Source organism: Heliconius melpomene, chromosome 19 (assembly GCF_056956725.1).
Source record: "Heliconius melpomene rosina isolate 202511_hmr_F chromosome 19, ASM5695672v1, whole genome shotgun sequence".
Lineage (NCBI taxonomy): Eukaryota > Metazoa > Arthropoda > Insecta > Lepidoptera > Nymphalidae > Heliconius > Heliconius melpomene.
In genome coordinates, this window is record NC_140407.1 from 16,445,097 (window position 1) to 16,697,925 (window position 252,829).

Sequence of the window (252,829 nt, forward strand, 5' to 3'; positions counted from 1 at the left end):
TAAGATTATATTATGTTTCAAATTTCCTAGTATAAACTATGAAGATATCGATGATGGCGCGAGTTCGACCAAATGGAGAGAAATGAATTTAGTATGCTTCACTGAAGGACCACACCGAGCGTGAGATAACTTGCTGAAAACTAACTTGGGCATAACCGTGTTTACAATTGCAGCTTCAAACCTGGGTATTGACGTTATTTTCTTAAGCAAAGTTCCCTATACTAACGTCTATATACTATCAACTAGCTCTCATCTTCTAGAATTCTAGATTGTGTATGATATATGACATATCTGAGTGCCCGAGGTAACGGTGACCGCATATAGCCTTCCTCGGTACAGGAACTATCCAGTTTCCTCGATACAGGAACAGTCCAGTCCTAGTTCCTAAGATGAGCGCGTTCACAAAATTGTACAAATACAGACTTAGTATTATGGATGAAATTATGTACAAATATCACTTAGGCTCTTGGATAAAATTCAAACTCTGTAACAAGTGAGTACATATCTTTGTCGGTCGTTTGTTAATTTCAGGATAGGAGAACAAATTCAGGCGGAGAGTGGAGAATGGAGCGCCTTAACGCTAGCTAGGTTCTTACCACCTAAACAAATAAAAATAATATATATTAGATTAGACACTCTTTCTGAACTTACCTACTAAATATGGAAGAAACATATATAAAAATGACGTTACATATAGTCGAAAGGAAACAGCATAAAATACTTTTTTTAAATAGTACATTTAAGTTTTTTCAGTATCGTATTATAGAGGTGTAGAAGCGTTGTAACGAGTAACGTCTACAGGTACCTACCTACCTACTGTTCAAATATAATTGCTTTGGGGGTCACCCCCTCAATACGGTATCAGTAGCTACCAACTTTTTTAGTAATTCCCAAAAACAATACTTTGCAAGATATTCCCCACCCAAGGGAATTACGTTCTGTGAATACACGTTATTATCAACACAATAAAAATTACACTTATAAATGTTACAATTAAATAAAAAAAACCAGAATGAAAACGATTAATAGTAATTTTTACCAACAATGACAAAATAATTTATATTTAAATTATTAAAATAATGGTAAAATAAGAAATAAATAATTATGTTAATATATTAAAATATGTACCATGTATTTTTTTAAAGTAAATTACGAGTATTTTCAATACCAGTCGTGGTGCACAAGCTTGTAACTGTAAGCGCGACAGTTCACTCACGAACTCCACTCGAATACCACTCGAGGAAATGAAATATTTCATATTTTCATTTCTTCGCTCTGGTGTCGATGTGAAGCGTGGTGTTGAGTTTCGCCTCTCAACACGCAATGTGCCACAAATTGCCATGTTTCGAAATTTTTGTGATAAGTGGGGGACGGAGTGTTTTAACACTAGGTTCCTGCCTACTGTGCATCGGCATCTGCGGGATACATAGAGTATCAAAAGATAATAATACTAAACATTTTCCCAACTACTACTACTCTCATTTTAAAAAATGTTTCAAGTTCTACATAACATAAGCTACAGTATCCCGCAGCTGGCCGCCGCACGCCGCACCCCGCGCCGCGCCGCTGCCGGTGACACGCCGAGACCAACGCTAAATACGACTAGCTTTATATTTTCTTATTTTATAAGTAAATATTTTTCTCCAGTGTAATTGCTGTAATACAATTTTTCATTAGTTATTTTGAAATGTTGATAATAACGGTAAAAAACACTTTAAAATATGTTTAAAATGTGTATCAGTGGGTTTTCAGTGATGTCCGAGAAAAACGAACTTTCGAAATAAAAGAGAAATATTTTTTATCATTTATTTTGCTTCCTAAATGTCAAATTACACTTTAAAATACTGAAATTTTGTATGAAAATTGATTCGATCACGTGAGATTTGGAATTCAAATTCAAATGGGATGTAGGGGCTCAAAATTTGTATGACAGCAAATTTGATGCGACTTACTTGATATTTAGAATTTGGTATTATTCACTGACGGCAATGACACATATCAATAGACCAGGGTCATATCTAATCATCACAGAGTCTCCGGGTCAACCATATACATACGAGTATGTACCATTATGTACACTTTTTACTAGGAATATAATTTATCATTTTTAGGAACAACTTATCTAAAAACATAAAATCCAACAGCATAAAATCAATATAGAGGAAAAAACAACCCCAATAGTTATTATTTCCTTGAAGGCAGTAGGCTATCTGCTGCTGTTCCCGCGTAATACTGTTACTGTTACTATGAAAACACATACAAATCAAAATGATCCAGTATAAGGAGATAAAGTAGTCTAAAACAAACATTTATTTAGTAGTATTTTTTTAATTATTTCCTAGCGTTGTTCCTTTCTCGTTCTCATTGTTCTGGCATGTTCATATGACGCAGCGGTGTAACCCTGCTAGATGCGGGATACAACGTGAACTACAAAATAACCATATAACTTGCAATGACTTCAAGCTTTTCAATCTGAGTCATTAAACGACGTTCAATGAACGAGATGAATCTACTGCGCGTCCAGCATCCCTGTAATCGGCACATTTAATTATTCATTTATCTTCTTCGAATTGCCATTTATCGAAACAAATAGTGCGTCATTACGACGTAGTGAGCGTAGTTTTGTAAAGTAATGCGTATTAATTAAGTGACAAGACTGTTATCATAACAAGTAGGTAATAAATAAACGCACGTAACGTAGTCGCGAGTAGCGTCAGTCACCTATGAAAAGCCTTTTCTCCACTTTCTGCCTGAATAAACTTATGAACTCAAAACCGTCGCGTTTTCAGTCAGAAATCCTCCAAATTATAATATGGCAGGAAAAACTAAGATAGTGTTGTTAGAACTTACGTTATGTACGGTTTTGACTTTTATTATTATTGACGTTGACATTTATATGTATGTTACGAAAGAGAACAGTTTTATAATAAGCGTGTTGTAAAATAAGGGGCGCCCCGATTTGAAATATAGTAATTTATTAAAAACAATAAACCATTTATGACACTCATGTAAATGGTAAAAATAATAATAGAGAAAAGTCACTTAATAAATAAAGAAATGGAAATATAAATTTAAATAAATATTTCATCTCCTCGATTGGTGATTGAACCCAAAAGCAGTCGGTTTTACAGTCACACTTAGTGGCACGGCGCCACGACTGGCCTCTTATCTACTGGACTGGTTAGGACTGGCAGGCAAATAATTAATAAAAATAGAAACATTAAACAATCAAATTGTATAAAATATTACTTTATACAATTTGATTTACTTTTTAAAGTTTGTTATTTTTCAAGCCGTTGCCAACTAAAAGTAACGTTATTTACAAATAAAATAATTTATAGTAATAAGAACTGACTTCAAACAAACACAAAAACAAAGTAACCCTTTTTGGAATAATTTAGATGTAAAGATTTTATAATATTGAAGTCAGTGTCCAGCTAATGCTGCAACAACCTTACCACGATATCTAATTTGATATTATAAGAATAATTTATAAAATATGTTTTATAATTCAAGAAGTGGAAACGTGTTTTAGAGACCAACCTAAAAGATTTATTTATTTTTATTTCCGCGCTCTAACAAGACAAAGCGTGGCGTTGTGTTTCGCGACTCAATACATATTGAAAATGATTACATGAGGTACGGAGTGCCTTAACACTAGGTTTCCTCCGCCTAACCTGCTAGGTTTATATAGCCAATGCTAGCTGCTAGAGAGAACACTGCAACAGTGGGGAATACCTATTCGAATTTGATAGATTGTGAAAGGGAGTGGCTCACACACACACTCCACTACGTCACTGTCGCGGGCGGCTTTCAAACTGTTACCCATAAATATATTTGATAGTATTTTTCAGTTTTACGCCGATATGGGGCGTTATTTATCGCGCACGGCTGTATCTCATAGTTTACAATGTCACAAGCTTAACTATCTATCACATGAGTACTGTATATGGTATATGGGATATGGGATATGGTATTTGGTGGTTGAGATTCCTGATTCTATGAACAAATACTTACGACATAATGTAGCAAGATAAAAACACAATAATACTCCTTATCATATAAACAAGACTCTCATATCTGACTTTACGGAGCTCTTATTTGCAACATTATCAAAGTAAGTCAACATCGTGATACAAATGTAACAATATTTATATTTGCCTTATTTATCTTCATTTTGGTTTGACGCCGGTCCTCTGGGAGAGGAGGCGGGCCTTGTAGTCGCTGGTTACGTTACCATACTTCCTGCTGTATATTAGGGGAACGGTTAATTTTTATCTTTGTTATGTTAGAGAAAGCCGGCCTGAGGCAGTCTGAGTGTAAACGCGATGGTCGTGGGTTCGATCTCCGCCCAGAAAAATTAATATATTTAATTTAGTTTACTTTTCGTTTTTATTTAGTAGACCGAGCGTGGCATTGATTCCGCCAATCATAGTGCATAATTTCCACAATTTAGTAAAAAGTGAGTACAATAAATATGTTGGCACTGGATTCCCACTGGCTGGCGGGATACAGCGTAGAGTACAACATATTTGTTTCGCTTCAACATTTTCGACTGGCTGTCCTGACAGGCAATGAGCCTACTGAGACACGTTGTTCAGATGGCAGGATTCTACCCCTTGTTCTGCCTTTCTTACTACAACCAAATAATGATTTAAATATTGTTTCATGGCATGTTATATTCTCGTAAGTACTAAGTGAACTTAATATATCAATTATGACATACTACTGCTAGGACGGCCGAGTGTCTTATATGTCAAGAATATGTACCTGTGATGTGTGTGTATGGTTCAGTATTTGCTTTTTCTAATACTTTTCAGCATTACTAAGTTAAGTATATACACAAAATACATAATGAAAATAATAGTATAAATATTCCATAAGTGATTTTTCAAACTATCTAAATCTATTTTGTAAAACTGGCTCACCTTCCAAGCTGCTGACAGCTTTGTATCACTTGACAATATAAAATAAATACTTTCAAGAATCCATTAAAAAAAACATATTTTAAAACTGTGAAGAACATTAAAGTTAGCCCGTCTTTACCTACAAAGAACAACAAGCAAAGATAAAGAAAAGCCTAACTTTTATCTACTAAAAAAAAGCAATTGTCCTAGATTACATTACGAATAGAAGGATTATGTTATATGTTATCTTGATAATTACACGTGCATTGACGTCAGGACAGGAGCGGGAAACCCGCAGATAGCGGCGTCTGGTAAAACCGACGAAAGCAAATAATTGTGGCACCGCCTAATATACGACAGGACTATTTTTAATACATGCGTATATTATTTGAATTACTGAGTAGGTATATGACAACCGCAAACGACGTTGTTAAATAATAGTAAATAATTATTACACACCGTTACATGCTATTTTGTTGTCAAATTTATTAATTAACAACAAGTTTTCAAGGGCTGCCGACAAAAGCGGAAAATAGTAACATTACTATTTATAATATGAAATTGCTTATCACATAATACACAAAGATCGATGGTCGAGGGTACAAAATATAAATGTAAATTTCTTTAATTATTTTTTTAAATAATACTACTACGGAAGCATCTCAATGGTGGCCACTTAGGAACGGACATGTCCAAAGATTTGGAGGACAACAGAATATTAGTTTAAAAGTTCGTTTGACTTATCCATTTATATACAGGGACCAGCCTGTCCCATCTGTGCAATGTTATTTTATACTATATTTTTTCACTACTCCACACAACCTACTAAAGGTTAATAGATGTAAACTGCTTTTTTTATATGTTTTTAGCTTCACACTGTATGTTGAGTATGCTGTGTGGGGACTGTGGGGTGTCATCAGTTAGTCTCTCGAAGTGGCGGTAGTGGTGGTTTCTGGGAAAGCTTTTTGATTATGCCATTACTTTGCGAAATATCCGCTTCTTAAATGGTAAAGAGTACATTTCAGAGGGAACCCAGTGTTTAAACTGAAGACACTCAGTTTTCCAAAAAATCTTTCTGTGCAAAGTAGACCACATCCTTTATTAATCTACATAATTATACGTGTGATATGAAATATAATAAAATAATTGTCGTTCAATAAAAACAAATAAGGTTTTTGTTATATTTTTAAAAATTAATAAAATAAAGCTTACAGATTATACATATCAACGAATAGCAAAGTAAATTCGTAAATAATACAGTTAAGTAAAGCTTAAAACCTGAAGTTTCAACAAAGTTCGCGTTGTGGTAACTGGTAGAGGTAGACCCGCCTCTACAACACGAGCAAAACAATTTTTCCTGGTCTTTATACTTATTTCTAAAGCAATGTGAAAGAAAATATAAGTTGAGGCTCTCCTGGCGCAGTGGCGCAGAGTATGACTGTACACGTGACGGTTGTAAGGTTGATTTTCACTCAATTTTAGAGACATTGCGTAAATATATAAATATACCTACATTTAAATTTGATAGACACGTGACAGAACTCCACGCCTTGTTACCAGAGCGAGGCAATAAAAATAATTTATACCCCCAATATTGAATCGAACCTGTAACCACCGCGTTTAGATTCAGACGCTGTGCCACAACGACCTGTATACAAAATTACAGTACACAATCAAGAACCAATTAAGCAACTATCATTGGTACAAGTTCGAAGTGGAAAAGTTTTCAAATAACGCGTAGCAGATAGTTCCACTTTTGGAAGCTTTTTACTGCGCCTTAAATCGTTGGCTGGGACTGGGAGTTCAGCCTCCCAGTTCATCTGGATGCTATAAAGTGATGAGTAAGGTAACCTTGTGTGCGGGACTAAAAACGGGATCGACTGACTTTTGTAAGCAAGGATAAAAATAAGTGCGACACAAATACTCAATTCAGTATAAAAAAATAATTTAACGCAGCTCGCTTTAAAGTACATGCGTTCAAAAACCTATAATCAAATGCAACGTGCTAATTTAGATGAGTCTATGTAATAAATAAATCTACGCACGCGCAACGATGTGTGTACAGTATTCATTGATTACTTGTTATTTGCTTAAATTCTAGTTAATTCATTTCTCATCGTCATTTGTCATACAAAGTATCTTCTTATCTTATTTGCATAATATAAACGGGAAATCTAGAAAACAAGGAAAAGATCAGGGAAAATATTTGGAATTTCTTCAATGAGATATGGAAAAGGTTATTACTAAGGTCTAATGTTTTCTTAAAATCTGACGACTGAACGACGACTGACGAAACTATAATACAAATAAATTATAAAAAATTATGCCGTAGTAAAACTAACATAGTAAAACTTAAACAAATGATTTTGAAACTTTTGTCTGTCTAGAGTAGAGTACCAATCACTTACATAGATATGGCATAACGAAACTTTTTAAATATATAGTTAGGTTAGTTATAATTAAATAACAAGCCAGAAGTTTATATTATAATTTATTTAGTATGTACCTAACAGTTTTTCCTATTTAGGAAAGTATGTTTACACTTAGTAATAACTAAGTAAACGTAAATTTCTTTTTAGGGAAAACTTTGTATATTCTTATATAAATATCCTTAAAGATAGATAGATTAAAGATAGATAGATAGATAGATTCAATACTCCCGGCGTGCAAGAGGAGCAGAGCGGGGCCCACATGGTGGTCCTACCGATGGGTTAAGGAAGGCCTTTATATCCCTCGTAAATCGCTTTACTATGGTTAATACGCCGCTTTATGTGTGGCTTTGCGACTCAGCGATGCTTACAACACAATTTATCGCACGTTCCGATATATATCTTTGAATTAGTTCATTAACTTTATTTATTTAACATTCCCTTTTCACGATTTGGATTATTCCTCACGTAGGATATCGAAATGGTAAGAAATAATTGAACAGTATATAGTATTAAGGATATAAGAAAAGAAGGATAACGTGCTCTGGTGATGCATAGAGAAGATGATTGATATATGATGCAAGAGTTAATAAGAAACGTGATGCAATCAAAAATGCAATGTCAATCATGCTGGACAGCCTCAGACCAATCCTTCAAGTCTGGATACACGCTGTGACTCAATCTATATATATAAAAGGACTTGTCCTCACTGACTGAGGCAAGACGCACGCACAGCCGTAACCGCTGTGCGTAGAAACGTGAAATTTGGACAGATGTTTACTTTCGTAATCTGGACATCCACTAAGAAGGTATTTTGAAAAATTTTAACCCTAAAGGGGTTATAATTTTTCAAAAAGGTAAGGTATGGAAAAAACAAGAAATCGGCACCGATTTTTATAAAATTTGAAATTTCGATTTTTAAAAGTATTTAATTGAATACAAGTTTCATGGTTTTCTAGAATTCTCCCGCTAAGGGTGCAAATAAGGGGTTGAAAGTTTATATAGATTTTTTTAAATCGGCACCAATTTTTATAAAATTTGAAATTCCGACTCTTAAAAGTATTTAATTGAACAAATGTTTCATGGTTTTCTAGAATTCTTCCCTTAAGAGTGCAAATAAGGGGTTGAAAGTTTCTATGTAAAAATCTTTAAATCGCCACCGAATTTTATAAAAATTGAAATTTGGACTCTTAAAAATATTTAATTGAACATATGTTTCATGGTTTTCTAGAATTCACCCCTAAGGGTGCAAATAAAGATTTGAAAGTTTGTATGGAAAAATCTTTACAACGCCACTGATTTTTATAAAATTTGAAATTAAATTGAATTACATTTTAAAATATTTAATTGAATTACACTTTAAAATATTTCATTGAACACGTGTTTTATGGTTTATTATAATTCACCTCTAAGGATACAAATAAGCAGGCGAAGCTGCGCGCATCCGCTAGTGTCATATAAGACCTTTTTGCAAAATATAAAGTAAGTCTATAAGTGCGTTCATTAAAGAATTGAAAACAATGAAATTAACATCAAAAAGGTCAAATAAAACAACTGCTGCTTTAAAGAACATTTATTTTCTTTAAAATTAATATAAAATCAACAAAAATGTACAAATTGCAATTATCAAATATTGACTACGACACGACAGTGTGATAACCTTAAGCGATAATTACAAATGCAAACAATACATTTCTTCAAGCGACATTCAGTGTGACGACACTCCGCCCTAAGTATACTTCGTTAACTGCTGGCGGAACTGCTCGCCGCCACCGCTACTGGTCTACTACGCGACGTCACACAGCCATCAACAGCTAAGTTGGGAGCGACCAGGACGAGTACCTACATACATACATATCAGTCAGTGAACTTTGAAGTCAGTCAACAATAAAGTTAAATTATTATTGATCATAATTTTTAACCGACTTCTGTAAGAAAAGGAGGTTATCAATTCGACTGTATTTCTTTTTTACGTAATAATGTGTCGAATACGACAAGCAAAGAAAATACTGGCTCGTACATGTGTGTGGCTTCTTTTGCGTGGTTAAATGAAAATAAATAAGAATTGTGACATTATAATAATTGTGCCACGAGTACACTGGATATCCTTTCTTTTTTTTTTTTTTTTTTTTTTTTTTTTCCTATCCTATGCAAAGAAGTTTATCAATTTGAACTATTAGATTATCGTGTTCAACCAAACATTTTTTTCATTTTAATAATATTTGTACAAAGATATATAAAAAAACACAATCTATTATCGTGAAAACAATCAGGCCATATGGCATTTATTAACAAAATGATCACAATAAATTGGTAAAACCCGCCGCAAACAATGCGCTGCCGTGCGTCAGTTATTGTACTGATTTATTACCTATTTTGTCAATAGAATATCGTTATAAGTATTTAATGAAACGCATGACAGTGAGTTAGTCTGTGAGCGCGGTGGAGGCGGAGGAGGCGGTCGTACCCAATAGCTTAGTGTTTTATAATCGCTTCTAAGAGACGCTTCTCCTTGCCTCTCCTACTACTCACTCTCGCTTGCTTCACACCGTGTGCCACGCACAGCGGGGTGGGGATGGGCAGAGGGAACCATAAATATTGTTCTTATTGCAAAATATAATGTACTATTGTGTGACCAATTAAAAATAACTTTTGGGAAATACATATTTTTTAATGACGCGGCCAAATTATCGTCAAAAATATGCGCCGTAAAATTTTGAAAACATGAATCACTAACAAAGCGTACATACATGAATCTTATGTAATGTAACTTTCAAAGTAATAAATTGACTCATTAGTATCGTATAATAAGTAGAATATAGGAAACCATATTATAATTTAATTATAGCTAACGCTTTAACTCTGGTTTTACAACTGCACACTGTACCCTGCTCATAGCAGAGTAGACCGAAGGAGCCCAGGAACCTAGAGTTAGTACATCCGATCGCCTCCTCTCTATATTGGCTCTAGTTATTCCATATTTTTTTTAACAGGATACTTTTTATATTATTTATTTTGTATGATCCGATGAAAACTAACTGCAGGGAAAATACATAATTTTTGAATGAGGTTGGGGAACTATTTGAATTTACTCAAATTATCCTCAAAATTATAATAACGCATAATTTAAAAAGGATAAAAAGATTTAATTTAAGGAAACAGTACTAATATTTGCGCAGTGTCCAGTGCCTTACTTGTGGAAAATACATACTTAGGTGAATCTACTAAATGGGGTTAAGTAATTATGAAGAATTCATTCAAATTATCCTCAAAAATACATAACATTGAACGATGAATCAAAAGCAACGTAAAACACACGGCCGCGCCGCGACGGTGCTTCGTAGGAACACATTAGTCACTGGTGTTTATTATGATAGGGCAGGCAGAAGGAACGTAGTATTAAGACGCTGTTTTCCGAACTCATATATTGGGATTGAAATTGTTCGAGATGTTGCCGTGCTCTGCATATCTCAACAGCGTAATGATAATTAATTTCAAAATAATCATTCTCCGAAGTAGTAGCCGGTCGTCGAACCCGCAACGCCTGTCGCTTATATAAGTAAAATGAACATTATATACATAAAAGATATTTTAACACTTTTTGTATAACAAGACAAGAAACATGTTATTTTTAACATTTTTAAAGTGTATTCCACACTTATTTAGAAAACGCGCCTCTTGGAAACCGACCAGGCGCTCTGACCATTAATGGTCTATAAAATAATAATATTAAATCAATAGTAATGTAGATTTAATTTGAACCATTTGACTATTATAGTAGACATCTGCAATAGTTGACAACTGGCCGGGACTGATGGACAGCACGGACGTACCTACTGTACGACAAGTCGGATAACGTTATTCAGGGTTGTCGATTATTTATTTATTGTAAATAAAACTTATCCTTTTTAGCTTAAATAATTGTCACTTATATAGCAAGGGAGCCTAGAGAGCCCAGAGATAGCGTAGTATCAAAAATTCTGTTCTATTCTGCTTGTTTAGTGTGCTCGACAAGTTTGGAACTTAACGCCGAGGAAATCAAAACCCACAGACGTCGTGTTTTAAATCAGGCGATGACCGCCTGCGCCACGATAGCTGACTTTAAAAAAAAAAGAAATTTCTAAAAATTTATAACAATAAATTCGAATGAAATTTAACATTCATGGAATCAAATCATCTATAAATTAAAATAAAAAAGGAAGTCCCGGTCTGGGGAAAATACTGTTATTTTCCAAGTAATACACAATAACTGCTTCTTATGGGAAAAGCTCTGCTGCTATGGAAACCAAAAGCCGAACAAATAAAATATATAGTAAAACTGAAATTATATCTCTACACAATTTTTTTTTGAAAGAATTGTTTTATTAAATGACTATGTTCTATAGTAGTTTTGATATAATAATATGCAATCAAATATACCGGTGATTAATGTTTCTACCTAATAAGATAAGATTTGTTTAGCCACATGCTGTATGCCGCATGTAGCAGGAACGTGGAGAGAACCTAACGTCTAAATACTCCTTTTTACGTTTTTAGCTCAGTTTTCGAGACATCAAGACATCTGAGCACCAGGCGAGATGCTGCTACATCATGACAGACTGAACAATCGAGGAAATTAAATATTTAAATTTTCATTTGTTCGCTCTGATGTCGAGACAGAGACCCACCTACCAAACAATATAACAATATAGCTTCCATAATCGGAACACAACACGCCACACGCCACACGCCACATTTAATTTCAGCTATCCTTGTGTTTGTCTGTAATCAAATTTTGCAAGTTAATATTGACTAAGTTAAATTTGGCGTACGTGTGTAAATTAGAAGACAGTGCAAAACTTTTAAGACATGGAACTGGTCTGATGATAGAACCGGAACCTCGCCATAGGAACTCGGTAATAAAACCACACATCCCCATCGAGTGTGGATTCAAACGAGTCAAATGATCCGTCTTTTCTGCTAGATAGTCCAGGGTCTCGTGCTACAAGATGTTACAAGCTTTTATTTAACTTGCTCAATGTATGTAGAATCTTGCATTTGAATTTTGAATAATATCTTCACATGATAATTAAGCTGAAATTTTGTATACGCATTTACTTTATTTTTTAGTAGATATATTTAAGCAAAACTTTTAAATTTTTTATTTGTTTCTATGACATTCGTACTCGCATTTAAGAAATAGTCACCTTTCGGCAACTTTGTTTGCTTTAATTTTACGTATAGCGGAATATTCCATTTCTATAGAAATTTCGACAAAGCTTCGAAACTACGTAAGTTTCGTCTTCGTCAGTGATGTTGTTGCCGCGTGACTCAGGAACCGAGTTTTGAATCATGATGTAGGTTAAACGTTTGGTTAGAAACTATTTTCTAATCACTTTACACTCTAACTTTTGGACAACCATTATGCTATTGCACTTTAGTAGTAGGTACAACACATACTGGGTTTTTCTCTGGTCGGAAAAACCTCTCATTAACATTATTTATGGGTGGTACTCTCCGGCCGCGCCGCCACAAACAAATAATGTTGCGTAGTTTTCACATTTTTTTAATTATTACGAGTATATATACAGTGGTTTAAGAATATTCAAGACATACACCTAAATGTTTAGAAAATAGATTCCCTCTTGCATACGGGACTTCTTTCGGACAACGATAACTATTTATAAAAATGTATTTATCATTTCATATATTGATCATTCTTTAGCTGATATTGCGTTCTTTTTGTCTGCGTGGATGCACAATCACTTTTGAATCACTTTATTGGTATAGTTTGGTTAGCCAGGACAATTGATATTATTACAATATACAACAATTAATACATTTAATTTAGCTTCACGCTGCAAATGATTCAGAGAATGAGAATAGAACTCAACTCAACTTAAAAAGATATTTATAATAAACAATATTGTTGTTGTGGTTACGACACAATCCTTAAAGATGAACCTGTGCGGATACGGATAGTATATATTTATGAGATATCCATATTATCTATAGGGTAACTTACGAATTATTGCATTACAATAATCTATACTAATATAATAAAGCGGAAGAGTTTGTTTGTTTGTTTGTTTGTTTGTTTGTTTGAACGCTAAGATCTCTGGATCTACTGGTCCGATTTTCATTGTTTTTGTTTTGTATGAAAGCTGCATTCTTCAGAAGTGCTATAGGCTATATAACATTACATTACACATATAAACTAATATATTTTAAAGTACATTCTAATTTGACATGCAATTTATTCTGCCATGTTAATAACAACCGTCACGTCGCTACGCAACCGTTACCGCGACATTTTGACATTCATCCTCATGAAAATAAATATAATAGTCACTCTTAACATTTTATCTAGATTGAAATTATAGTTTACTGTATAACATTCTAATAAATAATTAAGGAGATGTCACTGATTCGAAATGACCTAACCTACGGGCGGCATAGTATGAGTATGACCGACGTGAACCGGCAGATGACTTTGACGGTTTTATAAATTTTCATACATTTTCGAACTATTGTAAATGTTTATGTAATTATTTGCTGTTTATAATTAATTTAAGCTACACTTTGGTTCTCTTCTTATTTTATTTGATATTGCCCGCTAAAATTATCCTATTTAATATAGAAAAATGTTTAGTTATTTCATAGAGTCGATATCTACGAGTATGTACGCGCGCACGGAAAACTTTTGGTACTTTTTCTAATATTAAGAATACTTATCCTTTAGTTACTTTTAATCCTTTTGTTGGTTCATTTCAATAACTCAGATATTTTTTTCTAATAATGTGTATCTACTTATTATTCTTTTTGATTATTTAAGCTTATATTTTCTTACTAATTCTATTGAAAATTGAAAATAATTTCATGAATATATTAATTAAATATTCTTATAGTTGAAGCAGGCGTAGCCGCGTCCGGGTCCACTAGTCTATATATATAAAAATAGATGTTCCCAGTGACTGAGGTAAGAAGCGCACGCAGCCGTAACCGCTGTGCGTAAAAACGTGAAATTTGGACAGATGTTTATTTTCATAACGTGGACACCCACTAAGGAATTTTGAAAAATTTTAACCTTGAAGTGGTGAAATAGGGGCTGAAAGTTCATAAAATTTTAAATTTAGATTCATAAAAATATTTAATTGAACACGTGCTTCACTGTTTTCTAAAATTCACTGCCAAAATTATTTTTATAAATATATTTAATAAGCTATGACTATACAAACATTTAAAAGAGGCTGAAAGATTATTATTTAACGCTGTAAGTACCTAGGTTTCGATTGTATTTTCTGTATTTATTTCATATTCTTGTTTCTGTGTTCTAAAAAAAAAATATTTTATAAGCAAACTATTATGTATTTATTTATATATTTATGTATGTGTGTATGTATATATGTGTGTATGTATGTATATATGTATGTATGTATATGTAGAACTAGATATCAGCTCTGTACACCCCTTCCCTTTTTCAGACACTGTTTTCTCTCCTCTACCCAAAGGTTGCCTGGAAGAGATCGCTCTCTTAGCGATAATTGTACTGTTCTATCTATACTATAATATAATAAAGCGGAAGAGTTTGTTTGTTTGTTTGTTTGTTTGAACGCTAAGATCTCTTAATCTACTGGTCCGATTTACTATGTTTTTGTTTTGTATGGAAGCTGCATTCTTAAGAAGTGCTATAGGCTATATAATATTACATTACACATATGTACCAATAAATTAAAATACTTTCTAATTTGACATGCAATTTATTCTGCCATGTTAATAACAACCGTCGTTGCTAAGCACCGGTTTTACAAAGTCTCTTTGTTGTTTTAAGAAAATGTCACCTAAAATGAACTTATATTATGATATTCATCCTTATATAAATAAATATATTATATAATATTTAATAAATATTCTTAAAGTTCAAGCAGGCGTAGCCGCGTCCGGGTCCACTAGTAATTAAATAAAAATATAAAATTAACTTCAACCTTGGGGTTCTCACTTTTTTTATTTATTAAATATAAATAATTTCTTTCTAATTTATTTAACGGTCCAAATATTTGTATATACGGCTGTAACGTAAAAATATTTTTTTACAACTAAAAAACTAACTATAGTATCTATCTATACTAATATAATAAAGCGGAAGAGTTTGTTTGTTTGTTTGTTTGTTTGTTTGTTTGAACGCTAAGATCTCTGGATCTACTGGTCCGATTTTCATTGTTTTTGTTTTGTATGAAAGCTGCATTCTTCAGAAGTGCTATAGGCTATATAACATTACATTACACATATATACTAATATATTTTAAAGTACTTTCTAATTTGACATGCAATTTATTCTGCCATGTTAATAACAACCGTCGCGTCGCTACGCAACCGTTACCGCGACATTTTGATATTCATCCTTATGAAAATAAATATTATAGTCACTTTTAGCATTTTATCTAGATTGAAGTTATAGTTTACTGTATGTAAGAGTTTGTTTGTTTGTTTGTTTGTTTGAACGCTAAGATCTCTGGATCTACTGGTTCGATTTACTATGTTTTTGTTTTGTATGAAAGCTGCATTCTTCAGAAGTGCTATAGGGTATATAATATTACATTACACATATATACTAATAAATTAAAATACTTTCTAATTTGACATGCAATTTATTCTGCCATGTTAATAACAACCGTCGCGTCGCTACGCAACCGTTACCGCGACATTTTGATATTCATCCTTATGAAAATAAATATTATAGTCACTTTTAGCATTTTATCTAGATTGAAGTTATAGTTTACTGTATGTAAGAGTTTGTTTGTTTGTTTGTTTGTTTGAACGCTAAGATCTCTGGATCTACTGGTTCGATTTACTATGTTTTTGTTTTGTATGAAAGCTGCATTCTTCAGAAGTGCTATAGGGTATATAATATTACATTACACATATATACTAATAAATTAAAATACTTTCTAATTTGACATGCAATTTATTCTGCCATGTTAACAACAACCGTCGTCGCTACGCGACCGCGTTCGTTACCAAGTCATTTTGATATTCATCCTTATGAAAATAAATATAATAGTCACTTTTAGCATTTCATCTAGATTGAAATTATATTTCTATAGAAATTATATTCTTATATTTCAAGCAGGCGTAGCCGCGTCCGGGTCCGCTAGTGTATTAATACATGTATATGTGTATTTTCTATTGTACAATAAAGAGTATTTTATTTTATTTAATTCATTCATAGAGTTCAAGCGGGCGAAGCCGCCCAGGATCATAATTTACAACCACGGTAGTAATAATATTAAAGATACACTAATTTCATTTGTATATATAATGTTTAAAAAGTTTAATTCCGTTACATCATTTGTGGCGCTATATATACATGTCTGACCGCATTAGCGGAAACATCAAATTCATTAGTGCTTTAGCCGCTTTAGCCGGCTCTCCAAGATGCAATGTCATGAAATGTCAATGGACATTGGAAAAAAAGAAGAACTTAGGGCTCGACTGCATCTAACGCATAAAGCACTTCTGTGTCTCTGTTCGCTTTTCACGCAAATATTACTGAAGTCAATTTAAAAGATTTTTTGTTATATAGCCATCAATCCCCGATAACAAGTAGCTTATAATTTATTTTGAAGTATAAATTAAACTAATGTGAAAACCCAGAAGGCCCTCTAATCTATGATAAACACTACATTTTAGGAAAGTTGGTCAACATATATTTTCAACTGGTAATAAACAATTTAATACGTCTTCATACGTTAAATTAGGTTTTATGAATGGTTTTTACAATTTATAATATTTGTTAGCAGTGTTTTCCCAAATTCCATCGTTGGTACAGAGTGCAGGCCCGCTCCCCGCAATGCTCTCTGAGCGCTGCTACGCCCCGCTTACTCATATGGGAAATACGTTATCGGGTTACTTCGAAGCTCGAACTGTTACAGTAAATTAATCTGTAAATTCCCAAAACCACAAATTATAAAAACCACACAAATTTTTTTTTTACGGAACCCTAAAATTTATGTTTATTGCCTACTTTCTAAGTGCCTAATTTATATATATATATATATACTTATAAAAGTTAAATAAAGTTTTTGAGCAGAATGAGCACCTATATTTATACACTAACTCTCTACTAACATAGTTAATGTCCTAGATACGTAGATTATATTATAAAAAAAGAACTAGTCAAGCGCGAGTCTGATTCAGCCACCTAGGGGCCTTAGGGCTCTGTACTGTAGGGAGTGTCCTCTAGGTTCTGACAGACGGTCAATAGAGAGATGACTGTCATAAAAGGAAGAACGTAAATATATAAATATTTTTAATATTCTTTGTAGTTGAGCTCGAACAGACAGTTATCGCACTAACAGTAAGTAGCATCTCTTCTGAAGCAGAAGGGGGGCGGGGGGTGGTGGTGTTGGGGCAGGACGGGCTTAGTGAGATCCAATATCTACACTTTATTGTTATCTCCGAAGGTACAAGCTGATATTCTTGGCGCAGGTGTTCTTGTTAGTGCACATTTTATAAAAACCATTGGAGCTGCTACTGCAATACAGACCTGTAAAATGCGAACGAATAAGCTGTAATTTATTAGGTTTAAGGGATTCCTCTGTTACAATTAGTACAAGTTCAGTTTAATGAAAGGTGGATAGATGCGGGATACAGCGTGAAGCTGATTTATTTTCATTCATTTCAGTATCACATTTAAGTATTCCTAAAATTATTGAGTAAGAAGTAAGAAAGGATGAGAGCAAAACCACACATTATCTCAACTTCGATTGTAGGTAATCAAAATTTTCATGTGTTCTAAGAAAACATTTTAACAGCACCAATTGTTTAAAAATACATTTTTACCATACAGTTTGTAATAGAAAGTAACTTTTCAATAAAAATGTGTTTAAGCATAAGTCAGAATTTTCCAGACTGTACCAAAATGACCACACAGCCAAAATAATTTTAAGTCCAGGCCGGTCCTGGCGCAGAGGTACAAGCGTGCGACTGTTCGATTCCTCGCTCTGGTAACGACGCAAAACCACGGCATTAAGTTCGGCGTAAAGTGAGGAACGGAAGCGTCTTAATGGGAACGTAGTGTGTTAGCACTGGCTTCCGAGGTTACCCTACGTCTGCAGCGTCTACGTGCCCTGCTACGTGCGTAATATGGGATACAGTGTAAAGCTACTAAAAATATGTGGAATAATTTAAAACATAAACACATCTCGATTGAATTTATTTCTATCGCTTTCAGGTCTCGTAAATCGTTTTAAATAATAAATAAGTGGGTTGGTTCCCGGCGGCTACGCGGTGACTACGGGGTGACTACGGGGTACGCGCTGGTATCTCCGATCGCCCTGACGATTTATTACACTATGTTTCGTCATATAAAGTTAAATTACGGCCAAACTTCGAAGTGAACTTAAACAGACAAGTTTCGGCTTTGTGCTCGTAGCGCCGAGGCCGCGCCGGCTTTTAAAGCGCCTTGAGTTACTTATGTTATGTTTTGCGTTTGTATTTAGTATGCCTTATATGTTATATCTATACTAAGTAATTACAATAATATAATAATATATTATTAAGCTGAAGAGTTTCTAGAGGCCGTCGTGGAGCGGCGGCACAGTAGGACTGTAAGCGCGACGCTCGTGGGTTCTCCACGGTAGCACCAGTTAGAAAAATAATTATTTTTATTTTCTCTTATAACAATAGGCGTGGCTCCGAGTTCAACCACACAACATTCAATATCTCGAAAATAACGGAGAACTAAGTGTCCATATCCTTAACACTCACTTCGCTCTGCCGCTGCCCACTATATATTTATGGGATAGGGACAGCGCGAAGCTAAATAAATATTTGTTGGAGTAGGATATTCCAATACTTTACCTATTTCCATTTAGAGACGCGATGATTATGTTTCATTTCATGACTTGTCTCAGCGTAAGTCTAGGTAGGTACTTATGTTTAACATAATTATTTTGGGCCGTTTGTAGCGCAGGGGCTCTCACACAGAATTCTGGACTGACTGAGCAGAATTCAACGTCGCCCAAATATCAGTATTTCCCTAGTGGAGATCGAAGCTACAGCCGTCGCGCATCTATTCAACCCCAAGTACACAAGGACCCCAAGTACATTGTGTTTGTGTGTAATACATATGTAACGTAAATATTTCTAAGTGTTTACCAGCAAGGCTGCAAGGGCATCGGGTCCACGCGCACTAGGCTACTACAAACGGTGACCGTCGCGCATCGCTCTGGGTTTTTTGTTCGATACAAATTATATTTTTAAATAAATTTTCCTTAAAAAATGCCTATTTAGGTAAATATTATTAATTATGTGTTTTATTCGAATTTCCCAGGAACTTTACCTAAATTGTTTAAGGAAACTGTTAATGTTTAATAGTGTTTTAAATATAGTGTTTTTAATATATAAACAAAAGGCCCTCGGCAATCGGCCCGTATTTATGAGCCGCCCTCAAGTTTGAGATCGATCTTGAGATGCCTTTTTTATTCATAAATTATGTATCTATGAATGATACCGGTATCACAACACATCACACAAGCAATCTCTGGATGGTAGTGTCGTACGCTTGGTTACCTCTGCCTATTATGATAAATGCTGATAATATACATATATTCTGTAAAGGAAATGATAGGATGTAGTCAGAATACTTGTTGAACCACCTTATCGCCACGCTGCGTGTGGAGTGGCGGTATTGCGTTGTCTTCACAGGTCAGAGATCAAATCCACAACCATTGTGTTATCAGTTGAATAATGTCTTATTGCACTACAATGACTCTGATTATATTAAGTATATTATGCTATATTTATGCTTATAATCATTTTTGCAATCATAAAATAACCTGAATTTGAATTTGGATTTATTGACATTGCCCTAAGTGAAAATTGAAACCACTACGAAAGAGTTTATAGTCTAACATTGACCAACTGCAATGTGGCATTTCTGCTGATAAAATTGTAAATAAAAAGTAAATTATATATAATTGTAAACCCAAGTGAAAGTTAACTTAGAACCATTGCAATTACAGTCAAACCTGAGACATTTTAAAAATTATTGTGTAAAACATTTTTATCACTTTTATGACCAAAATAAAGTCATAAAAACAATACAGTAAGAGCACTTACTGTCTCAATACAATTAATTATATATATGGTAAATTTTTTTGTATTAAATTATTATCAACTAAAACTATTATTAAAATAAAAACATTATCCTTTTGTAAATAAACAGTTCTTAAAATAAAATTAAATCTACAATACCTTAAAAATATTAATTTATTTAACTGTCTTAACTTTAAGTTTAACTGGTTTTAATTTTACTTTTGCTTAAAAGAAGTATTTGATGACAACCACATTTTATACATTGTTACTGTTAGATTACAAATTTAGTTTAAAATCAGCCTTTAAAGGTTATTCTTAAATCTTCTTACATATTACAGTACAATAAAATCTATAAATTAAGAAATTTGTTTCAAAACACCCTGTCTTATAAGTGTCTGACATTCAGAAGTAGGCAAAAAATGTCTGCTGTTCCTTTTCAAGGTGATCACATCACCATCTTCCAATTCTAATTTTCCGTAATCACTTAAACATATGACTTCTATGTACAAACTTTTAGGTGGACGTAAATTTTCTGTAAGATCTATTCCGTTATAGCCTATATCTTCACCTAGGGATCTCATATATGTGGCGAGGTTTGTTGAATATTTAGAAAACCATTGATATTCATTGTCTGATAGTAAATCTCTTACATCTGGTGGTAGAACTGACCCAAATTCCCAGCGTAACACTTTTATTTTGGTCATTCTATTGTATAAATATGCAAGAAGACATCTTTTATTCCTTTCTAATGCAGAATGCCGAACTTGAACTGTGGTCCACAGTGATTTATTATCAGTGGTTGCATTTCTGTAATATTATATGCAAATGTTTATTTTAAAATATCAATTTATATTCAAATTATACTCTTTTCAGTTACTCACGCGTCTGTCATGTTCATTTTAAATAATGCGTGCATTTCTTGGATGATCTGACGTACTTTTTCATCCTGAAATCAATTGACATAAAGAATTATTTTATTTCATTCTATTTTTTGTAGTATCGAAGCACCAAATTTTGGTTAAATCCTTACATTATATTGATCAATAGTTTCACGATTTCTCTCAGCTTCTTTTAATAATTCTATAACCTTTTCACCAAACATTATTTTCTACTTAAGGATAACTGCCTACTAGGTTTTATGTATTAAAACCTGAGAAATCTTTGAAATTAATTTAGTGTAATTAATGATTAACAACCATTTACAAAAATACTACTTCATTCTTTTGTTTTTGAAATTGTAAACTAAACTTTTAAAGTGACAATTAACATTTAACAATATTGAATATTGCTTGTTGTTGACAAAAGAACGTTTAAACATTGATGTACAATAATATTAAAATAAGTTACTTGTAGTTAAAGAAAATAATACTGAACACATTTCAATTAAATTAATATAAACATATATTCAATATTTTTTTTACTTATTGGTTCATTACACGTGACAAAATAGAAAAAAAACTATTTTATAGAAGAATCATTTTAAGCTTTGATAAGTAACAAATATATTTTAGTGTGACAATCCGAATCAAACATTTTCGTATGTCGCAGTTCGTGTTCATGTCCACTGACGTCACTTATGTCTTATATTGTCTATAGTTCTATATCCATCTTGCTCGTTGAATTTTTAATCATTGCGCACGCGTTCTTGCAGCGACACGGTTGTTTTCGCAAATGAAAGACAATACTTAATAAACCATGTTTATGTGCTGTTTTAGAGTTTAATCTTATATAGCTCCTTTTGATTTTATGTTTTAATTGTTATATATACAAGTGTGTTTACAAAAATGAGTGCCAAAAAGGGGTTTGAAACAAAAGTTTTCGATGACCAGGAGAGCGACGTTGGTTTTGAGTCCGGACCTGTGAGTGAACAGCTGTTGTCTTCCGAGGAAGTAGATATAGCGGAAGAGAGCCCAGTGGAAAGTTATGAACAAGAACAAGTGAACAGTGACACGGGGTTAGATAGTGGTTTGTGCTTGACAGAGCCTCTGTCTAATATTAACCTTAATGAATCTACGCCTGTCGAACAACAAGAGCCATTCATTAAATTTAATATTGAAGTTGAAAGACCACAGGATATCCCACCGATTTCTATACTGTTCCAGCAAGATGACGATGGTGATACGTAAGTGCTTTGCTTATACAAACTTGTTTTTTTTGATGGGATGCATATATGAATCGAATATAATGATGAAATACCTTTACATACATAAATATCAAACATCTTTTTTAGAAAGAAAAGTCATTGGATGCAGAATTTAAAATAAAAATTGTACATTAACTGACATTTTAAAATATTAATACAGCATAATGAAATTGTATAACATGCTGTATAAGTGATGCTAAAGTACAAACTTTACTTTTATAATGTTTTTATTGTTGCTGTGTTATTGTTTATGCCTTTCTTACTTTGCCATTTTTAATAATGATAAGAATAGGAGAGTAATAAATTTACTTGCATTTCTATAGATACACATATACCAAAACATACATACATATTTACCAAAATTTATCATATTTTTCCTGTTATGTATAGTAATTTCATGTAATATTTCACATTAATCATATAAATTTTAACAAATAATTCAATTTATGCTCAACTCCATATATCTCTTATCAGTATATATTATTATTTTTATCTATACAGAGTTCATTTAGATGACCATCATGGTAATAACATTTCATTATGAGTTTTATTTTGTAATTCATAAGGTCTACTTTTAAATATACAATATTTCCCAGTTAATTATCTCTTAAGAGACCAAACCCCTATTTATTATTTTGCTGGAACAAATTGAAGTGTTTTATTTATGTTTTATGACAATTGTTTACCATGAATACTTTTTTAAACAACATTAAATAAATGTAAAATAGAATGTAGTGGGATTTATAAGTGCATCTTGAAGCTTGAAGTAAAAAAAAATATATTTTTAATAAAATTAAAAAAAATATTTCCAAAAAAGGATTTTTTTTCTATTCCTCTGTTAAAAATATTTGGTTAACTTTTCTGTAAATTTTTACACAAAAATGTTTCGGTAATAAAATATTCCTTTATCTATATATATAAAAGGACTTGTCCTCACTGACTGAGGTAAGACGCACGCACAGCTGTAACCGCTGTACGTAGAAACGTGAAATTTGGACAGATGTTTACTTTCGTAATCTGGACATCCACTAAGAAGGATTTTGAAAAATTTTAACCCTAAAGGGGTGAAATAGGGCTTCAAAGTTTGTATGGAAAAAAATTTAAATCAGCACCGATTTTTATAAAATTTGAAATTTAGATTTTTAAAAGTATTTAATTGAACACATGTTTCATCGTTTTCTAGAATTCTCTCCCTAAGGGTGCAAATAAGGGGTTGAAAGTTTGTATAGGTTTTTTTTTAAATCGTTACCAGTTTTTATAAAATTTGAAATTCAGACTCTTAAACGTATATAATGAAACACATGTTTCATGGTTTTCTAGAATTCACCCCCTAAGGGTGCAAATAAGGGGTTGAAAGTTTGTATGGGAAATTTCTTAAATCGCCACCGATTTTTATAAAATTTGAAATTTAGACTCTTAAAAATATTTCATTGAACACATGTTTCATGGGTTATTAGACCCTATTATTATATTCATCCCTAATTACGCAAGCGAAGCTGCGCGCATCCGCTAGTCCTTTAATAATAATACATAGGGTTTGAGTGGAGATTGAGTCCAAAACCACCACTTAAAGTCCTCTTTTTGTTAAAAGAAATGATCAAACATTTACTATTTTACTTTTTTATTGTACTTATAAGACTGACTATATAGACATAAATTGGCAAAAAATATATATATATTTACGATTTAATGATACAGAAGATGATTTTTTGTTTTATTTTAAATGTATCCAAATATTAACATTTACATTTATCCAATTTGGTTTGTATTTGCATATTACAGTGTACCAGAAGTCTGTGTATTAACATAAGTATAACTTTCCAGGCAGCTACACATTGCAGCTGTGCACGGATGCCAGAAATCAGTCGGTATCTTAATAAGAGTGTGTCCAGACAAAGCATGGCTAGATATACCAAATGACTATGGTCATACACCGTTACACCTGGCCGCTATGAGTGGTAATGCGGTTGTTGCCAGAATGTTAGTCAGAGCAGGAGCCACCTTAGATGTGAGGGATTCCACAGGAGAAAATCCTCTACATAAAGCAGTTAGTGTAAGAAGTTTGGAGTGCATACAAGCACTGCTCAGGCCTATATCGGATGCTTCGTCCCCAAACTTTTCAACAATTGTCAATCAGAGAAATTATAAAGGTAAAATTTGGTTTTCGTTATAAATGCTTTTTTATATTTTTTATTGGAAGTCTTCCAGTAGTTCCAGTTGCACAATATAATAATATTGTATCCAAATTTGTTTGGGTCTTATCACAGAAGCAATTGTAGATGGTGTTATAATTATAGCACCGTTTACGATAAAATATTTCTGAAGTATATTTTATGATTTACATGGACCATGACTCTGCCAATAAACACAAATAATTACATATTATTAAGTAATTTGAACCATAGAGACCTCTCCATTCTAGTATAACCTGTCGAGGTGTTACTCAAGTAAACAAGAATAAAGTGCTATGTGTAGAAGTAATGTTTACGGAAATTAAAAAGTTAATCGTCTTGAAGTGATGCGATGTGACGTCACCATCGATCCATTAGAACAGCTCGAGGTCACAGATGATAGCGCTACGCATTCATGGACTATTTTCACATCAACAATTAGTGTGAAACTTAGATTTGATGTACTTATCGTTGATTAATATATTTGGATTAGTTTACTGTTATAGGGATCAGTGTGCCGCTGTTACGTTATATAATTACAAAAAAATAATACAAGTCTTCAATCTCGCCATTGAGCTAAGTCAGTTACGGAAATCCCAGCGACTGCAACGCTATTAATTATTTTCTATGTACTATATGATTCAAGAAGTAAATACCCAATTATAGGTTTTCCCTATCATTGGTTTGAGTTCCAAATTTCTTAGAAATAGATGTGGGATATTGTCTTTCCCTATAGGACGGATTCTACTTACAGGATTACTAATTTTCCTTTTAGCTGTGTCTTCAGTATCACATTTTAGATAAATAGCACGCTCTGCTCTCTCACGCAGAAACTGTTCATAAAATTTAAAATACATATTAATCAGTGTGATTCTCTTATCGGGTCAAACAAAGTACCTATAGGCATATTATGATAAGTCCTGCTCTCCATGACCTCAAATTCAGATATGAAACAAAAAAAGATGAATGATGTATGCAACTTAACGCCTCAAATACATTTTATCAATTTATCATTATAATTTTTATTGCAATTATCTTCAAATTTAAAGCTTATGCCAATATGAGTCCTTTACGCTCATTTTTCCTGTTTATCATTTGTTCCATCCGACGGTTGTCCAAAAATGTCAAATGTTGGGTGCTTAGAGAACGAATGCAAGGCGGATATCTAGTTCTGGTTTACGTTTACCGGATGCCATTGTCCTCTCAGGAATTGACCATCAGGACGTGTCTAACACGCGATTGTACGTCATTCAATAAAAAAAAAAGGTTTCACTAGGATCTTGAATTGTTATAGAAACCTGTTTGTGCAGACATTGTTTACGCGTTCGGTCTCCGGCCGCGAGACTCAAGGCCTCGATCGCGCTCTGTGCCATCGAATTCCCACATCAGGGAAAATTATATAGTTATGAAAAGTCCTCCCTGATGGTCACGATATACTCGCCCTTGCAATTACAGTCTACATATATCCCCAAAACGGATATTATTTATGGAAAAATATTACAAGTCAGTCTATAGATGGTTAGTTCTTACAACATTGGATAGGAAAAAATATATAAAGTAACAAATATTTTGGACGTAAACGTAAAACCAGTAAAACCTGCTTTAAATAAGACATAGTGTGATGTTTTAAAGTAAATTTGGTTTTCCCTGACTTTGAGAATTTCATTAATAACGTATTAGCGTCGGTCGAAATAATAAACTGCACGGTCGGGTTTTCCGAAGTTATACAATGTCTTTCAGTGTTCTTTGATGCTTATTTGCATGGGTAAAACCATCCATCGTCGCAACCTCGCCGTCGCAACCCTATACCGCGGTGCATGCGAGACCTTCTTTACTTGATTTTGTGTTTATATAATGAAAGGAAACGACCGAGTATCTCGGAAATACACGTTTCTTAACTAAAATAACAAGTAAAGAAACTTGGAAATACCCAGCTGTTAAAAATGGCACCAAAAATGTAAAAGCGGTCAGCGGTCGGCAGTGCCCGCACTTCACATTCGCTCAGGTCGGTGGGTATTCCCGACGTCGGTGAAAGCACCACACCGCACGACCGCGCGGCACGCCGGCCCGTGCTCGGCGCAGGCGCAGAGACCGCGTTAATTGAAGCGCTGTTACGTGAATGTTAAGAGATCGTGGATTTTCCTACCATTATATATAAAGTCAACGGGCGATGTAATGGTTGCCATACTTGAGGTGACATTTGTGTAAATGTTAGCGACGTAACCATGAGTTGAGGCCTTGGAGAAGCTGTTATGTAGTATATAGTTCTACATAAAATCGTGCCATTTATGATGTAATATATTGGTCAGTTAAAATCTTTTTCACATTTACAAGGAATTAAGTTTTTAGAATTTTTTTATTTATTATTCAAAGCAGTTGAGTTTACCTCGAGTTCAATGATTTACCTTATAATGCGAACTGGTAAAAAGAATGACCTATAGGTAAACATAAGACACCTGAGACACTAAGGAAAACCACAAGCCATCCATGCGACGCACCCCAGCTGCAGACAATGCCAGCTGGCATCATTATTCTCCGTGGGGATACCCACGAGAAAGTTTTCTTACAAAGCCTCGGAAATTCCGGTCTGTCGTCATTACGTGAACACAATCGTTACTTGTACCGTTTGTGATTACATCACGCTTATAGTTCCTCCTGCAACTTTGATGAAAGGTTGATACAACCACCTAAGACACCTAAGATTACATGGCATAATTAAATTTTACAGCTTTATGAATATTTAATGATGTATTACAATCCTAAGACATATTTAGACATTGAAATGAAAAGTGAGAGGCTAACTTAGATAGTTCACACTTTTAGTCAAATGGTCAACGACACAGGCGATGATCAAATGTGAAAACCCCACCGAGTGTCCGGTTTTTTTTATCATTTCCGAATAATACTACTCCTTGCATCACAACTTCAATAAAAACCTATAAAATATGAGCTTATATAATTTCCCCAAGGATTATTTTAATTGTTTCGTCGTCGTCTCTAGTAGAATCTTCGCCGAGTCTCAGTCTCAGTCACGCCCTTGCCCAATTAGCATTCAAATCATGAGAGAATACAAAACATTGTTTATCACCTACAGTAGTTTATCTGGCGGTAATCGTTATCAGTCGTTATCAGTCGCTATTGTTTTATTGAACTTGGACTTTTTCATAACATGTCCTTTAATGTCCTGATTAAATTATTTATAATAACTTTAATTTCAGGTTATTTCTTGTTTGGTTGTTTCCCAACCAAAGACATTATAAAAAATATATTTTTATTGAATCACATTTAAACTTTTAGAAGATTGGTTAATTACGGAAACGTTGAAAAATATCGTCAGCCATATATAGAGGGCAATACGTTGGCACGCCGGCGTCACATTGTTGGGAAAACCCCAGGCACCACTCCCCCCGCCCCGCCCCGCCGCCGCTCGCCTCGCCCGCCTCGCCTGCGCGCGCGCACGTCGTGCCGTCATTTAAATACCGCTGCATATTATTATTATATTGATCTCGTAACTGGCTTCTACTATACTACAAATAATACTTACTTACAAAAGCTACAAATAAATTTGATTCATTGTACTAGTATTTTAAATAAGCAGGTCGAGTGGTGTAGGTGGTATGAGCGTGTCTCATTAGACGTTTCTAGGCTCCACGTGTAGATCTGTTTATGTTGACGTACGGCGCGGTCGATGGCTATTTTGCAATGGAATACGCACATTCGCGTCTATAACAAGATGGTGGATTGATGTGAAGTCGTGGGAAGGGGCCCTTATACATAGGTGTTTCATTTATCAAAGTAAACACATATCAAATAGTTTTCGAAAAGCATGGCGTGCAAATATATTGATGTTGTACAGAATATCTAAACATATGTACGTAGTGTACGTACTATAATAGTGTTCAAAAGGCGGGGAGCGCGATCTATTCTGATGTGGCTATAAATAGCGTTGGAGCACTTCCAATGTAGACGTTACTTGTAGAGGTAGCTGTGACCGCAGCCGCAGGAACCAGTAGTTCAACAACCAAACGAACTCGTCAGCTTTATGATTTTATACAGATAATATAAACTTATGAAAAAATTACGTACTAATTTACAGGTTTTTAAAAGTGTACGTTTTAAAAATTTTGCATAGGTCGGTAGTATTTGCAATTCATAAGTTGCTATAATTATAATTTCTAACATTTTTACTTCATTACGATGCGATGATCTTTTTTTGGAAAGAATTTTCTTACAATTACACTTTTATCCATATAGGTTTATATTTATAAACTACGATATACGTTACTGAATTCTATTCTTGAAAATAATGTAAATCACTTCTTAAAGAACCAATTTTGCTTTCATCTAACTGGAACAAGAAATTTTAACTAATATTATAACCCCTGTGCAATTGAATATCAATGAACTAACCATATTACTAAACATTAATGTACTACTAAACATATGCGTATAAATTTTATAACGATGAGTGCGTGAGTCAAGAGGCCAGAGGCACGTCAAAGTCAACGCTTCCAATGTTTGAGGAAAAAATGATGATTTTACTTTGAAAGTCTTATTCCGATAGACAAATGTTCTCATTAATATGTGATGGTCCTGATAGATGCAATCCCAGGATCCCCCCAACATAATGTATTATGTTGTGTGCCGGCACCTAACGCTGACGTCTATTTGTTTGTTACAGGGCAGTGCTGTGTGCACCTGGCGGCGCGAGCGGGTCACGCAGATGTGTTGCAAATGCTCGTGTACTTCGGCGCGGATGTTAACGCCAGGGTAAATATCTACTTTACTTGTACCATAGTGCCTAGATATTAAAGTAATGTAAAATAGCGCTCGCGGCCTTTCTCTCTGAACGGGGGCGACGCGAAGTAGTCACAATGATGGGAAACCCGCTCTAATCTACTGATAACGATAACGTCGGGGTTTTTTTGCCTCGCAGCTGTAAAACTTTGCAATCTAACATAGTAATGTGTACCGGGGTCTCCTCGAGGTTGTAAAAAACCCCCATTTTCCTATGGAATCGGTCAAAGTACAAAAACGTGCCTAATACACGTTTTGGTTTTGGTTTATTTTTTTTTGAAGGGTATCGTGATGGTTGTGAGCTCGATCCTCATCTAAACCGTTGTTACAAAACGGAGCGCGGCGTTGAGTTCCATCACTTACCACGCGGTATATTTTATCCGGGCATGGAGTGTCTTAATTTTTGGATCTCGTTGCCTAGTCTAGAAATAATCCTTCCTTAGCAGTCGGGAAAAAACTTGCTTCTATTTACTACTACTACTACTACTATATAGCTACTTTTTTATCCTTTGTATGAGAAAATCTGGTCTACAATACTTTCTTTAATGAACGTTATTTATATAATCTTTGACTCACAAAAATAGTACACAAAGGTTAGATATAAATAATTGTCAAAAATAATAATATTTTTTATCTCTTTTAATTTGGGTTATTCCGTTTAGTATCGCGCTATTACTGCAATATTAAGTTAACAACAATTAAAGTGCCTACACATCGTTATCATTTTGGTTGTGAAATATAATTGTATATAATATTATGGAATACAACTGTCTTGTCGGTTCGCTTGGGTATTATTGTACATACACTAAAAGCTACTATTACTACATATAGTCGTAGTCATTAATCAACCATTTTGTTTCTAGGAGGCTCTCGCAGGGTGGACCCCTCTGCATATAGCAGCGCGACAAGGAGACGCCACTCTCATACATAGCCTGCAGCGTTCCGGCGCGGTTCTGTTACGCGACTACGCGGGACGCACCGCGCGTTCTCTTGTCACCACGAGAGATGCTAAAGTGTTGGCGATGCTGCCGAAAGACGACGATGATAGTGATGATGAGGTTAGTGTCTTTAGTGCCTGGCTCACGTGGGCTACATGTTAGAGGGAAGTGTTAAAGATATAAGGAAATTATTCATGTATTTTTAATTGCTGTTGTTGAATTTTAATTACATTATGTAAGTTGTTTGTTTACTACTTTTAGATTAATACAAGGAGCTGTAAAAACATAAGAAATAATGTCAAGTATTAGATTTCATATTAATTTCTGTAATTCATTGAAAATTTAAATTACAAAATAGTTCTAAGTGGTTTGTAAATACACCCAACCTACAGTGTGTTGACACTAGATTATCTGTATCTGCCATCTTATATACTGAATGTGTTGAAAAAAAAATACTTTTTTTATAAACAAATATCATAAGTAAAGTTATTTTTTGTCTTCCACAGCCATGTCCCTGCTCCTACGATAGTGACAGCGAGACTTTGTTCGACAAAATACGACAAAGTGTGAACCCCATCAATGTCGCTTGAAACCGACGAAATATCACCACCACTGAACCATAGGGGAAATACATAATACTTCAGTATTATGAAGAGATAAATGCCTATTTGTTAGGTAGGTAAGCTTTAATGTACCGAATGAAAATTGCTGAACAGATTTTGATGATGATTCCCCTAGTTTTTAAATTCTTGGATTCTTTAGTCCGCGCATAACATATTTATAATAATTATTCTGATACTTATATATTGTAATAATGTTATTATATTGTTTGTAATTGACAGCGGGGTAAAATGTTACTTATATATTATTTTTAAAAAAGGCCTTTTTTATTTCTTGTTTTCTCGTTTTCATCGTTATTGAAACATATTAAAGTAAAACTGATTATTGTTTGGCTCATTTTAGCTTATAATTCTTGAATAATATTTTTTTACACTTATATCCTTTTACTAAAGGCGCAACTTTATTGTATAAAAATTATCGTTTTCCTCATACGCTTTGTAAAATGGGAAAGCCTATTTTTATTGATGCGGTTTTAACAAGAACATGATGTTGCTTCACTATGCCTTATATAATTAAGGAGCGACCTGCCCGCGACTTCGCCCGCTTGAACTTATTGTTAATTTATAATCAAATTAAATAAATTTTTTGCATAAATCGTTATAGAAGTGTTCTTTTCTCTCGAAAAAATGTTTAAATTTCATAGGATGAAGAATGAAGAGTGAGTCACTAAGTTCCAAATTATGAAAAGTATAGTGATTTATGGCTTATTAATTAGTATTTTATCGCGCTGTCAATTTTTTTATTATAATTTAAATTATATGGGAAACATTTCTTTGTTTCTAATAATTTGTTTATTTTTGTCACTTTTCATAAAAAACAACACATACAATATAATCGATCAAAAGGAAGTTTGTAAAACTATTCTTTTTAAATAAAAATATAAATACCTATATATTTTTATAATAAAAGTATATAATTTCTTATGTGCAAAAAATGATATATTAACTGTGGCGTTAAACATATGACGTCTGTATAGTCATTGGGAATCGAACCCAGGACTTAAAATAACTGAGCCAAGGTCGTAAAAGAGATTAGGCCATATGCTGACAAAAACATTTGTCAATTACACGTGAATATTTCTGTATGTCACTTTATTTTCGAATAATTTCATTTGTTTTAAATGTACTATATTTCCGTAAAAATATTTCCGTGTAATATATATGTGTAAAATTTATGTTATTACATTTTTATGATAAAAGTGGCATAACTCAAAATTTCGGATTTAATATAAAAATTTGAATTATAATTCATATAGATGCAAATAAAGCAATGTACATTCAGTTCGATATGTGATAGAGTAAATAAAACATATTTTCATAATAGTTCCTGCCACTTTAGAACTCCTGTAAATCTTCAGTTACTTCAGTTAGTCCTCTTTTCCCATGATGTCATGTGTTAGCATATCAAAGAACCACTTAATTTCAATAACTTAGAAATTCCTGTTTACTTTGAAAAAAATATATATTGCTATATTTACTTTTATATGAGTATTTTGTTATTCCATGGTGTTTTCCCATATATTGCAAATTTTTGAGTTGGGTCATTTTTATTTTAAAATGCAATAATATATTTTATATAGGGATATAGTCTTCCTATACATATTGTTTATCTTTAGGTTTAAACTATATTATGTAATATTTAATTTTTCCTTTTTCTGTTATCTCATCTTTTTTATTCTATTTTTTTTATTAATAATACTCTCTTTCATCAAAACGTTCTTGTCGGTCTAGTTGTCATTCATTTTTTCAAAATAAAAGAAAAGATATGTTTATACCTAATTTCTGTAATGTGCAATATATAATATAGCTTTTAAAGGCTAATATTGTAGGTTTTATTTTTTGAAAAATTAAGCTGATAGTTTTTATGTAGTTTCAAATATATATATTAAGGGACGTATGTATATTAACGTGTATTATTGATTGTTTATTGTATATTTCATTATTATTTTAAATTTGTATGTGAGAATCTATTGTATGTAAGGAAATTTGTCGATAATCGTCTTGCTCTTACTTTTGATGAAAGTGAAAGTTAAGACGACTTTAACAGAGTGGACTGCCTACAGTCCGCGTCCACCGTCTACTGTCACTGTCCTCGTAGTGACTTAACTCTTCGCCGAGTGAGGTCGGCGTACACCGCAGTTGTGCACTGTGTAGTGTTCAAACTAATGTAAGATAACTTGTTCTGCTAGTCTTTATTGTTTATTAAATTATAATTGATTCAGTTATGCAGATATTTTATTTCTCGACTTACATTTTTTAACACCGTATGGCATTTTGATCTTTTTTATTTATAGGTGATTTTTTTTTACCCCACATATGCCGCCTATAAATTTAAATATTTTATAATTACAATGTGTACGCCTACCTTAACTAGCATTTTGTCCTATTGTAAGTTAGTTTGTACTGGATTCCTAGTAAATTTTGTATAATATATATTATGGTTTCAGTTAATATATAGAATATTATATTGGAGGTTCTTTGATTTTCCTCGTTTGAAATGACTAATTGATTCATGTTATCTGCCAATGGGATATCTTTTAAATTTTATCTAAATAATGAATAATAATTAATTAATACCCTTTTAAAATATAGTTTTTTTATTTATAATATTATAAAAAAGTAAATTAGATAAGTACATAATAATTTTACAAATACTTTATATGATCTTTTGTCAAGGGCATCCATTAGACAGCTTAGTCAGCTGACGGCACTGCTGACCATCCTGTTTAGACGTGATGTAATATTATCCGTAATTACTGACTTCTCGTTATTTATAATATACATAAATAACTATATTAAACACTCAGATGCGATGCGATTTCTGTTCTCATTTTAAATTCAGATTACGTTAAAAAAATAAACTATTATTCTATTATACAGGTGAAAGAGGCAGCGCTCCTTTTACTGACACTGCATATAGGGTAAAATATTTCAAACCCAGAACTAAAGAAATTATTCAATACCTCAACAGTTTGGACGCAGGATTTTTTTTCATTTCATGATTTTTATCCATACCTGTACTGCTGAGTTTGCTTTACCAAATGTAAAAAAACATAATTTTAATCTAATAATTAAAGAAGAACCTCTTAATGTGTCGGAATCAGCTATTTTCTTAGGTGTTACTATAGATTCCAAACTCCAGTGGAACGCTCATCTGGAAGCACTTGCAGATAAACTCAGCTCTGCCGCGTTCGCAATTAAAAAAGTAAGACAAATGACGGATGTTGACACCGCCCGACTAGTCTACCATAGCTATTTCCATAGTATTTTATCTTATGGAATGCTGCTATGGGGCAGTGCTTCAGATATAAATTCAATATTTATCCTCCAAAAAAGAGCCGTAAGATATATTTATAAACTAAGAGCGCGAGATTCTCTGCGAAATGTTTTCAAAGATGCAGGTATTCTTACAGTTGCTTCCCAATTTTTATACTATAATATTCTCTTTGTCCGACAAAATATACATTGCCATAGTAAACATGGTGACAGAATCGAGAAACGATAGAAACGAGAAATAAAGATAAGCTTGTTACACCAAGTTTTCGCCTCCAAAAAGTTAATAAATCCTTTATGGGTCTGAGTATACGTGTATATAATAAAATTCCGCAGTGTATTCTTAATTTGCCACTTCCAAAATTTAAAATACATTATTGAATGTAATGCAGGATGGCTGCCAGCTAATGTAATAGTTTGTACCATTGATTTTGAAAAGAGCAACTGTTGAGTTTCTTGCCGGCTCTTCTCAGCAGAACTGCCTTCCGAACCGGTGGTAGCTTTTTGTTCATATGTTCATTCGACGATTCAAAAGTGCTTATAATAATTGCCTATTTGAATAAAGAAAATTTTGAATTTGTATTTCGTGAGACGCACACATACGTGTGCGACATTGCGCCTGCCTGTCAAAGCGGACAGGTAAGGTAAGTGACGGTAACTTCGTGATAGTACGTGGTTTCGTGAGTTTTGCTTCTGGCAAAAATAATAAGCAATTTAAGTATTATTTACGGAAACTATATATTGGTATATAATCTTTATACTTTCAACTGTCTAAAAACTAAGTAACAATATTTTAATGATAAAATTGAGCGTATAGCGACATTTTAAACGCAGAGTTGGCTACAAACTGCATTGTAACGTGTCTGCGATGCTTGCGACCGTAAGACTAGGGTAAGAATTTCTTAAGGTTGTAGAAAGACAAAAGTAAGTTATTCGAATAAAACATTGAATATATGCTTTTTTGTATTCTATAATTAAACATTTTATTGAAAAAAAAAATAGATGGAAGCATAAAATTCTTTTAAAATTGCAATAAATCGATTCACGAAATAGCAGACATTTTATTTATCAAGTGTCCGCTATTTCGTGTTACTACCGAATTAGGGAAATCTTAAATACTTTTTAATAAATTTATATTTATGTTATAACTAAGATAATTTAAATTTAAAGCTTAAAATCAGTTACTGTATTTATTAAAGTTTCTCGTGATCGAAATTCGGTATATGTTTTGTCCACTTAAATTTCTATATTACTATTTTAAAGGTAACCTGAATTGGTAATTTTAAGCTAAATTCGTATAGGTACTGCCAATGTAATTTTATTTTTTAATCAACCTTTATAATTTATTGTTGTGTATTTTATCGAATATACGTGGTTGTTAATGATTACTTTACATAATGTAAAAAATACTGAATAAACAGAACTGCGGAAGTTACTAAAATCAGTAACACGAAATAAGATCCCCTACATTTCATTATTTTCTCTAACTTCGTGACAAATAAATCTACGTAAAATCAGCACATTGACTTCTTTGTCTTTGTTAATAGTGTTTATCTTAGTCTTGTTATAAGTCTAAATAAAGATCTTTTTATTTTTTCAAGAATTTTTCAGGAATATAATATATACCTACTAAACACAAAACGCCGTACAAACTGGTTGCGAAAATATATAGTTCTATAAACTGGCATACCTAGCTTCAAAAATTTAACTTGAATTTTGAGTTTTTTTATATATTTTTTATAAAAAAATATATAAACGTTCAAAAATGTAGTTTTTTTAAAACTGAGCTTATATAATTTGTAAATTATAAAAGTTGGGGCTACTCGTGGCGCAGAAGTACAAAGTGTGACTGTAAAACCGACTGGTTGTGGGTTCGATCCCCACTCCAGGAGATGAAAATAGGAATAGTATAGAAAATAGAAAATATTTATTTAAATTTATATTTCAGGCAAAGCACGGCGTTGAGTTGTGCCACTTAACATGCTGTGACTCCGGAATTCCGCAGAAAGTGGGGAACGGAGTGTTTTAAAAACACTAGGTTCCTACCTATCTACCTACCTACCTATCTACCTACCTACCTATCTACCTACCTACCTATCTACCTACCTACCTACCTAGGCCTATCCTGCTGTGTGCGGGATACAGCGTGAAGATGATTTAATTTGATTTGATTTTTTTTATGAAAGTTTTAATGTCGTTAAGCTGATCTACCTATTTTTTTTTATTTACAAATTCTTTACAATCCAAACCAATAAAGGTGTTAATTTTTTTTATTATAAAACCTCACTCGCGAGGTAAAAACTTGTGACCCGAAATAGGGGACACAAACTCACGAAGTTAGAAACAGAGCTAAATTTTATCACGAAGTAGGGTTCAAATTAGAGGTCCACAAATAAATTAATATAAAAATTAAGGTTAAGTTAAACCGCATAATTCACACATTAAATTACTGCCAAAAGACCCACTTTGATCACACTAAAATTTGCAAATTCATATAACCTTTAATAATGTATTTACAATAGTTTAAAGTTATGAGAGCCTTAAACTGCCGAACTCCCGTACATTTACCTTAACTGTGTGCGTGTTTATGTAATCTTTACAAGTGGCGTTTTATTTTAAAACGACAATTTTATTATTAATTTTTTTTTTGGAAAAAGTAACATTTTCATTTTTGGGAAATGATTTTTTTTTTATATTATATTAGGCTTTTATAGAGTAGTTAAAACTGTGGTTTCGTTTAAAGTGGTGCTGACACTTCCACCTGTATATTACAAATACTACTTTGAGCAACAAGTTTTTTGAAACAAACACACATCACACAAATTGGGCAAAAATTTGCAGTAGCGCAGGCACTGTTACTACATCGGCTGTGGGTTCGAATCCCAATCGAAGAAATAAAATAATTTCTTGACTCTGGTAGAAAAACAAAGCACATTGTGCACACATTCCAACTGCTGTGCCACCACCCAATATCTCGGGAATTCAGCGCTACGTAGGCTTCAGTGCGCTTAACACTAGCCTACCCTGCTCAGCGCAGCATTTAGGGTGACATAAAAAGAAAACCAACATGATAATTCAACAACAAACATTATGCAAATAAGTAGGGAGGAAAATATGTGAAAGGAGTATTGTATAATTCGTATCACAATTAAATAGAAAATTTTATAATAATAACCTTTTTTTAAATTAACTTTCCTGACCTAATCTGCATTTAAAAACAATAAAACCTGTATTACCTGTATATTTTGCATGATTATTGATATTGCCTCGTTTGCTGCGTTTCATAGCATTATGTCTTACGGCCTATTACTTTGGGGTAGTGCCGCTGACATAGATACCATTTTTGTGCTCCAAAAACGGGCTGTCCGAGCAGTCTATAAAATGGGTCCACGGGAGTCACTAAGGAATAAATTTAAAGACTTTAACATCCTCACACTACACTCCCAATATATTTACGACAACTTAGTATATGTGCATAAGAATATTAATAAATTTAATAAAAACAGTGACCTCCATCAATATAATTTAAGAAATAAAAATAAGCTTGCTGTGCCCTTCTCTAGGCTCCATAAAGTGTCTCACTCATTCGTAGGTCAAAGTATACACTTTTATAACAAACTTCCAAACGACATGGTTAATTTATCACTGAACAAATTTAAAAAAGTGGTAAAGCACAGGCTCTGCCAAAAAGCTTATTACTCTGTTAAAGATTATGTTCGCGATAAAGATGTTTGGAAATGAGTTGCTCTATTTCTAAGTTAAAATTGTTAATTGTGATTTATAACAAATGTTGGCATTTAAAAAGAGTGGCCATGAGTTTCTTTGCCTGTATCTTCTCATGAGCTCAACCATTTGAACGGGCTTTTTTCAAGTCAAAATTGCACATTTTTTTTGGTTATTTTGTTTTCCATTTTTTTTTATCTTTTATGACATGTCCAAGTGAATGTTAAGCATTTTTATGGAATAAAGATATTTTGACTTTGACTTTGACTTTGACTTTGACTTTGACTTTGCTGATTGTTGACACTATTTTTCGTGCTACGAAATAGAGCAAAAATAGAAGTGCAAACATCTAATTTAAAATTACGAAATTATGATTTATTAAGTTACGAATTTAAATTTACGAAAATGCGAAGGCATACGAATACGACTATTTTTATTTTTGTATTAGGGGAATTGTGCTCAAGATGGCATACTATGATAAGATGACACACTACCAATATTGATGAAACTATTAGCGCTAAGTGCGATCTTGTGACGTTTTAGAGTGTCTGTAGATGCAGCTAGTGCTTAAATTCAGTATGGGTGCAAATGAATGCAGATGGGCAAGTAATTTATGTTTTAATTTCAATTGCAACAAATTTTTCTTTCGCTTTTACTTGATGGTGAAAAGACATGTAAGATAAAGATTTTCTATTTGAACTAATTATAAATGTAAAATAGGAATATTATATGACACAACTTACGCTAAAAGCGCATCCTAACCTATAAACTTTTGACACAACGGTTAAAATTAAATTCATATATCTATTGGGTAAGATGACATACATAACGTGAGTATAAGATGGCATACTATCTTACCCTTATAAATAGAATCGATATATTTTTTTGCTTTACCTACAAAATGCCTGGCAATTACAAACGAATATATATTGGTCACAAGAAGACAGTCAGAAGTTTTTATGCCACATACTAAGTAGGGGAGAGCGGGGCCAAAAGTCCCGATTTTTTTTAACCTGTAATATTGCTACGAATACTTGATTTTAGTATTTATACAATATAATCAAATTCAACTTACATATCTAGACTTGCAATTAAAACAGTAATTTGGGGTATTCTTTGTAAGACTTTTTTATTATGATTTTTTTTATGACTGAAGTCGGAAAGTAACAACTTACCCCGACTTGGGGCAAGTTGTTAACAGACCGGGGTAAATTGTTACCATATTTTTAAAGCTATTATTTGCAAAATAAAAAACAATAAATAATCGAACAAAGCCTGTTTATTTAAGGAATAATCAACAGTATCATTAATAATCACCAGGTGCAAAATCAAATTTTTTTTAACCGACTTCTGTAAGAAAAGGAGATTATCAATTCGACTGTTTCTTTTTTTATGTATGTTACTTCATAACTTTTGAGTAGGTGAACCGATTTTGATGATTTTTTTTTTATTTGAAAGGTAGTGCTTCCCATGTGGGAACCAATTTTTTTGGTCTATTTTTGACAATGGTATCTATGAGAAAATCACATAAGTATTAAATTTGTATTGGTATGTGTGCGACAAAATGACGAACTCAATGTCACGCCAACCGATTCTAATGATTCTTTTCTTATTTGAAAGGATACACTTCAAGGATAGTTTGATGAAAGTTTGGTTAGGTTCTGATTATAAAATCTGGTCAAAATTGAGAAAATTTGTTTTTATTTTAGTAAATATTAATTATACTGGAATAGTTACAAGGGAAAACTTTGTTAAAATTATTGTCAGAAGTAAGATTCCCCATCGTTGCATTTCTTTTCAACCACCCTCAAAAAAGAAGTTTTCATTTTCAACCGACTTCAAAAAAGGGAGAGGTTCCCAATTAGCCCGAATATTTTTTATGTATTTTCTTGTTAATATACCAAAATGTTAGTTTCCACAAAAATAATACCTAATTGAGTCAAGTTTTACATATCACAACAGATACCACTCGTTAACAACCACTACCATCACAACCAACACTCTTAATAAGTAAGATACTTAAGAAGTATCCTTTTAAGGTTACTTACACTTAAAATCGTAAAAAGAATTAATTTTGAACAAAAAAATAACCGAACCGAAACACAACGGAACTAAAAAGTAAAAGATAATCTTACATAAAATAAAACTTATTTTGATTTTGTTAAATCAAAATAATAAACAAAAATTTTATACCTGTAGGTTTTCGCACTTAATATGTATATGTAATTCTTTGGTAACAGTCTTTCTACATCCGCTGCTTTTTGCATCAACTCATATGACACATAACCTGGAGTTGATTTCCGAGCATAAGTTCGCATGTTACTAAATTACAATATTTTTTAGTATAAAAAATTACAATATTTACATCCCATTATTGGTACAAATGAATCGGCAAAAGTTTTTCGTCACAATATGCCCCAAAAAAAGGGAACATCTAGCCCCAAAAACACGTGTTAAAAAAAAATTAAATATAATGAAGATATAGAAAACATAAATAATTTACAAATAGTGTTCCGAAATAGTAGGTAATATAATGTAAAAAAAACACTAACATACTCGAGGCTAATCGTTAAAATTTGTGAGACAGACCAAAAATTTGAAATGCAAAAATATTTACAATCGTGCACTAACGACACCCGTGTGCTATTCCATTGGTTTCGGGTGCAAATGGATTGTTAAATATGCTGGCCATGGGTGCGCTATCACATTGCATTTCACTATATGTTTACTAAATATTCCTATCACTTTTCTCCGCGAAATTATTTCCATCGGAACAACTTACCTCGGTAACTTTTAGCCCCGCTCTCCCCTATGTCATTTACCCTGTAGATATATGGTACTGGTCGACCTAAGTGCGATTTTTGTTTGTTTTTATGATGTTTGAAAGATGATTGTTCTGAAACTAAAATAATTTCGTTGATTATGAAATATATAATAGTATACGCAATATGCTGTTCTCAGATGACTTTATTTATTTGAAATATTTGTCTTGAAACAAAAAGTATGTCATCTTAAGCACAATTCCCCTATATGTTGTATGCCGCATTTAATTATGTAACATGAAGCATACATAGGTTAGGCAGAGGGAACCTGAAAACCCAGTGATAAAGGAGTGTCTTTAACAGCATTCCCCATTTTCCGCAGAATTCTGGAGCCATCGTGTGTTGAGTGGCCAAATCAACGCCTTGCTTTGCCTCTGTACCAGAGCGAGGAAATCAAAATATTAATATTTCATTTCCTCGAGTGGGAATCGAAACCACAACCTCTTGCGTTGCTTTACAATCGCAGGCTTGTACCCCGCGCCACAAATGACACGCCTCATTCATAGAAATTGTTGTCGGCAAATCTATAGATTTCGTTATAAATTTCGATTTGCTTATTTAGTTTTCTTACTTTGCATAGTCCACTTTCGCTTCACAAAATTTGGAAACATTGTAAGTTGAGTCGTAAAACCATAATACAATCAATGACAATTTATGTGCAAGATACGTGTTTTAGCTTCACGCTGTATCCCGCATCGACCCGTTCCCCACGCACCGCTTAATTTTCAATCAAGACATCGCATGATTGTGACTGATGAGCTCAACGACGATAAAAAGTTATTATACCTATTACAAAAAATAATTATAAAAAATATAATTAAACTGAACACAGGTACGAGTCGATATGTAATCATCTGTATAACTAAAGGCCTCGAGAACTTTTCATTTTGCTTATATTTAGCAGTCTGTTTCGTAACTTGAAGAAAAAAATATGGTATAGGTATATGGTATACATATACTATAAATTTGCTATACTTTTATTTATTTAATACTATAAATTTACAAACAAAAAAGTAGTTAAAAATGTGTTTATAATTTTAAAAGAAAATAAGAAGTAATTGAATCTGTTTCTTGATTTTTATTAATTATCTAAATAATTAAATAAAATAAATCAAATCAGCTTCACATTGTATCCCGCACTCAGCAGGGTAAGCAGAGAGAACCTAATGTTAAGACACTCCGTTCCCTACTTTCTGCCGAATTCTGAAGGCATTGCGTGTTGAGGGGCAGAAATCCATACCGCGCTTTGAGGACAGAAACATAAAAAAATACAGTATTATAATTGATAAAGTCCTTTTTTTTCAGAAGTCGGTTAAAAAAGTTGTCTATGACATGTACGTACATAACACACTATATTAAAAAGGCACTTATTTTTAAAACAACTAACAACAATATACATATAGATAACAAAATTTGTGCAATTTTTAGACGCCTCACCGTACACGCTCAGTATATTGTATATTAAATCGTAATTTATATTTATAAATCAGCACAATAATATAGAGCGTGTGGAGGTTGCTATACAAAATGTCATATTATTAAATTAATATAAAGTTTTTTCATGACCAACTAATTATATTGTGTAATACTCTTTAAGCGTATTTAACTTCTGGAATGTTCATACTCGCAAGTATCTATAACCAAAGTAACTATATCAAATTTCAGTATAATACGTGGGCCTATTAATCTGAAGCAAATCAAACACATTCGGGAACACGTACGTCGTATTAAACCCAATAAGACCATACGTGAAATACTTATAACTACACTCGACAATTATTTTATTATAATTATCCAAACTATCTCGTGAATTCCTTAGTTCGTTCTTATCTTTGCCGAGTAGAGCACAAATGAGGCCATATGAAAACGATTTAGCTAATGCTCTAGTAGCCATAACACCACAGAACCCTAATATCGTCCTTAACAACGTGCATCCAAGCATCTCCACGGAGGGCCAGATGACTTTGTACGGCGGGCCTTGGTCGCTGGCCGCCATGTTGCCGAGCTGGTAGTTGGTCCACGCGCCGGTCAGTATCCCCGCGCACACGCTCACTATCATCGTGGTGTCGCCTCTGGAATGTTTAAATTATGTTTAAATTTATAATTTAAATTATCAACCCTCGCTTAGTCAACAATACCCTGCCATATTAGACACAACTACATATTAGAAACAGCTTGTAAAATACTCAAAAGTCAAAAGGGGCGCAAGGGTGCAACTGTAACGCGACGGTTGCGGGTTCTATCATCAATGAACATAGTATAGGCAAGTCGAGCGTGAGGAGACCTAGTTTCAAGACACTGCGTCCTATGCTGTTCGCCCGAAATAAAGACATTGCACTTTATCTTACAGAGGATGAAAATAAAAATAATTCATCACACTGAGTGGGGATCGAATCAGACGCTGCCCCGCTTTTATTGAAGGCAATATTAAAGTTTGTATGTACCAAAGTGTACGGCGTTGTATACACTACACTGTTCAGGAGAATGCTATTATTTAAATTCTCTTTGTTTTAACCTGGTGGTGATTTACTAAAGGGAGCGCTATAGATAAACAGTTTCGGAGAGTGAAAATCACAGAGTTCAAATATTTGGGAAAATATGATAAATCGAAACTAATCGTTTATATTAACAAAGACATTGTTAAAAACTTCATAAATATTAATTAAAAATAACATTTTTCTTGTAAAACTTTAAACTTTTTTTATTACATATAAAACATGATTGTTTTGAATTAAGTTCCGCAGCATTTAATTTTAATATTCTTTTTTTTTAGCTTTACGCAGTATCCCGCACATGCTAGAGTAGGCAGTAGTCCGTTCCCATTAAAGCACTTCCGTTTTCCATTTTCCGCCTAATTCTCAAGGCATTGAGTATTGAGTGGCGGATCTGAACGCCGACGCTGAGTTCCGCAGAGGTAAACTTCGTTTCAAGAGAGAGGAAATGACAATATTAAAGACTTCATTTGCCCGAATATATTCCTATGAATTGTAAGAAACCTAGAATTCAGCCATTTAATACATAAAAAAGGCACTCAATATAAGTTACGTAACGTAACGTAAAAAAAAACCCCAACTTCAAACAAAACTGCAGCTAATATGTTAGTGATGTATGAATATATTTTTTAATTAATCAAAGAATCAACAAGATTCTTTGATTAATTATCATATGTACATAAAACTCCTCCGTTATTGAGTGATTGATAGGCAACGCACTGCCGGAACTACGCGGCGTAGAACACTGAAATTTGTCATGTAGAGAGGGTCGTTGGGGTATGTAGAGGATTCTATTTTGTCCAAATGTTTCACAATATCATTATCATAATTGTTAATTTATGTTATTAATTTTCAAGGTAAATATTTTAATACTCCTAATATTATACTTAATAAATGTTTCCTTTTTGCATAAATCTTACAACATATAATTAATGTAAATATACTCAAAAAATACATAAATTAATATTTAAGTAATTTGTATGTGAAATATTGCATTGCATGACGTGCTTTTTGAACGTAGACATTACTTACGTAATTACGCATCAATAATACCATGTATAAAAAAATAATTTGCATTAAAGACTCTTTGAAGGTCTAAAAGTACCTATCTAATAAAAATATTTTTGAGTAATAAACTATATATAAGTATAGATATAAATACGCATAAGTATTTTTATTCTTTGGATTCACGCTATATCCCGCACTGAGCCCGTCCGGTCCCGCACCTAGTATTAAGAGACTTTGTTCCCATTAGGACATCTGTTTCGTTAAATTAAATTAAATTAAAATAAATGTTGATAAGTAATTCTTTAATTTTTTTATTTTTATACATGAACCAGTATTAAATATATTTTATATTATTGAAATTGGAACAGAGTTCACAAGTATAGTGGGTACAGTCAAATATTTAATCATTAGCTATTAAATAATTCTTTGCCACAATAATAACAGTACTAAAGAAAAAAAACTCTTGGTAACTAGTAAAATAAGTTGTAAAAATTATATAAAAATTTTAAAAGGAATCCTGCTACATTCTGATGGTTATATAAATATTATTATTCCTAATAGTGTAAAGTTTAACTCTTTGACTACAATTTAGTGGAGATCAATTTGTGACTCAATGTCTCACTGTTTATGAAAATCATAAATTCCCCTGAATTACAACCCACAACTAGCATTATAGCATTTACAGTCGGACACTATCTCACTGCATCATAGGAGCCTCTATATATTTTTATTTCACTGTACCTGGGAACCTAGTGTCATGACACTCCATTTCCCATTAAGACACTTCCACCCTCTACTTTATTCCAAATTCTTGAGACACTGCATATTAAGTGGCGGAAATCATTGAAGACGAGAAAATGAAAATATGAAATATTTCATTCACTCTCTACATAAAAGGTTTCTTAGAAATACAATCTCACCTGGTTGGTGTCCACTTATCAGACTGCGGATGATAAACTATTACAAGTATTGACACCGCAATAACAAATAATGGTGACCATTGCCATGTTATTAAAATACCATCAAGTTGATCCACAAATGGTATTAGTATTAAAAGTAATGCTGAAGACAAAAGGAGGCCTGCTGCTATGTCCTGGAAATATGAAATACACTTGATAGAATAATATATATTATATTAGTAACCCTTAACACCCTCATCACATCTGCTAAAAGTACTGAACGTAACTGATTGCAGATAAAACTGAAAGAAAAAAAATAAAAATTAGTAACCCACGGCTTCGCCGAATATTCTGCAAGTACTAGAGATGTGTTTTTAAACAAAAAAAATAATTCTTTAATTCTGTTATATTTCTTATAAAAGTTCTGTTATAAATTATTTTTATACTGGAAATTCTTACCAAAACGCTATGCATGCCAAGGTAAACCCTGCTAACACAGATCAATGTACACCATGCAAATGATATCAACACACCCCAGTGAATGGGATATTGATATCTATCCATTGTATAGAAGAGGACCGAGAACGGAATGGAAACACCCACCATGGCATGGGTGGATGGCATTCCATATTCTATAGCCCATTTCTCTTGGAGTTTTTTGACAGGGTAGCCCGGTCTCGGCCAACGTATTATGTCTTTAAAACCTTGACCTGTAACATAAAAATGACTTTGAATTAAAGGTCTTATCATTATTATATTTTTAGAATATTAATCATTTATGTATGACATGAGGCTGTATTAGTGCAGAGGAATAGTATCTGACAGTAAATATAACAGTTGTGGATTCAATGTTGTTCACAGAACAAGTTATTATCATTTCTTCCCTCTAAGTTCAGTCTTTTTTTGAGGATAAAGACAAGGCAAAAGAGTGCACAGATCACCTGATCGTAAGTGATCACCGCCACTCACAACCCTGTGTAACGCCAGAGGAGCTACAGATGCGTTGCCAGCTTTTAAGGAGGAGATAGACGCGCTTTTTAAAGGTACTCAGATTGTAACCTGACCTGGAAACACTGCCTCAGGTCATTCCACAGTTGCATGACATTGCTACTAAGCCATTCAGAAGTGGACTGCAGAGTGCTACATATACAGATGGTGTGGACGGAATTTGCCACACAACATGTGTTGTCAAAAAAAAGAGAGGAAAGTGGGGAACAGTGTGTTAATATACAGGATGGAAGCGTCAGCGCTCCTTTTACGGGAACAGCATATAGGGTAAAATATTTTAAATCCATACATGAAGAAATTAATCAAGATACCTCAACAGTTTAGACATAGGATTTTTGTTGGTGGATGTTTATCCATACCTATACTTCAAAGTATACACACACTCCTACAAAAATACTACTAAAGGTAACACAACTTTGAACTTTGCCGCCAATACCTAAGACTCGATTTCGGAATGAGATGTGTGCGGTGGAGTCCCTTTGATAGGTTTATGTCTTGTCTATTCTTGACAAATGGCATTTTATTTTACAATGATAATTTTGCTATTTATTTTGTTTCATAAAATCACTTTTTCATTTTGGGGAATAATTTATTTTTCATTGTATTAGGCTTTTATAGAGTAGTTAAAATTGTGGTTCCATTTAAAATGGTGCTGACAAAAACACTGTATAATATAAGAGAATTGTAATAAAAATTAATATTGAATTAATCTTAATATCTTTAAACTCTTCTCAGCAGAAGGGCCTTCCAAACCAGTGGTAGCTTTTTGTTTATATGTTCATTTGACAATTCAAAAGTAATGTAAAGTATGTAGTAATAGTCTATTTGAATGAAGAATATTTTGAATTTCAATTGAATAATGTAGTAAGTAGAATATTTATTATTCACATACCTATGTACATTACAATAGTCCAAACTAGAACCACTCGTCTGCCAACTGCCCCATCAATATTCCAAAACCAAAAGGGTATAAATGTAGCATAAAATATTTCATCACCAAGCTCAGTACCCAGTACAAATAGATAATACCAGAATTTATTATTAATCAAACAAACTACTTCATCTTGGTTTTCTCCTGAAGTATCTGTTTCACAGGAAGACTGCGATGTCCCAGAAGTATCACTGGGTATTCTTTTATGATATTTTATATTGTCTACATTTTCACCATCGTGCCTATCGGAATATAAAATAGTTTCTTCGTTTGATTCCACATTGTTCTTTTTGTAAATAACCCCAAAGAAATTTTGCACTTTGACAACTAGAAGGGGGTCTTTTAAATATTCGATTATGTTATCCCACATTTTTGATTCTATATAATTCACATTTAGTGGGTTAAATTAATCGTACCATAGCCTGAAATAAAATTATTTTATTTAAAAAAATCCGTTCCACTGCTTTATTATATAAAGTGTAATAAATTTAATTGCTAAAATGACTATATAATTTTCACATCGTGGGATATGAGATAACGTTTCAGTTATTTAATTTTCTCTAAGCACCAACTACGAATAATAAAATTAAAGATAATATTAAGAATTATATTTGATAATCACGGAGGGTTCATATGACAATGCATTTAGATTTCAAGAAAACTCCGTGCAAACGTCTGTACTATTCTTATTCAAAATATTATTTAGTTAACTTACTGCTTAGAGTTTTATCTCATCTATTAGCAACATAGTGTAAGATTAAATTATGCAAATAATTTTATAACATTAGAAATGATAGTACATTTGACATTAAAATTGACATGACTTTAAAATGTCATGTGTTATCAACTTATTAGTTTAAAAATGATAATAAATATTTACTAAAAATTAAACAATAAATATATATATATATATATATTTAAAATTGTGAAAGTAGAATAATATACCAAAGTGAGAACATTGTTAATTTATTGTTATAATTTCTTCTGCTGGCAGTTCTCCGAAACCCGCAACAGCCTCCCTGGAACTGTCATAGCAGCCTTTCGAATCTCTCCTTCATTCGTTTTGTTAATATTTTAGTAGGTATAAATTTTACTACGCAAGTTCTTAAAATAGATAGCCCTCTATCTTGCAATGTGTCTGTGAACCTTTGCCTTTATAAAAGGCAAGATGCCCGTACCTTGATTGGGACTAATAATTGTCCGGGACCTCCCCTGTTTTTCAGCGTAAATTGCACAAAAATCAGAACAACTCCAATTTGTTCGTTGTAGTAGTTCATTAATAATATTGAAAGATTAAGCTCAATTTTTTTCTCATTCATTCAGCCGATCAATTTTTATTATTGCCTTTTTTTTGTAAGTAAGGTATATATAATTAAAGTAACGGCATTTTTCTTTCTATCCTTTTTTGACTTAATAAGTACTTATGCATACAAATAAAGCTACTGAGCGACTGCGTCAGATTTTATTTTATTTATTTTTTATTGACAATAATATTGTGTTTCTGTGGCTAGCCTAATATTTTTGACATATTATGATTTAATTCAGAACTAGTTTAATTTTTAGGCAATTGTACAAGAAAATATTCCTTTATATTTTATGTTTCGGAATGTTATTTTGCTAAAACTATCTCGATTTAGGTGTACATATCTCGATAATAACTATCTCGATTCTGCGTTTGGACCGGGAAAATTATTTTTTATTGATAATATAATAGACATGAATTTGAGGGAAAATTGATGTGAAAGTTTTACAAAGATAAAGTATATTAATATATACCATATATCAACTATCTATCAACCGTGCCGTACCGTAATAAAAAAAACATATTTCGTCAAGATATTTTTCCTGTTCTGTAGTGCTGTGGCAGTGGCTGTCAGTTCAGTATGAGTTTGACAATCAACACATGAACACAGTTCAAACTTCAAAACTACTGCTACAAACAAACTACAAAGGTGTTTCGCCGCAAAAGTTAATCAAGTTAGGTGTTGTTTAATTTAAACGTTAATCTACTTATTAATTATATTATTTATTCACAAGAACACTATTTTTTTATGAATTTCATTTCAAAAACGAACTACTTTTAAATTCAAGCGGAAAAGGAAGCAAAATATTTATTAATTGTTGATGTAAGTTTACGTTTATAAATTATTTCTGTTAATAGATTCAAATTATATAATTTAGTTATTGTTTAACTACATACTATTTGCTCAACTCTTATTGATTGCAGTGATACAAATTAAAAATATATAATGTTCCTATAGTTTTATTTACTTGGTGTAAATTTGTAACATTCTATTATTTTTTATTTTAGTTTTATATTTTATAAGGTTTTTATTTGTAACATTTTAAGTATTTATATTAACCTATTTAATGAAACATAAATTTTAACTAATCTGTGAAAACAATGCGTTGTTTTTTGCACCAACATTGTTACTTTGTCAATATGTTGTCTTTATTCTTGGGATGGATTATGTTTGGATTTAAGCTAAGTATTTAAAAATCTTTCTTAAACTTATGATACAATTTGTAAACTAATTTAGATATAATAACAAAACAAGAATAGCAAAATTTACTATTTTTACTTTCACACAAAAACTTAATTGATTTAGATGAGACTTTATAATATTATCGCTTTTACATCAGAATAACACAAAGGCTACAATTTATGTAGAAATTATGTGTAACTTTGCTATAATATAACATTAATTTAAAGCAGGCAAAGTGCAATTGGCTTGCGAGTAACTACAAGTGCAAATCAATGTTATAAGCAATTTTTATGCATAAAAATTGTTACTGATTTTTAATGGTATAATAAAATTTATTTGTGGAATTGAATTTTGAAATATTTTTTTTGTGCATTTTATGAAGTAACCTGAGAGGATCTAGTGATAAAGATTTTTTTGTTAAGACTCTTATGACTAATGACAGTCAAAATAAAAAATATATAACAGAGTAGGCAGAGGAAGGTATGGTTATGATGCCTAATTTGCACCAATTTTTCAAGGAATTGTTTTTGAATGGTGAAACTCAAAGCCACGCTTTTGCCTTGATACCAGAATGAGAATATAAATAAATATTAATTCAATCTCCCGCGTGGAGATTGAACCCACAAACGCTATGTTACAATCACACACTTATGCCCCTGCTCTATAACAGAATCAAAAGTCGAGATGATATCTTAAAACTGTCACTGATCAGTGTCTGTATGTGGAAAATTAATCATAAAAACTGTAACTGGGGCCATTTATGAACGTGATTGACACCAAAATAATATTTTTTAAAATTTTTGTCTGATTGTCTATTTGTCTCTACATTTGTTCACTCTAATTTCAGAAACTTCACAATTAGATTCTGGCAAGCTTCTGTTAACATTTAGTGTTTATTTTATTACAAACGGTTCATGAATAAACAAAATTGATGTTCCACAAAATTCCCTTGACACCTTCTCAAGCAGCCATGTAGTGTTTGCAATTTCTCAATGGAGTGTTTGTGGAGCTGTTGTTATTTGTTAATAATCTATTTATTGCCTAGGAATATTTGTTGATTCGCTATTTATGCAGGAAAACTCAGTTCGCCGTGCGCGCGCATTAACGACAAATTGTGAAATAACTAAGCATTTCATATAGGTACATTAAATATAACCTACTGTTATGAAATTTGGCACGAATTAAGATCTTACAATAGAAATAAAGGAAAAAATCCGTAAAGTAAAATTTTATAGATATTTTATAAAAACAAAATCATCACAAACTTATACTTATTTGTAGTTAATTTCATATAAAACGAATACATACGCCCCTAAATTTCTGTCTGTTAACTTTATTCGCTGCATCATCAAAATCTCCTGAAAACCTACAATCTTGAAATTAGTACGGCACCGTAGGCCAATATACAATAACAACAAGACTACAATATAAGGAAAATATAATACGTGCAACTTCCGAGAACTAATAGTAATGAATGAAATAATGTTAAGAATTAATTAATAACTTGTAAACACCTGATTGAAGAGCAATATCATGATTTACTTATGTGTAAAACTACCTTCTTGTCGATTTCGTTTGATGCGCTTGAGTTCCGCTACTCAAAATGCAATATATTCAAATGTTAGGTATGTGGGGAACTAAATGTTACCATTAGGTAACTCTTTATGCGGTTATTTTTCATTTGGCTCAAAACGGGACGTTGTGTGGTGTTGTTTTTGAAAAATAGCATACTGCGATAATCGCGGAGCAACTAATTTCAATCGACCAGATTTACATGCCATTCCGAAAAAGCGAGACATTTGTATGTGGTGGCATGTTTTGAAACATCGGGACATAAGCGGGACGTTAAGTATGCGTAATGTGATCATTTTTCAAACGGTTATGGTGGCTTTCGTTTTTTTAGGCATAGTTGACACTTTTTATTAAATAATTTCATACATAGGTAATATTAATGTTTCTGTTTTGCATAAATTGAACAGAAATCTTTCGCATAAACTGATAAGTCCAATCCAATTATATGTTCATTCACAACAGCGATGAGTTCGGACGCGTCGATATCTCGCCTGCTCGTTGATAACACGCACACAGACCTACCAACTAACTTCAATATGTATGTAGATACACGTTATCAACATGCCATAATAAGCTCGTATTTAAATTGTTTTTCTGAAAAAAGGTCAAAGAAACCATTACTTTTTTTTCTACTCTCATGTCAAACGTATAGGTACTTACGCTCTTCAGTTTGAAGTTTGTTTGTGAAGGCCACTGATTATGATTACATGATAAACTTAATGATCTTAAACAAAACATCCAGTTACTTGTGTCTCGAATACTTTAAATGTCGTGTATAATTGACAGGTAGGTACCTAGTTCCGCAGTTGTACGTATGTACATATAATATGTCATAAATATACTATACAAAGGGCTTTAATTGTGTGCTGCCGCGCTAAACATATAGCAAATATTTTAACATTGATGATAACGTCTCTTAGAAGTCAGTGTCCACACGGCCGGTACCTACGTACCGATATAATGTTTTAGTGTTTATAAGTGGATTTCATTATTATATGAAATAATACGTGCATAATATGTGCGTCTTGCTCGGGAGCGCTATTTTGTTTATATGTATTACATATATTATTTACCCTTTAACACGTTTTTTTGTCTTTACGCTACGTACATAGTAAGGTGGGCAAGGGCAACATGGAAACCTTGTGTTAAGTTATATGTAAATAATATAGTAAATAATAATAACTATTATTATTGCAGATATATGTGCAAGTTAGAGACAACCAATGATGGCGACCGAAGAGGAGCCGGCCGCGTTGCAAATATACTGGGAACGGTTCTTCAAAGCGGAGACCGGGACTTATGAGGTACTGCCTACAGCTAACTTCATGACAGTAATTGCAGCGGGTGCGTCAAGCATACTCGTATAGGAGTAGCGATATCTGTAAAGCCATATCTTTGTAGTCTGCAATTGAAAACTAAAGATTCAGTCAATTCAATAAAACAGTTGTATAAAATACCTGTTACGGCACTTAGCAAATTTGTCGAACTAAATACTTTAAATTGACATAACTTTTTTATTTATGAAATAATTGTAATAAAATAAACCCTATATGTTTTCGGAAGCTTGCCAGAATCCAATAGTGGAAACTGCATCTAAATCGGTTAAGTCGATTCGAAGATTAGCGATAACAAACGCACAAACAAAAATTTTTAAAAATCATTGTTTTGGGTTCTTTAGGTTTATAAAGGTTAGGTTATATTAGGTTAATAAAGGTTCCCAATAACATTTTTTTGAAAATATCTTGATTTGATGGTGAAAATCTTAAGAGCGTATAGATTTATGGTAAAACAACTAAAATAAGGTAAAAACCTAGTGCTGTCATTCCGTTATTTACTTTCGGCCCATTTTGAGATTCCTATTACATTTTCTTCATATTTTGATGAGTGTCGAGGATAGAACCCACAACTACCGCAAATACAGCTCTTACCCATCTCACAAATATATGAAAGTATTCTGTGAAAAAATATTAAATGTATAATTTTTTATATCACTGTAATATAAACTTTTTATAGATAAGTGGATATAGTGTGAAAACATGATTGTTTTCAGAAGTCCACTTGGCTGGAACTGTTTTTAGCTGAGTTCATTATTCGTCTCAATGAAGGTCAAAATCCTAAAAACCTAATATATTTTTGGTAAGTATAACGATTGCAAATTATCGATACAATATCGTGATGATCGACGATAGAAAATATTCATTCTCCGAGTGGGATTCGAATCCAGAACAGTGATGCGCCTAATTTCAAAATACTTACTGCTAATAAAATAATATACCGACATCTAAATATATAATGTCTTACAGCCCAGTGAGCGGCGTAGTGTCCCTAGTGGGATGTGAACTACTCTGCGGAATACATAGAGTGACGTCTTCAATCAACACGCACTACTCATTGTCGAGCATAGAACCCGTTACTGTTCATAGTGACGTCACCGACCATACTGGTACAAATATATTATGTTAAATATGTCAAAATCATATAATTACATATCTAAGACAATAATAAGCTTATTTAAATTGTTATATATTAAACTTGTATAATTTTAAAATAAAAATTGGTGAATATTTAAATGTGCCGATTATTATCATTATGTGATGAAACAGTAAAGGTTTATACCAAAAGGGACAGGGCAGTAAAGTATAAAGTCGCTTTTTCATAAGAATTATAATTTTTAGTATAGATATAAGTTAAATGTTGATAAAATTAGCATAAATATAATAAATATATTATTATGACGACTTTATCAGGGAGAACTTGTACATATGAAGGCAAAGCGCGCCTACCTTGAGAACGTATGTTTATTTGTCACTAAAATAAAGTCGCTATTCGAGATACGCAATTCGGCCGACGAGTATTGGCCGCTCTGAAGTTAACTGTAGATGTGATATTAGGATTTTGCTTTCTTTTAATTATTTCAGAAAACCTAACTTCTGGGCGTTGATGGCTTGTCGGCTATACTACCTATATACCTACTATTTATAGATTTGGTCTATAATTTGAATATATTTTATATATATATTCTTGATTTATTAATTATTACTATTTTAGGTAATGAGGTCAAACCAACCTTTTTTTCGTGAGAAAATTTTATTTTTGATATAATATTAAGAATAGTATGTTATTTCATCATTAAGTAGCAAAGTAGCAAGGTTAAGGTTAAAATCATGGTCTCTACAATTTACTTCCTCAATTGTTACAAATTGTTTACATATCGAATAATAAAAAAATTCTGCGTTTCTCATATTCTAGTGCGTGTGGCATTTTTAAAGACATGGCGTATTCGGTGCTGGGTGGCGGAATACTACGCCGCTATTGCAATACAGTGGCGAGGTTAAATTTAACAAATCACACAATTTTTTTATTTTTTTTTTCTATTTAATTTTTTCCATCTTCACGCACAGCAAGGTGTACAGGACAGAGGACGTGCCTTAATGCTAATAAAATTATTCTGATATCGAGGCAAAAGTGGAGAACGGAGTGTCTCAACACTATGTTCCCTCTGCTTATCCTGATGATGATGTCAGCGTGAAGCTGACATTTCATGTTAATTGGCGAAATTCACTGCCGCGTTTCGTCTACCAGAGATTTTTCTGAGTTTACAGTCAGACTTCGTCACGACGGGCACTTCTTATTAAAAACATGGCCGCCCTGAAGTTTGCATTTCTGAATTTTTGCGCATTGTGCACTCATGAAGATAGTACAAATAGTAAAAAATAAAAAAAATCCCTAAAATCAAATCTGTAAAGCCATCTACAGATAAATATAAGGACGGCCAGATTATCAATAATTTGTTCCGTATCTCTCAGAGGTCCCTCTTGCAGAGGCGCGCGGTCCCCTGAGCGCGTTCTCGCGCATGCAGGCGCAGCCTGCGAGCGCGGTGCTGCGTGCTCACCTGCTGGCGGGGATCGCGTGGCGGTGCCTGCTGCTGCTGCGGGCGCTTGGCGTTGAGGTCAGGACCTTATCCACCTATATCTCGCATATCATTATTTTACAACCCTGTATAAACTAATTGACTTTGCGTAGAAAATTAGCTGTGCTGAGTCGTTGTTGCCATCCCGGAACATATAAATATGATAAAATCTATTAAATATATACTCGTGTAATTATATTATAGTATTTTACGATCCAAGACATTCTTATCAACACGCTAGCACCAAGGTACAGTAGGTAAAAAAAGTATTTGCACACCCTAATTTTTTGATGTTACATCTACAAAAAAACAGAATGCTTTTAGTTAATTATTGTATTTAATAGCTTAATCTATATATATTTCGAATTGGTTAATAAAATTTCTCAGAAAATAGAAATTAGAGAATGAGACGGTATGAACACATATTTTAAAGTCAAATAAGTATTTGCACACCAACCGGCTTGTACGTATTTTGTAAAAAAAATCAATAATAAATGAAAGAAAAGACACTTAATATTTTGTGTGCATTCCATTTGCATCAATGATGGCTTGCAATCTCCCTGGCATCGATTCCAATAATTTGGACGTTGTTTAAATCGAGATTTGAGCCCATTTCTTTACCAAAGCACCCTTCAAATCATTTTTATTTAAAAATTTCATTTTCCTCAAATTTTAATCCAGCAGATGCCATGAATTTTCAATTGGGTGGATGTCTGGCGTTTATGGCGGAGTTTTCAGCATTCTATGGACATTGTACATCACCCATTCCTTAGGTTTTCATAGCTGTATGCTTAGGATCATTGTCCTACTGAAAGTAGTGTGTCTCACTTACGCCTAATTTCGATGCGCTGCAAGACAAAATATCGCGGAACACTTTACCGTAATCTACTGCTTTCATTATTCCTTCGATAAAAGCCAAGTTTCCCACACCATTTGCTGTCATGCAGCCTCAAACCATCACAAGACCACCGCCGTGTTGACTGTACTATGCACATGTTTCGCCTGCAGTTCAGTATTTGGCTTGCGCCACACAAATGTTTGTCTGTCCGTTCCAAAAAGATAAAATTTGCTTTCGTCAGAAAAAAATAAAATTGTACCAAAATTCTAAAGGGGTATTTAAGTATTCTTTCGCGAAAGTTAGTCTTTTTGCTATATTGGCCTCACTTATGAAAGAATTTTTCCTCGCTGTTCTGCTACGAAGACCACCATTACCCAGTACGTTTCTTACAGTTAGGGCACAGACAACCTTACCTGAACTTGACGCGATATCATTTGCTAAGCTTTGAGCGCTTGTAAATGGTTTATTTTGTACCGATTTTAAAATTTGTCGCCTTTCTCTCGTACAGAGCTTCTTCGGAAGAACGGACCTTTCCTTATTTTCAACACTACCCATTTCTTCTCGGTTTTTTATAATTTACTACACAGTCGAGTAATTTAACTTTAAATTTGACCCGATTTGGCGATAACTTCAACCTTCATTACGGAGTAAAATAATTTCTTCACGCGTCGATAACGACAGTTCAAATTCTTTCGGCATGTTGGCTTCAAGATTATTTCTGAACACTAAACAAATGTCTCGTTATTAGAATACGTTTCCCGATGTTCACATGTATACATACAATATTCACATTTTACCTAAAGTGACAAAATGTCGCGGGAATAACATTGTATCTAGGGAATGGTTGGTGTGCAAATACTTATTTGACTTTAAAAAAGGTGTTTTTACCATCTAATTTTTTTATTTCTGTTTTCTAAGAATTTTTAATAATCAATTCTAAATATATATAGATTAAGCTATTAAATACAATAATTAACTGAAATCATTCTGTGTTTTTCTAGGTGTAACTTCAAAAAAATTAGGTGTGCAAATACTTTTTTTACCCACTGTAGTTATTCCGTACCTTATTCCAGCAGAGTAAAGTTTAAAATTGGATAATTTTACTGTCCCGTATCTGTATTACTTCGAGTATATAGACATATTGTACAGGATAGTTTAAAAGCGAGCGGTTTCGCGACCCCGTGGACCGTTTTATATCGCCTATGATGCGAATAAATAATTTGCATTTTGACCCCTTGTGGACTTATAATTTTGTGGCGATAATGAGCATAGAGCTTATATTGGCTGTATGTTTTAATTACTAAAAATTTAGTTTGGTTATATATATTTACTTTGATTTTTAATTAAAAAAACAACATTTAATAAATGAATAGATTAATACTTCAATTCCAGTACAACTTGAATTGAGTTGAGGGCGCCACAGTGCCAGTGGTAACATCAGTTCCGCAATTTTTTATGTTTTTAATTGCAAAAAGTATAAAAAAAGTGCTAAATCTCATGTAAAACGTGAAAAAGTGCTACAAATTACCAGGACAATATATAGTGTTTTCTTAAAAAGAGTGTGAGACTTGTAGAAACCGTTTTATCCGTGTGTACTTATAATGGTCAAAAATCCGTTGACGGTTTTCTAGTGTTTGTGATTAAGCGTTGAAAAGAACATTTGTGGACAATTTATTAAGCTACGCTATAAAGAAAACGAGCAAATAAGTGTCACAAATATTTTTCCATGTTCATTTTTGAATAAATTGCATTTCGTGACAAAAGTGTTAAAAGTAACTACTTCTAGCGACATCTATTGAGGAGTAGCAATAATTATATCCGAGTCACAACACATAATATTGATCATACGTAGTACTACAACTAGTGGACACAAGAGGGCGTTAATATATTAAAATTAATCTTCTAAAATCAAAGTTCATATCGTACATAACCGAGCGAAATGGAAGAAATAAAAAATATGTTAAAAGAAATGCAAAAGGAAATAAGGCAGCAAAAAGCCGACATGCACAACATGCAGGAAAATATAAAAGAAGCAATTAACAAAAACATTGACGATAAATTTGCGAACTTAGAATCAAAAAATGTGCTTTTGGAACAAAAAATAGAAGTTCAGACTAAAAAAAATAATTATTTGGAGAGAAAATTGACCCAGAGGGATCTTCTTATATTCGGAGTCGATGAGAGTGAAAAGTACTATTGGCAACTAGAGGAAAAAGTTCTCAACATAATAAATAAACAACTTAACATCAAATGTGACAGCAACAACATCGAAAGCACAAGGAGACTGGGCAAAAAGGGCGAGAAAATAAGACCGATAGTCGTAACGTTGGCCACCATGGCGCTAAAAATAAAAATTCTAAAAAATAAGAAAAAACTAGAAACAACACCATATTACATAAAAGAATATTTTCCCCCTGATATTTTAAACAAGCGAAAGGAACTCCAAATAGAAGTAGAGAAGGAAAGAGAGCAAGGCAGGTTGGCGATTATCAAGTATGATAAAAAAGTTATACTAAAGGACCGAAATCAACAAACTGGGAAGCAAAATTATGAAAAAAAGAAAAGAGCTCTGTCAGTGTCACCTGAAACAGCCAAATCTGACGCGGAAAAAGGAAAAGGAAATCCCACAATGATTAATAAAACAAAATGCATGGATAAATACATCCTAAGACAACCTACGCTGCAATTGGCTCCCGAAAAGACAACCACACCAACTCAAGACTCAAGAGCTACAAAAACTCTTAGATAGCAACTAGCATCGGCCCCTCTTCCTCTCCCAAAACGGCCAGTCACCGCGGGAGAGAATGACTACAACCCTCCAATAAATCAAAATCTTTACATCTGTACTTTTAACGTTAAATCACTATTATCACAGCAGAGAATGATACTATTAAAATATTCATTACAAAATACTAAAAACGACATATTAGGATTATCAGAAATTAGACGAAAAGGTAACGAAATCATCGAGGACGAAGATCACATTTTCTGTTACACAGGTATGATACAAGGGCAGCATGGAGAGGGTTTTTTAATTAAAAAGAAATATAAAAACAACATAATAAGCTACATAGGTATATCTGGTAGAGTTTGCATTCTGATAATGAAATTTGACACAGCATCGATTTCATTAATCCAAGTTTACGCCCCCACCTCCGATGCGCCAGATGAAGAATTAGACATTTTTTATAATCAAATAGAAGAGGCCCTAAAAATGGCAAGAGGTATCATTATTTTAATAGGAGACTTCAATGCAAAAATAGGCCAGAAAAACTATCAGAACATTCCAATTCAATTAAGGGAGCATACTGCTATGGCGAAAGAAACGAAAGGGGAGAAAAATTACTACAATTTGCATTTACTAACAAATTTACAATTATAAATACTATATTTAAGAAAAACATAAAAAATCTTTGGACTTGGACTTCACCCGATCATCAGTATAGGAACCAAATTGATTATATAATGAGTAGCAACTCAAAACTGGTGTCTAATATGGAAATTTTAAATAATAATACATTCCCAAGTGACCATAGACTACTGAGAGCTACAATACATCTGCGAAAGCAAAAGAAATGCAGAGCAGCTTTTAGAGGAATGCAAACTGATCTATCAAGCGACGTAAATCAACAAGTATACCTCGAGAACTTGCTAGAGAAAACAAAACAAATACAATCGGAAAGTACAGAGAATGTAGAATCATTCTATATAAAGATAGAGCAGGCTATTAAAGAAAGCCTAGCGTATTCAAGCTCAATTAAGGTACGTAAAAACATAATATCCGAAGAAACTAAACAACAATTAAAAAAACGCATAGCACTCCAATTAAAACCATCAAAAAATAAAGAAGAAAAAAAGGAACTCTCAAATTTATATAAGGATACAAGCAAAATGTTGAAAAAAGACTATGAAAACTATAGAATGGACATCATTAAAAAACACTTAGTTACCTCCGGAAGTCAAAAAAAGGCCTACAAACAATTAAATTCAGAAAAGAAGTGGATTACTGCATTAAATGCGCAAAGTACAGCAGTGAAAACACAAAACAGAGAAAGCCTAATAAACATTGCCTCTAATTTTTATCAAAACCTTTACCAAAGAGAAAGTAGCGACGAAAAAGTGTATAAAAAATATGAACTTCAACTAAACACTCCCATTGAACCATTTGACAATAGTGAAATATTGAAAAGAATTGAAAAACTAAAGAACGAAAAAAGCCCAGGTCCGGATAACATCCCTAACGAGGCTATCAAAGTTGGAAAAAAGATATTAATAAATTTTATCACAACGCTTTTTAATAAGATACTAGACACACAAGAAATACCAAAAATCTGGGGTGAATCTCGTATAATTCTTTTATACAAAAAAGGAAATCCCTCAGATATTAATAACTATAGACCTATTAACCTATTGCCATGTATTTACAAGCTATTCGCCATGTGCATAGAAAAACGAATAGAGCGAAATATAGAGTTAAACCAACCAGTTGAACAAGCCGGCTTTCGTCCTGGGTTTTCGACAATCGACCATATCCACACGCTCGACCAAATAGTGGAAAAATATCAGGAATTTAACCAACCACTTTACCTTGGATATATAGATTATGCAAAAGCCTTCGATTCAATTTCTCATGAAAGTATTTGGCAAGCTCTGGTACATCAAGGCGTCCCAACCGTATATATAAATATTATAAAAGACATTTACCAGAAAAGTGTAAGTAGAGTAAAATTAGACAGACTTGGACCAAAAATATATATACAAAAAGGAGTAAAGCAAGGTGACCCAATGTCACCTAAAATATTTATAGCCGTGCTCCAAAACGTCATGAAGGGCTTAGATTGGAGTAAGAAAGGAATACTAGTTGGCAGAGAGTACCTAAGCAATCTCCGCTTTGCGGATGACATTGTACTCTTCGCAAGTACATCCAAACAACTAGAATCGATGCTAATAGAAATAAACAGAGCAAGCCAAGCCATAGGTCTACAACTGAACACTTTAAAAACAAAAGTTACTACAAATAGTTACCAAAATCCTATAACGGTGGACGGGGCAAATATTGAATACGTAAGTGAATATGTTTACCTTGGCAAACAAATCTCTTTCAAGAAAACAAGGCACGACGACGAATTAGAGCGTCGAATAAATGTCACATGGAATAAGTATTGGAGTTTAAAAGAGATATTAAAAGCAAAATTTCCACTAAAGCTGAAGAAAAAAGTCATTGACTCGAGTTTGCTACCATGTCTATCCTATGGTGCACAAACATGGACCTACACGCATAAAATAAAAAAGAAAATACGTTCCTTTCAGCGTGTCGTGGAACGAAGCATCCTAGGAATCAAACTCAGGGATAAACAAAAAAGCGAGAACATAAGGAGAAAAACTAAAATTATAGACGCAGTACAATATATGCAAAGCTTAAAATGGAAATGGGCAGGTCATGTTGCTCGGACAACAGATAATAGATGGACAAAGCGAGTCACCAAATGGAAGGGCCCAAGTGGTAAAAGAAGATCAGGAAAACCTAAAGACCGATGGGTAGACGACATTCAGAAAATTGCTGGAAAGGAATGGGTACAGACGGCACAAGACAGAAAAGTATGGAAAAATTTGGAGGAGGCCTATACCCGAAAAGGGGCTATGTCTTGAACATATATTTGTTATAGTTTTAATTTTGTATTTTTTGTATTATCAAGTCATAGAAATAAAGGCTTATTATTATTATTATTATTATTACAACTTGAATATCTTATGAACTATAACATCATATGTAAAACAACGAACTATAGTTATTTGTCGTCTACTAAGATATTTTGAAAAATATTGCTTATTTTTAGGAATCTAAATTTCAAATTTTATACGAATCGGTGGTGATTTAAAGATTTTTCCATACAAACTTTCAATCGATTATTTACACCCTTAGGGGAAAAGTCTAAAAATCCACGAAACATGTTCTTTTATATATATAGATTACTGAGCTGAAAAAAAATTAATCTTTACATATAATAAAATTGTAACTGATCACTCTCTGTACATGAAGTTATACAAGGAAATGTATTAAGCTTTTAACAATATAAAATTTTATTGAATTGAATTGAATTCTTGATGTATGGCGTGCCAGTTGAGCACAATTCATTTCGCCAATGTCACGTTGTATGGAAAACACACGAAGGAAATTGACCGGTAATAAAAAAGATAAATATACACAATTATAGAATACATGTACCTACTAAAATTTTATATTATTGTCTGTTTATTTTGTTGTCTGTGCGTTTGAGTCAATTTTTATTATTGTACTTTGGCAAACTTCCATTAACCTTTTTTGTTTGTATTATTTCAATCTGTTTATAAATAAAAAATAGATATCAATTTAAAATATTTTTCAACTAAATTACTGTGAAACAATTCTTCCATGTACAGACAATTTTAATAAATTATTAGAATTAGAATTTATAATACTCTTTTATTTATATTTGCAATTTTATTATAAGTATAGATAGAGATGTTTTTATCATTCGCTCTTTCATTATTGATTTTAACAAATAACAATTAACAATGTCGATAGTGAATCGACAATAGATAGTCTATTGATAAGAATTGTTAACCTATAATAATTATTCCCAGGGGCTATCATGCTGTCGCCAACTAAGTTCAGTACTAATATGGGTGTATGGCGAGACCTGTACCGGCATTGCGTCTCCCTCCCCCACCCCCGGAGTTAAAACCTGCGTGCCCCCCACCCTGCGCCCTGGCCAGGGACCACCTATACATCAGTTGTTTTCTAACAGGTATTTACTCGTATATCTAATTTGGCGATTATGCCACGCTATTTCCAGTGCTCTACATCACGTAGGACAATTATGGAAGTGTAATTGTATGTAGGTAGTAAAAAATATGATCAACGTTTGCATTAATCAGATAAAACAATAGAGTGTTAAGTATAAGACATGTAGCTCGTCTCGGCGTCCGGCGTAGTGGGCGCAGCCACTGTTTTATTATAAACATAACCTCAATAAACAGGATAGAGCAAGTATCTAAAATGCCTTAAAAATGTTTTACAATATTTTCGAGTTAATGATTTGGTTAAAAATGATAAGGTTTTGTCTTACAGAATATGGTCGAAACAGAAATCAAGTAACGTTACAGGATCGAATCATTCTGCGGCTTCATCAGAGAAAAGCTATATCTCGTTGAGGTAACACGTTTATAAATATATTATAAACTATACGATTATTTATTTCATTTTTATGTATAGTTAGAGAAAATTGGTTAACTATTTTAGTATTTTAGTATGGTTAGCTATACTATTACTTTTTTTTCAGCTTCGGTCTGTAGGATACGTATGTAGGATACATATGTTACATATGCAAGGTAGGCAGAGGGAGCCCATTGTTAAGACACTCCAGTCCCCACGTTCTGCTGAATTCTGCAAGCATTACGTGTTGCGGAACTCAACGCAGCGCTTTAAATCGACACCAGAACGAAAAAATTAAAATATATCAAATTTTTCTTTTCCTCAAGTGGAAATCTAACCTAGAACCTGTCGTGCTTGCAGTACAGTGAATAAATCGTAACTTAAATCTTTTGAGATTTTAATTGATTGAAGTTGTTTGTCTTAGTATCGTGCAAATATGAAATAACTGTGAGCACTGGAAAAACACGATTATCTGACCAGAACACAGACAGACACTTTTTTATTTATGTGTAAAGAAAATCTTTAATCAAAGTCGATGCTTACATTTATGAATATTTTTTCACATAGGTCACGAATGAATGGACGACCTCGATCCAATGGAAAGGAAATCAATGGAAGAAACAAGAATTCTATTAAAAATTCTGAACTGTCGTCTGATTCGGGGGATTCGAATGACGATCTGCAAATGTTCAACAGGTCCATGACCATCAAAGTGTGTGCGACCAATGATGACTTCGAATATTTCAACTCGCCACTTCGTTCATCCGATGATTATCTAAATCATTCGCTTTATTCTGATCCCTTTTATTCGCCTCGCAAAGCAAAACCCAAAGCTGATGACTATATGACGGATAAACATCGGGATATCATAAACTCAGAAATTAGTACCTTCGAGTTTACTCTTTTAATAACGGATTTGCTTCAAGAATTGTGTAAGGCGGAAAGCAGCCTGTCCGGCTCCGAGGGCTCGCAGATATCTATGCAGTGTATAAACTTTGCTCTCAAGAATTTGTGTTCGTTACAATTTGGGTCGGCGCCTAACGCCGCGACCAGCGACGCGCTGGAGACGTCCCGCGTTAAAGTCGCCCTAACCGAGCTGCTCATGGTGTCGCTGAACCAAGTGCTCATTCATGCCGATTTGTGTGCCAAATTAATAAACAACGGCATTCTGCCGATGCTCCTCCGTTTACTAGAGGACGTGGTCTGTAAGTCCAATGCCAAATATAATGCTAAAACTGAAAAGGGAATCAAGGAATGCGCCAATGAAGAAGAAACCGAAAATTTCCTCAAATTTGTTTTCGGAATAGCATACTCGATCACTGCTTTCTTTCACTGCCTCCTTATGCAGTGTCGGTCCCTCGAGAGGCTGCGTGAGTTCACCGAGCAGTTCGCGCTCTACGCCGAGTGCCACAAGGGCAGCCTGCTACGTCAGTGCGTCGAGCTCATGCTGGACGTCGCGCCCCCTGGTCCCGCCTCCGCACCCGCTCTCCCCCTCGTGCACGCGCTGGTAGACGCGGCCGCGCGTCTCGTGCGCGCCCTGCAGCGCGTGCGTGGCACCGTGCTACACGCTGCTGCTTGCCCGCGCACGCGCCACCGCGCATGCCGCGCGCGCGTTGCCGCCGGCCGCCGCCACCACCACGATGCGCTAGGCACGCGCGCCGCTTGCGCCGTGGCCGTGCTGTGCGCGGCGCTCGCGGCGCTGTTGGCGCGCGCGCCTGCCGGCGCCCGCGTTCTACGCGCACTCCTGCGTTGCGGTCTGTGCTGCTGCTTCCCACGCGCGCTGCTGGCACAAGCCGTGGTGCGTGCCGTGTTGTCGCGCGCGGTGCCGGCGGCGGCGGGCCTGCGCCTGTTGGAGCGCGCAGCGTACTGCGAGCCGCGTGCTGCCCGCCGCCTGCCGTGCGCCGTGTGCGAGGTGCGCACGGACCAGCGCCGCGGGCGATGCGCCTTCCTGGTGCACTACAACTCGCTGTTGCAACTGGACAACCCGAATAGCGTGCTGCAAGCAACGGTGGCGCACCTGCTCAAGGTGACGCCGCGCTGCAGCCCCGACATGAAGTACGAGCTACTCTTCAGCGTCATCTACCCCACGTTCATCGTCGCTAAACATCGGTACGCGATGCGGTCGGAGGAGTCCGCCCATTTTCTAACTGCATCTTGTCTAAATATTATCTCCAACTTGTTAAGCACCGTTTCCTTCGCTGAACAATTTATACAGAAAGGAGGCTTGAGTTACGTACTAGAAATGATTTCGATGCCGGACTTTTCGAATCAATGTTGTGCCATACTCGAAGTTGCTATAATTGTAGAAATATTGAAACTTATAAAAGAAAATGAAGAGTTTCCGTACTTTCGGGAAGTTGGTTCACTGACTTCCGTCCAAATATTATTCAAATCGCTATCCGACGCCACGGAAAAGTGTTTTGAAGTATACAAAACGAAGCTGTCGCCGCAGAAATATGAAGAACTGTGTAATATTGATAAAGAGAAACAAATGCTCGGCCTAGTAACAGAAGCGCCGTCGACAGGCCGCGTGGCCCCTGAGGCGGAGTTCGACTCGACGAACGAGCAAGAGGTGGTCCGCGACGCGAGCACGTTCTGGCAGTGCTGCGCGCGCCTTTTCCTGCACAGCCCGCTGCTGCGCGAGCACGCGGTGCGCCAGCACGTATTCCTGAGGGGATACGCCTTACTGCGTCTGCTACTACATTGCGCGTGCCAAGTCACGACTGTTCCCGCAGCGTCCAATACTGTGCCTGAAGTGTCTAATATGGTACCTGATATGTCTAATATGGTGTCTAAAATGTCCAATCCTGTGCCTCAAGTGTCTGATAAGGTGCCTGGAATGTCCAGTACTATGGCTGAAATATCCAATACCATGTCAAAAATATCAAACATTATGTCTAAAGTTTCCACTACTGTGCCTAAAGTGTCCAATATTACTACTAATAACTCTGCTGGACGAGCAGTGTCTACAGCTGGACCTGTAGTGTCTTCTGTAGGACCCGATGCGAAGATGGTGCTCAAGATTGTGGAGGCATTGCTGACTGTGCAGTTTGCGGTTTCAGGTTAGTTGTAATTGGTGTATATTATTATATGATTTTCCTTATATTTATTTATTTTTAAATATAAAATAAACATAAATACGTTTAGAAAAGTTGTAATTTCTTTTCTCTTTATCTTTGTAATCATGTGGAATTTCTATCTTCCGTCACCGCTATATTCACCGCGTCACTCGGACAATCAAAAATGTTATTTTTTACAAATTATATAGAAATAAGTAGCTGAATAGGTAACATATCATCGATATACTATTTTCAAACCAATAAACAAATTATGTTTAAGTGTTTTGGTATTCTAAAACTATCATTTAATTTCAGTTATATTTTTAATTAAGATTTGTTTCTTCATGACGTATTATGTAGTAGTTTACGCACCAAGTTAATTAGTACAAATTATAATCTAGTCTACTGTCCTTTGGTTATACAACGTGATATTGAAGAGGCTTTTGGAGAAGAAGAACGGTGTTCTATATGTAATAGTTGTAGATTTTTTTGTAATTTTAATAAGGCAAAGCGCGGCGTTAAGCTATGCCACCCAACAAGTACCATCTCAAGTATCATACTAATTTATCTCGCCTTATCTTACTATATTATGCGTAAGAAAACGTGGAACTAGTAGAGAGATTGCACAACGATAACAATATAAATTATTATGAGCTAAAAATTATAATTATGTTTATATTTTGCATATAATATAACACACATTACCAACAGGTAACTATACAAGTTGCGGTTAACTTAAATTCCACACAGAAGGTGTTTCGCAAATGACTCATCTAAGGATCATTGAATCATATCTAATAAGTAAAATATTCCGACGTTTCAAGGTAGAATTGCCTTAAATTGGTTGTTTTATGTTCTTTTTTTAATTATATTTTTTTAAGTATTAAAATTCATGGTAGAATATATTTTACAGTATATTTCTGTTAAGGCACACAAAGCTATGGTGTATAAGATGTTTGTCGTGTTTTTAACCGACTTCTGTAAGAAAAGGAGTTATTGTTTATGTTTGTTACCTCATAATTTTTGACTGGCTGAACAGATTTTGATGATTTTTTTTGTTTGAAAGGTACTGTGGTCCCATTTCTTTTTGGTCCATTTCTGACAATGGTATCTACGAGAAAATCACATAAGTCTTAAATTTGCATTAGGTAACCACTACCACCACCACCACTCATTTAAGAAGCATGCTTTTAAGGTTTACTTATCACTCAGGAAATAGGTATATATAAGAATAGGTATAAGTTTACTCAAGAAATAGTATTTCTATAATGAAACATCTAATACGCAGTTACAGCGGTTAATCATTTGTCCTCAGTAATGAAGTAACCGCGTAATGAGATATCCATGGAAGAGCTTAAGAGGCTTCCTCGACGCGGTATTACCACGGCATAGAGTGCACGGCTGCAGGACTGTCCGTGCAACGTGCCGCGTCACGTTTTACACACTCGATTGGGTTTCCGCAACCAACGTTTGGCCCTGGCTGCCCTGTCCATAATACTGTTCATTTCACCCGATTATTTGTATAGTAAATAGAAGATGCGTATATTACAAATATTAATTACCTAATTAATGTTTGTAATATATTCTGTTACACAATTAACGCTTATTTAGAGATATAAAATTTAAAGAGATAAGGAAATCAGAATTCGAAATGATGAAATCCGTAGACGAACGCAGGTTACTGACATAGCTCTCAAAATCTGCAAGCTAAAGTGGCAATGGGCAGGCCATATTGTCAGGAGGACCGACAACCGATGGGGAAGAAAGGTCCTCGAATGGCGACCACGCCTCGGCAAAAGGAGTACAGGCCGCCCTCCAACCAGGTGGACCGACGACCTTAAAAAGACAACGGGAACCCGCTGGATTCAACGGGCGCAGGACCGGACGGAGTGGCGAGCATTGGGGGAGGCCTATGTCCAGCAGTGGACCTTAAAAGGCTGATGGATGGATGGATGGAAGGAAATCAATCACTATTAATAAATTAAATTTTCCTCGGAGGAAAATTATTTATTTCTTTTTCTATTTTATGTCGAATCTCACATACCTATAGCGGAATTGGCAGAGAGAACAGAGTTCCAAATATTGTACTCTTCAATTCTCCTGCGTATGATCGGGTCATCGCGTTTACAGTCACAATGCCCATTTTTCTTTTCTATATTCAATATGCGTTTGCTTTGCCTTGTTTGCTTTGTCTGCTTTTCTATATTTAGTATTTTCTTAGAGAAGAATAAATATATAAATGTATTATATTCCTAAACTAATTACTACGAACTATTACCTTATACGTGCATCGTTCTTGACAAATAGCATTTTATTTTACGATAATTTTATTAATTATTTTGTTTGAAAAAAAAAACACTTTTTTGGAACACAAAATCTCTGTTATTTAAATTATATTAGGCTTTTATAGAGTTGTTAAAACTGTACTTTCATTTGAAATGGTGAGGATAAAAACACTCTGTATAAGTTTCTATTATTCACATTACAATACTGATATTGGTACAGAACCCTCGGTGGGCAATTCTGACTCGCACTTAACATGTCTAAACCTTAAAATATGCCAATACCAAGAAGTTTCATTAAATCGGTTCAGTAGTTTTCGAAATATACGTTTCTTCTACCACACATACATATCTATCGCTAGATAAATTTACATAATTATATACTCGTAGGTAAATTATCCTCTTCAGTAGATGTAAAACGCGTTATGATACAGACAATTTTGGCATGACATTAGGCACATGTATACATCCTATCCTATCCTATCCTATCCTATATCTTATAAAACAAAGTCGCTTTTCGTGTCTGTCTGAACTTTCTAACTCTTCTTCTTCTAAACCACCCAACGGATTTTGATGCGGTTTTCACCATTAGCTCGAGTATTTCTCAGAGAAGGTTTATATATAGTTTATTATTTGTACATTCTTATGTAAATTAACATAAATACGATAAATGTGTATAAAGTCCTACCCGTTGAGACACTTTCGCGCATGCGCTGCTCTAATGGTAAGTACTACGTGAAAATAATGTACTGGAGTATTGTTCCTCTTAAGATCTACAAAAAAGTCTGCGACGGCATATTCGTATCTTTTAAGAATAACGTGTAGTGATCATATTTCTGTCTAATAATCATATTTCTGTCTAATAATTTCAATATATTTTTTTTTGTGAGGGAAATTTTTCCATAATAGTATTAACCCTTATCCTTTAAAATACTTTATTAATTTTCTACGTGAAACGAGAAAAAATTTGCTGTTTACACTATTTCGAAATTGCGAATAGTTTTAGAGAAAAACGCATTTAATTGTTAACACATCCCGCCGTTGACACATCAGCTGTATGTTACTCAAGTTTCAGTTATCCCTTACTCTCAGCATATAAATAAGTATATTAGTAACGTTGGCCATTTAATGTAGATCAAAACTGTCTTTTACTGTTTTTCATCTTAATAAGTACTTTAGAAGTTGTTACAATATCAAAAAATACCGCGCCCCGCGCCGCCTGCCTTACACGCATCGGTGGTTCAGTAGTAGAATGCTCGCCTGCCACGCGGACGGCCCGGGTTCGAATCCTGGCCTATGCATTCCATTTAATTTTCCTCACAGGCAGCCACGTAGTGCTTGCTTTTCATCAGGGACAGAATACCCTCTTAAGCATTAACCACAAGCTCGAAAAAAAAAAACCCGCCTGCCATTATAGCAACGAAGATTTAGATGCGTTCGCACGCATTGGATAATTGGAGTTGAATGTATTTCAGCGCGATATATTTGGTTTCATATTTTTTGTAGTAGTTATTAGTAGGTAGGCTTTTGTTTATAATTTCTTCCGTTTAAAAATAGTCATTTAACTATCTAAAAATAGTCGTTTAAATATATTTGAATAAGTACTTGAAAAGATTATTAGCACAGATTTAAAATTACGGTACCTACTAAAAAATCCTTGCTGTGTAAAACAATTGGAAAATCCTTATTGAAACTAGGAAAATGCGGGTTGCATTAGGGTTTAATTAATTTTCACATTATCTTAAGTGCTTTGCAAACATACATTATATGAATAATCCAGTAGTAAAAGCGGGCGAAGCCGCAAGAGGGTCGCTAGTTTAAAATAATTTACAATCTCTTTAAACATTTTTTCCTAGACGAAACAAGGGGTCGTTCAAAAGACACGAGCTGTGCCATTGTGCGCACGGCGCTGAGCGCTCACGCCAGCGCGGGCCTGGGACTGCGCGCGCTGTGCGACACGCTCGTAGGCGTCGCGCTCGCCGCGCCCAGCGCCCGACAAGCCATGCCTACACTTGCCCCGTTGAATGTGAGGGTAAGTGGATATTTTCTTTGTCTGAAATATAAAGCGCGCAACAGCTATCCTGTAATTTAAAAATGTCATTATACTTGTAAGTAGTTTTCCTTTTTTTTAATAAAAGTAAGGGAACTTAGCCAATTTGTAGTGTCTAGAGACAAATATGTTAAGAAGTCATAGTGCACCGCGTCCTGAAGCAACGTAGTCATAAAATTATAGATTCACTGTATCTGTTTTTCCTTAACTTAAATAAAAACAATATACGGTATTATGTGACATTGAAGAATTTCGATTTAGTTTTCTCATAGACGCTATCTGGTTACATAACGTTCTAAGAGGACAAATATACCGGAAGGAATCGATCTAACATTATGAGCTAGGACCGGTCTGGCCTACAACCCGTTACCCATCCGCAGTTGCGCTCTCGGCCCCGACACGCGCGCGCGTACGTGTTGTATCTATTCGTAACACTTAGCGGCCATTAAGTGTTGTGAAATCCGAAATAGTTGGCTGATGGCATAGCATGAAACCAGTTTGGTTCTATTCGCCTGTAACGTAACATTAGCTTTATTGTAGTGTTGTTTGTGAAAGTGTACAAATGTCTAAAATTAAGGATTCGTCTGTGAATGGAGTTTCCATTGCTGTAAGTACGGTCTGACTGTAAATGGGTGTAGTGGGTTCAATTCTCATACTCTGACACTCAACACGCAATATCTCGAAAATTGGGTGGAAGGGTGGTTCCCTTTACTCATATTAGTATCAAATGATCAGTTGAAAAGGATAATTTAAGGCCGACGTCATACTTGTAAGAAAGCCGAGACACATGTTTTTTGTTGATATTTAACAATAAATTATTATATTTTATAAGTAGTGCAAGGTGACTTTGAAAACGCCAAAACAATTTTATTGAAGCAATTACATTAACAATAGATAATCTAAGCACGTGCTTTTTAATGAGTATTGTTAAAGATGAAGATGGATTTTTTAAAACTAACGCGTACAATGATAATGATACTTACAACATTATTGACACTTCGGTCAACTATCTAAAACATAACGTTAATTAAAGCAAACGTTGATATTGTAACTATTTACGTATGAATGAATGTATTTGGTCTATCTATAACTATCTATGAGGCCAGGCGTGGCGCAGGGGCACAGACTCTGATGTCGAGCCAAATCGCGGCGTTGAGTTCTGCCACTCAGCACGCAATGCCTCCAGAATTCGGCGGAAAGTGAGGACCTACCCTGCTGTGTGCGGGATATGCGGGATGTGCGGGTATGCACTTGATATTTCATATGTGTCGATCGTGTCCCGGTACAGGCTCTGTAAGCCGGTGCATGGGATTGTCGTAGATCCCACGTAGGTAGAAACATAATAATTAGCCATGACATAAAAGCATTTCACACAAAATGAAACCTATTTACAAATAATTGGATAAGTGGCGACTTGCTATTGGAAGCCACTTAAACGTACGAGTTAAGGTTGTCGAGTAAAGAGATTACAAACTTTATATGTTTCGACATTTTTCCATATTTAGAGTACGATAGAGCTATGTTCGTTTTTTATTGTTAATATTGATAATGTTCTGTTTTCGTTACTGTGTTTGAGCAGTCGCGACGGTCGTGGATTCGATCCCCATTCGGGGAAGTAAAATATTTATTTAAATATATATTTTCATTTCTCCGCTCTGGTGTTGAATTCTGATTTGGTTCAGGCCTCAAGTGACAAAAAATGTAAACGATATGACTTATCACTAGATTTACTTATAAGCAGTGGCGTAGCTAGGGCTAAATTAATTTATTTCAATTTTACATTTTCTTAAAAAGCTTGAAGTATTGCAATAAAATTTGACGCTATAAAAGCCTGAAAACACGCTAGGTACAAAGCAATTCGTATCTGGCGTCCCTTGTTATTATTATTACGTTATTTAAGGCTAATATTGTAATCGTTGTATAGCCTAAAGCACACTTGAAGAATGCAGCTTTCATACAAAACAAAAAAAGTAAATCGGACCAGTAGATCCAGAGATCTTAGCGTTTAAACAAGCAAACACTTCCGCTTTATTATGTTAGTATAGATTACAAAAACATCTGTTTTGTACATTTTATAGGTCCCACCACTATACTGTGGTTCAGAGAGCAGTTCTCCAGACTGCTCGTCCAGCGAGGACAGCGCGGCGCCCTACGCCAGCGAGCACAGCGACCCCCGCCCGGACGACGGTTACGAGGTAATGCTAATAATGTGTTTATATCTATATGCTTCCAACGTACTCGGATAGAGGTTGCAATAACAACATTACTCACGAGATACCTTCCAATCAGGGCTTCCGGCTACGAGCAACTGTTCCCGCTTGACACAATTCCACTGCTTTTAGTGTCTTTTTCACCTAAATCTACCTACTTTTTACACGAGTACGCTAACAATATTATATATGTTTAGGTGTCCTAGTGACGGTTTAGGCTTTGCAATTTATCGTTACGTGTTTATCACTCCTAAATGAAACATTTATTATGAGCAATAGATTACTCTCGCCTGTTTGTTGTCTGTCTCTAATCAAAGCTTGCAAGTTAAATTTCATCCACTTCCCGGTTTCCGATTGAAAATAAGGTGGCCTTAGGCACTAGTAACTACGTATTAAGACGACGCAGCCCCGTCGAGGTTGAGCTGGTTTGATTCGTCTTATAATTATGTCATTAGGAAGCGAAGATACAGCGTACAGGAATTAATAGTTATTAAATAAATACTTGTAGGTTCAATAAGTACTACCCGAGATGATGACTTTATTTCGTTTCTTCGCTTTGGTTAGACAAAGCGCCGCGTTGAGTTCCGCCATTTACTTAATACAAACATAAAGCATCTTACATTAGGTTCGCTCTGCCCCACCCTGCTTTGATATTTTGTCTAAAAGTAGAACGTGTATTTAAAAACGCTAATTGCATATATTTTTTACAGGCAGATATCGAGATCAGCAAACTGGATATAACCACTAGTGTAAAATCACAGAATTTGTCAGAATCACTATCCATACTAGATAATGTCACGTGTAAGTTTATTTTGTATTCGTCTATTGATACCTTTATGCCTTATAATGTTCTAAGTCAGTCGTTGTGTGCACAGACTGCCGAGCACGAGGCGCGCCGGGCGCGGGGCGCGAGCACGCGCAGGTGGCGCACCCCGAGCTGTGTGTCATTGTGGTGGACATATTGTCACAGCTTATTGATAAGTATGTCATATTTCCTATTTATTATTTTTTCTTGCCTTGACCACTCCGTTCCCCGTCGCGTTACAGGTGGATGTTGTCCTTAGGGGTCGCTAACCGGGATGCCGGGATAGAGGTACCGGGACATCATACCAAGTAAGGAGCCTTAAAAATACCTGTTTTAATTCATCCAGGAGTTTCAATATTTTCGGTTTTTACTAAGATAAAAGTAATTATATTTAAACATGCCTGCAATTTAATTCAAGCTTCTTTAAGATATAATAATATAATGGTTGTATAGCAACGATATTCCAAAAATTTTCGAAATTTTACATTGTTTATGTTTAAAAAAATAGAGAACATGGAACATGATACAGTTGCTTGTGACCCTAACAATACCTCTTTCAAATAAAAAGCTTGCTGGTTGACTCGGCTTTAAATTATTTACAATATTATAATTTAAAAAAAGATTCAGCAAATGAACAGTTTGATGTCTTTTTAAGGCCAGAATGCACAGAGATGGGAAAACAATGGCAATGTTGTGCGGATTGGATGGATTTGCTCCGATGAAGACAGAGTTAATGTTTTTTTTCAATTTCGAGAAATGGTTGAAGTGGTTGAAATCAAAGTAATTTATCTACATCAGTCCAGGGACTGCTGTTTACCATTATAATAAAAATAGAAAATGGCTCTATACGAAAATGGGTGGATCTAGCGGAAAATATCTTAGTATGGCCTAAAACAAATCAATAAATATGCCAGCAATTGTAGGATCAGGGAGAGCTTTCTTTTCTTGTGGTCATTGTTGTTACCACTTGCAATCAAAATTCAGAAACAAAAGTTAAGATACGTTATTTCTCCGCTATTATTATATTGCTCAATTAAAGATGAATTAAGGTTGTTAAAAGATGAGTAGCGATGCCCCGTATAAGAGGACGTTTCGCCGGATGTGTCGCCGACACAACGCCACTTAGCAGCGATGTGCGCAGACGATGATGGCCATCCAGGCGGTATCAGGTGAGATGGCGAGCAAGCTAGCAAGCTCTTACATAGGTAGGCAGAGGGAACCTGGGAAACTAGACACTTCTGTTTTCCTCTTACTCCCAAACTTTGGAGGTATTGCGTGTTCAGTAGTGAAACTTAACGCTTTAAGGGAAGCTTGTGAATAAGAAGACTATTCGAAACTCTAGTGGTATTGATTGTGACCAAAAGAAATTACTTTCCACTTTATTAAATCAGAATGAGTTTTGTCACCTTATTACGTAATGTGTTGAATTCATGTGTAGAGTGGAATGTTTTCATTTTAGATTCTTGCTGAGTAATAGGAGAAATTACTATGCGAAATTATTGGCATGTGTGTGTTCCTAACACAAAGTAACATTTTAGATTACGCGGGTTTTTGTAGATGCTTGCTTTACATTCCCAGAGTACTATCGCAAGAGGCGAGCGTGCAGCAGACGGCGGAGGTGGGGCGCGTGTGCGCGGGGCTGGCGCGCGAGTGGTCCTCTCGCGCGCGCCCTCCGCGTCTGCTTGCGCGCCTTCTCGCGCCCTCCGCTGCCCCCGCCGCGCGCCTGCTCGCCTCCGACGACATGCGCTACGCCGGTACTGTTCATATTGCGTCGTTGTACTTTTTGTTTATTTCATTTTTTGTTTCTCTTTCTCTTTGTTTCTTATATATTTGCGACAATTGTTTTGTCTTCCAAATTGAAAAACAAAATATAATTTATGTTTGAAAATATTTTTTGTTTATTTTAATTTAAGGACGTTACAAAAATTTTAACGTTTTTTTTTAATTTAAAATCAACTCTAAAATAATCATATTCATTTATATATTAAGAAGTTACAAGTTATTTTTTTTTCAAAGATATCGATCGATAGTCGATCGTTTATTCGTTTAATTCGTAAACTTAATTTGATAAATTTAAGAAAATCAGTACGCGAAACTTAGTAATAGCAAATTATTATTTGTCTATGTATGTTACCTAAGAATATTTTATTTTATTTTTTCCCTATACTCCGCAATATTTTGTGGCGATAATTGGTTGTCTTCTTATAAAAATGAGGAAACTCTGATTATAATTGAAACTAATAAAAAACAAATAACTAAAATATAGAATCGGCATGCTCCACAGAGCTGCAACGGCACGTGCTGGAGCTGGTGTCGGCGATGGGCGCGCGCGAGCTGACGGCTTGCGAGGCGCGCGCGCTGCTGCGCCTGCTGGCAGCGGAGCGGCCGCCTCTGGCGCTGTTGCTGCCCGTGCTAGCGCGCGTGCTGGCCCCACCTGCGCTTCCGCCCGCCCCCACGCCCGACTGCGTGCTGCTCTACCCCGTACGCGCCGAACCCGGTACGCCGCGACCGTCGCCCGCCGCGCTGACAGCCACACGCGCGCTTGTCGTATTAATGCTTCATTGTAAACGTTTCAGAGGACTTTATAACGGACGAGCCGACAGCCTCGTCGTTCGCGCAGCAGGCGGAGCAGGCGGCGCGGCGGCTGCGCTACGCACATACACGTGCCGGTCAGCTTAACACTTTATTTATCATAAATATATATATTTATTTTGATAGTAAACTTACATTCCTTTGACACATTTAGTTTGTGACCATAATGTTACAGAAATATCATCACCATGGTCTCGCGGTGCGGTGCGTGCGGCGTTGGGTTCCGCAGGATGGGCGCCGTGGTTACAAGGATTCGCTGTTGCCATGTGGCTGAAACGAGACCCACCGCAATGTGGAACGCAGCGTCTACATATGCATAGTGAGGACATTGGTAAAGTGCTCATTAAATAAATTACCTTGTATTTTAAAATAAATATAAATTGAATAATAATAATGTACGGTCCCTGTGAGTCTACTAGGATAGATAATAAATAAATAAAATTTAATAAATATTAGTAATGTTAAATACTGTAGAACCTTAAGAATCTGTCTAACTATAAGAAATATAAATAAAAGGAAAATTGAACCACATAACAAAAATGAAGGTCTGGGGTACCTGACATGGAACCCTAGCAGCCCATATAATCTCTAAGAGATATAAATACAGCGTCTTAGTAAAAGTTGATCAACATAACAAGCATTTTATGTCAACATAATACAAATGAAAATCTGGAGCAGCTGATATGGAACCCTAACAGCCCAGCTTAACCTTAAGAGATATGAATATAATGGCTTAGGAATAGTTGTCCTGCGTGGTCAGTGTTGCATGAAATGAGGTTTATAATTCTGACCTAATAATTTAAAATAACATAAGCTAGGAGTACCTCCACGCGGTGCAGGTGGTAACAGTAGAAGTCTACTTTACAGTGATAAGTACATTATTAAACACGTTGCCTCGCCCATGAAGAATAAGTACTAAGTAAGTGATAGACGCTCGTGCATCCCCCAATTAACGATTCTATTGCTTTTATGGTCTTTTTCACCTATATCTATTAGCGAACTCGTGTAAGAGTACCCTCTTTTATATAATTAATAATTGTTTTACGTATCAATGCTCAATGTATATTATTATGAATATCAAGTATCAACATTGGTCGTATTTTTTAATTTAAAACCATCATTTTTTTTTATTTACGATAATGTAGAAAAAATATATTAGAAGTCATTAAAGTTGTCAGTCAATTCTGCTTATTAAATGAATAATCATGTAGATCAAGCGGGCTAAGCCGCGGTCGGGCCGCTAGTATAACATAAGAGATACTTTTGTTTATTTTTTTTTTTAATTAAATAGCTAAAAATATTTGTGTCAATTTTCTAGGATTAAGCACATTAGTTTTTTACGAACTTGACTTCAAGCTACCATGCCGCAAAATGACTGTTCCAAATGTTATTTCTCTAACTTTTAGATAGAAATAGAAAATGCTTTGTCTCCTTGTCCTCTTTCATTCGATACAAAATAAGTGATATTTCAACTATTCCTTTTAATATATTACATAGTAAAATGGAATCAGCTTCACGCTGTATCCCGCACACAGCAGCAGAAGGTGTTAAGACACTCCGTTCCCCACTTTCCGCCGAATTCTGGAGACATTGCGTGTTGTGTGGCGGAACTCACCGCCGCACTTTGGCTCGATACCAGAGCGAAGAAATGAAAATATAAATTTTACTAAATATTTCATTCCCTCGAATGAATCGAACCCACAAACAGTCGATTTTACAGACCACACACCTTGTGCCACGACTGGCCTCAACATTACATAGTAAGCCTCATTTTAATAAAATTTTTGCCTGTTTCATCTATTTTTGAAATCGTATAATTAAAATTTAAATGTTTCAGGATTAGAAATCTTGATAAAAAAGTATGGCTTATTGGTGAAAGCGTATAGATGGTTTGCAATTGACGCGAATTCGAGTATAACTACGTTCAAATATTTACAATTTTTATACGTCTTGTAAAATATTTTCTAAAAAGTATTTTTGTCTCATACACTTTCACATCTATTACTAGGGATTTTTTATGTAAAAGATAATTATTAATTTTACAGATGAAACAGATGAATGGCACGACGATCCCCCAGACCCAGATGACAATATAAATAGAGAATCTACTAACAAAGAAGAAACGTCAAATCAAAGTGAATTTTTGCACGTGTTCTCTATAGGACACGAGTCTCTCATGTTTGAACTGTGGATGGACACCAGCAATGGTAACTCGTTTTTTATTTTTTACTCTCTAAAAACCATATTTTTGTGTGTTTTAACAACGATGAAACCAATAAATTTACATCATAAACATCGTTCAATAATATTATTTAAAAACTAGGGAGCTTATCGATCGATCGTTACCTATAAAATAACCTTTTATGATTTGTTTACCTTTTGTCTCATGCTTTCGTGAATAGGGTATAGTGTGTAATCGGTGCTTCATTCAACACAGGTGTGATATCAGCACGTCTCTCGCGGCCCGAGACGGGCCTCAACCGGGCCGTGGGTGGCGCGCGCGCGTGCACTCGTTGGCCGCGCGGCTGGGCGTGCCTCGCGCTCAACGTGGCCGAGCGCGTGCATAAGCGACGGATACATATTGAGGTTCATTGTGGTTCTCAACTTCACGTCATATGAAATAAAACGTTTATACAGATATGTTACTGTAAGATTGTAAAAAATGTGAGTTCATCAATTTTTTCGTGAAATTGTAAACTATCGAAAAATTATAAACTCTTTAAACGCTGGCCCTGATTGGATGCTTTAACAGCAACATCGACCAATATGCGTTGTGACCACAGATCTAAGAATCTAAAAAGATGTCAATAAAATAAAACTTTATTTATAATGTTATGTACAGTATGTTGTATTGAGAATATATTTTTTAATATATTCGAAAATTAAAAAATAAATAATTAGGAATTAAGATTATATACTGTGTCTTTGGTATTTATGTACTAACATTTCCGCAGGTATCCGGATATTTAAGTGCAGGTTTGGTTAAGTTAGTTATTTTTAAATAAAACTTAACCTAACCTGTACTTAAAAATCGCCTAATCTGTAGCTGCTGTGGCATAAATGATATTTTTTACTATTTACATATATTGTGCCTACTGTAGTAGTTTTTGAATTCTATGGTAAATTTTTGCGTTTGACAATGTCGGTTCATAATTTTTCGATAGTTTACAATTTTGCAAGTAAACTATGAACTAATGGTTTTTATAATCTTACCGTGACAGATACACACTACGTTCACACCTACTATGTTTGGTGTAAAGCGTGATGCTGATAATGCATTTTAAACAGTAGACTGAGTGAGGAATATATCTTTACTGTGAGCACAGACTACTGTAACGTCTTCAGAACTTAAGTTCCCTTACTTCCACATATTTAATATTCTATTTGACACTGACCTCACCTATAAAAGCAAAAGTTTAAAAAAAAACCTCAATTCTAGTCAAATGATTAATTTTGAAGTATATCTTAAATCTAAGAATAATTATAGAACCCATTGTGAAATCTTTATAAATAAAAAATTATTGCTGAGTAACCATTTCAACAAAATTTTATTTTCTAGGTTACTCTATATATAAATGGTCGAGAATGTGAAACATTATCACTACCGGTACAAGGTAAATATAAGATCTTAAATTATTTTCGTCATTATTAAAGTACTACTTAGAAAATATGATTACAGTGTTTGAAATTTGTAGGTTTAACTGCGAATACTAAAATCTGCTAAAATATAAAAACTTAATTAAACCAGAAAAAATTAAATATACCAGGTAAAACTTTCTTGTTAGGTATCCTAGTACGTAAAGCAACTCCCAGCACAGTACTGCTAGGACACGCTGGGGATACAAGCGACAATGGGGGTACAGGCAGCCTACAAATGGGTGCAGTACGCGTGTACCGTAGACCGGTGTTAAACGCCGCAGCCGCGTTACATGTGGCGGCACATGGACCTGATCAGCCATGTGAGGTATGGATAAGCAACACCCAGTATACACGTGATCTATATCTATCCCTTGCTAGTTCGCTGGAAATCTCATTGAAAACTTCTTACCAATATTGCTCCTTATCTTTTGGTACTTCAACTGCCTAATATTAAAGCTCTTTATCGATAGATATTAATTTAAACAAAATATGATTACTGTCCGATCGTTATTAACATATTAGCGTATTGTAGCCAGTAGCAAATAAATCACAGAGAGCACACGTTTGTTTTTACTATTCAACGTCCATACAATCAGAGTACTATTCAAATTGAACCTTAAGTCGATAAACAATTATATTATATTTTACCTGCACCTTCGCCTCCATGCTTAAATGAAAGTAATCAAAAGTTGTTTAAGGTAGATGATACATTTTCAGTACCCAACGTAACTCTGATTACAGGTGCAGTGGGTTACATAGAAACGATTGACATATTGTATTCTAGTCTATATCCTTCACCCAATCAGAAATTTTTTTTATTGGAATCATAAGTGATGAAATTATCAACCAAATGGTTTGTTTCAGATTCCCTGTGAAACAGCTAATTTTCCTTCTATCATAACACAGGAACTGCTTGAATTGGATATCGACTGGGATGCGGTAAGATTATTTTCTTGTATATATTTAACTTCTATTTTTCTTGATAACACGTGACCGTAATTCACTCTTTATTATTTTTCAAAGAAGTAAACGTAATAGATTGAGAATTCTATTAAATCCTATAATATTTCAGGTGTATGAGGTATCAAGTCAAACGTTAAGAGAGCTACATGAAAATATGTTGGTGTCGTTCTTCGCGCACGCACCCGACACAATGAACTTGTATCATCAAACGACTTCGGTGCCTACCGGTTTGTTGATTTACGTATTATTCTAATCTGATTGTAACGTAATATTTATATATATATATAAAAGGACTTGTCCCCACAGACTGAGGTAAGATGCATGCACAGCCGTAACCACTGTGCGTAGAAACGTGAAATTTGAACAGATGTTTGCTTTTGTCATCTGGAAATCCACTAAGAAGGGATTTTGAAAAAAAATATCCTAAAGGGGTGAAATAGGGGTTGAAAGTTTGTATGGATTTTTTAAAATCGCCACCGATTTTTATAAAATTTGAAATTCAGACTTTTAAATAAATTTCATTGAATACGTGTTTCGTGGTGTTTTATAATACACCTCCTAAGGGTGCAAATAAGGGATTGAAAGTTTGTGTGGAAAAAACATTAAATGGCCACCGATTTTTTTAAAACTTGAAAATTAGACTCTTAAAAAAATTTAATTGAACACATGTTTCATGGTTTTCTAGAATTCTCCCCCTAAGGATTCAAATAAGGGGTTGAAAGTTTATATGGAACATTTTTTAAATCGGCACCGATTTTTATAAAATTTGAAATTGAGACTCTTAAAAAAAAATATTATGAAACATGTGTTTCATGGTCTGTTAAAATTCACCCCTAAATAAGCAAGCGAAGCTGCGCGCGTTCGCTAGTCCATGTATTTATATAAAAGGACTTGTCCCCACTGACTGAGGTAATACTAGTACTAGTTTGCAAGTTACTGTATATTTTATTTTTATATGCTGTAAGAAAACAGAAGTTAATTTCCGCAGTGTTCGGCGCGCGGGTAGCGGGGGGCGCGGGCTCAGGCGGAGTGGACGCGCCGGCGGCCGTGCGCGCACAGTGGGCGGGCGCCCCGCGCGCGGTGCACAGCGGGGCCGCCGCGCCCGCGCTGCTGCTGCTGGGCGGCGCCGAGCTGCTCATTTACATGTTTGCTAGGGTGAGCACTTCAGTTACATGTTGAAATGCTGCTCGTACAGTACTTTTTTGTTTTGATTGTTCATAACTTCGTAGCGTAGTACTTTTTATTCGAGGCAAAGCGGCGTTGAGTTCCGCCACTTAACACGCAATGCCTCCAGAATTCGGCGGGAAGTGGGAAGAAGAATTGAGTGTCTTAATACTAGATTCTCTCTACCTATCCTGTTGTGTGTAGGATACCAAGGTACCAAGAAGTAATTAAAAAATGTAAAATTATATGTTACTGTTTGCGACCATAAATATAATTTTTCGTGTCATATACTATCTGTTTCTCCTCAGGTGGTAGAGATGGACGGCAGCGCGCGGCAGCAGGCGGCAGCACTAGCGACGGCGTTACGCGCATGCGGTGCGGAGGCGCGGCTGCGCGCGCAGCTGCTGGGCGGCGCGCTGCACTTGCTGCCGCCCCTCCTCGCCTCGCAAAAGTGCCAAGTGTCGCCCTATATGCTTAAAGTAAGTTCTTTTGTACTTCTAACTTTTTTTCGCTTCTGGCAACCCCGGTGCTAACAGCTGATTCCGACTGAGAATTTTAATTTAATATAATTTAATTCAATTTGAAGCCCATTTCCACAATAATTGCTAAATTTAATTAAGCAAATAGTGTTATTTACGTAATTATAATAGTCTTTATGTTTTAAATAGATTTTATTGTGAATTGTAAAGTGTTCTTTGTGTAAGTGACTGGTAGTGTGCCGGCATGATATTTAGGTATATTTTACTGTAAGTACGCGTATTTATCATTGTTTTTAATTATTAGGTGCTATAGAAACCATATTACGTTGATTTAATTGTGGTTTACTTGCGTAAATTAGTAGTTAAAGCTTAGTTTTCCGTCGTGCATAACACCCGTTATTTGCATATAATCCAAATCCTTAACGTTACTCAAAAAATCCTTTATTCAAAATGATGACTCGCAGAGCACTATCTCGTCAGGAGGAGTCCAAACTCCAACTGACTTTACAAGAATTAAAAAACACTAAGGATTTGTGTGCCCAATTACAGTGTGAAAGGCAAGACAATGAAATAGAACTTTTACAGTTATTAGATAATAACACTAGGCTTAAGAAAGAAATGACTGCTATACACATAGAATTAACAACAATTGTAGAGGAACGGGATACTCTCAAAAATTTAGTAGATAAGTTTGACCGGTGCAGCGATGAATATGAGCAGGCCCTTATTAGGATAGGAGGAGCAGGAGCTGCGAGAGGCTCACACACTCATCACTAAGCTCAGCAGGATGCTCAGAATGCTACCGTGTTACATAATATTAGCTTATATAATGAGTTTGTTGAGAGTGCCCCACAGTTGGTTTCTCCTGTGTTGGACAGACATAGTCACTCAATTATTGATCTCACCAAGAATGACACATCGTTATTCAATCTTAAAAAAGCATCAAGTCTGCCTCACTGCAGTAGAAACAAACTAAAAAAATACATAAAAATCAATAAGTTTATTGTCAAAACCAAAAAAATAATAAAACAGCATAGTTATATGTCCAAGTGTGCAAAATTAAGTAAGGAGAAATTGGAACTATATGATGATTTAGAAATGTGCACAATAAAACTAGATAAGTGTAGGTTAAAGTATGAAGCTGATACACAAGCACTACAAAGTGAAATTAATTATTTAAAAGACTCCCTTGATATACTTAATAAAAAGTATGTTAATTGATTGAACGAAATACAAGAGTATTCTAAGGCGATGGACAATCTTATTACACTGTCCACAAATAACACTGAACGTTTTGATTCTTTAATCAACAATCACTCTTGTGATTGTGCCTGTTCATCACAGCAATCGCCTGCAAGTACTCCGGTGTGTGCCCCCTTGACAGACCTCTTGTGTGACAGCCTTCATGATAATAGTAGTAGTAGGTTCAGGTCACAGCAGTCATTTGGTGCATCAATTCATGAACCTAGTTCATTAGTTAATGCACAGAACATAGTTTTATTTAGTGATGATATTGGAAGGAATATGGGTTCAATTTTGAATTCTTGTTTACTGGGACAGTCAGCTGTTAGTTTTTGTTATCCGTCAGCATCCTTTAAAGTTCTCATGCAAAGAAGTTTAAGTTATAAATTTAATAAGTGTGACAAACTTGTTATATTATCAAGTAATAGGGGAAATTTAAACAAACAACAGTTAAATTACTATTGTGAGTCATTATTAAACTTAGATATAAGTAAAATAATTTTGTTTACATTTCCTTATTGTAAAAATCAGCCAGAAGCGGAAAATAATTACAGATTTAAACTAAACTCTACCTTGCACACCATAAGCACATATAATGACAAATTACATTTAATTGACACTAACAAAATAGTTAGTAAAACTTTATTTTTGACTCAAAGTAAATATTATTTTAGTGATAGGTTTAAGAGACAGATAGCTTCTGTGCTATCCTATTATTTGGACTTATCAGCCAAGAAGCTTGCTTCTATTGAGCAGACTGACATTATACCTAATAATTTACACTCTGTTGACATTTCTCAACATTTAAATAAATTTCTCAGACAACAGAGGTAGCAACCTCTAGCTCTAATTTATTATCAAATATTCCATTGCTCCAGCTAGCTTTACAATTAAATAACAATAATAACACACACTGCACATCATCACAATATCCATGGAAAAATAATTATAAAAATGTTAAGTCTATTAGATTAGTTCACCAGAACATCCGTTGCTTGACGGGGGGCAAGCAGCTAGAGCTGGCTAGCTAGAGATTCATGAACTCGGAGGAAATTAGTATTATGTGTATTACTGAACATTGGTTAAAGGTGAACCAGCTCATGTTTAATTTCAGAAACCACCCGGTAGGAAGCTCATTCTGCAGACTCAACACAATACATAGGGGGTCGCTTGTTATATTAAACAAGAACCTTAAGTTCAAGGAACGGAAAGATATTGTGTCCCTTTCTGTAGAATGTTCTATCGAACTAGCGTGTGTTCAATTAGAGCAATTCATTGTTATATGTGTATACAGTCCTCCCTCCGCCAATTTAAAATTATTTTTAGAAGTAATGGATGAGGCCTTAAGCAAACTTACCAAGTCGGGTAAGCCTTTATTAGTGTGTGGGGACTTTAATGTTAATATTTTGGAAAGTTTAAGTCCCACCATTAATTTATTAAGTCTTTTTAAGTCACACAATTTACTTAATTTATTTATGGAGCCAACCAGAATAACTCCTACGACTAGTACTTGTTTAGATAACATATTTACTGACATTATTCCATACTACAAAAGCATTATTAATAAATTGGATTCTGACCACTCTGGTCAGCTAGTAGAATTCTATAGTAAGAAAAAACAGGAGGCTTAGAAAAAAAATGCTTTTGTACCTGTCACAGTTAGTCGTTTGGAATGTATGAGAGTTAGTTTAATAACTAATTTACTAGTTTTAGATAAAACTTTACTTCCCCATTCTTTGTACAATTCTTTTTTTTACTCTTTTATTAATAAATTTCATTCAATATTTACTCCCAAAGAGATTACAATAACTGATAGTCCTATCTTTGGTGACTGGGCCACAGCGCAGGTATTTATAAGAGTAGGGAGACGCTGTATATGTTATATTATGAAAAACAGTTTAATAGTGGTGAAGAGTTTAAAGAGTACTTAAAATCCTACTTAAAAATTTTCAAAAGAGTTTGCAAAATTGCAAAATTTTTATTTATTAAAACAAAAATCAGAAATAGTAGCGAAGAAATAGTAGTAAAATTGAAGCCACTTGGAAGGTTGTTAATGCCGAGACTGGGAGAACTAGGGTGAAAGATTCTAATTTTAAACTTAGTATTGACGGTCACATTGTTGATTCCGATTTGGAAGTGGCCATTGCATTTGAAAACTTTTTCTCTACTTTCCCAGTTAGTCTAACAAACGATTTAGGTTCTTCCACCACTATTGCAGAATCGTTAATTAAAGACAATGTTCCCGAATTTTATAATGGTTTCGTTTTCCGTCATGTAAATTATTCAGACATTAGTGTAGCTTTCAAATCAATTAGTATGAAAAAGTGGGGTCTTGTGGGGTGTCTCAGTTAATATCATAAATTCTTTAATTGATATTTTGATTCCTGATTTAGTTACAATTTTTAATAGATGTATTGATTGTAGAGTGTTTCCTGATTTGATGAAATATAGTAAAATAACTCCATTGTTTAAATTAGGTAGTACGCAAGACCCCACAAATTTCAGACCGATTTCAGTACTACCTACTTTTAGTAAAATTTTTGAAGAGCTGATACTCAGTCAGCTTCTTACTTATTTTAATAAAAATAAATTACTGCACAAGGTCAATTTGGTTTCACACGTGGAAGGTCAACATCTGATGCTGGGGTCAAATTATTAGAGAGTGTATTCGCGGCTTGGGAGGAGTCACGTGATGCCTTTGGGGTGTTTTGTGACTTATCCAAAGCATTTGATTGTGTGCCGCATAAAACTCTTATCAGGAAGCTACACCACTATGGTATAAGAGGCATTGCTTTGGATCTTCTCACTTCTTATTTAAGTGATAGGATTCAAAAGGTAAATGTCAACGGGAAACTATCACACGGGTCACCTGTAGCATTGGGGGTGCCACAAGGCTCTATTCTGGGTCCGTTTTTGTTCCCTTTGTACATTAATGACTTACCTCACCTTATGAGAGATATCTGTGAAATGGTGTTGTTTGCAGATGATACATCTTTAGTTTTTAAGGTTAATAGACGGCAATTGGAAATTGACGATGTAAACAATGCTCTTTCTAGTATATTACACTGGTTTAGTGCCGATAACTTGCTTTTAAATAGTAGTAAAACTAAATGTATCAGGTTTTTTACTAAGAATGTGCAACAAGTAGAAACCAGGGTTTTGATGAACAATGAGGAACTTAAAGTAGTTAATGAAACTGTTTTCTTAGGTATAACATTAGATGCTAAGTTATAATGGGGTCCGCATATATATAGAAACTTTATCTGGTAGACTTAGTTCTGCAGCGTATGCTGTCTGTAAGATTCGTCAACTGACCGATGTTGACACCGCGCGTTTAGTTACTTCAGCTATTTTCATAGCATTATGTCTTACGGCCTATTACTTTGGGGCAGTGCCGCTGACATAAATAAAATCTATAATAATAAAAGATTGCTCAAAAAACGGGCTGTCCGAGCAGTCTATAAAATGGGTCCACGCGAGTCACTAAGGAATAAATTCAAAGACGTTAACATCCTCACACTACACTCCCAATATATTTACGACAACTTAGTGCATAAAAATATTAATAAATTTAATAAAAACAGTGATTTTCATCAACGTAATTTATAAAATAAAAATAAGCTTGTTATGCCCTTCTCTAGGCTCCATAAAGTGTCTCACTCATTCGTAGGTCAAAGTATACACTTTTATAACAAACTTCCAAACGACTTGGTTAATTTATCACTGAACGCGATAAAGATGTTTGGAAATGAGTTGCTCTATTTGTAAGTTAATATTATTAATTGTAATTTGTAACTAATACTGGCAATTAAAAAGAGTGGCCATGAGTTGCTTTGCCTGGATCTTCTCATGAGCTCAACTATTTGAACGGGCTTTTTTCAAGTCAAAATTGCACATTTTTTTGGTTATTTTGTTTTTAATTTTTTTCCACTTTATGACATGTCCAAGTAAATTCCGCATACAGTAGCTAAGGCCGGCAACGCACCTGTAGCTCTTCTGGTGTTGCACGGAGTCATGGGCGACGGTAATCACTTACTACCAGGTGACGCGAACGCTCGTCTGTTTTGTCCTTTTCCATAAAAAAAGAAGTCGTCCTTACGTCTGGTATAAACCACAGTGTCCGATTGTAAAATTGCGTTTCCTAGCTGTGGTAAAAAGACAAAGTGCGGCATTTATAATATGAGTAGTAGAATCTGTAAGACACAGTGTGGAACTAAAATAATTTAATGTCAATAATGATTACAACAGGTAATACTAGACGCAGCGTTCAGCGCGCCGGTGCTACAGTGCAGCAGTACGGGCGTGCTGCTGAAGGCTCGCGCCGACGCCGTGCTGCGGGAGCCGCGGCTGCTTCTGCTGCTCTTGCAGGCGTGGCGCTGCTTCGATACTGACGAGGTACGTGCTTAGTTTTATTGATTTACTTTCGTGCGTTGACCTGCATATAGTGTATTTTTTGTCGTCCATGCCTTTTTCTGTTTCTTTTAGTTGTCTTATAGTCACTATACTTTGTATGAAAAAAAATCGAAAAATATACTGTTTAGATAACTTATAACAAAATTAAATCAAAATATATATATCATTTTAATATGAGAGATAACAGTTGCATGTTTACAAGATCGTATGACAGACATCATATTATTATGATTAATATGATGTCATACGGTCTTGCAAACAAAGTGTCACATAATTAATTTTACCTTTGTTCATTATTTATTATTATTTTTAATATATGAATACATTTTTTACAAAACCAACGTCATATCAAACCGATATAGCGTCTTGTGATTTAGTCAAAATTGCTCATAATTTAAAAATGGAAATGCAATATTTTAATGCATTTTTGACAATAATGACATGATTTTGATTTTGTTCTGATTGACTATTTTTTGTGTGTTTTGGTTAGAATTTAGGCTTGGGATACTTTTTGAAAATGGGTGTAATATCTCATTAAAATACTAATAAATAATAATATCCCACAGGAGATCTCATGGCAGGTATCCTATGGTACAGAGGAAAATGGCTTTGATTACAAAGACAAAGTTAGCTGTGGTCACGACTCAACGTGGGTGGTGGCGCTGGCGGCGTTACGTGTGGCGTTGGGCGGTGCTTACAGAACTTTCAACCAATATCAAGCTTGTCGTGTTGATTTGCTGCGACATTTGCTGTTAGCTTGCAAGGTAGATACTTATACCGACATGAAAATGTTAACCTTATTAAATTTGTTTAATATACTAATAAAAAAATGTTTCCACTTAAAGCAATTTTCAAATGTTTATTTATTTTTTTCTTTCTTCAAATTATTATTCTTGGCAATAATCTTGGAGAATGAGAATTTGTACATATCCGACCTAGACTAGGTTAATTTTTTTATATATTTGTTAATACTGTTCTACTCTAATTTTTGATTAACTCAATTACCAAGCACAATACAAAATATCAATTGATCATTTCCCAGGAGCGGTTCTTAACATCAGAACGTCCGGCGTTAAGCACCGCCGCCAGCAAAGAACTAGTAGGCCTGGTACGAGCACTACTCGGTGACCCCCCGTTGCTGGGTCACTTGGCCATGTTATGTGATTTCTTATTACTAATGCATCAAGCTAGTGATACATTTGTAACACATTCGAGAGCAAACTTCTATTTTCTATTAACAACGGAAACTCCGGAATCCAGTGAATTTAATTTTCTAGACTTTATCAGTAAGAGGAAAAAATCGTTAGCACCGGATAACCGAAGGTACTTCTTGTATATCTGTAGAATTAACTGGTAAATTTTATATTAATTTCATTAATTTGAGACCGTCGTGTCGCAGTAGGACAAAGACTGTCTGTTAACGCGACGAATATGAGTTCGATTCTTGTTCCGAAGAATGAACTATTGTCGTTGGCCCGCTCTGATCACAAGACAGATCCACCACTTAAAATGAATTGTCTTGTAAATATTAAGGTAATCCTTGTCTGTTCTATATGCGGGAATACAACGTGAAACTTTATAAAAAATAGACTCAAGAAAGAGGCTTTCTCATTTTAAATATTCACCAAATTAAGAAGATAACTTATCACAATAATTTATTCGTAATTTTAGTAGACTTAAAATATATTAGGCCCATAAATCAAACATAATATATAAATACTGTATCCGCTAACATATAACCTAATATAACAGATATTACCATGCCATGGAGAAATCCAGCTCCTCCAGCGTGTCGGAGGAGGCCGCCCCTGACAGCGACCGCGCTGACACCGATTGTGATAAACATATCAAGGCACTTATCAATATGCAGATTAAAGAAAATAGGTATATATCTTTTTGTTCATTATACATATATATCAGCTTTGATCGTTAATTTTATCAATATAATAATATTTCAAATCTTTTTCAGACAAAAATTGTCATCTACATCGGAGACATCAGATGCTGCCATTGGTAAGATGAAACTTTTTTAGTTTAATGTTTTATCTCATACATAGCAAGAAGAATCTAGTGTTAAAAGACTACGTACAGCATAGTCAACAAATCGTGGCCCCCTCAACTTACTTTTTTTGGACGGTTTTCTGGGCGTATTGTTCACTCAATAATCAAAAGTATTTTTTTTTAAATCACATCCATCAATAGCGTAGTCATGTACACTCAACTTCAGCGCGGCCACGACTTGTTGATCGTACTGTACTCTACTTTCTGCCACACTGCATGTTAAGTGTTGAAACTCAACGCCACTCTTTACCTTACTAGAGCGGGGAACTGAGAATAAACTTTCTTAAAATGTATTTTATTGAAGAAAACTTTATTTAATTGAAGAGAAGAGCGTAGAGGAGGCGAACGAGGGTGCGTACGAGGATGCGGACTACGTCTTAGTGGAGCCGCCTCCGTCGGCCAACGACGTGTACTCGGCCACTGCACACCAGGTAACCGCATACACACACACACACACACACACACACACACACACACACACACACACACACACACACACACACACGCACCGACATATTACAACTAAAATATGTATCATTAATTCATTACACTTATAAACTAGCACAATACACACACCTTTCACACTTTAACAAATGTCTATCCGTACACGTACACACGTGCGCACGTAACACAATATGCTTTGTGTCCCAGAGGCAGGTCCGCGCGGGCGCCGAGCCGGGCTGGCACGCGTGCGAGGGCCTGCTGCTGCTGCTGCGGGACGCTATCGTGGCACTGCCCGATGATACATTTGAACAGGTACTTTGTTTTGCTTGTCTTGTTATTTTTAACTATTTAACATTGTCATTTATTCGCACTCTGCTAGGAAACTGGACTTAGGTCTTGCTGTATATAAAATAAATATATATATTCTAATAAAATAGATGCTTATATATTTTTGTAAAAAATAACTTAGCTTCACGCTGCATTTCTAGCGGGGCAATCAAAGAGAACGGAGCGTCAAACGCTACGAACTCTACATACCTCTTTCGCCTCGTCCACTGTCATCAACCTCTTCATACATGCCCTCCGGGAGGTCCTCATGCTTTTTACATGACTTTCCTCTAGTATCTTTGATACTGTGTTTTCGAAGGTCAACCAAGGTTTCCCCCTACATCATACCACTCACTTTTCCATCATCATAAAAAATAAAACGTATTAATAAGGATTTTTTACCTTTTTTGATTCCCAAGTGATGTATGATACTTATGTGTCTGCAGGCGGTGGCGACGGCCATCCAGGCAGAGAGCCTGGTGGTGCTGGCCAACCACAGCGACGCGGGCGTGCGCGCAGCCCTCGTGCGCGCCGCCGCCGCGCTGCAGCGCCGCCGCGCCGCCGCGCTTTCGCCGCTCTGCTGCCTGCTGCTCGCCAACCAGGTACCACTGCACTGCACTGTACTCGTGTCTATGTAATAGTGTTGTGTTGTAATTGAAATACGGTATTCTATTTAGTGGAATAAATTATTATTTATTCATATTTCCATTTTCTCGCTCTGATAACAAGGCAAAGCGCAGCATTGAATTTGCCATTCGCAATGCCTCATCTAGCGGAAAGTGGGGAAATAAATGTCTTAACACTAAGTTCCTTGTGTCTGCCCTTCCTCTGTAAGCAGGATACAGCATGAAGCTAGAAAAAAAACAGTTACGTATGACGCATGAGGCAGAAACTGTTCCAGGTAGCTCTAATTGTAGTTACAGGTTAATGTGTGTACTTACAACCTGTCGTGATAAATTGACATAAAATATTTTTCAATACAAACCAGTAGTTCCTGAGATTAACGTTGATTACAAAACAAATTTCAGCTTCATAATATTAGGAAAAATATAAATGTCTTGTTAATTTATGTGTAGATCGCAATGTATCCCTGCTCGTGGGAACTAGCGTCTGCGTGTGCGGCTCTCCTCACAAAGTACGATGTGCCTTTAGAAGATCAACTTGATGTAAGTACATGTTTATATTATAAAAAGTTTATCATAATATGTAACAAAAGTTTAAAGGGTTCTTCCAGTCCCTCAAATTTTTCACAGTTGACATTTGATGACACAACAAATTACAGAACTAAAATTAAAAATCAGAACACGGCACGGACAAACTAAGTTTTGTAATGTGTGAAGATTAATATTCAAATATAATAATGTACAAAAACGGTATTTTATAAAATTGTCGCTTCTAAATCTTAAAGTGAAACAAAGATTTATTAGTATTTGGATAATAAATGTTTTTTTTTATTTTTCAATAAAGCTTTTAAAAGTTAGTATATTACTTAATCTATATCCGTATATCCATATCCATATACCTGTTTTAACTAGATCTATCCACACTTAAATAAACTTAAATTAAAAATTTAAATCTGATATTAGCCTATCTTTGGCAAGACAAAGTGCGACGTTGACTTTCTATCACTCACCATGCAATGTATACAATACGGGTGGGAAGAAGAGGGCGGAGAGTCTTGACACTATACTCTTTCTTCTTACCCTGCTTGTCTCAAAATATAACAGGCGCATAAAGTGTAGAGCAAAAAATATCAAGATCCTGTAGTAAAAAGCAATATAGTGTGAGGTGTACTGAAATTATATACTGTTTTAGGAAGAAATCTGGGTTCGGCTAGACGAAGACGCTACACAGCGCTGTGCGCCGCTACTAGCTCTGCTGCCGGGGTGCGCAAGAGCTTCCTCTGTACCGTTGGCGCACAACCTCGCAGCTTTACTGCGCCGCCTTTTGCATAAGGCACGAACCTTTCCAAAACTGAAACCAATGTACTCTTAAGGCTTTCTAAGACTAGATCTGCTTTCATGTAACGTTTTGAAATGGAATATCTCTCGATTTTTACTGCTTATTTGTATTGTGAAATATGTGCGAAGTGAGATCTTATGGACATTTGGTTATTAGTGGATTATTGCTAACTCTGTTATAATAGAAGATAAACAACTTTTTAATACGTCGCCTTATATACAGTACTTAAATCAATTTCATATGTGCAGGCATCTCTGAGAGCCCTCAACGAAGTCGCCTTCGTAGAAGTAATAATACGCGCAATACGTGCAATAGGAACGGAGAACACGGAGTTTGAAGGAAAAGATCTTTTATTAGAAGATTTGTACGATTTATTATGCAAAGTGGCGATTAAAGTGCTGTCCGGAAATCATAGTACACAAGTGAGATGTTTATTTTGTCTTGATATGTCTATTTACAAATAATATGACCTTAAATAATTTCCATAAATTATTTATCTTAATTCATCGATTAATTATTTTCATCTTCTTGCTCAGGTAATTAAAAATTGGGTAATGCATGGGAAATGGAGTATCTTAACACTTGGCCTACCTATATATAGGAGATATAGAAAGAAAGTAGAAAAAAAAACAATACAAAAAAGTTGTTTAAAATAGAACTATAAGTCTCTCTGGCTCTTCTCGATGTTCAAAAGTGCTTAATAAAATGAAACTTGATTTTGTACATTTTTTGAAATATTGCAGATGATAATAGACATGCACAATATGCTACGTTACATCGAGGGCGAGGGCGGCGAGGGCGTTGACCGCGCCCCCAGCGCCGTGGAGAGGGCAGCGCGCGACGCGCATGTGGCGCTGTACACTGCACAGATAGACTACTTGGAGGAGCGCTTGCGTACGCTGCATCAGAATACGCCGAAAACCTTTAATTACTTTAGTACCGGTAATATTTTCCCCATATATCGGTGATATGTTGCATTTATAAAATTTTGAAAATTGAACGCATTCGGGTATATTATAAATTATATTAATATTTTGTCCCTTTCTGTTGATAAAAAAAATATCGAAATTTTCTTTTAAAAAACAATTCATTAAATTTTGTTTCGTACTTTAAGTTGTTAGAATATAAAAATGCATAGTAATGTATATTTTATGTACAAATATAACGGTGCAGTGCTGCCGTCGGCGGAGCGCTCGGAGGCCAGTGAGGTGGCGGCGCGACTAGCGGGCGTGCAGGCGCGCGGCGTCGCCTTCCTGAGCTCGCGCCCGGCGCGCGCGCCGCTGCAGCCCGACGCCGACTTCTTTGACCGGCTGCTCGCCAGCCTGTTGGCCGGTGAGCTCCGTCTGTCTTAATATTGAAATTCAAATTCAAAATATTCTTTATTCAAATAGGCAATTATTATAAGCCTTTTTGAATCGTCGAATGAACATATGAACAAAAAGCTACCACCGGTTCGGAAGGCAGTTCTGCTGAGAAGAGCCGGCAAGAAACTCAACAGTTGCTCTTTTCAAAATCAATGGTACAATCTATTACATTAGCTGGTAGCTATCCTGCATTACATTCAATAGACATTAATTCCATACATGCTTATCCTCTAAATATTCTTGAACAGTGTAATACGCTTTACTTGTTAGAATTTTTTTTACAGATATTTTAAATTTTTGTAGTGGCAAACTACAAAAATTTTACACTGTGGAATTTTATTATATACACGTATACTCAGACCCATAAAGGATTTATTAACTTTTTGTAGGCGAAAACTTGGTGTAACAAGCTTATTTTTATTTCTCGTTTCTATCGTATGACTGTCACTATTTTTGATATGACAATGTATATTTTGTCGGACAAAGAGATATATAATATACAAATTGGGAAGCAACTGTAATAATACCTGCATCTTTGAAAACATCTCGCAGAGAATCTCGAGCTCTTAGATTATAAACATATCTCACGGCTCTTTTTTGGAGAATAAATATTGAATTGATATCTGCAGCACTGCCCCATAGCAGCATTCCATAAGATAAAATACTATGAAAATAGCTATAGTAGACTAGTCGGGCAGTTTCAACGTCCGTCATTTGTATTACTTTTTTAATTGCGAACGCGACAGAGCTGAGTTTATCCGCAAGTGCTTCCAGATGAGCATTCCACTGGAGTTTGGAATCTATAGTTACACCTAGGTAAATAGCTGATTCCGACAAATTAAGAGCTTCTCCTTTAATTAGTAGACTAAAATTATGTTTTTTAACATTTTGTAAAGCATTTAACATTAGATTATTAACATCAAACCAACGAAGAATATGCGATAATGCACTATTCCCTTCGTCATAGTTTATTTTATTTCGGTCAACCTTAAATATTAAAGAGGTGTCATCCGCGAAAAGTACAATATCACGTAAGTTTTTCACATAAAAAGGCAGATTGTTAATATAAATAACAAATAAAAGAGGACCGAGAATAGATCCTTGTGGAACGCCCATCTTTAGAGGAGATCCAGATGATTTTACATTATTTATTCTAACCTTCTGGATTCTTCGGTTTAGATATGAGGCAATAAGATCAAGGGCAGTACCCTGTATACCATAATTTTATAGTTTTAATAACAGAGTTCCATGGTCTACACAACGAAAGGCTTTGGATAAATCACAAAATACTCCAATAGCATTTTGTGACTTCTCCTATGCGTCATAAATGTGCTATAGGAGTGCAGCACCCGCATCCGTAGTGGACTTGCCTTTGGTGAAACCATATTGCTCACTATGGAAACAATTGTTAATATTTAAGAAAATTGTGAGCTGATTGAACATTATTTTTTCAAATATTTTACTTAAAAAAACAGAGATCGGTCTGTAATTTCCGGGCTCAGATCTATTTCCACTTTTGTAAAGCGGCACTATTTTGCTATATTTCAATAAATCAGGAAAAGTACCGGATTTTACACAATTGTTCAAAATGAAAGCAAGGTAAGGAGCAATATTAGGTATAATTGGTCTAATTGATAGTTGTTTACATTCTGCGACTGTTTTATCTATTACCGAAAACATTTGACCTTAATAGATTAGATTAGTAATAATTTGTTTTTCTACAGTCTCACAATGACAAAAAACATTATCTATACAAGTAGCGGACGTATTCGTTATACGAGTTGGTTCAGAGAAAATATTAAACAAATTAAAAGATTTAAATAACTTTTATTTTTTTAATTTAAATAATATACCTAATATTCGAGTCTATAATTCCTTTGGATTTAAGTGAACGTATCAAAAGATATTCATATATCAACCTATACTTCTTGTTCTCTCTACATCTATGAAATTTGCCGCTAAATGAAACCGTAAAGTACAAATAAAGAAAAAACTTTATAACTTTTGATGTCCACTTTTGTTTTCGGTTTTCTTTAGATGACTTCTAAAACAAACTTACAAACTTATGTTTATACTTTATTTCATACAACATACACAAACCACTCTGACGACTTTTATGTTTTTTTGTCGTTTATTTATAATAGTGGAATTATTATTACAAATTTTAAAAAATATGTTACACAGTCTGTTATAGAGAAATATAATAGATTATCTTACATCACCATAAGTACAGTGAGTTCAGTACAGACATTCTAAAATAAGCTGAGCCACAACTCTTAATTTCCATTTGGCTACACAAGAGAAGTGAAAAGAAAAACTTAGTTAAAAATATGTTAGGAAATTATACAAAATGTTTATAATTATAAATTGTAACTTGTGTTATTCTGATGTATAAGCCACTATTACTGTTGACACGCATTCAGTAGTTTGTGTGAAACTGGAACAAAGATCTATCCTATCTACATGCACAGGTGCTACCAACTCGGACAACAGCGCCAGTAGCTCGCGCCTATTCGGGGGCGGCGGGGGTGGCGGCTCGGGTGGGGGGGCGCTGTCGGCGCTGCTGTGGTGGGCGGCCAGCCCCGAGCCGGCAGCGCGCGCGCTGCAGCCGCGCCTGCTGCGCGCGCTGTACCGCGCGCCCGCGCATGTGCTGCGCGTGCTGGCGGGTGCGGGCGCGCGCGACCCCGACGCCTTGAGGAAGGTGAGTTACGGTGTCACCAAAGGAGCTTATTGTTCATCTTTTTCTATTCCACTAATTTTAAACATTTTTAATCCTTGATGATTATGCTAGACATCGTGTTTAAATATTTCAATAAAGAATAACTACGCTTATTTGTAATATATTCGTAAGTACATTACAAAATCTACCTACGTTGAATTTCGTAATATTTTTTAACAAATATGTTTAAGTAAAAAATATATAATTTCTTTAAAAAAAAGCTTTCATTACTGTTCGTTGTTTAAAAAATAGAAATAAATTTATGATAATAGATAAGTAATTTCATTTCCTTATTATTATATTATTAAAACATTTTTTTGGAAATTGCAATTTCCCGACACATCAACTCTTCAATAATATGTACACCCAGCTATCAGTGTACCTGCTGACGATGGTGCAGCACGTGCACCTAGAGGCGGAGGCGGGCGCGGGCGAGGCGGCGAGCGTGGAGCTGGCCATCACGGACTGGGCGCGTGCGTGGGCTGTGGCGGCGCAGGCGGAGCTGGCTGACAGCGTGCGCGGTGCCGCGGTTCCCGCCGCCGCCCAGCGCTGCCTGCGCGCCGACCGCCAGCGGCGCGCGCGACACGCAGCCGCGCCGCGCCACGCCGCCGCGCTGGCCCGCGCCGCTTTCGCACGCGAGGCCATGGCCCAGCGCACCACGGACGCCGCCATGATGATTACGCGCCGTGTCGTTGAAGCACAAAATGCAGAGCGCAAGGCCTTTTTAGAGCATTTGAGACGTGCGCACTCGTTACATACAGCTGCGCAATGGCAACCAGTCATTGATCGCCATACACATGAAAGAGGTACTTTTTATATATTCATTTATATACACATTTCTCCTTCTTTTTTCTTCATGACATTCACTATTTTATTTCATTTGTTTCATTTCAAAATATACGAATATACTTTTAGTATGTTTAAACCTACTTTTGTATATTATATCATATCATTTAAAAAATTAAGTAATATTACGAGTATTGCTTACGTTTTTAAAATCAATTTCTAAAACAAATATCACCAGTCCACATAATGTACCAATTAGGACTGAGAATAATCCAGTCCCTACTGTACTGACTGCACTAACAGTAACTATAAAGCCCCCCCACTGCTCAGGCATCTTCCACAACCCGCGCGGCTATCCGCCGGCGTGGGTGCTGGACAGCACGGAAGGGCCCGGCCGCGTGCGCGTAAGACTGCGTCGCGCACATTTGTGTGTGTCACCAAGGCATCTTCAGGGACCCTATAAATATAAAGCTGGTAAATCATTTCTAAATATCATCTTAACAAATTAATAAAAAAAATACTTTTATTAAAATTTAACTCTTTAAATTTGATTGTCAGTATTCCCAGTTGTTTCACCAGAAGGTTACCAGTCTGTACTTGCTTCGCTTTCCCCATTTCAGATACCTCCAGCTACCCGGCGCCGCTTGGCAGCGTGCTTGGCGCGGGGACGGCGGGCGCGGGGGCGGCGAGCGCGCAGCTTGCGCCGGGCGAGGCGGTGGCGTACATGGCACGCGTGACGCGCGTGGCCGTTGACCGCGAGGAGGGCGGCGAGCTGCTGCTCACCGACCGTCACTTGCACTTCGTGCCGGAGGAGGGCGCGGGGGCGGCGCGCTGGGCGCTGGGCGCAGTAGCGCGCGTGGCCACGCGGCGCTGGTGCCTGCAGGAACGTGCACTGGAGCTGTTCCTGTGCTGCGGACACGCCCTGCTGCTGGCCTTCGCCGACACTGACGAGAGGACCGACTTTCTTAATCATCTGTCTAGAGCTCATCTGCCCAATAGGTTATACTTCTGGCGATATATTTAGTTTATGATTTATATAAAAAATGTTAACGTAATGGAGGAGATTATAGATTTTATATACACATATACAAAATATATTAATTTTTATACAACATTTTATAATTAAATAAACGTCTTTTATATTTTGTTAGATTCATGATGTAGAACAAGCTTTGTGGGCAAAAAGAAGTTATTGTCAGAACACTCCGTTTCCCACTTATTGGCGATAAGGTTGGTCGGTTTAAGATATAGCGTATTGAATGGCAGAACTCTACGCCGCGCTTTGTCTGCCAGAGCATAATATTGATAATAATTTATATATATATATATATATATATATATATATATATATATATATATATATATATATATATATATATATTCCGAGTGATTACTTAACTCACTACTACAGGGCTCACATATGCAACTTAGAAATCATAACATTTATATTACTTTTATCAACAGAATGGAACCAGAAAATCTGACAGAAGCAATGAATCAATGGCGTAACGGAACAATTACTAACTGGGAGTATCTGATGATCCTTAACGACCTCGCCGGGCGCTCCTATAATGACCTCATGCAGTACCCGGTGTTCCCCTTTATCATTGCAGACTATACTTCCAAGATCCTGGACCTCACCGATCCAGCTTCTTTCAGGGACTTGAGTAAACCTATGGCCGTACAAAATAAAAATAGAGAGCAACATTATATTAATACCTATAATGTGCGTATGTTTCTTCTCTTTCAAACATCTATTGCATGATACCACGATTTAAAAGTAGTTCAATGGATTGTAACTTATATTAAAACTGTACTTTCGAAAAAATAAATAACCTCATTTTAATCTAGTCATATTCAAACCACGTCTGTAATGTCATGCATAAAATGTATTATATTACATTCAGGATTTGAAGGCAGCTCGTCGTGAAGGCTGCAGCCCGCTGTCCCGTCAGCCACACCACTACGCCTCACTGTACTCCAACTCGGGCGGCGTTTTGCACTACCTTGTTCGCCTTCCACCTTTCACTGAGCTGTTTCTCAACTATCAGGGTAACTATGATATTTCTTGTCTTACAAATACTTAATTTAAATGGCTGTAAATATTGATTTTATTTTAAAAAAAAACACTTAGTCAAACTTACATCTCTGCAAATTTCACCATTGGTGTAACATTTTATGTGGCTAAAACATAATTTTTACTACTTTTGAATTGTTTAACAAATTAAAGCAGATTTTTACATTATGAAGCTAATTAACTAATTAGACAGCTAAAAAAATATTAAGGTTAAACAGATTCATATGACTAAAATATTTCGCTGATTTATAATTTTAGTAATAATGTTTTTTTTTATTCTGGCAGACAATAATTTCGACATGCCAGACCGGACGTTCCACTCGTTAGCTACAACATGGCGCCTCATCACGAACGACTCGCCCACTGACGTCAAAGAGCTCATCCCGGAGTTATTTTATTTACCCGAGCTGTTTTATAATAACGAAGGTAACCTCCAAGTTGTTTTCATTTTAACTGTTTTTTTTGTAGTAGGGTAACAGAATCGAGTGCAAAGACACTCTGTTCCGCATTAGCATGTGCTTAAATGTCCGTTGTGACATCCACGCTAGTTCAACATGTGTATCTCGTTATTCAGAATCCCCTTCTGTTCTGGTACTTTACTATTTCCGCCGATCTCTTCCTTTATATTATATATTTGCCATACTTCGCCACCATACCCATTATTGTCGCGTCTTTTTTTAAAGTAGACAATACTTGCAATATGCACTTTGACATTGACGCTATCAGCACAACGATAGCCTTTCCGATCTTTCTTCCATTCTTCTCGTTAATATGGTTGTATAGATTTTATTACTTGTAAACTCTTGCCTTTATATCACACTGCACATTATAGCACAATGACTACCTCGTCAATCGTTTGGGCTCTTCCCTGGTTTCTACCTTAAGTTGCTTGAAAACCAGAACTTATTCAAGACGAGGCCACACGTCTTCGACAACTTCATCATTTTGGACAAACCATGTTTGCTTTGTGCAGGCCTAGAGTTGGGCGTGCGTCAGAGCGGCGCGCGCGTGGACGACGTGGAGCTACCGCGCTGGGCGCCCGATGCCCGCCTCTTTACGCTGCTGCATCGCCACGCTCTCGAGGCGCCGCACGTGGCCGAGCACCTGCCCGCCTGGATTGACCTTGTGTTCGGCTACAAGCAGACCGGCCAGCCCGCCGTCGACGCGCTCAACGTGTTCCCCGCCTGCGTGAGTACAGCGCCTCGCTTCCCCGCCCTCCCCCGCCTACTGCCTCTGACCCCCTCCCCTTCTGTGCGCAGACCTACTACGGCTTCGACCCTCAGCAGCTGGAGGACGAGCTGGACCGCACGGCGGCCGCGGCCATGGTGCGCACGTACGGCCAGGCGCCGCGCCAACTGCTACGCGCGCCGCACCCGCGGCGCGCCACTGAGCTGCAGCCGCGCCGCCATCAGCGCGCGCCGCCGCCCGTATGCGCCGCAGTGCGCGGCGCGCGCTGGGGCCGTTACGCCGGTTCGCCCGACTGTGCCGCGCCCGCGCCCGTGGCGCGCCGACGTGTGGCGGGCGCGACGCGCGTTCAAGCGCTGGCGCACCCGCGCGCCGCCGCCGCCTGCGTGCGCAACTCGCTGCTGCTCGCAGTGCGCGAGGCCGGTGATGATGGCGCGGGCGAGGCGCTGTGCGCCGTGTGGTGGGGGCAGGCGGATGGCGCGGTGCGCGCGGGCGCAGGTGGCGCGCTGCTGTGGGCGGCGGCGGGAGAGGGCGTGTCGGCGGCGGGGGCGTGGGCGAGCGCGGGCGGATGGGGCGCGACGGGTGCGCTGGGCTTCTCGTCGGGGCGGCTGGTGGCGCTGAGGGCGGGTGCGCGCGTGTCTTCGCACGCGCTTCACGCGCACGAGGCGCCTATCGTGGATGTGGTGCTGTGCCCGCCCGCCAGCCTGCTCGTGTCCGCTAGTATCGACGGCGTCATCGTGCTTTGGGATCTCAATGAGTTAGTATTGCGTTTCTATTTTAGTAATATAATTTACGTGATAATACTATTACAAGTAAATAAAAATAAACCAAACATAATTATTTCTCCTAATTTGGAATGAATCTACAATTATCGTATTTACAGTCACAGATTATTATTGTTTACCGTCCCAATATAACAAGATGGCCGCAATAGTTAGAATAACAAATAAAAGAATAATACAAATATATATTACAGCTTATCGTACATCAGAACGCTGCCAAATCGAGACATGTTACCGGTGCAGTGCGTGGCGATCAGCGAGACGCTCAGCGATGTCGCTTCAGTGCACGACCCCCTCGTCACACGTGACGGACGCTACGGTGACGTCACTCTCAATGCCGTCGCCGCTGACGTTGACGAGACCGAGGACGATGACGTGAAAGAGTATGAGCGCGACGCATACAATTGTAAGTCGCTGATCCGCGTACACACTGTCAACGGAAAATTTGTAGGTGAGTTGGGAATTTTATGTAAAGTAAAAGATGTTGCATATTGTATAGAAAAAAAGTAACTACTATGGATATGAGATTATAAGTGATAATGCGTGATCACATGTGTGGACGTGTACATGTATGGATGAGTGCTCATACGTCTGAATGTATAATCACATGCCCACCCCAGAAATGCTACTAACAAAAATTTCACGCTACAAAATAAAACCTACACACATATACATTTGTTGAAAGATAAATTTAAATATCTTTAGATATGCCCATGGAGATGTTTATGTGTTAATAATTAATGATTTAATTAATGCTCCAGTCTATTTCAAAGATACGTTGTGTGTGTGTGTGTGTGCAGCCAGCGTGCGCGTGGGAGACGCCGTGACGCGCGTGGCGTACTCGGCGGCGGCGGAGGGTGTGGCGGCCAACTGCGTGGCGGCGGCGCTGGCGAGCGGTGGCGTGCGCCTCTACGCCGCCTGGGACCTGCGTCCCGTGGCCGCCATCGCGCCGCCCGCGCCTCTCACGCCATCGGTGCCGCTCGTGGAGTGAGTGCCCAGCATCTTTTCTAGTTGCTTCTTTACTTTTTACTCTTTTTTATGTTCTGGCTTTTAATTATCAATTAGGATCCCGTATGAACTTGTAGATCGCACTGTAATTGAGTTGACTCTTCTCATCAGAATTGCATTCTGGTAGTTTTTACTTAACTAACTAAAAATATCTATTAACTTAATCAAATCAAATTCAAAAGTCCTTGTTGTGGCCTAATTGCATAAAATATATTTTGATTTTATTTAATCAAATAAAACTTCACTCAGTAATTATTATTATTTCGAGACTTATCTAATTACATACAAAATAACCATTTTCTTACAATAGTTGGCTTAAATCAATTTATATCGATTTTGTCATTAAAAACAAAAGATGACTCCTAAAATACAAACTAAAAAAAATATTTTTCAATTTCCTAAAATCCTAAAATACAAATTTAAAAAAATATTTTTCAATTTGGATTTTTTTCAAATTTCGAAAACGCTAATAGTAATGACTTGACGACATGTGGCGATCGTTCTCCACACGGTTTATTTTCTATATTATAACTTTTGTTTACTAATTCTAAATATGCGGGCTAAATCCAGGTGCGCGAGCCTAGCGTGCAATACATCCCATTTGACTGTACAAGCGACAACTGATCCTTTGTTCTCGCGGAGCCGGTCCTGTGTCTTCTCGCGACAATCGCACGCTTCATCTCGTTCCGCAACTATTCGTAATTACGTAAATCCTATCGCTAATTATCCTTTTATTCTTGAGTTTTTCCCTTTTAATTTCTATTGTAATCCTTCCATAATTTTACCTTCTTTCTTATTGTGTGCTTACTTTACTTCGTGTTCTTTCCTTTTCATAATATATTTTTCTTTGTAAAACTACACGTTTTATATTATTTATTTTCTTTGCCTTATCTTAGTGTAGCGTAGCTTTTCTTTATTCTACACGTTCCTCGTACATTCTGTAAATTTAAAACGTTACATGTATATCATTGGATTTAAGTAAATAAGACCTAAACCATAATTTCCCGTATTCCAGCATAGCCTACAGCTCGGACTCGCAACTCCTATTCGGGTGTTACGCGGACGGCACGCTCGTGGCGTGGGAGAGCCTCGAGCCGAGCACTCGTGCTGCACCCGTGCGATTAGTACCTGCTTTGTCATTACTTTAGATACGTGCTTTGTCATTACTTTAGATACGTGTAACACATCTAATAAGAGATGCACCGCGCCTCAGGCCGGTTGACCAAAAGCAATACTAACCGGCTTAAACCAACAACCAGGATGTCCTCGCTTCGAACGGGCGTCCCACCTACAGTATCTGTGTACACTCACACAAATGCAAAGTTTAGCTTAAATAAATATGTGATAAATATGGCTAAATTGCGTCGATCAGTCGATTACCCCAGATGAAGGATTACAGTCTAAAAAATGGCAAGAGAAAAACGAGCACGAAAAATTTTGTGTTCTTATTCGATTTTAGTATGGTCAAATCTCAGCCAACGTGCGTTAAACAATTAAATACAAATATTTCATCATCTGGTCAATATTTGCGACTACCATTATTGGTTAGTCTGGACTAAAACACGCTTGAAGTGGATGTAATAATTTTGATAATTGTTTTAATATTTTTTTTCTTATATTTGTCCTACAGACCTATTTTTCTATGCATAATAGATATCCATTCTCGCCCAAGAAATGACTATTTAGATTATTAAAACTTAATATATATTTATATGTAAATTAAATTCTAAAATAATGGGAAAAAAAGAGAAAATATAACCATTTTACTGAGATGGTAGTCCAGTATCTTAAAGTTAACGTGGCAGTCTCGTGGATACTTTCCTCCCTCTAAGCACCCGTGGGCTCGTTGCGACCACTATCCAACGCGTTAGCTCATTACGAAAAGGTACTGAAAGCCGAGGCTTAAATTTGATAATCAGTGGTAATAAGCCGAACTTTATATTTCGCGGTGTCTTTGAGAAAACCACGTCAATTGCAGAGGGTTAAAAACAGTTAAAAGAAAATTTTGATAGATAGATTAGGAATAAAATGTTTTATATCCATTACGCGCTATGCGAAACTAAGCCTTAAGGTGAAATTTTATTGAATAGCCGTATTTTTGTGCAATCCTTTATCTAGTGTATAATTGATCGAAGCTGAATTGTAAAAATTGTCTCATAAGATTAGTGCCAACTTTAACATTGTTAAGTTAGATTACAGATTGAAATATAATATTATGTAATAGTGATGTGTGGAAATTCAAGTTGAAAGTATATTTTATTAATAGTCTGTTAAAAGAAGCATTAAGTATGCACATCATTCGAGAGATGCAATAAATTTGTACTGTAAAATAAAAAAGACAATGGCTACTTAAATTCACTCTAACCTATAAATATTTTTATACACATTTATCGTTTTGTAACAATTATTTAAAATATTTTGATATACATATGTATTTATAGAATAAGGAAAATTAATATAATTCAATGCAATAAATTACATTGTTAAGACGATATGGCATCTTATAGGTAATATTGTATACTGCAGAAAAGCTTGAGTCAGTTTTAAGTGTTGCCAAAATATAATTACATGTAAGAGTTTTATTAAAATAAGATTTCTTTTTAAAAAGATTTAATTCAGTAGAGACCCGATTAACCGGCTTTTAAAATATGTAATATTTCAATAAAACATACGTAAACGTATTTATGATAAAATTATAATTCCACGATTTGAGCCCAGTTTTTCATACATCAGATTATCTGGAGGTTTCTCCCCTAGAATAAAATGCTCTAGATTACCTTATATAAACACGTGTGACCTGGTGCTGTGATATTACCTTCAATGTACATTAATTATAAAAAAGCAATAATATGCCAAAAGTTATGCATGGCTGCTATTATTATGTAATCAGTGTTTAAGACCAAATAATATTTGAAATGTAACTTGTAAGTTTAGTGGTGCCGAATGCTTGCCTTTATATTTATTATATTATTATTAGTATGCATAAAAGAATAGCTCATTCGTATCTAATAAGTTTTTAGATATCCGAATACTATTATTAATAAAAATATTTTTTTATAAAAGTATAGTATTTTGTCATTTTAATGTTTACATGTAGTCTTCCATTGTCGTAAGTGTTATTTTTGCTGTTATAATTTATATGTAAATGTTCAGTACCGCGATCACGATGCTATAGTGTTTAAATATTTATTGAGTTTTACTACAAATGCAATGGTGGTAGGTTCGATTCTTTTCATTTTCTCGTTCGGTACATAAAATGTCTCTACCTTAATTCACTCATGGTCTTAAAGAAAAAAATATTTAATCTAATTTTTGAGAGATTTGTGTGTGTTGTAAAATATATATGAAGGCGACCACGGTTATTATATTTTATTAGATTGTATTTAACTGACTATGAAAATATATTGTATAAATAAAATGTAAGTATTTTTTATGAATTTTACATGAGGCATTATGATAAGGAATAAAAATGTGTGTTATTAGGAAAAAAATATTTTTAATATTTCATTACCTGTATTTTGTTAAATTATTTATCAATGAAAAGTAAAAAATATATATAGAGAAAATAAAGAATGTTTTATAAAATACAATTGGAGATAATACATATCTGTTATTTTTATGGCTATGGACAATGATTGTCGATTGTTTATTGTTGATGATGAAATAAATATGCTTTACTTAAAACTTAGTTTTATTATAATATATATATATATATATATATATATATATATATATATATATATATATTATGGAAAAAGGACAAGGCAAACGAGCGTTCGGGTCACCTGATGATGATCACCGCCGCCCACGACCCCGTGCAGCACCAGAGGAGCTACAGGTGCGTTGCCGGCCTTTGAGGTGGAGATAGACGCGCTTTTTGAAGGTACCCATATCGTACCGACCTGGAAACACTGCCGCGGGTAGGCTATTCCACTGTTCGGTGGCACGTGGAAGGAAATTCCTACGAAACCGCACAGTAGTGGAGTGCCACGCATCCAGATGGTGTGTATGATATTTAAGTTTGTGACGTGCTGTGCGGTTAGAAAATTCGGCGGCAGGTAACAGGTCAAACAGTTCTTCAGAACACTCACCATGATAAATGCGATAGAGAACGCACAGCGAGGAGACGTCTCTACGCAGAGCCAAAGTGTCAAGCCTTTCAGATCTTACTGGGTCCTTAATGATTCGAACAGCTCTACGTTGTATGCGATCAAATGGGTCAAGCTGATACAGGTGTGCACCAGCCCAGAGATGAGAACAGTACAGGACAGCACGCAGCCTTGGGGAACGCCAGCGTTCACGGGCATATGTTTGGAGCAAAAACCGTCGACAGCGACCTTGATGCTGCGCCCAGTGAGAAAGCTGGCGATCCACCTGCATAAGTTCTCGGGAAGCCCATAGGATGGAAGTTTAGCAAGGAGCGTCCCATGCCACACTCGATCAAAGGCCTTCGCCATGTCCAAACTAACTGCCAGGCCCTCTCCCTTGCTTTCAATAACCGCAGCCCAACGGTGGGTAAGGTAAACCGGAAGGAAGATCACCGGTTGAGCGACCATGGCGGAAGCCATATTGACGGTCATTAATCAATCGGTGATCCTCTAGATAAACCAAGAGCTGGCTATTGATGATGCTCTCCATGACTTTTGAGAAAGGGAGGTGATGGCAATAGGCCTGTAGTTAGATGGATCGGAACCATCGCCCTTCTTCAGGATCTGGTGGATAAGAGCGCTCTTCCATGAATCTGGGACTACGCCGACTGAGTAAGAGTGCCGAAACAAACGCGTTAGCACCGGTGTCAGCTCAGGAGCACAAGAGCGAAGTACTAAGGGGGAGATGCCATCTGGCCCGCTCGATTTATGGATGTCCAAAGAGGACAGAGCTCGCCTTACAGCTTTTTGGCTAAACTTAAACTCAGGCATTGAGCTCTGGCACCTCGAGATGGTCGGTGGCGTTGATCCTTGGTCATCCAAAGTCGAGTTCGAGGCAAAGAGAGCGCCCAGGAAATCGGCTTTCTCTTTCGCCGTATGGACCAAGATGTCATTCTCCTTGCGCAAAGGTGAAAGCGAAGGCTGGCTGAAGTTGCCGAGTGCCGCCTTTGAGAGCGCCCAAAACTAGTGAGTTCCGGACGGGTAGCTCTCAAGCTTCTCGCCGTTTTTGGCGATATGCTCGGACCTTGCGTTGGCAATTTGCCGCTTAAAGGACCTAGAGGCCCGGTTATACTCTCTTTTTGAGGCTTTCACCTTCGGATCCTTAGTAACCAGTGCCTCGGCCCATCGATTTGATATGCCTCGCGTTTGCTAAGGGCAGCAAGTTTGCAAGACGTATCAAACCAAGGCTGTGACTTGCTACCGATGGGCACTACATTGCTAGGAATATAAAGTTCCATGCCCTGCAGAACCACGTCGGCAACAGCAGCGGAACAGGTACTAGGATCATCAGAAGAGAAGCAAACCGGCCCCCAGGGATAAGATGAGTAAAATGTACGCATCCCATCCCAATCTGCTGACTTGTAGTGCCAGACGCGACGAGTTGCGGGTGTTCTGGGACTGCCGCGCTTAATGGGCACGACACTCCGTACCAGGCAGTGGTCAGAAGACCCCAAAGGAGCATCGACGACAACCTGGTACTGTTCCGCGTGCGAAGTCAGCAGAAAGTCCAATAAGGCATTGTGGTTGTCCACGTCCGGGAGTCGCGTAGGCGACTCAACCAAATGGGACAATCCATTCGCCGTAGCCCTAGGTAGCCGTAGGTCAAAAACGGCCCTCCCAGCGTGGTCGGTGGTGCGTGATCCAAGCCAACTGGCATTGTGCGCGTTGAAATCGCCAAATATCACGACCTCAGCAGAGGGGATCTGTGAGAGCATATCGTCGATGGCCGATTGCATGTGTTCCATGAGCCGATCCGTTTCCGCATTGCCACTGTGGGACCTGTAAAGGCATGCGTAGACTCGGGTACGATCGTCCGAGTCAACACGGAGCCAGATAGTCGACAGGTCCCGACCTTCAAGATTAGCAAGACGACGGAAACTCAGGTACTCCCTTACGAACACAGCGACCCCGGCATGAGGCATAAAGTTGTGTTCTATTTTATAGCCGGGGTATCGGAGGTAGGCTGTGTCGCTCGGTCGGACAATTTGAGTCTGCGTCAGAAATAACAAGGCCGGCCGTGCCGTCTCAAGATGGTGGTAGACGGCATTCAGGTTGGAATGAAGACCCCTGATATTAGAAAAGTCCATGTTTAGTGTGGTAGGGGTTGCCGTGGGGCGTCCGTCTCGTTTGCCTTGTTTGAAATTTGGTCTTGTGCGCGGTACTGTGCCCTCCCCAGAATTCGGAGGGCAGCCTGAGCTTGAGGACTCAGGGAGGGATTCTCCAGCACCGGAGGTGCTGGTACCCTCCTGGGGTAGATTATCTTTATGTGCCGCTTTCATATTCCAGGGAGAGGTGGGGGTTGGGCTCCCGAGCCCGGCATTACCTAATGCGAAACGCAGTGGCATAAAGCCACTACTTAACGCCGGTTTTAAATGCCGGGGGTGGTAATGATCCGGTCGAGTCTGCCCATGCGTGTTGCCATTGCTGGCGACGTGACTCTACCACACGTACTTTAGTCGCCTCTTACGACACCATCAGTACCAGGGTGATCCTATTCTAGGCCGGGCTCACACGGCCGAAAATTATACGAATATTTGTGTAATTGAGGCCGTCGAGGCGCAGTGTCTGGCTTTTAACTGTAAATTGTGGTTGTGGGTTCTGTTTTCACTTCAAGAAATTATTATTATTAGTTCCTTCGCTCTAGGGTCGAAAAGTGCGGCATTAAGTCCCACTCAAAATGCAATGCTTCCAAAATTCGGCGAAAAAAGTGAACAGAGTGCCTTAACACTAGTTTCCCTCGGCTTACCCGATGCAAGATATAGTGTGAAGCTGCTTTAATTTTTTTTTGCAAATACAAGGAATAAAATAATCCCTCTGTATCCTCGCTGGGAATGTTTTTTACAAGTCTTGTAGTGATCGTCGCCATCGTGCCAAAGACTCCGTTGAGAAAGAATTCCGTCCTTGCACGGGGAAATTTTCTTATTTCACTGGCAAGACCAAAGATGACTTGGGCTTCAGAATATAATATAATGTCTCTAAAAGAGCGGAAAACGGAGAAGCTAAACCGGTCAAGTGCGAGTTATACTCGAATGACTGAACATGAGGTACTACGTCAATCTCTCTCGCCAGAAGATTCTAAGATTCTTGTTGACTATAAGAGTTAAATATATTAAGATTGCTGTAATTTTTGTGTTGCATATGCACGCTCTGCGATATATATGATTTTTATTTTATGTAAGGCTAGAAGACAGACTAGTAATTCACATTGATAGTTCTTGAAGGCAAAATAAATAATTTAAATAACTATTATAAGCCCGATTACTATCTGTATGTAGGCTTGCGCTGTCTGTAATGACATATTTATTATTGACAATTTTTTTGAAATAATGACATGTTCGATGAGTTTAGCATTTTTGCGAAATACATTACTTCCAAATAAATTTATTTTTGAATAGCTATTGTATATAATTTTTCTATGTTGACATCAATTATATGAAATATTATTTATAAATATAATTTTATACAAAATGGCTAAAAGCGATATGAAATCGATTATGTCGTTATCTTCAAGAACGGAAGGTAGTACTACTGTGCTCTCTCGTTTGCGCTCTCGAAATGCTCCTCTCCACGAGAGGTGTTCCATGAGTGAAATGGTAAAAATAAAAGAGGCTTTCCAAGCGGCCTACAGGAATAAGCTGCTGCCCACCGAGTTTAGGAACGTCTTGAGGACGCTGCTTAATGTAGAGTACGACGATGAAGAATTCAACATACTGTTTATGAAGGTACTGTTACATTAATGTGGGTAGTACTAGTATAGGTATAACAAGTATAACTATAGGTATATAGGTATTTGAATTGATCTGATAAAACAGAATAATATCCCTAAACAAGATATCTAACCTTCTCTAAATAAAAATTATGTGTAGAAAAATTATAAAAGTTATTTTTGCTAAATAAATTTATTTAAGTTACTTAAAAAAAATGCTATAATTCTTTCTATAGATAAACACATCTAGAACTGGTGAGATAGACTGGGATGAATTGGTGTCACATTTGATCCTGGGCTACTTCAGCAACGACCCTGACAACCAACGGGCCTCCCTACAGCTACCCATCATGGGCTTACCCACTGTGATGAGGTCCCAGCATCGCCATCCTATCTCCAGGATATGCTTTTGTCCAGATGTTGATAAGGCTTGTTAAATCTATACATTATAATTATATTATATTCCTGTTTTTTTTACTTTCCGGTTAAAGATATTTATTTTTCCATTAGAGACATAAGCCCCTTACATGGAAACATTGGTTAACAAAATAAATAGTTGTCTGTCGATCGTATACTCGTATAACTAATACTTTTTTTCTTATTCATTTGATCAACCATTTAAATTTTTTTTTTATTTTTTAAGGTGGATATTTTTAGTTATGTATTCGTATAGTTGTCTTATAAATGCAGTAAATGAGCTTACATTTTTTACATGGACGGTAAATTATTATAAAGTCGTGCCTTTTTTTCCAATCTGTGTCCTGGTTTTAGGTAAAATCAATAAACTCGTACGTCGCGACCGCAAGGTTTCGTGAGATTTTCCAAAGGCTAATTTAATATATAGTGAGTTTGTTAGAATTTTTTTAATAAGCCCGTGCTGTTTATAGATAGTTGTTTTAGGGTCATCAAATTGGTTTCTTTATATATAATTGAATTAGGAGTCAAAAAGTTGGCTAAAGTTGGCAAAAAGCTAGTTTAGTTTTAGCGTTTCCTCATATTTCTATTTAATAAAGTAGGTTAGACTTTACTTTAGTAGTTGTAATTCATAGTTTTATAAAACACTAGCGGCCCTCTCGCGGTTTCACCCGCGTGAACTATGTTATTATTAATTTCTGTCTCCATGACTACGTCCTAGTGACGTCTATGCAAAATTTGAGACACCTAGCATTTGTAGTAACGAAGTTTCATACAAACTTCCGACCCCAAAAACAACCCCTTAGAAGTCGAATATTGCAAATTCCCGTCTTAGCGAGCACCTACGTCCTATAAATAACTCCTATGCAAAATTTGAGATTCCTAGCACATGTAGTTTCTGAGATTTGGTGATGAGTGAGTGTTCCTAGAACTAATTTCAAACACTGCTGGTATTCATGCAGAATATTTTCTGAAAATTTCAAAAGGCTAGCTCAACGATAACACGTTAAAAAATGTATTTCAGTCAAGAGGCAGCGAAAATTTGTTATTCTTATTTTGAGGATTGCCTATTTTTAAAGAGCTTTATTCAGAATTAAATCAAATCAAAAAAAAATAGTAAATTATAATTGGCCTATATTCTAACAGTGATAATATGTTAGAGATATAAAATTTTATGGTTTTAAGAAAATAAAAAAGCGAAAAAAAGGAAGAAGAAAAAGAGTTAAGTGGAAAATAATCAAAATAGGTCTATAATAATAAACATACCTACATGCTTCCTAATGTCAACCGAGATCTTCTCGTACTATTCACTTTTCTCTTATAAATCTATTTTGCCTTTCTTTCATCACTCATTTGCTTGACGTGTCCAAACCACCTGAGCACGTCCTTCCTCATTCTCATTTTTCTCATTTCCTCTTTTCTTAGGTTCACGCTCTACCCCACACAGAGCAGGTTAGGCAGATGGTTGTTATTAAGATAATTCAATTTCCACTTGCCACTGAATTCTCGAGACATTGCGTGCTGCGTGGCCCAACTCAACGTTGCGCTTTACCGTACCTACCATTTGCAGTCGCACGCTTGTGCGTCTGTGGCATTTTATTTTATGAGACCTATTTCCTTCAATATATAAATGGGACTGTACTATAATATATATAAATACTTAACACCCTAGTCTTTGCCCTTTACACTCAACGTCTTATAGGCAAACATTCCTCTCGCATCACAAACGTATACAATAAGAATTTTTGATAAGAGGCCGAGGTTCGATCCCCACTCGAAGAAAGAAAAAATATTTATTTTAATTAGTAGTAAAGCGCGGCGTTAAGTTCCTCCACTCAATATGCAATGCCTCCAGAATTCAGCGGAAAGCGGGGAGCTACCCTGCTGTGTGCTGTTTTTTTTACAAAAGTTACGCTCTGTCTCATGTCACTTGATGCATTCTACCTCCGAGGTAATGGGGTTACTACTCAACATAAATTAAGTAAACTAATGAATTCCACATTAGAACCGGTGCACGGACCCCATGCAGGGCAACTACATAGCGGCGAGTCGCGACGGGATGATCAGCTGGTGGTCACTCAACATGACCATGTTGAGGAGTGCTTATTCTGTTAGCCGTTAGTTCCGTTGTTTTAATGTTAGGTAGATATTAGGCATATTAAGAAACTACCTATTTAAAAAGGGAACCTGGGAAACTAGTCTTAAAACATTTTGTTCTCCATTCAGAGTCATCCGTTCCTCTCTTTCTGGGGTTCCTCAAAATATTAAGGCATTGCATGTATCACGTGTATGTGTAACTAGCGGAACTCGCCGCCGCACTTTGCCTATTTATCAGAGGAAGTGTAGAAATATTTATTATTTCCATCCCTTGAGTGGTAATCGAACCAAAGGCCGTCACGGTTACAATCACACGAATATTTAAATTTTTACTTCGGAACGGGGCTATTATCAAAAAAGTGAAATGAAAGAATTATTTGTGTAAGCTCCGAAAAGGGTCGGTTTGTCTTTTCGTTCTCTATCATACACCCTTTTGAAGCACATTTTAATAGTTCTGATCTCCAGCCCACCTCAGAGTTCGAACCACGTGGGTGACGGACGCGGTGTGCTTGCCGGACGTTAACATCATCGTCACCAGTTCCACTGAACGAGACCTCCGCTTTTACGACAGCACTGCGAAGACGTTCACACTGAAGCTCATCATAACTAGCTGGGAATATATGGTAATTGGAGACCAGCACCAATAACTGATAGTGTTTATATTTATAAATTCGTTAGGGCTGGCGTCGCAGGACAGCGCCTGGCTGTAAATACTATTATAGTTTCGGGTTTAACTTCCATACGGAGGAATGAATTATCTTGTCGTGTTACGCTACTAAACATGCCTCGCCTGGATTTTTAGGTTGGAAAACGGTGGACTCTTCTCTCTTCTTCTTTATCACTAAACAAAATAATAGATATTTTTCTCAATTTTGATATTATTGGATAATTATTGTTTGTTAATAATTTTTGTCTCCTTGCCGAACAGATATGCACAATGTACTACCACTTCTCGAAGGACATAAACGAGAAGTGTATTCTAATATGCGGCGACGTCGGCGGCAACCTCCGCATATTGCTGTTCTCAGCGATCAAACGCGGACCCTTCCGCAACCAGCCCGGCTGCGCCTTGCAACAACTGCGCCATGTGGACTTGCAGAAACGAGTTAGCCTTTTTAATTTGAAGTTCAACCTTTATCTCTGGCCAAGGAGAGCAGACCAAAATTGTATTATTGGATTAAGGATTATTGTATGATTGACAGGAAAGCAGCTGGGTAAGTATTATCTAGTTTAGGGGGGCAGTTTTTTAGGGTGGTAAACTTACACCACATCACAACTATACTTGTGATGATGATGATGATGACATCATTTCTAATGTTTTGTCACTTTTTACATATTATCAGTTTTCATTCACAGCTCGAAACTTATAAAAAATTTTAAAAAAGCTTTTCATATAATAAGGGAATAAAGTAGAGTGGAACAGCGTTTAATGTGACGATTGTGGGTTCGATTGCGACTCAGGGAAAAAAAAATACATCTTTGTTCCGGCAAGATAAAGCACGTTTTTAAACAATGCCTTGAAACGTAGTGTCTCGACACTAGGTTATCGCAGCGTGTGATGATGTGCGTTTTGGGATACATATATTCGTCCACAGCCTGACTTGCTGCCTGAGATGGCGCTGGTGGAGCTGCGCGGCGTGCACGGGGACTGGGTCCGCCAGGTGGCGTATTACGCGTCGCTGCACTGCGTGGTCTCGTGCGCCACCTGCCCCGACGCGCTGCTCATGACGGACTTCACGGGCTCCAAGACGCACAATGTGTTTAGGGTGGATAAGGTTCGATTATCGTTTTACACGTTGCTTCACTTATAACTAAGTCTTGGGATAAATTTGTGAAGTAACTAATTAATCCAAAGACTTGCATATTGGTCATTTTTTTTAAATTTTGGGATTCAGATATTCAATGTACGTACAGCGTAAATAATTTCAAGTAGGTACATAAAAAATAAAGTTTAATATTTTTATTAAATATATAATTATAAAATCTTAATCTAAAAGGCTAAATTGCAGGCGGCACATTAGTTTCTTTAAATTGATTTTATTCTCATAAAATTGATTTAAAAAAAAGTCCCGCTGAGTTTCTTGCGCCGGCTCTCAGGTCTGAGTCATTAACTTTAGTGAACTGGTGGTAAATTATTTGACGTTCAAAAAATGAAGCATGTAACTTATTTCGAAAAAAAATATTTCAATTTGTAAATCTGATAGAATTCCTTTTGATTTATATATTTATGTATTGTATATCAAAATAAAATAACCTGACAGCCTTTCTCTTTCTTGTCTTCTTGCCCTCAACTCCAGGGTATCCAATGCTTCGCGTTCGACGAAGAAGCTCACGTCCTCGCGACGGGCGGTCCGGACTGCATCGTCCGTGTATGGAATCCTTTCGTCCCGAGCAAGGCGAGTGTAGTCCTCCCGGGACATCACGCCGGGGTGGTGAAGCTTGTGCTGCAGAACGGCGGACAGACCGTGTACTCGCTGTCCCGGGATAGAGTGGTCAAAGTGTGGGATGTACAGGGACAGACATGTGTTCAAGTTAGTTGCTTTTAGTTCCTTATTGTGAAGTAAGTATGTTTGAATATAATATGGTATAGCAGTAGCAAGATCTCTTCATGTATTAATAAATGTTAAATGTATTAAAAATCTTCTAGAATATTTCAAATACCAAATAGTAGGTACCCCTTAAATACTAATATAATACTAATTAACTAATAGAATTATTTAAATATCCTCAGTAGAGTGAGTTTGAATAGCATAGAAAAATGTAATAGCATAGCATAGCATAAAATAACTTACTTATTTAATTTTAACCAATTTCAGACATATATCGACATTCCCCCACAAATAGGAGAACGTACTCCAATATCAGCCGTCTACAACCCCGCTACGAGAGAACTCATCCTGGCCGCCATCAAAATCGCCATAATAGTGCTCGACGAGGAACTGAACCCGCAACACACGGATGGGTTTACGCACTCGCGAGCCGTGTCGAAGGTGCTTTACAATCCACTGTTTAAAGTGGTCATTACCTGTGGCATGGACAGCATTATTATTAATTGGGATCCGATTACAGGTAAATTGTAAAATTTGTATTATATAGATATATAAATGTTCGTTCTGCTCACATTTATATTCCACATATGTTTATTCTCTTATATCTGAAATAACAGTAAAAGTATCAAAAGCAGTAGCAGAAAACGTATAAATTCATATTGTCAAATATAATATTTTTTATGAATTATCAGGCAAGCGCAACGCCATGGTGCGCGACGCCCACACGCGGCTCCTCCACGGTGAACTGATTCCAGTAGAAATAACTGCAGCTTGCTTTGATCCTGGATATCAGCTGCTGCTTACGGGTGCTAGGAATGGTACATTAAAGGTTTGAACCTTAATTCCTAGATCTTCTTTTCTTCGTTTCGGAAAGACAAAACCTAGCGTAGAATTACTTAAGCCACTTAGCGCGCACTGTTCTGAATTCGGCTGCAAGAGAACAGAGTGTTGTGTGTGAGCACTCGCTGCCTAGTGCCTAGTGCCTAGTGCCTACTATTTAATTACACACCTAATAATAAGTATGTTGGTTTATTAAATATGGACAACATTATTTATTTTACTATGACAGGTTTGGAACTTCAACACGGGAGTTTGTTTGAGGAACATGGCGATAGAGCACATGTGCGAAGTCACTAATTGCTTCTGGGTTGAAGGAAGGTTTGTTAGAATCCATTTACTTAGAATCTGTTTATTAAGGACGTCGTGATACTGTGAGACAGGATTGTACAGGGGGGGGGGGGGAGATTATACAGTAGACGTAGAGCGTCGATCATCCAAACTAATTGGAGGATATCAGATATGGGTGTGGGATTTGTCGGGTAATAGAATACCTTATCATTGATTCACCTACCTATATATATTCTATCCACAAGGAATCGAAATCTACTACCAACACATTACATTTAACACAAATGTGAAATGTAGTGTTTTAAGAACATATACCTACGACATACAAATATCGATTGAAACTTTAAATAATTTTATTGTTACTATATTTAAATGTATTTTCATTTCTTTGTTCTGGTGGACGTGGTGTAGTTCCGCTCTAGACACTAGGATTCCTTCGCCAACTGCTGTGCGGCAAAAGAGATGAAGCTGCTCTTCATTCTGCAGATTAAATAGGCAAAATGAGATTGTTGCTAAATGTTCATACGTTTTGTACTCTCTTACATTACCCATGTTATTTACATAGACCATATATACCTAATATGAACTATAAATGACAATTCTAAGGATCCTAGCAGTGGGTTGGAACCGTCACGTAACAGAGTTCGAAGAAGAGGGTTCAGGTTCAAGTCCGGGTGAGGCAATGGGCGGCGGGGGGAAGAGCTGGGAGACTCGACATTCAGAAGACGTAATGGCGGCGGCCGCTCGAGTTCCTTTCACGTTGGCCACGGCTAGTTATAACTCGGAGCTTATATTTTGGAAGATGGAAACGGGGCAGCCGTACAGGTATTCATTATTTTTTATTTATTTTATATGGGCGTTTCGTTAGTTATGGCATATATTTTTTCAAATTGGTCATTCCGTGTAAATTTTTCAATCGTCGTGAATATCAAACTTAATATCAATATTGAGTACCAAAACTAACATTCTCTAAAAAAAATATTTTAAATTATTTTTCATTAAGTTTTTTTAACGGTTTTCGCTAAATCCTGTTATAGAATTCTTCATTTTTTTTAACGTTCTTTCAGGTAAATTTTTACCCTTATAACATAATATTAAAAATACATATGTACTAAAAAAAGTCTCAGGTAGATAACGTACATATCTCCGTAATTTCAGTAAATATGTATCCTGTAATCCTGTCGAACTGGAGGAGTTTTAAATCGGACAGTACTTTGGTTGGAAACATATGCCTACACCAAAGTACTAAAGCATACGAACTAAAACTTAGACAGCAGGGAAGGCAGAGGGAACCAGTGGCCGCTCTCAACGCCGCGCTTTGCCTCGACACCAGAGCGACCCATAACCTGTCGCGTTTGAAGTCACACTTTGCGCCCCAGCGCCACGTCTGGCCTCAATATATAATAAAAAACATAAACTACAAAATTATATTTAACAAATGCAATTACAAATAGGTAGGTGTTGCACCTCTTTTTCAAGCACTAGTCGATTCCACAAGAAACTTGTTCAATAAATATGATTTGGTGGACTTATAGGCGTTTCTCGTGCACGGAGCCCTGGCTGCGCATCAAGATGCAGTACAGCAAGCGCGCCGCGTCGCCGCAGTCGTCGCCGGCCGCCGCGCGCCGCAGTGCGTCCGCGGTGCCGAGGGCCAGGTTGTTCACTAATCATTAGTTTTCTTTGGTAGAGTAGGCAGAGGGGACTTAGTGTTACGACCGATTATAGAGCAATTGCGTATCGAGTGAAATGTTGTTGAAAGCTGTGCTGAAATGAAAATAATTAATTTCCCCAAGTGGTAATAGAAACCACTCCCATCACGTTTCTTCTCAACCATCATCCACACCATTCAGACATATCTTCAATGAACATTCCAGTGTAACAGGAGTACGCGAGGCCCCCATAGACTCGGCGTCAGCGATGCAGAAGGCGCGAGCGCGACGCGCGTCCTCGGTCGTGGTGGCGGAGGTCGCGGGATCCACGGAGAGGCCTCTGGCTGTTCACGCTATGATATTTCTTACTACCAGGCCTTGTCATATGCGTGTTGGTAGGTAGCTTTATATTTTTTAGTTTTCAGTGTAAGTATGCAATGTTAATAAAGTTTCTTATAAAATACCTTCCTACATCCAGAGGATGTCCTGACTGCTGAGCCGTATGAACGTGTTCACGGGGGTTTTGGGCACGGTCTTCGCAATGCTGAGGGAGAAAACATTCTGAGAACCTGTATTGCGTCTGATCTGGCCGTCGTGAATACGTTCTTCCAAAAGAATTCTCAGCACCTTATCACGTATAAGTGCGGGTCCCACTCAACTCAAATAGACTACTTATTGACCAGACGGTGTCATATGGGCAGGGTAACTAACTATAAGGTCATTCCAGGCGAAAGCCTAACGGCCCAACATCGTCTTCTTGTCATGGACTTTAACGTCACTCCGAAGAAGAAAGTAGCCGAGAAACGTAAGCCTCGGATCAAGTGGTGGTTGCTGAATGGACCGATGCAGACCGACTTCCTGGCAGAGGTGAAAAGTCATAATCTTTCGACTGACACCGAGACTGCTCAGGATGCTTGGGATCGGGCTCAGTCGGCAATCATTGCGGCAGGCAGGCGAGTTCTTGGCGTTTCTAGGGGAGGACGTGTCATCGACAAGGAGACATGGTGGTGGAATGACGAGGTCCAGGAGGTGACTCGTGAAAAGAAGGCTGCCTTTAAGAAGTGGCAGGAATCCAACTCTCCTGAAGACAGACTGGAGTACACAGTAGCTAAACGTGCCAGTAAAAGAGCTGTAGCCAGAGCCCGCAGTGAGAGTTTGTCACCATTGTATGATAAACTTGAAACTGTGGAGGGGCAGAAGCTCATTTACAAACTGGCACGTTCCCGGGATAAAGTGACGCAAGATATCGCAAAATGTCTTTGCGTCAGAGATTCCCAGGGCACGCTGCTCTGTAATCATGACTCTGTGAAGGAGAGGTGGAGAAGCTACTTCCAGGAGTTGCTGAATACTCAGCACCCATGCAGTCTTCATCACGACCCACCGCCTAACCTCGGACTTATTGCCCCAATAACCCTTGACGAAACACGTAATTGCCTTCGACGCATGAAGAAAAGCGGTGGGACCTGACGACATTCCGATCGAAGCGTGGAAATCGTTGGGCTCTCTTGGTGTGCTCATGCTTACTGACCTTTTTAACCATATCTTGAACACTGGTAAGATGCCGCATCAGTGGCGGCTTAGCTTTATTACCCCTATTTACAAGGGAAGGGCAAGATTGTGGTACTTATAGGGGCATTAAGCTTATGAGTCATACCATGAAGCTCTTCGAGCGCATGATCGACCTCAGGCTCCGCCGAGAGTGTACTGTCTCCGAGTCTCAATATGGATTTCAGCCAGGATCGGGCACCATGGACGCCATTTTCGCCCTCAGAACTTTGATGGAGGCATACAGGGAAAAAAGGAGAGCTCTGCACGTGGCCTTTTTAGATCTGCAGAAGGCCTTTGACTGTGTGCCTCGTCAGTGTATCTGGTGGGCATTGCGATCCAAAGGGATCCCTGAGGCCTATATTGAGATTATCAGAGGCATGTACCACGATTCCGCTTCTATGGTTAGGACTGCTGTTGGCGACACTAGACCCTTCCCGATTACAGTGGGGGTTCACCAGGGCTCGGCTCTTAGTCCGTTCTTGTTCAATGTAGTGCTCGATACTGTCTCGGCTCACATCCAGGACCAGCCTCCATGGCTGATGATGTATGCCGACGACATAGCACTCATTGCCGAGAACCGACTGACGCTGGAGCGTAAAGTGAACCTCTGGAAGGGTACGCTTGAGAACGGCGGTCTTAAACTAAATGTGTCGAAGACAGAGTACATGGCCTGCGGGAGCCGGGACTCGAGCACCATCCTTATAGGTCCTGAGCCAGCCGTTAAGTCGGAGAAGTTCAGGTACCTTGGATCCGTTATGCACGAGTCTGGAGGCATCGACCACGATGTCCATGGCCGGATAAGCGCTGCCTGGGCCAAATGGCGGGAGGTCACTGGTGTGGTCTGCGACCGCAGAATACCGCCCAAGCTCAAGGGGCTGATATACAAGAGCATCGTCCGACCGGTTCTTTTATACGGCAGCGAATGTTGGCCAGCACTATCTCGGCACACTCAGGAGCTTCACGTCACGGAAATGAAGATGCTGAGGTGGATGTGCGGCGTAACGCGGTCTGACCGCATACGCAACACATTCATTCGAGGTAGTCTTGGGGTCCGTGACGTAGCGGATAAGCTCCAAGAGCGTCGCTTGAGATGGTTTGGCCACGTTACGCGCCGGCCTAAGAACTATGTCGGACGCAAGTGCCTTGCTATACTAGTTCCTGGGGCGCGACCTCCCGGACGCCCAAGGAAGCGCTGGTTGGATGTCGTGATGCAGGACATGAGAGCCAATGGTCTAACCACCGAGGACGCAAAAGATCGTGCAAAGTGGAGTAGGTTAAGTAGGAAGGCAGACCCTGGTAATAGCCGGGATTAATGCCAGGAAGAAGGAAGGACCTTCCTTACTTATTTGATTGAAATTATGAAAAGCGACCTTCGAGACCACAACTTAATATAAACACTCACGACATACGTAAACGGGAACGGGAAGTGGACAACAGGGTATTTAAGATTAGGTTTACATTACCAGCTACAGTACGGTCCACGAGTTGTGACGTAAGTTTCTTTTCAAATTGTTCAAGGGAAATAATCAAAAGTAAGAAAAATCATAATATTAAATCTGCCCATCTGAGGGCAACTTCAGAGCCGCCACGACTCATGAACCGCACTGCACCTTGTCTTAAAAGCCAAAAACCAGCTAATATAAAATTCTCTTTAGTTTCTTTTAGTTTCGATTAATTTTCTTTTGTACATTTTAGCATCTCTAATGGTATCTCTCGAGGATGGACAGATCCAAGCGTGGTCGGAGCACCCGGCGGGGGGGCTGCAGGGCTCCTTCCGCGGCGTGCACTCCTCTGGAGACTATGTATCTGCCTTCGCTACCGATCAGGATAATGATTATTTGTTTACCGGGACTACGGTTGGGTATATTAAAGTGTGGTTAATGGCGAACTATTTGACTGATAAAGAGGTTTGTGGGTTAATTTGATTCTTGGTGCTAGTTAAAAAAATCTAATTAAATCAGCTTCACCCTGTATCCTGCTTACAGCAGGGAAGGCAGCCCCCTGCCTTATAATCTAGAGTTAAGACACTCCGCTTTGAGGCACGACTGGTCTCAAACAATATACCCTACAATATACCTACCGACTATTTAAAGGATTCATTATTTGAATGATCTTCCCAAACCAAAAGTCTTTTATCATTCAAAATCTTCACATATAAAGAGGGAGTAAAACTCCACCAGGTGCACTTAAACATGCCTTATCTCCGTACCACATTCCCCTTCCTTTGGCGTCAACGCATATCGGGGCGCGCTCTCCGCGCGGCGCTCCGTAACCCAGCCCCGCGGCCTCTGCTGCTGTCGAGCGCGCGCGCGCACATGCGCTGTGTTACCGCTCTCGCTTATGTCGATCGAATGGGGTTATTACTCAGGTACTATTCATATATATATTCTTTATCACTAGAAATAAAATAAGCAATATAAAGTTAATAGTAAAGTTAATAATAAAGTTATAGAATAATAAATAATAAAGTTATAGAAATGAGGTTAACAAAGGTGGACTTATATTCATAACAAGTCCTTTTATATATATATATATATATATAGATTAAAATAAAAAAATATTTATGTCTATTGACTGTTTTAGATATATATATATTTTAATATACCTACACACCTCAGCTAGAAAGTGAGTAGGTACAATTGAGGCCAGTTAGCGTCAAGACACTCGGTTTCCTCTTCTCAGTAAATTATGTTCAGGATAATTAGGGCAGCTTTTTAAAATGCTGACAACGATAGCGTAAATATAAAATATTATTAATATTAGTTTAGTTATAAAAAGCTGTTTTTCTTGTTTCAGTGGGTCGTCGGACTACAGCGTGCGCGCGTGGCGGCTGTCGGGCCAGTACGTCGGTACTTTAGGCAGCTTTTTGCCTTGGGACTTGGATGTGACACGATTTCCTGCTGATGTGAAGAAAGTAGCCAGTTCTACTACACTTAGAGTCAGCATTTTTTATTTTTTATTTATCACATTTTTAACTGATTTCATTGAGAAGGGTCTGATAGTAATTGTTACATTTTGTGTTAAGTATTTCGTATTTAATTTATTGTATAGTTTGTTTATAGAAATACTAGCGGCTACTAATATATATATATATTCATTTATATTATTGGGATATATATCCCGCCAACTGATTTCGTTATTTTATTTTGGTGGAAAGGATACACTTCAAGGATAGTTGGATGAAAGTTTGATTAAATTTCAAATCCCCTTAAATCAAACATGACGGATGATCAAGGTGTGGTCGGGCGGCGCGCTGCCGCGCGATTCCCGGCGCCGCTCGCACTCGGCGGAGGGAGCGCGCGGGGCGGCGCCGGAGCTGCCCGAGGCAGCGAGCGCCGCGCTGCCGCCGCCGCCGCGACGCCCCGAGCCACAAGCGCCGCCCGCGCTCGATGACTCCTTGCCTACTGTATGTATTTGTTGTTCTTTTGTTGTTGCTTTTGTTTGATTTCACGCTGTATTTAGGAAAATAAAGAAAATAATCATTCAAAATCATTCAATCATCAAAAAAAAAGAATCATTTTCCCGAATATGATTGAACCCCACAGGCGTTGCGTTTATAATCAGATGCTGTCCTACTTCACTTGGGCTCTTGAGTGTGACTACACTCATACACTGCAAATCAGACAAATTCGTTAATTAAATGGTCCGCGCGTTATACATATGGCGGAGTAGTGTCGCATCGCGCAATTAAGGGTGATAGCTATCTGCAGAAGCACGCAGAAGAAACTTGCATAATTTTCTCGCCCTATTCGGATCAAGAAAATATGAAAAATAATACCCTAATCTAACTTTGCTACTTAACCCTACTTCAATTGGATTTTTTTAGGTTAGATTACAGTTTTTCATTTAAGTTCTTTGAATCTTATTGATCAACACATGTTAGGCTCTTGTTTCTCTCCCCGCGCCTAGTCAAATGTAGCTTTATTATACAATCCCAATAGTGACTTAGCAATATTCATAATGTCCATACAGTGTAAAAATGATCAGCTGGTCCGCTATAGCCCGGTCATTATTGATACTTGGTTCATAACATATATACTATAACTATGGAATGCGCTGTAGACAACATTAGTGCGACAAGTCCACATTAATGTATACGATTTGTAACATAAGCCCCCAAGAACTTACTACCTATACGAGTACATATAACATACTCGTATACCTAATTCCACTCTCTAATTTCCGCAGATCCCACTCTACGCCCACCTCCGCCTATCAAACACTCAGCCAGTGCGTCGCGCGCGCACTCCGGACCTCGTGCGTGCGCTGCGCATGCGTCGCGAGTCGCCTCACGGGCAGAAACGACGCGGTCATAAAACACATTTTGAGGGGAGGAGGCAAGAACAACAAGACGAAAATTATTGATTAATATAGATAAAGAGAAATACTGAAGGACCTTCCTAGAAAATGTAAAGCCTATAGTACTATAATATTATACATATACAATATATTTTCACCTACTTATAATCACTGCTAGCCTGGCATGTAGTAGGAGACCCTCATTCATTAACAAGCAAGTGCGAACACTTCTGACCTCACGCACGCACTCGTAGCCTCATGAGCGCTACGGCCGTAGGACATGTTCGGGGGAGACAAGGCTGAAAGAACAACATGATAGTTATTAATTGTTGTACCTGTGTTACTACTAGGGCTTGAAATAACGTTAAAACTTTGGTATCGTTACGCCAGGTATCGTACATTACTTGATAAATAACGTTACCATATTTACCTTTATATAAGATAATTTTACCGTTAAACACAGGTAACGTTAAATATATGATATCGCTAGATACGTTAATTATCGTTATCGTTGAGCTACTTTCGATACCGTCGCTCTCGTCCAATCACAAAAATCTATATATATAAAAGGACTTGTCCTCACTGACTGAAGTAAGACGCACGCACAGCCGTAACCGCTGTGCGTAGAAACGTGAAATTTGGACAGATGTTTACTTTCGTAATCTGGACATCCACTAAGAAGGGATTTTGAAAAATTTTAACCCTAAAGGGGTAAAATAGGGGTTCAAAGTTTGTATGGAAAAAAAATTAAATCGGCACCGATTTTTATAAAATTTGAAATTTAGATTTTTAAAAGTATTTAATTGAACACGTGTTTCATCGTTTTCTAGAATTCTACGTCTAAGGGTGCAAATAAGGGGTTGAAAGTTTGTATGGAAAAAATCTTAAATCGCTACCGATTTTTATAAAATTTTATAGTTAGACTCTTAAAAATATTTAATTAAACATGTGTTTCATGGTTGTCTAGAATTCACCCCCTAAGGGTGCAAATAAGGGGTTGAAAGTTTGTATGGAAAAACCTTTAAATCGCAACCGATTTTTATAAAATTTAAAATTTAGACTCTTAAAAATATTTCATCGAACACATGTTTCATGGGTTATTAGAATTCACCCCTAAATACGCAAGCGAAGCTGCGCGCGTCCGCTAGTATGAATATAAGACTGCGTAGACGTTAGGTGGGTGTGTTTGCGTGCGTGCGTGCGTGTCCGTGTGTGTGTACGTATTACTATTTCAGTGATCTCTGCTTTTTCGAGTTATTGTTCTTGTTGAATACATCCATACATATGAAAAAATTAAGCTTCTGTTTTCAAAATCATTATATGTTACACAATTACTTACATACTATTAAAATAATTAATCATTGTTTAAACTTTAGTAGTATTTTTGTAGTAGTAAGTGTTTACCTTAATAGTATCTATTCGTAACTGTGTCACACGAAATACAGGTAAGGATAAAAATTGTGAAATGAAAAAAAATCCTACGTCTAAACTGAATTCTTTCAGTCCCTGAATTCTTTTTTCTCGTCTAAATTTCTTTAGGCTTTACATACTTTTGAAATTAATCAAAATTAAAAACAAATTTATACTTATGATGTCCTTTATTTTTAAATACAATTTACTATAGCAATTTTTTAACACTATTTATTTTTAATTGATGTGCCAAATAAAGGTATTATTACTCAAAACGGATGAAAACAGAGAATGTAATCACTATATTTGTATATTCTGGTTGTGGTTATCTATGTTCATGTTAGTTAGTAGAATCTTTCTTAGCACCGGAGAGTACGACATAGGGGGATTGAGTTTCCTTTTGCTTCTGTTGTAGCATGGACAGAGTGCCGAGCGGAGTATCAGTTGAGTTCATTTTCTTCATCAACTATAAGAAAAAATGTTAGGTTTTAGTTTATATGAACAATTTTATTAACATTCTTTTCAAATACTCTTTACGGACGAACGATCTAAGTGTTGAATAGGAAAAATGCTATAAACATCCTCTTCCGTTTATATCAAATCCGTTTATATCAAATCTATACACGATCAATATCAAATCTATATACTTCACGGTGTATCCCGTACACAGCAGTGTTAGGCAGAGGGGAACCTACCCCGTTCCTCACTTTCAGCCGAATTCCAGAGGCATTGTGTGTTAAGTGGCGGGACTTCCCGCGATTTGCCTCGACATCAAAACGAAGGAATGAATATAAATTTAAATAAATATTTAATTTCCACGAGTGGGGATCGAACCCACAACCAGTTCCATTTACAGTCATATTTTGTGCCACTGCGCCACGACTCCTCCTCGGCCTCCTACAATACATTTTATTTTAACGTTATAAAAAGATTATCGGTTTGACTAGAATGTATGTGATATTGTTGGAATTGGGTAGTTTGGGAAAATTATGACCCATTTAAGCTTTGAAGTTTGTGTGGTAAGGTTCATATGTGTATGTATGTTTGTATAGAAAGTAGTTTACTAGATATGCGATATGATATTCAAAAGATGACTACTGACCCCCTCTTGCACTTGCTTCTTGATGCGCTTCTCCTGCTTGTTCTTGCCGGGGCCCTTCCCGTGGAACTTGTGCGATAGGTAGCGGAAGGCCTCTTTGGGGCACAGCGGGCGACCGTCGTCGTCCACGTACTCCAGCTTGACGGCGGGCCGGAAGTGCGGCTTCTCGCGGAAGTCGGTGAGCGGGCCATGCGCGTGCACGTGCGCGTGCGGGCGCCGCGCCTCGCGCCGATCGTCGTCGTGCTTGTCGTCGATGGAGTAGTGCGCGGCCAGCGCGGCGGGGCGCGTGCGCGCGGGGCCCTGCGCCGGGCCCGCGCCCGCACGCTCCAGGTAGCCCTTGCTGAGCGCCAGCCGCAGCGCGCCCGCCACGCCCGCGCCCAACGCCGGTTCCGCCTCCAGCCCCGCCGCCGCGCCTGACGTACACACGCACAGGTTATACAGTTTAAAACTAATATACAATAATAATAAAAAGGTTATATATATATTAAAAAACAATGTTATAAATGTAAATATACCGGCAGCAAGATCAGGTGGCTTCTCGCTGTCAACGTCAACACGACTCCAGGCACCAGCATTTATTTCTACTTCAGGCTCTGGCTCTGCTTCTTCACGCTCGAAATCCTATAGCATTTTAAATAAAATATACAATTGCATAAGAAACAAAATATTTAATTATAATAATAATTTTCAATATCATAAATAACCTACATGAAAATATAATTCTTAACTGCAATACATCAGGCTGTGCCCTTACACTTAGTAGACTCAACCCACACTATAAGTAAAATATAAGTAAAATATTTACATAAAAAAAAACCTACTATATGGTTTTTAAAATATAAATAATTTAAATATAAGTAATAATTTCCGCCAGGTGGGGTTCTATAATACAAGTGATCACGTGGCTGAAAGTAAAATCACATGTGAGAATACAAGATTACATGATCTCCTATCATGAGATTCCGCTAAATTCAAATTTGTGTATATTTTCTAAAGTAATATTTTACATGTTACCATAATCTCAGCAGCATGATCCCTGTTCCCCGCAAGTCCATACGTGGGTATATCTCCGAGAGTGCGACAGAACTCGGCTGTAGCGTCCAGTACCATGGCGCCATCTTCTGTGTTCTCTATTATGTCAGCAGGAAGATCTTCTTGTTCTTCCTTCTTTACTTGTTGCAGGATTTCTTCTACCTGAAGTTTGTTGTTGTTATTGATTTACGTTATAGTAATCGGAAAATAGTCAAATAAAAAGAGCATCCTCTCCCAGCCATCTCTATTTAGTGCCTTAATAATTTGGCTATAAAAAAGAAGTGTCAACATACTGAATTTTCTGATGCAACATGTTGTTTAGTAACATATAAAAAAAATGCACACGCGACTTTCGTGGGTTCGATTCTCTCTCAGGATTGAATTTCCATTCTCTGATAACAAGATAAAACGCGGCGTTGACTTCCACCACTCAACACATAATGTCTAGAAAATTAAACAGTGCAGGGAGGGATAGGGAAAGCCGTGAAGCTATTTTTATAAGTAAACAAACTTACGTAAGGCACAATGTTGTTTTCAGAGTGTTCAGTCTGCCGTAACCTCCTCGCCCGAGCTAAGGCTGCTTGTAACTCGGTGTCCACTTCCACCTCGTCCTCGTCCACCGCAGCCGACCATGTCGACAGCTGCTCTGGTTTCACATCTGGAAATGTATTAAAGAAATTATATTAAATTGCCAACTAAATTAAGTAATACAGGGATACAGCGTCAAGCTGATTTTATTTTTAAAAAATACAAAATTCTTCTTGTTATTTATATGGGAAATCGAAAATCGCGATGAGACACCTCTAAATATAAAAATTAAGAGCTACCCTTTTAATACACGTATTTTTTTGGTGTTCAAAATCATATTTTTTTTACTACAATTTAAAAAAGTAACAAATATAAGTACCAGTATCGTCAGTTTCAAGGGGCGCGTTGCCCGCCTCGTGCTCCTCCACATCTATGGGCTCCTGTTTTGCCTTCTTTCGAATTTTACCCTGAATTAAAAAGTTACAATCTAAAATATATTACGTACATGTTACAGAATAAATAGTAAAATCATTGATATTAATTAATATTAACGGAATTTTATAAGCTCTGTTAAGATAAACAACATTTTAATGTTTTGCTTTTTCCCATATCTTCCGCACCACAAATCGAGCCATTGATTTCAGTCACTCAACACGCAATGTCTCGTAGACGTAGAAAATAGTGTCTTGACAATAGCTTTCTTCTCTTTTCCCTACTATACTATATGCGAGTAAAATTTAAAAGAAAAAAAAAAGCATAATACCTTCCGTTTAACCTTCTTAAACTTGGCTTGCACTTCATTCTCGTCGAGGTAGTCGGAGGCGATGCGCAACTGCGGCAGTATCAACGACTCTAAGCGTTTGTCCGGTCCACCTGCTAGTATTTCTGCACGCTGGACAAGTTATATGTAATATATGTTTCATATATATTTGTACTATTGTTTGATAATATTTGCAAGAAATTATTATTTTAGGAAATTGTAATCATGATGTATACTTACTACATATTAAGCTTCAGTTTTACATATACTTACAACAATTGTAATGTTATAACAACGTTATGAGCTACCGAAACTAGCAGAAGCAGTTCTCTGATTCCTGGCACTAGAGCCTAACTCGTTATCATATTTGGCTAACAAAGAGCGATTGAAACCTTACAATAAGTAATAGCCAATATACCTACCATCTTATCAAACGTCCGCTTGTTCTCCACCGCGTCCTCATCTCCGATGCGGAAGCCAGCTCTTCTGCTGGCGGCAGTGGGGTCCAGCTCGTCGTCGTATTTGGCCAGCAGAGGGCGGCCGAAGCCGAGCGCGGCCGCCATCTCCGCCTCCTCGTCGTACGCCTGGTAGCCGGCGCGAGCCTTTTTATTTTCTTCTATGTTCTATGTAAATAAATTGTATTATTAATATTTTATTTTAGTATTATTATTTTTTTCGGTTATTTAGGTAGTCTAAAGCTTACATACTTACACTAGATACTTACTTATTTAAGTTGTTAATAAGCTTACTAGTTAGGCTCAGCCAACATCTATATTTTGAAAAGTGTCTCAATTCGATCTTTTATTCAGTCGATAAGTGTCTAACAAGTGTATTTAAGGCTTAGCGCGCACTGGCACTGGACTTTTGTCACGGTGACAATAAACTTTTTGTCACTGACATGTCACCATACTTTTCGCCACTGCGCGCACTTGCGATGACAGTGACGAAATTTTTTACATTTGATAAAATGGATCTCGAAGAGATGGTTGTCTGTACACTTATATTAAGAAATAGAAAAAAAAGCAAATGTAGAAAATATTGGCTTTCAACTTTTCATTTGTCATAGAGCAATGGCCTCAACTCAATTTCGTCAATCTGTATTGTCATTGTCTATTTCATCTTCATGAAAACACACGTTTTGCCTTGGTGATGAACTTGACGCAATTCTTGAAATAAAAATTCGGTGCTGCAATGCAACACGCTGCTGTTTCATGTTTATGCGGAAGACGACTAGTATGGAAACCGCAAGCGGGAGGTGACATTTAGTTGCTAATGCGCGCACGGGCATACAAATCTATGGACGCGGTGACAGTTGCGTCACCGGCGTGTCGCCGTCCTCCGCGGACAAAAAGTCACCCAATTGTCACGTATCCAAATGCGCGCACCTTCATTTAGTGTAATGTACACGGTGACAGTGACGCAACAGTCACGGTGTCAAAAATCACTAGTGCGCGCTATACCTAAATGAAGAGTTTTCACTATTAATCTATGAGCACGGGTTGTGTAGATCAGTTGACATTTGTCATGATTATATGACGTATTATCATGATCGAATATATCGTCTAAAGTCTAAATTGGCTCGAAAACGTCAATAATTAAATTTCTATTATACTAATAGATTGAGATCCCAGGGCCCACGTCCTACGTAATTTTAGCAAAGCTGTATGCATACTCTCTAACTTGAAAGTAGGGGCTTTCAGAGATAGCGCCAACTTAAGGTTCACGACCAGCTACGTTAACGATCTACATTTTTATGTAAAGAACCTATATTATATTGTACTTTTCGCGGATGATACTTCTTTAATATTTAAGATCAACCTTAAATATTATAATATTTTCTGTCAACAGAAAAAACATTTTAAACAAAGTGAATAGTGCATCATCGCATATTCTTCGTTGTTTTGATATTAATAATATAATGTTAAATGCTAGAAAAACGAAATGCATTGACTTTGCTTTACCAAATGTTAAAAAACATAATTTTAGGACAAATTATATTAAAGGAGAAACTCTTTAATTTGTCGGAATCAACTATTTTCTTAACTGTAACAATAGATTCCAAACCCCAATAGGACACTCATCTGGAAGCACTTGCGGATAAACTCAGCTCTGCCGCGTTCACAATTAAAAAGTAAGACAAATGACGAACGTTGATACTGCCCGACTAGTCTACTATAGCTTTTCATAATATTTTATCTTATGGAATGCTGCTATGGGGCAGTGCTTCAGATATAAATTCAATATTTATTCTCAAAAAAAAGGCCGTGAGATATATTTATAATCTAAGATCATCTCCGAGATGTTTTCAAAGATGCAGGTATTAATACAGTTGCTTTACAATTTGTATATTATAATATTCTGTTTGACCGACAAAATATACAATGTCATAGTGAAAATAATTATAAACGATAGGAAAGACAAATAAAATAAAATTATTATTATTATTAATAATAAAAAAGCCTACCTTTTTATATTTCTCATTGTCAACAATGTTCACGTTGACCAGTATGTCCTCAGCATCCTCTGCTAATATTTCCTTGTCGGCTAACGTCAACACTGTCACACGATCTTCAGGCAACTGTTGATGTACAAAGGATCATTATTTATTTATAGAAACCAAAACTTAACTCATTTTTTCAGCATAGTTGGGCGGACAGAGAACATCTAGGTTTAGTTTGCCCTATTCCCCACTCTTTGCCCAATTTTGAAGGTATGGATGCCAAGTTTTCTTATAGCAGGGAAAGTAATTTAAATACAATTATTCTCTTCTGTCGGTATCGAGCCCTCAACCATCGCGTTAACAGTCAGACTTTCTCACTTTATTTTAAATGCATATAATTGCCATTTCATGTTCCAACTGAAGACATGTAAGGATTATAACCTAATGCTTACAGCTTCACGCTTTATCCCTACAGGGGTAGTCAAAGGGAACGGAGCGCCAAACTCTACGGTACGTATTATAAACTATCGAATAGAGTTTAAAAAGACGTTTAGAAAATCGAGTTTTAAATTCCTAGTTCAAAATTCCAAATGCAATAATATACCTCATCGATGTCGTGCGCCACCTTCAGTCCGCGCAGGTGCGCGCCAGCGTAGGCACGTGCGCGCTCCCCGCGCTGCTCTTCCGCCACCAGCGTGCCCACACCGAACTCCGCGTCCAGCTCGTCCAGCAGCGCCGCCTGGTTATAATAATTATGTTACTTATTTAAACGATATTTCTTAATAATTTATCTCCCTGTTAATTAAAATAAGAATTTCACCATAGCTTGATAATAATTTTTGAACACTTTTTTTAAAAAAAGTATTTTTCTTTCCTAAATGTGGAATAACAGTATCTGACGGTATTTGACAACCACTATTGATAGTGGTTGTTAAATACATTAATATTTATCAATACCGTAATTAAACTACACAATCGCACCTATGGTTAAATGGCAATAACTAGGAATTGTCAATCAAAAAAATCAATTCTAATCAGAAGTTCCTAAGATTAGCATGTGCAAACAAACTGTTTATGCTTTGCTTATATTAGTTAAGAGAGAAGAAAGAACATTCTTTCATTCGGTTTTTCATACATAAAGAAAATCCTTGATAATTAATGCTATTGTGTTCAAATGCACTAATAATGAAATCATAATGAAATCAAGATAAAAGTGAAATGTTAAGTCTTACTCTTTTAGCAGCCTCTTGCTTTTGTTTTTCAATCTCTCGTGACTTCTGGACCCATGCGATTGCATCTTCATCATCAGACTCATCTGCTAGGAGTGTTGTTTGCAATCTAGTAAAAAATGAAAATAATTTGTAATTACAACTAAATTCTGGGCAGCCTCGATTCTACAACTGCATCTGTATATACCAGGATAGGCAATTCTAAATATTGCTAGTGTTGAGTGGTGGGCACTGCCATGTTTACTGTACCAAAATGAGGAAATGGAAATAATTCATACTCCCAAGTACGTGTCAACCCACCCACAACCATAGTTTGCAATAAGCCTGTCTATTCCACTATGATGGCCTCAGTTCAAATATTCATCAAATATAATCTTTGTAGTTTTGATGAAAAGTTTTTACATGACTGTAACATAGTTGAGGTTGAGAATGATTCATTAAAGCAAAAATTTAAAGACATTAATATATTGACAGTTTCATCTCAGTACATTTTTGAAAAAGTTATGTTTGTTAAGAAAAATATTAATGATTGCTGATGATTGCAGAATTGCTGATGTACATAAAATTAATACTAGAAATAGGAGTAAACTTATCACACCTGTAACCCGATTACAACAAGTCCGTAATTCTTTTATGGAACAATGTATACACTTTTACAATAGGATCCCAGAAAACATGATAGAACTTTCTATATCACGATGTAAACAAATTGTGAAAAGACGTTTGTGATAAATGATAACACGCCTTGTAGTTTCAAAGGTATCATTGTCACAAATAATTAAATATGTATGCGCCGGTTCTTCTCAGGTCTGAGGCACTAACTTTAGTGAACTGGTGGTAAATGATTTAAAAGAAATTATGCTTGTAACTTTTTAGTTAGAATAAAAATATTTGAATTTGAATTTTTGAGGTGTCTGGCAAAGATGATGAAGTAGGTCCAATCCAGCTCAAAAGTATATTTATATTGGTAACATAACTTGTGATTGACAAGTTATTTTACATAGAGAATAAACTATTTTATTTGATCATTAGAGACATGTGGTCCATATTTTTGGTTAGAATTTGTTAGAATTAATTTTTAGATTATTAATTACAAATCATTACTATTTGCTATTTTTAAGCAACAGACCCTACAATATTTTTTTGTTTAATGCTGTATGCCATATAACAAGTATGTCCACAGTCAGATGTCCTAATCTACTGTCTAACCACTATCACAGTCACTATGTAGTTACTTCGTTTCCAGTTGTCGTTTCTCTTTTCTTGTCGCAAGTCGCTCTCTTATTTTGTCGGCAGCACGTTTCTTGGTGAGGCTGGCCGCTGGGACGTGGTAGAACTCCCCCAAGTCGTCTTTGATTTTACCATCCTCTGTATATAACAAATATTATATGAAATTATGTTTTATTCAGGTTCTTATAAATTATATGGAAATTATAGTTATGAAAGACCATAAAACCGTAATATAATAATAATTACGGTTTATAATAATATTTAATATGGGCAATTTTTTCTTTAAATAGAACAGTAGGTATAACCTAGTGTTGAGACACCGTTCCCCACTGCTTAATTTTCAAGATATTATGTATTTAATGGCAGAGATCTAATTGTCATTAAAAAAACAGTGTGCGGAAAAAAACTATGTGAAGCTAGCTGCTTTTTAGTTGTACTGTGGTGTATTCCCATACCTGCAGGTTTCTCAGCCATTTCGAGAGGTTTCAAACCAAGTTTAGATCTTAATTTGTTAGTTTCTTCAATGGAGAGGCTCTCTTGAACTGAGCTGGAAGCAGCCACCGGTGAAGGGTCACGTTCCGACTCTTGACTTCTGTCTTGACTCCTAGAAAACACGCGATAAATGACATTTAAATAAAATAATAATGTTATAAGTCTATACATAATTTTCTTTTTTTAATATACCTGCTGTTATCCGTAAAAGGGGCGAGAGGAATTTCAAGAAATTGAAAATTCAAGAAAATGCTTGTTAAGTTGCAGATCTCAACACTGCGCTATATTTCGTTATCAAAGCAAAGAAATGAAAATAATTCATTTCTTAGAGCTGAACTTAACCCACAACAGTAGCATTCAAAGTTTTACAATGTGCAACTCCGCCACCATGGCTTGAATATAAATATTATACTACTCAACGGGCACGCTCGGAACACCATATTAGAAAGAACAGAACAGAACAGAATATTATACTAAGCTATAGTTACAGTATAGTACCTACAGACAGGTACAGTGGACTAACACAACAATATTTCTTTAATTTGAAACAGTAGTTCCTGATATTCAACCAAATAAACAATTTAGTTTACCTAGAAAGTTTAAAAGTTTTAAAGTGCAATTAACTTCTTTGTATTATTAAAAGATTTGATAATTCAGATATAATTCCATTTAATTCATAAAAGTATGCAATTTACATCATGTTTTCTTATGCCGTTATAAACATCATCATCTGTAAACTGACTTACACCAATTTTAATTAACCAATTAGCTAATTTAATTTATTTTTTAAAGCTATTAGCATTCTGCACACCTTCTCTTTATAAACTATAACAAATTTCATGTTCTTCCATTGGCACAGTTTTCATTTCATAAAAAAAGATTCTTCACATATTATTATATAGAAATGTAAATCTAAAATATTTACCCATTCTCGTCTTCATATGACCTCCTCTCTTTTGATTTTCGTATCTCCTGTATACTGACACTGCTGCTGCGACTGCGGGAACAAACTTCATTGTCCTTCAAATGTGAGTCCACTGGCACTTCTTCCACTATAACAACAATTATCTAAGATGTATAATATGATATTGTTAATTTATTAACAAAAATTTTGCTTACATAAGAAGATAGTTTGATAGAGATCTTTGTAGAGAGTTTATGAATGAAAACAGAGTGTAAGCATGATGCTTGTGAGTTTGATTTCTAACATAAATCATTTTCACTCCCTTGCTCTGGCAACAAGAGAAATCTTGGTGTTCAGTTCCTCCATTTATCATGCAATTTCTTAATAATTTTGCAATGTGTAAGGAATGGCACTGTTTAAACAATAGGTTCCCCCTGCCTACCCAGCTAAAAAGATGACAATTAATTTTATTGGAGCAATATTGGTTTTATTTGTCTTCTAAAAATTTTGAAAGAATGAAGAAGTGTTGACAATTATGCATAGAAAATAAATGGAGTTTTTTTAAATATTGATTGATGTATTCCTAAAATTAACTAGCAAAAGCTCAATTAGTTATTAATTTTGTGTTGCTAAATTTTATCCAAAATTTGTTTTTTGAATTTGATGCATAAATTCAATGTTCTATTTTGGAGTATTTCAAATGTGGAGTATTTTTATATTTCCATTTCTATTGTTAAATTCATGTCACATATTAAATCAACATACAAATTATTTTTGTATGTTGATTTAATATGTGACATGAATTTGCAAAGTTACATTAAAAATGTAACTTTATGTATACATACAAGCTGACTTGATTGGCTTAGTTGATGTTTTTAAAATATAGCTTATCTAATAGTATTTATATTGTAGAGAAGCAGAAAAGACCTTGTGACAAATTATTCCGTACTACTTTTTAGGGATTATATAAGTATATCCATTAATTTTAAGTTAGCCTGATATCATGTTGTTTTCTTTTTATTAAAACTAAGCCTAGTTCAAGAAAAAACAACTGCTTTGTCTTGTGTTTCTAAAAATTATTTCAGTTATCAGAAGATAGGTACTTATTTAGATCATTCAGTGTCCAGCTTTCAATTAGTCATAAAAATAATAATCAATCTCAAATTACTGATTACATTATGATTGGCTGAACCAATTTCAAATTTGACTTACAGCCTAAGCTTAATCTTATAATGCATAATTTTACGATTTCCTTCATTTTTTAATACAATGATGTTTAGACACCACCACCTGCCAGGACACAATATATTTAAGAATAACAAATTCCACTGAGATTCTACGCTTTCCTTTCCTTTTAGATGTATCGGTGGCATACCTACCTCGTTGATGCAGCACTCGGAAAGCAGTTTATCTCGAATGCCACCATTCTGAAATAATGAGCAAAATATGCCATTATTACGCCAACTTGAACACACGCTAGTACTAAAAATTATCCTCATTTATTATATATTCCTATTAGTAATAGTATTTTGAGCCAATGTTTGTATATATAGGAAACAGAAACGCCGCGTGATGTTGAAGGTTATAAAAAAATAAGATAATTTTTAGTACATAGCGTCATAATAAATAGTTATAAGCATCTACTAACCATCAGGGGAACGATCCTTCTTGCGTTCTTTGTGTTTCTTATGCCTTTTTCTTTCACGTTCCTGCCCATCAATAGGAGATCGTGATCTACTCTTATGCTTCCTCTTTTTAGATTCCTTTTTATGTTTCTTGGATCCCATTTTTCAATTAAAATCAGTACAAAGTGATTCCTAGTCCTTTGCTATGCACAATGGCTAAGAAATAGTCACAAGTGAAAAGAATTCCAAACTGCGTTTCAAAAATCCTACGTTTTTATAAATGTTCAATAAATGACGCCATTTGCAAGATTCCAAACTACAGCTAGTCTATGTTCCTTGATTGCATTTGCAAGTGTTTTGTTGTCAATTGTCAAACGTCAATTCTTATTAAATTTATACAATACAACTTAGAAATGCACAGATAAATAATGTTCAACAGGCTATAATTAACTTTATCTGACTACAGATAGAAAATATAACTAGCTTACAGCCAATTCTGATAGACAACTACCGTCCCATAAGCCATCATGTCATGTCTTGATTTTACAATCTATTTGCCTCCTTTCTCCTTGAAAGAATAGCACCAGTCATCGATACATATTGGATTAGATTTAAACCTACAAAAAACAACAGTTATGACGAACCACAGTGAAACGCCCATCCTATATATATACCTAGGCAAACAGATCTTTCAATAAAGAAATAAACATCGACGAGTAGCAATGAGGAATGGTAATAGGTATAACATAATGCTTCAAAGTTCGTTAGAACAAAGTTCTTACTTATACAAATATACTAGTTTTTGTTTCATTAAAAACAACCAAGTAATTATGATTTTACAGACATTTCAAGTTTGCAAAAATTTCAAATGCCGCTATCAGTACCGCGGCCGCCGGTTTCTTGCCTGTGCTAAAATGTTAATCCAATTAATTAAAATGAACGAGGGAGTCGAAAAAGGGCAATCGGATAACCTACCCGTTATAGATGGATTTATGGTTGCCGATTATTTATCGAATAATAGTAATTTCATTGCCGCAGAAATGCAAGGAGTAAAAATGTGAAGATAAGTTTTGTTGTCTAACTATTAATATTATGTCTATTTCGGATATACAGGGTGAGTCATATTGAACTTTCCGGTTTTGGAAGGACGTTGCACGAAGAAGGGAAGGAGTAGAAGGGTGGGGATGGTGTCATTAGACGCGCCATGACATGCAGTTTTAGTGTGAGCAATGGCTTGGTCGGGACAACATCGTGCGTTCGTAGTTGAAGAGTTTATTAAAAATGGCGGCTCCGTGATCACAACACAGCGTGCGTTCCGTTTACATTTTGCTATTGGTCGACGTGATCCCATTCCCACTGGACCAACAATCAGAAATTGGGTATCAAATTTTAGAGCAACATCATCAGCATTAAAAACAAGACCACAAGGCCGAATTAGGACGTCAACGTCAGCGGAAAACGTGGATAGAGTGCGGGCTTCAATTCAACAATCCCCTCGGCGTTCTGTTCGGAAACATGCCGCTTCACTAGGATTATCTTTCAGTAGTGTCCGCAGAATACTGCATAGAGACCTTAAATTTCACCCATACAAGATTCAGGTAGTGCAAGAATTAACAGTTAGAGACTTAGACACACGAACAAATTTATGCCGCGACATTCAGCAGATCCCCCGCACTGCTGTTTTGATCTTCAGTGATGAGGCACATTTTCACCTCGCCGGAACTGTCAACAAACAGAATTTTCGATACTGGGCTGAGAATAACCCACGAAACCTACACGAACGACCACTTCACAGCCCTCGAGTGACAGTGTGGTGCGCTATTGCAGAGTTTGGTGTGTGGGGGTCCCTATTTTTTTGAAGAAGATGGTCAAGTCGTCACAGTTACCTCTGCTCGGTATTGCGACATGCTTGAAACTTTTCTGAAACCGAAATTGGAGGAATTAACGCAGAATCATGACAACGATAACATCTGGTTCCAACAAGATGGTGCTACAGCCCATACATCCAGGCGTTCAATGGAAATCCTGCGACAAATGTTTCCCGGTCATCTCATTTCTTTGCGAGGTGACGTTGGGTGGCCGCCGAGATCACCTGATTTAACCCCCTGCGATTTCTTTCTCTGGGGTTACCTGAAGGAAAAGGTGTACACGCATCGTCCCCGAACCATCGATGAACTAAAGGCTGCAATCACGGAAGAAATCAATGCTATTCCGCTGAATATGACTCGACGAGTAATGGACAACTTCCGGGAAAGGCTTCAGCAGTGTGTGGTCAATGGAGGTAGACATTTACAGGATATCATTTTTAAAACCAACTAAATTAAAACTGCATGTTATGTGCTTTCAAACAATAAAATAATTTTTACTGCATGTCGCTTTGTTTTTAATACACACCTTATTGAAATCGGAAAGTTCAATATGACTCACCCTGTAGATAATAACTATCTTATGTTATTTTATTTAAAATTACTTACTCAAAACTGTAATGTAACCTAACCTAACTAGTTTTATATTGTAGGTAACGCTATTTGCGTTAAAAGTACCAAACCTTTTATTCAAGTTCAAGGTAGTAAGATTGTTTTATAAGTGAAAATAATATAATAATATAACTAAATACATGCAGTAAGTTAAGCAAATGTACTAACATTTTTGTTCTGTAGAATTTTGATATTTTTATATATTTATGTATATCTGAATAATATTTTTATTGTGATTATTGTAGATCGGCAAAAGAGAGTTATGGTGATGATGCCATTGCGTACGTATAAGTTAAAAGAGTAGGTTATGTATGTATTGCCAAATGTAGATTACAGCAGAACACCGCGCACGTATTAAACAATATTATTGCAGTTTAGAATGCAATGAAAAGAACCAATAAGTTTATACGTAATCTGCGAAGATTGAGCCGCCAGCAGAGGTGATTGTAAACATATCATGGCATGGCCATGGCTACATCGTCGAAGCGACGAGTCTTCAACAACTGCAACCAAGTTTTCTTTCTCCTGGCATTAATCCCGGCGAATGTTGCCAGGGTCTGCTTTCTTACTTAACCTACTCAGTTCCGGTTCGGCCTTGCTCCGGTGAGGTCGCACAATCGGACGCCCTTATTATGTATATTCGTTGTCGGTTATATACTCTAGTGTTGTGGTTCCTGCTTCATCCTGCGCTGTGCTGAGCTGCGTAGCACCCTGCTGTGTCGTGCTGCCCGGCGCTGCGTTGTCCTGAGGTCGATAGGACTAGAGAGTCTACTCTTCTGTGAGTACTTACACAGTTTTTATAGTTAGGCACTCACCTTCCGTTCACCGACGGAAGACTAGTTTTTGCCAAAGTGATAGTTTAGACTTAAATTACACACCCTCCCCCACCGTAAGGTGAGGGGAATGACATAATGGCCGAAAAGGAGGATATCCTCCGGTACCTAGAAGCCCACCATAGTGAGGCTTACCGCGCGGCGGTCAATTATGCGCGCAACCGCAACGCGAGCCCGAGCCCGCCCGACGACGGCCCGAGTGCCGATGTTGACCAAGTAGAGCCGATGCTCTCGGACGGGCCGAGCGACTCCGAAGTCGCCCCGCCGAGGGAACTTCTCCGCGCCCCCCGCGCCCCCCGTTCACCGCAACCGTCCGGTAACGAAATGGAGGCGAACAACTGTTCCTCCTCCGATGACTCAGATGACGGTTTCGAGACCGTCGTATCTCGTTCGGCCAAACGTAAGGCCAAGGCCCCTAAGGCCCCCCCGCCGCCCAAGAAGGCAAATAATCCCAAGGGCAAAAACACCCGTGCGAATGGCGCCGCGTCGCCGGTCCCCCTCTCCTCTGCCCCCGCAACTGCGGCCGAGCGGGAAGAGCCCGAGACCCCCCGCGCCCCCCGTGTCAAGCCTCCGCCGCCCATTTACATGCAGGAAAAACACAAATGGGACAAAGTTTCTGATTGGCTTAACAGCCAAAATATCTCCTATTCCACCGCGCGCCTAACGCAGGTAGGAATCAAAATACAAGTAGCCACTTCGTCGGAGCACCGACAACTAACCTCATTCCTTAGGGAATATCAAATAGGATACCACTCGTACGCCCTAGAGGACGAGCGCCAATTGCGCGTAGTTCTAAAGGGCATTCCGAAAGAATTAGACGTAGAGCTTGTTTTCTGCGATCTCCGGAATAAGGGTTTCCCCGTGCGCCAAGCGCATCGGCTTTACAATTCTCGCACTAAAGCGAAATTTGATATAGTCCTTGTCATCCTGGACCTCACTAAAGAGGGAAAGGAAATTTTCAACCTGAGGTCGGTGTGCTCTCTCACCGGCATCAGGGTCGAACCCCCACATTCGAGGGGACTCATAGGGCAGTGTCATCGCTGCCAACTATACGGCCACTCGGCCAAAAATTGTTTCGCGCGGCCTAGGTGCGTTAAGTGCCTAGACGACCACGCCACTGTGGATTGTCCCCGCAAAGCTCCCGATCCCGCTGTCCCTCCCAGCTGTGTGCTCTGTCAGACGCAGGGTCATCCCGCGAACTATCGCGGATGCTCCCGCGCGCCGCGCAGACGCACCCGGCGCGGGGGCAAAAACAGGGGGGCTAATCGCAAAATAGAGGAGCCGGCTCCTAAATACGTGCCCGCCCCCCAGCCTAAGGAGAACGCGTGGCTTAAACCCGCGCCACCTCCGGTAGTAGCCCGCGCTGCGGCGCCGGTCAAGCCGCCGACCGTCAAGGTCGGGGCTCCCAACTCCACCCCTGCGCCCTCACGCGCCGCCCTCTCTAATGGTAGCGATTTCGCACTAGTGCTAAATTTAGTTAGATCTCTTGACTTCAACGAAATCAAAATTTTCGCGAATAAATTAAGGAATACGAATAGTCCAGACGACCGCGCCCAAGCGATAATCGAGCATATCGATCTCCTGGAAGCCATCGCGGGCTCCATATCTAAATAACTTTTCCAATGGCGGTCATCAATAGATTCATTCCATTACCCGCTGACTCGCAACTCGCGCGTATTAAGCCAAGAGCCCTGTCTATAGCGACTTTTAACGCTAATGGTGTCAAACGTCAACGTGAGTCAATGAGTGCCTTCGCTCACACTCACCAATTAGATATCTTTTGTATACAGGAGTCTTTTCTTAAGCCCGGGGTTCGCAGTCCCAGCATTGCGAACTACAGGTTTGTAAGGAATGATAGGGCCACCAAAGGCGGCGGCACTATGATTTATTACAAAAAGAATTTACACTGTATACCGCTCGACCCTCCGTCTCTTGAAGCCGCCGAGGCGTCGGTGTGCCAGGTTTTCCTCACAGGCCATCAGCCATTGATTATTGCCTCCGTTTATCGTTCGGGAAATAGGCAACTATTAGAAAGCGACATTTTATCGCTACTTAGTATGGGTGACTCGGTCCTTCTGATCGGGGATCTCAATTGTAAACATAAAAATTGGAATTTGTCGATGACTCATACCGATGGTAGGAGACTCCTTGAATTCACTAGTAAATATAATGCTTTCGTTATTGGCCCGCCTTCACCCACCCGCCTTAGTGCCCACGGCACAGGTGAGGTTCTCGACATAGCGATTCTATCGAATGTAGGCTTATGTCAACATTCAATAGAAACAATTCCCGACCTCGATTCGGACCACCGTCCTGTCATTCTCAAATTAGGCGAGGTGCGCCCCTCAGGCCCACCCACTAAAACAGTAATCGACTGGAGGAAATTTGGAAATCTCCTCCGTTCGAATGAATCCCCTTTAAAGGAATTAATACCTGGCATCGCCGACTCCGCGGAGTTAGCAATAGGCGCGGCTAATAAATTTACCGAATATATTCAAAACACAATCCAGAGCTGCTCGAAAGAGGTACCAAACCTACCCGAAGGTAGGTTTGAAATCTCAGAAAAGCTCCGACGATTGTTTAGACGCAGAAATAAAGCAATGAGACGACACGACGCATACCCGACTGACGATAATCGTAGGGAATTTAATAGATTAAAGAGGAGAGTTCGATTCGAGTTTGAACTTCTGCGCGGGGAGTCGTGGGATAAAAAGCTCGAGGGGCTCGCTCCATCGCACCAGGCATTCTGGGCGCTGTCGCGTGTTTTTAGAGTCGATTGTCTCTCGACTATGCCTCCTCTCATTAGGCCAGATTTATCAGTTGCCGCCGATGACACCGAAAAAGCGGAATGTCTCGCTGACAGTTTAGAGGCTCAATGTACTCCGAGTAGTCAGCCCTGCGACCCGAGCCACATTGCGCGCGTGGATTCCGCGGTCGCAGAATGGGCGCTGACGCCCCCGCAAGGGGAATCGCTCCGCCCGACCTCGGAAGACGAGGTCAAAGACATCATCAATAATCTCAAAGATAGGAAGGCCCCGGGGCCCGATAAATTGTCAAATAGAACACTTAAGTCCCTTCCGACTCAGTTCTTATCTCTATTGGTCATTATTTTTAATTCCCTTCTCATGTCGTGCACCTTCCAGGACGAGTGGAAGGAAGCCATTGTCATAGGTATACCGAAACCTAACAAGCCGCGGAATATGCCCTCTAGCTATAGACCTATCAGCCTTCTCAGCTGCTTAGGAAAAATTTATGAGAGAATCATTCTCAGTAGACTCTCCGAGGTGGTAGAGGCCAAATCTCTGCTCATTAAAGAGCAATTCGGTTTCAGAAAGAAACATTCCGCCATCCACCAAGTCCATCGCGTGGTAGAGCACATAGCCCAATATAAAGTAAAAATTTCCTACCGCATACATACTGCCGCCATTTTTCTCGACGTAGCGAAAGCCTTTGACAAGGTCTGGCATAACGGCTTAATTTTCAAGCTGCGGCGCTCTGGCTTGCCAGACTGTCTCGTGCGCATCCTGCAGGATTTTCTGTCAAATAGATACTTCCGCTATAAAGTAGAAGGAACTCTCTCCTCCCCCCGCCTCCTCCGCGCAGGCGTCCCCCAGGGTTCAACCCTCTCTCCTATGTTATACGCGCTGTACACAAGAGACATACCTCGTACCAGGGATGTACACTTGGCTATGTACGCCGATGATACCGCCCTATACACCTCTTCGCGTAACACACGCATAATAGCCGATCGACTTCAGAAAGCGGCCCACGTACTTGGTGTGTGGTTCCGCCAATGGAGAATCGAGGTTAATCCAGAGAAGAGTAAAGCGATACTCTTCCCTCGCGCTCGTTCAGAGCAAATCTCTACCATCTATCTATTAGATAAAGCCATTCCCTGGGAAAAAGAGGTCAAATATCTAGGTGTCACATTAGACTCTAAACTCTCCTTCAAACCCCACGTCACGAAAGCTTGCAACAAAGCTAAATTCATTCTTAATAGATTATACTATCTCATAAACAAGCGTAGTAAAATGACCCGTCCTCTCTTATGCTTGTGTAGCGTTCGCGCACACTAAGCTAGATCCCATGCAAAAGGTACAAAATAAATTCTTACGTATCGCATCAGGTTGTCCCTGGTTCGTGCGTAACGTCGACCTACATAGAGACTTTGAACTGGAATCGATTTACGAGCATTGCAAACGTTTAGCGAAGCGCTACTTTGAGCGCGCAGGCTCGCGCGCGAATCCCCTCATCGTTAATGCGTGTGATTACATCCCTAACGCACTCCCTAGACGTAGACGCCCGCGCAGCGTCCTTTTAGACTCCGATGACGCCATTACCATAGCGAATGCCCCGTATGTAGGTAGGAAACACACTACTCACACACGACACAAACACCGTCGTCGACGGAATCGACGACGAAGTCCAGCTTATTCAACGGCTCGATCGCGTCTCGGCGCGGTGGGGCTCAGCGGTTAGGGACCGTTAGCTCCCTTAGAGTAGTCTAATTTGTCCCCAGTCGCGACTTCATGTCGCGGCTGGTTTGCTTAGCATAGGTGAAATCCCAGTCCGCTCGACGGCCGCAAGCCGAGGTTCGAGTCCCGCAGGGGGCGCCCTTACAGTCGTCGACTTCCTCACAGGCAGCCACTTAGTGCTTGCATTTCTTCAGGGACAGAGTACCCTCTTCCCTACCCAACCGGTGTCGCTGTAAAAGCCAATAGGGCTAACAGCATTATCCACATGTTCGAAAAAAAAAAAAAAACTTAACCTACTCCACTTTACACGATCTGTAACGTCCTGAGTGGTTCGACCATTGGCACTCATGTCCTGCATCACAACATCCAAACACCGCTTCCTTGGGCGTCCGGAGGTCTAGCTCCAGGGACAGGACAGGCATAGCAAGGCACTTGCATCCGACATAGTTCCTAGGCCGGCGCGCAACGTGGCCATACCATCTGAGGCCACGCTCTTGGCTCTCAAGACTACTTCGAATGAATGTGTTACGTATGCGTCAAACCGCATTACCCGTGCTTATTTTAAAGTACAATATCTGAAAAACTAAATGACGAACAATTCTTTCACACGTATTTTTTGTTTTTAAAAGACAATACGATGAGCTAGATTTTAAATTTACTGATTATTCTTTATTACCTGGAACAAGTTCAGGAACCACAAGGAAATACTTAAATCTCAACTTCCCCTGCCGACCAAGAAAATAATGATGTATACAGCAATATTACCATGCCTCACCTATAAGTGTCAAACTTGGACCTATGATCTCAAAACCAGGAATAAAATTCAGACTACCCAGAGAAGAATGGAAAGTAGTCGCCGAGGTTTAAAATTGAAAGATAGAGCTAATAATGTTGATAAACAAAATAATCAATAATTTTAAACTAAAATAAATAGAAGAATCTATAATTTAAATAGTAACAAATGCTTAATAAATCTATACTCGATTCTTTATGGCAAGAGACAAAAGGCAAACATGTCAAAAAAAGGTTCTTTTACATGACAGGTTTGATGGACTTATTATATTAATTTTAAAAAATATTGATCTATGTATTTATGGAAGTAATATACTAAATGAATGAAACATACAATACACAGTAAATAATGTTATCTTATTATAGAAATAGCATACCGGAAAAGATCGAAAAAAGAAATATTTATAAAATTCATACATTTTTTATACACTACAATATCCAATTATTTTCGTTAATAAACTCTGAAATATAGTTAAGAAAAGATGACGAAGAAAGAAAACGTATGTCACGTTTGAATATCGTCGGTTGAATTGCATTAATTTGAACTTCCAGATGTACTTACTAGTGAACCTATTAAATTAAAAGTTAATAATATAATCTTAAATTCAGATTTAGAAGTGGCAAATACTTTTCAAAATTTTTTTTCTGATATATCTACTGAAGTAACATGTTCACTGCCATCATCTCCTTCGGAATCAGAATTAATACTAAAAACCCATGTAAACAGTTGTAGACAAAATTTTGTGTTTAAGAATGTGTCACCAGATGAAATTGTCAAAACTTTTAAAAGCCTTAATTTAAAGAAAACTGGTGACTTATGGGGCATGTCTGTTAAAGTTTTTAATTCAATTATACCTAATATTGCTCCTTACCTCGCTTTAATTTTTAACAATTGTGTAGAATCCGGTACTTTTCCTGATTTAATGAAATATAGCAAAATAGTGCCGCTTTACAAAAGTGGAGATAGATTTGAGCCTGGAAATTACAGACCGATTTCTGTTTTGCCATCCTTAAGTAAAATATTTGAAAAAATAATGTTCAACCAGCTCACAATTTTCTTAAATATTAACAATTGTTTCCATAGTGAGCAATATGGTTTCACCAAAGGCAAGTCCACTACGGATGCGGGTGCCGCACTCCTAAAGCAGATTTATGACGCATGGGAGAGGTCACAAAATGCAATTGGAGTGTTTTGTGACTTATCTAAAGCCTTTGATTGCGTAGACCATGTAACTCTGTTGTTAAAACTAAAACATTATGGTATACAGGATACTGCCCTTGACCTTATTGCCTCATATCTAAACCAAAGAATCCAGACGGTTAGTATAAATAATGTAAAATCATCTGGATCTCCTCTAAAGATGGGCGTTCCACAAGGATCTATACTTGGTCCTCTTTTATTTCTTATTTATATTAACGATCTGCCTTTTCATGTGAAGAACCTATGTGATATTGTACTTTTCGCGGATGATACCTCTTTAATATTTAAGGTTGACCGAAATAAAATAAACTATGACGAAGTGAATAGTGCATTATCGCATATTCTTCGTTGGTTTGATGTTAATAATCTAATGTTAAATGCTAAAAAAACGAAATACATCGAGTTTGCTTTACCAAATGTAAAAAAACATAATTTTAATCTAATAATTAAAGGAGAACCTCTTAATGTGTCGGAATCAGCTATTTTCTTAGGTGTTACTATAGATTCCAAACTCCAGTGGAACGCTCATCTGGAAGCACTTGCAGATAAACTCAGCTCTGCCGCGTTCGCAATTAAAAAAGTAAGACAAATGACGGACGTTGACACTGCCCGACTAGTCTACCATAGCTATTTCCATAGTATTTTATCTTATGGAATGCTGCTATGGGGCAGTGCTTCAGATATAAATTCAATATTTATCCTCCAAAAAAGAGCCGTAAGATATATTTATAAACTAAGAGCGCGAGATTCTCTGCGAAATGTTTTCAAAGATGCAGGTATTATTACAGTTGCTTCCCAATTTATATACTATAACATTCTCTTTGTCCGACAAAATATACATTGTCATAGTAAACATAGTGACAATCATATGATAGAAACGAGAAATAAAGATAAGATTGTTACACCAAGTTTTCGCCTCCAGAAAGTTAATAAATCCTTTATGGGTCTGAGTATACGTGTATATAATAAAATTCCGCAGTGTATTCTTAGCTTGCCACTACAAAAATTTAAAATATCTGTAAAAAGGATTCTAACAAGTAAAGCGTATTACACTGTTCAAGAATATCTAGAGGATAAGCATGTATGGAATTAATGTCTATTGAATGTAATGCAGGATAGCTGCCAGCTAATGTAATAGATTGTACCATTGATTTTGAAAAGAGCAACTGTTGAGTTTCTTGCCGGCTCTTCTCAGCAGAACTGCCTTCCGAACCGGTGGTAGCTTTTTGTTCATATGTTCATTCGACGATTCAAAAGTGCTTATAATAATTGCCTATTTGAATTAAGAATATTTTGAATTTGAATTTTGAATTTGACTTATGAGACGTTGGGTCCAGTGTCCTTTCCTCCAGGAAAGTCACTGGAAGGGCAATAAGTCCCGTAACGTCGGATAGGATTTCTGGCTTATATACACTGGGTCACCGTCTTGTAAAAACGGTGTGGTGGAAGTGCTTTCTGAGCTTCAGAATGGGCTCCTTGAAATTGACCGTCGTCGCTCCGGCCGCTTGATGCGAGTAAAGGTACTGATTAAGTTTGTATCTTTGTATATCTTTAAGTAAGTATAACTTTAAGTTTGTGTATTTGTATATCTCGATATAGCGCGACCGAAAAGGAGACATTTTAGGAGCAGTATAAATGGGTGCTACTTGTTGTACCGTCTACCGAAACCGAAGTGTCATTTATTGTAGGATTGGGCGTAATAGTTCGCAACAAAGATCGCTCAGTTTAGGTCGTAGCTCTTAAATGAACTAGTTCGCTCCTTTAGTTCGTCAGCTCCTAGCTGCTTCGTAAGTTGCTCGGTGACTGATGAACTAAAAACAAATGATCTGCCATTCATTGCTGGCAGATCATTCACTTCCTTGAATATAGCTCCTGCTGCATGTTGCGACAATAATAAAAATTATATATTTAACTCAACTTTCTCAAAATAAGATAAACTTATAAATGAATATTCGTAAAATACATTTCTTAATGTTCTGTTTAGGTAATGATTAATATACTACTACTTTTGATATATATTTATATAAAGAAATTTTACAATATTACATATTACTATGTAGTTGGATCTTTACATGTTCAGCTGCTCCATAGTGCGTAAGGAACTATGGAGCGGCCAATCAGCGAACTAGTTCGCATAGTTCATCTGTGGTAGGGCTCTTTCGAACTAGTTCATTCGCAAACTACACAAGACCTACTAAGACCTGAGTAAATGTATTCTGTGCAAAGACTCTTATATTGACAATTGTCAGTTATAGAATGTCACTTATTTACATAACCTAAAAAAGTGTTTAATTGTTATTATACAAAAATCAAAATGTTTTTAACACTAAAGTTACTGGCCAACAGGCACCCTACGTTCATAGCACGTACAGTGTTCGTGAAAAATAACGACATAGATAGTGCTTGTAGAATAGTTAACAGAATTCTCGGCAAAGAAGGCATCTTGGAGCAGTACCGATTGACCAGATATTATGAAAAACCTTTTCAAGTAAAAAAAATAATATCCATGAATCAATGAATTGTTGAATAAGAAAGTATATAATTAAATTTTTGTTATTATCTACATAATAAATTTTTCTTTGCAGACCAGGCGCCGAGTAAATCACGAAAAATGTAAAGCTATTTACAATGAAGACATGGAAAGAAAAATACAATTTGTTCTTCGAAAAAATCGACACGAGCCGTTCCCTGGATGCCATTAGTATCTAAGTTAAGATTGTTATAGTTTATATTCATTATTGTAGTAAATAAAATAAAATAAGAGCAAATAAACATCATTTATTCTTATTTGAAATACATCAAATATTTACAAATATAGGTAAAAATTATTGTCATTATGTATAGTTTTATAAAGTTTAAAAAAGTTAATATTAAAGCGACTAGATACACAGTTTGGCACAGAAGTGAGCCCGGGGGCTGAGCGTGGGGTCACATATAGAGGCAAGTGTCTCGTCTTCGGACATAAAAGTGGTAACGGTAGCAGCGATGGCATGTTTTGATGCCACACCTGTAACTGAGGCCGCCTTGAGGTTTTCCTTTACAATACTTTAAGCCACAGGGATACCAGTTGACACATACCTAAAATTTAAATGTTCATTTTATATGTTATGCCAATATGGCTCACAGCAATGATTTTCGGTTCACTTACCACTGAAGATTGAATAAATGAATTATTATCATATCCTTACTAGTAACAAGACAAAGCACAGTGTTTGGTAGCACCATTCAAGATGCATGTCTCGAAAATAGAAGGACATACAGAAATTTAGAACCCTGTTACATACATTTATACATACATAGATACACATATAGGCATATACATACACATACATACATAATAAGATTATGTGGGAATAGTAAACATTAATTAAATTAAATTTGTCAATTATACTTAAGATTCTCAAAGTATCAAATAATAGTCCTTCAGCCTTTTTTTAAAGGTCATTAAAGTTTGAGCCTGTCTGATTGTAATGGGTAACGAGTTTCCAAGCGAACAGATTTAACAGAAAAGGAATTTGTAAAGAAGGAAGAAGAGTGGCAAGGGATTTTAAGAGATAATGTGTAATGGGAGCGTAGGGAGAAATTGTGATTCACATGAAATTTTAACTTCTTTGAGGTATGAAGGGGAAGATGGATTAAACAGAATGTTATACAGAAGATAAAGAACATGCGTATTCTGGCTAAATGGAATTGGGAGCCACTTGAGCTTTTTTGAAATTCAGATATATGATTGTATGTGCGGAGTCCAAAGATAAATATGGTATTTAAATAAGCTTACTTACTTTTAATTACAATTACATTATTTATTGAAAAATTTCAACTTACTTCCAAATTACAAATACATGCTTTAGTAAGGTCTGTTTCTCCCATGCACACATTCACAGCTGGTGTGCCATCAGCTGAGTCTGAAGACAGGGCATGTGCTGGAAAAGGAGTCACTTCCAATGCATAGGATGATTGTTCTACACCTATAAAGACACATTTAATTTAAAAAACTATTTATATTTATTAAAAATTATTCTAAAGTATTTATTATTAATTATGTATTTATTATGTATATACATTTTACGGTTCGGTTCGGTTCTTTATTTATGGCGCTTCGAGTCAATGCCAATGTCACGTTGTATGGAGAACACACAAAGGAGATTGTATGATAAAAAAGAGATTATATTATATATACATTTTAAATTGTGACATAAACAGGCTGACAGAAACATGCTGAAATATTTACTGACTGAACAGCAGGACTGACTGGATCTTGTACCAGAGCATGGAAATGAAAATAATTTAAATATAATCAGGAAAATACAGTCGAATTGATAACCTCCTTTTCTTACAGAAGTCGGTTAAAAAATTAAATCAAATTGTACTACTGCCACAATACCCTATACATTTTATTTTATTCTTACCACTTAACATCCTCCTACTTACTGTGTTCTTGTCGTTATAACTACTGTATAAAAGCTTAACAAAATAATTTTTGCCAAAAACGAATAAGTGTTTTTTTTTTCATATAATATGATGAATAAAATTATTTGTTAAACAGTAATGCAGACAGATACAAACCTATCAAAACGGCAACATTGCACACGCTTCATTAATGAAATCGAAATTCACTATCGTTTAGATTTATTATAGGAAATAGGTAATTGTGTAACGACAGGTACCCCTTTCTCGTTCGGGTATGTTATTTGAGAATAAAAAATGGCAGATCAGCATTGTTAGTCGTATTTTTGTAGTAATAGGTGTTTACGTTTTTGGTATCTATTCGTAACTGCATCACACTTAATAGAGTTGGATAAAAATAGTGAAATGAAAAAAAATCCCACATCAGATACTCCCACCCCCTGTATAGCAATATATACGAGAGATACATATATGAAAAATAAAAAACAATCTTTTTTTCAATTCAATAAGACCATACCAGGCCTCGGTGCCCATCTGGTTAAGTCAGCAGATCTCAAATATACTTTATCATGTGCTGGAGCACAATGCCGGGCAGCCGCTGGTGATAATAGATGTAGAGCACGGCCGGCCCAAGCTGTTGCAGTAGTTTGACGCCAACCTTTATCTTCTTCAGCTACTCTTACCGTACCAGGATTTTTCTAGAGAAAATATTATAGTTACATAAAAAGTAATCGCACAATAAGCCAAAGTTGTTGGTTCAATCTCTTCTCACAGGAATGAATTATGTTCAATAGTTTAATCTGGTAGAGAACAAAATGCAAGATTGAACACCAGTACTCAACATGCAATTTTGGTTAAAATTTAATGAATAAACTCAAGGTCTTGATAGTTTAACTTCTTTCCCTAATCCTGCTATATGTGGGATACATAATGATATTTATAAGAAATATACCTAAAATGGTTAAGTTAGTGCTATTTTGTAATATAATTTTTGTCTACAACATACCTGTCTAAGTTTGGCCATAGCATCAGGAGCTATAAAGTCAGCTTGAGCTGCATGAGTCAAAAAACACAGTATCTGATGGCCAGTCTGACCCAGTTCTTCTTCCCCAGGTGTCACAATTTTCATTGCTTCTACTTCCTGTAATAATTTGATATGAATATAGTATAATATAATATTTATTAAATTAATATTTAATGCATTACAATACAACTTTAATTGTTAATAACTGCAGTAGTATTAACTGTGTTGCAGTTATTAGCTCCTGCCTTGCAGCCGTCCTTCTATATAATAATGTATTCAATATAAATTATAAAAATAGTAGCAATAAATAGTAAAAATTAAAAATACAAAAAATAATAATTATAACAATAATAATTCTTTTGAACCCGTGAATCTTTAAAGAGAAGCATAATTATAATAACATTAATATAAATGAGATAGATTAAAAAATAACACAATGAATTAAAAAACAAAACAAAAATAATAATAAAATAACAATTAAACATTTCACTTGGATGGTGATGTTGATGATGAGTGAAAGTATATAAACAAATATGTAATTTAACATCATAGGGGGTGAATCTATGTTTTCACATATAATTCTTCTGTAGGGAAATGTATCGGTTTGAATAACATAACCTTTAGAATGCACCTCTGAGCTCTCTCCAGAGGAAGCAAAATCGATCTAGTTGCACCACCCCAAGCTGGTAACAGTAGGTAAGTATCGATTTGACAAGAGCGTAGTAGACCATCTTTAAAATTTCAATGTTAGTGCTAGACCATAGTTGTTTAAAAATGTATGCGAGTATTCGTATACGGGAAGTCATAGATAATATCTGATCCTTCCAGGTAAAACTTTCGTTAATAATAACTCCTAGGTACTTAATAGAAGAACATCGAGTTATTTTATTACAATTACAATCAGCATTGAGGCCAGAGGAGCATCTGTGTGCAACTAATGAAAATGGTTCTGGTGGCTTAAAGTGTTTCTGATAAAAGGCCAGACAACCAATTCATTATAATTGAAAGAGCTTTCTCACTGCACTCACATGTATCATTCCAATTATTACCATGAACAATGAGAGTGGTGTCATCAGCATATGAAACGATTTTGCAGTTTGGTATTTTGAGATTGCAGAGTATATTCATATAAATTGAGAAGAGAGTGGGTCCTAACACACTGCCTTGAGGTACCCCGTATGACAGGTTGGCTTCATTACTAATGGTACTATTAATCTTAACTACTTGAATTCTTTCAGAGAGATAGCTCCTAAAGAGCTGCAAAGCGACTCCGCGTATGCCAATTTTTTCTAACTTATTATAAAGAAAATCTAATATAATATAACATAATATAACAATTCTTATATTATGGTCATAGTATACTTACTTCAAAATAGTATGTTATAGTATATATTAAAATACAACTAAGTTAAATAATTAGGAATTAGACTTACATTAGTGAAATCAACTAACTGAGACACGTAAACGCCATCCAACCGTAAGAACTCGAGGGTCACCGTGTCTTCGGACACATTAGCAATAATATTCTCTTGCATAACATCGCCACCCTTAACAATTTTTTAGAATACATAAATTGTAGCAATCTTTTTGAGTAAACATATCACAAATATAATATTTTCTCACCTGATTCTTAACGTTTATAAGAAGTTGTAAATTGGTTGGTAATGCAAATAAGTTTATGGTTAATATAATTTTTAACATACATTTTTCCATTGCTCCATGAAATCAATAAAAACAAGCCCTAAACTTAATCTATTTCTAAGTTCTAGTTTCTATCATTACACTACAACACTATTTAGGTATTTAGTATTTACTATTTTTGACTTTACTACTGACGTTTATAAAGCAGCGTCTTATTTTAACGTATAAATAAATATAAGCTTGTAAAAGTTGTACGTAAAGAGTTGCTAAAAACATTATTTTATATTGAGGAAATAAAAGTTTATTATGTTTATATTTTTGTTTATTTTCAATATATTTTAAAAATAAAAATAATTAAAGAACAAAAGTATATTAAATGGCGTCTTTATAAATGCTACTGGTGTCACAGACTAATAATCATTTAAATTGGTTTGATTACATTTTTTTTATTTTAATGATGTTCTTTAAATAGAACGGAGCTACATTCTTTATTTTTATAATCATTAATGATATTTAATCTTATAAAAAAAAATTAAATAATTTTATTTTAGTAAATAAATTTTAAATTTTTATACTCATACAATTTTTATGAATAAAATTTAAATAATTTTATTTATTTTTATAATTTTGAACTTACCCTTAAAGATAGATAGGAAATGCAATAAAAAGATAATCAGGATTCTGATAGACAAAGCGAGGAACATACAAAGTTTGTGTTTCGATTTGGTACTGGGTAGTCATTATCTTTTATCAGAGGGGTAAATTATTCATATAATATACTTTTTTGTTTTGAATAAAATATAAGAAGCTTTGCATATTATTTTAACAGTGTGCCGTTTTGTTAATGCTCATTTAGATTTTGAGGTCATTTATATCGCACATGATTTCATTCGATTTCGGTAGCGCTAGTCGCGCAACCACGACCCAACAGCGAGTAGCGACTAGCGACTTAACGAGTAGCGAGCAGCGTATAATATAACACACACGTCACACGAAGCGGACCGAAGGGCGATGTGAACACAGCGGACAGCGACATAGACAGCTGTCGTATCATTTTCAGCTGATTTTTGTGTACGCTGCGGACGCTGACAAGAGCTCCCCGTGCTCTCGGCACATTCCCTAACAAAAGTGTATTCATATAAAACGAATATAAACAAAGGTCAGAGTTGGGGTTGTGTGGGAACAAACGCGAAACGTTAAGCGACGAACAAAGGTTCGATGGTTCATTGAGCGCGGGCGGCGGCGGGCGTGACGTCACGCCGCGACTCGGCCGATGCGGCGGGGCTGGTGACGGGGGCAGCGCAGCGGGCCAGCCTGGCCTCCAGTGACTCGGGGGACGAGGGCCAACGGCCGCCGCGCAAGCGGACGCGCAGGCTGTCGCCGGAGCCGACCATGCACCAGCCGCCGGCCAACGGGGCGCACCTTAACGGCGACGCCCGCAACGGCGACCTGCCCCCCGGCCTCCGCATGGGGCAGACCGACCAGGAGATAGTCCGACTCATCGGGCAGCATCTGCTCTCTGTTGGACTCGAGTGAGTACACATTTGTTCATATTCCTTTGTTTGTTTACATCTGCTTATAAAAAACTATTGTTTATAAATAGTAGCTGTTTTTTGGTTTGGTTTGTATCTTCATAAAGTCCTACTAGACACTGCTTTGTAACATAGATACATTATAATTAATAATTAACTATATATAAAGAAAGCCATTTATATTGGTTAATATTAAATGTATAATATATATTATTTGTTTATATTGTAGCTATAATAATAAAGAATATAATTGTAATTGCTCAACACATGAACATTAAATATGTTTGATAAAATTGTTTATTGATGATGATCAATCAATGAAACATCTGTAGCTGTGTTTTTTTAAATAGTTTCTTTGTCTGATGCACAGTATGAGATGCAACAAAAATTTTTTTTATTCATTTTATACAATGTGTGTTGTTCAGCCACATATGAATTTTCAGTAAAAAAAATGATTTTATAAATGAAGTAGTACCTTTAGAAATCTAAGCCATTATTATTTAATATTGATATAATGAACTAGGATTATTGCAAAAATATTAATATATCTATATCTATAATTCATTAGAATTTAATTGCCTGATATTATATCATGTAAACATGAGGTAGATAAAGATTAAATATGCCTTTGGAAATAAGCATGTCCATTTTAAATAGCTAATTTTAAGTGAAAAAATGTATGTATGAAACTGTTGCAATTTAAATATAATCATGTAAACTTGTGTTTTGTAATAATTATATTTGTTTTACAGTCAAACCGTGATCTACTATACCACAATGGCTTCTAACATAATTTATTTGGCTTTTTTATTTGACAAAATTTTATTGTATTTTTATTTCAGATTTTTTTTATTGTTATTGACATATTTAGAATCATTTTAAAATATTCTATTTCCATTGCTAATAGCCATAAATCTGCCTAAAAGCCATGGAACTGGTATATTATTTTTTGAAAATAGACAATGATACTAAGGCCATACTATTAAAGTTAAGAACCAGACATTTCAATTGTAAAAAGGTAGAATTTTTCTTTTCTTTTTCATATTCATAATATTCACTTGAAAGTATTTTGTTATTATCCCTCTGCATTTGTTTACACTGCTTATAGAACAGTATCCTAGATAAATAATAATAGATATGAATAGGAGCATTAAAATAGAAACATACAAAAGCACTTATTTTGTATATTCACTATTTTATACTAAATTATTGGTCATTCTAAATGGCATAGATTTACGCCACTAGGATGAAGTGCAACTACAGCAGACTCCACATACAGTTGTAGGTTCAAACCGCACTAACATAATTTTATTCGGGATTGCATTATCAAGTTAATAAATAAATCGCCTATAGTATCGAATAAACCATGAAGCTACGACAACAGTAGTCGTTTGTCCGTCCTCGGGGTGCCGCCGGTGCAGTCGGTGCAGCGCACGTCTGGCTCTTGCGATTCTGGATTAATTGAATGGCAGAACTCAACGTTTGAATCGTTATCGAGTGGGAATCGAACCCACAACCTGTCGCGTTGACAGTCGCACGTTTGTACTCCTCACGACTTGCCTCAATATATTTAATTATATTGAGGCAAGTCGTATATATATATTTAACTATTTGCAATCTTTTTATCTTATGTCAGTGAAGTGAAGAAACTGTTTCATTTGTTCACGTTTTGTCTCAAGTCCAAATGAATAGGCGGCAGGTGATGTCGCAGTTATAGTAACATATAAATGTTTATTTCCAGGCGAAGCGCGGCCCTCCTGATGGAGGAGTCCGGCCTGCACCTGGAGCACCCCGCCGCCGCCACATTCAGGCAGCACGTTCTAGCCGGCGACTGGGTGAAGGCGGACCACGACCTGCGCGCGCTGCACGACCTCTTGCGCGACTCGCCGCACGTCGATGCGCATCATTTATCTGTGAGATAACTGCTTTGTCATTGTCATATGTTTATGTTTTATACATGTTCAATTTGTTGATTGTTGTCGGATTATTCGCGTTTATAAACTAGATATTTCAAATACCTTACAGTAGTTTGTATTCATTGGTAGATGTTGTGTCTATGACTTAGTGAATATGCAGTTAATCCCACTGACATATTTTAAAAGTATTTGTTCTTTGGTCGTGAGTATGGTGATAGTAATTTTAAAATGTATATAAATAATTTATAAAGGAAACATTACAACAGTATCTACTATATTAATTTGCTATTGCAGGAAAAATAATTGTCAAATATTATGTTAGAAATGGAAAAAAAATTAATATACCTCTTATTTACATAAAATACGTAACATCGCGTCAAAATATAAATAATCGACGTCAAAAAGCATTAATACATTTTGATAATTCTATCCTATATGGTATGATTTTTTCACTACAATGATATAAGTTTCCGTATTGACAGGAGATGAAATTTGTAGTGCTAGAACAAAAATACCTAGAGCATTTGGAGGCCGGGCGAGTGCTGGACGCGTTGCACGTGCTGCGCAACGAGCTTACGCCCCTGCAGCACGACACGCCGCGCGTGCACCGCCTGTCCGCACTCATGATGTGCGCCGACGCCACCGAGCTACGCGCGCGCGCGGCCTGGCCCGGAGGTGCGGAGGCGCGCGCGCGCGTTCTGGCGCGCGTGCAGCAAGTGCTGCCGCCCGCGCTCATGATGGCGCCCGACCGACTGCGCGCACTGCTGGCGCAGGCCGCCGCACAGCAGACGGCGCGCTGTCGCTTCCACGCCGCGCCGCGCCTACCGCCGCCCTCCCCGCCCGCGACCCCCGATCCGCCGGTGGCCCCCGCGCTTCCCGCGCCTCCCGAGCCGATACCCTTCTCGCTGCTGGCCGACCATCACTGTTCGGCGGACCAGTTTCCTATACACTCTTTGCAGGTTAGTTATTATTGTTACACATACTTTATTGTTATTACATATACTTACTTAAATGACCTCTATTCACAAAAGCATGAGATAAAAGGTAAACAAGTCAAAAAAAGGTTGTTTACATTTCACGGTTGATATTAATTTTAAAATTATTTATCTATGGATACATGGCAATAATATACAAAAAAAATTAAAAATAGCACTGTAAATAGTGTTATCTTATTATAGATATGGAATACCGGTAATTCAGGAAAAAAAATATTTACAAAATTCACAATTTTTTATATACTTCGAATACGAAAAGAAGTACGTAAAAAGAAACTTATATAATGAATTAAAAAATAAAGATTTTAATTTTATTTAAGGATATGAACATTGTAATTTTAAAGTTAAAAACAAGGTGAACAGCACCCCGTTTTATAATATCAAAGATTCTTTAATTATTTTGTTCCCTTTCAATAATAATTTTTAAATACTTGACATGTAAAAACCCAAAAGCCATCTTCTTCTTGAACTTGAGACATATTTTAAAATAAATAGTATAATAGTGTAAAAATAAATTACATGCTGTTTGTTACATCATATAATAGATAATATGGTGGACCGTTTCGTCATTAATGTAGGCAATAGTGCCTCAAAATCCTCTGAATACTAATAAATAATTGAATAATAGATATATTAATTTGTTGCGGTCTGTTGAGATTTTTGGTGAATTTCCACAGCGAGTACTCCGTGGAGGGTGTAGCAGTTAGGTTTTGTAACTTATTTTGTAGAGTGGCATTACTTACTTCATCCAGTGTGTCTTTCAACTCTCTTATAGCTTTATTTAGGGAAGCCTTGTCACATTTTGTCTAGTTTGATGCCAAGTTCTTCGCTTTCTTCTTTTTTCTAGGACTTTCTGTTTAATTTCAAAAGGAAGGTTTTTTGCTGAAATTATTTACTATGAAAATAATACGCGTTTTGTATCAAATTGGTAATATATTTTGTGGCTTCTTCGATCTCTGAAGGTGTTTTTAAAGATATCTGTAGTTGTATGTTCTCCTCCAACTGTTCTTTAAAGCCTAGCCAGTCAGTAAATTGGTTGTAGAGTGTTTCTGGTTCGTCATAAAATATTACATTATTACTTATTGTACTGGGGTATGATCAGAACTACTGTCAAGGCAAGATCCAATTTTGGGGTGCTGTTTTGATAGTCCACTGACTATAAAAAAAACCAATAAATCAGGTTTCCTCTTTTGGTCAGTAGGCCAATATGGTAATATAATATTCACCACTGGAGATCGTGTTAAAGTGATTCAAATCAATACAGGTTTTCAGTTGGCGGCCCCTCGTTGTGGTTAATCGGGAACCCCAGTATGTATGTTTGGCGTTCCAGTCGTCCCCTACGATAAACTTAGTGCCCAGTGTTGAGAAGAACTCATTGTACATCGAACTGTCTATTGTATGTTTTCGGGGACAGTAAATCACAGATATATGGAGTGGTCCTTCCTTACTTTCTATAACAATGGTAATTGCCTGGATTGGGCTTGTTTTATACCCGGGCAAGGGATGGTGTCTGATGTTTTTTCGGATTATAATCGCGGTTCCAGCATGACCAGTGCCATCCGGGTGGTGGGTGACATAGGTGTAACAGTCCTTGATTTTGATATTACTTTTTTCCGTACAGTGCGCTTCAGCTATAAGGACGGCATCAAGGTTGTTGTTTACAATCAGTAACTCTAACTCAGATTTATTTGGAGCCAGACCGTTGATATTCCATGTTCCTATTCTTAACATTGTTATTTTTTTATTCTGTCTAGTAGTGTAGTTATGAGGCTCAACAGAGTACCCATTTGTTGTAGGATAAAACTTGTGCATAAATAAATTAAATAAAGATAAAAAAAAATACGTAAAAGTTTGAGAAACAGAATTTTTTTTGTTTACTATTTTTCTCATGCCATAGTGAATAGAGTATAGACTAGGAGTAAAGGAAAAAAAATACACTTACTACACACAACTGTTAAGAAACAACAATTTTGCAACTTCAAGCTGCTGCTGTGTATTGTGTTTCTTCATTATGTATCTCATATGTACCAGCTCAGGCAGAGAAAACTACACACCTCCACACCCACTTATAATTAAGGCAGCACTTTGATGTATTCTGTATGTTTCTACGTAGGTTCTCAATGAGCACTGTGATGAAGTATGGTACTGCAAGTGGTCACCCGATGGTTCCAAGCTGGCCTCGGGCTCTAAGGACAACACTGTCATGATATGGGACTTCGATCCTGTCGCCAAAAGACTCTCCTTTAGGTATATATTATGTTATCATAAATTTTATTATTTTAGATAGACAATATTGATAAATTTGTTAAATACACTACTACTATAGTCTGGCAAATATGTTATTGATAATGGGAAGCACGCGCGGTAAATTGCGCAGTATACGTATGCGCAGAGAACGTTCGATCAGTATTACACTGTTATGTTGTTTTACCTCAGGCTTAGCAAATCACATTTACCTATACGATAATTAAAATATCTGATCATGTTTATGTTGTAGTAAATTATACAAAACGAAAATTTTATGAAGATATCTAAATATCACAAAATAATCAGCTGTTCCATACATTGTTGTCGAGAATAAAATCAAGACTAGCCCGAAAAGTATAATAACATTTTTGAGTCAATAAATAATTAATCAATTCTAAGCTTCTGCTTATATAACTAATGGCACATGATATTTACGTAACACATAACATAAACATTTAGTGTGCATAATACAAGCTTATAAACTATGCAATATGAATAAAGAAATATCTGGCAATATTTAAACTTCTTAAAGATTATATAAAAGAAAATAATATTGGATAAATTATTTCAATAAATTTTGAGGTACAAAAAATGAGAGTGCGGTATCCCTTTGCCATAGTTTGCCATTTGCGTCAGTGTGAGCGCTACGTCCTTACAGGAAATTCGCACCCACACATCTTTAAAGGTACTATCGAGCTCACACTATATTGTTCAAACAAGAATATAATTAATTGTAAACAAAAATGCCTTTTACCGTTTTGATTATTTGCTTTATTATTTGTCAATTTTTATTTTTCAACGCCAAAATCTTGTATTTGTTTGCATGTTTTATATATTAAATTTACTTTTTTTATTGAATTTGGATTGAGAAGATTTGTATGTGGCCTCATTATAATAATTAAATTCAGTTTTTTATTTAATTTTTCAATTTACCATATCTTCATTTTGCATGTTGCTTTGGTGTTTTTTACTAATTTTTATAATATTACTAGATAAATATGCTCTACTACGCCATTCCGTATATATGATGCTATCATATGATATTATATTCATATTTCATAGTAATGAACTGATAGCGTTGCACTCGACTGTACCGTAGCCCGGTCACACCCCGCAACGATTCCCCGCGAAACATCAAATATATATGTGCAGACATCAAAATACGCTTTCTGCGCAATTTGCCGCGCGTGCTTCCCATTATCAATAACATGTTTGCCAGACTATACTACTACTACATAAATTTAACTATTTTTTTACTTAACCGCTTCCGATTTCTAACAATACCTTATTTTTCTTCACTGACTCAAACTTACTATTTATTAATACATTTTTGTCTTAAAGACTACCTTTATAGATAAAAGACTACCTTTATAGATAAAATATTTTTGTGACAGGACAGGACACACAAGTGTGATTGTAATGCGACGGTTGTGAGTTCGATCTCCACTCGGAAAAATAAAATATTTATTTACATTTATATTTTCATTTGTTCGTTCTGGTGTCGAGACAAAGAGCGGCGTCGAGTTCCGCCACTTAAGTCGCAATGTCTCCAGAATTCGACGAAAAGTGGAGTATGGAGTGTCTTACCACTAGTTTGCCTCTGCCTACCCTGCTGTGTGCAGAATACTGTATGAAGCTGATTCTATTCAATTTTTTCTATGTCTGCGAATTTAAATTTGAATTTGTATGTAAATCGGTGAAGCTATTGCTTAAGCCGCTGGTAGTAGGTCGATCCCCACTCGAGGAAATTATATATTTATTTAAATGTATATTTTCATTTCTTCGCTCTGGTGTAGAGGTAAAGCGCGGCGTTGAGCTCTGCTACAAACACACACACACACTTAACACTAGGATTCCTCGGCTTACGTGCGGGGTACAGCGTGATGCTAATTTAAGCTATTTCTAAGATTAGCGTGCCCAAATACAAAGTTAAATTTTAGAAATAATTGTTGTTAGTTCTTTTTTTTTAGTAAGTAATAGATTTTCACATATATTTTTCATCAACTAACTACTAAGAGGAGAAATAGGTAATTTTATTATTATAATATGTTCTATACTTATTTGCTATAACAATTATATATTTTATATGAATCGCGAATCGATTTTTACAGAAAATCCCTCGAGGGGCACTCTTACGGAGTGTCGTACCTCTCCTGGAGCCCCGACGGCCGCTACCTCATAGCCGCCGGCCCCGAGGACTGCCCCGACTTGTGGATATGGAATATTGAGGTACAATGAGAGTGTTTTGTGTTATACATGTTAATTTAATGTTATGTTCGTTTTAATTATTATGTTTTATAGTTGAATTGTGAACTATATGTAAAATAGTGGGCCGACGTGGCCTAAATAACTATGTTCCCTCTGCCTACCCTTCTGTGTGCGGGATACATCGTGAACTTGACAAAAAAATGTAAAATGAAAATAAAAGTAAATGATTATGTGATTCAAGTCAATGGCTTGCTCGATTGCGCAGACGGAGCAGCTGCACCTGAAGATGACGCACTCGCAGGAGGACTCGCTGACGGCGGTAGCGTGGCACGCTGCGTCCGACAAGTTCGTGTGTGGCGGCGCGCGCGGCCAGTTCTACCACTGCAGCCTCGACGTGAGTCGAGCAGAGTCACCCGCGACCCTGAACTGAATTATTTTTTTGACCTATTAACGTTATCATTTTAAAGACAATATCCATATATTAATAGTTAACATTTTGCCAATTCAATAAAACACTTATTTTGTAGCAACATTATGCACACAATTCTTTATATTGTCAGACCATTGTACATTGAAATAAAACAAACATTAAATGTTTTGGCGAAATTGCATTTAAATCGGTTAAGCTGTTTGTTTTTAGGTTTGTGTTTAGCGTGAACGAATACCCAGACGAACAGACGAAATATTAATAAATCATTATTTTGCATAATATTACATTAATAAATGCCTCCAATAATAGATTTTCCTTAACATTTTCCATGTACAAACTTCCATTTCAGTGATGAGTTACTTTTTTATTTTTAAGTTTTTAGTTTTTATTTCTCATTCTATTCAATTCGTTGAGTCCCTCATTATTGCAAGGTTAATGGATAATGTTACGGTCGACCCCCCCAGGGGTGAAATAGAAGGGCAAGGCTATGTACAACAAGATGTGCCTGAATCTTGAGGGGAAAACGCTAACGACATATCATTTTTATCCATAATCCATGGCATCCTAATGCCACACAGTTCTCGGTGCGCTTTTACCTTTTACCTTAACTTGGGTGGTGTACTCCTAGCGACGTATCATTTTTAGCCACCCTAACGCCACACAGTCCTCGACAGGATACCAGATCTTGACTTGGGTGGGAGATTCATATTGTAATTTTGTATAGTTATACTGTATTATACTTACCGAGCCCTTTATTTTGATACCCATATTGATGGGATTGAAAACTACATTACCCGCCATTTTGTAGCAGTGGCCATCTTTGATTTTGATTTTGTATAGTGCACTGAATTCTACTTGACAAGCCCTTTCATTTGATACCTATATTGATGGAATTGAAAAAAACTAAGTTGGATTCACAATAATATTGAATATGGATAATTGTATTGTCACCAGAATCAAAGGCGTATACCAAATTTCAGATCAATCTGTTAACGGGAATTTCAATTACTAAATTTGACCCAAACAAATAAATAAAAAACAAACAGGGTGAGCTAAATAAAACCGTTTAAAAATTATATTATGTTCGTAATTTTTATTATTTTAATAATTATTGTTATTCGTAATTTTTATTGTTATTCGTAATTTTTCTGATACTCTACATTTATTTACTTTTCTGGAATGTAAACCTACACATTAAGACTATCCATTTTTTATACATAACTGTTTTCTAATATAATGAACATTTTAAACGAAAGTTATAAACCAAATTAATCACGTATATATAGTGTTATACATTTTTGGAAACCCGACGTTTATAATAACGTGTCCTTAGGGTACCCTGCTGAACAACTGGGACGGCGTCCGCGTGAATGCGCTGGCATGCCGCGCGGACGGGCGCGTGCTGGCCGCCGACACGCACCACCGCGTACGCCTCTATGATTTTGCTGATCTGGCTGATAGGAATCTGTGAGTATTTTGTTTTTAGAAATTGCGTAAAAGTACTATGAAATGTTACTTTAGCTTGAGCCATATCCCCCCATATAGCGGGTAGGCAGAAGGAACTGTCATGACAACTTGTTCAATTCTGTCCCAGTTTACGAGGTATTGCATAGGCTAGCGTGAGAAGATGAAAATATTTCATTGTGACGGTGGGCCACGACGGCCTTAATATGAAATGTAATTTGAATTTATAATAAAACTAGCGGCCCGCTCGCGGTTTCACCCGTGTGAACTATGTTATTATTAATTTCTGTCTCCATGACTATGTCCTAGTGACGTCTATGCAAAATTTGAGACTCCTAGCACATGTAGTTTTTGAGATTTCGTGATGAGTGAGTGACCTTTCGATTTTATATATATAGATATATAAATAAAATTGGCCTGTTTTTAACTTTAAACAGGATATCATGTTTATTATTTATATAAATATTGTTACCTACTATTTTAAGGCTTGAAAAGAAAAATTGTATATAAGTTTTCAAGTGTGATTCTTATCCTTTAATAACGTGCCCAGTTTAATTATTTTTTAAAGTTAATTTTTGTCGAGTGATATGGGGCTTTTCGGGGCACATAAGGTTACATAAATAAGAACATGTCAGGGTAACTTCAATAAGGTATATGTGGGTACATAAGGAGTAGTAGAGTAGAGTAGAGTAGGTGTAATCCTATAGGGGTTTGTGGACTATAAAGAAGATTTAATAGAGAATAGTAAATTCAACTGTGTCTACAGTATCCAAGAGGAACACGCAGTGATGGCAATGACGTTAAACGCTGCGGACACTCTGCTGTTACTCAATGTAGCTAACCAAGGCGTGCACTTGTGGGATATACGTGAGTATTTCCTTAGTCATACTTTTACAGTTTAATCACATAGAGAAACTGATTTAATTAATCTTCAATTGATCACAATAGGAGCGCGTGCCCTAGTCCGTCGTTTCCGCGGCCTGTCGCAAGGACACTTCACTATCCACGCATGCTTCGGAGGCGCGCATCAAGACTTCATAGCGTCAGGGAGCGAGGACAATAAGGTATACTACTATTGACTGATGCTTAATAAATATTACTTTATTATGTATTTTTTTAAACTGGTATATTTAGGAAAGAAAAATATTGTTTTAGAAAACCTATAAAAATTGGGAGTGTGATATGAACCCGCACATCTTGCTAACCGTCGAAGTTTCCAAGAGGTGAAGGTTCAAATTCTGCTGCGTATTTTATATATTTCCGAAAAAAATAAACAATGTTGGATGTTAATTCATTTTAAATATTTTTTTTTAAATTTAAAATCAATAAACAATATATAAACAATTTCAAAATAAAATATAATTATAAAATATCATACACAATATAATAAAATAACGGGTGGTTGAGTTTCAAAAAAAGATAATTAATGAATAGATTTTCTTTTCTTAGTATGAAATGTCAATAAATTATCAATAACACTGTAATATAAGTTAAAACTAACAAAATGTTATTTTGTACGTACAGGTATATATCTGGCACATAGGCGGTGAAGAGCCTATAGCGGTGGTGTCCGGCCACACGCGGTGCGTCAACGCGGTGGCGTGGAACCCTGTACACCCCGACGTGCTCGTGTCCGCCTCGGATGACTACTCACTGCGGCTGTGGGGGCCGAGGCCACATTAATGACGACCCTACTCGTATCCCCCGGTTGTGTCGTACAATCAATGGTAATATGAACCCCAAACCGTCTTAGCCCCATCTACATTGTAAGCCCTGATATGTAATTAATTAACTGATATGCGCCTGTTGTGGTGATATGATGTCACAGGAATATAAACCGATCCTACTAGCCTCATCTAAACTTTATATGCCCCATTGTGCTCTACAGTCAATGATAGATGTTTCAGGGATAAATCTTATAAATAATCTGTGGGGTCCAAAGCTACGTAAGTCATGTTTACTTTACTCAGATCCATTGTGTTTTTACTTTTATGGTAATATTGTCTTTTAGTAAAGTTTTAAATTGGAAATTATGAACTTTATGACATTTCAAATTACTTTCTGTCGGTCTTTTCTTTATTTTTATATTTAGTTCTAAAATATTGGAGAGGTCTATGTCCAGCAATGGACGAGGACAGGCTGATGATGATGAGTAAAGTTTCTTTTTTATTCTTTTATCAATACCAAATATTTGATTTTCGACTCACTAAATTATTTATATTGAAAAAAATAAATATAAAGTTGTTTTATCTAAGTACTCTTTATTTTTTTCTTAAGACTGTCATTAGAAAAACAATTTTTTTGTAATGCTCAAACCAGGGCTGAATTAACGTTAAAAAGTTCGTTACGCCGGGTATCGATGCTTAAAAAATAGCGTTACCATATTTACCTTTACATTTAGATAATTTTACCGTTAACTTGAAATCCACGGAATCATTAGGTATCGTTAAAATGGTATCGTTATAAGCTAGTTTTGTTACCGTCGCGGTCGTATTTTCTTTTGCTATTCCGAGTTTTAATTGTTTTTGTGAATATAGGTACATCGTTGGTTTTACATTCGTTAAGCATTTAATTTATAAACTTAAATGGGTAAGTTTAATAAAATTATTATCATTATAAAAAATATTTTGTGAAACTTTCTTTGTTTCTTTTTCTTTTAGCTTTACGTTGTATCCCGCACATAGCAGGGTATGCAGAGGGAACCTAGTGTTAAGACACTCCGTTCCCCACTTTCTGCCGAATTAATTCTGGAGGCATTGGGTGTTGAGTGGGTAAACTCAACGCCGCGCTTTGCCTCGACACCAGAGCGAAGAAAGGGAAATATAAACGTAAATAAATATTTCACTTCCTCGAGTGGGGATCGAACCGACAACCGTCGCGTTACAGTCAAACAGTTGTGCCGCTGTGTCACAACGGCAACGTCGGATAAAGGTAACAAAATAAAAGGATGATTTATACCACTACTTTTATCGCTACTTTCGAACTACACTAAATTTAACGTTAAGATTTAACGCAAAATTAACCTAATTATAACGTTATTATTCCGTTGGAATTACCGGTAATTAACGTTAATTTAAATGTTAATTGTTAAAGTTAACAAGCCCTGGTTCAAACTGATTTATGTCTATACAATGCTTTAAAAAATAAGAATTATTGGAAGAATACTTTATATTACCATAGAGATCAAAATCAAAATATTACCAATGATTTGTCGAATGAGGGTTACAGGCATAGATGCTACGTGTATAGTACTGAAATATTTCCACTGGTAAGTTACTTGGTGATGATTCAATTAAAATATAATTTAAGAAATATATATATATATATATTGTCCACTTAACAGGTTATTTATTTTAAAGATTGTTTATATCTTTTATTTCACAAAATGTACTATTTATATTTTTCATATAATTTGTGAACAACCTTTTGAAGCTTTAATTGTTCATATATATACATTATGTTCATAACTATAAACTATAAGAACGTTTTTCTTGTGGCAAATTGTAGTTTAAATTCTTAAAAAAAGTAGTTAAGGACTTAATATGTAAAGTATCAATGTTCGTGTTTTTTGAGAGGCCTTATATTTTATTAAAGATATAAGAAAATATTGATTTGTTAAAATTAACCAACAATGAGGACCAGCCATGTGAAAGTAAAACAAAAAGATTTTTTTTATATAAAAACGTGCAATTATAGTGCCATTTTAGAGTGCAATAAAATCGATTTTCATTCGATACAAAGACGATTGTGTATTTTCATAAGATGATATTTCGTTTGTGTCATTCGTCTATTAAAATCCAATTATAAGACATATGCAAAAAATGTGTCGAAATCCATCCAGATGGTATTTTTTTTCATCAGCTAAATATTCTACAAATAATGTATAATATTTCAATATATAAATAATCAAGTTGTAACATGTCATAGTAGTATTTAAATAAATTAAATTTAAACTTATGGCGACTTGTCTTAACTAAGACATCAGAATATGAATGATTTTCATTTAACTTATTCAAATATTACTATAATTATCTTGTTGAGCTTTAGTTTCGGGCGTTACATATTAAGGTTGTGTTAGAATGTCCTTGAGTAATTGATACTAAGCTATTGATTTAATCGAGTTGGGGAGGCGAGTGCGGGATTCGCGCTAGGTAAGATAGAGTAAGCGTGTACTAAACATGACGCTTTGATGACGATAATGACGACTGAATCGATTAATCGTATGTTTGTAATGATTTATGTACAATCGTCATTGGAATATTGTATAATTATAATCGAACGAGTGAAAGAACGCAATAGGGCTGCTAAAGCCAATATTCGCGTGAGAAATAAAGCGAGCGATTATTTTAGTCACACTTAAAAGCTAAGATTGTTTGGAATGTTATCTTGGATGACAGATATGTTTGGTTTGTTTTGTTTAATATATCATTATATTTATAGCTCTACTTGAACATTGGCTTTGATTTTATCCCTGACAACAGCTTGTTTAGCGTGTTTCGAGTGAACACGAATTAACCAAGATGGCGGACTCGAGTATGACAGCTGACACGTTGTGTTGTGTTGGCGCCAAATTGTTGATGTATGGTCACGTCAAGATGGCGTCAAACTGAAGTTTATGCGATAGTTTTTAAAGAGTTAGTGGCATTAAGTTATAGAAGACGCGAGCTCCCGCTACCGCCGCTTAGACTACTATTTAAGATTTTGAGTAATTTTGTACGTAAGTTAGAGGTAACTCGAGCAATTCGGAACATATTTTTGTACTGACGGAATCTCTGACGTCACCGCCCGCACACGACGCGACCGTTTTTCTATCAGTCATGTACACATTGTTACACTTTGTCCTGCTCCTGTATTATTTTTATACAAAAAATAAAGCTGAATATACGTTATGAATCCTGAACTAACTCTCTTTAATAAATAGTATTGACCATATTATTTTCAATGAAGTTTATAATGTAAATTCGCAGTTCAGGTTCCTCATGTACATATCCCGCTTCCCTGCTTTGTCCGTTTTCGTAACAAGCCCTGGGATCTAATAACACGAAATAAACATAGCTATTATTATTTAGTTAAAACTTTAATTTGTTAATAGTCCATCGAGGCCTATTCACCGAATTACTAACCTGTGATTTAGAGTATTTTCTATTATAAAAATGAGATATTTAAAAGAAATTTTTGAAGAATTAATAAAAGGTCCCGGGGTTTCAAAGGCTGTAGTGCAAGTGTTCTGTAGAAGTACAAAGCGGTATAGTATCTGTAGTGAGCGTAGAGGCGCCCGTCGATTGTTATAAATAAATAATTATTATATATCAATAAAATTTTTTATCGTATTTTTTGTGTGTTATTTTAATATCATATTCTATGATATTAACATTTATAATTTTTAAATAGAGAAAATCTGTTAAATATATTTCAATATATAATGAAATCCCTGATCCGAAACCCACAAATCTCTGATCTGATCTGATATCGAACCCGCAACCATTTGTCAGTAAATCCTATTGCGACTATAACAGCATGATTTAACTTCAATTAAAATTTAAAATGTTTTTTTTTAAATGAATTATATAATTTTATTTTCCTTATAGTTTAGTTAATTAGATGGTAAGTGAGGAATAAAGTGCAAAAAAAAATACTGCACACTGACATGTTAAAAGACAGGAATAGGCGAGGAATGAGACATTAAAGAAAAACGAAAAAATATGTTCATAATCATTATTTTAAATTTTTCAACTATATTTTTTATGAACTTAAACGTTATTATGTCTTTACCATTATGGATTTTAATACAAGATAAAATATAAAAAAGCACTCAAAATATTTTCAACAGTGCCTTTGACAATGATTATAAAAGTTATGTTTAACATTTTTCCAATAATTTAGAATTGAAAATAATTAATTGCATTGTTAAAAATATCAAAATATAGAAAAAAAATACTTCAAGCACACTGTTAACTGGCAACACTATAAAATAAATACAGTCATTACTTACAATTTGTTACATTACAAATTTGTAGACTATAAATTAGAAGTACCAGATTTCTCAACTAATTCTAACAATGTATGTAATGAAGTATCAAACAGTTCACATCTTATTGGCATTTCTAGAGAGTAAAAGGGATTCTTGAGAGCATAGTCGGAGTATAGCTCATATATCCTTTTTAGTACTACATCAGGACCTTGCATGTTTGGATCTGTCACCACTATGAATTTTACTCCTGAAATATTAATATATTATAATAATTTTTGCTGACTGTTGTGGTGCAGCAGCAAAGCATGATTTTTATAGTGCAATTTAATGTTGTTTCTCCGGATCTCTCTTACCAAGGAGACAGAAGCCAATAATTACACTTAATGTGCACTTCCATTTAACAGAGTTGAAAGGTATTTCCAATGATATGTAAAGTAATGGAATTCAAACCAGAAATGGTTTTCTTAAGCTTCACTCTGTGTTCTGTATACAGGCATCCCTCGTATAACACGGTTAATTCGTACCGTGCTATATCGAAACCGTGTTATACGAAACCAGGTATACCATACTGTACACCGTGTAGTATCGAGACCTTGTCTCGTGTTATATCGAAACCGTGTTATACGAGACTTTGAAATCATACAAATAAAGGCAATGCGTACCGTGTTATATCGAAACCAAATCTTAAGGTGTAAAGTTTTATGATAGCTGAAATTTCGTTCCAAGTACTACATAAATGAAAAAGGAAGTTACCTTGATGTTTTTATTACGAAAAATAAATTAAATTCAATTTTATGATGAAATACAAAAATTAAAAAATACAACAATAAAATATATTCAAAGACTAATAATAATAATTACATAGTATAAAACAAGTAGAAACAGCTTATTGAACGAAAAAAAAGTTCAAATTTAAGATGCATATTTTTCAAAATCGTGTTACTAATATCATTTCTCGTATCGTGTAATATCGAAACCGTGTTATATTAGTCTTAATTCTTGGACCGTGTAATATCGAAACCGTGTTGTACAAGGGACGCCTGTATAGCAAGATTGGCAGTGACAATTGCAAAGACACTTTCTATTTCATGATGAATCCACTTACCAGTTAATGTTTGAAAGCAAGATAATTTAAATGTGTCAGCTGTGAGTGTGTCAATGCCTGAGGACTTTGGTACAGGACTGAGTTGGCTTGCAAGTGCAAACAACGGGTAGAACATACTAGCTAGCACTATTTTTTCATTAGTAGTGGCTCTTGGTCTCCCAAATTTTAAACTAAGAGGATAACTTTCCTGTAAAAATGATATCAATAAATAGAAAATAATAATAAATATATTAAATTTATTGTTCCTTGATTTTAATATAATTATTTGTAACAATTAAATTTCATTACTTTAACTCCTATTAGATCAAAAACGTCTTTTCCATCTTCAGTCGTTCGTCCATTCACTGGGGATCCATTAACAGACAGAAGAACATGACCCACTGTGCAGAATTAAAAAGAAAATATAAAATAATAACTCTGTTAAAAGATTTAATCTACAAGGTACCCCCAAGGTAACTGACCATTTATACCATCCCTTTGACCGAACACAACTACAACTTTCTTATTTTCATAATCTAATTTGATGTCTAAAGGAAACCCAAAGGTTTTTTCAGTCTCAACACGAGGAATATTGTGATCGTAATTATAGATTAGACCTCCAGATTTACTAACGATGTACACTCCGTATATCACCATGTTATTATTATTTATTGCATTAAACAAAATTACAGAAGTAAACAGTAAATATTCAATCGTTTCCTCCTACAATGTAAGTCGCAAATGTTGACAGCTGACAGCTGACAGCTGACATTGACAGTAGGCTGTTGATAGTAAAAATTATGCCTAAACTTTGTTAATCTTAATTGAATATTTTATTTAACAATATGATATTTTAATACAATGTAGACATTTATTTATATAACATGATTTTATCACATATTTTAATGAATAACACTTTTTAATACTAGATAAGTCAAATTAAATTATCCCCTTTGTATGAAAGTTACATTCAATACAATTTTATAAAACTTTTTAGAATTCTTCGTGTTAAAATTATAACCATCAACGTTAATTTGGTAGATTTCTTACTAAACAAAAATTGAACGTAACGCAATCACGACAGACAGACAGGGAATTCCATTGAATATGTTCTTCAAGTGTAAAGACAAAATATATGTTATATTTATATATAGGTAAAACTGCAATTATGAATGACAATAAGTAACTAGATGAATGAAGCATATCTCTCACGGCAGATGACAACTGAATGAGTGGATAATTCAGTGTAGACACTGAATCACAATATTTATTAATCAAACTGATGCACTGACGCACCCACATACGTATATTACCATCGTCCGCTGCCACAATCTCAAAACCTTATCAAAATCGGAAAAGTGCTTGTTAATGCTGACAATATAGTTTGTTTCCGCGCACTCTAAGATTGTGACAGGTGTTAGGAGATAGCTTTATCTTCCATTCATTAAATTTGCAAGTAGGTATGATTTGGGGTATTTTTGTAGGTATATTATTTATATATACTATATATGCGTTATAATGCGTACTCAGCCGTTTTTTAGAATTAAATTGATGTTTTTTTAGATTTGTGAATCATAAATACTTATACTGTACAAAACATAAAATTATTAATCGTTTTCGTAATTATATATTTTTTAAATAAATAAAATCTAAGTCAGCCTAATTAATATATTTCCTGACTATTTTGAAGTAGATATTGGAAAAATAGGCTTTATACTTAACTAACGCTTTATCCCTAACGGGGTAATCAAAGAGAACGGAGCGCCAAACGCTACTGTCTCTACATACCTCTTTCGCCTCGTCCACTGTCATCAACCTCTTCATACACGCCCTCCGAGGGCTCCTCATGCTTTTTACGTGACCTTCCTCCAGTATCTTTGACACTGTATTTTCGAAGGTCACCCGAGGTCTCCCCCTACCTCTCTTACCACTCACTATTTCATCATAGATCTTGTTTGCCATTCTTTCATCACTCATTCGTTCGACGTGCCCAAACCAGCTGAGCACGTTCTTCTTCATTCGCACCGTGACATTCACGCTAGTTGGTACTATTATTTATTCAAAATTGTAGATAAAAAATTGGTTTTAGCTTCACGTGTAAAGTTACTTCCGTTGCACCTCCAGTAGAGAGGTAGGCAGAGGGAACACTCCGTTTCCCACTGGATCGTGTTGAGTAGCGGAATTCAACGCCGGACTTTTGCCTTGGTGCCAGAGAGAGCGAGGGAATAAAAATATTAATAAATAATCGAGTGGTGACCGAACCCACTACCGCCGTGTTACAGTCACACTCTAGTGCCCCTGCGCCATGACCGCTATGCACTAGCTGTGGCGCGCGGCTCTACACACGCGCTTCACTGTTAATGTAATATGGGACATACCGACGGGATATTTATTCGATTTTGGTTGAACATAACCTTTATAAAGAATAAGTATGATATGAGCAGTTTTTTAGGTGGAATGATAAAGTTAGCATTAGTTTCTACAAGAAGTATAGATGAGAATTTTATTTTCATTTCAACTTTGTAGGCAGCCTGGCTGGGTTGTGACGGAAGAGGACGGAGAGATACAGGTAATGTGTGCATCCTCGTACATCAACATCTAAGTAGTTTCCATTTTTATAAGAAGACTAGCGGACGCGCGCAGCTTCGCTTGCGTATTTAGGGGTGAATTCTAATAACCCATGAAACATGTGTTCGATGAAATATTTTTAAGTCTAAATTTCTAATTTTATAAAAATCGGTTGCGATTTAAAGATTTTTCCATACAAACTTTTAACCCCTTATTTGCACCCTTAGGGGGTGAATTCAAGAAAACCATGAAACAAGTGTTCAATTAATTATTTTTAAGAGTCTAAATATAAAATTTTATAAAAATCGGTGGCGATTTAAGAATTTTTCCATACAAACTTTCAACCCCTTATTTGCACCCTTAGAGGAAGAATTTTAGAAAACAATGAAATACGTGTTCAATTAAATACTTTTTAAAATCTAAATTTCAAATTTTATAAAAATCGGTGCCGATCTAAAATTTTTTCCATACAAACTTTGGACCCCTATTTTACCCCTTTAGGGTTAAAATTTTTCAAAATCCCTTCTTAGTGGATGTCCAGATTACGAAAGTAAACATCTGTCTAAATTCCACGTTTCTACGCACAGCGGTTACGGCTGTGCGTGCGTCTTACCTCAGTCAGTGAGGACAAGTCCTTTTATATATATAGATTGCAATATATTCCAGATTAATAGATAAATATTCATATTGTCATTTCCTTTTAACATGAATATTTTGATTATTAGCAATAAACATTAAAATATGGTACCTACGTGGTATCATTTTATTTGTTATCTTAATGTATTCTTATCTTCACTTTTTGCAACACTCCTCCTATCGACAAACTGGGACACAGGGTGTCACCCAGTTTGGCTATATTCAAATTTATCCCAAAATCGCACGTGGAAAATGATAATTATCAAAAAATATAAAATAGAAAAGTATCTCAGATAAAACAAAACACCACTGAATTTGTTTATTTAATAGGTACACAATGTCTTCAATGTATGTGGTGTGCGGGAAACGGAGAGTCTTGACAGTGCGTTCTCTCTACCTTCCCTGCCATATTACACGCATGCGCACGCGCATGTATATTTGTACATAATATTTATAAGATTGCGGTCTAATATTCATAACAAACTATATTACAATACAGATTTAATCTGTGCGGAAATATGTGAAGTGAACACGAATCAATGATTCTTTTCAAATAAACAAAAATAAGTGGAAACACTCTAACTTATATTTTTTGTATTAAAATTAATTAAACATACAAAAATATAATACAATATATGTGTGTATTGAAATAAAAAAACAACCGCTGAGGACAGGATTCGAACCTGCGAACCTATAGATAGATGCATTACAACAGGTTTAGGTACGTTACTATTATGTTATATTTGTTGAGGTGTTTCTATATTAGCAATTTGTATTACAATCGTTTTCATACTATTTATTATATTTAACCCTTATTTAACATTTTCTGTTGCTACGTAACGTAAGTTACAATAATGAATGTTACAATTAATGAAATAATGAATGATACCATTAAATAAACATTTAATCCATCCGTCCGACGTGGTGCAGCGGTTCGTGAGTTGGCTATAAGCGCGGTGGTTGTGAGTTCGACTCTCACGCAGTGGAATTAGTTATTTTATTTTTGGGGAGGAGAGGGGAAGTAAAACATAACAACTTTTAAACTATCGCATACATTAAAATGTTACTTACCAAGGACATGGCCTGCATCACTGCACTGAAGCGGACATAGATTGCAAGATTGTTTATTTAATACAAGAAACATATGTTTGTATTATGTGACATCCTATTCGGTTTATGGTTAACATGAGTGCCTACACTTTAGTATTTTTAAACTATTTATATCATTAAATAACCCTGCAAACGCCATCGTTGTGTATTTGAAACCCCCTGGTAGACAGAGTTGCACCACTTCAAACGCGTTGTCGAATTCGGAGGAAAAGTGAAGAGCGGAGTGTTTTAATATTAAATTTTCAATGACTATACACTATATATACTATAGCCACAAGAGAGTCAAAGCGGGCACCTAAAAGATAATTTAATTAATGTAATTAAAGTTGGAAGGTGTGTGACTGTCACGCGTGTAGGGCGGTTCTAGGTGATTCATTCCCCCAAGTGGGGGCTACCCTCCTATATAGAGGATATAGCGTAAAGATGACACTCGGCCACCAAGGCCTCCGTACCAATTTCAGTATTGTAGGTTCATTGTGTAATAAATGAACTACATTATATAAGTTTGTTATGTTTTTTTTTCTATCAAATATCTATAAATTTTCACTTCTTGGATTTTGGAATTTTCACTTTTCTTTTAGTGGCATAAATACTCGAATCTTTGATTCTGTTAACTTAGAAGCTTGACTGAGAATTAAAAAACTAAAAAAAACATACATTTACTCAAAACAATTAAAATATTTTTCTTTTAAAAGAACGATCGTAATATCTTAATAATAGTATAATTCGCACGTAAGAGATAACGGCGCGACAGTAACAACTGTAAAGTGTGCCGCATATATTGCGGAGCTCGGCGCCGCGAGGGCAGTGTGTCCGCGGAGTGCGGAGAGTGGCCGCGAGTCGAGCACGGCTTCCCGGAATGCGTTTTCCTCGTCGCACGGACGCTGACGAATTACATACGTCACTTGTAGCATAAAACCAGGCGAAGTCTGCCGCGGCCGCACTAGTGTCAGTCAGTCAGTGGCGTGGCTCTATCCGTGTGCCGTCCAGTGTCAGTGTCTCCACCCTGATCCCCCGCGATGCCTCCATGGAGGAGCCTGCCTCCACCCCCACGCCTCCCTCTGACTCGGACTCCGAGGGGTCGGGGGATGAAGTGCCCGCTGGTATTTTGTTTTCTTTTTTTTGTTTGAGCGGTTTTTTAATTAATGTTGTTTGATAAGTGTTAGTTGAATAAGTAAGGAATGATTTTCGTCGTGTTTTTAATTTGTGTGGTGTGAAGTGAACCTTTTGCACAAAGACTAATTAATTTTAATCCATGATAATGTTGACCTCGTTGAATATGAAAAATTAAATGTAAACTTAGTTTTATTAAAATAGATGCGGATGAAACAAAACAAAATCTAACCGACCAACATAAGCCCTCTTGGTAGGCTGTGTAAGATTTTGACTAAAATATTTAAATTGTTTTTAATTGTTTATAAATGTATGAAATGTTAATACAAACGCATATCTACACAAATAAAGATACAATAAGAGTTTAAGCAACTTTCGCCGGCGGATTATTTAGGCTTGAGGAAGAATTCTATAAGACATTTAAGAGGTTAGAATCATCAATTTTTGTCATTCATATAGAAGTTAAAAATTTAATAAATGATACCTTATCTGAACAACAATCAACACACAGCGGCCCGCGCCAGCGCCAGTGCTGAACATCTGTCATGTACCTACTTCTATAGATAGCTTGTTTGATTGAACAGCCTAATCTAAGGAACTAACTAATTAATTTTGTGTAGTATAGTCCATTAACTAAGGAAGGCTTACATATAGGTTATATTTATGCTGGTTTACGTGAATCGATGTGGTGTAACCCACTGGACCCGTTAGTCAATAAATAAAATCAGGTTCACGCTGCATCCCGCACACAGCAGTGCCTCCAGAATTCTGCGGAAAGTGTAACTCAGTGTCCTAAAACTAGGTTCCCAAGTTCCCTTTGCCTACCCCGCCATGTGCGGGTTACAGCGTGAAGCTGAAATAAATAAAAAAAATAATAGTTCAAGGTAAAATAAATAAATAGGTAATTCAACAAAAAATTGAGGCTAGTTACCTTTAAAGCACGCAGGTGAAGCTACGGAAGCTAACACATTATAATTCTTAAATTAAAGTCTCAAGTCAATATTTTTAAAATAATCGACGAAATAATTGTAGGAAATGTTTGTTTGATATTTGGAAAACAAACATGTATTAAACGTTTGTCATTTGTAGTTATTGTTCGGAGAGATCCTCCAGCCTCCGGCGTCCAGAGGATTTAGCGGGTTTAGACAAAAAGTTGTCCGAGAAAGAAGAAAAGGCAAGACAGAGAAAATTTAAAGAAAAAAAGTACAAACAAACACGTTGGAGATTTGGTGTCTAATGTCAGTTGTTACCTCTAGCTCAGATGAAAGCGTTCAGTAAAAAAAGTAATAGGTATTTAGTAAAAAAATAAATGCAATATTTTGATAGTTTCATTACCGAACAGGAAGAACAAAAACATTTTTTACGACGCTCTCTGCAAGACCATAGAAATCTCCATCCAGATGCAAAAAAGGAGAATACTTCTAAAGAAAATATTTTGCAAAGTCTGTTATTTTAAATTCTTTTAATAAATAAATAAATAAGAAAAAACTCTTACTGATTACTATTTAATAAAACAAAAATATTTCAACGATAGCGAAGTGTTAATAACTTTGTCTAAATGTTCAGTATCAGACAGTGTGAGAAACACTCATGAAGACACCCTGCTGCATATTAACAGTATTTGAGGCATATCAAAGAAAAAACTATATATGATTTTTGAAAGGAACATAAATTTATTTAAGCCATTATGAACTTTTTATTATAAAGGAACTGGCGAACCTCCCGCGGCTTCGCCCGCGTGAACTTATTGATATATAAATTATTTAAAATGTTTACATAAAGTGTAGCCGGTATGTTATCATGATGTATAAGTTATACTACAGTAAAGTGTCATCTAATCCTTTTTAGTAGTTTTTGCGTGAAAGTGGTACAAGCGTCTATCGTCAAACACTCATCGTTCACGTCTCTAATAGTAGTACAATAACTCAATAAGTAATTAATGCAATATTGCTTCAGACCCCGAGCACTGGCAGCAGCGCGACGTGGGGCGCTGCGTGCGCTGGGTGTCGCGCCAGTTCCGCGTGGCAGCACCGCGGAGACACCTGCTGCCTGCCTCCGGGCAGGGGCTGCTCGCGCTCACCGAGGAGAATTGGTTGCAGGTAGCTTATTTGAATGGTGATCCTGGTGAATCGACGCCGCCGTCACAGTGGCACAGCGTGCTATACACTTCCGTTGAGTTCCGCCACTCAACTGGGACCTCACGGAGGTCGGGGCTACGGAAGCCAAGGGATTTTTCCCTAACCCCGGCGGCCCTCTCTCTCTCAAAATGTAATTGAACATTAGATTTGTGTTGATAAAGTAAAGTATAATTCCTTCTATATATCTTAGACTTCGCCTTGAACTACGGACGGCTAGGCGCTCTGACTGTACTGTAAAAGATTTTTCATAGAAAGTGGTGTCAAATGTAAGGAAGCTTCTCTTAGAGAGACAGGTGTGCCAATCGAAAACGCTCTCTCAAGTAAGGAGAGGAGGAGAATGTGCAGACTACGGCATAAACGCACAGGGAGATAGAAAGATAGCTAAGAAATATCAGCGAAATGTAATAGTGGCAGAAGTAGACATGGAGCCAGAGTCATTTTAGTGCGAGTGGGTAAAAAAATATGACGTCATTTCAGAGAGTGGAGAGAATAATGTATGCCTGCCTGCCTGCTAATAAAGCCCAAATTTCTTGCTAAATCAGATAACGGTGTTCTTGTCAATTGTTCCTTGATAAGACGCTTGAAATTGAGGGGGATGATTGACAATTATAATTAATCACCATACAAAAAAATAATCGTCAATTCCTTACTAAACATGAATCCAGTCGCGGTGCAGGGGCACAAGCTAGGTTGTGGGTTTGATTCCCACTCGAGGAAATGAAATATTTATCATTTTAATTTTTTCGCTCTGGTGTCAAGGCAAAGTGCGGCGTTCAATTCCGCTACTTATCACGCAATGCCTCCAGAATTCGGCGGAAAGTGCGGAGCGGAGTGTCTTAACATTAGACTTCCTCTCCTCACCTGCTACTCTGGTAGGTACATGCGAAATACAGTGGGAAGCTGAAATAACCATTCTTACTAAACAAACCTATACAATCTCTTTAAGTTCCACTTAACTTATAGCTAAGACCTAAGTTATTTATTATTTTAATTAATGTTTTAAAGGTGTGCGACAACGACGGCCAGGCGGCGCGAATCTTCCACGCGTACCTGCAACACACGCACGCCGCGGCGAAGGGCCGGCCTCCGCCGCCGCCGCTGCCGGAGCACCAGACCGCCTCGACGGCGCCAGAACGTGAGTTCATATCTACTAACTTATATTTCATATAGACTCTTTAATTATTAGTTTCGCTAGGAATTACTGAGTGAAGCCAAAACTGTAAGTTACATTGGATAGTCTTATAACTAAAAATTATGAAATGAAAATGAAAAATGATCGCTGGGGAGCGTTCTTATATTGTGGATAGACAGTTCATTAGATCCAGAGTCCAGTAGAGAAGTGAACTATCGCGATACATGTTTAATGTAAATGTACGAACATGCTTTATTCTTATTAATATTATTACAATAACACAATAGTAATAATAATAAAAGATATATCTCACTGCAATTGTAAGACACTTACGACATTCTAACACCCCACAGAGCAAGAACATTTAGCAAACATGCTAATTGTGACCTCTCCAATATTGATAGGTTCTTCTCAATGCGATATAAATGGAATTTAACATAAATTGACATTGTCAGTTGCATATTATTGTTTTAGCGTATGTATTTAATATTTCCTTGTAATATAATGTTAGTTGCACAAAGCGCGGCGTTGTGCTCCGCTAGCGCCACCTGTCGGCGCGCCACGGCGGCTCCACGCGCTGAATGGAGCCGTGCGTGACTCACGCGTCTCCGCGCGAGCTCATTCATCTTTACCTCTGATTCAGGGATTTTCTTTGAAATGGTGAAAAACATGCCCGTAGCTAATTGTAATAGCTTATCTGCGAGGCGGATAAACCTATTTCGTAATTTTATCTCGAATTTGAATAATGTCTAAGTATCTATATCGATACTAACTAATAATTATACTGTACGCGTACGTTCATAAAAATTAAAAGATTAATTAAAAGGTCTGCTTTGACACCTGCCGCCTACACTGCTGTAGGGACTCTGTGAACTGCAACTCCTTACTTTTATTTTGTATCATTTTCATTAATACATTTATATGTAACGTACATTTCTTAATTTATATCATTTAAATTATAATATAATATATTTACTATAATTAATTTACTGTCATTATTTCGAAAACAATAAAACCAAATGAAGATAAAGAATAATTTTGTAATTTTTGTAATAACAATATTTTTAGAAAAAATGAAAACTAGATATTAAATATATATTTTTCTTCTGTTATATTAAGTTGGTAGCTATTTTTAGTTTTTTTTTTAAAACAAAGAGACCAAATATAAAGATTAAGTGACTATAAAATTGAAATGTCCTTTTGTGATCAGAGAGCGTAAATTGAAACCGGCCCTCATCTAGATGTAATGTTCCTCATTACCATCACTATCACTGCGGCCTCCTCGGGCGGCCGGCCGGACTGATAGATGATCCTCACACTAGCTTTACTTTTGCTCTTATCTCAGTTTGTCTACGAAGGGTGTCTTAAGTGTAAATTGTAATAACAAATTATAATATGAAATGTATTAATATTATTAGAATATCGAGATCGAGATATATCGAGAATCATGTTTTTATTAAATAATGGTTTTGGAGGTCCCACTGGGCTATTGCTGGGCAACCAGCAATGCTACTCGAACAACTGAAGCTACCCAGGTTGAGCGTACCTACTCGTAATTGTGTTCATACTTTTTACTTAAAATGAGATTACAATATTGTCAGTAGTAAGCAAATTGAGCAAGAACAAACACAAACGAATTAAGATCGTGATGAACATTTCGAAAGAAATTCTAATAATTTCATATGAACTATTGAAATAAGCAAATTACTGAGTGAATCACAAAAATCCGTGAGTAACGAGCGCCGGCACGTGGCGCCCCCCCGGCACCCCCCGGCACCGCGCGCCGGTCGCGCACGTCGCCAAAAATGTGCTCTCCCGCGGCCGACTAACATTCCTGGCAGGTTCATCATTGACACACTATTTTCCTGAACTTAAGGTGCTTTTCTTCTGGTTTTACTAATCCTTCATTTACTCGTAGTTTCTCCTATATCTATAAACACGGGTTAGGCATCCCGCACCCCGCACTGTAGGCAATGAGAACCTACACCTAAAATACTCCATTTACATTGGGCTTTCTCTTAAAAATATTTAATGATTGTCTTAGTATTTATTGGTCAGCTACATGTAGAACATTGTGTGATAAAAGAGGTCGTAAAAGCTTTCGAAGGCTGTCGCGACATTGAATCATCTGTGTTCGTCGGACTCGGGTTTTTTATCGTTACTCAGTTGTCAGCGTGGCCCCGGCCCCGGCCCCGGCCCTGGGCCGACCAGCTCCGACCCACTCCGACCTACTAGCTATTACACCTGGAAAGACGGTGTTTGAATGAAGTGATTGACGTTGTTGTTTTAAAAGCTACCTTTTCTTAATCTCACTCATGGATTTATAAACCACACCAACACAATATTACAACGTTGAATCATTTCATTTAAAATAAGGAATATTTGGTCACCCGCTGTTGGTGAAGACACTTGTTTACCCTCGCGTGGTGGCGGCGTGGTGGCGGCGTGGTGGCGGCGTGGTGTGCGGAAGTGACTCAGAGTGTACTAGGAAACGTGATTCAGAGTTCCGGATGAGGACAGTAGATCTCGACCAATTCTTCGCGCCTTATTTCTTAGTCAATAACGACTAGATTGCACACGATAGTAAATATTTCGGATAATTAGAATGAATAAGCACTTGGAGGGAGAGGCGTCCGCGTGGCGTCATGTGGCGTCGGTCAGGAAGCCGTGATCGATGATTGTAATGATAATTATAACAGATGATCGGAAGCATTGTCTAATTTGGTTCAGTCCTATGTGTTGTTCTATGATAATTGCTGAATTTATCTTCAATTTAGGGCCACATCGGCCATTTTGACCTAATAAATTTATCTCTAAATGGCTAATGGTGACAATTCACTAATTACGAATAAAAAGACATAGTTTATAAAATAACTCGGTGATGTTCCAAACTCGAAGTTAACTATGTTTAAAGTTAATTACGTATAAGTTAATAATACTTCGTTGTATTTTCCTGTTAAGCGAGGCTCACATGTGTCAGTTATTAGCCGCTATTGGTGAGCGCGCTCGGACGCCACTCCCATCACCCCTGACCTCCCGCCGGTGTCGAGGATCGGAGGTCGGTCCCGGCCACTTAACTTGTGGCCGGGACCGACCAAAACAAAATTATTAAACTTTTCATATATTCTATAGTCTATACTGATCAAAGTCAAAGATTTAATATATAGTAGGTACTTGCAAAATATATGCACATAAAATGAATTATGTGATTTCGTCAAGTTTATAAGAAATGATTTGGAGTTGAGTGCACAATCACGTAGATCCCACTTGACACGGGGGCGCTTGGCCTCTACTACGAAAACTCCTTTTTAATTTTCATATTTAATTGAATTGTGATAAATTCAAATTCAAAATATTCTTTAATCAAATAGACTATTATAAACACTTTTGAATTGTCGAATGAACATATGAACAAAAAGCTACCACCGGTTCGGAAGGCAGTTCTGCTGAGAAGAGCCGGCAAGAAACTCAACAGTTGCTCTTTTTAAAGTCAACTGTATAATTTAATTATTACATAACACGCTGTCCTGCATGACGTTCAATACACATGATGGTCATATTGTATATTCCTTTAAATATTCTGTCAATCTTCCACAATAGACAGTAGTTGAAAAATATTATATGAATGTCTCTACATGGAAATATTTTAATTGACATACTCGTATATTGAACTATCTACTGGGATCTTCACAAGGGAGAAGGGCTTGCTCGCTGAAATAACAAATAAATATATAATTCTGTGAAGGACAACGATGACTTTCTTTAAGGCACTTAAAATGTTATGTTTGAAAGTAACAGTGGGGATTTCATAATCCCCGATGTTCGCCTTCACAGGGCCGCTCCGAATCCAATATATATGTATATACATATCTCCATTACATTATATTTGTAAACAAGTGTATTGTAGTATTGTAGTACGGGCTTCGCAGGCGGGCTACGGTCTCGGCGGGTCTCACAGCGGGAGAGCATTAGCAAGTCAATGCGGATCAGCTCGGTCTCATAACCGAGGTCCAGGGCACGCGCCTCCTCGCCTCCTCGCCTCCTCGCCTTCCCGTAGAGTGTAGACACTCCATCAAGCTCACTGAGCTTACGCCACTTTCAGGATATTTCAATAGGTACTTACATATTTTAATGATGTACATGTAACTTAGGTATTAATATTTTAACTTACTTTAAACGCTAAGGCTATATAGCGACCACAAAGGAGAATGGTATAATATTTAAAGTATTTATGTTCGATGTAAAAGTGGTAATTTTTATCACCACACCTGAGGAAAATTATATTTTATTATTTATCCGCCTTGATATTAGTGCATACGGTTCTGCGCCATATTCCGAAATAAAGAGGAAAGGAGTCAAATTAGAATCTCTTATCCTAAGCTGTTCAATGCAAAAGCTTTTCTTAACTTTACGCTGTATAGGTACTGAACATAGCGGAGTAGTGAGAAGGAACGTAGGAGCTACGTTCCCACTAAGACACTTCCGATCACGGTTCATTCACTGTGAATTCCGTACCAATATCACGATTGTAGGTATAACAATTTATAATAGTTAACAAACTTAAGTTTGCACTTTGCACTCATTTTGTGTGAAATATCTATAATTTTTCACTTTTCGAATTTTTTTCCTTTATTTATATTGTAAGTTGTCACTTCTTATTTTTCTTTTAGAGTACAGATCTACAAAAATAATATTTGAACATGAGTGGGAGTCGCAGATGTAGAGGTAGTCTACTAGTCTTATTCAATCATCTTCATAACTTTATTTTAAAACGTTGTAGAGGGCGTCGTGGCGCAGCGGCACAAGGGTGTGGGTTCGATCCCCACTCGAGAAAACGAAATATTTAATTAAATGTATATTTCCGTTTGTTCGCTCTGGTATCGAGGCAAAGAAGCGCAGCGTTGTGTTCACTCAACACGCAATGTCTACAGAATTTAGCGGAAAGTGGGGAACGGAGGGTCTGCCTGCCCTGCTTTGAGGTTGTAGTCATGTCTCATGTCTCACGTGTAGTTACATGGTGACGCGTGGGGTGCTCATTCTACGCGCACTCTTGTTAAATGAATTACTTACTATTAAGTACTCACTTTTTTCAATTACGACGACCCAGTAATTCCTGAGATCAGAGCTTTCAACCCCACATTCTCTTCAGTTTTATAAATATTAGTAAAAAAAGCTTCACGAACACGGCAGGATAGGCAGAGGGAACCTAGTGTTAAGAGACTCCGTTCCCCCTTTTACAACGAATTTGTCGAGGCATAGCGTGTTGAGTGCCAGGACTCGCCGCCGGGCTTTTGTCTTGGTGCCAGAGCGAGGAAATAGAAATATTAATTAATAATAATTAATTTCTTTGAGTGGGCATCAAACGCACAACCGTCGCGTTGCAGGCACACCCTTGTGCCCCACGTGCCCCCACGTGGGCCACAACTGCGTACTCCACTTACATTACGTTCAAATAAGACCACATATGTACGGTGAATACTCCCAGGCGTTGGGCGGAGCGCCGAGCAATGCACCGCGTGGGAACCGAGAACAGGCTTTCACATTCTCGTTCGCTGATTCATACGGCAACCGGACGCGGCCGCCGGTGATGCTCTAGTGATTCGCCCCGCCAATGTTGCCTACAGCCTCCACAATCTCTACCTCGCGACTTTGTTACTTCTGCTTTCATTCATCACCAATGTATTGGATATAATTAATAGTAACTGCAAAATAATAATTTGTATTATAATATTATTATAATGTATAGATAATAAATATGTATACATTGGAAAGTACCTATAGATATCATACATTAAAAGGATTACTTAATTGCATTTTTGTCAAACAGACATAAGTGACAGACGTAAATTGATAAAACTTTTTTATTTATGAACCTCTTGAAAAAAACAAACACTGAATGTTAAGGGAAAATTATTTAAATACAATAGACAGGTAAAAAACTGCCGACAAATCACTCAAGTCGTGTTTGCGAGTAGCGCGCACAAACACGCACAATCACGCACATAAACAGACAAAAATTTTGAAAATGATTATTTTGGGTCCTATTACTTTGATAAAATAAATTCAGGCCTATTTCAAGCTTCTAAGTCATCTCAATCGAAACGAACGTTTATGCATGCTGCATTTTGTATGCAATACTCCGCGTAATGTGGACACCGGCAGGTAGGTAGGTAGGTAGGTACCTACAGTTATGAAATTTGAGAAAAAGTAAGAACTTGCAGCAAAAATAAAGGACACAAATAAATAATGAACATTTATATTGCAGATGAAAACTATTACAAATTCATATGCATAGTTAATTGCTTACAACATCAGTGCAGGTCTGCAAACTGCAAGTTCCTTACAAGTACAACACTGGTTCTGTAGTATACGAGTATGTATAAGTAGAGAATGATTGTGCTTTGTAAAAGAGTTTGGTCTATCAGCTAAACCTACCTGCCCGTACCTGCCCGTACCTGCCCGTACCTGCCCGTACCTGCCTTTACCTACCTACAAAAACACGTCTGTTTTGTATCATGGTTAAATACCTAGATTAAATATCCGGATTGCGTTATGTTCTGTATCCATTTGAGCTTTTATTTTTTTTTATGCTTATTATTAGAATCTAGTATGTATTTTAGTAAGTGTTAGTCATAGAACCCTCGCGTCGCGTCGTCTTGAATCACCCTGTCACTGTCAGTAAATTCCACATTAAAACCTGTTTGATATTAAGTCTCTAGACATTTACAAATTCTAATTGCATTTACAATTCCTGAGGCATGTCGTTGCGCAGTGCCACAAGCGGCTGACTGTAAACGCGACAGGTTGCGGATTCGATCCTCACTTCCAGGAAATGAAAAAAATTGCTCCGGTAACGCGGCAAAGCGCGGCGTTGACTTCCGAAAATTAATACGCAATCTAGAATTCGGCGAAGAGTGGGCGACGGAAGTGTCTTAATGAGAACAGAGTGCCTACCCGGCTACGTGCGGGGGGAACCAGCGTTGTGTCATGCACAGATAGGTACACAGTTTTATTTCTACGACGAATTTAATTCAAACACAAAAAATGTCCGAATAGTAATATCTGAATCTTTTAATAAGTAAAACATCTTTTTCAAGGAGTGAAAAAGAATTTCATTCAAATCTTCAGAAGTCGTTACTCGAATCGTGATATGAGACAGGTATATTGTAGAGGATGTTTAGGTTTAGCCGAGCTCGAGTACGTAACAGGAAGGCTGCAGGTGGGCGGGGCGAGGTGCGGCACTCCTCATCCTCAACGCCCCGCCTCGTGGCCTCCTCTCACAGATATAGTCTGTGGTACAATTTATGAGCTTTACATCGCTAAAAATAAATAAATATATTATGTTTAAACAAATACATCAAAAATTGTACCTAATGTATCCTTTCGAAATTCTACGTTATATGCAACAAGATAAGCCTTCTTATAAAAAAAATACCTTAGGTTCATTATTATTTCACATTTTCATTTTCTTTCATTCAGACTTCCAGAATAGTAGGTATCTAGAACGCCAGAAAGAAATATAAGTTTTCACTTCTTAAATCTTTCTTTAATAGTGTGTAGTACCTTGTAGGTATGATGACGCAGCCGATTTCATACAAAATAATATATTTTTGTGTTCCAAGGGAATTTGAGCTGAATATTTGATATATTATTTCAAATTGGCTCCAAGAGTCGATCTCTCTCGCAATAAATGGTCTTGACAGACGGACAAGGTAGTCCTTTAACAGTTCCGCTTATTCTATTTTAAGTTAAGGAATCCTAAAAACCACCTGTCAGAGTCAGAGAGTAGGCAGCGTGGTGGATACTCACTTTGCACTACACTTGTTTGATTCGATGTAAACATAAAAATATTCTTCGAAGGACCATGACCATGTATTTTTAAAAGCTTTTTTGTATTTATATTATCGATGACCTAATAAATACTACGAAAAAGCATTCGGATAAAACTTGTTTTATATAGTAAAAAAACAAAAAATCTACTTGTGTCTATTCACCCTTGACTCGGGCCACCGAGCTTCTCAGAAGCGCAGAAGCTTCTCTTTTATTTATAACGGCCGCAAATTGCGTCTCCATTAGGATTAGAAAAAAAAATACATTTTAAAATGTTATGTTTGTATTTGTCCAGTAAGTGACGTTTGATCTAGGCGGCAATAATGATATATACTTGCTTACATTTCAGGTTTCTAACCACTACAGCAATAAATAATAAAAAATATTACTAATTTAAAAGAGATTGGCTAATTATGTGTAGTTCTAATATTGGATACATCCTTCTTTAAAAAATCTCACGTTATTTTCTCCAAATATTTATACAAACAGTATAAGTGCATGAGCGACGTAAGCGCCAACCTACAAGAGAATCGATTCGGATATACCCACTCGTATTTATTTGAATAAAAGATTTAATATTTTTCACTGCATCACGCTGTATTATATAATAAACTAGCGGACGCGCGCAGCTTCGCTTGCGTATTTAGGGGTGAATTCTAAAAAACCACGAAATATGTGTTCAATGAAATATTTTTAAGAGTCTAAATTTAAAATTTTATAATAATCGGTGGCGTTTTAAAGATTTTTCCGTACAAACTTTCAACCCCTTATTTGCACCCTTAGGGGGAGAATTCTAGAAAACGATGAAACACGTGTTCAATTAAATACTTTTAAAAATCTAAATTTCAAGTTTTATAAAAATCGGTGCCGATTAAAATTTTTTTCCATACAAACTTTCAACCCCTATCTCATCCCTTTAGGGTTAAAATTTTTCAAAATCCCTTCTTAATGGATGTCCAGATTACGAAAGTAAACATCTGACCAAATTTCACGTTTCTACCATCAGCGGTTAAAGCTGTGCATGCGTCTTACCTCAGTCAGTGAGGACAAGTCCTTTTATATATATAGACTAGCGGACGCGCGCAGCTTCGCTAGCTTATTTAGGGGGAATTCTAATAACCCATGAAACATGTGTTCAATGAAATATTTTTAAGAGTCGAAATTTCAAATTTTATAAAAATCGGTGGCGATTTGAAGATTTTTTCATACAAACTTTCAACCCCTTATTTGCACCCTTAGCGGGAGAATTCTAGAAAACTATGAAACACGTATTCAATTAAATACTTTTAAAAATATAAATTTCAAATTTTATAAAAATCGTTGCCGATTTAAAAAAAAATCCATACAAACTTTCAACCCCTATTTCACCCCTTTAGAGTAAAAATTTTTCAAAATCCCTTCTTAGTGGATGTCCAGATTACGAAAGTAAACGTCTGTCCAAACTTTACGTTTCTACGCACAGCGGTTACGGCTGTGCGTGCGTCTTGCCTCAGTCAGTGAGGACAAGTCCTTTTATATATATAGATAAGGCACAATATATAGATAGATTTTTTATATAACTTTTAAAATTTTTTTTGGGGCCGTCGTGGCGTGGTTACAAGGGAATTACTGTAACTTGACAGGTGTGGGTCCGATCCCCACTCAGGGGATTCAATTATTATTAGTTAATATTTACATTTCTTCGCTCTGGCACCAAGGCAAAAGCCCAGCAACATGCAGTACCACAAAACAGTCGGCAGTGCGTGAGGAACGGAGTGTCCTGACACTGCGTTCCCTCTGCATACCCTGCTATCGCGTGAACCTGATTTATTTATTTACTATGTATCCATCTACAAGTAATACAAACAATCATCGCAATCTTATCGAGCTTAATGTACCTTTTTATTAGATCAGAGAAGCCCCTAGATATCGCCAGATTCGTTTAGATGAGGCGATACGGCGGGGGTGCGTGCCCGCCATGCATTATGCATGCGAATGGGGGAATGAGATCTTGGGTTATTAAGCGATCGAGAACATTTATATGTAAAACCAGAAGAATTAAGAAATACACGTTTACTTAGTCACTCATATTCAATTAAATTGTTTATTGTTGATAATGATGAACAATTTCTTAAGCTTCATAGTAAGGAGGAAAACTAGTAGGTAATACCTAGACAATCTGCTTCCCACGCACCGCCGAATTATTTAGCCATTGCGTGTTGGGTGGCGGAACTCATCATAAATATAATAAGAAATATTTATTTAAATTTATATTTTTATTTCTTCGCTCTGGTGTCGAAGCTAATCGCAGCGTTGAGTTTTCTATTATATTAATTGTAATAGGGTAAACGAAATCGATGTTTTGTAAAAAGAAAATATTGTGAAATCATTAAAAAAGTAGGTAGCAATTATTCTTGTCTAATTAACAAAAAGTCCTAACCCTAAACCCTAAGAAGTGTCTCAACATTTCCTTCTCTCCTGATAGGTACATATCTATATAAGTTAATAAAATAATATGTATCTCATGTAATATTATATTAAAATTTCTAAACATAAATTCTAAGTAATCCATACCTATATTATAAATTCGAAAGTAACTCTGTCTGTCTGTCTGTCTGTCTTTTACGCAATCAGGGCCAAACCGCTAATTTAATTGTGATTAAATACTCATATAGAGATACTCGAGGGTCCCGGGATGAACATAGGATACTTTTTTTACTCATATTTGTAATATTTTCGATATATACCAATATATTAAAATATTTATTAATTTGACATGCAATTTATTCCGCCATGTTTATAACAACCGCCATTGCTAAGCAACGGCTAGCAAAGTTTGTTGTTAGAAAACGTCACCCAAAATAAGTTTGCTTAACGCATACATGGCGCGCGCCGACTCAACCTTATATTATGAGACACAAAAACAATATTCTACAAAAATATTGTCCCTTAAATATTGTTTAAAAAAGTCCGCGTTGATATATACTATAGATATAGATTTGTATACATTAACAAACATTAGATGATTTCTATAATTTGATATTCATCCTTATGAAAATAAATATAATAATCACTTTTAGATAGAAATTATACGTAAGATGGTTTACTGTACAACATTCTAATAAATAATTAAGATGTCACTGATTCCAAATGACCTAGCCTACGGGCGGCACAGTATGACCGACGCGAACGGGCAGATGACTTTGATGATTTTGTAAATTTTTATATATTTTCGAATTACTATTATTTTTTATGTAATTATTTGCTACTTATAAATAATTTATCTCAGTTCGGTTATCTATACCGATGTTTTTTTTTTATTTTATTTTTTTTTTATTTTAAAAAAACTATATCCACGGGCTCATAGTTGCCCGTGCCTTTTTTTATTTTAAGAAAGTTTTTTTTTTTTAATGTGGCGTACTTAATTTTGGGACAATTTAAACTGTACTTATATCTAGAGCTTATACTAGAGGGGTTGGATGAGACCCCTACCGACAATTTTTTTTTTTTTTTTTTTTTTTTTTTTTTTTTTTTTTTTTTTTTAAATTTTAAAAATATATATTATAATTATTAGAGAAATTATTAGAATAAAAATTATAATTATTAGAGTCTTTTGTATAATTATTATAGTCTTTTGTATAATTATTATGTATATAGGTGTGGAATTTTAGATTTGGCCTGGCTTATGCAGAACGCCTTCCTTAAGTTTTTGGATCAGTGTCTCTATCACCCTATCGTCTCTTTGTGACATTGCCCCTTTTAGGTTCGCCTCCACCACCTCCGTAAATGAAGCGCCCACCGCTCGGCTGATGAAGTTGCCTATTGCGTCACCGCCATCGTCAGAGTAATAGACACAGGTGTTGGTGTGTCTCGTCACTGCGACGACTGCGTGAGAGACGCTCTCATGTACTCGGATCCGTGCGCGTCCGGTTCGGACGATGACGACGTCTGCGAAGGTCTGCCCCTGAGCCTCATGGATAGTCATGACTCGCGAACCTGCTCCAGCTCCATATCCCTGGTCTTTCAGCTGCCTCTTCTCCTCCTGCGTGTGGACCAGATATAGGGTGCCGTCGTTACAGTGTGGTATTCGCGCGTCGGTATATCCTAGAACCTTTAGGGAGTGGACAATGGGGCTTGCGGAGTAAATGCTGTTATATACTCCGGCGAGGGCATAGGCGACGTCCATTGGGCTCCGATGTGTGCAAGGCAACTCGCATGTGATGTTGGTTGTCAAGCTAGGCCTACAGTACCTTAATTCGAATAGATTTTGTCTGTCGATGTAAGGCAGCTGATTGATATCTCCGATGAGTGTGACCTCGTTCGCTCCTGACAGTCTGGCCGCCATAACAATGGCCCCGAAGTGGTTCATGAGGGCTTCGTCCACCGTTAGCCGGTTTATAGCTATTCCCTCATGAAAACCATTGACTAAGATCGAGGCCATTGTTCGCACTCTCTTTGTCGCTTTCGTGCCAAGGCGGTGCGCCAGCTTCTCTCTTAGATCTTTCGCGGCCTCTACTGTGGTTGTCGCTACTACTTCCGTGTCCTCATCGAAGTGCTTGATAATGTGAGTTGTCTTACCACACCCCGGAACCCCATTTACCCAGGAAAGTTTTGGTAGCTCCCAATTCACGAAGGCTGCGCCCGGCTCAGGATCGCTTGAAATGGCGTTTGCCATTCCGAGTATCCTATCGTCCAGCATCACCCTCGTGCATTCGGCCATTACTACCACTTGGTCGCTCTCTGATGTAAGGAATTTGGGGGATCGTCTACTCTTTCACTTTCGACCAGGCCTATAAAGCCCTTGGTGCTGCTATAGGCCGCCATGTACTGTCCCGTCATGCTTCCGTGAATGACACGGGAGCTGACGTTGTCATAGATGGCGGCTTTGGCTTCATCGAGTTCTACTTCCAGGAGTTTGAGGTTCCCTCTCTGGAAAGTCTGAAGGATCTTTTTACAGATATTGGTGTTTACCTCGCGGGTTGCCTTTAATGTGGCTAAGAACTCGATGAACGCATTTATAGCATGTTCCTTTGGGCTTCTGGCTATTTTTAGGTCAGGTAGTGTTATGTTGCCTCTGCTGTGCTCTAGTACGCCTTCGCGGTGTCCTTTTTGTTCCCGTTGATTTCGGGTGTCGAAAAAGGCTTTGACCTCTCTCTCTTGCGTGCTAGTTTGGCGCGCAGCCTTAGAGGCAGAACATTTTGGAGTTTCTTCGACTCCCGGAATGTCGGTGCTGGTTTGGCGCGCAGCATTAGAGGCAGAGCATTTTGGGGTTTCTTTTTCCCTTGGAGCGACGACTCCCAGAATGGCCCTCGCCAAAGTCCTCGAGATGTTATGTTTGGGGGTGGGTGTGTTGGTCTTGCTTGTGGATGGCTCGGGGTACAGCTTCTCTTGCAGCCTCTCGGACCCGCTCTGCTTCGGCGTTTCGGTTGGAGCCTCTGTTGAGGGGGAAGGTAGATGTTTCTTTGCCTTTAGGAAGTCAAGGCATTCCCCCCTGTCTTCGTAGACGACTAGCTGGTGTTTGTGGGCGACCTTGAGGCATTCGTAGTAGTTTGCTATGCTGCCTCTATAAGGTTCTACCCTCATTGCGTCTACGCTTATGGTCTTAGGGGCTCCTTGCGGCGTGCATTCCCGAACTCTTCGGAGGATCGAGTCAAGTTGGGCAAAGGGAGATTTCTCCCCACATTCGAGCAATGCGATCACTTTGTTCTGTGACCGCAGTATTCGGCAGGGGGGTTCAGCCAGCCTTTGCCATGTCAGTGAGTCTATTTTTGCTGACCTCACCGATGTTTTACTCGTGCTTCCTTTGAGTAGGGCTGCTAGTCCTGGTGAAATTTGGACTCTATCCGGCGGTTCCGAGCGACTGAAAGCTATTCCCACCCTTTCTGATCCCTCGGCCATGAACAAGGCTACGCTCCTGACCCTTATTCCGGGTTGTCCGTCCGCTGCCTTCTCATTTAGCATTGCCATCACGTTGGTTGTGGCCAGTGTTGGTGGATTGTGCTGTGGCGGGTTTACTTTTGTGGTTAGTTTTTTCCACTTCTTTGGCAGGCCTCCTGTGGTCTTTTTGAGGGAGGCCAGTAGTTTATTTATTGTTGATTTTGTTGGTATTGTTGGTGTGGGAGAAGCAGGTGTCGAGTGTGTTTGTTGAATTAGTACGGGGATTGGAAGTGGTGCGGAAGTTGGTATCTGGGGAGCTTGTGGAAGCGGTGCAGGTGTTGTTGGTGGTGTGGGTACTGGTGTTTGGGAATTTTGTGTGAGTGGTGCAGGGGTTTGTGATGGTGCAGGTGCTGGTGTTTGGGATGTTTGTGAGGGTGGCGCGGGTATTGGCGCGGAGGGGAGAGCCACTAGCGAGCTGTTGCGTTTCGCGGCTGTTAAGATGGCTTTACGTGCGAAGGTGAGGAAAGGTGTCCTGGTGGCTTCTGATTCTAAGATGGTGTGGAGTGATTGCTGGTCTAGGTTTTTGTTGATGGTGACCTCCAGCATCGCTCGATCTGAGCCGTATCTTGGGCAGTCCAGGATTACGTGCGTGACCGTTTCCTCACATTGCGGATCGCAGAGACAAGATGGGCTGTCCTTTAAGTGGAATCTGTGCAAGTAGGCCGCGAAACCTCCGTGGCCAGTCAGTAGCTGGGTGTCTGTTGGTGTTATTTTTGTTTTCCTTACCAGGGTATATGCCTTTTTGACGTTTGGTAAGAACAGCTTTGTGACTGATCCGGTTTGGGAGGCTTCATATCTCGCTTGCCATGCCTTGACAGTCGCCTCGCGTATCTGCTTTCGGACGTATGATACTGGTACTTTGTCATAGTCCGGTGCCGTCTTCTTTTTTATTGCCGCCTTTTTCGCCAGCTCGTCTGCCCTTTCGTTGCCGGGTGTTCCAACGTGGGCCCTCAACCAGAAGAACCGCACTGTCCTGCCCTCGTTCTGGATGTTACGTATGCAGCTCTTCATTTGTAGGCCGAGAGGGTGAGTCGTCGATGGGGATCTTAGTAGATCCAAGGATGATCTCGAGTCGCTTAAGATGTTGGTAGCGCTCGTTTTCGACTTTTTCACCATCTCTATTGCCCTGAAGAGTGCATACATTTCCGACTGGAAGACGGTGTTGTGCGGCTCTAGGCGAAATGTGGAGAACTTCCTCTCCCTACCCTGGTCCCACAAGGTTAGGGCTGCTCCTACTTTACCCTCGATTTTGCTGCCGTCGGTGAAGATTAGGGGACCGGCTATTTGGTGTTTATCGAGGGTCTCCTGGTCGAGGCTCTCCAAGCGCATGTACTCAGTTGTTTTGAGTTGTGATGGGTGTGGATTTTGTAATGGTCCCACCCTGCGCTCTATTTCGCGTCCTGGTGGTAGGAGGTCCACGCAGTACCCCTTTTTGATCTTGTACAGATTGGCGGCTTCCTGGATTCGAAGGTCAAGGGGGATTAAGCCTGAGAGGACCAGTGCCGATGTCAGAGACACCGTCCTGTACGCCTTGCATATTTTTTGGGCAAATCCTCTTTGCAGCGAGTCTAGTTGTTTCCTTATCATCAGCTTCTCGGCTGCCGAAGACCACGCGCTTGCTGCGTAGAGGACGATTGGCTCTATCACCGCCACGTATATGGTTCTCACTATCTCGCCATTAAGACCCCACGTTACCCTCGCCGCGCACGCTAGTCGTTTGTAAATGTCTGCAGCTTTCTTGCATATTGCAGATGCGTGCGCGTTGAAAGTCAGCTTGGAGTCTATTACGAGTCCTAGGAGTTTTATTTCCGAGACCATACTCAGTCGGGTGCCGGACATGTAGACTTCGGGGGCTTCAAACTTGTGCTTCTTGGTAATTACCATCGCGTGGGTCTTATGCGCGGCGAAGCTCAGTTTATTTAGCCTTCCCCAGTCCTGCACTTCGGCTAGGGTGGTCTCGGCTTGGGCTTGTAACTCACTAGTACTATGGCTGGAGAAAGCGAGGACCACATCGTCAGCAAAGGCCTGACAGTATATCCCTCTGGACGCCATTTTGTGCAGGAGTGAGTCCAAGATGAGGTTCCAGAAGGTTGGTCCGCCGATGGATCCTTGGACACAACCCTTCGTGGTACCCTTTTCGCTGGTTGCTCTGGCGTAGTTGATGATGACTCTTCGATCTTCCAGGTACGAGGCCACCAGGGAGTAGAGGTTTTTTGGGCATCGTTTCCGCACCAATTGGCTCTTAAGGGACGGCCACCAAGCATTGTCGAAAGCGCCCTCTATGTCCAGGGATACAAGGAGTATTGTCTTTTTTTTCTGTTTAGTTTCTGTTTTTATGTGTTGTATTAGATCATAGAGTGCGTCCTCGGTTCCCCTTTGCGGCGTGAACCCATATTGGCTGGGATGAAGCGTTGGTAAAAGGTGCCACTGCAGTCTTCCCACTAAAAGCTTCTCGACCGTCTTCCCGAGGATCGGTAGTAGCCCTATGGGACGGTACGACTTTGGGTTGGTGTAGTCGTCCTTTGCAGGTTTACGAAGGATGCAGACGTGGGCGATTTTCCACTGCTTGGGGAAGTATGACAGTGATAGACACTTGTTAGCTATCGCCAAGAATACCTCTCTGTCACAGTTGATCGCCATGCTGCATATGTCGGAGGTCAGGCCGTCCGGTCCCGGCGCTTTCTTTGGGTTCTGGCTCGAGAGAACCATCTCCAATTCCGCGTCCGTGAAGGGGGGGTCGTCCTCCGACAGGTCTTCAATCTCCGCGGGAGTTCTTCCTTCAGTGGCCTCTCTGACTCGCTTGTGCAGTTCAGTTTCGCCATCTACTTGGTCGTCAGGGTAGAACGTCTTTGCCAGGAGCTCCGCCGACTTATCTGGTGACAGTGTTTCGCCAGCTATGTTCCTTAGCAACATATCGTCTTGTCTTTTGGACGTCTTCCTTATAACTCTGTAGATGCTGTCCCAAACGCTCTCACGGTCTTGAGAAGTGCAGAACTCCTTCCAGCTCTGGGTGGCTGCCTCTATTGCTTTCTGATGGTATGTGTCCCTTGCCTGCATGTACTCATCGATAGTGAACTCTCTTCGTCGGGGCGCAGCGTTCCGGATTCGGCGTTTCTTCCTAAGCACGTCAGATTGTAATTTGTCTAGGGTGGTTGACCACCATGGCGGCCTTGGATCACCTTTCCGGTCTCTAACTTTGGGTATTGTTCCTTTGCATGAGCTGTGGACTATGGATGTGTAGATCGATAACATCTTCTCCAGTTCCTCCGGGCTCGAAACTCTGTGTACGTTATCTTTGGCTATGTTGTGTTCGGCTAGTGCGGCCTTGAAGGCAGTTACGAAGTCCGACCACTTTGCTTTCTTGGTATTGTACCTGCGTGTGGTGATAGGCTTCAGGGGTTCCAGTGCCCTTTCCAAGCGCAGCGCAAACGTTATTGCGTTGTGGTCGGATGTTACCAGACTTCGGTCCACTCTCCAGTTCTCCGCTCTGCCAAGCAGGGTGTGACTTATTAAGGTCACATCCACACAGCTCTCGTAACACCTCCCTCCTCTGTAAGTTTCGAAAGTTGGTATATTGCCCGAGTTTAGGACGTGGAGGTCCAGCTCTGTTGCGAAGGAGTGATATTCCGCTCCGCGATGATTTTCGGATTTGCTGCCCCACCAATGACTCCAAGCATTCACGTCGCCCGCAATTATCCGATGGTTGGTGTGAATTTTGGTGGTAGCCTTTTTGATTTGGGATAGATATGGGGATAAGTTCTGGTCGCCTTCTAAGTACACGGAGAGCACTCCCAACGACAGCGGTCCAGCTTTGAGATGGACGGCAGCCACGTTTTCAGTCACGATCTGGGGGTCATGGATCACCTCCAGGGTGTTTCCGAAAATTATTATGGCCGCCTTAACCGGTTTCTGGCGGTTTAGAGTGCACTGGATGGTGGTTGTGCCTGGTTGAGATTTCATCTCACCTGTCCTTCCTACATACGGCTCTTGGACAAGTGCGATTGAGATACCTTCCTCTACCGCCACCTTGTATATTTCCGCCGTCGCCAGTTTGGAGCGTTGTAGGTTCGCTTGAACGAACCTTAGTTCGCTCCCGGTTACTCTGCGCACCTCGCAGGCGACACGTGGTGAAGTGTTTGGGGGGCCCTTAGCAATACTGAACCCTGGAACGTGCTATACCATCCCATTTTTGTCTTTCCGGGCACTCTAAGCTATAGGCTGTATGTGCCTGGTCCGCGATTTCCCTTTTTAATTTTGCGCAATTTGCACACCGGGGAGTTTCTAGATTTTGCCGTTTTTGGCAGACCTTCCCCGCGTGGTCCTCTCCGCAGTAACTGCATAATTCCGTTCCGGCTTTGCAGAGAGTCCGGGTGTGCCCGAAGCCAAGACATTTAGCACATTGCACTAGTGGGGATTGATCCTCCACCGTGCACCTGCCAAAGCCTATGTAGATCTTCTCGGCCTCGGTGAATCGCTTAAATATCACCGGGGAAACCTGAAGTACGGGATGGCATTCATGGGGGTTCCGGGCGCGCTTCCTGTAGCGAACCCGTATCCTCATATCTGCCTCTTGGATGTTTTGGAGTAGATGTTTGTTTTGAGATGTGGTGTATTCCACAAGTTCCTCGTTTGTAAGGCAGCTGAGGACTCCCCTTACGCACACTAACGGGTCTTGATTGGTGGGCTCTTTTATTGTGAGGTTTTGTGACTTTTCAATTTGGCTTTTTACAATGTTTTTGTCCTCTTTGGTAGGGCACCGTATAACGACCTTCTGATCCCTGGCCTTTCGGACCCTATCCACTTTTGCACCAGTAGCTCTGAGATCGAATGCGTCTCTTATCCTCGTTATGACATTGTCACTCGTCTCTGTTGGCAATTTTGACGCGATGATAAGTGTGTGGTTCGGGTGGGGAGCCTTTGGCTTGGCAGCGGCCTGTGCGAAGGTCTTCGGTCCCGCCACTGGTTGTTTCTCGCAGTTCGCGAGATCCGTTACCCCCTTCTTGATGGTGGCCAGGGTCTGTTTTACCTCCTGGACCGCCAGCTCGGTGTCTATCGACGGCCTCGGAGGACTGCTGTCTATACCGATGTTATACACTTAAAATATCGTAATTTTAATCATTTGAGATTTTATTTAATGTTGTTCGCAAAAATTATTAATTATTTAATATAGAAAAATGTTTAGTACGCGCACACGGCAAACTCTAGGTACTTTTTCTAATATTAAGAATTTCCTTTAGTTACTTTTACTTCTTTTGTTTGTTCATTTCGGTTACTCAGATATTTTATCTATACTAATATAATAAAGCGGAAGAGTTTGTTTGTTTGTTTGTTTGTTTGTTTGTTTGTTTGTTTGTTTGTTTGTTTGTTTGTTTGTTTGAACGCTAAGATCTCTGGATCTACTGGTCCGATTTTCATTGTTTTTGTTTTGTATGAAAGCTGCATTCTTCAGAAGTGCTATAGGCTATATAACATTACATTACACATATATACTAATATATTTTAAAGTATATTCTAATTTGACATGCAATTTATTCTGCCATGTTAATAACAACCGTCGTTGCTACGCGACCACTACCGCGACGTTTTGATATTCATCCTTATGAAAATAAATATAACAGTCACTTTTAGCATTTTATCTAGATTGAAATTATAGTTTACTGTATAGCATTCTAATAAATAGTTAAGGAGATGTCACTGATTCCAAATGACCTAGCTTACGGGCGCCATAGTATGACCGACGCGAACGGGCAGATGACATTGACGGACATTTATAAATTTTCATACATTTTCGAACTATTGTAAATGTTTATGTAATTATTTGCTGTTTATAATTAATTTAAGCTACACTTTGGTTCTCTTCTTATTTTATTTGATATTGCCCGCTAAAATCATCCTACTTAATAGAGAGAAATGTTTAATTATTTCGTTGAGTCGATATCTATGTACGCACGCACGGAAAACTTTAGGTACTTTTTCTAATATTAAGAATACCTATCCTTTAGTCACTTTTAATCCTTTTGTTGGTTCATTTCAATAACTCAGATAATTTTTTCTAATAATATGTCTCTACTTATTATTCTTTTTGATTATTAAAGCTTATATTTTCTTACTAATTCTATTGAAAATTGAAAATAATTTCATGAATATATTTAATAAATATTCTTATAGTTGAAGCAGGCGTAGCCGCGTCCGGGTCCACTAGTCTAATAATAAATCTCCACTTATTATTCTTTTTTAAAATAAACAAAAATAAACCTCAAATAAACAAAAATGTACAAGGATTGGTGCAGCCTGTACCGGTAGTTTACATTATATTAATTAAAATTACTTTTATCTTTCTAATGTAAATAATTTAATTTGCATGTGGTTCCAGTTTCATAGTTTTTTACTTCAAGTTCCTAGAGCCTCCAGACCGACGTCATTTTATAAAAGTTTGTGTACTCACTAGCCTGAAAGTGGGGCCCTTCCAGAAGTAGCGCAAAATAAAGGCGCATCTCTATCTGGGAGGATGATTGAGCCATCAGATCGGTTTGGGTGCTTATAAGGGGTCTTAAAATAGTCCATAAATAATATATGTAAAATTATAGCATACTTTTTCAAAGTGGTTTTGGAAGTCAAATGGCAGTTGCTCCATTTAAAAAGCGCCATTCGCCGCTAATATGAAACGCAACAACGTGTCAAGTACGAACATTGCTTAAAACGCAATGCAAAGCGGAGTTTCTGTCTGGGTACTAGACCCAGACAGAAACTCCGCTTTGCAACGTGGAATATTGGCTCTCTAACCGGAAGATGCAGAGAACTCGCAGATGTACTTATAAAACTTTGGGTCCACTGTGCTTTCCTCCAGGAGCTTGCTGGAAGGCCAATAAGTCCCGCAATAACGGACAGGTTTGCCGACTTATATACCCGGGTCACCCTCAGGTAAAAACGGTGTAGCTGTAGTTCTTTCTGAAGAGCTTCAGAACTGGCTTCTTGAAGCTGATGCTCGCTGCAATAGCTTGATGCGTATAAGGGTGCTGATTGAAGGCGTAACTACAAACTAAAATAGTGCCTATGCGCCGCAGGCCGGCTGTAGCGTGTCCAAAAAAGAGTCATTCTGAAAGCAGAATGAAGAGTCTACCGAAATGGTTGTTTGTTGTTGGGGTAGACTTTAACGGTCACGTCAGTAAGGCTGCTGAGCCGTATGAGCCGTGTTCACGGGAGTTTTAGATACGGACTTCGTAATACAGAGGGAGAAAATATTCTGAGAACCTTTATTGCGTCTGATCTGGCCGTCGCGAATACGTTCTTCCAAAAGAACTCTCAGCACCTTATTACCTATAAATTGGGTCCCACTCAACTCAAATTGACTACTTATTGACCAGACGGTGTCATATGGGCAGAGTAACTAACTGTAAAGTAATTCCAGGCGAAACCCTGACGGCCCAACATCGTCTTCGAGAAACGTAAGCCTCGGATCAAGTGGTGGTAGCCGAATGGACCGATGCAGACTGACTTCCTAGCAGAGGTGACGGCTGATATACAAAGGCATACTTGTTATTTTATACGGTAGAGAATGCTGGCCAGCACTATCTCGGCACATTCAGGAGCTTTACGTCAGAGAAATGAAGATGCTATAGATGGTAGATGTACGGCGTAACACGGTATGACCGCAATCGTAACACATTCATTCGAGATAGTCTTGGAGTCCGTGACGTAGCGGATAAACTCCAAGAGCATCGCCTGAGACGGTTTGGCCACGTTACGCGGATGCAAGTGCCATGCTATCTCAGCCCCTAAAACCTATCGAACGCCGAAGGATGTTGTGATGCAGGACATGAGAGCCAATGGACTCACCACCGAGGCACTTAAGACCGTGCAAAATGGAGTAGATTGAGTAGGAAGGCAGACCCTGGAAATAGCCGGGATTAATGCCAAGAAGAAGTAGAAGAAGTATACGTATTTTGTCTTAATATTAAACAATCTTTAGGACATCTGGCAAGAGTAAAGCCAACGTAAAGGGTTTGGTTATAATATTTTTTTTTACATTTTTCTCAAAAGCATATTTAAATACGAGCGTTTTTACTTTAACGTAGGTGAGCGTGTACCTGAAATTGGCGCTATCTTTGAAAGGGCCTCACTTTCAAGTTAGTAAGTACGCATACACTCTTACATACTTATTAGACTATTAATCTTCTAAATTTCAGCTTTACTAAAATGACGTAGGTCTGGGGGTCCTGGGATCTCAGTCTATTTTATTTTATATGCGGAACTACTATTACTATAGCGTGTGAACTAGCTCATGATGATAAATTATTATCTATATTGAAACTGTTCGTTGTTCGTGTGTTTCAATTTACAATGAATTTGAGAATGATCAGGTTTTACATCTAGAGCAGATGATGTGCCTCCACCTGTACCTATCTGTCAAATGGTAGTAATAGAGAATATCAGTGCTCGTACCATTCTTATTTCGGTTTTGATACAAATTCCTCTTTTCTTCCATACGTTATTTAGCTGGATCAGCTTCTTCTGTTATCCCAATTCGTCTTTTTATCTCGAGGACACGAAGTTTTTTTTTGCTAAATTCTACTACATGTACTTTTGATATTTAGTATTTTATTTTTCTGTTTATGCAAGTCTAACTCAAATATTAATTGCAAGATGTAAACTAAGTAAGCATACACACAAATTCGTACATGAAAAAAAAAATGTGCATTACAATTTTTTACAAGGGGGGGGGGGGGGGGTTGGGGGGGGGTTCTGTCAACGACACCGGGGTCGACCCACCCCGACGGGGTTAGTCCGCCACTGTGAATATACTTAAAGTCACAAAGTCACATGAGCGCCGGCGCCGCGGGCAGTCCGAGTAATAAGCTAAGGAACCCGCGACGCAGCGGGCACACCACCAGGCGCACCCCACCCCCACCGCCAGGCACAGTGAGCCGTAGATCAGCGTGCATTGTATTACGACTTCACCCTTAAATTGACTATAAGATTAACTTTAACGCAAACTTTTCATTACATTACAAATCGACGAGAAAATAATAATGTATACTGTATTGTGTACCCTGCACCCAGGAGGAGGCAGTAATACAAATGAACATTACTTTGAACGGGCAGCGAACCCACAACTCACTCTCACTCTTCCGAGATGACCTCAATGTCTCGTATCTTTATATAAATAATCCATTAATATTTTCTAAAATTAACAATACGTTAATGCTGATATAAGCAACAATCCATACCGCCATCCATACCTATATTAAAAATTCGAAAGTAACTCTGTCTGTCTGTCTGTCTATCTGTCTTTTACGCAATCAGGGCCAAACCGCTAATTTAATTGTGATTAAATACTCATATAGAGATACTTGAGGGTCTCGGGATGAACATAGGATACTTTTTTTTTCTCATATTTGTAATATTTTCGATATATACCAATATATTAAAATACTTATTAATTTGACATGCAATTTATTATTAACAACTGTCGTTGCTAAACAACGGCTTGCAGAGTTTGTTGTTAGAAAACGTCACCCAAAATGAGCTTGCTTAACGCATCTCTCTATTGAAAACTGAAAATAATTTCATAAATATATTTAATAAATATTCGTATAGTTCAAGCGGGCGTAGCCGCGTTCGGGTCCACTAGTATTAATATAAAAGAGTAATTATACCTGGCACCGATCATTTTTTAGCTTTGCCTAGTTATTTAAAGATGTTTGCCTTAAAATGTTAAAAATTTAATTAATTAATTATTTAATTAGACAAACCTTGTCCTTACTACCAAACTATCTACAAAGGATTTATAATGTAACTGATAACATTTCGTACTATGTTTCTGTCGTTCTTCACCAGTTAGTCCGCCAGGTCAGGGGGTGGTGGGTTGTGGGTGGTGACGCCGCCGGCCGACCTCAGCCGATTTCCGCCACTCGCCGGCTTCCGGCCCCGCATCCGGACGCATGAGCTACAGCGCGGAAATGAAGCTATCTTAAATAACGTTGAAAGTTTAAATCAATAAAATTACCACAAAGAACTTACCTTAAGTAAACATATAAAATGCTCTAAATAAAATATCTACTTCTATAATGAAAAATTGAGATTTTGACTTGTGTATAAAAATATTTCATTTTTTAAAAAGTTCACTGATACAAAATGTTGTACGTATGGAAGTGAAGGTGCGGATTGTTGTAAAGTGCTATTGTATGCTACGAGTATGTTGTGGTTGGCGAGCGAGCACCGGCGCGTCCGAGTGCACCAGCTGCTGCACGGTTAGTTCCTCACCTGCAAGCAGGATAGGCACGGAGGTACTGCACTCCACTCGACCTCAGTCACCGAGGCAAGTGACGGTTACGGAGAAACGAAGCAATGTCGTAGAGTCGAAGACAGTATCGTCTTCCTCGATACAAGAATCATCCACCACAAACAATTTCAAACCAGTAGTTTTTTGTTTAGTATAAATTTTGTTTAGTATAAATTTTATTCAACAAAATTTAACTTAGTCTTAAGTAATAAATCATAAGTAGATAATACAGTAGGTACACCCGGTTTAACCAAGAAACAACTAGAACTACGTTACAGGTTCTCCAATAATTTCACCTGTCATTTTGTTACAGAGCCTTATGCAGCGCTGAGCGCGTGCGCACGCGGCAGCGGCCAGGTGCAGCTGTGGCAGTTCCTGCTGGAGGAGCTGTCGTCCGGAGCGCCTGGGATCTGCTGGGAGGTAGGTCACAAATAGAATTACATACAATACTTAAAAAGGAAGTAACGTAGGCATATTATCTATTAAGTGTTTAAAATTTCTTCAATGTCCTATTAGGGACGATAGAAAAATACCTAAACCTAGAGCCTTCCTTCTGTAAAATGAAACCTGCTGTTTTTATTTTTGTAAATTGACCGTCTTTGCAAATGGTAATATGTTAATGGTAATAAGTAGGTACGTTACGGAAACTATGTATGATTATTTTATTTTCACTTAGTAATATATATCTGTATATATAAAATCGAACTTAAATCCACTTCCAAAATTTAAAATATCTGTAAAAAAAATTCTAACAAGTAAAGCTTATTACACTGTTCAAGAATATTTAGAGGATAAGCATGTATGGAATTAATGTCTATTGAATGTCGGGCAGGACAGCTGCCAGCTAATGTAATAGTAAAATATACCATTGACTTTAAAAAGAGCAACTGTTGAGTTTCTTGCCGGCTCTTCTCAGCAGAACTGCCTTCCGAACCGGTGGTAGCTTTTTGTTGACACGTACATTCGACGATTCAAAAGTGCTTATAAAGTTTATTTGAATAAAGAATATTTTGAATTTGAATTTGAAAGGTCACTCACTCATCACGAATTCTCAGAAACTACATGTGCTAGGAATCTCAAATTTTGCATAGGAGTTACTTATAGAACGTAGGTGCTCGCTAAGACGGGAATTTGCAATATTCGACTTCCAAGGGGTTGTTTTTGGGGTTGAAAGTTTGTATGAAACTTCGTTACTACTAATGCAAGGAGCCTCATAGACGAATCGAATTTTCGAATTTTGCATAGACGTCACTAGGACGTAGTCATGGAGACAGAAATTAATAATAACATAGTTCACGCGGGTGAAACCGCGAGCAGGCCGCTAGTATATATATATATATATATATATATGTATGTATATATATATATGTATATATTGTAGCATGTATTGTGTATAGGTAATGGTTTAGTTAATATATATATAGGTATATTTATGATATTTTTGTTTTTATGATTGCACTGTGTTTTTTTCCGCTGTTTGGCACTCGTCCACTTCCATAGGTTGGCTGGAAGAGATTTCTTTTAGAAATAAGCCCCCCATTATAAACATATCCTTTCAACAGTTTTTTTACTATTTTATTTATATATGCAATGCAGAATATAATAACAATAATAATAGTGTTACAATGAATATTTATTTACATCAGGGTTCCCCCAACGAGGGCGAGTTCCGCCTGTCGGACCCGGACGAGGTGGCGAGGCGCTGGGGCCGGCGCAAGCAGAAGCCCAACATGAACTACGACAAGCTGTCGCGCGCGCTCAGATACTACTACGATAAGAATATCATGAACAAGGTACGGTTTCATACAACAAATGCTAATTATTATAAGTTTCCGTTTTCTAAATCTTACGGGAGACAAAAAATATATTGTGACGCAGATTTTTCTTTTTCTTCTTCTCTTTACGTACCTACATAACACACAGTCCTACTGAAGGGTCATAGGTTGTGTCATATAAATATATGTTATTCGTGTTTCATTAATGTGAGCAATTATAGTTTAATCATTAAAATTAATATTTTAACTGAAGGTGCACGGCAAGCGCTACGCGTACCGCTTCAACTGGGCGGGGCTGGCGGCGGCGTGCCAGGCGCAGGCGCCCGACTCGCCGCCCTACTGGCACTACCTGGCGCCTCGCGCGCCGCCCCCGGCCTCCGCCGCCGCCCCGAGCTCCGCCCTGGCTCCTGCGCCCGCCCGAGGTCCCGAGTGAGCTGTCATACAGTTCGTAATAATAAGTGTTATTTTAGAGTCGTAGCGCAATAAGCACCTCTCTGTGACCTTCGCTAAATAATTGAAGTAAGCCATGTTGATTTTGTGACCTTTGCAAATGAATTGTGCATTTATTACTTTTATTTGTCTTGAATTTGTTGGTTATTAAATTTGTTTGTTCAAACTTGGTGTTTATAAGTTAGTAGATCTTAAGTGACTAGTGTGACGTCAGCTGTTACTAGTTAAGTCAGCGGGTACATTTAGAATGTGAATGTCTCTCTATGCCATCGTTGATTGTTGCAGGGTTAGTCTCTTTTGTTGATTTATATTAATTAAATATGATCGTTTTTCTTCATGTTATTTGATATTTATCAAAGTACTTTAGATTTATTAGTTTATTATAATTTGTACTTATTCACGTTGCCAGAAACATTTTACATCGTTTCAAACTTAAATATACCTAACTTAATAATTCTATTTACTAACTTATGTGAGTACTTAAACATTATATCCAGTCATTTATACATAGACAATAATAATACAAAATAAATATTTGTTGTTATTTGTTTGGTTGTGTAATAATGATGTTACGTTATCTATAAGTAGCATTACTTTTCATTAAATTCAAATTAAATAAATATTAGTTTTTTTAAGTTATTTCTAAGCTTTGCGTCAACTATATTTGTTTTTATTACTTACGTTGAATTTAAAATTGGAAACTTTTAGTGTGGTACTTACCTACAGGTATATTTGCAAATTATGTAAAAGTTGTTGAAGATTTGGATTTGAACCCGCAATTATCATTGACCGCCATGTCGTCCCTAGTTAAAACAAAAAGATCGAAATTAAAGTTGTACATGCTATTGTTATTTTTCGTTATATTTATATGAACACCCACAAAATGGGTTATATTTAGTAAACGAGTATTATTATGTTGCAACAGCTTGTTGTTGTGTCACTCTGTTCTAGTTAAGTTTACGAGTTTGTTAAATATAGTAATAAAGTTCCTCACAAACATTTACGTGTGTATTCATTTTATTTATATTTTAGGCAGAGGGAACCTAGTGTTAAGACACTCCGTTCCCCATGCCAGCCCGAATGAGGAATCAAAGTAAATAATAAACAGTTATATTAGGAACAATATTATAATATACCTACGTAATTGCTTTTAAAAAATAAAGCTGCCTATTTCTATTTTAATGTTATGTATATAACCTATTAGGTTCATTACATATTCATGAACCTCTTATTGTTGAACGTAATACCCACGTTTCGCTGCCGTATAACAACGCGCAGCTGTGCTGACGTCCGTCCGTTTACCGTCTCATCAATGCAGCTAAGGCTCCGCTAACCTTGTTACTTTTTTATATTCATAGCAAGAATGTGTTATTTAACCAGGAAGACCAAATTGGAAAAAATTAAAATACCCTTGAGCCTTTTTAAAACATTTTTAAGAGACACCAAAGCGAAAAAATAAAAATATGATTAATGAATAATGAATTCCGAGTGGGAATGAACTGCGTGCTCCACGACGGCCGCCATCTTGTAATATATGTAAGTATTATTACAATATTATTGCTGTCATACAAAAAACCCCGTGAATAGTCCCGTCCTTGCGGCGCCGGACGCCGCGCGATACGCGCCCACGCACCCTTCATTGCAAAACGACTGCTTTTTATCAAGATATTTTTTATTTACACTATATTATTATAATATTATAATATTTTATTAAAATTATAGTATTTTTATGTTGACCATGCACCCTTGATTGCTAAACGACAGGTATAAATATTTTTTTTTGCATTACGCATACGCTCCTCCGTTTTTCGCCGATTTCTGGAGGCATTACACATTATTTTTCTGTAAAGTTCGACAAAGACGAGTGGTAAGATATTAATTATTGAATTATTTTAAGTTATTGTGAAAGACAATAATATATGTCTCTATATGTAGGTACTATGATGAATGTATATTAATTAATCTGATTATTTAACATATATATAATTAACAACAAGTAAAAAGGTTTCTTGCAACTGTGCCAGCCCGCGAGTCCCGCCGGCGCGTCCAGCTTCCAGTCCCCGCACGATGACGCCCCGCGCGGCCGCTCTGCTGGCGCTGCCGGCTCTGCTGCTTGTGGCCGGTACATTCAAGTTTCATTGTCAATTATACCAACATTTACTGTTTACGATATTTAAAAACTTGTGTTATGTATTGTATTGACAGACTGCTACAAACATATCGTTAAACTTGCTAGAAACATTATTTGCTTTATTTATTTAGCTGTCGTATGTTCAAACAAATATTTTTATAAATAACCCCTACTATATACATAAACCTCTTTCAACATTCCTAATCTAATGCTGACGAATTATTAACACCGTAGAGTATAATAAAATCAAAATATTTTTTATTTAATTGGGACATTTTACATAAAAATGTGAGAAGTGTCAGTACCACACGAAGCTGTCACCGTGCACCGGTGCGGAGGAAGTGTAAAGTTTCGTTACCAATCCTGCAGGAACACGCGTGTCGGGTGAATGCGACAATGTCACTTTTATTTCATCCCAAGTGGACCTCCTGCTGGCGGAGTACGACCGCGGCGTGGGGCACGCCGGCACCGTGGACGTCAGTGCCTCGCTGGAAGTGCAGCACGCGTCCATCGACGAGAGAGATTCTACTATTCGGATGTTAGCTTCGTTACTTTTGGTCAGTGATTCTTTAACCTTCACTCCATATGCCGCATATAGCGGGTAGGCGAAGAGACCCTAGTTCACACTCCGTTCTCCATGTTTCGAGAATTTACGTGGAGAGTGCTCTACTTCCTCGCTTTTTGTTGTTATCGGACCGAGGAAATGAAAATAATTAATTCTCCCGTTCTCATTAAAATAGGAAATGAACTCACGCCCGACTTTTTTGTAGATATTACATTATCTTTTATTATACGAGTAGGAGTAGGTCCTTCCGGTATACCGTCCGTATGTCTTCATAGTTTTGACTAAACATTACTCAATTGTCTCAGTACAATTTTGGCCATATTTTTAATTTTAAGTATCCAAGACAATTATTAATTCACCAAAAATAAGTTATTTTTAGCGTTTTTTTTACTAAAGACGTGTAAAACAAATTGCAGAAATGGGAAGACAAACGCTTAGCGTGGAACGCAACCAGCTGGGGCTGTGACAATGCTCTCGTATCATCTGAACGGCTGTGGCTGCCCGATGTTTCGGTGTTGAGTGCCGCCACCGTGGGCTCCACCGGTGGGGACATGGGGCTCCGAGCTCGCCTCGCCAGCGACGGCCGCGTCTCCTGGGCAGTACGCTTTGACTTGACCGCCCCGATTACTCTTTCCTTAGAAGAATGGCCCAAAGATAAACACGAAGCCGTCTTCAAATTTGGCTCTAGATCGTATTCCGTTAATGAGTTAAACCTGTCATTGAGTGATTCGGAGGTATGCGAACATTAGCTGTCTTGTGATTTCATCTAATCTATCTTTTTAATTTTGTGGTCTAGGTACATTAACCCGCAGGCTGTTCTGCCACAAAATTGAATCAGACGCGAACATCATTTTATGTTTGAGCATAATTTAAATACTAGAGTGGTCGACTTAATCCACGACGGTTGCGGTTTGATCCTCCTCGGGGGAGTAAAATATTCAATATACCTAATATTATTTTTAGCACACCACAGTATTCGAGTCGGGTGCGTGGGAGCTTCTTGCAGTGAAGAGATATATGACCCAATCACTCCGCTTAGATGAAGCCCAGCAGGTCCTGGAGTGGCGCGTGACGCTGCGGCGGCGCGCGGCCGCGCACTCGCTGGCGGCGGCGGCGGTGCTGGCGGCCGCGGCGCTGCTGCTTCTCGCGGCGGCCGCGCTGCCGCCGGCGTCGCGGCCCGCCCTGTGCGCCACTGCTACTCTGGTCGCCTCTTTATGGTACACTTTAAGGTCAATTATTAGATTAGGTCGTTAGGTAGATACGAGTACATACATCACTGATGACTTATTATAATTATTCACACGATATTATAATACAACACTAAATGTATTCTATGTCCTGTACATTTCTTAATTTTTAAAATGTGAGGTCAAAGAGCAGCTTTTAATAATTAAGTATATTATTACAAAATAACAAAATTAAAACTGTTACTTTTATATTTTATCTGTTTAATTAAACGATATAAACCACGCATAAGGACTATGGTTCTGTTAGATGTAAAAGTAAGTATAAAGAATATTAGAAATCCAACCCACAGACACACATTGCCTTTTTTACTCTCAATATTTACACATTGTTGTATCTTTACTTTCCAGGTTAATTTCAAGTCTAGTCCGTCTCCCTGGAGCAGCATCAGCTCCTTTAGCGATGTCGCTGCTGTGCGCAGTCAGTATTGCCGGCGCGGTCGCGGCGTTTAGCGCTGCGGTCGTACTTCGCGTGGCTCGTTGTTCATCGCCGCCGCCGCACGCGTTGCGGACACTTGTCATATCAACATCGAGCTTTTGTAAACTTATACCCCCCGAGGTATGTATTGTATTTCAATCCATACCTACATTACCTACATATATTATAAATTCGAAAGTAACTCTGTCTGTCTGTCTGTCTGTCTTTTACGCAATCAGGAACAAACTGCTAATTTAATTGTGATAAAATACTCATATACTTGAGGGCCTCGGGATGAACATAGGATACTTTTTTTTCTCATATTTGTAATATTTTCGATATACATATATCAATATATTAAAATACATTTTAATTTGACATGCTATTTATTTCGCCATGTTAATAACGATCGTCGTTACGCGTTGCTAAGCAACGGCTTGCAAAGTTTGTTGTTTTAAGAAAACGGCACCCAAAATGAGTTTGCTTAACGCATTCATGGCGCGCGCCGGCCGATATAGATTTGTATACATTAACAAAAATTAGATGATTTCTACAATTTGATATTCATCCTTATGAAAATAAATATAATAGTCACTCTTAATATTTTATCTAGATTGAAATTATAGTTTACTGTATAACATACTAATAAATAATTAAGGAGATGTCACTGATTCCAAATGACCTAGCCTTCGGGCGGTATAGTATGAGTATGATCGACGCGAACGGGCAGATGACTTTGATGGTTTTGTAAATTTTTATATATTTTCGAATTACTGTCAATTTTTATGTAATTATTTGCTGCTTATAATTAATTTATCTCAGTTCGGTTATCTATACCGATGTTATACACTTAAAATATCGTAATTTTAATCATTTGAGATTTTGAGATCATATTGTTCGCAAAAATTAATAATTATTTAATATAGAAAAATGTTTAGAACGCGCGCATGCCAAACTTTAGGTACTTTTTCTAATATTAAGAATTTCCTTTAGTTACTTTTACTTCTTATGTTTGTTAATTTCGGTTACTCAGATATTTTTTCTAATAATAAATCTCCACTTATTATTATTTTTTAACTCATTTTAATTATTTAGGCTTATATTTTCGCGGGCGTAGCCGCGTCCGGGCCCACTAGTCTATATATATAAAAGGACTTGTCCTCACTGACTGAGGTAAGACGCACGCACAGCCGTAACCGCTGTGCGTAGAAACGTGAAATGTGGACAGATGTTTACTTTCGTAATTTGGACATCCACTAAGAAGGAATTTTGAAAAATTTTAACGATAAAGCAGTGAAATAGGGGTTGAAAGTTTATATGGATTTTTTTTTAAATCGCCACCGATTTTTATTGATGGAGTGATTTTTTAGAATACGTCTCCTAAGGGTGCAAATAAGGGGTTGAAAATTTGTATGGAAAAATTCTTAAATCGCCATCGATTTTTATAAAATTTGAAATTCAGACTCTTAAAAATATTTAATTTAACGTGTGTTTCATGATTTTCTAGAATTCACCCCCTAAGAGTGCAAATAAGGAGTTGAATGTTTGTATGGAAAAATGTATAAATCGCCACCGATTTTTATAAAATTTGAAATGTAGACTTTAAATAATTTTATTGAACAAGTGTTTTATGGTTTATTATAATTCAACCATAAGGGTACAAAATAAGCAGACGAAGCTGCGCGCGTCCGCTTGTACAGGATATTTTTGTCATCACCACTTTAAATGAAATTACAATTTTAACTAAGTACTCCTAAGTTAACCTTTAGTAGTAAATTACATTATCTATTCGTAACTGCGTCACGCGACATACAGGCTTGGACAAACACTGTGAAATGAAAACAAATCCTACGTCTAAACTGTTGACGCATCTTAATATTTTTTTTAGGTTTTACCTATATGTTGCTCCCGTAAAAGGAGCGCAGACGCGTCTACCGTATTTCGTTATAAATTAAAATTTATTTTACCAATTTTTTGGTAACTTGTTCCCAGACCGAAGACAATAATATTAATTTGTAGAATATTGTTTTTTTTTAAATTAAACTTCTTAAATGAACAATTAAAGTAAGGAAACTTCCTTACAGGGCAGCAGTGCGGAGTGGAGCGCGTGGGCGGCGGCGGCGCAGCTCCTGGACTACGTGCTGCTCGCGCTCATACTCTTTACTCTCTTTGTTGTTGTGTGTCTCAGCTTCTGAGCACACCTCTCCATGCCTCCTGCTGCTGTTATTGCCACGGGCGTGTCTAGAGACTTTCAGGGCAACCTGGCCGGTCATTTAAATGGTTAATTTCAGAAGGGAATTTTTTTTCAAAGTTCAAATCAGAATTTTTTTTTCTTAATTTAAAAAAAAATGAAAATGTTTTGAATTTTCTTTATTTTTGAGCTTTTGAAGTGGTCTCTTTGTATTAAAGTTTATTTAATTTATTTTACCTTATTTTTTGTTAATAAAAATTATGGAGTATTGCTATTGTGGAATGGACTCGACTCACCCGGCCCTCTCTTTCTACGCCCACGGTTTTTTAACATAATATTTATCTTCGTCATAGTTCTCGTCAACTCTACCGTTCCTAAACCAATAAAGAAAATTTGCACAACATTCAAAATCAATATTTTTAATATTTTTATTTGAGTCGCCTCGACTACAATTTCATGTTAATAATTGTGAATACTTAAAATGTTTTACTAAATTGAATAGAAGAAATAATAATTATATTTAAGAAGCCACATTATTTCGGGTAGGTACTTCTATTGTTCTTTAAGGTACTCGTATATGATATTAACATAAGTACACTTATACTTACTATTTAGTAATAGTTTAATAAACATATAATTAATTCTCGAGAGTTTTATTTAGAATCCATCAATCAATCAATATAAATATGAGACGATCCTGTTGATAACATTAAATTATATTACAATTTACTAATATATAGGACAGCTTACAAGTAACGCAACAAGAAGCCCGTTCTAGTATGTTTTGTTAGATGCCTGTTATGGCGCTACTGGCAAAATATAATTATTATAGGAATGCATACTTGTAATTAAACAGTAAACATATTTTGTCTGTACATTTAGTAGTTTTGACTGAAATTGATTGACTTAAAAAGAATAATAGAAAGCAAAAATATATTTTTTTGATTTCTTGTCTATATGTCTGTCTGTATGTATGGTCACGCTAATCTCCGAAAGTACTGAACCGATGTACTTGAAACTTTCACCATTGCTTTGTTTTAACTTACAACTTAACATCTAAAGTTTGTTTCATCAAAATCGGTTCATAAAAATAAAAAAAACCGGCATTTGAATGAACTCAATGCATGAGTTTCCCTGCAAATATATAGCAATCCATATCTATACTTATACTGATAATAAAACTGTGTTTGATTGTGATAAATCTATATTTTTAACCGGCTTTCGAAATAAGGAGGAGGAGGAGGAGGATTTTCAATTTAATATTTTCGATTCGATATTCACTTCATTTATTCGATAATTATTTTGGATTTGATTTCGATATTAGGGGAATTGTGCTTAAGATGACATACTTTTTGTTTGAAGACAAATATTTCAAATAAATAAAGTCATCTGAGAACAGCATATTGCGTATACTATTATATATTTCATAATCAACGAAATTATTTTAGTTTCAGAACAATCATCTTTCAAACATCATAAAAACAAACAAAAATCGCACTCAGGTCGACCAGTGTAAGAGGACATATCTACAGGGTAAAATGACATACTTAGTATGTGGCATAAAAACCATCATTATTTGTCGAGCATAGTTCACAAATAAATAGTTTCTTCTTTGCTGGGGGGCTTTTAAACAGTATTAAGGCCAGATTCATACATATTGCAAATTTTATGAGGTTGGATTCCGTTATCAGTCACTTCCTTTTCCAAAAGGGAAATAAGCTTCGTCACTTGCGGCTATTGAATGCCCTTGCTCTAGCAGCCTTATCCGTGTCTTCTTGTGACCAATATATATTCGTTTGTAATTGCCAGGCATTTTATAGGTAAAGCAAAAAATACATCGATTCTATTTATAAGGGTAACATAGTATGCCATCTTATACTCACGTTTTGTATGTCATCTTACCCAATAGATATATGAATTTAATTTTAACCGTTGTGACAAAAGGTTATAGGTTAGGATGCGCTTTTAACGTTAGTTGTGTCATATAATAATCCTATTTTACATTTATAATTAGTTCAAATTGGAAATCTTTATTTTACATGTCTTTTCACCATCAAGCAGAAGCGAAAGAAAAATTTGGTGCAATTGAAAATAACGAAAACATGAATTACTTGCCCATCTGCATTCACTTTCAGCCATACTGAATTTAAGCACTAGCTGCATCTACAGACACTCTCTAAAACGTCACAAGATCGCACTTAGCGCTAATAGTTTCATCAATATTGGTAGTGTGTCATCTTATCATAGTATGCCATCTTGAGCACAATTCCCCTAAGTTATTCGATCTGATTTCGGTATGTTTTGTAATATGCAATCATTACAGTTATTTTACAAAGAATATTATAAATTCTTACCCAAATCATTAATTTAATATTTAACGCTGTTTCTGAACGAGTAAATCAAATTATTCATTGACATCAACATATTTAACTATCAATCAACTCTGTTAAATGAATAATCATTTACACGCTCTAAGCGCCATAAATTAAAAACTAAACTGATAATCATGAAGTTCAAGCGGGCGAAGCCGCCGGAGGGCCGCTAGATATTAGTTGGAGCGTTAAGTTCCACTACCTACGATACCTACGGGGGGAAGTGTGATGCTGCTTTTTAATATGTAGAATACTATTATATTATATTATAGCCTGTTGTTATCAAATTAAAAACTTCCAAATTTCCATACGGGATGAGGTACAAGAATAATTTAAAACATAAGTTATTTAATATTTGCCACTTCCGCTACAGACCAAAGATTTGGTTGGACCAAAGTTTTAACAAAGTAATAGAGCTTCTCAGCGAGCAGCACGGCCGTAGCCAGCAGCATGCCGGCGAGGAGCGCCTGCGCCGCCGGCAGCACGTCCACCAGCCCCACACTGACGAAGCCGCCGCGCCCCTCGTCGCATTTGGGACGAGAACTCATCCACACTCGCCGGAAACGATCCATTAGACCGACTTCGCGTTGCCAACGCAGTCTAGAACGAAAACAAACAGTTTTAGTGTAGCCATAGCCATGCTAGGCCGTACTTAAATATCTGTGTCTGTGTATCCGGTACTGTCATCAATATTAGTAGTGTAGTACCGTGAAGCGAACAGGTCGCGGTATCCGGAGTGCTTGCGCAGCGGCACGGCCACCATCGGCAGCGTGAATGCCTTGATCTCCTTCAGGCCGCACTTCTCGCGCTCCGTGTACGTCTTGCTGATGATGTCGTATGCTGAACTTTGTTCCACCTGTATTTTAAAATGATTACATATATTTTTGTGATCAATATTTATAAGATGTATGCCGCACTGGACTCCGTCAATTAGCACACACTGCTATGAAATCGAACGCTAAGTAGTAACGGAGTGTCTCTACACTATATTCCTCTGGATATAGTGTAGAGACACTCTCATCTCTATCTAGATCTAGATATATGCAAAAAAAGTTGTGGGAACTGAAAAAAAAATAATAATCTTATAATGAAATTTTGTAAATTATTTAACGATATGAAATACTTGTTATTAATATATTAGCAATAATATAAGCCACTTCCCTGGAACGCGAAGAGGCCGGTGCGCACGCGCGCGATGCCTTCCACCACGCTGAGGTAGGCGCGCTCGCCCAGCGGCAGCAGCTTGCGGCGGTACAGCGCCTGTGTCGCGGGGTCGTTGCTCTCCTTAAACGTTACTATTTATGTTTTTTGTTTTCAGCTTCACAGCAGCAGCGTAGGTGGATGGAGCCTATTGCTGAGACACTCCGCACCCCGCACCCCGCCTCCCACTTGCCACTGAATTGTGGAGGCATCAATGCCTCCACAATTGCCTCCACAAGTGGCAAGTGGCACCAAAACACTCAAGACACCCCGCACCCCGCCTCCCACTTCACCAAACGCCTCACACCAAAACACTCAAGTGTTGAGCGGCGGAATTCAATGCTGCGCTTTGCCTCGACAAAAATAAAAAAAATATCAATTTCGGAACAGGAAGAGATCTTACAGCGAAGTACACTCTCTTGTATGTAGTCTCCTGCACCCCCATGTCCATCGGGGAGTGTGTCAAGTCCGCGATCGTATTCAGCGCGTCGCTCGGCGCTTGCAGAATCGCCACTACTTTAGCGGAGTAGGATGTGAATGCGAACAGCGACGCCAGCAAGGTGCAGAACATTAACAGGCGCACGGACCACAGCTGTGGCGACAGGTCTGAGCCTGGAAGTTAGTTAGTCCCGTCTGTCCTTCATAGTGAACAGGTAATCATTCATAAATATTATTGTAATATACGAGTGTTAGCAAGTTAACAAGGGGGCTCCATTCTCCATTTCCTGTCCTTTCCAAATTTCAAGACATTGCGTGTTGAGTTGCAAAACTCAACACTGCTCTACGTCTTTTTGTCGGGACGAGGAAATGAAAATTATTCAATTCTGCGAATGGGAATGGAACTCACAACCGTCGCATTTTAGTAATCTAAGTAGATTTAGGGACATTCCAATAATGACGATAGGACGTGTGTCACTAGCCTTGTTGACATATAGTTCCAATAGCATAAGTCAGGCTCTCAGGCAACGTCAGCCTCTGCGCAGTCGGGTCCAGCACGTTTTGCCGAGCAACATGCCCAAATACGGTGAGTAGAAGACCAGCGCCGGCGAAGACTGCCGCGCACGCCGCCCACACGCCACGGCTGAACGGCAGCACGAATACGTTAGAGACCGCCGAGCGAGAAGGTTGACGGAAGAGAAATGCCCCCCTGGAATTTAGAGTATTTATGAATTAATCATCACAATTGAAATTTAAATATTATTGAACGATGCTATGTCAGTGCCATATTTTACAAATTTTTGACAAATTATATTAAATGTTTTGTTTGCATTTTTGCGACTGTAAACGTAAATATTCAATATACTAATTATCTCGTTCTGGTAACGATGCAAAGCGTAGTTCCCCCACTTAACACGCAATGTCTCCAGAATTCGGTGGAAAGTGAGGAACGAAGATGTCTTTATAGGAACGGAGGTTTTTAACACTAGGTTAAAATTAGGTAATTATAAAATGATGGAGTAGGCATGTAATGTATAGAAATACATGCGTGTACGAGTATAGTAGGTATATTAGTTTTGGTAGACTGACTTAAGTTCGATCGTCTCTGCGGAGTAGTGCACCACGCGCCACCTGTCCGCGCGCATGAACATGGAGGTGATGCCGACCTCGAGCTCGCCGCGCTGCATGCGCCCCACCAGCCCGTCGAACGTGCCGTTGTGCTCCTCTCCGTATAGGTCTACTTGCTTTAAGTTGAACCTTACACAAATCAAAAGTTACGCTGGAGTCATTTTCCATATCATTTTTTTATTTGTCTTTTGTCTCCGCTCAACGGCCGCAAGTCGAGGTTCGAGTTCCGCAGGAGGCGCCATTACAGTCATCGACTTCCTCACAGACAGCCACTTAGTGCTTGCATTTCTTCTGGGTAGGGAAGACCCTACCCAATCGGCGTCGCTGTGGAAGCTAATAGGGCTAACAGCATTAACCTCATGAACGAAAAAAAAATCTTTTGATTTCAAAATTTTTGTTTTTTCACTTTTTATTCAACTCTCAAAACCATTTAAGTATTTATAATCCAAATGGATACTCAAAACACGTTGAGCAACTACAAGGTTGTAGATAGAGATGGACATACAGTATATAGCGTAGCGTGATAACGTTGACTTCAATAGCTCGAGTACTTACCTAAAATTTAAATCCTGGCCGCAAAGCATAAGCAACGGATAAGTCACCTTTGGAAAAGTATCAATTTGACGATCGCTGAGATCAGACCAGCCTTTGAAGTATTGTGGTTGTGTCACCTGTGAACATTGAAGAAGTTCCTATACAGTGGGATGTAGTGAAGATGCCCAATAAAATTTATCCTCTTGGGACATACAATATAGTAAACCATACCAAAGTTTTAATGACATTTAAGTAATAATTATAATATATATATTTTTTATTTTAAATCTTTACTGAGTATGATTTGTTTCTATTAACAATCTAAAACATAAAAAAAAGAAAATCTTCCATTCTATTAAATCATTACATATGTTGTTATAATTTATAGCAATATAAGTATATTAATATATTTACGATAGTAGCCGACTCCAAATAAACATTATTAAGATTCTTCCTTCTAGTGACTGTAGTCGGCAATTTCAACCAAAGGCGCTCAAGTTCCAGCTCCAGTTGACTATCCCGAAATCCTAGGTTTAAAGCCATTAAATCCTGGTCCCTTTTGACCCGGTACACGTCTACCATGGTATCCTTGGAGACCCACGTGACGTCCCCGTCGGGTAGTATCAGAGTGTCTGATAGTATATTATCAACATTTGTAAAGTTGTAGAACGAATCGTCGATTAACATCCAAGAATGTCGCAAGTTGAAGGCGCGTGTGTCTGACGCCTGAAAAGATACACTTTATACATTTTTGTTGCTTCCTTTCTCTATTGCAGTTTATTTAGATATTCTATGTGATCAGTGCCAATAAGAGGCTGGACTCGTACCTACGTTACAGAAGTAAACTAATAGATAAGTAAAACTGACTTTATTTAAAAGTTGCGACACATTGTCGCAGTGCGTGTCAAGTAGCATCCCCTCTCTGAAGGTGCGGTACGCAGGCAGGTCCGGGAGGAGGTGGGGGTCAGTCAGGTCAGTGTGGACGCGCACGCGCAGCCCGGCGTCGCGACTCAGCTTTAACAGCTTGTTTATGTCGTCTGCAATCATAAATACATATTATTAGTACAGACCTAGAACACTCCAACTGAAGAATGGAAATCAAAATCATTGAAACATTTCCTCCAAAATTATTCCATTTAGATATGTCCTTGTGCGTCACTATATATGTATATATATATATATATATATATATATATATATATATATAGATACCTCCGTTAAAAATATTATTACGTATATATTAAATAAATTTAAAGCTTCACACTGTATCCCGCGCACACCAGGGTAGGCAGAAGGAAAATAGTGTTGAGAGTGGCGGAATTCAACGCCACATTTTTGTCTCGATACCAGAGCAAAGAAACGGAAATATAAATTTAAGAAAATGTTTACAATTTAATGAACAATTAAGTAATTTATCAAATCGGCTTAAGCAGTTAGATGAATGGAATAAGATAACACTTCGCACCTACTAAGTACCTATTATAGTCTGAAATATGTAATCGAGCTGTGACACATTTCCTGACTGATTTAATGAGAGTAGGTGTAGTGGACATACAAGAGCCGAGCCGGCGGTAGCTCCTTGGAGCTCCTAGGAGTACCTCCGTCACACCTCTCGACCCTCCGCAGTAGAGTAAAAAATATCATATCTTCATATTACCTTTATTATAAGACAAACAAATCGGACTGATTTATGTACTATTTACAGATTTTAAATGTGAGTGAATGTTAACTTAGATATTAAAAGATAAAAATGATTAGGACCTAACATATTAAAAAAATATATTTGAAAAATTTTGGAGCATAATATAAAATTATTTCTTAAATGTTGTTCAACTACCATATTAGCTACCTGGTCCCCAACATAAGAACGCTGTGATGAGCGTCAGCTTCTTGGAGACGCAATATGCGACTATGAAACTGAAGAAGTCCATGTTAGCAGACGAATTGAACGTACGCTTGGCGCGACCCCGCATTTATAGAGTTATTAGAGTGGTATTTAAGGGCGAGTAGACATTAGTTCCCCGTGCCAGTGGCCAGTGGCCAGTTACTAAGTAGGCTATGCGATAGTAGACTAGGACGACTACGGATGCCTTAGGTACCTACGTTACGTTTTAGAACGTTTAAATAAAAGCTTTTTCTGAAAATGATTTTATGCTTTTAATATGTTATATAAATCATTATTAATTTGAACATGATACCTACATATTTTTTTAAAAATCCATTCTTTCATTCAATCATTTTTCTACACAAATATTGACTTCGTTTCTCTTTTCTTCTCAGTTTAAACGAACTCCCCCTACAAAAATGGAACCAAATGTCCCTCGATGAAGACCCCAGAATGAAAACTCTCAGGGTAGAGAGTAGTTTCATATCGGGTAAAAAGATAATTAAATTTATTAATTACATTATATACATGTTTGAATTTTTTTTACAATTTTTTAATGACAATATAATAGGCCTTAACGCGACGGTGAGAGTGCGGCGGACAGCCCACAGCTGAGTCAACAGCCACTGCTCGGCGGAAGCGGTTGGACAAACAAATTAAAGGCACTTTTCTGGAAATTGTATCATCGCTATATAATGACTTAAGTACCCTACCTCGATATTCTCGAGCACAGTTGGCACAGTTGAAGATATCTACAATCAGTGGTTATCAATTCAAATTCGAGATTATTTTATAAGAGAAACACATTTTCCCAAAATTTAAATAAAAAATTAAACCAAAATTTAAAATATCTGTAAAAAAAATGTAACAAGTAAAGCTTATTACACTGTAAAATAATATTTAGAGGATAAACATGTATGGAATTAATGTCTATTGAATGTAATGCAGAATAGCTGCCAGCTAATGTAATAGATTGTACCATTGATTTAGAAAAGAGCAACTGTTGAGTTTCTTGCCGGCTCTTCTCAGCAGAACTGCCTTCCGAACCGGTGGTAGCTTTTTGTTGACATGTACATTCGACGATTCAAAAGTGCTTATAAAGTTTATTTGAATAAAGAATATTTTGAATTTGAATTTATTATGAGGAGACATATAATTTCTGTAAACATGACCTCATACTACGTGTACCTACACAAAGACACACATCTCATACGCTCGCTAAATACTTGCAATTGTAATGAGATAATAATATATGCTAAGAATTACAAGTTGCCGTCTTTCGGCACCCTAGCCCTATCCAGGAGGACAGCACCTCAACCAACTTTTGTACTGTAAGTATATAAATAAAGTTATTATTATTATTTTAAAAATCTGTCAAAATATTAGTAGGTACTGTAACTAGGAAATATTTAAATCAACTATTTTCAAATAAATTTGATATTTATTAAATAACTACAGATACATGCATTTGCTATCGCACGATTTTTTCTTCTTTTTTAGTTTGACGGTGTATGCACAATCGTCGAGTTCTTGAGGCAGTGCGTGTTGTTTATTTCATATTACAGCTATATACAGCTTCACCAGTCAGGAGCACTCACTGCGCTCCGCCGCTCGAAGCGCATCAAACACGAAGGTTTAATAAAAATCTTGTATCATTCAACATGTTTATTGTCTATTCAAGGCCTGTCTAATAGCGAGTTGTCAGTTGTCAGAATATGCAATTAACGAAATCAGAAGATCAATGAAACTTATTACGTACATTAAAAACAATGTTACTGAATTGGTAAAACATTATATGGTGGTAAGTATATCTTAATTATACATTCACAAATGACGTAATTGATACAAAATATACCAATGTGTTATAGTCAACGAGCGGGCGCCTATTGCAGTGATATTGCATAGACATCATTAATACACCATTTACATAAACTAAAAATGGTCCAACTACTTACACAAAATAACCAAAAGTATTGAATTGAATACTGTACCTACTGGACTTAAGGGACACGTTGCATTACACTACAAATAAAAATGCGATAAATCTGAATATCTTCATCATTCATTCATCAAACAATCATTATTGGTAAATCTTGAAATATGCCATGTTATATTAATTTTATCCAATAAATATAATTTAGACAACTTTAATACTTTTACATTTTTGGAGTTTTGTACATAGTAGAATATATCAAACAACCCTTTCAAAAAAACCTATGTACAATTTCATAATAATGTGGTAATAGTAATATTTTTTAATTTAATTTATTTAGAAATAAGAAGTAATATTGCACGTCCACTTCACACATAATTATACCAGGTTCACAGAACAAAGCATTTCCGAAAAACAATGGAATTCGCTTTTTGGATTCGTATGAGTAAATATTTTACTAGAATAAAGACATACATTTTGAATTACCATATTATACATTGCGTTTTAGATCAAGGTTACCTAAATTAACCCAAACATAGTGTTGAGTGATTGCTTATCAAGGAGTGTGCAAAGTGCAGTATCTACACAAGTAGGTACATATAATGAAATAGTGACGGATCAGTGTCTGAAGCATCAAACAAATTATAAATGTAAAATGTTGATATGGGTAAAGTAAACAGCAATGATGGTGTCGGGGGCAACACACCTTTACGAGTACAGCGAGTGACAAGATAAGCCTCTACCTCTAGTTTACTCGCTTTGTTCATTTGAGTCGACATTTTGATAATGTAAACAATTAAATCTCATGTGCCACTTTTCTCTTTTTCTTTTGCAGCTTCACGTTGACAACTGAATTTAAAAAGGTGGGCGAAGCGAGCCCAGTGATAGGTTGCGTTGATTTATAGTCATACGGGGGCACCACGGCCACCACGCCCGGCCTATATATATTTATTTATGTAGTAGTAGGTATATTATAATGTAAGGCGCTGCCAATAATTACTCTCAGCGACAGATCCGTACAATTAATTACATATCATCCCCCCCCCCCCTGGACTCAGTTCACCTACATACATCATATATCTGTATTTAACAAGTAACATTTCAGAATGCAGCAATACTAGTATAATGTTATACATATATGCATATAAATTACTTTCATTTAAATATGCACTTTAGCAGTTCAATTATCACTCAGACTCACTATTCATCCTGATTTAACAATATACAAATAATATCAATTACAGCATTATCTATACATTTTGTTACACGTATACCCGTATACAGCCGCTACAATGCAGGGAGCGGGCAGGCGTCGGGCTGTACGAAGGCGCCGGTGTAGTTGACCACGAAGTAGAGCGAGAGCGAGCCCGCGGCGGAGCCCGCCTGCGTGGCGGCGCCGCACGCGCGCATGCCGGCCGCGCCGCCGCGCCGCGCCCACCCGTACGCCCACATGCGCGCGTACGCCACCACCGCCGACACCCACACCCACGCCAGCACCTGCGGGAACAGTTCCTTGTTTAGAGAATAGGCTGAAGACCACCTTCTACCACATATTATTATTAACAATACTTTGAATATTAATATATGTAATTATCAGTTTTGTTGAATTTTAAATATCTTAATAAGCATTTAATTATGTATGTATATATTAATGTGTATACATATGTCTGCGATGTTTTTCTTGCCGGCGGGGACATATGTTACTTGAAGAGGGACGACAAACGATAGCGTAACTGGTTTTTGTGCCTTAATTAATATACTGAGAGAAGTTATTGAACGAGGCAACCTTAATTGTCTAACAAAACTGACGAACTTTTATTTGTATTATATTTTTATAATTTATGTGTGAAAGAAGATTCACAATAATCGTATTGTTATTGTAAGTGTGAGTAAATATTAAACGCGTGCATTACCACGAGGGCCTCCCCCGCGGCCACGGTGTGCAGCGGCGGCGCGGGGCTGAGCGCCGCCGTGGCCAGGATGTAGCCGAGCGGTACCAGCGCCAGCAGAAGCGCCGCCGCCAGCGCGCGCGCTCCCGCTGGCCGCAGCCACACGCCCGCCAGGCACGCCAGCGGGTTGGCCATGGCGCCCAGCGACACGGCCAGGTGGTAAGCGCGCGCGCCGTACGGCATGCACGAATACGACTGCACCGAGGGCAGCACGCCATTCATCAGCGCGTTGAGGCACGCCATCAGCAGCAGCACGGCCACCCAGCGCGGCTGCAGCAGCGACGAGTCCACCGCCGCCGCCTCGTCCTGCTTGGCCGTCTCCGCCTCGCGCAGTCGCTCCGACTCGAACGCCGCGCAATTATCTACGAGCGAGAACGCAAGCAGGCTGAGTGCGGACAGCGCGCCGAGCAACACCATGAATACGGTGGAGTTAAACCGCGCCGGTGGGTATATCGCCTCCACTGTCGAGTTGTCAGGCGCGTACAAGCACTGCGGTTCGCCGCCCACGCCCTGGATCAGCGAGAGGATGCTCGGAATGAACCCACTGAGTCCCTCTCCCACGAGGTACGTCGCGAGGTATACGTCACGGAAATGTCTTAAATACGGATAGAACAACACTGAACTCGTGCAGCCGACCAGCGCCGCACAGAACGTTAACGCTAGGAACATGACGGAACGTTCACTCCTGGAGATTACCGCCGTCACTGTGTACAGAAACGAGTTGAGGAACAAGGCTACCGTGCCTATAACCAGCAGTATGTATATGTAGGGCGCGTCCGAGGCCCGCGGTAGTATCCTTCTCATGACAGCGTAGGCGACTAAGCCAATGTTCGCGAGCTGTATGGCGACGGTCATGGAGGCGGGGAGCGCCCAGCCCTCGGGTAGGCGCTCCACGAGCAGCGGCAGCTGCACGTAGAGGCCGTTGACGCCGAGCCACGTGCCGAGCCCCCAGCACGCCATCAGCACGTCCAGCAGGATGCGACGCTGCTGTCCCCACATCTTGATGTTGCTACTTTCACTGTTCGCCAAGCAAGGCGAGCGTTCCTTTTCCTCGTTCAACCTGAAATCGTCTAAAACGGTTACAACCGAGTGTCGGTGACAATTTAACTCAAATTCTATTGATAAGCAACTGTAATAAAGGCCCCGTCGATGTAATCTGATACGTCATTTTTGACTTTATCTGGTTGCCAATTATCAGGTAGGAGGAGGTACCGAGGAGCGTTATCTGTTGCTATAGTTACGTTGTTCATTTAAAAATATTTTATTATGATGATACGACTCAACGCGAATTAATGAAAATTACGCTTTTAACGTTCAACAAAGTTATGATACTTATATACATATGTGTAGATAATATAAAAGTAGGGTAATTGCTAAATTTGAACTCTCCCTTACAGACTTGGTATCGGAAAAAACGGGATCGCAATTATTGTGATATTTTAGTCTTAAAAAACTAACTAACTTGCATATTTTCTTATTTTATTCAAAAATATGTTTTAAAATCTTGATTATTATCACATGAAATGAGTATCGTTACTTCGTAAAGGTAATTGAACGAAACTCATTTAAATAATTCAAATAATTATAAACGTTAAAAATATTAGCAAATTATTATTTAAGAGAAGCTTGCTTCCAGCGCGTCCGACGGACAAACTGTACTACAACTAGCTTGCACGCGCGGTTTGCCCGAGTAACTATGAGTGCCAATTATTAACATTTAGTGACCTGCTTAAACCAAGCAACCCTGGGCTTGCGGTCGACTGATAGATAGCTGGCAACCATTTGTTTCCAACTCCTTATGCGATTTTCCTTCTAATGATGTGAGATTCATACAAAAAACATATGAGTGCAATTATCTCCAAAAACGCATTACCATAATTAAAGGTGATTGCGGCAGGATTCTTCTAAGTTGAATATAAAACTGTTGTACAACACAGAGTTGGAAGTTAAAGTTGGATAGTGGTTGCTGTCAAATACAAATAGTTGGGCCGTTACAATAATTATGCTAATAAAATGAAAATTGAGAAACACTGCATAAGGAAATATTTTAGATTAAAATACGTCATCAATGTTTGTATGGGATTACTGAAGTTATTTGAAATTATAAACATGAATAAGCAAACAACAGTGGTGGAATATTATACTCGCAAGCCTGAAGAGTTTGTTTGGTTGGATGAGCTTATCTCATGAACTACATCAGTTACCAGTAAACGACCGTACATATAAAATACTGTATGACATCGTCCGCGATCCTTCCAAGTAATCGTAGTGTTAAAAAACAGGTTTATCCGTATCGTATACGATTACATTAAAAAATACCAAATACTGTTATTTTGAACTTACATTTACGACTTTTAATCGAATTTAGCAAAATTGTAATTGCTAATTAAAGAATATTAAAAAATAATCAAATATGAAAGTATATGCAATACTAAACACGGATTACAAAGTACACAGGAAGGTAATTAAATAAACGGGCCAAGAACGAGTTCCGTACCCTTGTTGTATCTGAACCGCGTTAAATATTTATTTAATATATAACAGAAATACACCATTAGGGAAAATTTAAACTATCACGGTTCATGAGATACATTCCAGTGACAGACGGATAGACAGTGAAGTTTTAGTAATAGGGTCCCGTTTTATCTTTTGGGTACGGAGCCCCAATAAAAAACTACAATGAAAATGATTAAATAATAATTGTATTCCAATTTTATGGCTTTATACATATAAAACCTAGCGCGTAGTATATTTAAGAATATTAAAAGTACAACCTGCTTAAAATGCGAAACTGCGTGATAGAACAAATCAAAGCAAAAAACAATTTAATACATTACATATTGCCGCGATAGATGGTCCGCTGGAAATGTGAGCGCGCGCGCGGGGTCGAGGCTCTGGCGGTAATGAAGCATGTGAACACTCACATGGTGCGAGTACCTACTCCCTAGTGACGAGTGGACTGGCAAATGGGGTGTACGGAGGCGGCAATTGGCAAAGTTACCTATCGACGAGGAGGGTCATGGTGCTGTGCAGGGCTGCGACCACGGCGCCGTCCTCGCCTTCCATCTACTTACAGTGTGCTACTACACTATGTGCTTGTGCGTACATACGAGTACTCGTATATGTATTAATTTCCTTCCACCTATGTAAGTTAATACTAAATTTGTTTTAATGCTTTAAAAATTTCATGAGTACAAGAATAAAATGCATTTAGTAAATAATGTTTTTAAATGTCAAGGCTTTAGAGTTGTATCGATACTGTAATTTTGTAAAGAATTGTAAATTATTTCATTAAAAAAATATTATAGTAAAATAGGTATAGGTTTATTCATAATAATGTGATTTAAAAATAATTTATTACAAAATAACAGCCAATTTTAAAACAAGAAAAAAGAATCACATTACTGTCTAATTTAAAAGGTGAATATTAGAATACTTTTATATTGAAAAATTAATTTTATTTTATTAACTACAAAAATATTGGTAACAAAAAAACACTAAAAACTTCATAATTTCTGTGACAGTCTGCATCTATATACCAAATGTTACAATCAAATGTAAACTTCAAGAAGATAACTTAAAGATGATAACATGATTTTATTATCTTTGTTTAATCTACATTTAACTTGATTTCTTCACACCACTGATAACATATTTGAAAAGAGTTTAGTCAACAATAAACATTAAAACTAGGACTTTTTTTATTTAAAACAAAATGTTTGACTGTACACACTGCACACACTGGTAGCGAGCACAATCTCTACTTAAAGATTATATGATTGTAAGATCTACCATGCTTTTATGCTACCATAAATAATATAAACATTCCTCTATATCTTATGTTTTATACTGACTACCACGCTTTGCCGGAAAAAATACACCTAGTTAGTTAAAAAAATATAAAAGATCTTAATATATATTTTTTATTACTTTACTACTACTATTTACTACTATTTACTTTTTTATAACTTTTTCCCTAATACTTAACACAAGATTAGATATTTAATAAGCTAATTAAACTCAAACCATTTCCAAAATAAGCAATGCCAATAAAATATGATAAAATATAAAAAATAATAAAATAACAATATCTACCAACTGTGCAAAGTTGTGATGTGTGTTTAGTGTTAGCACCTGCAAGGTTGAAGAATCACCACTGTAGTAACTTGCGACTGTAACATTGTGCAATTGTAAAATAAGCATCAACTCACCTTGTTGAGCTACTCATGATTGGCTGTTATTTTATTAAACAAATTTCACGAAATCATATTAGAATCATTTAAATTTATTACTTTAACATTTTGTAAACCTTATGAAGAAAGTGTTCTAAATTTTATTTAATTTTAAAATGAATCCATTCTATTATTATTATTGGTGTCAAACTAATATAATAATTTTACGTCGAGGAATAGGGTCAAAGGCTCAAGAAACTGAAAAGTAAATTTACATCACTAACTAGAGAGCACTGACAGACTGACGTTTAACTTTGACATTTCTGGAAATTTGAGATATTTGACATTAGCTGCCAAAAGCGCAGATATATTGCCATAACACTTAAAAATATTAAAAATTACAAACGATTATAGTATTATAGTAACGGGGTAATCATTAAAATGTGCGGTGGTAATAAAAAACAATTTTTGCCGTTTGATGGTCTATCCTCTGTAATTTCGGAGATAAGAGGAGTAGGAAGGTTGTTAATACTTGTCTCCTTTTTACCACAATTTGTTTCGGAGGCGTCAGGCCTCAGCACAAGGAACATGCTCTATAGAGCCTATGCCTCAGCGTATCAAATGATGATATGCTACATGATATAGATACAAATGAGTTGTATTGTTTTAATTTTAAAGATAACAAAATGGGAGATACAGTTTTTCCTTGTTGTTTAGAATCTATCCTCTACATCCACAATAAAATGAGTCATTTTAAATGACACCACTGGATAGCTAAAGCATCGATTTTTTCATTGCAATCAACAAAAACATTGACGCATCGCAAGCAAAGGAGGATTTTGAGGTTATTTTGTTGCATATCGAAAGGATCTAGCCCGATAAGCACGAGAAATCTGCATTGGCTCGTAATTATTTATTTTCAATATGATTGTATTGATTTTAATCTGAAATAGCTACACGCCATTTTTTATGTCTCTAACTCTTACCTTAGTAAGCTAGTATATATTCCTTGTTAGTAAAGGAGTTATGGGAGTAACAACTCTTAACATTAAAGTTTATTTTATCGAGAAAATAAACTTAATTTAAAATAAAAATTATGAAATTTAAAATGAACATGGGTTCATTTTAAATTATTTGGGGTGAGTGAGTCTATAAGCTTATTATTATATATTTTTTTCAGAATTTTTGGAAATTATAAATTGCAAATTAATTTTTAACAAAAACAAAAACCGACTTCTAACAACGAACTAAAAAGTGAAAAATAATTTTACAAAGATTTTATAATTTTGAAGTCGGTGCCAAGTAAAACAAACAGGTTTAGTAATTAGATATTGTAGTAAGGGTGTTGTAGCAGTAGTTTGACACCGACTTCAAAATTATAAAATCTTAATAATTTATTTTACGATTTTAAGTGATGGGTAGATCTTAAAATTATGCTTCTTAAACGAGTGGTGATGGTGGTGGTAGTGGTTGTCAACGAGTGGCTGTGGTTGTTCCATGTAAAACTTAATTTAATTAGGTATTATTTTTGTGCAAAGTAACATTTTGGTATATTGACAAGAACATACATAAAAAGTATTCGGGTGAATTGGGAATCTCCCTTCTTTGAAGTTGGTTGAAAATGAGAACATCTTCTTTTTTGAGGTTGGTTGAAAAGAAATGCAACCATCAGGAATCTCACTTCTGAAATCAATTTAAAAAGTTTTTGCTTGTAACTATTACAGTATAATCATTTTTTTACCAAAAAAAACAAACTTTCTCAATTTTCTCCGGATTCCATAATCGAAACCTAACCAAACTTTCACCAAATTATTCTTGAAGTGTATCCTTTCAAATAAAAAAAGAATTATCAAAATCGGTTGGCGCAACATTAAGTTATTCGGCTATTAGTCACGCACATGCCTAATGCAAATTTAAGACTTATGTGATTTTCTCATGGATACCATTGTCAGACATGGACCAAAAAAAAATGGGACCATTCGGGAAGCTATACCTTTCAAATAAAAAAAAAATATCAAAATCGGTTCACCCAGTTAAAAGTTATGAGGTAACAAACATAAAAAAGTAAAATAAAAAAAAAAATACAGTCGAATTGATGGTTATCAATGGAGGTTTCCTTTTCTTACAGAAGTCGGTTAAAAAAAAGTTTATTTTTTGAGTGTGCTCTTATATTCGTTAATACCTACCAAAATTATATATGTTTCGCACATATTATTTAGCTATCTATACTATAACTTAAAAAAGCGAGGTAATGGACAAATTTTTAAATAAAAGAAACCATCATGATGACAGGCATGCGCGTGTAAACATACATACTATCTTATAATATTTCAACGTTTTGTGCTGCTATAATAATGGCAAACCTTACATTAATTTTAGGAACTCAACATTTTATATAGTACAGTGCGCAATGGATATTTAGGGTGTTTCACATGTAATACTTATTGGGTGCCATATTAAATATAACAAATTTGTAAAACTCAAGTGTATAGCAACATGTGTAGGTAACGTACAACGTACCGTATTAAGCATTTTATTGCCTATAAATGTTTATAGGATTTGATCTTGTACATTAAATTAATTTAGACTGACATAACTGACAATTCAGTGACATGTTCTTGTTTAATACTAGAAGCGCCGCCGCCGTCCCAGTTTTGTCCCATACGGAAGTTTGATTGTATGTAACTTTTACACATTTATTTAATGAGAAATATAATTAATTTTATAGCAGTCATACTTTGTGAAAAAAATATGATTTACTTAGAACTGCCGCTGGGTCATTTTGTCCTGTCATTATTATTTTATTATTTGAGGATATAATTTATATATTTTATTTCCTCGGGGACGAGGTGGAGATGAAAAGGCGATGCGGGGGCGAAATAAAATAGAACAGTAGATTTAGCAATCAATGCCTAAGTTTTTAGGGTTCTGTACCTTTTAAGGAAAATCTCAAATTAAAAAGAATACTTTTGGAGAACATAAAGCTTTATTAATTCGATTTTTATTAAACATCCAAAAAAGCTTTACAAAATGTATGCATTTAAATTTAAATAATAATTAATACAATAACGATAGTTCATAATAATAAAAATGTGTTCGAGCATTAAATAAAAGTAGCATTATTTTATTATTATTTAATCTACAATAGACATACTCTTAGAAGTATCATTATACTATCTTACCACAATAGAACTAGATGACAAAAAGATATTGTAGAATAAATTATTTCAAAGACAAAATACTAGGCATTTTCAGTATCAATAGCTGTAATAATATAAAAATACATACGATCTCTGATTACACGACGAATCAGCTTAATAAAAAATAAAACAACACAACAATTTGGTTCGACAGTATTTTAATTTAAAATTTCAAAAAAGCAAATACAATAATCTCCGCGAGACTCGTCTCATAAAGCTTTACACGTAAATGTGTATGTTGTATGTTCATTAAATACGTATTAATAATAAATATAACAAACGGTGAGCGCTAAAACAACTGCGTGGTAGTGTCGCTGAGTGTGTGTGCCGTCTCGCCTCGCACACTACTTGTCCTTCTCGCTCTCCACCTTCCTGCCGATGGGGACGGCCGCTCGCACTCTGTAAATACCAAATCTTATTTGAAATACTTAAACACAATAAAATATCGCTTTGTTTAAGAAAAGAGTTTTATCCGTTTTATTACGAAATTATTAAATATCTTGTAATTATCATATGTTAAACTGTTTAACTGGATTATCCGCGTATGTTTGAGATATTATATATTTTTCGAAATCAAATTCAAATTAGAGTAGAATTACAGGAAAGTAATTTCTTAGCCATTTTTAATGTTAAGTCATAAAAAATCCTAATGGACCAGTAAACCACACCGTAGGAACACCATTCATTCCAATAGATACCTCAATGGTGAATCTCGCCACCACCCTACACAATTATCTTTGGCAAATTTTTGTTTCAAGGAGCCCGTTATCTCTGCGACGCTGAACACAAGGAGGGCAAGCTTCGTCGGCTGCAGAATGCCTTCCATCAAACAAGTTGCCCCACAAACATTTTCAAGAGACATGCCATTCAGAGTAGAGAGACAGTCAGCACTTCTACCATATGTGAATGAAGGAACAGATAAATTAGCAAAATCTTAAGAAGAGCTTCCATACAAACTATGTTCAAGCCTAACAAGAAAGTAAGCACTGGCTCTCTTGAGACCAGTGAAAAGTCATATTCCTTTACAGTGTGCAGGCATATACATACTATACTAGCGGACGCGCGCAGCTTCGCTTGCGTATTTAGGGGTGAATTCTAATAAACCATGAAACATGTGTTCAATGAAATATTTTTAAGAGTCTAAATTTCAAATTTTATAAAAATCGGCTAAGGAGAACAGATTATTTATAGAATGATCTGCGAGGTTATTGAAATAATAACATTCTAACTTCAATAGAGAAGATGGTTGGAAACATTCTACCAACCAATTAGGAAGTCGTTGGCGATAGTCTGCAGTGGAGTAGCGAGCTTAACTCGCGCCCGGGGCAAAATACTTTTTCAGCGACCCCCAGATTAACCCATTTAATTTCATATATAAAATATATTTCCAAATTAATATATGAATAAAATCTTAGGCTCAAGCATAGCTTTAAATGAATGGTCCTTTAATAATTACATCAAATGCATATTATATATTTGAACAAATACATATATTTAAATAGTTTTGCGAACCATTCACCGCTTTGGGAGTAAGGCCTGGGGCATGACTAGAAAACTAGTGGACTACTAAAAATTATCTCAATTAAAACATTGGCTCTAGTATAGATAAAGACTCGTAGCTATTCTTTAACATTTTTAGTGTCTATAAACATTTTTTTATTTGAACGTAGCAGGATTAGAATTCACACCTCTTGGAAACCGATCAAGTTCTTTACTTACGTGGTCAGAACTTAACGCTGCGCTTAATCTAGTTACCAGAGCGATGATAAGAAAATAATTACTTCCTGGAGTATGAGTCGGACCCACAACCAGTCAGGTGCTGTGCATTCCACTACAGCGGCCTCAAGCATAATTATTGATTACTCTCTTCTAGGTAAAATTAAGTCTCAAAAATGTGACTAAACATGATAAGAACGGGGGAGAGACAAAAAATGACGTAAGGTGTGTTATTATGTTAGCACATACTTGGCGGTTATCTCGTTGATCTTGGCGCGCGCGAGCTCCAGGTTGCCGTCGACTTGCGCCTTGTTCATCTCGTACGCCTTGGGCAATGTGAACAACGCTATCCACGCTGAAACATATACATATCATATTGTACTACGCCGCCTCTTGTAAATAAAACATTTATTATATTATATACAATATATACTTTTATTACTTAAGAGAAATACATTTTTCATTTTTATATATTAATTGTTATAAAAATACATTTAAGAATATAAAAAAAACACTCTTCCGAAGGTAGGACAAGGGTCCAAGCCAGAGAGAGGAACCTGCTCACAATACACGCCATCTCAAGTAAAATTGTCGTCTGCATCCGGTTTTTGACCCAACAGCTAAGCGATAACCTCTTAAGACGTTGGTCGAGACTTTTCGGTATTAAGCTGTTAACATCCCATATGGCGGTAATCTTATGGGCTACGTTTAAATATTTAGATATTTCTCTTTTTCGGCCTTCACGAGGTTGTCATTATGTGGGATATAGACCGAGATCCCAGGGCCCCCAGACCTACGTTATTATAGCAAAGTTTAAATTTTGAGGTTTATAGTCTAATATGTAAAATTAAATAAATAAAACTGTATGCATACTCTCTGGCTTGAAAGTGGGGACCTTTCAGAGATAGCACCGAATTAAGGTACGCGTCCAGCTACTTCAAAATAGAAACGCTCGTTTTTAAATATTTATCGTATTTAAATTTTTAAGAATAATGTAAAAAAAGTATATTTATTACTACCAGACCCTTAACTGGTTCTTTACTCTTGCCAAACGTCCTAAAGGTTGAAAAACGTTGGGTAAAATTGGGGCAAATGACGTTAAACTATCAAGATTTAATTTTAAATATATTGATTACGGACTACTTCAAGACCCTCATAGGCACCCAGACCAAATCAATGGCTCAATCGTCCTCCCAGACAGAGATATACCGTCATTTGGGGCAACCTCTGAAAGGGCCCTACTTTCAAGTTAGTGAGTAGGCATACTGTCTTAACTACATATTAGACTAATAGTCCTCAAAATTTCAGCTTTGTTAATTGCTTTGGATGTTGGGCTAATAGTTATGTCAACAATCACTGCGCGGCGCACCAGGTCGCACCAGGTCGCACCAGGCAACAATATATGTAAATGTCAATGTCAGAAAAACGCTTTAAGGTTACAAAATATGTTTTCATTCTAATCGAGATTGAGCGAGATCGTATTGAGAACAACAGTTACGAGCAATGACCTGCTCTGATCTACAATGGCCTACTTTCAACTGAAAGTCAAGTGTGAACTGTCAGAGAACACAGCAAACAAATAAAATTCAATCTCAGTTTAGAATCAATTAATTTCATAATTGTATTATTATTTTTAAAATTTAAAGTATTATGTATTTTAACGCCATTGTAGTGCAGTTGACAAAAACATAAGTTTCAATCTTTAAAAACTTTTTTATTTTACGATTGAAACTTATATTTTATTTAACGATTGAAACTAGTTCAAAATCTCTATATAAAGTCATATTAATATGCTGCTTTGAAAGAGAGTTTGTAAAAATCAATCTATTTAAATATCTATAATATTAATATTTTTAAAATATAATTCCCCCACTAAAGATCGACGAAGTTCGTTAAGAATTTATAAATGAATTGGCAGTGAGCTTTTCAATTTGGGTATAGAATGTGAACGTGAGTTCCACTCCCGATATTATAAATTTTCCTAACGCTGTAGCCCGCATATAGATTTAAACAACGGTGTAAAGTACTCACCAAGTATGATGAGCGTGATGCCGTTGAAGCAGGCGCCGACGTACGTGAGGCACCACAGTAGCACGCCGAACTTCAGCGAGTCCACCAGGTCCTCCACCAGGAACAGCCTGCAAGCATTGTACTCGTACATAGTGTGAGATTTATTTGTGAACCAACAGTTAATATTCAGTATTCATTAACCAAATGGTAACGACTTTTTATTGAAACTCTTTGTTAGGTTGAATTCCGTCGCCCAAAACGCAATGCCTCAAAACGGAGCGTCTTAACACCCCTTGCCCTGTCCCTTTGCCTACCTGCGTAGCTCAGCGAGCGCGGCGTTGAGGTGCGCGGTGGCGGCGGCCGCCAGCGACTGTGCGCGCTCCGCCGGCACGCTGATGTCTTTCTCCAGCAGCCATCTGAAAATCATCACATATTTATCATTATATAATACATATGTATTAAATAATTATAGAGGCCGCCGAACAGCTTAATATGACTACAAAGATAGTAAAATAAATAGTTCATCACAAAAAAAACAATATTACAGGTAGATTAGATACTTATATTTTAAATAGTTTCCAATTTGTGTTTAAGAACTAAGTACAAATATATAGTAACCTGAGCAACGCCGTCGTGGCGCAGCAGGTGCAATGCAAGGGGCGTGTGACTGTCACGCGACGGTTGTAGGTAAGATTCCCACTCGAGGGAACGAATAATTATTACTTAATATTTTCATTTCTTCACTCCGGCAACAAGGCAAAAAGTCCAGCGTTGAGTTCCTCCACTTAACTTGCAATGCATCAAAAAATTCGGCAGTACGTGGGGAGTGGGGAACGGAGTTTCTGAACACTAGGTTCCCTCTGCATACCCTGCTGGGTGCGGGATACAGCGTGAACATAATTTTTATATTTAAACAAATAATTCATAAACCTTATCTAATTGTTGGTACCTAACGCCATATTAAAGGTATTTTTATAATATTAACATCAAAAAGAAATATTTTTATATATCAACTAGTGGGCCCGGACGCGACTACGCCCGCGAAAATATAAGCCTAAATAATTAAAATAACTTAAAAAATAATAATAAGTGGAGATTTATTATTAGATAAAATATCTGAGTAACCGAAATGAACAAACAAAAGAAGTAAAAGTCACTAAAAGAAATTCTTAATATTAGAAAAAGTACCTAAAGTTTGCCGTGCGCGCGTACTAAACATTTTTCTATATTAAATAATTATTAATTTTTGCGAACAATATTAAATAAAATCCCAAATGATTAAAATTACGATATTTTAAGTGTATAACATCGGTATAGATAACCGAACTGAGATAAATTATTTATAAGTAGCAAATAATTACATAAAAAATAATAGTAATTCGAAAATATATAAAAATTTACAAAATCATCAAAGTCATCTGCCCGTTCGCGTCGGTCATACTGTGCCGCCCGTAGGCTAGGTCATTTGGAATCAGTGACATCTGAATTGATTATTAGAATGTTGTACAGTAAACTATAATTTCAATTTAGATGAAATGCTAAAAGTGACTATTATATTTATTTTCATAAGGATGAATATCAAATTATAGAAATCATCTAATTTTTGTTAATGTATACAAATCCATATCGGCGCGCGCCATGTATGCATTAAGCAAACCTACTTTGGGTGACGTTTTCTTACAACAACAAACTTTGCAAGCCGTTGCTTAGCAACGCGTAGCGACCATCGTTATTAACATGGCGAAATAAATAGCATATCAAATTAAAATGTATTTTAATATATTGATATATATCGAAAATATTACAAATATGAGAAAAAAAAGTATCCTATGTTCATCCCGGGACCCCCAAGTATCTCTATATGAGTATTTTATCACAATTAAATTAGCGGTTTGACCCTGATTGCGTAAAAGACAGACAGACAGACAGAGTTACTTTCGAATTTATAATATGGGTATGGATGATAAAGAAACTATTACCTTTTGAAATGACCGTGTATACGGGCGACGACTGAACAAACACAAGTGTTCATTCATTACATTAGACTTAGTCTAGCCAGTACCCAGCGAGGTACAAGGTGTGCAAGTGTGCAATAACGTACTTGAAGGGATGCCCCTCGTTGGTCTTCTGGACTGCTTGCAGAACGTTCTTGTATATGCGGAAAGCCACAGCCACGGACAGGGCCAGTAGCGAGCTATACGCCAGCACGGACACCACGGAGCAGCACGCGAGCGCCACCAGCAGCGCCAGGCCCGCGCCCAGCGCCGCGCCCGACCGCGCCGCCGACCGCCAGTAGATCAGCGACTCCACTAGAATATCACATGAAAATAATATGATATAAGCTTATTTACAGTACGGACGACTCGTCGATCGTACTGTAATATTAGCCATATTAATTCGAAAGTCAGACCGATGTATCCATTTTCAAATGTAATTTTTATAAAAGATGTACAATATATTACTTTTCTCTGTCGACAGAATGCAAATAGAGCGGAAAACACTCAGTTCGTTCATTCACGATCTACTAAGTTATCGATTTAAGTGTATGTCCATACATGTTGCGGACATGTCATCGCCCAAAACGTCGATGTTCTATAACTACTATTGTATAAGGAATTGCTTATACGCTACAAGTATGATAATTAAATATAAATGAAAAACATTTTTAGTTGAAATCTTCTTCGTGATACACTGTAATAATGTGAAAGTTTACTTCAATTAATATTTGTAGAATAAAGAAAGTAAAAGATTTTAATAAAATGAAATAAAAACGAATTTACAGATGCACTCTGTCCCAGCCTCAGAAATGCACATTACATTCGATATGGCTTAAATTAAGCCATGATTAAGAGACGCTGGAAGAAATTGGGGGAGGCCTATGGTGAGTTAGAGTATATGTTGAATGTATGTAACATATACATACAACTGTATTTTAAAAACTCCAAGACACTGAATAAAGGCTTGTTATTATTAAAACCCATGACTACGGTTATCATACTGTATCATTAAAATTTGAAGACATTACGATTCACACAAATAATGACTTGCAACAATATGTTGTCTCGTCCACGTTAGCAGATCCTCGGTTGCCGTAAGCTGCCCCGCTTTGGACACGATGAAGCAGGTAGCCTCGAAAGGCATAATAAAACATTTGAAGATAATTTTCATTGATAATAGATGTGGTGAGAAGCAGTAAATACCTGGTCCTCGCGGCGGCAGTTCGACGTAGGAGGCTGCGTGGCGAGGCGACTGCTTGGGGCGCGCCATGGCGGCAGAGTGAGGCGGTGTGCCGGAGCCGCCACGCCGTCGCCTTTCTACACGTCACCGCGGGCCCGCGCGCCACGAGACACGCGTGAAGGAAGAGACGCGCTGGTCGCGTTACCGTTACGTAACTCGGCGATACGAGTACCAGTAAAGGTGAACATTCGTACAAAGCGCGTTTTCATATCAGACAGATAACGTTCACATCACATCACATCACCTAGTAATTCATTATTTTGTTAAAATATAAAGTGTTAATGGCTTAGTTTTAAAAGAATCGTTTTTAGTTTTTGAAAGTAATATTAGTAACGCTCGTCAAGTACGTTTACCGGCGCCCTGGGCGAAATTTTTTCGGCGCCCCCTAACTACAATTCAATAACATACAAAAAAGGGAATGGGTACAACGAAATAACCATCTATTTAAAAAAAATAATTAAAAAAAACTAATAAAATTTCACTTCTTATAGCTTTTCTATCTGCGAACTCTTTTATTATTTAAGATCACTTTGTTTTTTTTTTAGATCTTCGACTATTTTAAGGGGCATCAAAGTCGACGATCACTTTGATTTTTTTTTTAGGTATCAAAGTCGACGATCACTTTGTTTTTTTTTAGATCTTAGACCATTTTAAAGGGCATCAAGCCCACTAAGCCGCACCGGGCAGCAAATACCCTAGCTACGCCACTGCAGCGAGGAGACATCTTGCGCAAAGCGCCCTGGGCGGTCGCCCAGCCTCGCCCTACCCTAACGCCGCTACTGCTGCAAACCGGTTGTTAGCTCTCACATTACGGAAACTGAAAGTACCTGCCGGTATCCCTGGACGCATCAAATAAAAAATCAAAATTACTACTTGTTTGTATTTATCATATTAGTTGTTCAGTAGGTATTAGATACACAACTTTTAACAAAATTAAAAATATTTTTTTAACAAAAAAGAAACCGACTTTAAACAATAAACTAAAAAGAATAAAATAAATGTGTAAAATATAAAGCAATAGTAGGTACTTAGATTTTGTTAAAAAAAATTAAAGAAAGATTTTATAATTCTGAAATCGGTGTCAAGCTAATGCTATAACTTCAAAATAATTTATTTTACGATTATAAGTGATGGGTAGATCTTACAAGGATGCTTCTCGGCCGAGAACACAGTGTCAAACTAATGCTACAACAACCTTACTGCAAAATCAAATTACTAAGCCTGTTTGATTTACTACACGAATTGAGCACCCCTTTTTTTTAAATCGGTTAAAATTGCTTGTTGGGTTTTTCTCTTTAACTTTTATTTTATTTTGCTTTTAACTTAACTTCACGCTTTTTCCCTAGCAGGGTTGTCAGAGAGAACGGAGTGCCAAACGCTACGGTCTCCACATACCTCTTTCGCCTCGTCCACTGTCATCAACCTCTTCATACATGCCACTTCGGGGGCCCTAATGCTTTTTATGTGACCTTCCTCCAGTATCTTTGATACTGTGTTTTCGAAGATCCACCGAGGTCTCCCCCTATCTCTCTTACCACTCACTTTTCCATCATAAATCTTTTTTGCCATTTTCTTCATTCTCACCGTGACATTCTCGCTAGTATCTGCCATTCTGTGTATCTCTTCATTGCGGATTCGATCAGTTAAGCCAACTCCGCATATCCTACGAAGAGATCGCACCTCGACGGCATTCATCTTTCTTCCTTTCTTCTTCTGTAATACCCACGTTACGTTACGTACGGCCAAACGCGCAGCTGTGCTGACGTTTCGCCGTCTCATCAAAGCAGCTAAGGCTCCGTTAACCTTGTTACCGGCAGCAATACGCCTTTTCCACATCTATCTCGTATCTTCCATCTCTACTGAACGTACTTCCCAAATATACCACCTCATTCTCTTGTTGTAATATCTTACCACACTGACATTGCATTCCGTCCTCTCTTCATTACTTTCATATACCAGGACATTTCTCTTACTCGCATTCAGGCTTAGACCATTATTTTCACACCCTTCTTTCCGAGTGGTGACCAATGCCTGCAACTCGCATTCTGATGATGCAACGAGCACTGCATCATCTGCGCAAAGCATTCACATTCGAGTCACCTACTTTCACTCCCATATCACTTTGTTTCACTCCTTGGAGACAGCTATCCAAATACAAGTTAAACAACCAAGAGAGACCTTACAGCCTGCAGCAAGGGTCCGCTCACACTGTACCGAGGTGGTATATTATGAAATTATTAAATAAGTGCGTATTTAGTTTTAGTGTAACATTCTAAGCGAATGGAACAAAACTAGTTTTCTATAACTTTACTTAATAGAATAAACGTCGGCAAGTCGTATGCTCTGTGTATGCTCGTATGTCAACAAACAACCGGTACTAGGGATAGGCAAGGGGATACATTTTGTACTTAGATTACGGAGCAATATGTATCTACTTTTAAATCATGTTTGCAATTTAAAACTTATTTAGAATATGAAATACAATTATTTTAGATACTTTTGTCATATTTGAAATTAAAACAATAGTATAAAGTATAGGTACCTACTGCATGTAAAACTTAGCTCTTTAAACAAACACATGAACGTCTTGTTTGTCTCTCATTAAGCTGCACAACGTGGCCGTTTTGCATTTGACATTTCAAACTTTCATATGAACGTCGACTAAAGAAAACAACTTCCTTTAAATTGACTTCATTTTTTTTATATCTGAATTTTGTTTGCTCTTTAAAAGGTTGATTTCCTAAGGTTATTTTCGTTTATGAATTGCGAGTTAGTTACATTTAGTTTAAATAATAAATACATAACATTAGTAACTATCTGAAAGTAGTTTCAAAAGGCCGCGGACGGATCGATGCCGACCCTGCACGTACTCGTAGCGCGTAGCCTACATTCATGAAGCGACTGCCTTCGCCCGCTTTAGCGAGTGATGTTTCACGAAACTATTTTTCAGTTCAGTCATTTTTAAATCTATTTTAACACTTGTTTCCTGCAATTTTAAGTTCATTGAGAATCTATCGTGCGGAATATTTGGAAAATTAAGGTTGTTTTTTTCTGTTTTTATAACGTTGATTTTTATTATTTAGAAAGGGAAACAATTTTTAATTATCTATCTATAGCCAAACAATGAAAAAAAATATGATATTAATAAAAACAAAACAAAATACGGCAGCAGTTTGCGGCGAATATACGAGGTTAGCGTCTACGCAATATATATATAGAAATGTTTAAATAGGCACAGCAGCAGTGACCGACACGAGCGCACAACCATGGGAAACAGTTGTCAATCCCGTTTACAATCCCAGTTACAGACAAGCGCGAGTCACAATGAGATGCGCGCGATAAAAATATCGCTCGGCGCCTGGCAGTCCTGGGACGCACCGCACCGCGAGCCACGCCAGATAACACAGACTTTTAGTACTGTTCTGTCAATTACCTATAATAGTTTACTAAACTGTTAACTGACGCAACGCGAGTGTGTGGGACCTCCAACTATTTTCGATACATTTATTTTCTTGCTAATAAACAATTAATACTCAAGTCCTTACAATATTTTTGTTTGATTAAACTATTCTTTTTGTAATTGGACTAAAAGTTTTCTATTAAACATATATTTATGGACTTTTTAATGCTGATTAAAAAATATAGTATACAAATATGAAACATTCTAGAGTCTAGACTGATTATTATTTTTTTTAATATTACCTAGATTAATAAGAATATTACGAATACTTTTTTCTTGTTCTTTGTGTCAAAGATAGTTAGTAAATTTTCGTGGGGCAACTTTGACTGGACTGGACTACAAAATTCAAGTCTTCTTCTTTACTGATGTATTTTAAAAGGTTTATGTGAATGTCTATGTATGAAAAATATTATAAGAGCATTAATAACACAAAAATACTCTACCAATTTGCTTTTATGGCAAAATTTTTAAAATATAGTCCAAAATATGTACGAACCGTACGTATCTGTCAAACTTATCTGGATTGACTATATTTTTTGTGCATTATTCACAAAAAAAGAATATTGGGTGTAACTGGTAACTATAAACAAAACTTAAGCTTGCATAAATTTTATCAAGTGGATTGTCTGTCGTCTGTCGATCTCATACAATACAAGATAACTTGTCGTCTAGACGTTAATATCTGCAATTATTCCTTCATTATTATAATATGTTTCTACGTTTTTTTTAGAAAGATTCTAGTAATTTTTAACATTGTTATTCCATACTTAGGAAAGAAAAATTCTTCACGTTCCACCCACGAAGACTCTCTCACTAGTCATCAAATGAAAAATGCAAAATTTATTTTATTATTCTTTAGATATCCAAAAATTTAAAATCTGGGGTATCCGATGACGAGCTCTAAGAACTCGGCTAAACTACGGGGGAAATGGAAATGTAGCCTTAGTGTAGTTATGCAGCGTAATGAGTTGGTGATGAGTTCTTTCCAATCATGTATTGGTAAATTTCAAAACAATATCCTGTTCAGAATTTTTGGGATATTATAAATTGTAAAACAATTGAAGGTTTCGTTTTTGAGAATGCTTAAATATACCACCCCAAGAATTGACACCTACTAAAATTATTATTAGGAGTACAAAGTTTTTGCTCCATGTATTAATATATTGTTAGAAATCGGAAGCGGTTTGCGTCTTTAAAATAACACGATAAAAATACATACCGTCTATATGTTTTTAACGTACTCGGATAAAGGTTGTAACACTCAATAAATGCTTCCACTGCTTTTATTGTTTTTTCACCTAAATCTACCCACTTTTACACGAGTACGCTAACAATATAGAAAACTAGCGGCCCTCTCGCGGTTTCACTCGCGTGAACTATGTTATTGTTAATTTCTATCTCCATGACTACGTCCTAGTGACGTCTATGCAAAATTTGAGACTCCTAGCATTTAGAAACGAATGACAAAGACAAATGTCATTAGTAACGAAGTTTCATACAAACTTTCAACCCCAAAAACAACCCCTTAGAAGTCGAATATTACAAATTCCCGTCTTAGCGAGCACATGTAGTTTCTGAGATTTCGTGATGAGTGAATGACCTTTCGATTTTATATATATAAGATAGATAAAAAAGATAAAATGACTTTGGGATTTTATAGTCTACCTCTAAATGATATAATCAGTGGTATGGGTATCGGAACGGAAAGGGGGAACGGCACTCCCTAGCTCCCGAGCCATCGATACTTGTATAGCATTTATATTAACTTTAATATATAGATCTATGTTAAGACATCGATCCTTCTTAAATTACAATTTACAAAGGTAGATATTTGAATGTATAAGGACACTTAAATAACAAATTAAAGTAGCAAATATCTTGACTACTTTAAAGATACTTAAATAACAATTAACGTAATTTTTGATAAGTATAGACATATTTACATAGCTCTATATTTAATCTCCAAAAATTGAAAAAAAAACAATTTATTACCTTTTTAGGATCACATCGACAACTTTGACAGGATAGTGGGTAGGCAGAGAGAAGCTGGAAACCTATTTATAAGACATATTGTTCTCATTTGGTCAGTTTCCCCCGAATTCTTGAGGGCTTGCGTATTAGGTAGCGGAATTCAACGCCGCGCTTTGGCTCACGGGAATCAAACGTACAACCGTCTACATTCACACGTTCGTGGTGCTTGTAAATTTTCAAGAAAAAGGTAGCATTTGTTGTCGACGCTAAGTAAAGAAGTCACAAAAAGTATCTGATATCTATATCGTTACTTTATAATAAAACAATGAACATATTGTTGTGACAGCAGCAAGTCTGCCGCAGAATAACGACTCTTATTGCCACCCACCAACGACCAAATTGACATAAAACGAGGCAGCCGACCAACAAGTAACATATCACATTTCCGTAATGTTAGAAGCCGGAAAACAAAAACTGCAATATGCCTACTGTAGGAAGCCTCAGTGAGTTGAACCAAGCAACCCATCACGATGAACTCCATACAGGCAGACTTCAGTGTCGCTAAAAATGATGCTAATTTAATCTTGGCAGATGGCACGCGGAGTGACGGGCGTCCGCAGCCGCGCCTGCCAGTCGGTCACTCCACGACTGCCGGAGCCCGGAGATGCTATCAGTCTTCCCAGAGTTAATACAGAGATAACCCAGAGATAACTACCTACTGTACAGATCGGCACTATCGGTTCGTGTTAAATTGTTAGGTTATTGACATAAAATAAAATTTGGGTAGTGCATTACGAAATGTTGTACCTATAACGTATGTTAGTAACACAAGATGCACGGCGATTAATTAGCGTTCGCTGTGACGAGCGACAGATAAAAGTGAAGTTAGCGATGCAATTAGAACGACCGCTGAGGTCGACTCGTACACGTACACCGGGGTGCCCGCCGCTCGCCTTCACTCACCTTCGGGGTGCAGCCTCTGCGGGTCGAACCAAGCATCTGCAAGAGAGGGCTGCGCGTTAGCGGGTTAGTGGCGACAGGAGGAACAAGCGCGCCAAGCGAAGCCTGCGCCGGCACTTACGCGGGTCGAGCACGCTGCAGAGGGAGGGTCCGGAGTCCGCCATCCTGCTGCTTTACGTAATATAGAAATAAACCGGAAGCGGCGGACAGTGCGCGCGCCGCGCCCGACACTCGCGTCGATACTGGCGGCCGCGGCGCAGCGTCCCCCCCCTCCTCACACGCCACTCGACACCGCGCATGCGCGTCGCTGGCGCCCACACTGCGCACCTTCCACACCTCGGACCTCGCATTCATCCGGAACCACCACCACCACCACCACCGCACAACACACACCTCTCATTCTTCGCTCGCAGGCAGTACCGGCGCAGACTATGTATACTGTCATTATATTTAAACATTATCTATAGGTATATGATCAAAATCAGGCACATAGCAAATTAGCCAAGTATCAAGCCAAAACATTCCCGTCACCGTATCATACTTTTTTTATTTACTTAGAACATGTTATGTTATCATGCATAAATAGTGTTTATCAGTAGCGTAGGTAAGACCACAGACGATGCACAAATGAGAGTCGCGTTGCACAACTAGCCTGGACATACCTAATGAGGCGCACGATACTGTATCAGATACGATACGGTTTCAGATATGTATTTGTAACAATAAATAAGTAGGAAGTGCCGAGAGTGACTCATGGAACAACTCGACACGGCGCGCGAGTTCAAGGATACACCCAGTCCACTTGCAACCATCTGATCTCACCAATGACACTAAGTTCAAGTACAGCTTCAATGGGTACTGTATGAAAGCTATTTAATATACTTCCGAGAAAACATTTTGGAATTTTCATAATTAAAAGTTAAAAGCTTTTATTTAACTTGCAATGTATGTATGTGGATTCGGGTGAAATTTTGGAGCTCAATTTTGAAGTAGATATCTTCAACCGATTGAGCTGAAATTTTGTATACACTTTTACTTTGGATGACAATGCACGATAAAATATGTGACGTCATTCTAAATCCAATATGGCTGACCATCTAAAGTAACCGAATAGTTATTTCTGATGCACTTGTACATTACGGGTATCAAATGAAAGGGCTTCTTAAGAGCAACTTAAAAAATGATGTGATGTCATTCTAAATCTAATAAGGCAGACCATCTAAGATGGCGGAATAGTTATATTTAATGCACTTCTATAATATGAATATCAAATGAAAGGGCTTCTTGAGAGCAACTTGGGAAATAATATGACGTGATTCTAAATCCAATATGGGGGACCATCCAATCTTGGATGGGCTCGTTGAGAGCAACTCGAAAAATAATCTAACGTCATTCTAAATCCAATATGGCGGATCATTCAAGATAGCCGAATAGTTATTTTTAGGTCTACTTCTACAATATGGATATCTATTGAAAGGGCTCGTTGAGAGTAACTCGAAAAATGTGACGTTTTTCTAAATCTAATATGGCGGAATAGTTATTATTTATGCACATCTGCAATACGGGTATCAAATGAAAGGGCTTGTCGAGAATAATTAGAAAAATAATGTGACATCTAGTGTGAGAAACCTAGCTTGCCGCGTTAATCAATATTTAATTAAATTGAAACTTAGCAGATTTTATATAATTATATTAGCACTAGTTTAGTTACACAAGTAAATCGCGCGACGAGCTTTTATGGTCATATAAATTGTGTACAATGAATGAGGTTATGAGTTGATAGTTAAAATTTAAAAGGCTACTTTTATTTTTTCCTTTTTAGGGCGTTTAAATAAAAGCTTTTTCTAAAAATGATTTTTTGCTTAAAATTTATTTGACGATTAAGAATGTGCAAGTTGTTTATTAAGTAATGTCATTAAAATGAACGATTATTTTATAATGTTTTTTCTATATAACAGTACGGATAAACAAAATCCTCATTAAACGTATTGGAAACGTATTGGGATAGGGCAAATGAGTACGATAACGATTGGTAGCTAGTTAGTACCTAGCTACCTCCTTGTATACGTTCATACGTATCCTCCTGTCGTACTACCTACTACCGCCTTCTTCGACAGCCGTGACGACCTCGAGCCTTTTATAGCTCATTTAGTAGATGACTAATATTATCACAGACGCGAAGCTTTCCATTTGTGTGAGTGATTATAAAAATAAAGCCAGAAATAATATTTTGAAAATTAATTTTAATAACAGAAATCAATAAAAAAATGAAAACATAGAAATACACATCAATTTATCCACGCCAAAAACGCCTTGATATCGTATAAAACGCTTTTTCTTCTTTGCCACACACACATACATATATATGGCAAAGAAGAAAAAGAGTTTATATATATATACAATATGAGGTAATGAAATGCGGATCCGGCGTTCGAGTTAAAAGTTTAAAAAAATCTACAATATTTAAAAAGGTATGTATCCAGGCTAAATCAATGTAAATAAGGGCAAAAATGAAATCTAGTAATAAAATTAAAGCTACATGTCTATCACACTATATGGTAGATGCTATTACGACTGTAACTGGGAAAATTCGCGCGTAATATGTGTACTGTGTATTGTACTTTTGGCGGATTATATGTCTTTAATATTTAAGGTTATTTATTTATCGCATATTCTTCGTTGGTTTGATGTTAATCATTTAATGTTAAATGCTAAAAAAACTAAACGTATTGAGTTTGCTTTACCAAATGTAAAAAAACATAATTTTAATCTAGTAATAAAGGTGAAACTCTTAATGTGTCGGGAATCAGCTATTTTCTGAGTTTATCCGCAAGTGCTTCCAGATTAGTTTTCCACTGGAGTTTACTGCCGCGTTCGCAATTTAAAAAATAAGACAAATGATGGACGTTGAAACTGCCTGGCTACTCTACTGTAGCTATTTTCATAGTATTTTATCTTATGGAATACTGCTATGGGGCAGTGCTTCAGATATCAATTCAAAATTTATTCTCCAAGAAAGAGCCGTGACAAATATTTATAACCTTAGAGCTCGAGATTCTCTGCAAGATGTTTTCAAAGATGCAGGATTTGTATGTTATAATATTCTGTTTGTCCGACAAAATATACATTGTCATAGTAAACATAGTGTCATACGATAGGCACGAGAAATAAAGATAAGCTTGTTACGCTAGATAGATACTCAAGTTAAGCCAACAAACTTGTACGTTGTACACATCTTTGAATGAGTCACTCGGCTCTTGCATACATTTCAAAGACAAAGTACGCAAATCTTATGATGCTGTCATAAGTATTTAGTACGGGACGATTAGACTCTTACTTGCTCCTTGCCATTGACTACTTATAAATTGTGCCTTTTTTAATGAAAATAATAATTCTCACGTCTCGTATTCCGACATACCGAAATTGTGATTACCAATTGATATAATAATACAGTGCTATTGCAACCCTCGCCGCAAGTCGCCACTCGCGCAAATGATAAAACCTACAATAAAATTTTCCTATGAGTCATTTGAAACTCTGCCAACACCATCTGCCCTTTGTTTATGTACCCCAATATATTAAGTTGTTCATGAATTACGAGTATTGTAGGAATTATAAAAAAGTTACGAGTACAATTTTAGTGTAGACTTTCTAAGGCACGACAAACTGTACAAATTAAGAAACAAATAGGTCGCTGTATTGATAGTGTCTCGCCAGGGCTAGGAGAGTGGAGAGTGGAGACGGTGTGTCTGTGAGTCGCACAGCGGCGCGCGTGGATTATCGATCTGCCGCGAGCCCGCCCTCACCCGACGTCACCGCTTGTGCCTAATATGTCTGGCATTTTACATTTAGCTCTTAAACGAACAAACGATCTAAACACGATCAACAAAAGTAATTACTTCTTAATGTTAACAACGAGGTAAACGGCGTAAACTGTTCGTTCTCGCGAGTAAGTAATGCTCGCTTGCTTCTGTCACAGCTCGACTGGAATTTGCTTACGAGACATTGCAGAAAAATATTTATTTGTATATGCTGTGCGATTGCCGCACGATAAGGTCGTATCGGTCGAACGAAAAAACTAAATAAACTCAAGTTTATATTAAACTGATATAAGCGTTAACATACACGAATATCACTATAACGTGCTAACGGATAGAAGTATATTTATATAAGTTTTAAAATTATATTTTCGTTTTGGCCGAATTTCGTTTTAACTCGAAAGAAGAGAACCTTTCAAAGCCGGTGATGTAAGCTCAGTTGACGTAACTCGACAGACTTACTTGTCACTTGGTCGTCGGCGACTCCGCTCATGATCCTTAAGGGCACTATTTGAATGACTGGAACTGAACACGACACGCGGTACACGTATAAATGTGAGACGTGAGCTCACCGCCGTGAGTAGTTCACGTATGCGCTCTGCGCGCTCAGCGCTACGGAACCACCTCTAAATTTAGCAATGCAACCATCACACTCGCATGTAGGTATGTACAGACGCACACGTGTGTGCAGGCAAGTGGCAGGCTGGCAGGCTGGCAGGACCGCAGGAGTGAGGAGGCACTGGCTTACTCATTCTTGCCACCGCCTTCTGCCACATCCGTTGAGTTTACCGTAATTATATTAACAACACCCGTGCCATATTTAACTTTTTTGTAAAAGCGTGCTGCGCTAACTGGGTTTTTGTAGTCACGCTTCAGTGCACTTTTAAGAGATAAAATGAATATGAAAATACAGAAACACTGATTGGTTTTCCTCAGACGCCATGATGGTAGCCGGACATCCTTCCCTCCGAGTGAGAGGTGCTTTCAGCGGATGCCGTTAGACGCGCGGCTGCTGCGGTCAACGCTCTTGCCGCTTGGCCAGCGCCGCCACCCACCTACTCCTCGGCCTCGCAAGCCGCATTCGTGCATCTTACATGTTATACGCAAATAAACTTCACGAAAAATTATTTTAAAATACAATATACGACGTTGTCATACTACATAACATATGTACGCACTAAAAGACGTAAGCGACCATCTCATTTATACATTATCCATTTCTAACGACGAATTGATTCTTAAAAGACAATTGTGTGACTCACTTGCAGTATATTTTTGTCATACATCATTTTTCACCACCTTTTTCCATCACCTTCAATATTGATAGAAACTTCTAAAATCGAACGACGAACATCGCACTCATGTGAGAAATTAGCTTCATTTGTTGCCTAGGACTAATAAAATATATTTCGTTCAAACTTTCATGTGGAAATATAAATATCTAGAAATGCGTTTTAATATGGTAACGTGTCAGTTTTGTAATCAATTAAAAAGTAGGGCTTACCGAGTCCCATCTGGCAGAAGATGACCTCCGCCTCGATCACGTGTGCGACGGCGGTGCGCTTCTCCGCTTGCGGTTTGCTATCGATCGGAGTGGGCTCGGGGCTGGGGGCCTTCCGCTCCGGCTTCATGGACTCAGGCTTCGGCACAGGCGCGGCTACCGGGGCGGGCGGCAGCTGGACTTCCGGTGCTGGCGAAGGTGCCGGCTTGGGCAGTCCCATGCTTTCGGGTTTCGGGTCGAGCTTAAACTCGACGACCGGAGCAGATGCTACTGGGGGTGTCGCCGGAGCGGGGGCCAACACAGGCGTAGGGTCAGGGACGACAGGTGCAGGCGGTTCAGGGGCTGACGCGCTCTGTTTTAACGGTTCCGGTCGGTGCAGCGGCGATTCGCCTGCGGTGTCGGCGTCAGATTCGCTGTCTGTAAACTTGTCCGCTAAGTGGTCAGCTTTGTCGGAGACGGAGGGTGCACGCGGCGAGTCTACGAATTCGTCACGTTCCATATCGAGGAAGCTCTGGGTGGCGTGTCTCGCGGCACCGTGCGCGCTGTGCAGCGGAGACTCCTCGGGCTCGTCGCGCTTGCCCTCGCGGTCCAAGTGTTCGAAGTCATCGGTAGAGTCCTGGTCGCGCTTCATGGCCGCGGCCGGCTGCGGCACGAGGACGTCCGGCCCCGCGCTGTCTCCGCTCGCGAGACTTCCTAATAAATGATCGGCGCTATCCATATTTAATTCGAGAATAATATATAAATGAAGACTAGAGGAAAGTAATCGATAGTGGGTGCGGTGGCACGAAGTGGATAGGATGGTGTGCGCAAGGGGTCCTGTCGTGCCTCCTCGTAGTGTCGGACTGAGGTGTGCACTCCGCTGCACGACGTCGACGTCACTCAGCACAACCGCGGACAACGGTATTACTCATCGCCTGCAAGGCTGCGACGGACGACCGGCCCGAGCGATGGAGCGCGCCGCGACTTGCGAGGGTGGCGTCGTGTGCCGCCTAATTTTTATTATTGTTAAAAGATGAAAATACACAGTTATCGAAAATTATATATATGTTAAAATATACACCAGTTTAAATATATCAATAAATGAAAGCTCACGGTATGTGTCTGATCGTGTGCGATCTCGGAAAAAAATAGTAAGAAAGTATGAAAAATTTAGAAATTATTGACAAGTTTCAGCCATAGGACTGCTTTACCGACAATGTTTTAAGTCACATTCGTAACCAAGTATGGTATATAATGTAAAGTATTAATAAATAATTAAAATTGCTTTATAAATGAAATATTTCAATTTGTAAAACTAAAATGTTATAAAATTATCATACTAGATTGATAATTAATCACATAATTAAAAAGTTTTTCTTTGCTGCAAAAAAATCGATTCTTATATCGATTTCATTAATGAAACTAATTAAATAAGTTTAACGACTTATTAAAAAAAGTTAAGGGAAAGGTTTATATTTATCTAAAATCTCTTATAAAAAAACGTAATAAAATGGAAATATTAAATGCTTCAAACTGATATTATAGTTTCATAACTTCGAGAAGTGACCTTTTCTACAATATTGCATTAGTGCCTTGGTATAGTAAAAGTTCACTTTTAAAGTGTGCATAATATATATGAAAAGGATGTTAACTAACGAAAAATGAAAAACGTATAAATTTATGATAGTTTTGAATATTAATCTTAATAACTAACTAGTTGTTAAACTAATGTATTAACTACGGAATTTTGTGTTGACGGTGATGCCAAGTAATCGCTGATCGATGATCATTATATTAAATTGATTAAACTACCGTAAATAAAATTAACAATGCAATGTTAAATCTCTAGCGATAAGTTAAAATTCCTATAAGCGCATACGTCTGAAGGACTACTCAAAATTTCGTAGGTATAGTAATATATACCTAAGAAATGTTGAGTGATATATGTAACAACAACAATAACATGTAACAATGTAACACATTAGGTTCCTTCTTGTCTCCCTCAGGCTTCCCGAGAATTTATGCGATTGG

At 37.1% G+C, this 252,829-nt stretch overlaps 16 protein-coding genes and 1 long non-coding RNA gene across 33 annotated transcripts; 9 read left to right on the forward strand and 8 right to left on the reverse strand.

Annotated features, from left to right (window-relative positions):
• Window positions 1-20,569: 20,569 nt before the first annotated feature.
• Window positions 20,570-21,724, reverse strand: LOC146529035 (DNA replication complex GINS protein PSF1-like). Its single transcript, XM_085203384.1, has 3 exons — window positions 21,444-21,724; window positions 21,295-21,359; window positions 20,570-21,220 (listed from the first exon to the last, which is right to left on the reverse strand). Exons 1-3 carry the CDS (start codon window positions 21,513-21,515, stop codon window positions 20,770-20,772), a joined length of 588 nt encoding a protein of 195 aa, XP_085059510.1. The 5' UTR covers window positions 21,516-21,724; the 3' UTR covers window positions 20,570-20,769.
• A 299-nt stretch (window positions 21,725-22,023) lies between these two features.
• Window positions 22,024-33,552, forward strand: cact (NF-kappa-B inhibitor cactus). The gene is made up of 5 exons (XM_085203382.1): window positions 22,024-22,535; window positions 24,381-24,706; window positions 29,409-29,497; window positions 30,388-30,582; window positions 30,969-33,552. Exons 1-5 carry the CDS (start codon window positions 22,198-22,200, stop codon window positions 31,050-31,052), a joined length of 1,032 nt encoding a protein of 343 aa, XP_085059508.1. The 5' UTR covers window positions 22,024-22,197; the 3' UTR covers window positions 31,053-33,552.
• An 8,309-nt stretch (window positions 33,553-41,861) lies between these two features.
• Window positions 41,862-48,473, reverse strand: LOC146529037 (sphingosine-1-phosphate phosphatase 2-like). 3 transcript variants are annotated; one of them, XM_085203380.1, is made up of 5 exons: window positions 48,184-48,473; window positions 47,200-47,660; window positions 45,759-46,009; window positions 45,321-45,493; window positions 41,862-42,972 (listed from the first exon to the last, which is right to left on the reverse strand). In XM_085203380.1, exons 2-5 carry the CDS (start codon window positions 47,606-47,608, stop codon window positions 42,555-42,557), a joined length of 1,251 nt encoding a protein of 416 aa, XP_085059506.1. In that variant the 5' UTR covers window positions 47,609-47,660; window positions 48,184-48,473; the 3' UTR covers window positions 41,862-42,554. The 3 variants fall into 3 exon arrangements, with proteins under 3 accessions (XP_085059506.1, XP_085059505.1, XP_085059507.1); XM_085203379.1 differs by lacking the exon at window positions 48,184-48,473 and adding an exon at window positions 47,954-48,086; XM_085203381.1 differs by lacking the exon at window positions 48,184-48,473 and adding an exon at window positions 47,861-47,878.
• A 639-nt stretch (window positions 48,474-49,112) lies between these two features.
• On the forward strand, window positions 49,113-106,536 carry mv (lysosomal-trafficking regulator mauve). Of its 6 annotated transcripts, none has more exons than XM_085203374.1 (49): window positions 49,113-49,215; window positions 52,494-52,600; window positions 53,347-53,432; window positions 53,600-53,739; window positions 55,103-55,245; window positions 62,669-62,832; window positions 63,156-63,239; window positions 63,807-66,301; window positions 70,437-70,612; window positions 72,709-72,825; window positions 73,551-73,641; window positions 73,716-73,821; window positions 75,224-75,399; window positions 75,930-76,142; window positions 76,222-76,314; window positions 76,413-76,568; window positions 78,283-78,444; window positions 78,675-78,823; window positions 79,797-79,851; window positions 80,023-80,201; window positions 80,741-80,815; window positions 80,949-81,066; window positions 81,828-81,994; window positions 82,312-82,482; window positions 87,973-88,119; window positions 88,704-88,901; window positions 89,180-89,460; window positions 89,890-90,021; window positions 90,107-90,150; window positions 90,523-90,629; window positions 90,850-90,954; window positions 91,416-91,571; window positions 92,046-92,135; window positions 92,785-92,925; window positions 93,180-93,353; window positions 93,675-93,873; window positions 94,105-94,263; window positions 96,767-96,996; window positions 97,385-97,820; window positions 98,131-98,274; window positions 98,421-98,799; window positions 99,265-99,526; window positions 99,708-99,852; window positions 100,163-100,303; window positions 100,851-101,065; window positions 101,137-101,819; window positions 102,039-102,295; window positions 102,645-102,831; window positions 103,868-106,536. In XM_085203374.1, exons 2-49 carry the CDS (start codon window positions 52,520-52,522, stop codon window positions 103,998-104,000), a joined length of 10,542 nt encoding a protein of 3,513 aa, XP_085059500.1. In that variant the 5' UTR covers window positions 49,113-49,215; window positions 52,494-52,519; the 3' UTR covers window positions 104,001-106,536. The 6 variants fall into 6 exon arrangements, with proteins under 6 accessions (XP_085059500.1, XP_085059499.1, XP_085059504.1 ...); XM_085203373.1 differs by having other exon boundaries at window positions 49,119-49,364; XM_085203378.1 differs by having other exon boundaries at window positions 49,119-49,364; window positions 81,846-81,994.
• On the forward strand, window positions 57,363-59,155 carry LOC146529039 (uncharacterized). Its single transcript, XM_085203383.1, has one exon. The coding sequence runs from the start codon at window positions 57,984-57,986 to the stop codon at window positions 58,791-58,793; it is 810 nt and encodes a 269-aa protein (XP_085059509.1). The 5' UTR covers window positions 57,363-57,983; the 3' UTR covers window positions 58,794-59,155.
• Window positions 106,537-112,898: 6,362 nt separating the features above from the next.
• On the forward strand, window positions 112,899-125,990 carry WDY (WD repeat-containing protein WDY). Of its 2 annotated transcripts, XM_085202717.1 has the most exons (16): window positions 112,899-113,237; window positions 113,683-113,840; window positions 114,146-114,322; window positions 114,813-114,992; window positions 115,515-115,748; window positions 116,034-116,286; window positions 116,459-116,595; window positions 116,836-116,924; window positions 117,501-117,719; window positions 118,430-118,549; window positions 118,769-118,938; window positions 121,787-121,998; window positions 122,272-122,459; window positions 122,888-123,029; window positions 123,327-123,497; window positions 124,280-125,990. In XM_085202717.1, exons 1-16 carry the CDS (start codon window positions 113,144-113,146, stop codon window positions 124,454-124,456), a joined length of 2,721 nt encoding a protein of 906 aa, XP_085058843.1. In that variant the 5' UTR covers window positions 112,899-113,143; the 3' UTR covers window positions 124,457-125,990. The 2 variants fall into 2 exon arrangements, with proteins under 2 accessions (XP_085058843.1, XP_085058842.1); XM_085202716.1 differs by lacking the exons at window positions 112,899-113,237; window positions 113,683-113,840 and having other exon boundaries at window positions 114,298-114,431.
• LOC146529041 (U4/U6.U5 tri-snRNP-associated protein 1) lies at window positions 125,970-137,509 on the reverse strand. Its single transcript, XM_085202715.1, has 15 exons — window positions 137,163-137,509; window positions 135,536-135,662; window positions 134,574-134,722; window positions 134,124-134,256; window positions 132,892-132,997; window positions 132,264-132,398; window positions 131,684-131,797; window positions 129,642-129,842; window positions 129,223-129,351; window positions 128,839-128,926; window positions 128,447-128,589; window positions 127,914-128,093; window positions 127,415-127,520; window positions 126,903-127,312; window positions 125,970-126,266 (listed from the first exon to the last, which is right to left on the reverse strand). Exons 1-15 carry the CDS (start codon window positions 137,299-137,301, stop codon window positions 126,141-126,143), a joined length of 2,286 nt encoding a protein of 761 aa, XP_085058841.1. The 5' UTR covers window positions 137,302-137,509; the 3' UTR covers window positions 125,970-126,140.
• Window positions 137,510-149,100: 11,591 nt separating this feature from the next.
• mRpS21 (mitochondrial ribosomal protein S21) lies at window positions 149,101-149,689 on the forward strand. The gene is made up of 2 exons (XM_085203841.1): window positions 149,101-149,405; window positions 149,503-149,689. Exons 1-2 carry the CDS (start codon window positions 149,232-149,234, stop codon window positions 149,617-149,619), a joined length of 291 nt encoding a protein of 96 aa, XP_085059967.1. The 5' UTR covers window positions 149,101-149,231; the 3' UTR covers window positions 149,620-149,689.
• On the reverse strand, window positions 149,681-154,328 carry oaf (BRICHOS-like domain-containing protein out at first). The gene is made up of 6 exons (XM_085203839.1): window positions 153,972-154,328; window positions 153,782-153,895; window positions 152,331-152,465; window positions 151,842-152,022; window positions 150,743-150,885; window positions 149,681-149,995 (listed from the first exon to the last, which is right to left on the reverse strand). The coding sequence occupies exons 1-6, from the start codon at window positions 154,059-154,061 to the stop codon at window positions 149,846-149,848; spliced, it is 813 nt and encodes a 270-aa protein (XP_085059965.1). The 5' UTR covers window positions 154,062-154,328; the 3' UTR covers window positions 149,681-149,845.
• A 333-nt stretch (window positions 154,329-154,661) lies between these two features.
• On the forward strand, window positions 154,662-170,111 carry LOC146529044 (WD repeat-containing protein 26). Its single transcript, XM_085203838.1, has 10 exons — window positions 154,662-155,521; window positions 157,263-157,434; window positions 157,920-158,396; window positions 160,546-160,679; window positions 162,791-162,908; window positions 163,153-163,281; window positions 164,651-164,784; window positions 165,548-165,648; window positions 165,730-165,845; window positions 166,306-170,111. The coding sequence occupies exons 1-10, from the start codon at window positions 155,382-155,384 to the stop codon at window positions 166,462-166,464; spliced, it is 1,680 nt and encodes a 559-aa protein (XP_085059964.1). The 5' UTR covers window positions 154,662-155,381; the 3' UTR covers window positions 166,465-170,111.
• A 373-nt stretch (window positions 170,112-170,484) lies between these two features.
• On the reverse strand, window positions 170,485-172,601 carry Trs23 (trafficking protein particle complex subunit 4-like protein Trs23). Its single transcript, XM_085203840.1, has 4 exons — window positions 172,319-172,601; window positions 172,146-172,237; window positions 171,858-172,044; window positions 170,485-170,999 (listed from the first exon to the last, which is right to left on the reverse strand). The coding sequence occupies exons 1-4, from the start codon at window positions 172,491-172,493 to the stop codon at window positions 170,800-170,802; spliced, it is 654 nt and encodes a 217-aa protein (XP_085059966.1). The 5' UTR covers window positions 172,494-172,601; the 3' UTR covers window positions 170,485-170,799.
• A 4,342-nt stretch (window positions 172,602-176,943) lies between these two features.
• Window positions 176,944-209,322, forward strand: LOC146529046 (DNA-binding protein D-ETS-6-like). Its single transcript, XM_085202663.1, has 8 exons — window positions 176,944-177,253; window positions 179,220-179,362; window positions 180,407-180,536; window positions 204,875-204,981; window positions 206,208-206,354; window positions 206,590-208,322; window positions 208,811-208,908; window positions 209,287-209,322. Exons 1-6 carry the CDS (start codon window positions 177,178-177,180, stop codon window positions 206,767-206,769), a joined length of 783 nt encoding a protein of 260 aa, XP_085058789.1. The 5' UTR covers window positions 176,944-177,177; the 3' UTR covers window positions 206,770-208,322; window positions 208,811-208,908; window positions 209,287-209,322.
• LOC146529047 (acetylcholine receptor subunit beta-like) lies at window positions 208,481-213,978 on the forward strand. The gene is made up of 7 exons (XM_085202662.1): window positions 208,481-208,653; window positions 208,811-208,908; window positions 209,287-209,474; window positions 209,899-210,216; window positions 210,446-210,699; window positions 211,078-211,285; window positions 213,229-213,978. The coding sequence occupies exons 2-7, from the start codon at window positions 208,854-208,856 to the stop codon at window positions 213,337-213,339; spliced, it is 1,134 nt and encodes a 377-aa protein (XP_085058788.1). The 5' UTR covers window positions 208,481-208,653; window positions 208,811-208,853; the 3' UTR covers window positions 213,340-213,978.
• A 2,060-nt stretch (window positions 213,979-216,038) lies between these two features.
• Window positions 216,039-222,381, reverse strand: LOC146529048 (ionotropic receptor 84a-like). Its single transcript, XM_085202641.1, has 10 exons — window positions 220,857-222,381; window positions 219,875-220,044; window positions 219,422-219,733; window positions 219,029-219,144; window positions 218,435-218,602; window positions 217,828-218,054; window positions 217,311-217,519; window positions 216,868-216,991; window positions 216,415-216,562; window positions 216,039-216,307 (listed from the first exon to the last, which is right to left on the reverse strand). The coding sequence occupies exons 1-10, from the start codon at window positions 220,978-220,980 to the stop codon at window positions 216,052-216,054; spliced, it is 1,854 nt and encodes a 617-aa protein (XP_085058767.1). The 5' UTR covers window positions 220,981-222,381; the 3' UTR covers window positions 216,039-216,051.
• Window positions 222,382-222,542: 161 nt separating this feature from the next.
• Rift (Riboflavin transporter) lies at window positions 222,543-229,269 on the reverse strand. Of its 7 annotated transcripts, none has more exons than XM_085202653.1 (5): window positions 228,986-229,269; window positions 228,874-228,908; window positions 227,776-227,916; window positions 224,739-225,834; window positions 222,543-224,322 (listed from the first exon to the last, which is right to left on the reverse strand). In XM_085202653.1, the coding sequence occupies exons 3-5, from the start codon at window positions 227,838-227,840 to the stop codon at window positions 224,113-224,115; spliced, it is 1,371 nt and encodes a 456-aa protein (XP_085058779.1). In that variant the 5' UTR covers window positions 227,841-227,916; window positions 228,874-228,908; window positions 228,986-229,269; the 3' UTR covers window positions 222,543-224,112. The 7 variants fall into 7 exon arrangements, with proteins under 7 accessions (XP_085058779.1, XP_085058778.1, XP_085058780.1 ...); XM_085202652.1 differs by having other exon boundaries at window positions 228,870-228,908; XM_085202654.1 differs by lacking the exon at window positions 228,874-228,908.
• Window positions 229,270-229,319: 50 nt separating this feature from the next.
• LOC146529050 (uncharacterized) lies at window positions 229,320-234,314 on the forward strand. Its single transcript, XR_014879065.1, has 2 exons — window positions 229,320-229,851; window positions 232,905-234,314. It is a non-coding gene; the product is annotated as an uncharacterized LOC146529050 (long non-coding RNA).
• Rtnl1 (reticulon) lies at window positions 231,914-252,000 on the reverse strand. Of its 3 annotated transcripts, XM_085202659.1 has the most exons (7): window positions 250,823-252,000; window positions 245,504-245,539; window positions 237,974-238,181; window positions 236,187-236,288; window positions 235,894-236,000; window positions 234,112-234,217; window positions 231,914-232,545 (listed from the first exon to the last, which is right to left on the reverse strand). In XM_085202659.1, exons 1-7 carry the CDS (start codon window positions 251,535-251,537, stop codon window positions 232,491-232,493), a joined length of 1,329 nt encoding a protein of 442 aa, XP_085058785.1. In that variant the 5' UTR covers window positions 251,538-252,000; the 3' UTR covers window positions 231,914-232,490. The 3 variants fall into 3 exon arrangements, with proteins under 3 accessions (XP_085058785.1, XP_085058786.1, XP_085058787.1); XM_085202660.1 differs by lacking the exon at window positions 245,504-245,539; XM_085202661.1 differs by lacking the exons at window positions 245,504-245,539; window positions 250,823-252,000 and adding an exon at window positions 239,073-241,846.
• Between the last annotated feature and the right edge of the window lie 829 nt (window positions 252,001-252,829).

What these genes read in the sequence shown, in the direction of transcription:
- Rtnl1 (XM_085202659.1), bottom strand. Translation starts at nt 251,537, where the DNA reads ATGGATAGCGCCGATCATTTATTAGGAAGTCTCGCGAGCGGAGACAGC. An exon ending in AACGAGGGGCATCCCTTCAA is followed by an intron (nt 236,289 to 237,973) that starts GTACGTTATTGC and finishes GATGATTTTCAG; the next exon opens with ATGGCTGCTGGAGAAAGACA. An exon ending in ATCAACGAGATAACCGCCAA is followed by an intron (nt 232,546 to 234,111) that starts GTATGTGCTAAC and finishes TGGTATTTACAG; the next exon opens with AGTGCGAGCGGCCGTCCCCA.
- WDY (XM_085202717.1), top strand. Translation starts at nt 113,144, where the DNA reads ATGCAGGGCAACTACATAGCGGCGAGTCGCGACGGGATGATCAGCTGG. An exon ending in TAATTGGGATCCGATTACAG is followed by an intron (nt 116,287 to 116,458) that starts GTAAATTGTAAA and finishes ATGAATTATCAG; the next exon opens with GCAAGCGCAACGCCATGGTG. An exon ending in TGCTTCTGGGTTGAAGGAAG is followed by an intron (nt 116,925 to 117,500) that starts GTTTGTTAGAAT and finishes GACAATTCTAAG; the next exon opens with GATCCTAGCAGTGGGTTGGA.
- LOC146529046 (XM_085202663.1), top strand. Translation starts at nt 177,178, where the DNA reads ATGGAGGAGCCTGCCTCCACCCCCACGCCTCCCTCTGACTCGGACTCC. An exon ending in CGCCTGGGATCTGCTGGGAG is followed by an intron (nt 204,982 to 206,207) that starts GTAGGTCACAAA and finishes TATTTACATCAG; the next exon opens with GGTTCCCCCAACGAGGGCGA. An exon ending in ATAAGAATATCATGAACAAG is followed by an intron (nt 206,355 to 206,589) that starts GTACGGTTTCAT and finishes TTTTAACTGAAG; the next exon opens with GTGCACGGCAAGCGCTACGC.
- LOC146529035 (XM_085203384.1), bottom strand. Translation starts at nt 21,515, where the DNA reads ATGTTTGGTGAAAAGGTTATAGAATTATTAAAAGAAGCTGAGAGAAAT. An exon ending in AAACTATTGATCAATATAAT is followed by an intron (nt 21,360 to 21,443) that starts GTAAGGATTTAA and finishes AATTGATTTCAG; the next exon opens with GATGAAAAAGTACGTCAGAT. An exon ending in AAAATGAACATGACAGACGC is followed by an intron (nt 21,221 to 21,294) that starts GTGAGTAACTGA and finishes ATAATATTACAG; the next exon opens with AAATGCAACCACTGATAATA.
- oaf (XM_085203839.1), bottom strand. Translation starts at nt 154,061, where the DNA reads ATGGAAAAATGTATGTTAAAAATTATATTAACCATAAACTTATTTGCA. An exon ending in AGTTAGTTGATTTCACTAAT is followed by an intron (nt 152,466 to 153,781) that starts GTAAGTCTAATT and finishes AAATTATTACAG; the next exon opens with GAAGTAGAAGCAATGAAAAT. An exon ending in CTATGGCCAAACTTAGACAG is followed by an intron (nt 152,023 to 152,330) that starts GTATGTTGTAGA and finishes TATTTTCTCTAG; the next exon opens with AAAAATCCTGGTACGGTAAG.
- Trs23 (XM_085203840.1), bottom strand. Translation starts at nt 172,493, where the DNA reads ATGGTGATATACGGAGTGTACATCGTTAGTAAATCTGGAGGTCTAATC. An exon ending in TCAAAGGGATGGTATAAATG is followed by an intron (nt 172,238 to 172,318) that starts GTCAGTTACCTT and finishes AATTCTGCACAG; the next exon opens with TGGGTCATGTTCTTCTGTCT. An exon ending in TTGATCTAATAGGAGTTAAA is followed by an intron (nt 172,045 to 172,145) that starts GTAATGAAATTT and finishes TCATTTTTACAG; the next exon opens with GAAAGTTATCCTCTTAGTTT.
- mv (XM_085203374.1), top strand. Translation starts at nt 52,520, where the DNA reads ATGATGGCGACCGAAGAGGAGCCGGCCGCGTTGCAAATATACTGGGAA. An exon ending in CATCAGTTGTTTTCTAACAG is followed by an intron (nt 62,833 to 63,155) that starts GTATTTACTCGT and finishes TTTGTCTTACAG; the next exon opens with AATATGGTCGAAACAGAAAT. An exon ending in TCATTTACATGTTTGCTAGG is followed by an intron (nt 81,995 to 82,311) that starts GTGAGCACTTCA and finishes GTTTCTCCTCAG; the next exon opens with GTGGTAGAGATGGACGGCAG.
- LOC146529039 (XM_085203383.1), top strand. Translation starts at nt 57,984, where the DNA reads ATGGAAGAAATAAAAAATATGTTAAAAGAAATGCAAAAGGAAATAAGG.
- LOC146529048 (XM_085202641.1), bottom strand. Translation starts at nt 220,980, where the DNA reads ATGCGGGGTCGCGCCAAGCGTACGTTCAATTCGTCTGCTAACATGGAC. An exon ending in TGTCGCAACTTTTAAATAAA is followed by an intron (nt 219,734 to 219,874) that starts GTCAGTTTTACT and finishes GTATCTTTTCAG; the next exon opens with GCGTCAGACACACGCGCCTT. An exon ending in GGCCAGGATTTAAATTTTAG is followed by an intron (nt 218,603 to 219,028) that starts GTAAGTACTCGA and finishes GATTTGTGTAAG; the next exon opens with GTTCAACTTAAAGCAAGTAG.
- LOC146529044 (XM_085203838.1), top strand. Translation starts at nt 155,382, where the DNA reads ATGCACCAGCCGCCGGCCAACGGGGCGCACCTTAACGGCGACGCCCGC. An exon ending in GCCAAAAGACTCTCCTTTAG is followed by an intron (nt 160,680 to 162,790) that starts GTATATATTATG and finishes CGATTTTTACAG; the next exon opens with AAAATCCCTCGAGGGGCACT. An exon ending in CAGGGAGCGAGGACAATAAG is followed by an intron (nt 165,846 to 166,305) that starts GTATACTACTAT and finishes TTGTACGTACAG; the next exon opens with GTATATATCTGGCACATAGG.
- LOC146529047 (XM_085202662.1), top strand. Translation starts at nt 208,854, where the DNA reads ATGACGCCCCGCGCGGCCGCTCTGCTGGCGCTGCCGGCTCTGCTGCTT. An exon ending in GGCTCTGCTGCTTGTGGCCG is followed by an intron (nt 208,909 to 209,286) that starts GTACATTCAAGT and finishes CCAATCCTGCAG; the next exon opens with GAACACGCGTGTCGGGTGAA. An exon ending in GTAAACTTATACCCCCCGAG is followed by an intron (nt 211,286 to 213,228) that starts GTATGTATTGTA and finishes ACTTCCTTACAG; the next exon opens with GGCAGCAGTGCGGAGTGGAG.
- Rift (XM_085202654.1), bottom strand. Translation starts at nt 227,840, where the DNA reads ATGGAAGGCGAGGACGGCGCCGTGGTCGCAGCCCTGCACAGCACCATG. An exon ending in ATGACCCTCCTCGTCGATAG is followed by an intron (nt 225,835 to 227,775) that starts GTAACTTTGCCA and finishes AGACGATTTCAG; the next exon opens with GTTGAACGAGGAAAAGGAAC. An exon ending in CCGCGGGGGAGGCCCTCGTG is followed by an intron (nt 224,323 to 224,738) that starts GTAATGCACGCG and finishes CTGTTCCCGCAG; the next exon opens with GTGCTGGCGTGGGTGTGGGT.
- LOC146529037 (XM_085203380.1), bottom strand. Translation starts at nt 47,608, where the DNA reads ATGTGGGATAACATAATCGAATATTTAAAAGACCCCCTTCTAGTTGTC. An exon ending in TTGGCATGCATAGCGTTTTG is followed by an intron (nt 45,494 to 45,758) that starts GTAAGAATTTCC and finishes TCATATTTCCAG; the next exon opens with GACATAGCAGCAGGCCTCCT. An exon ending in GATAAGTGGACACCAACCAG is followed by an intron (nt 42,973 to 45,320) that starts GTGAGATTGTAT and finishes TAAACATTCCAG; the next exon opens with AGGCGACACCACGATGATAG.
- cact (XM_085203382.1), top strand. Translation starts at nt 22,198, where the DNA reads ATGAGTGCCAAAAAGGGGTTTGAAACAAAAGTTTTCGATGACCAGGAG. An exon ending in CAATCAGAGAAATTATAAAG is followed by an intron (nt 24,707 to 29,408) that starts GTAAAATTTGGT and finishes TGTTTGTTACAG; the next exon opens with GGCAGTGCTGTGTGCACCTG. An exon ending in ACGATGATAGTGATGATGAG is followed by an intron (nt 30,583 to 30,968) that starts GTTAGTGTCTTT and finishes TGTCTTCCACAG; the next exon opens with CCATGTCCCTGCTCCTACGA.
- LOC146529041 (XM_085202715.1), bottom strand. Translation starts at nt 137,301, where the DNA reads ATGGGATCCAAGAAACATAAAAAGGAATCTAAAAAGAGGAAGCATAAG. An exon ending in TCATATGAAGACGAGAATGG is followed by an intron (nt 134,723 to 135,535) that starts GTAAATATTTTA and finishes CGTGTTTTCTAG; the next exon opens with GAGTCAAGACAGAAGTCAAG. An exon ending in AATGGCTGAGAAACCTGCAG is followed by an intron (nt 134,257 to 134,573) that starts GTATGGGAATAC and finishes TGTTATATACAG; the next exon opens with AGGATGGTAAAATCAAAGAC.
- mRpS21 (XM_085203841.1), top strand. Translation starts at nt 149,232, where the DNA reads ATGTTTTTAACACTAAAGTTACTGGCCAACAGGCACCCTACGTTCATA. An exon ending in ATTATGAAAAACCTTTTCAA is followed by an intron (nt 149,406 to 149,502) that starts GTAAAAAAAATA and finishes TTTTCTTTGCAG; the next exon opens with ACCAGGCGCCGAGTAAATCA.